We start from the raw sequence: 288,358 nt of genomic DNA on the forward strand, positions 1-288,358 counted from the left end.
ACCTCAAGTACTGGCCGGACATTTTGGCGCTTGAACCTAGCACGTGAGTCGGTGACAAAAGACCGCCCTCTTCCCTTTTGTGCCTAGCCATAGCTATACATACCCAAAACAAGCTAGAGAAAGGTGTCGAGGTCGCATTTATAAATGCAGTGCGTTAATAGTGCGATGTTAATCCCCAGTATTAAGTTTGTGGGTCGCGTGCGCCTGGGTAGCGTACCGCTGCCACCAGTTATTAGGTTTGGGTCGCGTGCGCCTGAGTATCGCACCGGTGCCAGCAGTTATTACGTGCGGCTCATGTGCTCCTCGGTAGCGTTGGCCTGGCGGCTCCGTGGACGGCGGACGGCATCAACGGTCCCAGCAAAGACGAAACAACCTCTTCTAACGAAACAACCTTTACTGCAACATCATGAAGAAACGGGCAGAGAAGCTGACCCGGAGAGAATACAGACACTCTCACACAGCTGGTGTCTAGCGTCGTGTCAACGGCGCGTCAAAGTAGTCTCTGTCTCAGCGGAGTCGGCCGCTGCTTTTTATAGGCTTGCCAGTCCACAGGGAAAGGGAAAGCCCTCACAGGAAATAGAGAGCCCGACAAGTCTGGGCACGACGGGATGACTCAATCGCAGGTGGTCCGACCGCATCTCCTCCACCTCCTGCAGACGGGCGAGGGCGACGCACTCTCTCACGAGCTCCAGGCTTGGCCGGCGTTTGCACACACACGCACGCATACACATTTGGTGCGTGGCAAGATCACGTCGAGACTTGCCGATGAACGGCGTCGAAATGGCCGATCCGCTGGCGGTTTTGCCTGTTGCTATGCGGTGGACGCGTCAGCTGTCCCACTCGTCGGTGGAGAAACGTAACAGACTGCCCCGCCGGGGAAGGGAGATCCCGAAGGGCAGGGGACTGCATCCGCTGTCCGGAGGGATCGGGATGTTGCTGCTAGCCGGGGTCGTCCGACTCTGTTTCTCTTGAGCCAGTCAGCCTGAAGAAGTCCTTGGCAAGTCCCGGTTTCCAAGGCACTCTGCAACTTGTCTTCAGGAGAGATTTCTGACAACCCACAACGTCACAACCACGCTAAAGACTCAACCGTTCCGCCAGCAAGCACGGCACAATCTTCACTAAGTCATGCCAGACTATTTCCCTATTTTGCCCCCATCTATATTAAAGGGCAGCTCAGCAGCACTTGGAACGCGTCCACAAATTTGAAAAACGCATTTTCAAAACATCACTTTCAAACAAAGATAATACCATGCAATGTGTTCAAAATCTTATGTCAGAAAAACACCAAGAAGGGAAAACTGGGGCTTCTCAGATTATGGGCTCCGACTTAAGCCATCGGCGTTACCGTTGAGATCACCCTTTCATTGAAGCTTCGGCTGTCCGTTTCACGGAACAACCGTACCTTCCTGCTTCTGTGCAAAGAAACGCATGAGCATGAGTCGCTCACTTTTCTAAACAAACTATCCCTCTCCTTACGGGTTGCGCACCAATCACGCATTTTCTGGGCACGGGCGCATTTGTGCCTTTGGGATAGTCGCTTTCTTTTTCGCGATAGCTTCAACTTGCTCCATTCGTTCTCGCGCCTGCCTTTCCGCGTATTTCTACGGCAGCACTGGAACACAGGCTTTCTGCTTTCTTTTCGCAATCGTATGAATTTGCTCTCCTTACGATGGCAGCATTCTCGCGCCTGCCCTTCCGCATTTTTCGTGGGCAGCACTGGAATACTAGCCTTCTGCTTTCTTTCTAAGCCATCTCTGGCAAGCCAGCGGTCAACGTTCTAGCGGTAACCGGAGCTGGTAGGGCATAGTTGTCGTCGAAGTGGTCAAAGTGCGGTGCCACGTCTCCATCGCGGCCAGCAGCGCATGACTCACTTTCCGTCAAGTCCGAACACCAACGGCTGACGTCAGTCGCATCAGTCCCCCTTCTAGGTATTTGCTCTGGCGGCTCGCCACTCAGTGCGTCGCCTCGCTCAGAGCTAACCGGGGCACGATCAAGCTCCTTCGACAGCTGGGGCGCTTCGGATTGTGTGAGGGCCATGTGTTCCACGTCCGCGTTCGCACTGGGGTTGCTTTCGCGAATACAACCTAGCGTGGTATTGGGGCACGAACGATTCTGACTCTGCTCTGGTCGCTCGCTGTCGCCTTCGCAAGTCTCGCTCTTTACAGCGTACGCGCACTCCTCGTCGGTCTGCCCTGGCTGATCACAACTCGCGGGCTGCGTTGTTTCCCTGATCGGCACTTCGTTTTTCAGCGTGCGCTGCTCTACGACACAGCTGATTTCGGAAACTGAAAGTTTCTCCTCTCCTAGCTCATTTCCATCTCCGTCGCGCTCTACACAAGCTTCTGCTTTCGACTCGAGAGGCGGTTCAGTTACTACCAGTTCCCCACACTCATTTGATGGAACTGTATCACATACAGCTACTTGGGTCGGCGTGCAGTTCACCTCGCTTAACGGCGTCACTTTGGATTTCTCGCCGATTAAGCCTGCGCTAAACGTCTCAGCTAGTGGCTCGATCAAGGTAACACGATAATCTTCTGTTAGAGGCTCGGTCGGCTCGCTACTGCGGTGACGTTGCTCGGCCGCTTCCCCAAGCTGTTTCTCACACTCCGGTGCAAGTTCGATTTGCTCCGAAACTTCCGCACTGTCTAGCCATTCGCTTACAGCGGCTTTCAACTGATACGCCAAATCAAAGTACGTCGTGTTACAATGTTTCTCGCTCTCATATCTTTTCCGAAGATCCTGAGGCGTTATCCGATATCGTATCAGCAATGACTCTTTTAGTGCATCATAATTTTTCAAGCGGTCGCCAACCAATCGCTTGATTTCTTCCGACGCTTCAGCGGAGAGAAGAGTTACCAACTTCTGCGCCCAACTATCTCGCTCGAAACGTTTACTTCTACAGACATTCTCAAAGTCTGCCAAATACTCCGCCACATCCTCGGCAATGAGGAACGGTGGCGGACCATCCCGCGGTATTAATTAAACTGTTACACTGAATGGCATTGCAAGCTTTAATCCTTTCCACGTTCATTCTATGTGATGATATCTCCAGCTGCATCAGTTTCCTTACGCAGGCGTCCTCTTTCTCGTAACGTTCCCTACGTTCACGCATCTCTTTCTCGTGACGTTCTCTACGTTCACGTTCCTCTTTCTCGTGACGTTCGTCAATGATCTCAAGGCATTCCAAAAGCTCGTCATCTTCAGCTTCCAACGCAAGAATAGCCTTTAACACTTCTGGTTTTCTGAGTTTGTCTGACAAATTCAGACCCAACTCCTCCGCAAGCTCCAGCAATTTCGGTTTACGCAACAACTTCAAATCCAAATTCATGGCTGTTCCGAGTGCTGCCTTCTCTACTGCCCACTATTGCCTTGCTGCAATTAACCCAGCAACATCATCATCATCATCTGCCTGATTATATCCACTGCAGGGCGAAGGCCTCTCCCATATTTCTCCACTTAACCCGGTTCTGTGCTAGCTGCATCCACTTGACCCCTGCGAACTTCTTAATCTCATCCGCCCACCTAACTTTCTGCCGCCCCCTGCTACGCTTTCCTTCCTACGCTTTCCTTCCTTCCAAGGGAAGGAACTCAGCAACAACGACAACACCATTACCGGCTCTGTTCTCTACTTAACAAAAGCCTGGCAAAACTCAGTAGAAGAACGTCCCGCACTCACCAAACCTCGCAGCCAAGAATCCAACGCAGTCGTTCCGCTGCAGGCAACCAGTCATCACACAGGGCTCGTTGCACTGCTCCCGTCTTTCCGAAGCTACTTGTTTCACGGGTCACGCCTGGGACGTCTCCGCTCTTCCCACCAGATGTTGCACCTCGGTCAGACCTGGCTCGTTTCACCGACCACGGTCACTGCTTGGTCGTCCTCGTCCCTCCGCTGTTCACGTTGGATGACGGTATCGCCTGGCTCGTCCCTCCGACCAAGGTCATGGCTTGGTCGTCGTCGTTCCACCGCTGCCTACCAGTTGTTAGACGACGGTATCGCCCGGCTCGTCCCTCCGACCACGGGTATGGCTTGGTCGTTGTCGTTCTACCGCTGCCTACCAGTAGTTAGACGACGGTATCGCCTGGCTCGTCCCTCCGACAACGGTTACGGCTTGGTCATCCCCGTCTCTCCGCTGTTCACCAGTTGTTAGACGACGGTATCGCCTGGCTCGTCCCTCCGACCACGGTTATGGCTTGGTCGTCGTCGTTCCACCGCTGCCTACCAGTTGTTAGACGACGGTATCGCCTGGCTCGTCCCTCCGACCACGGTTACGGCTTGGTCATCCCCGTCTCTCCGCTGTTCACCAGTTGTTAGACGACGGTATCGCCTGGCTCGTCCCTCCGACCACGGTTACGGCTTGGTCGTCGTCGTCCCACCGCTGCCTACCAGTTATTAGGTTTGGGGCTTGCGCGGCGGCTCCGTGGACGGCGGACGAGCATTAACGGTCCCAGCAAAGACGAAACAACCTCTTCTAACGAAACAACCTTTACTGCAACATCATGAAGGAACGGGCAGAGAAGCTGACCCGGAGAGAATACAGACACTCTCACACAGCTGGTGTCTAGCGTCGTGTCAACGGCGCGTCAAAGTAGTCTCTGTCTCAGCGGAGTCGGCCGCTGCTTTTTATAGGCTTGCCAGTCCACAGGGAAAGGGAAAGCCCTCACAGGAAATGGAGAGTCCGACAAGTCTGGGCACGACGGGATGACTCAATCGCAGGTGGTCCGACCGCATCTCCTCCACCTCCTGCAGACGGGCGAGGGCGACGCACTCTCTCAGAGCTCCAGGCTTGGCCGGCGTTTGCACACACACGCACGCATACACATTTGGCGCGTGGCAAGATCACGTCGGGACTTGCCGATGAACGGCGCCGAAATGGCCGATCCGCTGGCGGTTCTGCCTGTTGCTATGCGGTGGCCGCGTCAGCTGTCCCACTTGTCTGTGGAGAAACGTAACACCAGGTGGAAATATTCCACAGCCCTCAACTACGGCACCTCTTTCTCTCTTCTTTCCCTCCGGCCTTCCTCCCTTTACTTACAGCGCGTTCAGGTGTCCACCGCTCACAAAGGCGTCTGTGTGCTGTGCGATGTCAGTGAGCAGTAAACATCTCTAGGTGGTCGAAATTATTCCGGAGCCCTCCCCTACGGCACTTCTGTAAATCCCACCTTACCCCTTCCCTTACGGCGCGTCAGGTGTCCACGGAGAAGTGTGCAGTTACAGCGCCTTTCCTTTCCTATCAACCAATTTTCACTTACGTACTATCATGAGCAATATGAGCAAGAACACACGAGCGCGTGGCAGATAGCCTCGAAACCCACTTGGGGCGATACGGTGCGGCCGCTGTGGGAAACAAAGTGGAAAGGGAGCCGTGGTTCCGTTAACTGTTGTCACTCCCGCCTTACATTACTGCGAAATGGCAGCTGATTGCAAGACACCGGCCGCCTGTCGGAAGTGATGAGGCATTTTTACATATTGTTCTTCGCAGATTTGAACGTTTGCGTGAGAGGTGTGACTGGCCATATCATAGGCCATTAAAAAACGTCGACCAGAAAAAGCTCATTGCAGCATGCTTGCCACGCACACACACCCAGAAAGAAAAAGTAAGAAACGAAAAGGTAAACAGCGGTATCTGGCGCAGAACTACAGATACCACGGTTCACGATCTGCGCTTCAAAACCGCCTTATCATCGCTAGCGGCCGGTGCCTCGCAATCAGCTGCCGTTTCGCAGGCGGGAGTGACAACAGTTAACGAAACCGCAGTGCCCTTTCCCTTTTGTTTCCCACAGCGGCCGCACCGTATCGCCCCAAGTTGGTTTCGAGGCTATCTGCCTCGCGCTCGTGTGTTCTTGCTCATATTGCTCATGATAGTACATTGTTAGTCTTCTTGTCGGGTGTGCTTGGTTTGACCTTGGTTTGGTTCCAAGGTCACTGAGCCAATGACAGCAGAAACGTCGGGTTGTACATGAAGTTGTAGAGATTTCGCTGTAAAGCGGGTTTCTCCACTGAGCATAAAAAATTATTGTTGAGTAGGCTCCTCAAATGGGCAATGAGGAGAAATTCCAGTTGGCCTGTATCCATTATCACATTCGAATGGCAATGAAAATTGATCATGTGCACTGTAAAAAATAATACAGGCTTCGCTACCAGCGGCTATTTTCTCAGAAAAAGTACGATAATGTCAGGACCAATTTTTTTTTTTAATATCGGAGGCTTGGGTGGCCCCATAATAAATTTCCATAAGGTGATCACGAAGCCCTTTTTATTCTTGGCGCTGCGAGATTGAATCGATTGCCGAGAGAAGAAATGTTTAAATTCAAATGCCCCAGAAATAAATTAATTTCCTGCTAAACTCCAAAAGTGTCACTGCGTGCGACTGTCGGTAGATTTTAAGCATATTTCCGAAACTACTGGCGAGCTACGCTTGATTATGAAACTTGCTTTTACACAAAGGTGCTGGCTTACACTCGTTTTACACGAGGCGCCTCACATCGTCGTTGCTACCCTGAAGCTGCAGCTGCGAAATTACAGTAGCTGCAACTACAGTCAAACCGATGTACGTCTCTGAGCGTCCAAACAGATCGAGCACCAATAGGTGCTGCATAGTTTCGTAGTGATGGCCTTCGCTATAACGCCGACGGCTCGAGGCTCTCTAAATCAACTTGCAACATCAGCCTTCGAAACACAGCCGCTGCGACCTGGCTCGCTTTGACTTCAGAAGGGGGGGGGGGGGGGGGGGGAGGGGAAAGAAGAAAGGAAGACAACTTAACTGTGTCGTAATACTGTACAATACTTTTTTTCTTTGTTATTTATTCTAAAGGAATGTACGTGTAGCTATGCCTGAGTAAGACTGCACGAGATAGAGCGACGATTAAGGTTATGCAGTCGATCCGGAGAACAGCAAGAAAATGCGCCGACTTCGGTCATATTTTGCGAGTTCCTCTGCGTACACTGTTTCTGAACTACTTGCAGCACGAAGTAAAAAGGAAAACAACACTTGGAAGACTATGCATTGTTGCGTTACAACCCCCTCGTTCATTATTTTTTCGACTGCTAAATTATTCATGTTTCGTTACACTCTTTCGCACTGTCGAAATACCGTAGCTTGAGCACTAAACAAACTTTCTATGTAAGAGGACGGTATAATCATGCCGTAAAGGTCTGCTGCGAGCAAGGCTGTATGTCGGACTGTTTTGGTGAAAAAGCTCCAAGCAACACGTACTTCTCTGAGCTCGAACATTAATGCGCACGTTCGCAGCGTTCACCACTTAAGCGATGTTTGATTGAATAAAACAAAAAGAAGCTATCTCGAGACTGGAATGACCAAAAGTGAAATATGCAGGAAATATTTCCTACCTACAGAAAGAGGATATATTTTTTAAATGGCGTAGACTTTTATTGCGCCTTATTGCAGTGCTTGCGATTACAAACCGTATGTGTTAAATTGAGTGCTTAAAAAGAAAGAAAGAAAGAAAGAAAGAAAGAAAGAAAGAAAGAAAGAAAGAAAGAAAGAAAGAAAGAAAGAAAGAAAGAAAGAAAGAAAGAAAGAAAGAAAGAAAGAAAGAAAGAAAGAAAGAAAGAAAGAAAGAAAGAAAGAAAGAAAGAAAGAAAGAAAGAAAGAAAGAAAGAAAGTGAGAAATGTAATTATATTAGCAGAAATGAACCGACTGGCAACTTAAACGCTAAGAGTATTGCAAACCATAAGGCAATGACGGCAGCAATAAAATGATAAGCGTAGGGGTTGTCGCATTTCTATAACATTTTTCCAGCTCGCTGTCTTTCAGGGCTTATGCAGAAATGAATTCTATGATAGAACTCCTGAGGGCAATAAACTAGATGTGAGGCTAATTGGGTATATATCTGCTTCCGTTTGGGTGTGCCGAGATAATGATTAGATAAAGAAATAAATGAAGATTAGGTAAATTATAATTTATTAACGACATTAAATGAAATGAAAAGATAAACATAACAATTAAAAAGAATTCAGCTCAGATATGCATTGAGATTTCCGTATGAAGATAATTTTTTTCTAAAGCCAGCTTCATATCAGCAAGCTAGGTCGTTCACATATCATGATCGTCGAGTAATCCTGCACTTAATTATCATTTAATCTTACATCATAGATACCCCCCCCCCCCTCCTCCTTATCATAATACCCCTGCTAGAGTTTGAGTCAGGGCTTCTGATGCCCTCCAATAATATTCAAGAGGGGTCCGAGAACCACCAAGCGCGAGGGACGACGGGAAAAATGACGCATTTCCGCTTCCTGTTCGCCATAGCCATGGTCATCGTAGTCGTCTGCTGAGGTTTCGTTTGAGTTGTTTGCAAGATCCAAGGTACTGTGAACACTGTAATTTGCTACAATAATGGTCAGTTGCGTTGTCTACGGAGGCGGCAATAGGTTCTGCAGGTGTGAAAACTCCGCGAACAGCACAGCTGTCAACTTTTTGGGGTAGACACCTGCTGTGGCGGGTCTATATTGTTGCTTCTGCTGCGTCATTTTGATAAAGCATTGCCGTGCTGACTGTCCCACTCGATGTGATATAAACGCGGTTGTGTATGTGCAAGTGATCTTGCTTACTCAATGACAACTTCATAAACATGCTACTTTCAACCCTTGAAGGAGAACCTTCGGGACTGTTGCCCTTCTGCTCCCGGCACGTGTATGCAGCGTAACTGCAAGCGCGCTAAAGCGCTAGCGGAAAGCGAGGAATACTTTCAAGCAGTTGCACGTTACTAATTAGCTCTTGCGAGCTTTTCCCTGTGACTGTGGGTACCAGACCAGGCGCTGAACAGACATACCGCTGCGCGCACTAGAAGCGTCAGGCTAAGATGATCGGGATACAGAACAGTGCGACGCCCGTTCATGCCTGCTTTGCGGCTGTACTATTGTCGCATAGCGAGCTATGCCTATGTCGCGCGCCGTTTTCCGGACCCGTGCACAGCCGGGGAGCGGTCCTTTTTTTCTTTTGCACGGCGTCGCTGTGCTTTCCCCTTCTTCTTGGGGGGGTATTCACGATGTACGCCGTTCGGAAAATGGTTAACGGCTGTGAAGGAGGCGAGCTGTTGAAAGCTCGCGTCCCAACCGGTTAACGCCTGAGGGCTTGGGGGCGACGGCTGAGAGCACGGACGGAGCTTTGTGTTTTGTGCCGTCTGCGTCCTTGCGGCCCATGTGTTTTTGGTTCACCTTTTGTGTGTTTGGGTGCCAGGCGGAGATGCGCCGCGTCTTCTAGAAATTCACGCGGTGCTCGCCAGGAAACAACCTCGCGGGCACCGGCGTCCTATTGGTTTCTCAGCTGTAAAGAAAGTCGTCTCATTGGCTCCGATAAGCGCATTTCCGCCTGGTAACAAACACTGCCTGGAGAATCCTGAAGAACGTGGACAGAGGGGTTTTGGCGGCAAGTAAGGGAGGACGGCGACCATCCGAGCTGCTGCTCGGGACCCCTGCTCGGAAGATGTCGCGTTGGCGGACTGATGTGTTGTTAATTTGAATTAGTTGTTTATTTGGTACTACTGGATTCGCTTTAATTATTGTTTGAGTTCATCTTTATTAAATTCAGTTAACTTGTGTTATCAAACGAAATCGCCTGGTCCCTTTCTTCAAGGCTCTGGCTAAAGGTACGTCGGACGGACCCGATCAATGGTCTTAAAGGTACGTCCGACGGACCCGGTGCGTTTTTCTTCGGGATCCGTCCGACGGATCCGGGAAATATTTTTCAGAGGTACGGCGGACGGACTCGATCGATAGGGTTCTTCCGACGGACCCAACGCATTTTTCTCCGATATGGGCCTTGGGATCCGTCGGGAAAGCCGGACGGATCCGCGACATGTCCGAGATCCCCAGTGGTTGTAGCAACAACATGGTAGCCATATGTAGCCAAATCGAAGTTGGTATGAGGTGTACGTGCGAGGTGCAAGAAGTGTGTACTACATACTGCATGCGTGAAATGTGAAATTACAAAGAATAGTACAGTGGCAAGAATAGTGCCTAGAATGGGTGATATACTACGTGATGGCATGATGATAGGTTTACGTGAGTTGGACCGCGGCATGTTGACGGCCAGCCCGCGGCCCGCACGCCCGCTCATTTGGTCCTCGTTATTATGTGGATTAACGTCTACGACGGTCGTTATGTAATTATGTAGTTTTGATTCTTCAAAGTTTCCTCACTTCCATCTGTGATGAGATGCGTCACGTAACGCATCGCTTTCTGCTCGCATTGAGGTTTGGTGCTGCAAGTTCTACGTAGTACAAGCGGCGCTGAAAAAGCTGGGCACCGCCGGCGTGTCTCTAGCCCAAGCATCGCGTCATTCGTGTTTGTTGTACAACTGGAGGTGTGGTTTGTGCTTACCGTGAGATGCTGTGATTACGGATTACGTCCTACTAGAGTGCTGTGATGAGTGCGCCGATGTCCGGACGGACATCAGTGTGTCCGTTTATGATCGGCGATGTTGCACGTGCATGTCAGTGTTTATTAGGTGCAGTGGTAATTTATTTACACGCGCTGTGCAACAATCAGACGAGAATAAGTCATCGACAATTTGTTAGCCTGTACTACAGAGCTCAAAACTCGGAAAATGGGAATGCACATGATGCAGTTTTTGCATGTTGGAGTGGACCGAAAAATAAGTGCCCAGCCCACACCGCCGGGATGCGCATTACTACAGGTGAAATGGTTCAGGTTTCTGTAAAAAAGCTGCCTGGCACAGCACCTTTCTAAATGTTCAGACTTTGTACTATTGTTGAAGGCCACTTTATCATTAATAAAGGAACGAATATGCTTTATGTGTTAATGACTAGTGCTTTTTCAACATATTATGTTCATTTTTTTTTCGTTTTTCCTTAGTTTCCTTTGTTTTTCATGCTAGACAAAACACAAATAGTACACTTTTAAACTTGTCAGTCCAAAGCTGAACATGAATATCTGCCATGCATGTGACAGCTTTAATGCTAGAAAGGTTGACATGTATAGCATGTACGTACACGCTGCGACATCTTAGTGGCACGTTAGGCTACTTGCCGCAAGGTCGTGATGTTTAATACCAGTGATGGCGGTCGCACTTTGGTCCAGGTGAAATGCAAATGCTTCTGTTTTCTGCAAGATGTCAATGCAAAGTACAAAGCCCGGGCAGTCAAATTAGTCTGGAGCTCTCCACTACGGTATTCTTCATAGCTACATATGTCAATTTAGGATGTGAAACCCTACATGCCACAGGTAGGCTGCATTGTTTTTTAGATTTTGTAACCTCTCATCTATGTTTTGCAACATTTGGCTAATTTTAGTTCCCAAACAGTTGCTAAAGATGAAACCGAAGCAGTTCTTGGCATGGTTTGCTGCTTAGATTAATTTGCTAATTGCAGTTCTTTGAAACTTGCATCAATGCTGGACAGTTCAAATAGCAAGCAGTTGAATTACAGAAATGATGTGGATCATGCATTCAGTTCTGACAAGTGGAAAGTAACGGTCCCCTCCTTGCATGCATAGGTGCCTTTAGACAAATACATACTCGGGTGTGTGATTGTGACTCATATCAAGGGTCAACAGAAGGCCATGTGGAGCCAGTGTGATATTCTTCATGAAGGCTAAAGTAAAATTGTACAACAGCTGCTGTACCATGCAGAAAAAAATTGATCATTTAGTGTATGATTAACTGACCATGAATAGCATCTTACTCAGAGTGTGATGTGATATATATTTGGTTTAGCATCCCAAAATAACTACGGCTATGAGGAACACAATAGTTGAGGGCTCCGGTATAATTTCGACCATCTGGGGTTCTTTTACATGCACTGACACCGCACGGTGCATGACTGCCTATTGTTTCGCCTCTATTGAAATGCCCCTGCTGTGGCTGGAACCAAATCTGCATCTTTGGGTTCAGCAGCCAAGCACTCTAACTACTGAGCCAGCACAACGGGGCCAAGTATCAAAATGCATGCCGTTACATTTCTTTCTAGCCTGTGGTTTTCTTCACAGAACTAATGTATACAAGGAAAAGTAAACAGCAAGAAAATACTAGTTTTATTGCACATTATATTCACATTTCAGCGAACATTCTCTAGGAAAAAATTTCTCATAATGTTTTCATGGAAACCATGAACAAAACAAAACAATGCACTTACTCCACTCGAATTATTAATGGGCAAGGATGCATCTATGCTACTACACTGCACTTATCACAAAACCACAAGCCCCATCTGCTTTGGCCAATCACTTGATGAAACTAACGGAGACAGATGTCGCACACCACAGACTGGTCGTCTCGCAACATATCTCTGCATATGTTGCATTTCAATTTCATGCCTTTCCACTTAGTTTCAACTGTTGCCAGCATTACTAGTCACCCATCTTTTCTGAAATTCCTTTTTACGCTGTTGGGATCAGCATCCTTGTTAACGATGGTCTCTGGCATTTTGGATGCTATCATTTTCACATCTTCCTCATCTGGAAGAACGAAGGAAATGACAAGCTTTGAGCAGACAAAAAATTAGGGAGACTCCTAATCTCCACCTGTAAGGGTATGGTGTGCCAGCGTTAATGGTTCTTGTCTGCAGATCCCACTGTGGATTCTCGTTAATTTACATGCCCTTTGCTATAAACATTATTACTAATTCCTTAATTCATGTCTCTGTTATCTCAGATATACTCATTAGCATACGGTCGTAGGCTACCCTGTTAGGTGATAGACAACCTGGCATAGACCTCTGTAAGCCTCAACCTTTCTTAATTGGAGCTGAAACGTTGAAGCTGAAATATTTCAAATATAACTTTGTAAGCTTGGCTTAACAGCTCCTGCCATGTAGTGTGGCCTCGTGACAATTGGCTCGTGGCACTTTCGGCTTGTGCACAGGGGTCATCTGTTAAATACTGGTTAACATGCATGAAAAATACATTTTCACACAAACTGGTGGCAAATGGTCAAGTGGTCCACTTCAGATTCTGAAATGTATACCTATATTCATGCAAGGATCGCATCATCACATAACATGATCAAGAGTTCTATCAGTACCTGTAGTTACATAGCATTTCAATGCCCATTAAAGGACCACCTCAGACAATGGTTGTTATCTCAAGACCTGTTCTAACAGCGTACTGACGCCATTCCACTGAGCGATGGACATGTATATGCATACCCTAGATAGCTCATGATTGTGGATCTCATTTATTTCTATGACTTCGAAGGAGTTCCTGTCGTCAGAAACTTCATGACATCGGGACAGTAGTCTTGAAAGGTGATGAAAAGAAATAACCAGATTACCTTGACGCAATGCTAAATTACAGAGGGTGAATATGCTGCATGAAGATACCAAGAAGCTTGCACAAAGAAAAGTGAGCGTGAAATGGCAGGATTTTTGAAACATTGAAATAAACTACAAACTATACTTGTCAAACCTGTCATTAAGGAATGGAAATCATGCAGTAATCAAAAACACAACATGGAGGACATTTTAGGTCATTTTCACAAAACACATACCCAAACCTCACACACAGCTTCATACTTATGAAAGAGGACAAACCAATATGCAAGGAGTGTGGAGATGAACTAACAATAAGCCATATCTTACACGTGCGCCAGAGTCGAGAAAAGAGGAAACATTTTGTACAATTTGCAACAGATCCCTTTCCATCCCAGCATGATCCTAGGAGAGACGTGCAAATTTCCTGCATTTTTGGTTTCCTAAAATGTTCCTAAACAAGCTACATCCTAAAGAACATTTTAGTCATTACACACAAAATAAATACATTAAACCTTGTTCTTGGTGCATGGCAGCATTAGTCGCTTAGGCACCATAAAAATCAACACAATGCTGTACGGTATACCTCGGTTAGCTATGTTATATGAGACAAGCTTTCGGCCTGGTGTGGTCCTTATTCACGTGACAGCGCTGTCATGAGGGTCTATATGCCAGCGATCGGAAAGTGACCTATTCCAATAATTTTACAAACTGAGGGTGATTGTACAGATTTCTAAAGACTGGAGTGCTCAACTGTTTTATCAACGTCCGCCTGCTTTGACAGCCTGGAGTGAAACTGTTGAAGAGAATACATTTTTGAACATTTAACGCGTTTCTGAAGGCGTTGCTTTCAATTACGGGGCCAACAAAAAGCAGGTGAATGTCAAACGCCGCCTAGATAGGCTTTCTAGCAAGACAGCGGTGTAGCGTGGAAAATCGCTCCGCCGATCCATCCAATCCATCGCTGGCGCCGCTGACTTGAAAGGCGAACTGTTCAAACTTATATAGCTGCTGACCACACCTGAAACACTGAATTGCGCATGATCAAGGCAGAATTTCTCTAACACTGAGCACTGGTAGCTATCGATTTCGCGCCCAATATTGTGAAAATCTGTCCTCTCTTCGATCATTGATACGTCCACGGTTGAACATTTATGCGCCTCGGGGTAGGCCAGCCGTGGGAACATGGATGCGTGGTTGTAGCAAAGATCACTTGCATGGCACACTCTGCAAAATTCTAAGAGTCAGCTTCTTCAACGAAATGTGCAGCGCACATTTTCTACCGCGTACCTAAGTCCGGCGATGCATGCATATCGATCCCGATCGTTTCAAAGCTGCGCGGCCGTTCAGTCGGGTCACGCTAACCTCGAGCATGCGGGGGTTTAAACTACATGTACGCAAACTTCAACGACAAGAAAAAGATGCAGCCTAAGCACTTTAGTCTAGTCTTCCCCTATATACCAAAGAACATTGCTGTTCACAGGGAATTCGGATCATTCACGCTTCCGGCTTTCCGGTTGTGCACTCTTGCGGTTCGGTGCAGTAGGTCTTCGCCTCGACGAGTCGATGTGCAGGCCTCTAGTAGATTCAGCATGTCTTCTGCCACGGCTCTGAGGTAGAATTTAAACGAAGAATTTAGCTAAAAACATCCTGTTTCCTCGGTCTGCATGTGAGGAACGAGCATAATGCCATTTCACATACATACTTTGGACTGCCGAATGTTCAGCTGCACGGCGAGGTGTGTGTGTGTTGTGCCGGCGCTAGATCTTCGGAGGTCGATGCAGGACCTTAGACAGCGTAAATGCTAGGAATAGCTCGCTCGCATTACGGGCAGATCGAGGTGATAGTTTAGTGCGAAGCGAAAGCTGCTCGTGAATGTGCGTATCTCGATGCCAGCTGGTGGAGCTGGTGCAGTACGTAGCATATCGCCTGCAGCTATGTGCTTGACAGCGATGTTTGCCGTACACAACCCTAGGTGAAGACCGTGATCTATGTTAGAACGGATGCACTCTTCGTAGCACCTCATCGAGAGTCGCGGCTAGCTGATATCATAGAGGATGAGATCCATTCACGCGTAGCAAGCGGAATGTGGCCGCGTTCGACGTGCATATAGCCATGAGCCTGTATATCGACGTCCGCCGTATCTTTACGAGAATCGAATGGATACGTCGGACGTACCTTTAGACACTTCGTTTCTTCAATGCGGCGGAGCCGTCGTGCCGTCAAGAAAGTTCAACGTGCGAACACTTCGTTACAAGTGGTGGAAGGTGCGTGGTAACGACGACCCCGCTCTACCGGAGATGCGCCCCCATCTCAGGAGTGATCCGGACATGCAGGCGACAGCTGACTTCGCTACGATGACGAGCTCTCAACCGAGGATGTCCATCCCCCCTCCTGTTTTTAAGGGAACCCCTGAGGAGTCCGTGGCGGAATGGCTGACCTGCTACGAGCACGTATCATCGTTGAACGCTTGGGACGACGACACAAAGGTGAAATTTTTATACCTTGCCCTTGATGGCGATGCGAAGAAGTGGCACACCACACAGCTGCTTACCGGTGCGCCGATTTCGTGGAGTGACTGGGCGGCGAAGCTCAAGACCTGCTTCAGCAGCCGCCACGCGACGGAAATCGCGCACCTTCGGCTGCAGAATCGAGTACACCTGCCGTCGGAGTCTCCGGAGCAATACTTTTATGATGTGCTGCAGCTGTGCGCCAGGGTCGACCGCAAAATGCCGGAAGAAGACAAATTGCGTCATCTGCTGCGGGGCCTGCAACCGGCGACAATGGAGAAGATGATAATATCCAATCCGTCCAGCTGCGCCGACTTCCTGCAGACACTGCAACGCCTCAGTCAGGCCGCGCTGATGGGTTTCACTTCCCGGGTGCTGCCGGCCACCGCAGCAAACACCACCTACCTGGCAACGGGACCCTGTGTTTGCAATTCTAACATATTGCCAACAGCTGGCAGTGCTGACAACGAGCCTCGTCCGCTGACTGTGCCGGGATCTGGGCAGCCCCACCTACTTCCCACCTACACTGCTGCCTCCCATGGTCAACAACAAAGGCTCGCAGGTGAGCAAGATTTCAAGGCGATCGCCGCCTCTCTAGAATCGTTATCCGGACGTCTAAAGGCAATGGAAGAAGAAATTTTTCGTGGGCGCGCGCCATGGCCCCAGAGAACCTCGCGTAACGACGATGGACGGCCGCGATGCCACTACTGTAACCGAAGCGGTCACATAGCTCGAAATTGTCGCCAGCGATGGAGAGACGAGGACCGCGAACAGAGAAATGCGCGCGACGAGCAGGCTCCCCATCCGGGAAACGGGAACGGCCGGGCTTAGGTGGTCAGCCTGGCCGATCTGTGAGCGTGATGACCGAAGACCAACTCCTCACGGTCCAAGTCGAGGCAAATAATTTGAAGACCACCCTTCTCATCGACACTGGCGCCTCCGTAAACATAATTTCGTCCGGCTTCGCGGCTAAAATTGCTTCAAAAGTCGAACTAACTGAGGGCACTGCTTTTATCAAAGGAATCAGCGGAGACTTATTAGCACCTGTAGGAGAAACAGAAGTAGTGCTTCAATTCGGATCAACCAGATTCAGCGTAAGATTCATTGTCCTCAAGGACTGCCCTTATGAGTTGATAGGAGGGCTCCCATTTTGCCGGCAGGCAAACCTGCTGATTGACTTCCTCCGTAAACAACTAAAAATAGGGAGTGAAGTGTACCAGCTGCACCTCAATACTAGCGTGCAATCGCAGTCAAATGTGGTCACTGCACGAAGTAAAGAACAAGTTTCCATCGAGCCTCGTACGGAAGCCATTTTAAGGGTACACATACCGAGAGACGGAATTCAGCTTGTCGAGCCAAAGTCAACCCTTAGAAGTGGACTGCAGGTGGCGCGGACTGTCGTGAACGTGGTTGGTGGGATCGGCATCGTCCGTGTTGCAAACCCTACCTTGCTGCCGATAGTGGTACATCGCGACGCGAAGATCGGCTGGGCCACATCACTTCATGAGGCGCAACTCGGACTCGCCGTGCCACACGACCCCACTGCGACAGAGGACTTTGACGTCCAAACTGGGCCACACCTGACGCCATCTGAGAGGGATGAGCTCTTGTCCGTTATTCATAAGTTTCGTCACCTGTTTACCGGCGAGCACAATCCGATTCAGCGCACTCACGTAACGGAGCATACTATAAACACGGGCAGCTCAGCACCCATTTGTCAACATCCGTACCGCCACTCACCCTTCGAGAGGGAGGTCATTAAAGCGCAAGTGGAAGAGATGCTTCGTGACGGAGTGATCAGAGAGTCGCACAGTCCCTGGTCATCGCCCGTCGTTCTCGTGAAAAAGCCGCAGGGAGGTTGGCGTTTCTGCGTTGATTTCCGAAGGGTGAACGCGGTTACCGAGAAAGACGTGCACCCATTACCGCGAATCGATGACATTTTGGATCTGCTGCAGGGTTCTCGATATTTCACGACGCTTGACCTCACTTCAGGCTATTGGCAGGTAGGAATCCGCGAAGAGGACAAGTCGAAGACAGCATTCGCATGCGGCTCCGGTCTGTACGAGTTCAATGTCGTTCCTTTCGGTCTGTGCAATGCTCCCGCGACATTCCAGAGGATGATCAACAAAGTTTTGAGTGGTCTTCTCTGGAGGGTGTGTTTGGCCTATTTGGATGACATTGTCATTTTCTCGAAGACCATGAAAACTCACCTAGAGGACTTGGAAAAGGTGTTAAGCGCTCTTGATGAAGCCAACTTGCGTCTGAAGCCGGAAAAATGCAGCTTCGCGCAACAAGAAATCAGGTATCTCGGGCACGTGCTGACTGGAGAGAACATCAGACCAGATCCGGACAAAATAGCCGCGATCGAAAAGCTCCCAGCGCCAAAAAACAAGAAAGGAGTTCAGAGTTTCCTGGGAATCTGCAATTATTATCGGCGTTTCATCAAGGATTTCTCCCTAATCTCCCGACCTTTGACTAATTTGACAAGAAAGAATGTTTCGTTTGAGTGGGACACGGCATGCGAGGCGGCCATGCAAGCGCTCAAAGAGAAGCTGACTACGGCGCCAGTTCTGCGTCAATTCGAGCCAGGCAAGCCCATCGAAATCCATACGGATGCCTGTGACTACGGTCTTGGTGCTGTGCTGGTTCAAAAAGACGAGGGTCGGGAACATGTCATCGCCTACGCCAGCCGTCATCTCAACAAAGCGGAAGCTAATTACAGCACCACAGAAAAGGAATGTCTGGCTGTCGTTTACGCCTGTAGGCAGTTTCGACCTTATATATTCGGCAGTAACTTCACCGTGATCACAGATCAAGCCAGCCTCGCATGGCTGATGAATGTCAAGAATCCGAATGGACGCCTCATGAGATGGTCCCTGCTGTTGCAAGAGTTTGACCTGACTCTCAAACACCGCCCAGGTTTGAAGAACGCAGATGCAGACACCCTTTCTCGCCTGCCACGCGAGCCGGCACCGGTTAGTGAAGATAACTTTGCACCGCTGCTTGTGCTAGGTCGCGTGGATGTAGGCATGAAGCAGAGGGAAGACCCTTGGATGAGGGAAGTGATAGGACACCTGGAGAACCCGGATTCACCCGTTGCCAGAACACTGAAAAAAACGGCACGGTGTTTTCGAATGATCAACGGTGTGTTGCACAGGCGAGCGAAAGGTTTCGAGTCAGACTACGACGCACTGGTTGTACCAAAATGTTTGCGGTCAGAGGTGCTAAGGGGCTGCCACGATGATCTCACGGCGGGACACCTCGGGGTCAAGCGCACATGGGAGAAGATACGTAGGCGTTACTTCTGGCCTAAGATGTTCGCGCAGGTGTCAAACTACGTGCTGTCTTGCCCTGACTGCCAGACGCGCAAAGCCCCACCGGGCAAACCAATCGGGTTTCTCCAGCCTCTTCCCCCGGTGGGAATGCCTTTTAAACAGGTTGGAATGGACTTTTTGGGACCATTTACGAAGAGTCAATCCGGAAACCGCTACATCCTCGTGATGACTGATTACCACACGAAGTGGGTCGAAGCAGTAGCATGCCCGGCGGCTACAGCTGCTGAGGCCGCGCAGGGCTTTGTGCGAGAGATCGTCCTACGCCACGGGGCACCAGGCCGCATCATTACGGACCGCGGACAACATTTTGTTGCTTCCTTGATTGAGGAAATATTTAAAGCCATGGGTACAGACCACGTGAAAACAACAGCGTACCACCCGCAAACCAATGGCTTGTGCGAACGTTTCAACCGCACGCTTGCCGACATGCTCAGCATGTATGTCTCCTCGCATCATCGGGACTGGGACGAATTCCTGCCTTATGTTCTTTTCGCCTATAATTCGTCGCAACACGAAACGACAGGTTTTTCACCGTTTTTTCTTCTTCACGGACACGAGCCAACACTTCCTGTTGAGGTGGCCCTCGGTGTCGCGCAGGACGACTGTGACGAAGTGGATGCTCACAAGGTGGTGCACCGGCTTCGCCAGGCGCGCCAAGTCGTAGCTCAGCGTGAGAAAGACCGGCAAGAAAAGAACAAAAGGGCATACGACTCCAAACGACGGGATGCTGTTTTCTATCCGGGAGACCTTGTGTACCTGTGGACGCCTTCTCGATCGAAAGGAAAGACCACCAAACTGCTCCACAGATACCACGGGCCGTTCCGTCTGCTCCGGAAGGTATCAGAAAATAACTGGGAGGTCATCGATCGCACCGGCCGAAAGCGGGATGTCGTCAACGCTGAACGTCTGAAACACTACCACCCACGGCTTGCTTCTGATGAGGACGCCGACGACGAGTCAGCAAACGGTGATCGTGGTGATGGTGTGCATGCGTTTGAGCGCTGTGTTCGTGTCTCCGCAAGGCCAAAACGTGTAGCGGCCTCGACCGTGAAAAACAGTGATCGCGGTACCTCTGCTGGAAGTGCGACTGAGACATATTCATACTCCGAATCAACATTTCAGTGTAGACCCACGGGAACTCGCACCAACCCCAAAGGAGTAAGGACCGATTATGACAGTGATACCGAGATGTATTACAGCGCGGACGGAAGTGTTAATTAATCCGCCGTGACTTTGTATATACTCCCGAATGTTTTGTGTTTTGTGTGAATACGTGCAAGTGGACATTTTGAGTGTGCCCTGTAACATTTTGACTGATATGCCAATGTTTTATTGCGTGTAAGTGTTCTTCTCTACCTTCCTGGTTGTAATCTGTTTCACCTGACATTTATATTTTCTCGTTTTTTCGGCATTGCGTATATTTTATTCAATTTTGGTATTGTTGTGTGGTCCTATCCAGTAGACGTAATTTCATTTTTGAACCTTGTACATAGTTATTCATAGCATTTCCTTGCGGTTTATTTGTACGGGCATGATTGTGACCGAGTGGGACACTCTTTTTCATAGGGGGGAGGTGTCGCATAGCGAGCTATGCCTATGTCGCGCGCCGTTTTCCGGACCCGTGCACAGCCGGGGAGCGGTCCTTTTTTTCTTTTGCACGGCGTCGCTGTGCTTTCCCCTTCTTCTTGGGGGGGTATTCACGATGTACGCCGTTCGGAAAATGGTTAACGGCTGTGAAGGAGGCGAGCTGTTGAAAGCTCGCGTCCCAACCGGTTAACGCCTGAGGGCTTGGGGGCGACGGCTGAGAGCACGGACGGAGCTTTGTGTTTTGTGCCGTCTGCGTCCTTGCGGCCCATGTGTTTTTGGTTTACCTTTTGTGTGTTTGGGTGCCAGGCGGAGATGCGCCGCGTCTTCTAGAAATTCACGCGGTGCTCGCCAGGAAACAACCTCGCGGGCACCGGCGTCCTATTGGTTTCTCAGCTGTAAAGAAAGTCGTCTCATTGGCTCCGATAAGCGCATTTCCGCCTGGTAACAAACACTGCCTGGAGAATCCTGAAGAACGTGGACAGAGGGGTTTTGGCGGCAAGTAAGGGAGGACGGCGACCATCCGAGCTGCTGCTCGGGACCCCTGCTCGGAAGATGTCGCGTTGGCGGACTGATGTGTTGTTAATTTGAATTAGTTGTTTATTTGGTACTACTGGATTCGCTTTAATTATTGTTTGAGTTCATCTTTATTAAATTCAGTTAACTTGTGTTATCAAACGAAATCGCCTGGTCCCTTTCTTCAATGCGGCGGAGCCGTCGTGCCGTCAAGAAAGTTCAACGTGCGAACACTTCGTTACACTATAGTCAGTCTATCAAAGCCCGCTTTCCTCCGGCGTTTTAGTAGAATACATGTTACGCTGCACATGCTTAGGCGCCAGGGTGCGGCTGGAATGCTCTCCGCTACAAAACATAAAAGCAAAAGAAAAGTGTCGTTCGTGCATGAATCCGAACTGCGAAAACGCTGCTCGCGAACGGAAGCAAAGCGGTGGAAATCGCTGACTTGAGGGCCATGTCTACAGTATGCTAGAATATCCTAGCTCACTATATAGTCACGCAATGCCAGATCGCGATAGTGCTTCACGATTTTGTCCGTCGTGTGACTTCACCACACGTCAACTTTGGTATGCGACGACCGGGCAGCGTCGCTCACGTGACCAAAAAAAAATGGCGGATGGCGCTCGTGCGATGACGTCATGTGAAATGAACCTATAAGGACTGTTGAATACAAAGCAGGCAACCGTTTTTGTTCTTGTCAGTGGTGCAATCGGAAGATTTCTCCCCTATCGTTTCGAGTTTCGCAGTGAGCATTAATAAGAACCAGTAACAAGTTTTCTAAAACCGGAGATGGAGAAAAATAATGATTTCTTCCCTTTGTAAAAACGATTTGCAAAACAGGCAACCAGCCATTTTCTCTCTTTCCCTCTTTATTTCTCTTTCCACCAGTGCTCGAATCACTACATGGAGCCAGATTTTAAGCACTGGTTTGAGGTGTATAGTAAATGAATGATGTGATGTAAATGAAGTTAGTATCACGTACAGATTGCTCGTAATTTCCGGCGTGGCACTCAAGAGAAGCTGGGGCTTGGGACACTTTTTTCCCTTCCTATGGGCAGCTTCATAAAAATGGCAGTTGTGACCTCACCGGAAAAATAATCTTAAACATTTTACTTTTCTTACAGTTATTTGTGCACCGTTCAGGGTGGTGTCATTACTGTTCGTTCCCCGTTTAGCATCCATCGGCTAGACAAGTTGGAGGCTATGAATTCTAACCGATGACATATGCACTTCCGATTGTATGCTGTTAATTGTACGTGTAGGTGTCCACTGAGAAGTGAGACAGATACTGCAGATACTGCACCTTTCTTTCCCCAAAACCCAAACCAACGAAAAGAAGCTAAAAAGGCTATCGCGTTTACTACGCTTCCCTTCCTTTTTTTCTACGGCGCAGCCGCAGGTTCATTATTGGACTTCCAAATTAAGCTATGCCAGCGAGTCGAAGACCACATGGTAATGACCATTTGAAAAAGCAAAATTGACCTGAGGGCTTTAGCATATGCTGTGGAGAAGAACAACATAACATGCCCAGTTATACACATTGTCAATTGTTCGTTCCCGGAGGCCGGACCTAGAGTTACGAGCCGGACCCTAGACGGACCAGCCGGACCGCCAGACTGGACATGGACCGGGGCGTGGAAACAAGGCCCGTGGAAGCGGCCACGAATAGCCACGAAGCCGACGAAGCCACGAAGCGACGAAGCGTTGGCGCAGTTCTCCTAAACGCGGAAAGGAGGCGCTACCAGCGCTAGCGTCGCCCGTGGCATGGCAACGGCGCCGGCGCCGCGAAGGACGCCCGATCCGGATGGCCTACGCGCGGTTGCGCAGCGATGCTGAGGCGGCTTCGAGAAAGTGAAAACTGGATTGCAACCGGCTTTCTCTTCACTTTTGCTTTTCTTCTGGCGTATACCAAGTTTAGCTCCGTCGCACACAACGCGGCGGCAGTTGGTCTCACTGGACGGCAAGCGCCAACCACAGTCAGCTGAAGGTAAGCCCCAACTTTGTTTTGTGGCCGTTGTCTTTGGCTCCGTTGGCTTTCGCGAACTCGTTCCCGCTGATTGTGCTTTCATTTGCGTAGACTTCTGTAGTCACACGCATGTGATCGACGACTTGCTTATGTATCGCCGAGATGGCTGGAGCGCTAGTAGTGTCCGTACATGAGATATGCGCTACCACTTTGAGACCGGCGGGCGTGAACCCCTTGTCTTCAAGGTTGCAGTGCAGTTGTTTGGGCAGTGCGTCGCGGCGCGGCCGTTGACAAGCGCGCTGCTTGAAAACACGCTGCCAAGGTGTTTTTTTCTCGCTGCCTCCTCGCTGGAGTGGTGGCTTCGTTTGTTTGTTACCTCGACGGCGTCACCTGGATTTCATGGCGCATTGTGCTGGTGGATTTCCCCTCAAGCGACGTCCTCGGGCCGTTTGTTGTGTTTGCTCTCATTCCGGTCGTTTGAATGGGCGAAGTGACATTTATGCAAATGTGGCGGACTCTACGAAATGAGAAGCGGTTGGCAGCCTGGAATTCGTACACGTGCTCTGTACACGTTATGTTTTGTCCGGATATAACGATTGCCGAAAGTTTTCAAATCCTTACGGCAGTTGTGTGACGGATACTGGCAGCAAGTGACGGTATCGTGCCTCTCAGACGGCTCTGTTCGAATCCGAGCCAGCAGCTTTTATATCCGGTCTCAGCAGAACGCTTTTGATGGTCGCTAACTGCGATAGCATATGATGAGATACGCGTGTATTACCCACCTATTCCTTCGATCAAGTGGTCGACCTTGATGTTGCAGGGTACAGCGCTGCTGCATTTTCGAAAACACCGGCGAGGTTCGACGTTGACGTAGCTTTACACCTACTTTTGGAGGCAGTACTGTGTTGACCTTTGACTCGTTGACCATGGTGAAAGCTGTCGACATAAATATATTGTAGTATCGGCCAGTGCTAAGACAAAGGGTAGCGGCACGGTCCCTTGAAACGGGGAAAAAGCTCACTGGCGGTCAGGCGTCGTAGACTTTCCTGGACCCGGAAGCCGGCAGTGCAGGTAGCGGGAGAAAGTGGACCCATCGCGGAAGTGTTTTCGTGGTCCGGGTTCGTCGACCGGCTTCCCTGGTCCTTGACCGGATTTCATGCAGGTCGGAGGCGCTGAAAAGCTCTCAGCCAACAGCTCTCTTGTTTTCGTTCAGCTTTGTACTTGATTATGTAAATTTAAGCATTTATGAAAGGCTGAACTGTTTTTTAAATGGTGTTTTAATATTATTATGCAAAAACATTTAACTATAGATCAATCACAGTGTTGTCATTTCAGTAATTTGGAACGATAATTTGCTCAGCACAGGAGCGTGGAAATTGGATGTGGTTCCAGTATTCTCTTTCCCGTGTGCTTTGTGTCATGTTCAGTTTAGTCTCCTTGTACAGCCAGTTTTATTTTAGTAAATTGCAATCTTGGCTGAATTGTACAGTAGTAATATTAGATGGCCATTGAAGCTACTACTTGTACATTGCAGCTTTGTTTTCGGACTTACAAGAGCGATTTTGCAGCTCAGTATCTGTAATGAGAAATAATGACCTGCAGTATGTTTAAATAAATCAATAAATGTAATTAGCAGATGTTCCTGAGCACAAACTGGGCACGGGTGGGGTAGCATTTGCATAACATGTGTTGGAAAAAGAAGCTAGAGAGGTGAAAGCTCTTATGCTCACATTATCTGTGTGAAGCCTCCTCAAGTATCAGCCACTTTCCTACTGCACCCTCCTAGCTCCACTCAGCCCCTCCTACTCTTCAGAAGCACCCCCCTCCGTTCACCTTCCCTGTCCAAAAAAATTGTCACATGTGCAAAGCCTCGGCCTAGAGCAAAAACACAAAATAAATTATTGACAGAGAAGTCAACCGGTGCCACAACTCTTTTGCATGAGGTTTCACTATTGTCTGTAGATGTTTTGCATGGTAGGTCTGAAGGATGATGTATCAGTACATTGCAAACATTGTGAAGCCTACTGGGAAAACATTTACCCTCAAGAATTACCTTACATGTATGGTTTGGTTTCTAGGTTTTAATGTCCCCATGCAACTCGGGCTGTAAGAGGCACTGTAGTCCAGAAATTTCAACCACCTGGTGGGGTTCTTTAATGTGCATTGACATTGCACAATAAATAGGTGCCTTGCTTTTCGCCTTCATCGAAAAGCGGCCGGAATTCTATCCCGCACACTTGGGTTCAGTAGTCGAGCACCTTAGCCACTGAACCACCACAGTGGAGCACTTTGCATATATGTACGTGATAGCGCCTAAGCTGTCATGTGAAAATTTGGCAGACAGATTGACTGAAAAGGCAGTTAGGCCCTTCCTTTAAATGTTGCATGTAATGTACGTTCCAGTATACTATTAAGAGAAAAGTTGAACGGTTTTGAATGGTGCTGTTTGAATGGCAGGCCTGTTATTAAAGTTTTGTTTGAAGACATGCAATCTTTACTAAGTAACTGAAATGTTTTTTTGTTAATGAAACTGGGTGGTGAAAATTACAGGAATGTTTGTCTTGGTTGGGGCTGAACGAGACAAAATTGCAACATAATTTTGTAGATAGAAAATTGCAGTTAACTTCGGTTAGTAGAGTTTGTGCCATTTATATTAGGTACAGCATTAGTATTTTTTTTATAATGTATGGTCCTGGTCAGAATTTCCTAAGGTTTGCTTTTGAAGTGATAAGTATGGCACAACTAATGTTTCAAAGTTCTGTAGCGATAGAGACAAGAGCTCTCTTCATCCTTGAGATATGTGGAACTTCCGAAGTTCTCCACTAGCCACTCTGCAGGCAACCCTTTTTGACCAAGAGTGCATATTATGATTTAATTATTATTACTTTTTTTTTTTTTTTTCAAATATAGGCTGATGTGACCAGTTCATAAGTTTTTTATCTTACATGCATATTTTGGTTGTAGTCCTTTTGTGCAATCTGTATTTATGTTTCCGTTGAGATGGGGACTATTTCATGTTAACTTTCAGAAGTACAAAAATACTTGTGGGCAAGTTTGTTAGTTGCTTTTGCTGCTGCATTATGCAGATGGCTTGTTGTTGCTTGTTCAAGATGTTGCATGATGATAAAAGAAGCTTTGTTAATATTGATGATTTGTAGCATAGTAACTCTATTCGGTTCCTTGTGTCCCGTTGTTCCACGCTTAAAACCAGCTTTAAAAAACATACCCCTTGAACTAACTTTGTGTCACTGACTGTTGCTTTGTTACCAGTATTGTCTTAGTGGTGTAGAGAATGTCTGTTTGGGGTCATGATTACATGTGCTGTTGTGCGCAGCTGTTGTGCATAGCATGTGTCACAGAGCTAGTAAAGTGTGCTCTTCTGCTATCTGCATATCTGCATACTTGCTGTCTGCTTAGCATAAAAGCATTTAACATGCTAAATATTTAGAACTAAAAGGAACATAGATGTTGGAGTTATGGAGAAGGAAAGAAAAAGCTCCCAAGGCAGCTAAGTGAGGCTGGAAAAATTCCTGAATTGGATTGTTGGGCTTGCATGTGCAGAGTTACTTCATTTACGAAGGCTGGCAAGCAGACGAAGATGTTAATATTTTAAGAAACTATTCAGCATCGCTATGCTGAGAACCTATTAGCTTGTGAGATTCAGAATCCAGTGCTTTTATTTTTGTCCATAGCCGTAGCTTAATAATGGACCATTGCTTGGGTAAGTGGTGTTGCCTTTAATTATATGTGTCAAAAGCAAAATCTCCAACATTTATGTGCTTGCAGATAAGGATGTTATGGAGATGGGCATGGGTTAGATGCTCTGCTGGGAGCTGCTGCTACCTCTTTTTGTGTTGGCTGTAGGGGATAAGTGTGGGAGTTTAGTTATGTGCTCTGTGTTTTTATGAGATGAGTGGCTTCTGCTATTTTTATGTTATTAATGGTGCACCTATGTTTATTTTGTTTTGTACAGATGGAGGTGATGGGCCATCAGTCATACTTTGAATTTAGCACTCATGTGGAAAACCTGCTGTTTCGAGGCCTCTCTGCATCCTCACTTGGAGGTGATTCTTGATTGCTTTCTTTCTTTGCACAGACGAAGACAAGCCCCTTTGCTCCCCTCTACCCTTGTTCAGTTCGTTATCATATTGTTTGCTTTCTAGTAATGTAAACACTGTGTTATGATGTCGCGGAGGCCTTTGTTGCTTCAGATTGTCAGCAGGGCTACATATTTCTATTTCCCTCGTTCAACCTCATTGTTCCTATGTTCATAAGCTGTGGTTATGAAACCCTTCTGAAGTAGTGCAATATGCACTACTGTGTAGAACATAAGTGGCACTTCGTGCTATGATACTTGTAAAAAGTTTTCTCCCAGCCAGCGCTTGAGGCATACTCGTGCTTTGGCTTTGTTTATTGGAGCACAAACAGCTTCTTTGCCATGCAGGTATGCTTGGCATGTGCCTAGGAGTAGCTGCCTTCTCGGTGCTCTACGAGTCCATCACAGCCTCACATCATTATGTAACGGAAGTGCACAAGCAGAGTCTGTGGGCACCCAGCCAGCGCAGTCGCCTCGAGGCCAGTCCGGATGCCTCCCAGGTCTGGATGGTCTTCTGCACCTTGTAGCCTTCTTTAGGGCATTTCTTTGCAGGTCAAGGCACAGTCGCCTTATTAATTGCTGCAGAGTTTGAATAGTTTTGTGTGCTATCTGAGCTACCGTGAGTTAATAAACCTTTCTTGCGGGAAATATTAACTCTTCATAGCACAGACATGTTGTACGCATGGCTCCTTTCATGGTTGGCATTTGATGCTGCTTACTTGTGCTGTTTGCCACAGGAAGGCTCAAAAGTGAGGTGCACAGACAACCTAGATGGGAGGTCTGTTGTGCATCACCTTCAGTTACTTAGTAAAGTTACTTTGTTCTTTCTTTAAGGTACAGCCTATGCCATTTTTCTGTGTGCATTTGTGCCACATATGATTGGAAAGTAGTGGAAATGTTTTAAGTTGTGTTGCTTGTGGGCTGTATGTACGAAAGAAATAGTGTGAGGTGACAAACTCTCAAAGAAAAAATTTGATTGTGCATATTACCAGAGTTTTGTTTCGAGGTTTTGCTTTCTGTCATATTTTTATCTGGCCTGTGTTTGACATTGCAACAGATAAAAAAAAACATCATTACATCTGTCTTTAGGATTGTAGGACATAATTCTGCAGGTAAATTGTGACCCAAAGGTGTGGATCTTACCGAAATTAATGTAACGAAGAATATAGCTCCTAAACGTGTACAGAAACCTTTGAAAGGCATGAGAGAGGAACAGGCATTAAGGGTTGTATTGAAGGAACTACAGTTGGATACAATTCTACAGTGGAGCATAAGTACTCCTCAGAGGAGGCCCTTCAGTCACTGTATTGGCTGATTTTTGAAGACTTAGCAGTTAATGCGATTAAATAATGACAAATCCTCTTTCATCTGCCATACTATGCGATGTTATGCTACCAAGTCTTAGCGATTATCCCTGGCATGATGAAAATTGTGACGCCATTGACTGGAAGGCCTCCATTCAGAAGTATCCGCCACTTCATTTTTTTGTTGTTTCTGGCGGTAACGGTTAATGCAATAGTCTGTGTATTATGCTACATTTAGGTAAGCCTTGCAATTCTTTGAATTAAGGGAATTATTTGTAAATTTTTCGTTTGGCTTGCAGCTGTTGCTGTAAGGAAATCTAGTGATTGTGTTCTCATTGCAACGGTTGGAGGATGGTATGTGAATTGTCAAATTATAGCCTTATATACTTGACAGCTACCCCTAAATTTGACGGGTGCTTACCACTTTTACTGATGATTTTGGTAGCCTCGTTGCAAGTATAATTTCCTTTGGTGGGTTGACACGGATAAGGTAGGTGCTCAGGTTGCAGGCAAACAGCGCAGTGCGAAACCTTTAGGCGCCAACCTAGGTGAGTGCTTGCTCCGCACCATGCGAACTTCCGGATCCAGCGTCGCGAGCGGAAATGAACGCTTGCCAGCGCTCGCTCCACTGCTCGACTTCTTCCTGGTCTTGACGGGTGGCCACACGACCCGGCTCTTCCTTTTCGTTATCGCGAGGCTGCTCTGTGAGAGACTCATGGAGGAAAACGAACACGCGTCCGCTTGCAAATGCGCGATGGGTGTGACGCGTGCCGCCGAATTTTGCCGGCATGTCGTGCTAGAGTGCGCATTGAGTAAGTGTTTAGCTCATCCCGTGCCCGGGATGAGTTCCACTACGTGGAGCATTGCACGGAAGGCACTGCTTACCACCTTTGTCCCATTTACTTTTTTGCTTTCCCGCCCGCGAGATGGTGGCGCCGAAGCGGAACGTAACATGACGTGCCGCGCAGCGGTACGCGTGTACGCAATGTGCGCGAGTTTGCTTGGCAGCGCTGTCTGTCATGTCCGCTGCTCCCCCGGTCCCCCCTCTTCTGGACTCCCCCCTCCCTCTCCTTTGGAGGAACGGTCGCCTGCAACGGGAGGCGAGTAATGTGGCGCCAGAAGTGAGCGCGGCCCGTGCAGTCTCCCTATCGCGGCATTTTATCTCGAAGCGGCGCCACCGCTTGGGGGCTTAGCGGGCGTTGCCTTCTCGCGGCAATGCCACTCACGCAGCCTTTGCTGTTTTTTTTTTATTTCATTTTCCTGAGAAGCCGTAACAAATAAGGGAGCGGTAAAAATGAAACGGATCACCGTACCTCACTGCCGCTTCCGCTTTCGCCGCCCGCTTGCGCGCCTAATCGCCGCGTTCGGGCGATGCGATTGTCGCACCTGGCTACTACAGTCATAAAGCTGGCATTTTCCGACTCACGGCGTCTTCACGGCTCGAGGATTCGGCCGGCATTGAGAGGCCAATGCCTTCTGTGATCGGTGCGTTGCATCGTGAAACGCGCGCATAACCGCGGTAATCGAACATTCAGCAATTTCAATTGACATTCTCTAGAAACTGGGGTTTAAGCCGAATAAGGAAGTTCGTTATACTTCGTCTCACAAGATGTTTGCAGCACTGCGAAAGGCAGAGGTCCAATCAGGATCACACACACTGCAATAGGCAATTGTGCTCGAACGCGCTTCTCGCCCCCCAAATTGGGGGGGGGGGGTGGGGTGACAGTAGGAACACAATTCTCTATTATAGTGCGCAGGGGCGAGAGCCACTTAGGAGCACAATTGCAAGGGTTCTGCAGATATCTTGTGAGACGAAGTATAGACAAGAATGAGGAACTACAACATGGGTGACTTGCACAGATACCTAATTTCACATTGGTGTCTTCACATTGGTGTCAATGGGAAATGTGGTGGACATTAAATTTTTGTTTGCTATTTTTTCCTCTTTGATTTGAGGCCTTAGAAATTGGTATGGTCACCCTGTGGTATTCTCCCATGGCAGCTGAATAGCTTACAATAGAATTTATTCTTGATACTGTTTTGGCTTCATCAATCAAACAATGGATGTGACCTCGATCATAAGGGACGTCATGCGCTGATGAAAACTGCAATATGATTGCTTGTATATGATTTGAATTCGCTACAGCGTTTAAGCCAGCCTTCTTCAATAGCCAACAGTAAATATATTGTTTTTTTTTTTTTTAATTTTCTAGGCTTCATATTACCTAAAGCCAACTTTGTTGCAGCCATTCTTTGATTGCCGAAACTGAAAACAGCGTGACAGAGGAAGTTCAGTTGCGGATTGTTTAGCGGCCTTGCGGAAATACCACATGGTGATTTGTGCATTATAAGTCTTATGCATCACTGCAGAGAAGGTAATATGCAACTAAAATGAAATGTCTGCAGTCTTTTAAGAGGACTCTGAAAACAGCTCTATCTAGCAATTGTTCTCAGCCAAAAATTGATTCTCGAGCTCTTTCTAGTTATGGCAACGTGTGTTCAGAAAATATAAACGTATTCCCTCCACTTGGCTCTTACTTGCAGTGTCTACACGAGGCGAAAATGCCTGCCACTTCTTTGAGGTAGTCTAGCCTCTGGGAACAGTATGTAGAAATTAGTGGGGGTTGGTTTGGGTTTTGGGGTTTAACGTCCCAAAGCGACTCCGGCTATGAGAGACTCCGTAGTGGAGGACTCCGGAAATTTCGACCACCTGGGGTTCTTTAACGTGACTGACATCGCACAGCACACGGGCGCCTTGCTTTTCGCCTCCATCGAAAAGCGGCCGCCGAGGCCTGGATAAACTGTGTCCATAGACACAGTTTATTCGTAGAGATTAAGTGCTAGTAGTGACACTTGTATTCTTTATTAGCTTTTTCTAGCTTATCAAGGCTGTTTTCAGTTAGAGTAATCTCCTTGTGATGAGAAGGCAACTACCAATTCTGCTTGGTGTTCCTCTAACTGGTGCCTTGACGCAGTCTCCGAAACACAAAATGGGGAAAAAAAAAAAAAAAAAGAGAATAAATGGAAACAGTTGAGGCCATTTTTATCACAGCTACAAAGAATGCTTTCGTTGTTCACTAGGAAAGCTGTTGTGCAGTGAACTAAAGTACAGTTGAGCACATGTCCAGCCCGTTGAACTTAACGTCTCATTTCAGTGAAAAAAGAAAAAAACACTGGGCTCCTGATGAAGGGTTGAGGCAGGAAATATATTGTTCTTTCTTTAGGAATGGCTTGGTAGTACACATTGCTATACGCATGGAGTTCACCTGGTAAATAAGCTCTAAGGAATTTTTTCCCCATGTAATTGCAGTTTTTAGCAACTTACTGGTGGTTGTCACACCACAAATAGAGTAGGAGGTACGTGTGGCACACAAAAACTGCGATGTGATACCAGTTTGTTCTGCTCGCTTTCATCTCCTGGAATCGGCCAGCGTAAGAGCTGAAGTGAATATAAAACTAGGAGGCAGCGACCGTTTTGCAATTTTTTTATTCATCGTTACAACCACGATAGGTGGAGCCAAAACTGCATGGCCCTAATAAATTCAGTTCTTTCAGATAAGGCCGCGTTTTGATGGCGGCAAAATGCAAGGCGCCCGTTTACTGTGCAATGACAGCGCACGTTAAAACAACCTCAGATGGTTGGAATTGCCAGAGGCCCTTCACCACGCGTCTCCCATAGCGGGAGTCGCTTTGGTACGTTAAACCCCATAAATAAGCCAAACCAATTGAGAAGCCCAACAGCGAAGCGACGCAGGGCTACGATGACGACTCCGACCAGAAAAGTCCCGACGACATGCCCGAGCCTCGGTTCCTATATCCGTGGAAGCCGCGACCCATTTCCGAAGGCAGCGTCATGAACCGTCGACCTTCGCATGAGCTTCGATGGCCACACATTTCGCCGCGCCGGTTGACACGGGAGCGGTTTAGTAATACGCAATCAGCGGAGTCTTCGCCGCCCAGATAGGGAAAGTCTCAACGCCTTCGAGCGGCCCGCAAATCCGCGCTCCTGAGGCCACCTTATGACATCGGGATGATGCGCCGCATGAGGGACGGTGAGCAGATGTGCCTAACTCGCGACCCTCGTACTCTTTGCAGCAGTGTTCCTGCAACATAATTTTGGGTATGATGACTGAGAATCAAGCAGTCATAATCCTTCGATCCCAAGTCATTACGCTTTCGCCGGACGTAGGTGGATTTTCGAAGACAACCCTGGAGAACCTCGTTGCCCTGGATGAAAAGAGCAGCATCCCACTTCGGACAAGCGTCTTCGCTCTGTGCGGGGTGGTAATGCAGATGACATTGAAGGCATCAGCGGATAAAACTCTCAGTTCCTCCCAGACCGAAGACTGGACATTGTGGGAGAGGCATCGCCTGTTTCCTAAGGTAGAGGGGCTGCGGACAAATTTCAGAATGCTAACACAACAGAGGCACGACGATTCCTTTCTATCTGGCAAGTTTTGAGACGCCTTCGCTCTCTCCGACCGATCTCCAGATGACTCGCCTGAAGACGGCCACACGCTCACTTTTGACATAAGCCAAGCCCTGTCCGAGAAGAGACAAGGCCGAATCCGCAGCCTTCTTTGGAGTCATAGCGAGTGCGTCTCGTTGTCATTAAAAGTTCGACAAACGCCGATTGCAAACGTCACATTGTAACCTAGCTACGAGGACGCCCGAACTCTCTCTGCCAAATCCCCCACCGTGCGTCGCCGCTAGGGCGCCAAGCGGTCCAGGACCAAGTCATCCAGCGTCGAAGAGCTCCTGGGCGGCACCGGTTGTTCTAGTGAGAAAGAAAGACAATTCTTCAATTTTGTGTATACTTTCGGCGAACAGCATAACGAAGAAAGACGTCTACACCTTATCTCGAATCGACGACACGCTAGACCGACTGCTACACCAAGAACTTCTCGTAGTTCGTATGAAAAGCGGGTATGGCAGACTGAAGTAGACGAAAGAGACCAAGAAAAAAAAAAAAAATCAGGCCATGGGCTGCAATAGCGAAGTTGGAATGCACTAACAAGCTGTTGACCTCAGATTTGTTGGCTGTTTTTCAAACCACTGCAAAGCCCCTTTTTGATGGTCATATGCTTACGCCCTCTTTTTTTTTTCACATTTAACTATACTATTTCTTTTGTCGCCTTGATTCGCATTCATCTTGACGAGCACCGTCTTGTGCTCCATGTAGTAGAGTCGAAAATGGCCTGTACGTCGCCCTCGATAATATTTCCAGCCTATGCAACTGCGCCACTGCGTCGTAACCATGTCGTCACGGTTGACAGGCACCGTTCCCAGCTCCTCCTCGACATACGTATAGGCTACGGTTTCGAGCAATGCTGTTGTTAGTCTCCTCCCAAGAGCAAATGTCGTCTCTTGCTGCTTCACCGCTATCCTCACCGCTAGCTTCACCGGAGTGGCTACCTGTACTGGACCAACTGGCTTCAGTAAAGCCTTTTTAAATCTAGCGTTTTAGGCAGAACGTGCCTAGGGCTTTTAGCATTCCTTTTGTTTTGCTTTGTTGTTGTGTATTCAGAGTGTATGCTGTGTGCTTAAAAAAATTGGTAATAAAGAAAAAAAAAGCCACGATGGCTGTGAGGCTCCGTTGTCGCTTCCCTGTGTTCAAATCCTCCCGGGAAATAGCTGGGTTCGAGTCCGCTTCGGCGAAGTTGTTTTTCTTTCATTTTTTGTTTCTTCTTCAACGCCACTGATAGGTGGCTGAAATCGCTCACTGCGCCGTCCCTCGTAGCCTGAGTCGCTTTCAAACGTGAGACCCTTAAAGGCAAGCCAAGCCTGTTGTGCACTGTGTGGACAGAACAGAGGCTCAAATGTATGCAAGCGCGTTAACAGGGCGTCGGTTGGATCACAGCCGCGAGTTGAGGTTCGCGCCGCGTAGAAAGGAGCGTAGAATAAAAACAGTGTTACTGAAGGAGTGAAGTGGCTGGTTAAAGCCGGCACGATGAGAACTCGCTGCCTGAGGTGGGGCGACTTGCAAGTGTTGTCGTGTGTGCGCAGCAGGCGCACAGAGGGACTATGCGTCATACGGCCGTGGTCTAAATTCTAATCTCTGTCCCGAATAAAATGCATTTTTCTGCGCTAGACCGACATTTAACCTGACCCACAAAAGCAAGCATCGTTGCAACGCGTATAACCAAAGCTAAAGTGGTACCTTTTTCTGCTTAAACCGGATCCATTTCTGCGAGGAACTGCACCGGTGCGTTTCGCGTCGCGTTTTCTTTTTAGCGTTCGCATAGTTTGAATAAGCATTTTTGCGTACATGACGGAACGGTTGCATTCGCACATGTGATCAGTCCAGCGAATCACTTGCAGGTACACCGATTTATGCAAATGGCCCGCATAACTGGTCGCGCGTTCCCACGGCTGCGGCGGTGGGGGAGCCAGGTTGCAGGTCGTCCCGACCTTTCCTCGTGCCCAGGTCCCGTGCTGCACGCGCTGAAGTGAACGCCGTGGGCAAAAAGTTGTGCTTAGCTCTAGCCAGCTGGTTGATCTTTTCCGCAGCCGGTCAAATTGCGAACTGGTGATAACGAAAACAAGAAACTGAATGAGTGCTCGCTCGCAACAGATTTTTTTTTTTTTTATGACAAAATACGTCTATTTTGAAATGCCTGCAGAGCAAATAAACCGCGTGTACGAATGTTTCAAGCCGTGGCTCGTGTCGACAGTCACTGACAGCATTGCTGAGGCGTACGTTCTGTACTCTGTGCTTTTGAGATATGAAACTCTCCACCAGTTTTCGCGCACTTGTTGCTGCGCGCAAAGACAAGAGTTCTTTGAAACAGTGCGAACATCCTCAGACATGTTTGAATGCGCTAACTGGTGTGCTTTAACTCCTTGCGACAAGAAACAAAGAAAAATGAGATGCTCATTATGAAACACGAATGCTTCACATTTCCTTTGTTTACTGCTAATAACTTACGGGGGTCTCGGTTCTGGCAGTCTTGAAGCGACAAGTAGCGTAAGAGGGTTCTCGCACAGCTTGCGCCCTCTACGCCGATCACGTTCCACGTGATAGCTCGCTGTAATACAGAACGTTCCACGTCCGCCGCTAAGGATGAGGATGGCGCTGGTGAACACTCTCCAAGTTCGGTTACAGGCGACATTAATACCCAAGAAAGTGGAAGGTTGGACAGCCGCCGGTGTAGCTCAGTTGGTAAGAGCACCGGACCCGATATTCGGAGGTCGTGGGTGCGGTTCCCACCATCGGCGCATTCCTATCTACTTTGTCCTTAATTGTATTTCTTCCTAAAATGGTTAAATCGCTAAGTCTGGTCTACAACAAAAAGACAAGCATTAAAAAAAAAATACCCCCTACGCCTCACTGTTGGCTTCTTTCGTACCTCCTTCCGTGTTATTCCTGTGCTCCTGTATGCGCGCGTGTATGCAGCGACTTGTCCCGCTGATGTAATACTTCCGGCCGCACGTCCCGCCGCGGTGGCTGATTAGAGCGGTCGACTGCTGAGCCCCAGGACGCTGGTTTCGATCCCAGTCGAGGCCGTGTTTTTCATTGGAAGCGAAACGCAAGGCGCCCGTGTACTGTGCAATGTCAGTACACGTTAGAGAGTCTCATGTGGTGGGCATTTCCGAAGCCCTTCACTGTTACTTCACTGCGGCACGCCCCTCTTAGCCGATGTCGTTTTGGGACGTTAAACCCTATAAACGAAACCAAATTTTCAGCCGCATATTTTAGTGAAATGCGGTAAACGACATTAGACACCCCTACCTCCAAATCCCACCCCCGATGATTGTACCCGGCTACTCCGAAACAGTTACGAGACACGTCCACGCGTGCGTGAATGCTGTTGCCAGTAGTGATGACGCTTCGAAAAACGTTTGCTGAGCGTGTTTAAGGCGGTTGCAGCGACCAGTCATGGGAATGTGTGGACTTCGGGGTGTAGGGGCGTTGTCATGAGTACGCATGCGCCCCATTGACAGCGCCGTTGCAGTAGGCAGTATTGATGGGGGTGCATGGTGGGGGGGGGGGGGGGGGGGGGTGCGTAGCACGATCCGGACGACACCTACAAATCTACCAGAAAACATTGTATGTCGTACAATCCGTGCATTTCTTGAGCCCTGCGAAGGTTACTGTGCTATATGGGATAGGATACCGTTTCGCGGAAGACCTGGCGAAAAATTCCGCCGCGAATAATTTGGGCAAAAGGAGTTCAAAGAGCAAATGACCTGCTACATTTGTGTCGCAAAATTTAGTGTTCACAAGAAATAAGTCGTTTACGCTACTTTATTATTATTATTATTATTATTTTTTTTTTTTCTGAAGACATCATTCCTCTTTGCAGATAATGTCTGAATGCGCCACTGTTACTTCTGTTTTTTAACTTGTGCCTTTGCGTATTGTTCTTCCAAAAGATAAAAAAATCTGTTAATGAGCGAATGTGCCATTTCTTTCCCTTCTGTCCGCATTCGTCCTCCCTCTGCCATTTCCAAGAATAGTTAAGAAACCTCTCTGTTGGTCGGCTGGGTGGCGGTATCGCTAAACGCCTTTGCGGTCATGGGCGTTACGCTCGGATGAGCTGGGCCGAGAGGAGGACCTGCGTGTTCCTGTAGGTGGAGCCCAGGACGCCCGTTTCCACAAGCCGTACAGGCGTCACGCTGGTGGAGTAGCCCTGACCCCATCCGCGGTGAGCTGCTCGGACGTTGGCACGCAGCGCCTCCGCACGCGGCCCCTATGCCGAAGCGTGTTCGGTCTGCGTTGCCGCAGGCCCCTGACGGCCGCTTTGCAGTTTCCGCAGCGGTGCATTTTTTTTTTCGTTTTTTTTTTTTTCTAGAGGAAGTGGGAAGGGAGATTCATGGTTTGTCTTCGTGTATTGTGACAGCAGCTCTTTCTGGAATTCGTTTTTCGTGTTTGTAGAGCCCGTAACATCTCAGAGGTAGATTTTGGTCGCGAACTGCGGCTGGTTTCGCAGCCCCTTCCTGCTCTAAAGGGAAACGGTATGTGTCCAAGCAACAGCAGCAAAAGTGTTGCAAGGGATCTTCCGATAGTGTCTGTGTAGGTGTAGTTGTCTTTGAAAAAGAAGCAGAAAGCGGTTGGCGGCCACAGAGATTGCCGCATTCAAGTCGCGCACCTCTGCGACGTCCGCAGGAAATGAAGGCGACAGATTGGAATATGATATGCGAAAAAAACAAAACAAAACGTGCAGTAGGAGAGCAGCGAGTACTAAGTTGAGATTATTCGCGTACTGCGTGCAGGAAAACACATGCGCTCGTGCATACAAGCAAAAGCAATCAAATACGTACAACTTTCATGATTGTCCGCGCGTTTTCAAGTGAAAGGTTCCGGCTTTGTTTAGATAGCCGCCGGGTAAGCACACGCTTGCATTTTCACTTAAGTTTAATCGTTTCGCAAGAATACAAACAGCTGAAAGGACGCATACGTTGCAAGGAACGCAGGACAACGTTGCCTCGTCCTGTGTTCCTTACTGTGTCTGCGTCCTTTCGCCTGGTTTTACTCCTGCAAATTTATTTATTTATTTATTTATTTATTTATTTATTTATTTATTTATTTATTTATTTATTTATTTATTTATTTATTTATTTATTTATTGTACCAACCCGCCTAACTCTCGAGTGTACTGAATCTTTTCAACGCCGGTATGTTTCGCTTGTAATAGGTCCGCGATCATTACCGTCCGTGACACAAACTATAGCCTACAACTGGCATACTGATGGAGACATACTCTGTGCATTGAGGTATTTTGACTGATGAGGCAGATAGGCAGGTATTTTTTTTTTTCAGCAACTTAAATTAGAGTTGTGGAGTTTTGAATTCAGTTCCATGAGGCTGTATTTCGGGGCGGCACAATAATAATTAGTGGAGTCGTTCGAAAGAAACAAGGCGCCAAGAACAGGGCCGTAATTATGGCCAACCTTTGAAGGTGGGGAAGGGAAGGGGTATTGCGGGTCGGTGCGGTTTTTCGATAGAAAATTTCGTGCCCGGGAAGACCTGACATTATTGGCCTCGAGATCGAGCAGAGTCGCCACCTAGCGGCATGGCGGCGAACCCTACTCAGTGTGGATGCGTTTTCGCGTCGTGTGCCAGCCCACAGCGATTTAAGTGCACGCGTGCGGCGTGGACAAGAGTACTTTTTGTTTGTTTCGCGGGTCTTGTGCGTTTTTGCTTACTTATCTGCATCTTGCAAAAGAAATATTAACAGGCTATTACTCCACGCTCCATTAAAAAAAAACTTGTCCATATCGAGTATGTCACGCTGGAAAGGACATATCAGTCGCGTTCTTCGGCGCTTGAGATTCTTTGACAAGCGGTGTCTCGAACGAAGTGCTGCTGTCGTTAGGCGCCGTGTCAAAGCAAAACAGGTTGCTGCCGTCAATGCAACTTAATGCAAACGCTCAAAAATCGTATATTCCCATTAATGTTTGGAATACCGCAACTACTGAAACATGCGACTGCAGTCTGCTGCATAGCAAAATCCAGTTTGAACGAGCCACTCTGTGCCTTCTGTATCCACGATAGGGTTGTCTGAGTACTACTTCTTTTTTTTTCTAAACCTCTTCGCGATGTCTCAGTGGAAGGGCGCTCGACTGCTGATTTCGAGGACGGGGGGTTCGATCCCGTCCGTTTCGAAAGGCGCTCCTCGGCTGTGGGATTTCACTGCACGTTAAACAACCCCACGTGGTCAACGGCACCGATGTCCGCCCCTACATCATCCGTCATATAGCCGATGTCGCATGGCGCGTTAAACCCATGTATGCATTTAAATTTTTTTTTTTTTCTATTGAAAGATTGTGCGCATCCGTAACAGTGGTAATGATCACATTTCGCTTTAGAGAAATGCTCGAACGTTTAAGAAACAAATCTTCGCAGCACCTGTTACACTACATATTGCATAATACTCATAGATCAATGCACACTGGTAGTCCGCCCAGTAGAATCATTAGGGGAGTAAAATAGCTTCCTACGGGCTTAACCATCGGTGTTTAGTTCGGGAATAGATACAAATTTATAGTCACATGATAAGATAAACTCCATTTCTTTCGGGATAGTTTTATATCTGGCACCTGTTTTGGAAGTAAACGACAGAATCCCCCCCCCCCCCTTCCCCTAGTCACTGCTCAACAATAATTACAATGATAAAGAAATGTTCACCTTTCAGAATTCCTTGCCAGAACATGACAGCGACCATGCGCAGTTTTTTACGATGTCCTCGCAGCGACTAATTCGTAGCTTGCACTTTAACGTCATAGAAAAATAATCGCTGATAGTACTAAATTTTTCAAATGATTAAACTCCCCGACACAGTGACATTTACAGGAGAAACTACTCGTTACAAGTACTATAGCATATATTAACGAAACGATATCGACCGGATTGTGAAGCCCGTGCACGAGGTGCCAAGGCAGCGCCGTCAAATAGGTCAATGCAATAAAAAGCTGCGCTAATAAGACACGGACGAACGAAGGCAGGACGCACACAAACGCAGACTGACAAAGTTATTTCGTGAAGAAAACCGAGGCATATATACGCGATCTCCGCTACTATCTAATCACAAAAAAAAAAAAAAAAAAAAAAAAAAAACAGCAGGCGAAGAAGTGACGTGCACTAAATCAACACGAAATAGCAAATTCTGCTGCAGAGATGATAAACTTAACTAGGGCCGGCCCACTAAGTAAACCAAAACCAAACAGTTTTCCAGTGTAACGGATTATCAGAACAACCATCAAATGGTAATACACGAATACACAGTGATGCAAGACAATACCCATAGTACATCAGAACACCATCTTCAGGCTGCGACAACGAAAAATGGTATAAAAAACCAGGTCACACAAGCAGCTTATACAAGCCTCGTCAGAAACAATAAATACAGTGAAAAAAGGCACCAAGTCAGGCTAAAACCAATTGTCTAACATTAATACCGACCACAGCAAAAAACAACAAAAAAAAAAAGAAAGAAAAGTCGCGAAACTGTGACATTCGACCAACACGCAACCCACAACGCAGACACATGAAAGAAGGCCAAAGCAGAGCCTATACATGACCTTCCAAAAACTTTTTCCGACAACGAAATAGAGGGCTTGCTGACGCTAAAGCTTGTGGTGCGGATGTAGAAGGTTTCAATTACTAGGCGCTTCCATCGCTCCCAACATCTCCGCACCTTGCAAACTCTCGAAGGTGTGTGCGATGATGAAAGAGAATAGGAAGCCTCCCTGCACCATCAAACATGAAAGGAAATTCTCAGAATGTGTTTCTGGAGTAGTTTACCGCATTCCCCTAAGTTGTGGAAAAGTTTACATAGGCCAAACCGGCAGATGCTTTAATGAAAGAGCAAGAGAGCACAGGTTGAATGTAGAGAAAAATGAAAGGGGGTTTTTAGCCGAGCACTGTGCTGACTGCAAGAAAGAAAACAAACGGGAATCCGTGCTTTACTTTGAGAGGACGAAGTTCCTGGCCAGGTCTAAAGACAAATGGGAGCACCTAGTAATTGAAACCTTCTACATCGGCACCACAATCTTTTTCGTCAGCAAGCCCTCTATTTCGTTGTTGGAAAAAAGAATTTAAGTTTTTGGAAGGTCATGTATAGGATCTGCTTTGGCCTTCTTTCATGTGTCTGCGTTGTGGGTTGCGTGTTGGTCGAATGTCATAGCTGCGCGACTTTTTTTTTTTTTTTTTTTTTTTTTGCTGTGGTTGGTATTAATGTTATACCATTGGTTTTAGCCTGACTTGGTGCCTTTTTTCACTGTATTTATTGTTTCTGACGAGGCTTGTATAAGCTGCTTGTGTGACCTAGCTTTTTATACCATTTTTCGTTGTCGAAGCCTGAAGATGGTGTTCTGATGTACTATGGGTATTCTCTTGCATCACTGTGTTGTATTCGTGCGTTTCCATTTGATGGTTGTTCTGATAATACGTTAGACTGGAAGACTGTTTGATTTTGGTTTACTTAGTGGGCCGGCCCTAGTTAAGTTTATCATCTCTGCAGCAGAATTTGCTATTTCGTGTTGATTTAGTGCACGTCACCTCTTCGCCTGCTGTTTTTTTTTTTTTTTTTTTTTGTGATTAGATAGTAGCGGAGATCTCGTATACATGCCTTGGTTTTCTTCACGAAATAAAGTTGTCAGTCTGCGTTTTTGTGTCTTATTAGCGCAGCTTTTTATTGCATTGAACTATGAACCAACTAGCCCGACAAAGTTTACTGAAGCCATATAGGATGGTGGCCAAGGTTGTTGAGGCATCATGAATGAGGGGTTCTTCGCCACATTGGGTTGGTGAAGTTCGCCTGAGCTGGCTTGTTAAGGTGTTTTTGCACAGTACTGCGCTGGTGGTCGCAGTTGGACTGTCGCGAATCGAAACGTGGGGCAGGCTTTGAGAAGTGGACGCGTATACTGTGATCATTTTGGGCAGACTGACGTGGCCGGAGCAGTTGAATGACAGAGCGGAGGTAGAGGAAAACAACACACGAGGTCCTCTGCGTTCGACTGTGTGGCAACATTTTACGCAGGACTATACGCTTGCTCTTCGCAACACGCCGCGCTTTGCTTTTTTTTTTTTTTTTTTAAATAAAATCTGTGTCCATTTCGCCCCTTCGGTAATATCCCCTTCGAGGTACGGTCCAGGTGTCCAACCACTGTGAGACTGCTATTTCATCTGACCTTGTAATTGCGCATAAACTCCATTCAGATAAGCACATGGCGTTGCAGGGACGTTTTGACCACGGGACGCGGGTTCAGACCCCGGCCGCGTTTCTATGGAGGCGAAACGCATTGGTCGCCCCTATGCGATGTCAGTGCACGTTGAAGAACCCCGGGCGGTTGGGGTTACCCCGGAGTCCTCCACTATAGCGCTTCCTTCCCTTTCATATCAGAGGTATGAGCGCCTGGAAAAAAAAGAAAAAAAGACTCGAGTCTGGGAAATATTTTTTTTTTAGTTTTTTCTTTTATGACCAAAAAAAAAAAAGAGAGAGAAGAAAACAGCTGCCAGATATTCCAAACTGAGTTTGCTGTACAGTGTCATCTCTCTCTCTATAAATTGGGCTGGGCGGGGCGAAACGAGACAAAAATCTGCAAATTCGTGCGATTCTCTTTTCTTGAAAATCGAGCAGTCAGAAGCCTGCCTCAGCAAATTGACTAAGCTGTTAGTAAACAATTGGCGCGTTTAGTATCGCCAACTATGAATAGTCACCAGTTGTAAAAAAGCCGCATCTGTCTCACTTTGCCCCACGAGACCTCCTGTGAAAAAGAAAAAAAAAAACTTGCACTTCTGGCAGTTGGAGCGCTGGAAGTGCATTACATGGGCCCTTGTGCACTTTTCGTGAGCCCACTCGTGACACATCCTGCGTTAGATCCGTACAGAAAGAGACGCTGTCTCGCTCCATTGTTATTTGCTTATAAGGCACTCCTTGTCACACCTTTTACTTGCCAAGAATTTAGCGGAGTATTTTCCTTGCATAGGAATATCTTGCGACTGAACACATCGAGGTTTACCGCCTACTATTACAATTTCCCGTTTCGTTTCCTTTCAACATATAACGTAACTCCTTGGTATCCTTTGCATTGTGTGGTTCAAAAAAGGATCTCTTCATAAAGTATGCTCTGTAGGCTCTCCTTTATCCTCTGTAAGAACTCGTCCTTCTGAACCATGCCGTTTTTTGTAAAGTGCGTCGAAAAGCTTGCCGTTATTTTTTTTTTTTCTCACCTTAGCAGGGCATCCCTATGGATGGTCTTAGAAAGATTTCGTCTAAGCGCGAACACACTGTTACGACCGTGCATCCGCATTTGCGCGCTCTATTGTTCGCCTGTGGGCATGGATAAGTGCTGTGGATATGTGCTGATGGTCCAATGGCTCTAAGTGAGCCTGTTTCCAGGAATCCTGTTTTGTAAGCCTGTTTTGCTTTGTGGACACCCTGCAAATGCCAAATTGACCCTGTCAAGAGAACATCTGGAAAAACACAAAGAAACGTCCCCCTGCGGGAAATAGCAGGAAGTGCTTTCTTTCTTTTGTTCACCCTTCCAGTCGAGAAGTGCTATCCTCCAGTGATGAATGCCTCCTATCCAAAGGAGACGACAGAGTGACATGTCCGCTGACGTGCAGGACAAGAAAGGAGCATGACGCATACGGCCATTAAGTGATTTCCCAGGAATGCAGGAAAGATTTGCAATTGTTGGAAAGGGACAATGCTGGGAGCCGTATGCGGCGCGCACGTGCACTTGGGTTTCTGAGAAGTAAATCCACTTGCCGGAACCAGCCTATCGATTCTTGGCTGAAGAATAGAAATGTACCTCCTCGCCGTTCCCAAGCTTTCCCGCCAACAAGTGACCAGGCTCAACGAAACAATGCCGGGCCAGTCAGTGCTTCAGACCATCAGTGCAGTGATGTGTTCGATTGGATGCCGATATCTGAGGGGCGTGCCCTGGATTTGGTTGGTCAGCATCTTCAGAGAGGGGCTGGACATAGGGGGTTTTAAGGACTGCAGAGCACGAAAGGGCGCTCTGAGCCCTGGGTAAACGGCTCATCCAGTCGCTTCTCGCTATGAACTCTTAACGCTTGCCATTTTGCTGATGTACCCTTCTTTTTCGTGTAAATGTTGTAAATAAGTTTTCTCAAAGTGCCATTAAACCTGCTTGTACATATTTCACCAACTTCGAAGATTCAATCCTACTTCAACCCCGAGTCTCTGCACGCTACCAAGTGAAGGCCGGGTCGACGGAGCCCCAGCGTCACGACAACTGGTGACCAGCGTTGGGATCTGAATCTACAAGCCACAACAACTGGTGGCAGGTGGATCTGAAGCTACAAGCCACCACATCTTGTGATCGGAGGTGGCATCTCAAGCAACAAGCAGGAGCAACAATCGGCCAACAAGAGAGCAGCTCGGAACATCGATCGCATGTGTGGGTGAGTGCTTGGCTTTTCTTCTGATGTGGACCAGGTTTAGAACAGGGTTAGATTTTAGAACTGGTAAAAAGTGTTGAAACGCCTTTAGGTTTGGTAGTTTGCACTGTTGTTTTGGAAGTAGCCGACACTCGGAGCGATCATGGACCTACAAAAGCTGCAGAAACCGGACCTGTTGCTGTTGTGTGAGGAATTGGGAATTGATACAAGTGGTTTGGCACGAAAACCTTTGATTATAAAGGCAATCACAGATTTGGGAGCCGATGATGAGGAGCTCAGTGAAGCATGGAACCTCATCGCCCAAAAAAAGGAGGAACAGCTCAGACAGCAGAAAGAGCGGGAAAAAGAGGAAAAGAGGCGTGAGCGTGAACTTGAGAGGGAAAAAGAGGAAAGGGAGCACGAACGTGAGAAGCTTGAAAGAGAAGCAAAAAAGCTGGACCAAGAAATTGAGCTCCGGAAATTAGAACTAGAGTTGAGGAAGAGGTCGGGCGATTGTCCCCAGCTAGCGGTACCTCGTCTCAACAAGGAGGCAGATTTCAAGATGTCAAAGTACATGCAGCCATACGTGATATCAGGGGATATCGGTCTGTATCTGGCTAACTTTGAGCGAACCTGCGAAAAACTGTCCTTCCAGCGAGACACTTGGTCTCAGAGATTATTGACGGTTCTGCCCTGCGAGGCAGCGGAGGTTGTCGCGCGGCTGAGCAAGGAGGACGCGGACAACTACGAGAAGGTCAAAACTTGCCTTCTGAGAAAGTATAGGCTTAGCGCCGAGGCGTTCAGACAACGTTTTCGGAACGCTACTAAGTCCAGGGACGAGAGTTACCCTGAATTCCTATACAATTTAAGAGTCAATTTGGGCGAGTGGCTAAAGAGCACTGATTCCTACAGTGATAGGGACGCTGTAGTCGAGCGAATTCTTTTGGAGCAGTTTTATAACTGCCTCCCAGAAAAAGACAGAAATTGGTTACAGGACCGAGGCGAAATTAAGTCGGCAACTGAAGCTGCCGAACTTATTGAGGAGTATGCTTCGCGCCGACAATTCAGCAACACAGCAGTGGATAGACCCCGCAATCCCAAGTTGAGGGTGAATAACCGTCAGAAAAGGCACTTTGCTAGATTTGCAAACGAAGAAAGGAAGGCTTCTTCAGGCAAACGCCCTAGAAAGGACGGCAGTGAGAAAAGTGGGGAAGTGACCAACGCGCAGAACACAAAGAAAAAGTTTGAGGCTAGGAAGCCGCTCACATGCTTTAGGTGTAATGAGCAGGGTCACATTGCCGTCAACTGCCGGAAAGAAAAGATTGTTTTCTCGTATGTCAGTGACTGCGATGAAAATATGCAGCTTTTGGAACCCTACCTGCATGACCTAGTAGTCAACGGGAAGCCTTGCAAGGTACTGCGCGATTCGGCCGCAACGATGGATGTTGTCCATCCGGCGTATGTGTCGCCTTCCGACTATACAGGACAGTGTGCATGGATCCGCCAGGTAGTGGAGGAACAGAGTGTGTGCTTGCCAATCGCGAACGTGGTCATCGAGGGCCCTTTCGGCGAGTTAACAACCGAGGCTGCTGTTTCAGGAAAGCTTCCTAAAAGCTATCCGTATTTGTTTTCCAACAAATCGGACATGCTACTGCGAAAGAGGGGCATCCTTTTCGGAGACAGAGTTGTGCCAGCCTTAACACGTTCAAAGGCGCGAGAACTAGCTACACTGCTCATTCCAGAAAAATCCACAGCGGAAGAAACGGCAGTTAAAACAGTGGTCGATGCGGAAGATAGCGGGTCAGAAAACTTTGAGAGCGAGGCATCTCAGATAAGTCAACTAGAAAGTGAGCTTGATAAAACACGGAATGAGGACGTTCTAGAGAGTAACCTCTTGCCGCCGGTGTCTAGTAATCTCACGAGACTTCTAAGTGGAACCCGAGAGGACTTAGCTATGGAGCAAGCCGTGGTAAATCTAACGTTAAACCTTTCCGAGGAGATGGGGGACAACTTGATTTGCCTCAGCGGAAAAGGAAGCAACGCTCAGGAGCTTCTCAAAAAGACGGAGCAGAGAGGAGAACTAAAGAAATCCCAGCTGTCCGATCTGGGCGAAATAATAACAGAGTTTGAGGCCTGTTTCGTGGACAGGCCAGGCAGGACTGATTTGACTGAGCACGATATTGAGCTGACTTCAGACGTGCCAGTGCGATCAAGGTGCTACCGATTCTCTCCAAGGCAAAGAGAAATTCTGGATAGGGAAGTAACTCGCATGCTGGAATTGGGAGTAATAAAACCCTCGGAAAGCGATTATGCTTCGCCTATGATCTTAGTAGAAGCTCCAGGTAAAGACCCTAGGCCTGTGGTAGACTACCGAAAGCTAAATTCTCTCACCAGGGATCAACTGTATCCTATTCCGAATATTGAGGAGAGAGTAGAACAGGTCAGTAGAGTGGCATATGTGACTACGCTGGACCTTACTCGAGGATACTGGCAAGTACCGCTCACTGAACGCGCCAGCAGATACGCGGCTTTCGTCACTCCGACGGGCAGCTACCAGCCAACAATGATGAGTTTCGGGCTCAAAAATGCTCCATTTTGTTTTTCCCGACTCATGGATAGGGTTTTAAAGGGGTGTGAAACATTCGCGGTGCCTTATTTAGATGACATTGCGGTTTTTTCCGACTCATGGGCGGACCATATGGTACATCTAAGAGCTGTACTGAGCCTTTTGCGTCAAGCTGGACTAACCGTAAAGGCCGAGAAATGTTGCCTGGCAAGGGCGACCGTGGACTACTTGGGTCACAATGTAGGTCAAGGTTTCAGGAAACCCAGCGAGATTAAGATTTCTGCGGTAGCAGACTACCCGCGGCCGAGCACGAAGACGGAAATTCGAGCATTCCTGGGTCTGACGGGATACTACAATCACTACATCCCTAACTATTCAGCTTTGGCTAGCCCTCTGACCGACGCTCTCCGCAAGACAGAACCGACAAATGTAGTCTGGGACGAACAAAAGGAAGCCTCCTTCGTAAACCTGAAGGCTGTGCTGATTAGCCGTCCGGTATTGCGAGCTCCAGACTATGACCGAGAATTCACGGTCCAGTGTGATGCCAGTGATCGAGGGTTAGGTGCTGTTCTCTGCCAGAGAGATGACGACGGTAATGAGCACCCGGTGCTCTACCTGAGCAGAAAACTGAGTTCTAGAGAGAGGGCTTATTGCGCGTCAGAGAAAGAGTGCGCTTGCATTGTATGGGCCATTCAAAAATTGCAGTGCTATCTTGGAGGGGCCAAATTCACCGTAGAGACGGACCATTGTCCCCTGGCTTGGCTGCAAACTGCGACATCGAAGAACAGTCGCCTTCTTAGGTGGAGCCTGATTTTACAGCAGTACAATTTTGAAATAAGATACAAAAAGGGGAAATTAAATGGGAATGCGGACGCGCTTAGCCGCTCTTTCTAAGCGGTCCTAGGTGTTCCTCACCATGTACCCAAATTGATAATCAGCTTTTTTTTTTTTTCTCGTGCACTTGTACATGTGTGACTATGTAAAGCAGCACGTTTCGTTTTCTAGGAATACGTGGGTCCTGAAAGTCTTGAGAGTGGGCTTTTCTCGAACAACAATGGCAGTTTTCTTTTAACCTGGTCTCTTCAGACGGGAGCCGAGTGCTTGCTTGGACATGTGGTTGAGTTTCAGATAGCTCAAGCAATTTGGCCTACAACAATCAAGACAACGCGACAAGCAACAGCGAGCTTCAAGCGTTCATGTGCAGGCCATTAAGGCGGGGGTCCCACGGTGGCCATCTTGGAATTAGTTCAAATTCTGCCACCAGGCTACGCCACTGATTCAGGACTGAGAAAGTGCCTATCGGCCTTGCCCCCAGTTGGCCGAGGGGCCCAACCATTGCTTTGTAGAGAAGCTTTCTTTTGTTGGAGAGTGGGTTTTCAAAGCCCCATTCTTCTCCCAGCCGTGCGCAGGGGGAAGCGTTCACCTGTTCTTAGCTTGACTACTGCGGATAGCAGGACTGCGGGGTGCTAGCTTGCCTTACCACGGCTGAACTTGAGCGGCGACGCGGACCGCCGCCGCTCGATTCGGCCATGACCGAATGTGCGTAACGTAAATGAAAAGTACCACCTCGTTTTGTTGTTCACTGTTCTGGATAGAGTGGAAGCTTGAGCGAGTTGATGATACATAGTCGATATATGTTCAGGATAGCTCAAGTGTATACCAAAAATGGAAAGGTGCGATATGATGGAAGATATTTATGTGGCCTTTGTATACTATACTTTGACTCACAAAAGATTTGCACCACTGCTAAAGGCAGGGGCTCCCTGGCCCATTCAAATGCGCACTGTAATAGGTAATTGTGCTCCGACGCACCCCTCGAATCGGCAAGGGCGACAGTGGGAGCACAATTGCCTATTATAGGTGGTGTGGATAGTGGTTATTCAAACAAAAGGAAGGAAAAGAGTGCTGCCGCCCCCTTCAACTGCTATCTAAAATCTGAAGCGCCCAAGCTGCAGCCGGCGGGAAAGCAAAATGATGGGGAGAGGAAAGCGAGGGGAAGTGCAGAGGGGAGCTATAACAAGAAATTACAGGGGGAGCTTTGTACATTAGTTACAAAGTACAAAAACAAAAAGGGAAACGCGTTTGCCTCGCTCGAGCGCAAGTGTCCAAGTGCTCTTGGTCCATGGCGCCCCGGCCTTTCACAGTACTAAAAACATTTTGTGAGACGAAGTATACATCTTTGGTGGTTTCGTCATGAACTCTGGCTGAAATCGACACCTGTATTATCTTTCCTTTGATACCCATCTTTTGAGCTGTTATCGCTTTTGAAGTTATGGCATTTATAGTAGGATATTCTTGCTAGCTCTCTGGTGCAGAGCTACTTTTATCAAACGTTATTGCACATAATAAAATTGCAATAAAGTCGGTTTCAATCAACAGTAATCATTTTCTTTTTTCTTTTTTTTTTTTAGTTCGGGCTTTTCTAACCATAGAAACTGACGTTGGTAACCTAATCAGCTGAGAAAAGGGCGATGGCCAATTTCATTTTACCTTAGAGAGGACAGTCGGCATTGCGAAATAGGTGTGAAATACCTACCAAAAGGGTAAGCACCACGCAGCTGCCGCAATGCATTCAGGCTAAATTTTGGGGGAAATGAATTGGAGAGGGGAGGGTAGCAGACAGTTATGAGGCAACGTCGCCAGTAGAAGCGGGTTAGTTTCGCAAGCGCGTTAGACCGCTCCTTCTCGACCCTTCCCCTTTGAATCTCCTCTGTACTCTTCATTGGTTAGATGTACGTCTTTGCTGCATTGCGAATCCAGTGTACTTTCTATATATTTATTTACTTATTTATTTATTCACTACCAGCATCACCTGCTTTCATAACAAGAATAGAACGGCAATCACTCGTGCTAACCACGGTAAAATGCATAACTGGCTGTCACTGAGGCATTCTTTGGAGTGAAAGGATTCGTTTCTGTGGTTGTATGTGCAACAAAAGAATAATGCAAGACGCCCTTCGGTTACTTACTGCCCCTATAATTTGTCCGGACATGTACTTCCTCGCGCTGCCCTGATGTGGCCATTTGGCGTGCTGAACAGCTTTCTTTTCTTTCTTTTTTTTTTTTTTTTTTTAGAGCCCAGCTCTTTGGCGCCCGTTCCTGCGTTTCGCGTCGCCGTCTGCGTTGTCCCTCGTAACCAGCTCCGCAGCCAGGGCAGCGCACGCTCCTGCCACCATTCGCCGCTGCGTGTCCCCCCCCCCCCCCCCCTCCCTACCTTTTTCCTTTGTGGCGGCGACGGTGTTTTCCGGTGTAAGTGGATCGCGGTGCATACATCCTAAGCCGAAACGCAGAGCCACGTTGACTTGACTCGCTAGCGGCGTCAGCGGCATCAGTCAGTCGCTGCTATCTCTTCGCTGCGCAACGCTCCTACAGGTCCATACGCTGCATTACGCGAACTCCTGATCCACAAAGCTTCCTTCATGACAGTCAAGAACTGTTAGTGGAGTGTTTCTTGAAGAAATACGTGTGAAAAATAAAATAAAAAAGTTGTCTTTGCCTCAATCTATCGAAAAGCTGGAACAGCCAATGAGATATGCTCAAATTTCGCATTAGGAAGTAACGTAATCGTCGGTAATTTTTCTGTTGTAATAAAAGTAGAAAAAAAAAACGCGCGCGCTGATATATGTGGGTGTGCGTACTTTCCTTTTCATAACGCGCTGACCGCTTTCTTTTTTCCCTGGTGGGGGGGGGGGGGGTGGAGGCATTTTCATTGAAACACACGAGGCTATATAGTGTTGACGGTAAGCTAACCGCCCCTCCCCCTCCCCCATTTTTGTTTTTATTTAGAATAGCAGCTTGGGCGTGTTGCTTATGCATCTTGAGGTGACAGCGCGGAACGTGGACGGGAGCACAAGGTCAGAAGACGACACAACGAATAGATTGATGTTTTAGATTGAGCTCCTTGTGCTATATACAGCAACATGAGCAGGTGGGCTGAAGGCGAATGCACCAGCGCTGATAGTAAGCGTACATTGGTAATGGTACTCCAGCTACAATAACTACCGCGAGCTCTAGTTTCAAGTCAGTCTGCGCTCTTGTTGCGACATTTTTAGCTATAAGGTGCGTTGAGAAAGCGGACTGCCATACCAGCAGCACTCGAGAGCGTGAGTGCAACATATTTCATAAATATATTCAAAATATATGTAATGCCTCCCTGAGGGGTAATGTAAATAAAATAAATAAATAAACATATTCTGAGCAATAAGACGACCAGAAAAGTGCGACATCACGAGCAGTTATCTAAATATGCGCCGCTTTGCAACTAGCACATGTGTTTCTTGACAATGATTTCATAATTTGAAATTTGCCAGCCCCGGAATTCTTTTGACATGTCTGGGGATCGTACAATAAGATACCCTTTTTGGTTCATCTGCGGTTCCAATGAAGAAGGGGGGGGGCGGGGGGGGGGGGGGATCGCCCCATTTAGACAAGTACTGGCGAACCTACACCGTTTGCAAACATTGTCCCCACGAATGTGTGAAGGGTTTGTTTCATCATTGATGGAAAAAAGAAAAACAGCCCGAGGAAACAGTACGGAAAATCGAAGAACTGACAAACATGGCTGTCAATCCTCACATTCCTTCTGTAGGTAAACCCTCGTAACTGCCATAAATAAAGCGGGTACTCCAAAGCACTTTCCATGCGCCGCGACGTCAACGCCGCCGTCACGGCAGGCGTCGCAAAAGGGGAATGCACCTGCATGTTCGTGGTGCTGGCTCGCTCACCCTCTCGCGCGGACTGAGAAAATTTGAAAACCATGAAGAAAACTATTCTGTGAAGAAAAGAAGCAGGGGGAGCTAAGTGGACTTCAGGACGAGAAGAACGGAGTAGGGGACAGCCGCGCGCTCCCAACCCCTCGCTAGTTTTCGACGCGTGTAGCACGCGCAAGATATCTGGCAGGGACAGATCACAGCATCAGAGCTCGCGATGCACGCATGCGCAGACCGGCTTTGGCTGACGCGTGCGACGACGTTAGCGCGGCAGTGCATGACGCATGTGTGTTTGGAGTCGGGGCTTATGTATTCCAGTAGTTCCCTTCACCCCACGCCACTTCTACCCCCAACATGACGCAATTTTGGATGTACTTTGGGGAAGTGGTATGCCTTTATACTTTCTTCAATAGCCACACTGAGAGAAAAAACTTGACGAATGCTAAGCAGCACAGGCATCGGAATGTATTCATTTTCATGTTATACAAAACATTTTCCCAGTGCATGCCCAGATTATTTTGGTCAATTTTGGTCAATCTAGTCTGAATTTACTAGCTTTTGTAGGCTTACAAAAAGCGGCTATGAGCTTTAGGCATACTGTCTCTCTGCAATCCTGTTTCTTGGGCTAGTTGGTGGAGTTTGCTCATTTTGACAAAGCGCAAAAAAAGAGGCAGGGATGGTCGAGAGACATGGGACAAAGCGCTTTGCCTGTCCCTCGTGCCTGTATATTTTTAGCCCTTGCCCAAAATGACCAGTCCCTGTCCTTCTCTCTTCCTCTATCATGAGATAAATCATGGTGGCAATTCGTTGACCTCACCCCAATGTTTTGTTGTTTCACTATGCCATGCAGCGTTTCAGCAGGATTAGAGTTGAACAATGGCAGAGCTGGTTCAGGGCCCCTTGTTGCACCTAACCCTTATCCTCCTTTTTTTGTCCACACAAGAACTCCTTAGAATGACTTTCCAATCAGTCGGCTGAAGTATGCTCGCGAACGCTCAAGATGCAAGTTGATAGACCCTTGAAGCAATTTCTCTAAACCAAGAAAATGGCAGATGCTGCGAATATTTATGCAGTTTCTTCTGCGGCGATGCTGTTTCAAGTCATTTTGTTTTTTGGACATTATGTTTCCATTCCCTCCCATTTATTTCCGATTTTATCATTGCAAAGGAGTGGAAATTTGTTTTCCTATCACTAAAAAAAAAGTTGTCTGCAAGGCGTGGTCGCCATTTGTTATCTGTGCACAGCAAAAATGGGTGATGTTCGCTACACGTGGGAACGAAGCTATAGCGATAACTCGGCGCGGTCAACTGTGGGTTTCACCGCAAGGTCTCGACATACAGCTGTCTACATCGAATTGACGTGGTATTGTTATCAAAAATCATTTCGAAACGGATTGAACAGGTTCAGCTCAGTTCGTGAATGCACCTTCGTGCAAGACTCAGGCTCCTATCTCCTGAGGGAAGCAACAACTGCTGCCTTGGTAGATATTGCCGCGTGTCTTCTGCGTGTTTGCTTGGAATTGCTTTCGCACTGCTAGCTGTGCTGCTATGCTTATATTTCTGAATCTTTTTGAGTAAGACCACGTGGCTCCTTGATGCTAAGCAGTAAGGATTACAACTAGCGTTAGTCTTTCGTTTTATTTTCTTTTACTGCTTTGCATGTTTGTTATCGGAAATGCTTTCAGTAAAAAAAGAAAAATGCCGCTGGTGACCTCGACGTCAAAACTGCGCGCCGAATCAGACTGTCATGTGATTTCCGCTCCACACATCGTCGCATATTTCATTTCGGTGGTGTCAATCGATATTCAGCCATTCGGAGGCAAAAATTCTGAGCCTCCTCTACTTACTTTACTAAAACTAACTGACGTGTTCGAAGGTGTGAAGAAAACGATGTCCTATGTCAAAACCAAACGCGACGTTTATTTACTTTTTTTTTTCCGGTACAAAACCGGAATGAGGTGCAAGAAACACCCAAAAAGCTTGGAATTTCACTGCGATGACTAATCGGGGATGACCATGTGCGCTTGTAAAGGGAGGCTGTCATTGTGCTAATAAATACGTTCGATTTTTTTCATTGCGGCAGTCTAAAAACAGTGGCGATGTGCGTGTGCCGCGATGGATATCAGTACTCTGTTCTGCACGACCGCCGATACAGACACGCGCTTCATTCCGTCAACCCACCACATGCACTAAATGTCCGCGAAAGCGTTTACGGTGCATTGCATAATAATAATAATAATAATAATAATAATAATAATAATAATAATAATAATAATAATAATAATAATAATAATAATAATAATAATAATAATAATAATAAAACAGACCCCTGGCCTTGAAACATGAATCCACGGCTTCGAGGCTTACTATTTTGAGCATAGCGTAGACGCACAGAGAAGTAGAGAGTGCCGGCTGTGCACGCGCATTAGCCCTACTTGGCCCCACTAATGCCACTGCGTGTGCGCCGAAGGAATACGGTAATTCGGTTTACATGTAGGCAAGCACTTTTCTCTTGTCACAGTGAAATGCGCCCAGCTGCCCTCTCGGCGTCACTTTGTTTATGTTACGCTGTCTGCAGTCGAAACTTCTCTCTTTCCACGCAGCGTAGTGTGGTGAACTGTCCCACCTTTGCGAAGATGTCCATACACGCTTCGTAAGTGACCAAATACAATTAGACAGAGGTACAACGGCTGTTACGTTTCATTACGGTGATTATCGGTGATGACGTCTGGTTTTTGATTATCTATGAGCACATATTTGTAATGTTTATAAGCATGAAAAGCACTGAACCAAAACAGTGTACATTCTCATTTCAGCTAACGCTCGACATTCGGTTCAGCAGCGTTGAATTCCTTCGTTTCTTTTTTTTTTTTTTTTTCATCTGTACTCCGTATGCGACGTCGTCCTTTTGCAGTTGTATTTCTTGTAGCGGCTGCGAAGCTACATTCAAAACGGTGCTTTCCGAGAGGACAGCTGCACCTAAGCACACGTGTGCCACTGAAAGCTCTAGGGAACAGAGCACGCACCAACGGAGATGTGAAGGAGACAACCAGTCGATACCGCCGGCCGAAACTATTTATTTTGGTCTACTGTCCTATTCCTTTTTCGACCAATATTTGAGAGTCGCATGACGCACATAGCATCTAAACGGTGGATCATACGCGTGGTATGCCAGCTGGCGTATCGTGATGTCATGTGCGAGCATTTTGCCAGCACACCATGCAGCATAACGTGGCGATATCCGTAGCACTCGCTGTCAAACACATAATGTCTACATTTTGCGAGAAATACCACTGGACCAACTGCGCGCACGGATGAAGAACCTCGTCCAAGCAACCTGCAATCTGTCAAGGCATGTCTTAATTTTGATAAATTTGCACTTTTGTCGCCAGCCGAAAAGCAAGCCCGATACATGTAAATTTACCGGAAGATTCTGCGCATTCTGTTTGGATTTTGCTAGCCGTGTCACTTGCTATCCGAGCCTGAAGCGCCTGGCGAAATACGAATGCGTGAGGGAAAAGTACAGGGCCAGAAGCAAATTCAGAAAAGCACAAAATAGCGCAAAGCCCCTCAGCGATTGGGCGTGAAGGTTAGCGGCTTAGCACTGCAGGCGAGCGTCCACTGTTCGCACACAATGCAGGGGTGCAAAGGGTGATGCGGTGACCATGTGCAGGCTCTTCGTGCGAGCGAATAGCCCCCGCATAAACCACAGTGTATGCGCGCAAAACATGTGCACGCACGTAGTGTGCGTGTCATGTCTTGTCACCTAAAAAAAACTTTCACTCCGTGGTCCTTCCCTAATGAACTGTTTGTATTTCCACTTTGAATAGATGCGTCTCCTTGTGCTAAGAACCAGCGGTGTCTCGCACCACGTTCTCAATCGAGTGGTGCCTCCAGGTATCCATTCATTCCTTTCACTCCACTGACACTCCCTGCTTTCCTCTATATCATGAATTGTAGCCTCTGCATCAGGTGAGAGAGTTGTCGAAATTCTTCCTCTATGGGATGTTTGAAACCGGATCTGCTGCAGAAAGAAGTTGTTTCGACAGGCAATGAATTTTTGAAAAGTGTGACACTCCCCTCACAAACAGCAATGCAAATAGCAACAAGCAAGACACTTCACAGCACAAAAGTAGTATAGGTGGGTTGCTGAAACCTAGAAGTCAGCAGAGCAAAACCCCTTCACCATGGCAGCCAAACCTGTTTTGAGGGCAGAAGTTGGGTGCAGCGCAGAATACTTCTATGTCCAGCCTGATGTCATGCGCGAACGTGTTGAGCAGAATTCCTTCACTATTGAGAGCCTGGAGGAGGTAGGGGCAGGGGAGGTGTTATGAATGGCACTCACAAACGCAGGGGTTCATAATCCCATAATTGCGACAAGAAGAAGAGGGGTGCAGGAAATGTACGTGGCCATTATTACCACAATAGACGTCTCCTGCACTGCACCTGTTTTGTGCCCCCAAAACAGGTTTGGCCGCCATGGTGAAGGGGTTTTTGCACCGCAGAGAAGCTGACTTCTAGGTTTCTTGACTAGCTTCAGTACTTTGAAGGAGTGTAGTCACGCGCGCCTCTCCTGGCAATTGAATGAACTCACACTTTTGCTGCTTTTACCTAGATGGCGCTAGCAGTGAAAAACCTTTAATGACCGAATACAGGTGCAAATACTAATTATCACCATGGTTTGTGCTTCTTATTTTAACTTTATTTTACAGTAATACAATATTAAAAAAAACCCAACTCAAACAAGGCTCACGTTGTTGAGTATGACGGCCTTCTCAATTGAATGTCGTGTACGAAAAATTCATTATATTTGAAGGCTCAGTATAATCGTGCTAATTGTATAAAGCGCAATTTGCGATCAGGGTTCACAAATAACGACTATTTTAGTTTCGCCATGCATGATTCCTAGGCTGTAGAATGAGCGGTTTTTCTGGTCAAGCTATGCGATGTGAGGCAGTATTACGGAGATCTTCAAATTGGAAAGGTAATTAAAAACGAACTAGCGAATAAATTTCGATGAAACTTCGTACACTCAACTATTATAATGCGCGCCCGAAGTGGTAAAAATTTTACTGCTGTGCACGTTGATAAAGCGCAGATATTCGTGCCCAAAATAGCCAAACTTTACCATGTTTAAAAGGCTGCCGATCAAAGACTGATTAAATTAAAACTAATTACGCTTCACGTTTCATAATATAAGTACCCATTCTATGTGTAGGCCAAAGGAAACTGTTCTAAGTGCAGCAGTTGCTTCAGCGAACTAATCCGAAGTAGGGTATATCAACGACGCTAGCGAATTTGTCATCTGCAAAACCACCTCTCACGCAGTTGATAACGTTGACACACTAAAGCAGCGCACATCATTTGACAGAGAGTATATTAAGCTTTCGAATGATGCCTACATTGTGATGTTCGAAAAAGAACAACGCGCAGAATGCTCACGCAAACATTGCCTAAAATGGCACATTCGCGCTGCCGGAGTGGGACCCCCGCCTTAAGTCGTCTCTTCATGCAGCAGCTGCGACTGCTGCCCTCCGAGACTCTTCTGGCGGGGGAGGAGGCTGTTACGACCGTGCATCCGCATTTGCGCGCTCTATTGTTCGCCTGTGGGCATGGATAAGTGCTGTGGATATGTGCTGATGGTCCAATGGCTCTAAGTGAGCCTGTTTCCAGGAATCCTGTTTTGTAAGCCTGTTTTGCTTTGTGGACACCCTGCAAATGCCAAATTGACCCTGTCAAGAGAACGTCTGGAAAAACACAAAGAAACGTCCCCCTGCGGGAAATAGCAGGAAGTGCTTTCTTTCTTTTGTTCACCCTTCCAGTCGAGAAGTGCTATCCTCCAGTGATGAATGCCTCCTATCCAAAGGAGACGACAGAGTGACATGTCCGCTGACGTGCAGGACAAGAAAGGAGCATGACGCATACGGCCATTAAGTGATTTCCCAGGAATGCAGGAAAGATTTGCAATTGTTGGAAAGGGACAATGCTGGGAGCCGTATGCGGCGCGCACGTGCACTTGGGTTTCTGAGAAGTAAATCCACTTGCCGGAACCAGCCTATCGATTCTTGGCTGAAGAATAGAAATGTACCTCCTCGCCGTTCCCAAGCTTTCCCGCCAACAAGTGACCAGGCTCAACGAAACAATGCCGGGCCAGTCAGTGCTTCAGACCATCAGTGCAGTGATGTGTTCGATTGAATGCCGATATCTGAGGGGCGTGCCCTGGATTTGGTTGGTCAGCATCTTCAGAGAGGGGCTGGACATAGGGGGTTTTAAGGACTGCAGGGCACGAAAGGGCGCTCTGAGCCCTGGGTAAACGGCTCATCCAGTCGCTTCTCGCTATGAACTCTTAACGCTTGCCATTTTGCTGATGTACCCTTCTTTTTCGTGTAAATATTGTAAATAAGTTTTCTCAAAGTGCCATTAAACCTGCTTGTACATATTTCACCAACTTCGAAGATTCAATCCTACTTCAACCCCGAGTCTCTGCACGCTACCAAGTGAAGGCCGGGTCGACGGAGCCCCAGCGTCACGACAACACGCTGGCGCTCGCATCCCGGAACTTTCTTCATGTTACCCTCACTCCAAGCAGCCGCGCGTGCGTGCGTGCGTGCGTGCGTGTGTGTGTGTGTGTGTGTGTGTGTGTGTGTGTGTGTGTGTGTGTGTGTGTGTGTGTGTGTGTGTGTGTGTGTGTGTGTGTGTGTGTGTGTGTGTGTGTGTGTGTGTGTGTGTGTGTGTGTGTGTGTGTTAAATATATCGCTAGTTGACAGTGACTCTTCTGGTGCGGCCATACTTCAAAGCTGTGGTGTACGCAGAACTCGACCGATGTAATTGGGGACAAGCGACTGATGAGTCGGTTAGAGATTCACTGTTGTTTGTGCCTGCGCGAAGGAGTTACAGACTTGTATCGCATCTTGTTCCGATGCTATAATATACACCTGCCCTTCTCGAGTTTACGTGGTTTACTCAATAGGCACCTGTCGGCCATCGGGCGCAAGACGACGAGTCGATCTGCGAAGGCAGACTATATATAGTCCATGAGTAAACGTCACGGTTCTTCTTGTTTCTTCTTTAAATCTTCCGCACCTCTCCAAGGTGCTCCTCGATTCGTCAGGCGACGTGTAGTTCACACGCAAACACACTGAGACGAAGGCCGACGAACTTGCAGTAACAAAACGAAAATTAACTTTATATAACAAGAACACGAAGCACAGGGTACAGAAAACTTATTCACACGAGGCAGTGAGACATCAAACTTTACAAAAGAGACTGGGCGAAAGACTAACTGCAAAACGAGCGCATCGCTCTTTTTACTACTTCTCAGTCGGGGCCTGCCTGCTGCGCTGTCTTCTCCGAGCGAGAATCAAACCAAACTCAGAACCAGAACCGTCGATGGCTGCGCGAGAAGCTTCTAGGCGCGGAGGAGGAACGTAAAACAGCTTAGCGCTGCCAAAGCTATGCCTCCCTCCCTTGGCCCTCTGGAGAGGACTCGAATTTACTCGAACATGGTCAGCATGCGCGGCCCTCCCGCGCAAAGTGAGGAGGAGGGCCGGGACCGTGCGGTGGAATGTGGTTCCGCCCATGACGACGAGGGCGAGGAGGCGCAGCGCGGTGGCCGAGATTACGTAATCGGTAGCGTCGCGTTCTCGGAGCTTGGAGAACATTCCATCGTCGTTTTCTGCGGCGCGCGTTCCGAAACATTAAAGAAAGGGCCACCGCGGCCTTACACCATGTAAATCTGCCCAAGCGCATGACTCCTGCGTGCGTTCCCCCCCGATGACAGCTGTTTACCTTATTTTTCAGAGATGGACATCTGCGTAAGGTGCGTGATTTTGATATAAACTGGATTCTCCGTCTGTGCCAAAAGCATCGAATTGGTCGAAGACTAAGGGAGCCCTATTTTTTTCTCAGTATGTCACGGCTTTTTTTTTTTTTTATCGTAGGCGTTTTTTAAAATCGTGTTGGGAACAGCGCTAACACAGGACGGAGCGAGAACACAACACAGGCGCTGATTAGCGCCCTGGTGCTACTGGTACTGCCTCAAAGGCGAGGACGAAGACTGAAGCTTACCGATGCATTCTGGAAGGTGTGGAATCTCTGCTTTTCCGTTCCACGTGCGGATCACGCATTGACGTTCCGGGGACATTGGCTTCATTAAAAGCTGCAAGCATAAAGCTTTTGCAGTCTGATAAGGAAGGTGGATTTGCGGTTTTGAGTTCAGATGACTACAGCTATGAGGCGAAAGAAGCGATGCTTAGCAACTCTCATCAGGTCAAGATGCGTCCGGGGAAGGTGAAGGCCGAAGCAAAAAAAAAAAAAAAGTTCCTAGTCAGCGCCTGTGTTGTTTTCTCGCTCCGTCCGGTGTTGGCTCTGTTCCCAACATGATCGTAAACCAACAAGCCCAACTGTCCACTCCTCAGAGTTTTTGAAAATGTCCCAAATTTTGAATAATTCGCGAATAGCGCTTCCCACTTCGATTCGCATCTCACATTAATTGTACAAGCATTCGTCACACAGTCTCAATCTTCGGAACTCCCGAAATGCCCTGTTCATCTGGACTCGCGGACAACCGTCGCATCGTTTCTGTACGGCGCTCACTCGTCGCAGCATCTCGCACTTGTGACTCGTTGTGATACCAGTTTCTCATTATCTACAGAGTGACTTCCAGTGCACTATATGGCGCACGTGCGGTAATGCGTAAGAAACAGTGCGTTAACCGCCGTCGAGAATCGTGCAGCCGCACGCTTGCGCACCTGCGGGTCTGCTGATCATGAGCTGCGGCGCTACGCGCGCTCGAAGTCGGGCAAACGCCAGTGCTGCGGTCACATCATACCGCTACAGCGTGGGTCTTGGGGGGGATAGCGAAACGCGGGCACTTGGGCGCTCCTGTAGTCGCTTGGAGACTGATTCGAGCCTAAGCAGTTACAAGAGAAGAAACTGACGTCAGGCGCAAAAGCCTCGGAGTCGGTCCGCTCAACTGCGTCTCGAACGTGCAGCGCGACCCAGTGTGGTGCACCTCTCGGGGCTGTTTGGGACTGCATATGGGCCATGCGTCCATTGACTTGCAGTGTGATGAAACTGGTACGCAAAAGCTGAATTCTCAACATTGCTGACTAAACGCAATACGACGCCTCTGAAAACACGGTGTTCACTGGACTACAAGGCGAGCAGGACCTGCAAGCTTCTCATCATCATCATCATCAGCCTGATTATACCCACTGCAGGGCGAAGGCCTCTCCCATATCTCTCCACTTAACCCGGTTCTGTGCTAGCTGCATCCTTGACCCCTGCGAACTTCTTAATCTCATCCGCCCACCTAACTTTCTGCCGCCCCCTGCTACGCTTTCCTTCCCTTGGAATCCAGTTTGTTACCCTCAGCGACCAAGCTTCTCACTACCGTGATAATTTTTGTCTCTAACGCACTGATCTCGAAGGGACGCCTTCGTGTTTTTCGAGGCGTCGTATTGCGCTTAGCCAGCAGTGCACTGGCACGTTGTTGCTCCAGTGCAGTGGCGGTGAGAGCGCAGCAATTGGCTTTGTCAGGACGTCTCCATGCACTGGACGCCCCTAGAAGAGCTCAAAGGGTAGTTTCAGCTTTGCAACAACCACAGCCAGTTCACCCCCTCTTACTGTGTCATCATTTATGCTGATTATGCAGAGAAATGCAGCGTTTCACACCGCGATGAAGCGGTTGAGAAAAGTCTGAGCATTTGTGTGGAGGCAGTTTGCTAAAAACCGGAGAGCGACTTGCCTGCAAAGCAGTACAAATGTACTGCTGTTGGCATCTTTTCAAAAGCTGGCACGTGCATTGGCCTTCCGTCACTCTTGACGCGATTAGTTTCTAGATAATGGCACGGTTCACTCTGCAATTCGACTGGGCGACGTGTTCAGGGTTTGGCCCTTCACTCCGGGTAGGATGAGTTGGTTGACCGCAGGGTGTCTAGCAACCGGGAAAACCGGGAATTGTCAAGGAAATTTCATGCACCGGGAAAAATCGTGGAAGTGTCAGGGAAACCATCAACAATTTCGCCAAGTCAGGGAAAACGGCACGATATATTCTGCAATGCACTTTTATTTTAAGCTGGCGCACAGCAGTTATGTTATTCATGCAGATTTTTTGCCGGCCTCCACCGCGGCCGCGCCGCAAGGCGAGGCGCGATATATTGCTTTGACGCCACGGCATAGCTGAGCTTTCAAAATAGAACCAATACGCACGTGAGTTGGGTACTCAGTAAAATATGCGGATGCTACGCGACAAAAAGCAGGAATAATCGCGCCGGGCGATCGGCGAGCCGAGCTACATGCTGAGGTCTGTTGCACTCCAGTGGTTGACCGCTCATGTCTTCGCGATCTCGCCGCAGGTTCCGCACTTCGTGTGCGCGATAAGATAGCTTAACACTTTCATGTCCACAATCACGAACTCGGTACCGGTATCGCATTCCGCGCTAACGCCGAGGTGAAACTCGCGTTGGGTCGCGGACTTTCCTTACAGAACGGCAGTGCGCCGGCTCCGCCGTAGTAGTACGCGGCGGTGGCATCAGCAAAGTGTACCGTGATCCGGAATGCAATTCGCGTTGTCATTTGAACCCGCGGTTCGTCATCGGGCAGCGTAGTTGATGTTCCCTGCACATCTAACTAGTCTGACACCGGCTGTAACTCGGGTCCCGACGGCATGCTTGTGGCCGCCGTCTTCTGGTTTTTGTTCCACGCCCGTTTCTTACGGCTTCCAAAGGCTCGTTGCGTGCACTGTTACAATCTACTGTTTTCCGGCACCTCGATCGCAAGGAAAAACTCTGCACAAAGCAGTGCATCGAGAAACGAGCTCAAACGCAGACGCGCATGAAGCGGCGGTCACGGCGGCGAACGCAAAACAGCGAGAGAAAAAAAAAAAAAAAAGTGACGCGCCGATCACGCCAGCCAATGGGAGACGCGGAACAGAGCGCTTGAAAAGCGCGCCGCGTGAGAGCTAATCCAGAGACCATAAACGGCCTTCGGAAAACCGGCGCGCGCAGTTTAGTACACTCTAGCGCAACCAGTCCGCTTGAGCGGAGCCATTTTGAGATAGCGCGAATTGCGCACGAAGAAAAGAACTTTAAACGAAGACTAAGATGGCGGCGATCGGCCGACTGCAATGCCCTCGGCGCGCGCGTTAATTTTGAACAAAATTCCTCTTTTTGAGAGTCATTTCGTGGCTGCCGTGACGTTTTAAAAGCCGATTTTGTGGCATTCCCTGACCGAATTCAACGTTAATAATTTGAGTGCAGGTGATCGAAAGGATAAAAGTTCCGAAAACGAGTTTGTGACCGGACTCGGGAGATGGCTTGGGTCCAGTGCGGCTTCCTGAACTGAGGAGGCTGCCCACCTAGGGCGAATATTTCACGCCTGCTCTGAATAAATGTCTCTCTCTCTCTCTCTCTCTCTCTCTCTCTCTCTCTCTCTCTCTCTCTCTCTCTCTCTCTCTCTCTCTCTCTCTCTCTCTCTCTCTCTCTCTCTCTCTCTCTCTCTCTCTCTATCTCTCTCAAAATCGATTTTTGAACGTTTTCGACCGTTCTAAGACTCGCGTCTCCCCTTGTTAACTCTACGGCTGTTATCTTTAAAAATTTTCGCTGCTGCAAGGCAACTAATTTTATTCTCCAGCTGATTGCGCATTTATCAACAATCTGAAAGTTTGCAACTTAGACGCAGTTTCTTTTAATGGCCGCGGACGCCGCCACTATTATGCACCTAGGCACGGCCGGTCTCAAGGCAGAGCGCGCTCTCCCTCGAGACTGGCTGTGGCCTAGGGTACCTCGATGCGAGGCACCCTATGCACACTTGAATTTTGACCAATCAAAACAGCCGTTTATTGATACATGGGGACTTTAGAAAAATTCACACCTGGTAGTATCAAAGAGCTGCGCTGAGGCTGGCATCAGTGCGGTTTTAATTTTCGGTAAACTTGCGACGTTTTTGCCCGCCATTAACACTAATAACAGCCTTTCACTATTGTAAATTGCAAATTATGATCAATAAATAGCTTTTTGTTGGGAATGATTTGTCTGTGCTCATTATCACCAGCAGCTACATTTTTTAGCCTCTTCACTCGTCTGGGAACTCGACCTAAAATAATCAGGAAAAACCTGGAAAAGTCAGGGATTTTGAAATAGTGGTTTGCTAGACACCCTGGACCGCTAATCCGCTCGCCTTCCACAGAGCACCTTAATTCCACAACACAATCGATAAATCGATGCACGGCACTAAGCGAAAGTATTGCCGCGGGCGCGAGTATACGACTGCTGTCATAATTTGTTTTGCTGTTTTCCAGACACGCGACTTTTTCCGTAGTTGCGAATATATCTGCACATCGCTCTTTTAACCAACTCTCCCAACGTATAATTCTCGCAGCGCTCTACCCTCACGACACGGTTGAGGTGTCCACCGACAGTTGAAAAGTTTACTGCTCCTTTCGTTTCCCCCGAACAATTTTCGCGTAACGTTTGGCGGCGTCTCGCGACCATGCATCCTAAATGACGTCACCGAAGGTTCTACACGCTGCTTGGCACGCGATTATCATCTGCTAAGAGCTGCTCGTGGCCATTGAGAGCCATCGAATATGCAGCGTGGGTGCGAGAGACTTTATTGTTATTATTTATTATTATTATTTTTTTATTTTTTTTACCTGAACTGAGACTTCCGTGCCTAGCAGCGGTGCGTCTTGGCGCTGTTGGGACTGGGTTACCGACGACATCACCATTTCCGGCTTGGTGTTCTGCCCGAGGAAAAGAGATGCGAAGTTGCGTGAAGAGGAAGAGCTTCGTGTACAAAAGGTTACATCCTGTTTGTTTAGGACAAGGGGGAGCTGATGCACGTTGGCGGTACCATGTATAAATAGAGCAACTGTTTCCGGGTCCCCTCACATTGTCGCTATGTTGCAACATCACATGACGTAGCTGCGGGGATGGGTCAGGAGGACCACTCATGGTCAAAGAGCAGCTTCACGCGGGTTCGCTTACGAGAGCCGGGAAAGCGGCGGTATCTTCGGAGGTGGCATCCGGACCCCCGGGAAGAGGTCGAGGCGTCGGTCACTCTCCGCTGCCAAGATGGCCCCAGACTCGCGGCTTGGCCCCGGCGCGAACTAGTGCAAGCTGTAGAGTCCTTTGCAATGTACCCACTCCTGCCTCCTGAATGTCTGACACTCAGGCAGCAATATGTAATAGATGTAAATAACTATAAACGCACGAAACATATAGGCTGAAATTAATTCTGCGGCACAGGAAGATGTTTATTGTGGTCACTTGAGAAACACGTCCCGTTGAAATCGCCGCACGGAATGTCGCTGCACCGTTAAACGGCGTCTGGGCAGCGAAATTGCGTATTTGGCAACGCTCTAGCTGGCGTGATGTGCATCCTCTATAGCAGCGGCGAATCGTCGGACGAGCTGTGGATCTCTGCGACCGCGGCAAATGCGTAGTGAGGGCCAAGAATGTATTTCTCCATTAAAGAAATTACAACGGCCTAGCTACTGCTTCTGCCTCGTGAACATATCGCGCGTTCAGCTCAGTTTGCCCCACTACGCTAGACCTCGCGTTCTGCCAAGCGCACGGCTGGATTCTCACGCCGGCGAGCACGCCGAATCTCGGCTGGTGACTGTGGCTGATCCGAGTGTCGCGCGTCTACCACAGCGAAGGAGCTGAACATCCCGCGCGACTTCCGCTCCAAGTCTCGGTGACGACGAAGACGAAGCGGCCACGGGCGCGAGGAGAGCTCGTGAGGTTGTCGAGGGACCGCTCCAAGGGCACAAAAACAACGGAAACTGCATGCACGCGTCTCTTTGGCTGCGGCGGTCGCTCACCCGTGGCTTTAGGACCTTGACAGTTTTTTTTTTTTTTTTTTTTTTTTCGGCAAGAGAAAATCACCCGAAATGTGCTGCGAATGACGAATTTTTCTGACATATGGTTTGGGGTGATGGTGGTGAAAATGTTTGATAGCTGTTTCGGGTCCCTAGGCTGGGGCTCAATTGGCTGCTCCCCGTGCTCACTAGAATAGTTCCCGATTCCCGACGCACTGTCGGTTCTCGGACGCCGTGCGGACCTTGCGGATGCTTGCAGGGACTCGCTTCCCTCGCGCAGCGGCAAATGCGGTTATATGGCGCCTTTCGCTATCCCATCCTATTAGCTCCTCGTGAGTTCAAGCGCTGAAATGCGGACCATTGATGCTTCTGGTGCAGCTGATTTGATGAGAACGACAAGAACACTCCCTGCGTGCGTTATCATTGCGACCTTGACAGCATCTGCGCACTGTGTGGACAGCCCGACAAAGACTGTAAACGATATCATTGATCTGAGGCTTTCTTTTTTTAATGGGCAGTGCGGATGTCCACTGAAACCTGATCAGGGAGCTGTTCAGCAGTGCTATCTCATTCTGGCCAAATGCGCACATAGATTGGTTTCGCTCACCCGGCGGCCTTGGAGCTGACTGGCGACCGAGTCCTGGGAGGACTACTTGCGATAAGACTGGTTGACTGTGCGCCTGCAGTGATAGACTGTTTCGCGCTTCGTATTCCATGGAACCAGACTCCGCCACTTGCCCGTTCCTACAGCTGAAGTCTAGCTGCTGTTGAAGTCAATTGTAACCGCTGTATTCTACATTTGCGTCTGTAACGATACAGTGAATTTGGTAAGCGTGGACCGCGTTGTAAAGTGCAGAAACATCCGGGCACGGATACAATGAGCGCCGTCGTGGTGTAACGGCGTGCTAAGAGGAGTTTACTGACTTTAATTGTAACATTCGTTTACTTCTGTTTGTGCTCCCATAACCATAGCAAGCTCTGCTACTCGTTGTACAGAAATTGTACGAAAGTTTACAGGAAACGGACATGCCCAAGGCCTGTGCGTACGCCTGCTTCAACCATCACAGTTTTACTGAATCTTTTATCTGGGCGAAAACTGGCCCTTAACCTGCACGAACGTTAAAAAAAAAAAAAAAAAAGCCATTTGGACAATAATGAAAGTTCTGTACTGTGAGCGACCCACTTGAGGCTTCGTCGCGGGACTGTCGACATACCGTCGGCAGTAAGTATTTCGGCCTCGTCTCACGGCTCAAGTTGAACTCTAGCGAGCCAGCATCGCACCAGGTGATCTGAGCGACCTCACCTTGATTGTAGCAGGCTCGGTTTGTTTGCGGGCCAAGCACATTTCTATCGCAACAGCCGCCAAGCCAGGGGGCTGCTCGTTCAGCCACTTGGGGAGAACAACCTGCCTTGAACCGCAGTGACCAAACTGGTTATTTTTATTTATTGATTGATTTATTTATTTTATTTTTTTTTTGCTGGAGCTGGAAGTCATGCGTGAGGGCAAGGCGAGGTATGCGGTTGCCGGCAATTAGCGCCGCTTTTTGGCGTACCATTTTTCCTGCTCGCAGCCGAACTGGGTAGCGCGGCGGAATTTTGTTTTGATTCCGCGTAAAGAGTCGATCCATCGGGGGGGGGGGGGGGCGTGCTTATTCTGTTTTTCTTTGCCGAAGGCCCCTGATTAGCGCTCGCGTGATCAGATCAGTGCACTTTCGTTTTGCCTGCGTTCGCGCCCCCGTCTCCCGCTTCACCACCACCACCGCGATACTGTCTGTGCGTCACTGGGGAAGGCTGGCGACCGCGGAAGACGGTGCCCACCCGTGTCGCATAGACCGCGCGGCGATGGTTTATTGTCTAGCATATCTGCAGGCTCTCGGTGTTTTTTTACTCGACCTTCGTTGTACAGGTGGTTACGCGGGCATGGATCGATTATTTGACGTGCGCATCGAGAAAACTGTTCGCGGCGCGCGTGCTTCGTACGGCGGTTTCCAATTTCCGCACTGACCGCGGTTGAACGGCCGAATATGGGAAGGAATGCAGAAGCGGATTGCCGTGCCCGGGCGGGTGTGAAAATCTACATTACTGTCATGATCAATAGAAAGTGCTGTTTCGAGCGCTATCACCCGTAGAAAGGTCTGCAGCTTTGGTCTGGCAAAGATGAACAGGAAAAAAACTAACGAGTTGAAAATTCATATTGCATATTGACGCATTATCCCCGACGTAAGGCGCCGCATATGACCTGCCGGACTTTGTGGCTGTTAGAACGTTTTTAAGAGCCCATCGGACAGCCCGTACGAGGGACGCAAATAAAGGCGGCACTCGCGCGAAAAGCGACATTTGCGGCTTCATGCTTTTGAATGTCTAAATATGCGGTTCCGATCAAAACTCGTGTGTTGAAGTACATGACTGTTCGCCTAAAAGGTGTGCTGTCGTGCAGGTCTGTCCAACTCAGCAGTGCATTGTAGAACATTAGTTTGTATATGTTGGCTAATTGCAAGTGTGCCCATGAAGGCCATCCTTGGATGTAAAAACATGGGTCTGAGGTATATAGTCATTAGTTAATGTGTTATAAAAAATAACTGCATGTGTTGAAAGCAGAGGGAAATGAGCTATTGCACATGGCATGTTGTGATCTGACAGCTGAGCTTTTGGAGGCAGTGGCTGTTGGGACAAGTGAGTTAATTCAAGCATGGATCAGTTTTTAAAATGTGGGAGATGACCTAGGTTTTTTTATTCATATGCAGAGCTTTGTGAGCAGGCCTCTGCGAATTCAACTTTGTTCAGTGCATTTGTTACTTGTGCTTGCAGGTGAACCTCCTTTACGGCCATATGGATGCTGAACGCTGGGGACGGCTGAAATTCCGGCTGCTACAGACTTTGCTTCACGCACTACAGTTGACCCTCGGCTTCTTGGTGATGCTTATCATTATGCGCTACAATGGGTGGATTGCCATTTCTGTGCTGCTTGCCTCAGGCCTGGCCCATCACTGCCTCAGCCGCCTTGTCATGCCTGCACGGTTGCTACCTGTGTCCGACTGACACTGATTTGGAACAAGAGTATGCCACTAGATGGGTTGGACGAAAACTGTCGCTGGAGGAGCTGCTTGAAGTGGAACAGTTTCATGCACTACACCAAACTGAAAGCACTTTATTGCTTTCAAGTGCTATGAGTGGCACTACCTCTGGCCTTCAGTTCTTTTTTTCCCCCTTTTTGCACCCTCAGGATGCCACCACTGCATGGACAGACTTTTGAAGACATCTCAGTCTAAGATCTGAACTGTGAGTGTGCATGTGATGCCTGATAGGCTGCCAGTGTGTGTTCAAGAGTAGATTCGTGCTTTAGCAAAAGTGAGTGTTGGGACAGCTAATCACCTCTGGCGTACTCATGCAGCCATGGCGTATGGAAAAAGTGCCTTCCACCTAGTGATATACACACGGACTGTCACTGAGACAGATTTATTTACAAAGGCTTCCCGACAGTCATTTTGGCCGGTAGAGCCCAGGTGGCACTTTCGGCTGCACCATCTTGCTGCTGGCGTCGAACAGGTACTTCCTAAATTGCAGGGCCACTTCGATGGGCTTCTGGTCTGCAGGGAGAGACGGCCGCTTTCCACGCTCCTTAGGCAGTAGAGCGTGAAGGTCAGCAGACGGGTTGCCTGCAAATCATGCAAACTGCTGAAAAGCGTCTGCCTATGGTAGCTAGCTTAAGCATGTGAATCTCCACTGGCATGAAGCTTGTGGGCTACTTTACAAGGCTGCCAGCAGGCAGGACTTAAATGTCAATTTTGTGTACATAAATATAATACGTGCTTGGCAAATAAAAACAATGCCAGTTAAGTATATATTTCAATGCAAACCACTGATGGCTGGTACTTATTTTACCCACTGCTCTTGCTCTTCACTCATAAACAAAGCTGTGCATGCAAAGTAACTTGACATTGTTTGAGCTAGGCAAAAGAAGCGAGAAACTGACCCTGGAGGCGTACACGCACTTTGCCACCTTGACCAAACGGGCCGGCCAGGGTGCCCCAGTCTCCAGTGGCCAGTTTCACCCAGAGACCATGAAAGGCGGCCAGGTCAGACCCCTTGGAGAACAATGAACGTACCACCAGTTCATCCTCGCTCAGAACACGGTCCACAACGCCTTTGCGACTCTTCTCCTGCATGTAAGGACACCAAACTTGCAGTGAGGAGCCAGGAAATACTATATTTGGTGACAACGTTCTGTGGCTATGCAACAAAAGCTGTGGAGCCAAAATTCACCAGTTCACTGCACAGCAGAAAATAGTCCCTCTAGAAATTTTGCAAATCCTGCTCTGCAATATTTGTTATTGCAGAATTATTAACTTTATTATTACATCAAGATTGTACTACAATACTGACCAGTATAATGTTGGTATAGAGCACTACAATGTTGGTATAATCTATTATGCTCATGCCAATGGATGTGCCGCCTGTTGGGAATCCCATGAAGTGCACATGGGCAGAGTCTCGCTGCCGGTTTCTGTGTGCTTTCGTAACATGCTTGTTTTAACAATGCATTTCGTGTGGGCTATTGATTAGTGATGAATTTGTGTTTACACCATTTAGGGCCGATGAGGAACACGTTTATGCGTAGCTGGCAGCTCAGAAACGTAAAGGCAGAACTGAAACTAAAACCGTAATTGAGGCCAGATATGCCAGAACTACTTTATAGCATAGAAACAAGAAAGCCCGCCCCGTAGCCTTGGCTGCATAACCACAGAAAGCCTGAAGACTACATGCTATACATAGTTGGTGTGCAGTTTAATCATTATTCACAGGTGCTATGTATAACTGTGCTGTGAATACTGATGAAAGCATGCTCCGAAAAAGCACTGTCTATACCGTTACTGTACAGCAGTTCACAATATGGAACTCTCAAAGTTTATGCATAACAGGTAGTTTTCTACGCACAGCTATACCCTCAATTCTGAAGACGTAATTTCATTTCTTCCTTACTAAAAGTCTGCATTTATTCTGCAATACAAATATGGACACTTTCTAGCTACCAATTCATAAAACAGATTTTTTGCCCCATGGCTATGAACACAAGCCTCCAGACTATGCAATACTAGTAGTACAGCACATGAAAACTGATGATGAATTAACCTTGACTTAAGCTGCCTGCAATGGATGCTTAGACTATGTTTGAAGCCCATTTCATTTCCATAGGAAGTGAAGACTGGCAGCTGAGGTTTGGCAGCAGCTGGTGTATACTGCCTGGTAAATGTTTGTAGTCAACTTTTGTGGCAGACACTAAAATGCATGTCTGTTGCTGGGTCGTCTGGTGTACACAATGGTCTTCAGTTCATCAAGCGGAGTTCTCTGTGCGGCTTGGTCTGTGTTGCCTTAAGGGGTGTTGAATTCTTGAGCACACTGCAGCACTTCTAAACGCAAACACAGAATAACTTCGAAGAGGTATGCTGAGCATCGCTGTTTTTGGAACATGATTTGGAAAGCAGCAAGTACCTTGACCAAGGTACTTGCTAAGGTAACAAGGTAAGGTACCAAGCAAGTACCCACCCAGCTGTTGCATGGCATTTACCAGCACTTGAATTGCACGAGACATTGGAGGCTTTTAGCACAGCAGCGACATATTAAGGTAGACTTATGTCAGGTGACTGGGCCCTTCCTAGACTCACCATTTTATACCCAATGTTGGTTGCCATCAGTGTATAGTTCACCGACATGCAGAAAGGCGTGAATAAGTCCAACCCACCATTTACAACTTGCACAAAATGCTTTTTTTAGAGAACTTATTTCTGAAACAAAAACCTATAACCTATTTCACAAGAAAACATTTGCCACCTGAAGTTTCCGGAAATGTTTGCAGACTCAACAGCAGAATTGTAGCCATCGAAATCAAGCGTTCGCCACGCTTCTTTCTTCGGTGCCTTCACGAGTCTGTTTCTCTGGCACGACGGACGACGTGCCCTCGCAGGTTAAGTGAATTTCCCCTTCGCCAGTTCCTCGGAGAGGCTAGAAGTATGCCAAATCATAGCCCTGCCTTGCCAGGCACGTTGCTTCTCGCTTTCTGCGTATTTACGGCGGGGTTTCCGTTTGCTGGTCGGCGTTGACCTGTAGGTCGCGGTACCCGTGAAGGGGGCACGGAAACGTCAGTGCAGCTTTCCGCCTAGTGTGTGCCAGTAGGTATAAATGAACGAAAAACGAAGGGCACATGATACCCATATCATACAGGTACATATATGGACCAGGCGAAGAGAACTACGGCGTGTGTGTGTTTTAGTACCAAAACGAAGGGCGCACTGTAAATGAGCGAGTGCACCTAGCAGACGACGAGACTTTGGTAGTAAATCATGAACCGAATTACGCGCCGGAAAAAAAAAAAAAAAAAAAAAAACTGTCACGGATTCTGACCGGCGGACCTGTGAGCAGGGGTTAATTGACAGGTTTGGGACAGTTTTTCTGGTGTGATCGAGCGTCATACGGCTCCAGAATGATGGAACAGTAAAATGCAGTGCGTATCAGCGTAGAGGATGAGGTGGTTCGCAAGGAGCGCGAACGGGCGTTGACTTGAATTTTCAGCGCCTTGCAGGCTGCGAAGTTTGCAGGGACGATCGTAACCCACTGCCTTTAACTACCTGGTCCCCCCAGCATGCAATGCGGTGGGTTAGGTGCAGGCCGCCGCACGACAAAACAGGGGCCGATGAAGAGAATGGCGAACGCCTACCCTTCCTCTCCTATCATTCGCCTCTTAATTATTGGCGTTTGTTGCAGTGCTACATATAATTATAATTGATTTACAGGCAAGGAAAGGCGCAGTATCTGTCACTTTCTCCGGCAAGTGTGAGTTTGGACGGAACACCATCGCTCCTGTCGCGTGGCGTTCCTTGGTGCGTGTTCAAGTGTGGGATTGCAGATGGCAGGGACGCTAGACAAAAACACATCTCGCAGAACCTCGCGGAATATGACCGATCTCGCGCACGGGATTTCGTTTCATAAGCATAGAAGGCTTTCGCCTTGATATCTTCGGGGCATGTGTTGACAGCGAGGCTGCCGCTCTACTCGACGATTTTCAGTTGTCGCGAGAGCCTGCGGTGCAACGACCGGTCTCGCAACAGGCGTGGGGTCCACAAGTGTTTGGCTGGCGTCGCGGAGAAATCCTGCTCGCGAGTCCCTGCGCAAAGATTAGAAACGCGATGCAGAGGAGGGCGTGGAAGAAGGGCGCCGACTCGAACGAGCCAAACTGCTTTATTGTTTTTCTTCTCTTGAACCGCGGCCTTGAATGCGCCAGCAAAGCGACCGTTCGCGCTTATCGTCACCACCAATCTATACTGCCGCGCCGCTGCGCGCTGCTTCGCCGGACTGGAGTGGCAGAGCTCGCGCGCCGTATCTGTGCGCAAAGTTGACAGCCTTGCCCTCTTCCGCAGACTATCGGTTAGTGGGTGCTCGTTGCGCACACAAGACGGGTGAAAGCGGAGATCAAATGCTACGATCTACCGTAAATCGAAAGGCAAGAAGCTGCTCTGGAGAAATCGTAGTACTAATTCCGGTATAACAGCAATAAAAAAAAAAAAAAATTAGAAAGCTGCACTTACTCTTATCTATGCGGCATCCTGAAACGCTAATTGGACAAAAGTCGCGTTTTTGCGTTTGCAACTGTACCCGCGGTCGGTTTCCCATTCTGACAATTTCTTTATTTGTTCCTTTAGTACAGTGTACAGAGGCAAGCACACTTGTGCAGAGCCTACGAACGGTGGGCTGCGGACCAAGCGATGAAATTTTAATGCAGCTGTTTTGCTAGGGACCAGGTGCTTGTGACAGTATGATTTCTGTCTATCCGGCTGAGCTCTAGCACAAGTATCGGCTCCGAAACTCGGCGCTTGCAAAAAAAAAAAAAAAATGTAGCTTTCTTCCCTCCGCAGCTGTAGAAAAGAGCTCACCTCTGTATTTGTAGACTGCAATGTCTTTCTTTTCTTTTATGCCTGTTTGCTGTTAATTTTGCGTGCCCTGCAAAGTGATTTATTGGTTATGATGCTCGAATGCTGACCTCGTGGATGCAGGTTTGATCCCGGCCACAGCAGCCGCATTTCGATGGACAAGAAACGCAGGGCACCCACACGCTGTGCAATGTCACTGCATGTTAAAGGACCCCAGCGGTCGAAATTACTGTAGCCCTCCACTATGGCACCCTCATGACCGATGTTGCTTTGGACGTAAATCCCCATATATCATCGTGCGATACATACCATAATGTTAAAATTTGCCTGTGCACAGAAGTGATTCCACAAGACTGCTCCTCCAATGTAGTTTCAGCTTTGACAGCCAAATAGTGGTTAAAGTGTGACAGGTAGGGTTGAGACAAAACGAAGCATGCAAAAGCTGTAATATAATAACCATTTCTTTCATTCCACCTCCTGCAGCAGGCTGGTGTAAGGTTTGGAATGAACAGAAATGATTCAGCAGTGATTTTGATGCAGTTTTTGTGTGCTTCATGTAGTCTCACATCTAAATGTTGCAGCATAGCCACGTTTAGCTGGTGAAGCCAGAACTGGAAAGGAGAAAAGTCAACTGTGAAGATAAGAAGAATTGGGTCACTGATGCTGTTTTGCTAGTGACAAAAGTGACAACAATCTCCATCCAGCCAAAAAGCTTGCAAAAAATAAAACATTCATGGAGAGACTGCTCTGCATTGGACAGCAAATAGATTCGAGTTTGTGTTGTGGTCAGAAACATGCCCTACATTGTCCATCGTTTTCTATAAACCTTGCTATTGTGCTCCTTGCACAAAATGCATTCCTTGAAACTAAGAGGGAAAAAAAAAAACATGCATGCGGGTGGTGGCTCCTCCCAAAATATGTGGCACTCGAAAGGTTAATCTGCCTCTGCATTGTTTATGTAGACAACAATCTACATGAAGAGGAACTGCATAAATGTTCCTGCGGTAGAAATTTGTCAATTCAGGGTCTGAAGTACCAATTATTGACATTAGGACACAATGAGGAGGAATTTGTGAGCAGCAATGGCTCTGGCTTACCAAGTCAGCGCTGAAGGTTACTGTGCACCACCCATTTCAGAGAACAGGGTGATCAGTGTGAAGAAAGCAGGCCTTGTTTTTAAAGCACCTTGTAACTTAAATGTGAAGAAGAAGATGAGAACCACAATGATAGATGCAGGCCAGATAAAATGCTGGCTGATGGTGCACGTGGTGTCATGTAGCTTAAGGCATGGGCTCTGCCTGGTGTCTTATGTAGAGAGCGAGCACTGCAGTGCTTCAATGTTCCTCGAAATGGCTTAGAATAAAAGCCATTTTCAGATGGGTAATCGTCTGTAGAAGTTTTGCTGTGGCTTGAGAGAAGCGCATCCCAAATGAAACAGTCGGGTATTTAAGATGATCAGTGTGCCACTGTAACATTGCGTTTACAAACCATAACAATGTAGCCTCTGTATTTGACTTTGCAGCTTAACTGTCTCAGCTGCATGAGGAACATAAGAGCATGAAATTGATAGTAGACTGCAGGCTATAGTGCAGACAAACCATTCTTTTTTTTTTTTTTCTTTTTCACAAAACTTTGCTTTATCACTGTCCTTCCTGGCGACATGAATTTTTGTGCTTTTTGAATATAGACATCAAGGTGCCGGTGAAGATTTTCTCCAAAAAGGAAGGCTCAAGTGGCACAGAATGAATGAGTGCAACAACTTGGCCTGGTGAAAAAAAAGAAAAAAAAAAATTTGAGAACAGCTTTACTCATGTTAGGATGTGCATATTCAAGACTGGAACTAAGGGAATGGCAAGAAAGGATAGTGTTAAAAACTTATAAAACAGTTGTGCCAGCATGAAGTTTACAGTTCTTTAGAGCTGTATGCTTTCGATGATAGTAAGGTGTACAGGAAAAATGTGAATGCTGCACATTGAGGCTCGCCAAGCATTTCGCACACACTAAAAGGAAAGAGAGGTACAATTAAATTTTTGTAGCAGCAAGATATGCCTGCCTCTTGGGCCGCGAATGCACTAGTAGCTATTTCCCATCAAATGGTACCAAGGGCTATTGCAAAATGTGCCACAAGCACGCACAAAGCCAGTGGGTGGCATTTCCACTTGAAAAAGTGCCACTTCACAAGTAGTGTCAGTGAAATTAGGGCAAGCAGTGCAGTGGGAAAGCTACGGGCAATAGAGAGCATGCATGGTGCTGTATATGCACCTTAATTCAAAAGTCGTAAAACATCTGGTGCATGTTTTAGCACCTGTATATTACATGCACTCTGGTTTATAGTGAACTCCATGCCAGCTGCACTTTACAAACAAGATCAACCTACAATTGGAGATGAGTGTAAAAAAAATTATGGCTATATTCCAACAGACCCAGCATTTGGCGGCAAAAAGATGCTAACTGGCAGTTTTATCAGGAATTTATAAATTTTTAAATGAGCATAAGAACTAAGTCCAGAATCGATGCTTCAAAAACATGCAGTGTTAAAACTTTGTCGCTTTGCTGGCAGGCAGGTCGTATTGTTGGAAGTTGCTACGTCGTGAATATGACCGGTAGTACATAAAAATTACTGTAACGTAAGTACTATATAAATAAACTATAGGCAGCTTGCTCCCTTGCTCTTGCAATTAGTTATGATGTTGTGCACAGCTGAATGCTGATTTTTAATCTTTTAGTGTACTGCAAAAAACAACATAACACACGCTACTACTACACTGCTAGCAGTGAAGCTGCCATTGATACCGCCCCCACTGCCTGTAGGTGAAACACACTGCTAGCTGCTTGTGTTGCTATACTACCTCCATGTCATACTCAAATACAGTCTCTTAATTCCTACGGTCTTCTGGCTCTGGCTTTACAAGCCGAACCTCAAGATAATGACAACAATATCACGAATTATTGTACTGGCTATGTGGAACTCTTCCTAGCGTTTTCTAACAAAGGCATGCAGTTTTACTCTACACATCATATGTAGATAGCCATTAAACAGACATGCCTAACTCCCTAGCGCCAAGTGCAGTGCCTGCTCAGATGAGTGATTAGTGGTGGCGTGGCAAGGATTCGTGCCATCGATTCTGTTAAGGTTTGTGTCAAAGTTTGCATTAATATACAGAGCAGTGTGGAGGCTTGTTAGCCAGCATGCATTCGAACCTCTTGCACCTGTTTTGATGGTACCCCAGAAGTAGCAGTAGGGACAGTTGTAGCTTTATATAGCAACCATCCTGTGCTCATGTCAGCTGTTGCAGGGGTGTTGAAAACAAGGATAGCTCTCACACTGATATACCAGTTTCCACAAGACACTATTGTGATGTAGGGAAGCCACCCTAGCTGGCAGTGCTGTGTGAGGAAGTCAATCTCACCAGTACTTGATTTATTGCAGCCTTCAGGGTAGTGTGAGTAGCTTCGAAATGGCGCTAAAACTTCAAATACAGGTTTCCTCGTTTGTCTAGTAAGTGTTGCTTGAGTTTCCGAAAGGATTTTACATTACAAATTTCAGCTATATCACACATGTTTACGACTTTTTACCCATTCTCTATGATGACTGTTGCATGCTGCATAACTGCCGTGTTTCCCCATGCCTTGGAAGTGGGCATTACTTGAGTGTTAGAGTTTGGAGATGCTGCCTATCAAATGGTAAGGATTGCTCTCACCTAAAAAGGCAAGTTTCAATGTGTTATGCTGTGTTCTTTGGTGCCAGAGATGGCGAAGAGTTTATTTCAGCGACAAGCTTTTGAGCAAACAAAGAATGTGTCATGGATAAAATTAAGTAAACTGATCCTTGACATTACATAACTCTTCAGATAAACAGTGCTTAATTTTGAAGCATGCCTGCATTGAAGAGGGGTATCTAGTGATTTCAGCACAGGTAGAGAGGGAAATAAAGCAAAAGAGAGAGAAAACGACGGGCAGCCTTTTCAAGCTACAAAGAGAAGAAATTATTTTATAAGTCCTTTTTTCTTTCTGCATGGTTTATGACGCAGACTTGACAAAAATAAGCGACCCCCATGCTCTGCTGGTATGTTCGACGCTATCTGATGTAAAACACCTCACAGTGAAATAAAAGCGCCGACATTTCTAAGGCATGCAATATTGTAGTCGAAAAAGAAGCACGAGAAGCGCGGAAAACTGAGTACAGCGATGCCTGGAGATGGCATTGCCGAATTCGGCCAAAAGAAAGAGCCTCCGCGTAAGTTAGCATCTGACACCAAGAATGACACACTCGGAAACGAAAACAGTTTTGTGGCCTCTAGAAATGTCAGCGTTATAACGGTCTAATTCCTGTTGGAAAATGCACCGCCCGTGTCGAAATTCACGAGGTGAGGAGCCCGCCAAATTTGTGATCTTAGAGCATTGCTCCAAGGACGTTATTCTCGGAATGGACTTTCTTCGTGAATATGGCGCAGTCATTGATATAGGGCAGAATAAGTTGACCCTCCAGGCACGTTCTTCATTGCCAAGGCTTCGCACAGCCACCCCCAGTTGGGCTTAAAGTCGATGCCGAGCATGTGAACCAAAACGATCGCCGATCTAGCGTGAATTGATAGCAAAGCGACCACAGCGCTCCTCTCCCCTTCTGCGGTAGATGGGTGAGGCCATTGAGCTAATACACAGGCGGAAAAATTAAAATACTACTAACCCTCTTCTTTCAGCAATGCAACAAAAAATAAAATTGCGTTTGCGTTTTTTAAATACATATTTGTATGAATGAAACACCACCGCGTTTGCAGACGTACCTCAAGCAGGCAGGTAGCAGACGACACGCTTGAGCCGTGTCTGCAACCTCCTAGCATCAGACGCCTCAGTAGATGTGGTGGCTTTCATATGCGTACAAAAGTGTGTTAAAAATGCAAACTCAATTTTATTTGCTGTTGCATGGCTGAAAGAAGAGGATTAGTAGTATTTTAAAATTTCCGCCTGTGTATTAGCTCAATGGACTCGCCCATCTACCGCGGTGGGGGAGAGGGGCGCTGCGGTCGCTTTGCGATCAACTCACACCGGACCAGCAATTGTTTGGGCCCACTTCGCAGCGTGGTGCACCAACAGTTTTCCAACTGTCTATGTCTAAGAATGTTGGCTCAAGGTGATGCTATTTTGCTTATGTACAGTGCCCGCAAGATTTCAACACGCCATGGGCACTGTGCTCGCCGAACTCAAGTGGCAGACGTGTCTCGTTTATCTGGATGATGATGTTATTTTTTCAAACGAATTCGCTGACCATCTTGCGCACCTTGAAGCAGTTCTTCATGCTATACGAAACGCTGGACTCATACTCAAACCTTCAAAATGTCGGTTCACATATGGTGATTTGAAGTTTCTTGGTTATATCGTCAGCCACATAGGCGTGAAACCAGAACCTGAGAAAGCAGCGGCCGTAGCATCCTTTCCAGCACCGTCTGACAAGAAAACTGTCAGAAGCTTTCTTGGTCTCTGCGCCTACTTCAGACATTTTGTTCACAACTTCGCCTAGATCACAGCGCCACTTATCCATCTTATGAAAGAAATCGTCGACTTAGTGTGGAATGAGAAGCAAGAGTCAGCATTCAGCCGACTAAAGCAAGCCCCTTTTATCACTAACTATATTAGGCCATTTCGATCAAGATGCCGACACTGAACTCCACGCGGACGCCAGCAACAAAGAACTAGGGGCAGTGCTCGTACAATTCCAGGATGGCGCTGAGCGGGTAACTGCGTATGCTAGCCGAACTCTTTCCAAGGCAGAAGGCAATTACTTAACAGAAAAAGAGTGCCTCGCCGTCATCTGGGCCATAACCAAGTTCTAGCCCTATCTGTACGGTAGCCAGTTTTGTGAGGTCACCGACCACCATTCGCTGTGCTGGCTGGCCAATCTTAAGGATCCTGTGGGCCAGCTTGCAAGATGGAGCCTTCGGCTAACGGAGTACGAAGTCATGATCATGCATAAATCTGGCCGCAAACACCATGATGCTGACTGTTGTCTCGAGCTCTCGCGGAACCGTCGCCAGGAGGCACAGATGATGAGGCAGACAGCTTCCTTAAGGCCTTGAATACTGACGATATGGCAGATCGGCAATGACATGATGCACAGCTTCGTCAACTGAAGGCACATCTTGCAGCAAATGAAGATGCAGTACCTTGGGTTTTCCTGCGTATTCTACCTGCATTCAAGTTTCAGAATGGTATCTTGTATGAGAAGAATTTCGACAGCAGCCACAGGTCGTGGCTTCTTGTAGTGCCAGAAGACCTGCGCAGCGAGGTCACTGAAACTTGCCATGACGATCCTACAGCTGGTCATATGGATACAGCCAAATGCTTTCGCGTATTCGTGAAAAATATTACTGGCCAAACCTTGCCAAGTATGAGAGTCAAAACAAGAACCTGTCGCGAGTGCCAAAAGTAAAAAGCACCTACGCGACCAGCGAGTCTTCTCCAGCCAATTGAACCACCGAGTGTTCTGTTTCATACCATTGGAATGGATTTTCTGGGTCCATTTCCGAGATCACAATCAGGCAACACGTACATCATTATCATGGCAATGGATTATCTAATGCGCTACGTGCACTTCCATCAGGGATGGCTGCTGAGGCAGCCAAATTTTTTATAGAGTATTTTCTCTAGCATGGTGCCCCAGCAGTGCTGATTACTGACCGTAGTGCCACACTTGTGGCGCAACTCACTCAGGAGATCTTGCGTCTAAGCTGCGTCAGCCACCGCTGTGCAAACCAATGGACTAACAGAGAGGCTCAACAGAACTATAGCTGATATGATCGCCATTTACGTTGGACGTCGACCATCGGAACTGGGACGAGGTACTGCCCTATGTCATGTTCGCTTACAATACCTCAATCTAAGAGACAACCCGTATACACCCATTTTAACTAGTGCATGAAAGGCAATTCACCACCATGCTTGATACTATGCTGCCTCACGCACCACCAGACGATGTAGCTGATGATGTAGCCTGGCTAGTATGTGAACGCGCAGAGGAGGCTCGGCAATCAGCCAGACTCCGCATATGGGAGCAACAGCGTACCGATGCTCGTCACTACAGCCTCCAGAGAAGCGATGTCTATTTCCATCGTGGAGACAAAGTCTGGGTGTGGACACCGATTCACTGTCGAGGTCTTCCAGAAAAACTCATGAAGCAGTATTTCGAGCTGTACACAGTTGTTTGCCGTGTTGGTGAACTTAATTATGAGGTGCTGCCCTGTATAACGCAACCGTTGTTGTGCCGTTCCTTGCATCCTGACACTGTGCACGTAGTGCAGCATATAACCAGTGGTCACTGAGAACCCTTCCTTGTTTCTCTGCACTACATTGTTCATTTGCTAGCAAGACGTTATGCGACTGTGTGTACTTCTGCACGCTGGTTAATTCAGTTTAGGCTTAGCATCGGGATGATACTTCTTTTGAAGGGAGGCAGAGTAGCCAAAGAAGAGGAAGCGCAAGCATTTTTGAACAAAGAAGATGCTGGTGCGGGCGGTCATCTCGGCATTTCTAGGGCTTCCTGCCATCGTGCTGGTTCCCGCTGCTGCCCTTCTGACCTGTGATCACTGTTGTCGTCCTGTCCTTAAGCTAGGACGTGACAATATTATTTGCAAAGCTACTATTTTATATTACTTTTGAAACCGAGAAAAATGGTAGAATTTCTGAAAAGTAGTCTCATCAGGCAGGTTGCATAGCCTTGGAGCTGAGTGGCTAGACCGAGTGTGACTTGTGGTGTGAGGTCAGGAGTTTTCCTCTTTAACATAGTACTGTTTAATTAAAGGCTCCAGAAAACCTGGTGTCGGTGTTATGAGCAAAAGATCACAGGCATGCTCCTGCCAGGTGGCAGTTGGGAGTTGATATGACCAGGCACTGAACGGATGATGGGGTGGAACCTCACAAGACCACATGACTTGGCCAAGTTGGCAGAAGATGCCAACTTGAGTAGCTCCTTTGAGATGAAAGATGGGTGAGATGAGGATCGAACCCACCGGGACCCTTGCTTGGATCTTGATCCAGACACCCCTAACCACACACGCCACCCCTAGGCCATGCCAGCACATTAATAGGACTTAATTAAAGTGGGATATTAATATCAATGTTGGGTGGCGTTTTGCACAACGTAGTTGTTTACCGCTGTATGCTGATGGGTACATATGATATAACAGATGAAAAGCAGACTGAGAGATGGGTGATTAAATGAATAAACAAAGTGTACGTACGTAAACAAGGATTTGCAAAATAAACTGCAGACGGGAGCCATTAACGCCTTCACATCATACTTTTAAAGGTGAAGCTTAAGTGTCTCCAAATTTTTCTTTCAGCCTTTGTGTATTGCTGCTGACTTTTTACTTTTCTCAGTCTTGGATGATGCGAAGTCATATCAATATGGGACGCTCTATGTTCGCCGCTATGGACGAGGCTGACACTCGTGAACACTTCCAAGGTTACCTTACATGCAACTCAAATACCCTCTAGAGTAGAAGATTGGACAGCCACTACTATAGCTCAGATGGCAGAGCACCTATGCAACATATGGGGGCCTCTTCTAATTTCTAATTAATTATTATTCCAGCTATAACATAATTACGCTAGTTATTTTCTATTGATCAGCTCCGTAATGTGCCATGTGTGCGCGTGTGTGCATATATATATATATATTACAAAAACATTCCCAACGCTTTCCGTGGTTGATTTCGTTTACTGTTGGCTTCCTTAATATACATGTTATAATGAGCCCCTTATTTTACCTAGGCATGGCTGCTTAGCTGTGCACCTATGGTTATAATGAGAAGCAAAAGCAAACAAGACCTCCTGGTAATATGAAGCAATATGTATTTCTTTTGCTCTTCTTTAATAAACTGCCCACAGGGCCATGCTTCACCGACGAGAATAAAATAACAGAAATAAAGACAACACTAACATATACTGTTTGATAACTATACCAACAAGTAATGTTTATTCATGGTTCGCAACACTGCACCTCAGTCAAGCTTGATGAAATGCAGAAATGACCTTGACCTCCTTCTTTGGCAACTTACATCACACTAAGTGCACCTTTTGATTAGGTCTAGACGATCTGTGGTTTCAGGTATGCATTTTCATGCCCAAGCAATTACGCTAAAAAATTTCTACTTTCACTGTGCAAGGACATCTGCCAACATTTTAATGTCTTCTTGCTTTAAGCTACAGACCGGCTATATCAGTGTGAGTGTGAAGGATACCACTTCAAAACGACTTCACTCTACTGACTATGTAAGAATTTTCAGCTGAAGAAGCAATCCTCACTGCCTTCTGTGATCATCCAATTAAGCACAGCACAGTGACTGGTGCAGTGACGCAGTATTCCTTACTCTGCCTAGTTTAGCACAAGATAAAACATTGCAGAAAAGTGCTATGGACCACATGTGAAGCCTGGCTTGGTTTTTTTTCTATATACAAAATGTGAATCTCCAATCATGGCTCGCTGACTTTAATGCCTTTGTTACTACAATTTTTGGAAGTCTTCCATAAAAATGTGTGAAAAAAAAATAGCACAGACATTGACTTCACGTGCAGAGAAGCACAAAACAAGTCCCAGACACAGCTATCCCCCCAAAAAAGCCGAGACAAGTCAAGAAATTCAGGACACAGAGTGAAGAATTCCACTCGGCATCACTTTCAGTGGTGAAATAAATGGGAGCAAAAAAAAAACCTGCCGTATATGAGTTTCACTAGAATACGGCAGCCTTGTAAAACATCCGGAGCTGGGGTCTTTGAGGTAGTTTTTGCTAGGTCTTGGGGGCAGGAGGCACTAAAATCCCTAGTAACGTAAGAGAAGTGTGCAGTGCTAGCGATGAAAAATAGCATTTAAGAATCATACTTTTTCATGAAATCAATTTTTCATCTGCCTTATAGAGTACTGTATTCTTCACAATATGAAGCCCTGAAAATTGCAAAGCTCAATGCAGCCCGAGAGCTTCACAATATTGGATTTCAGCAATGCCGTAAAAGCTATGTTGCGCACTAAGGCACGTCTTGCATTTAGATGGTAGCTAGATGTGAGTGTCACGATTCTGCCTTCACACTCCTTTGCTTGCTTCTCTCTTCTGCCACAGAAGCACAGCTACTTTGGCTCTAAATAACCAAACTACAGAGCTGCTTCAAAGACGTGCCACGACACCACTTCTACATGTAACAGACATGTGGAATGGCGCACCGAATACAGCAGAACGTAACGATTGTGCTGTTGCTTGCACTTACCTTAAAGATGGGCAAGCCTACAAGTGCTGGCCGGTCTGTGTAGCAGCGCTGGATACGGCCGTGAAAGGCCAGCCGGCAAGCTTTTCCTTGAGGGTCCATGTCAAGGCGGGAGCCAATGAGCAGCATTTCTGGAGCCAGGAGAGCTGGCTGGTCTAGTTCCAGTAGTGCCCACTGCTCTTGGTTCTCCGCAGCAGGGCCACTCAGAAGCTCAGAGTCCCAGCGCAGCCCCACCTCTTCCAAGGCTGAACCCTGAGGACAGCTCAAGAAGGACACCCTGCATTGGCCCCATGGCCCTTCTATTAGGCTCGAACCCAGGGCCACCAAACTTCAACCTACATGATTCTGAAGCAGTGGCTTCTCCCTGTAAGCTGGCAAGGATTTTCGCAAAGCGCGAACATGATTGCTTTGCCATTAATCTTTATTCTGAGCAATGACTCAAGGAGCGCTGCGACCACTTACATTCAAGGTTGAAAAGGAGCACATAATGGCATGTTGCGAGCTTCTTCTTGTCCTATCTTGGTCCTGCGCAGTTTGGCAGTTACGAACAACCAACTGCTTGCCCAACAAGCATCAATTCTGGACAAAGGTCATGGCTTTTCGCTGCTTCTTTTTAAGTTCAGTATGACGGTACTTAAAAACGAAACTTTTTAAAAGCTTTCAGTTCTCTTTGCTATTGTTACTGATGTTCACGAGCAATGAGAAAAGAATAAAATGCGGACAAATTATGTAATATAATACCATATGTACTTCCGCAATTATACCAGCAGGAAAGGAAATAAACAATAATGAGGCTCAAAAAGTGGTTACAGAATGTGCAGGATGTAAGGATAGCCTTGGCATCACAGTTTATATATAGGATGCATGTTTCCCCCCAAAAAAGCACAATTTTCCAGAGTACCTGGATATATACAGCCTGCGATACTATATACCCAGTCTCATATCTTGCTCACGGAGTGGAAACTATGAGTGCAAGGCAATGTCTTCCACAAACGTGATTTCTACGCACTGTCACAAATCAACCAAACACTTATCAAAGCCACTGCATTGCATTTGTAGCTGCCATTTCACTAAAAAAAAAAAAAAGCTGCGATATCAAGTGTAAGGTTTTGGTCTGTGCTCCATTCACAGGCTGAGTGACAGTCCAGTTGCATGGAAGGTAAAACTTTTTTTTAACACATCCCACATTTCACAGACGTCTGGCATGCCACAAGGTCCTATTGTACAGCTTGTACAAACCTCCAAGCTGCACAATGGACACTAGAAGTGGCAGCAGCTTAAGTGATGCATCGGAAGGAAGCCACTCAGTGTAATAGATTTTAATGTGACAGCATTCGAGACATTCTGCAAAAAAGCCAGCGTGTGCTACAGAAATTGCTGATTGGTCAATAGATGTCACATGGAGTATTAATTCAATGCAATAGCTTAGAGGCCTAATGACTACTGCCTCGTAACATAAACAGCAGCCACACATTACATGACACCAACAGTTAAATTAAGACTACTAAGCAGCACTACTTACTAAGCTACATTATGAACTTAGCAATTTGAAGTAGTTCTGCTACTTCGTACTAGTACTAACTTGTAATAGTAATGATATATATATATACTAATTGGTTCAACCTATCACTTAGCAACACTGCATATGAAAATGCTATCGCATCAACACTTTAGGATACTTAAGCATCCTCTAAGTTTTTTCAAAAAAATGTTTCTTTTTTTTTTACTAAGGCAGCATTGCTACTTATCGCCACTGCTCAAGTCGAACTGTGGGAAGTGTAGCATACCTCCAGTAGACTGCAACTCTCATGTATTTCTGAATTCCTTCTAGCCTCTCCTCACAATAAGAAGAGTGCACTTTTCCATACTTCTAGTCTGGTAGCAACCAAAAAAAAATTATATGAATGTATATCACATATAGTAACGGACATGCTTAGCACTATGATCAAAACAGCACAGGTGGCGCATGCAGGCTTACCATATTCACTTGCATAATGAATGCACTGGCACAATAAATGCAGTCTTTACGTCAGTCATTAAAATTTGAGAAAACTTTGACTGCAGTGCAAGTTTTCCCGGTATAATAAATGCACTTTCTAAATTGGCATCAAGTTTTCTGACACAAAAAGTGCCCCTTCGTTGTGCCGACTGCACAGCAGCAAGTAGTAATGTGGGTAGTTTACAAAGGTGGTCCAGACCTGGCCATGAGGGTGGCGTGCAGGGCTGAAAGGTGGAAGCGGCTGCCGGAGGAGCAGGGACCACGGAAGTGCGGCACAGGCTGCACTCGTGCCAGCAGGAACAGCTGTGCCCCCAGATGGCCAGGGGTGCACACCAAGCCTCGCTCAAGCAACGATGCCTCCAGTTGGCCCACACAAACCCCTACACGGTCACCCTACACACAAAACACATGCCGAACTGTTACAGACAGAGAATAGCGAGCGTTCAGTGGTGCGCACTTTTGCATTTTTCTGTGTCATCGTTTTGCTCGAGCCTCACCCTGTTTGGTGCACTGAACGCTCACATTTCAGTCCGTACGGTCGTCCGATGCTGTCCTCTCAGATATTTGCTGCCCTAGAGGCGAGGCATGCAGGCAGCACAGTGAGCGTTTCCCTTTTATCCAATGGCATAGCAACAAGCTGGTACTGTTTACATGCGGTGAACCACACTCACTAGGTCAGACAAAGCAGGTCAGAAAAATAACAAATAAATACACATACGGGATTACAGCAACTACGGCACATGCTGCCGTTACATTCTAGAACAAAAATTAGGAATGCCACAAGAAAGCCACATCAGTCAGTTTGCTCACATTAAAGTGTTTCAAGTTAAGTTTCAACATATTGTTTCTTCAAGCCTGCCATTTGATAATTTTGTTTCAATGATTCCTACATGTGATTTCGATGTGAACAAGTACAAATATGAATTAAAAATAATGCCGGTTATTAAGGGAAGAAACAAATGAAAAAGATAGTGCGCTGAACAAGACTAAATGAAGCCTTCCTACAGTCTCTGGTGTCAGCAGAGCAACCATTTTTGTTATGAGCTCAATATGTACAAATGTGAATTATTCTGGCTGCATGTTTTTTTTTTTTTTCTTGCTAACGATGCGTAACGCATTACCGTATATGGATGATCGCGTGTTTTTTCCCCCACGACTGTTAATAATTTAAAGTTGAGTTTTTTTTCTCACTTGTCTCGATTTCGATTTCAGGAGCCAAGCAATGAAAATAACATTGAACTTTCACACAGGTCACGTGAGGGATGGAAAAAAAAAAGTGATATAATCATTCCTCCACCATTTGGTTTCACTAAAATGCTAAAGCTAGCCTGTCTCGAGACCCCAATTACAGACAGTGAAGGAGCAGCAACTGTATCACATATTTTTCACTCAAGTGACCTCTATGAAACTTTGACATGATAGTTGTCGCTTGACTGTTCAAACTGGAACTGAAACAGGTGAGAGAAATTTGGTTACAAGTCATTTAGCGATCACAGGCTAATACCACATCATGGTCTATGCATAGTAACATGTCCATGCCTCGTTGCAAAGAATAAAATATGCATCCAAAAATGTGCCTATACCCCTTTAAAACTGAACACATTTGCTTCTGCCACCAAAGCGACATCAGTGTATTACAAAACAAAAGTAACAACTTTTTAACTTTACGCTGCTTTCCTGTTTTCTTAAGCCCTGTCTGAGATCTCACTTTGCACAGTGAGAATTACTCACATTTTTCTGTATGCTGCCAACACACATGCATACACAGCCAAAAGTGGGAAAGGGCAATATTCGTTTACGTACGCATTTATAAAATACACAGTACGTACACGCATTTATAAAATAACAATAATAGTTGGCGCTGAGCGTTCGTTATGACTTCCCTGACCCTTACCTGTATTGCTCTGTTGACTGGCTTGCGAAACATTTGGATGCTTTTGACCTTCTTTGTCACTTTCAAAGATGGAATCTCTACCACCTGCACAACAAAGCAATGAGCGTGCATAAGTGCTGTTCAATACATTTTCAACTGGAACACTGCAGTCTTGAACACACTTGCATGTACCTGAGCCTCCAGTATTCAAGATGAGTCGGTTGTCATTAGGTACCTATATTCAACATTCTATAATTTACCAAGCAATTTTTTACGTAATTACCCACCTAATGGGATTACTTCACCCTAAACGAATGTTTTATGATATCTGAGCCAAAATGGTCAAATGCCTGTGCCATTACCTGGTAGCTGGACAAAAATTTGCATTGGAAAAGCCATAATCACTACAAACTGTAGAGATTACCACAAAACACACAACATCTTGCACTCGTCAGGGGCCAGCAATGACAGAGTCGGCTTATGACAAACCTGGAAATACACTAGGGAATTATAACCAAAAGGCCCTGGATGTTAATTATTACCACCTTCTTTACTTGCTGGTTAAGTGTTTTTTCCCATGGTGCCAAGGCACAAATTATAGTATCAAGTAAGAGGCGGTGCTCGATTAAGAAATGGTGCCATAAATGCAAAGCAACAAGCCTTTTCCTCCTGTTTTCTCCATTAAAAGAAGCCAGTGCCATTACCTCAGGGCTTTTCCTACTTTAAGACAGAATGAAAAATAACAAAAAGTTTAGCTGGAAAAAAAATTCTTGTAATTTCGAATTAATATTTTAGTGTTGAAGCCATGCTCGGAGGTACAATACAGTGAAAAAAACTATGGATCTCCTGCAGTTCTTTAATGCACACCAAAAGCTCAACATAACTGCAATTTTTTTCTTTTTTAATTTCTCTTCCATCAAAAAATGCAGCTGCCACGCCTTAGATACTGCCTCTGGCCTTGTGCTCATGATCAGTTCACCATAGCCATTAAGCCACAACAGTAAGCGTTTCCTTTTCATCAGTTGTTTCATGAGCAGCCTACTGCGGTAAGGAAACATGACAGATACGCTTTTGATGTTTGCAATGTCTTTCTTCAACAAAGACAGTGGACCTCGCCAGCGGTGCTGAAACACAGTCAGTCGTAACGTCGAAGCTTTTCAGAATTTTAACAAGACAGTGTTAAATGCCACATCCTGCAGAAAATCCGGTGTTGGTGGCATTGCGAGTAAAAAAATACGGGCATGGCTCTGGCAGGTCGTAGCTGGCAGGTAGCATAGCCGAGCACTGATTTTTCGATGGGTTGTGTGACGCAACGAGACCACATAATATCACAAAGTTGAGAGGAGCTGCGAACTTGGATTGCTCTTATAAGGTGGGATGGTAGGATAGGTATCAATCAACCTTCCAGGGCTCTTGGATGCAAAGTCAGGTATGCTATCTCTAGGCCATGCAGGCACGTTCATACGGTTTGGCTAAAGCAGGACTTTACATCTTTGTTAGGTGCTCGCTTACGACCAGTAGCTGGATAACGTAGTGCTTAGGACTGTATGCTAACAAGCATGTGCAAGGTGTTAAGAGCACAAATTAAGGGATTGATAATTAGGCGAGCAGAGACTACACGTATGCGAACGAGGAACCACAAAGGGAGCCATTAACGCGATTGTGTCATACATCATTAAATTTGGAGCTTAAGTACACCTATGATTTCATTCTACAAATGTGAACAGAATTGTGCACAGAAAGGTGCAGACGTTTGACAGCAAATGCTGAGAGAAAAAGAAAATTAAGAGTGAGCACTCACATCATTGACAGCGACTGAGCCCTGCAGAATGGTACCGGTGAGCACTGTACCCTGGCCCTTCACTAAGAAGCAATGATCCACTGAGAGCACAAGAGGTCCCTTGTCCTGTCGCTCAGGCAATCGAGCCGCTTGACAGAGAGCCTCCACGAGTCCATCAAGTCCCAGTGCTGCTGCTTGGCCGGCATCCTGCACAAATGTTTTTTTAGGACTAGGCGTGCAAGCTGTGCAGGTTTATGACACCACAACTTGCTATGTAGTGTAACTATGAAGCTTTTGGGTAGGGGTGTGCGAATAGTACTTTTTCCAAACCGAATCGAATACGAATAGTGCACTCTTGCTATTGAATCGAATACGAATAATGTAGCTAAAAAGCGAATCGAATACGAATCGAATAGTGAAAGCAGCGAATCGAATACGAATCGAATAGCAGAGCGCTATAGAGCGCTCTACTATTCGTTATAGCGCTGTTATAGCGCTGCGGTAGAGCACTATAACTCGTGGAGTAATAGATCTGACGGGAAAACGCTAATCTCCTCTAGGGGGCGCAACTATTAATCTCTACGCACATTGTCAGTTGCTGGTTGTTTTTATCTACAACAATTACGTTTCAACGAGTTTATTTAGTGAACTAGATTGCATGATACAATATATCAGAGATTACGAATGGCTGAGCGACGCTTTCGTCCGACTTGCGTCTGCGTAACCCGAGGCCATAGAGTTGCGCTTCCCCTGCTGTTGGCTCTTCGAACTAGTTATCGCCGAGCGCGCGATCTCCTCATCGTCCTCTTCTTTTCAGTGACTTTCGTTGCTTTCGTTCTTTCTCAATTAGCTCGCATGCTCCCCTCTAGCTGGCGCTAGGCGATTACAACTGGCGCTAGGCGACCTGAGATATATAGTGGAGAGATGTATGAGCATGAGCTGACAACATTCATGCAACTCTCATGTCATGCGCCACTCGCATAATAAACTTAACCTCAACTATTGATGATGAAAGTGAATGAAATTTTCAGGGAATAAACATGTAGCGTTACTTCTCGGCAGATTAGAGACGTGTGAACTATGACACGACTACGAGAAGTTGCCACCGCGATTCGTGATATGTCCAATCTTTAAGAATGTTTCCATGCGAATGGACCGTGTCGCGGCCACGCTGAAGCATGTAGGCTCCCTAAAACGGTGATCTCTGCTTCTCGCGTAGGTTTATTGCGGCAGCAAGCTGTGCCTGCTCGGAGCTGACGCTGCCTTCGCGAGAATGGTCGGAGGTAACCGAGAAGTTAATTCTTGCCAGTTATTCGAAAAGTATTCGAAAATTATTTGAAAATTTGCGAAGATATTTTCAATTTCCACTATTTGATTCGTTTAACGAATCGAATATTATGATATTCGATTCGATATTCGAAAATTTCGAATATTCGCACACCCCTACTTTTGGGGATTTGCCACAGAGCGTGTAACACCAAAATATCAATGAGTTAGAGAATGTGTAATACAGAAAGATAACGAGAAAGGCTAGAAGAAAACTGTTTCACTTCTTTCCTTTCATACCCATTGCCTCTTATTTTATGAGACCTGCGGTAGAAAGAGCTTGTTGTCTCTTAGACACTTCAAGCAACAACCTTTTTTTTTTTTTGCCTATTGTATTCATAATGGTAAGGGGGGGGGGGGGTCAGCAATGGCATGTGTTCCTGCATCTGAAGAAACAACTTTTCCAGTCTATTTGTCATTTTGTTGGTACAGGCTTTACCTATGAAAGGGGCTCACTTCACTGAGGCTGCTCTGAGAAGTTTAAAATAAATATCTGAAGACAAAGAATTTATCAAGTGGGATGGGTGTAGGCACCAAAAATGAGGATCAGTGCCTATAGACTTGATACACTTGAAGCCAACAGTGAAGAATTTTATACTATAATGATCAGACCAGTATGATAACTGTCAGTGCTAGAGAAGTGAAAACAATACTCTTGTGCGGCATTCACATGTGGGTAAGGTACCAGTATGTGTTATTAGAATAAAAAATTTCTCACTGAAATCAACAAAAATTAGTGCATGCTTTTTTAATGTCACTTTTTCAGACCTCACACTGTAAATATGGCTGACCTATAGGATGTACAATCAGCACCATATCACAACTGCTCTCACAACATTCCTTCCCCTCAAAGAAAGAAATCTGCATAAGTGGCTGCATGCTGCAAATGTTTGACATAATTTGAAGGAAAGATGGATTTTTTTTTTTTTTTTCGAAATCCCACGGAACCTAAGACTTCCTCCCCACAGTGTTGAAGTGCTAAGGAGCTCAGTGATGTCACACATAGCGAGGTTTAAAATTTCTGCTGCCTTCACCCAATCTCTATAACACGTAATTAGGTACCTCCAAACAACCCTTTGCAAGCTTTGCACTTGAGCATATTGGCTTTATTTATTCAAAGCAAGTGCTTTTGCTCAGAAATTGTTCGGCCGCCCAGATGAGGTCATCAACATGCACCCAATCTGACACTATACAAAGCCTGAAAGCCGTTGCAGCTTTAGTTTATAATTATGTCATCATTTAAATTACTAATGCAAAAAGGCTTCAGATGCTTTATACGCAGTTTAACGCATTTATTCCCTTTAACCTTGTTGAATTCTAAAATATACCGTGTGTTGTGCAATTATTCGTATCCCGTAGTAAAATGCTTATCTCAGTTAAACCATTGAATCCTAGAGCTCAAAGTTTGCACAAAAATGACACTTGGCTAGCAATATTGTTTCATGCCAAGCCTGTTTGGGTTTCTTGCCTGATTCGATCAGAAGGAGTTGCCTATTCTCGTCCGCTGAGACGGTGTGAAGCAAATCTAACTGCTGTCGCAGAAATGGCACATGTGGCGCCATCTCGTTTTGTCTGTAGTAGCACTCCCATAGAGATTCAGTGAAAAAAAGGCAGTTGGACAGAGTTTTTTTGTGGAAGGTTTGAAGAGCTTTATCAATAATGATCACAAAAACATAGTTTCGCCTTAACTGTACTAAATTTGAAGAGCTTTCACTGCGAATTGCAATGAATCTTTCTGAGTTTGGCACCAAATGAGATGATGCCACTAACGCCATAGCTGGGACAGCAGCTTGCTTTGTTTCGCTATCACCGCAAACAATGTGAACATTTTAATTATTCCAATTGAATTAAGCAAGTACCCCAAACAAATGTGACAGAAGACAATACTGCTGACAAAATGCCCTTTCTGCGCGAAATTTGAGCTCTAATGATTCAATGGTTTAACCGGAAGAAGCATTCTTGGGGATCTGCATAACTGCACAATACACGCGGATAATTCTGGGCATTTGTGCATGTGGAACATGTTAGTTGAGAGCAAAGTACAAAGGAGCTGTGGCCTTTTTAATTTGTTTGCTTGATTTTTTCTTCTCGATTTCTACCATATTATGATTATTTTATCACACATTACATTACTATTATTTCCATGGCAATCTTAAATGCGATTTTGAGTAACGTTACTCAACAATAACACATCAAGTGTGAATATGTATACAGCAGTCTTAGCGGGCTTATTTACAAGTAGGACTGGAGTCTCAGTGCATAAAAGACATACACACTCACGCATGTACACGTGCCAAAAAAACATGAATGCTGGTGAGACACAAGAAAATCAAATATGCACATGAAAAAAATTACACCTTGTGAAAAAAAATGAATGAATGCTTTTGTAGTACCAGCTTGGTATTATGTACATTAAATATTTTGTTGCTTCTTGATGAAGTGCTAGTTTCCTAACTTGCTTTATTTGACAAAACCTTTTTCATATTTTGTCTGGCGAGTACTGTGGCCTGCATATTTTTCTTGATTACATACAATTTTCATAACATTACAATAAACTCCAGAGCATTCAGCAACTTCTGCATACTGTTTACTATGTATGCAGTAGATTTGGCTCCCCCTTCCCTTTCAGCTGAAATCTTCAGAAAACACCTCATTACGAGCCAATCCAAACAACTGATTGTTTTTCCCCCACTGCAATCTGTGGCATCTTCATTGAAACCCTGTTTGCTGCCTCTGACTTGTCAAAGTATAAAGCAGTGCATATGCCAAGGTTATATTTTATCAAATGCACAATTATGGGCAACAAAGTAGCAAATTTAGAAAAATCCTCCTGTGGTTTGCAACAAAGAAAAAAAAAACTGTCATAATACTACATGTTGAACTAGAACCAATCAACCCAAAGCCAAAATACAACAGGTTGCTTACCTCAGCTCCACCAGGGTTTGCTGCGACAGATATAATAGGAGCGTCAGCAAATTTGGTCTTCTCTAACGTCTTTTTTAGCCTTTTTGTAGTCTATGCAAACAAAAAAGAAAGGAAACATGATACTTTACAACACTCCATGTGATCCACGTAATGTGGCCAAGGATTTGAAGAACATTCTCACATATTGCAGGAATAAAACTGAAGCTGTAGGATTTACAATCGCTAACAGCAAATTGATAACTTTTTCTTACTAGTAGCCTAACTTATGCAATAATTAACACTAAATCACACAAGCTTCAAGAATAAAGATTTAAAGCATCAAAAGGAAACACAAATAGTCGAAAAGCTATCATTATCAAGCACTGCCAGGTGTAAAATATTTACGACACACTCTTTGCAAAACACACTTTTAAATTAAATCTAGCACACAGAAAATTACACCAATCTCATTTTCTTTCCACCTTTCACCTCATATTTATTAATACTTTCTACAATTTCCCAGCAATTGAGGACTGCTAAATAAATGTATTTAAAAACCATTTGAATGGTACAAATTTACTTTGCATCATTAAAATAAGCTGCCGTGCAATCATTTCCAATCAGCGAGCTTTTATTCGAGGGAAATTTCCTTAAACAATTTATACAGTTTAAAGTTTATAAAGTTTTACGTCCCAAAGTGACTTGGGAAGGCTCCGGAAATTTCGAACACCTGGGGTTCTTTACTATGCACTGACATTGCACAGTACACGAGTGCCTAGCTTTTAAACTCCATCAAGAAGTAGCCACCGCGGCCTTTTTTCCTGTGTCCTTGGGTTCAGCAGACGGGCGTTACAACCACTGAGCCATCAGAGTGCGTTGGAAATTTCTTTAGGATCCCTTGATGTTTACTGAAGAAGTATTTTACTGTGCAGCTTTATATTATCGTCACAGTTGCAGAAAAACTCATATGGGCTTAGTGCTCTAGTGTGCAACCGTCGATTTTCTGGTAAATAATTTTCTCCTTGTTATGGAATCCAAACTAGCTGGGGGTTTCCTCCACAAAGTAGCGCTGGTAAAAATCAACATGTACACAAATAACATACATGAATAAAATTTCCCATCCTTCAATAAAGCAGACCAACAAATCAACCTAAAGATGAATGTAAACATAAAAACACATATATTAACTGCAATGATGATAATGTCACAGTACAGTATGAAAGTATCAGCACACACTTTCTTGCATTTCAAGGTTAACGTTTAAAAAAAATGAGAAAGAAGGAAAGTGTCACCTTGTCAATAAGCTTCGCTCTATCAGCATCTGGTAGTAAGTCAATCTTGTTGAGGACTAGAAGCATATGGTCGCAGGTTATTTCACCTAAGACAAGGCACTCGGCAGTTTGCGTCTGGATGCCCTTCGTCACGTCAATAACCAGCATCATCAAATCAATGATTTGGGCACCTGGAAAAAATAATGATAAATGTGTGCCCTTTAGATCACGACTTAGAAATATGTGTGCTGAGTGACGCTTCTGCTGGATCAAACACGCAATTAAAGCATTACTGAATTTGTAGCGGAAACGTCTGCAATGAGCTGCAAGGAACAGCAAGGCTAATTTAAAGCAAAATTAGGGTGCAAATATGCCGGCTAAATTCTGTTTTTCATTGAAGAGTTTCCATCTCTCTCGCTTTAGAACGCCAACAAAAAAAGGTTCACATAAATTCCAAGAATTCAATTGCCTGTGAAGGCCGCTGATTTGTACACTATAAATACGAAAACGTACTTTCGCATTTATAGTATACAAATATAGTTCAGCATCTATGCTAGTGCAAACGCACATGAAAATGGAAGCACTACTTCCAGTTGGAAAGCACTTCGTTTCCCATTTATATTTTCAGCTCCAGTGGCCAGAAATGGCAATTCGATTTCCACTTCAAGCTGAAAATTTCCAACAGGAGCAGATGGAAATGAAGATTTTCCAGCTGGAGGATAAAATTTTCAGCCGGAATGAATAAAAAAAAAAAAGGAAAAAAAAAAGGACAAATTTCCAGTTTTTCGTGATGCTGCGTCCTTCATTAAGTAGCTATGAAGCTGTAGCGGCACGGGGAACAATTTTTCCGCTAACTGCACAGAGCCCATTACTGAAAGCTGCGCATGGCATAAACTGATCGGCGACAAGTTGCGCTGAGGACAGAATAGCACAGTTAAAGCAACTACACGCCAGCAGTTTCGTGTAACTGAACAGGTTTATGGTTGACGGATGTCGTAATGCAAGGCTCCGGATAATATAAACACCTGGGGTTCTTTAACATGCATCGACATCGCACAGCACAGGCGCCCTGAGTTTCGCTTCCATCGAAACGAAACCGCGGCCGGGATCGAACAGGTTCACTTACCACCAATAATTGTGCGTATTAACGAAGCATGTCCAGGACAATCAACTAGGGTGAAATGAAGATTCCGGCACTGACTCTTCAGACGCTCAGGAGCCTCCACTTGAAAAGACGAGAAACCGAGATCCAGTGTGATGCCGCGCGCCTGACTTTGAGGGTTCTTGTCAAAGCAAGCTGTGCTTGCTGTCGTGCTAAGAGATTTTGCTAGAGATGTCTTCCCGCTATCTACGTGACCTAAAACACCAACATTCAGGTTGAATGCGTCGACCACCATGGTGCTAAATGAAAACGAGTGAAAGAGACGAAACAATCACAAAACTTGAGTTGCCGCTGTTAACACATGTCTCGGAATCGAAACTTCTAATGGCTTGGATCGTCTTAAAACCGTGCTAATTCTAATTGTGCCAAACACCATAACTCTGCTAACTCTGCCACGAAAGCCACGCCAAGCGATGGGCCTTGCGTCAGTCAGTGCAATCTATGCATTGTAGTTTCACGATAAAATTCTAATTTTTGTTTTGCTATGTGAAGCATAGAAAACTTTGCTGCAAAAAGTCGGAGTAAAACTTGTGCTACGTGTGAATTGATTTACTATGGATTTACTTCGACGCTTGCGGCACCTGGCGACGCTCTGCCGTGCCCCCACAGCCAAGGAGCGCTTCTTTCTCGTATGCCGGCTGTCGGTCTTACGCTGTCTTGAACAGCTGAGCGCGGCAGTTCGGACGTTCCCAGCTCTGCTTAACGCTGCCGGCGTGTTAACTCACGCCACGGCGTCTGGGAATGTGCGGCAATACAAAGTTATCATTCTTTTTGGGTGCGGGGATCTTGTTGTTCAGTAGAGTTAGTTTCGCGCTTGGCTTGGCGAGCCTTTACGATCCTTCTATGCCCCTTGAGGTTCTCAATGCTACTAGTTTCCAAAAAGTAATCCTCAACAAGGAGAATGCTTGGCTTGTGCAATTCTACAATCACTGGTGCGGCCATTGCATCAAATTTTCTCCGATCTTCAGGGCATTCGCCAACGACGTCGCGGGTGAGTACTTTTTGTTGTTTGTGGCTAAGTTCTGTCCAGATAGAATAACTGTTGCTGGAGTTCTATCTAGGCGTAACGAAAATTGCTGTTATGTCCACATAAAGCTGTCAGTCACTTTAGACCCGTTATAACAAACAACGCAACCTGGCAAAAAACCGCGCTCCAGCAAGTATTGGCACCATGTCTTGTAAGAGCTAGAGCGATTTTCTGCAACAGCAATTAACACGAGTCCTCGACAACTAGCCTAGCCGAACAAAACCCGTTCGCTATATGTGACGGGTACGAAAACAAAAACGCGTAGCAGTACATCTTCGTATACATTTGATATAGTATGTATTGGAGTCGATCAAAACCTGATGGGATATTTTATTTGGCACCAACGGTTGATTTCAAAAGGTATGAAGATCTGATATGCACTGAACTAAAGTGCCAGTAAATGCTGCATTTAGACAGAATTCATGCAGGAGCTCACTGCTGTCATCCCACGATATTTGCAAACTATGTACCATTTCGTTATGCCCAGCTGCGAGTTTGTTTCATATGCCACCTGGATACCAGACCTTGTTCAGCAGTACCGAAATTTTGCCGCGTGTGCAAAAATAACAATGCCTTATTGTCGGCCCAGTCTGCAAACGGACCCGGAAAAATTCATTATGCTGAGCCAGTCTAGGCAACAGGTGCTGCAGTTGTCCAGAGAAAAAAGAAAGTGAAAAAAGGGCTTGCGAAACACTGGCGAAAGGGGAACTAGTGCTTGTGCCTCATCATGTTCACATGTTCTAGGCTGTTGTTTATTGCACAGTTTTTTCATGTTTTCTATTCTTGCAAACCATTTGCGAACCAAGGAGGTTGGTCCGAACTATACACACGCAGTGTGTCACCATCAGATGCAGTCTTCTTTGCAGGTTTTGGTACATGCATTTTTGTGAACTTTGGTATAGCTTTAACACATGTGCACTGTAAACCTAGCTTTATCAACATTTGCGACAAGGTAATTACTACCACCCAGCCTTATCAATTGGCAGCTGGTCCATTAATCGCGCAAGAAAAAACAGTGTAGTCTGCTTTTGTTGCATCATTAATGGCCCATATTGGTGGGCTATTGGCTCGCTGCTTAGTGGTGCAAAGGATGGTCACAGATCAGCAGCGAGCATTTCTTAATGGCCCATAACTTCCGTGTTTTTACAGTTCTTTTGCATGTTTCCTTAATGCATGTCTGTTAACATGGATGATTCATCTTGCAAGCTGTTCTTCTCCACTTTCAGTTAGTTTTCTGTCTCCTGATAATGAAGTACTTTCAGAACCAAAAGGGTATGAAAACAAACAAAAACCTTAAAGCTCTGGTAGATTTGTACCGACCTATTGTCAATGTTCTGCATTTTAACTTAAAAGAAATGCAGTTTATGGGCTCCTCTGAATAGGCAAGAAATGCATTTGAGCCATGCTTTCCTTTTTAGTAGCAAGAGTGCAAGCTGTAAAAATGCTTTTGAAGCTCCTGGGGCAAACAGAAATTGGCTCTTTGCATTTCAGTTTAAGGAGCTTGTGGTTACTAGCTGTGTTCCAGTGGTTGGAGCGGTGTTTGTCTGGAAGTGTTCCAACAAGATATCGCTTTAAGAGTAATCATCCTTATCTCTCCCATGCGCTGTTTTTTCTATGCATTTGAGAGTTCATGTAGGCCATGGAAATGGAAGAAACAGGCTGCTTAGAATATTTTTGACCTTGACCGTATAGTTCTTATCAGACGGCTTGGTTTAAGCTGGCAATGGGCTGGGACTGTGGTTTTTGAAATTCAATTCTTTTAAGGCTGGACATCACTGATAAGTCGCCAAATCTATTACTTTACTGGTTAACTGCGTAATGCATGGTTGGTTAACTCGGGCTTGTTTGTTGTTAGAGGTTGTGGGAAAAGCATTGTTTCGTGCTCTGTGCAGTGCATGTTTACATTGTGCTGAGCAGAGAAATGTGGTAGATATTCTTAGAAGGGGCTTGAGAGAAATATTGAATGCAATCCTCCACCGTTTAATTGGTGCTGATCACCAATATTGTGTACAACTAGGAAAAGGAATGAGAATGACTGCATTAATGAACTTGCTGCATCCTCATACACTCTCTTTTTCTCGTGCGCATTTTTTCACGCATTTTTATTTTAAAAACTGCAGTGAATGAGGATTATTCAACCAGCTAAACTAATTGCTGAAAGTTGTCTGAATATAACGGGTTAAAATTAAGGAAGTACTCCTTATCGTCCCGCAAGTGGTGGCGTTTTGTTAATCTTTTTATTTGCATGCTACTCGGGTAAAATTTACGTAACTTTGAGAAGCACAGACTTTCCTGGGTGCTCAGACCCTGCATGTAGGAAGATATTACTAGTGCATCCAGGGAAACATTGTCAATGGGAATGAACACTGCTGGGGAAGCTAAAATATAAAGATCCGAATTTATGAAAGTGCCAGTAGCATTCTTAACAAAGAGTAAATGATGCAGGTTAGCTTTTATTTCCTGTATTCATTTGGTTTGTGACAGCTTGTAAAGGATTGCAATATGAGTGTAACTGAAGTGTAAAACAGTTGGTGAGCTTCAGCAGAATACACTCATCACCAGATTTATCTTCTGAATGTTTGATCCATGAAAATGCAGCATTTCAAGAACAATGTCTGCTCTTAGAATGGTGTATGCTTACCAGTTTCACTATAACTTCCTGTTTTATTCATCTTAGAACTATTTGCGGATGGCATACTGAAGTGATATATTGGCAGTGAAGGAAAATTTGCAGAACCTACTGGTCGTTTCTGTAGGATCGGAAACCATCAGCGACTAACTGGAAAGCTAGCATGTTTTTCACTGGGGCTATATGAGAGCCAAACTAGGTGTGAACTTGCATGATCTCTGCTGTTACTAAGTGCTATTGAGCTTCATATGTATATCATCAAATCATAAAAGAGATAGCTAGATCCTTATCAGTGGTTTTTATTTTTCATGCTCACCTTCATGTGATGACTGTTTGGATGTTGCTTCAGTGGTTAGAGTTTATGTCAATGTTTTGGGCGCATAAAAGTGTTGCTTTGAGTTAAAAAAATTTGCAGAATCTGTACCTGCTCCACAGGTGAACAAAACTTTCACTGCTGATGCTGTCATGCATTCCCTTTTCTGATCCACATTGCGCTTTATTCTCTTCAATGAAGTCATGAAGTAGCCCGTGCCTTTGTGCCATTTTGAGAATCTCTTTCTGTAGGTTTCACCGAAATCTGACACCTTTATAATATAGTTATATCATGCACAAAAATCATTTATAGCACAAATAAATTACTGCAGCACTGTGCATGTAACATTTAATAGGGCCTGTATTTGAATGAGTATGGAATTATACCTGCCGGCTTCAACAATGTAAAATAAAGTTGAAGTGGAATTTTAAGAATGGGAAGGGCACAATAACTGTTTCACTTCTGGGTACACACTGTTGCAGTTGTGCCCCAGCTGTCCCACGCGCACTGCACGCTTGACGTTTGAGAGAATACGAAAAGGAGGACACGACAAATAGAGCCATAAATTATAGCCGACAGAGCCTCGGCAAAGTCCACTTGTTAGGGCCCTAGGTCATTGTTTTCGAGATGGCTCCCTCCTCTCTGCCTTTTTTTCTGGAACTACGACTTTGGTGGACAAAGGGGGCAGCTTGACAATTGAGAAAAGAGAATTGTGTGCATCTGAGTAACTGTGAAAGAGAGAGAGCGAAAGAAATGTCGTAGTAGAGGGAACGGAAATTATTTCGGCCTCCTGCGGCTCTAACGTGCACGTCACAGCACATTGGCACTAAATGCACTTATTGCGTTACACCTGAATTGAAATGCAGTGTTATTGCAGCCGGTATTGATCCAGCATCTTCTAAAAATCAAGCGCCCTAACCACTGAGCCACTGTGTTTCTATCTCCATGGCCACTGTACATTGTGCGACCCCAGGCAGAAAAAAAAAGGTCCAATTGTGCATTCCAATTTGAATTGATGGACTCAATAGGTCACACCTGTGAATTAAGTTGAGTAGCCCAATTGGTTTCCTTACTTATAATTGGCCTGGCCAGTTGGTCTATAGTTTCTACTGGATCATCTAATTGAATCTGGAACATCACATTGGATGTAGCTTTCTACTTGGTTCGATAGTTGGACACGTCACTTGGATCCTCCAACTGGAGTCCATATGGAAGCCAATGATTTCCTTAAGTAAAATCAGCATATTACTTCCTACAAGCACACAGAAGCAAACTAATTGTGTTCTTGTAAAAAAAGGTATTAGTGAGTTAACTTGCGTAGTTGCTTCATCATTCCCATCATCACTAGTTGTAATTCAAAGCAGGAACTTCATACATTGGGCTGTCACCACTGGCTCCAGTAGCAGAGGGCTTGATGTTAGAATATATAAGCCCAAATTAAAAAAAAAATAAATGTATTGAAATGCACTACACTTTGGTTTTGTGTCACTTCTTCAGTCTTGTAGTGTCAGTACGGTTTATGTGCCTTGCATGCTTACCTGTGATCCACTTGGAGTTGCCACTTGTCTTTGGAGTCAACAGTTAATACCAAGGGGGATATAACGGTTAAGGGGATGAGGAAATAGCGAGGCGTCAGTGCACATGCATAGAATGTTAAGCTGAAAGGATGAAGTTTGTGGCTTGGTTTGGCTAGCATGCCTCTTTGTGCTATGACTCTATTCTAAAACTAAACTCCCATTGGGGCTGTATTTCGAACCAGTTATTCAAGTTGTTTCCAGTTGGAACTTCCACTTGATTATAAAACACATTTGAGAATTTTGTAATTGAAAAACTTAATTTTTTTTTTCTTACCTGGGATAGTCAAAGCTTCAGTGACTACACTGTGCAAAGCACTATGCACAATAACGCTTGCTTCCTACAAAGCTTTAGCATTTTAGAGACATTTTGCTGGTTTGACTTGGCAGTAGTTTAGTGGTTATAACACTGCTGTAGTATTATCATACTTCAGTTTAAGGTGGCTCACAAGCAATCCAGAAAAGAAGTATGCAGCGTGTTCCTTGGTTTCTTAAGCCAGTCCTAATGGACTTTTATGTGATCAAGTTCTGTATAGTCATGTTGGTTACAACACAAAGACAGGATGAAAAGGAAGAACACGACATAGATGCTCCATAGATAGAACTGACATAGATTCCAGTTGACAGCCTGTGCCTGTGTTGTGTTCTTTTTTTTCATTCTGTCTTCATGCTGCTACCAATATGGTCGTGAATCAACAATCCCACCTCATCGTATTTGTTTATCATGTTTTTGTTGGCCTAAAATATGTGTGCTTGTATGCTTGACAGATTGTTACTTGTCTCTTAGGTTGGAAGCCTGTTATAGGCTTGGCAGTCATCGACTGCGTTGACTACATGCAGACTTGCCGCACATATGGAATCAATTCTTATCCAACGATCAAAGTGAGTGATTGTAGTAACGATTACATCTTTTCTTATTTTATGAGCGGAACTGACCTTGTCTCTGGTTTAATGTTGTTGAGGAAGAACTTTGTAATAACAACAAGCATTATCTGCTGGGTAACAAAGTGCATTTCAAGGGTAAGGGAGTTGCAGACATTTAGGTGGGGGGATCAGATTGGGAAGTTTACTGAGATAGGGTGGTTACAGCTGGCTTGGGACAGGGCTAGATGGAGATCAGTGGGAGAGGCCTTTGTTCTGCTGTGGATGTAACCTGGCTTGTAATGATTATTTTGTTAAAAAGGAAAAAAAGTATATTCCTTAAAAGCCATAATCTTCTTGAACATTTCTTGTGGTAATAAGCATTCTATGGGCATGACTTTGCTCCTGTGGGCTTCTCAATGATTGATAGATCCATTGGGGACAAGCAATAGCAAAATAAAAAAGAGCATCACTTACTCATGGGGAGGTGAACAATGGCAGTTGTAGAATGGTGTTCTTTTCTTTTTTCATTTCAGTTTGTTACATTTCCTTACTATGGACAACTTTATTTTTCTTTTGGTGTAGCACAATTGTATTGTGGCATGAAAGCCTTGTCTAGATACTCACTATTTTTTTCTGCCTTTTTTCCATAGTCGAGCAGGAATCTCCCTTCTTTGTAGAACTGTCAAAACGAGGTTGAAAAGAATATTGATTACCTTGTGATGCTTTTGCACTTGAAGTCAGTTTGTAAATGTGTCTTAATTCAGTGTACGTCAGTGCAAAAACAGTCATGTATATCGTTTGTTCCCATGAAGGCATTGTATGCCTTGCTTTTAGAGGTTTGTGCCCTTATTTTCAAATGTATTCATTATATATATATATATATATATAATGCACTTTAATTTGCATTTCCTTTCCTTGGTCTTGGCTCACAGAATTGGTTACAGAGTGTGGAATATTTGTCGCAGACAGTGGATCAACTTAATATTAGCCCCATTAGTTCCATCATTGCAGCTTCTGCTGGTGCAGTTTTTCTGCACTCCTCCAGATTATTTAAATAACTCGTATCTGCATACAGTTCTTACTTACTTAATTAAAGCAGCTGCATGAAGATAGAGTGGAACCCCGATAATTTTCACAGCTACAAAAGAAAACTTGTGCTATTCATGTGTTACTGCGAGAAACAGCTTCTCAGTGTTGAATAGAAGAATGCAAATGTTAAACATGACAGAAGAGCAGTAAAATGCCTAGTGGGCATTATCTTGGGAAGAAAAGGGCCGGGAAACAAGCTGGCGTTATTCCAGTCGAGATGCAGTTATGGAACATTTTGCTCTCTGTCCCGCTCTAGAGAAACACCCAACTAGCCTGAAATGCGTTATTCAAGACATTCTTGGAAATCAGTAAGGCATCGGATGACGTGCCTCTGCAGTTGCAGCCTTTTTTTTATGGGCCATCAGATTTAACTCAAGGTTGTTTACACAGGATAAGCTTCCCGATACACTTTGTCACGTGGACTCGCAATATTATTGCGGCTGTTGAGAACAAGAGCCTGATAACATTGCTTCATCTTGCCACTTGTGTGACATCTCCTCATGGGTGCCATTGAATGCAGGAGGCTTCCTTACACAGTGTCTGTTACGTCAATGGTGGCTCAAAAATGTGTAAACTGACAGCAGGCAGGAAAAAAATGCTTCTCCATGCATAGCAGTTTGGGGCTGATTTATTGAGCTTGTCATTATAAAAATTTAAACCAGACTGTGTGGTACCATCCTGAAGCTCTGTGCTGCTACTAGCATTAACTTTTTTTTTTTTTTTTTTTTTTTTTTTTTTTTTTCAAATGCCTCCCGAAAAATTACAACACAAAAGGCAAATATTTGCTGGAGGGTCTGGCCATCAGAGAGTTTGTCATACTCGCTAATAAAAGTTGCACACTGTGCTCTTCCATCTTGCGCTAAAATTCACCGCTTTATAGCAGAGTTACAAATTACTTAAAAACTGAAAGTTGACCTCTTAGACTATGTGATTGATAATGTAACTAGTTGAAAAGTGCATTGGTAGCACTGGAATAGTGCTCAATATCTATATGCCACTGGTGACCCACGTAAGGAAAGAGTTTAAGGGGTCTATGTGGTGGTAACTAAACATTGAAAGAACCGGAATTTCAGGATGAGACACTATTATCTGCTTAGGGTCATGAAATGAGCGAGTCATAAAAGCTTCACTGAATGTGGAGTTAATATTACTGAAAAAATTAAGCTTGTGATTCTGTGGCGTATGGTTTCATGCTCGCATATAACTCTGTGGCACCTTGTTTCTAGGTATTTTTGTTTTTGGGTTCTGTCTCAACTTCTTTGTTCCACGACATGCTAATTCATTGCAGTTTCACCTTGCTGTTGGCTGTGTAGTTTTATCGTACCGCAGCTGGCTTTTAGCATATTGCGTCATTTTTCAGCATTATTACTGTCTCGGCCGAAGCTTTGTACGAGAGCAATAAAACTTGCTGTAATGTTTTCTTGGACCATTGGTAGCTGAAAGAAAAATTAAGAGGAAACTTGGGTAAGCTTCAGCTTAAAAGTAGATGCGAAAGTGCCTTTAGCACCGCTTTTTTATTCTGCGAATTAAAAAAAAATTTTTGCTTATTTAAATTGTTGAAATTATTATTACTGAAACTTAGTGCACATCTCAGACACATGTTAGTAAGTCGTATCTACCAAATCGCGTTCACTAGGGGCCCCTCTAACATGCTTTGTACCAGTGAGCCTTTGGGGTCTTCGCATTGCGTGCCTGCGTGGCATTTAGCTAGAGGCCTAGTACACACTTCATGGAGTCGTGAAGTGTTGCTATGTTGTGGTTCATGTTCTCAGTAACTTATGCAGTTGGGGTACCAGCACTCTTCTCAGTCAGACTATTTTTGTAAAAAAAAATATATATATATCTCCAACTACAAAACAACAAACGATTTCACTTCATTACAGAGCCGTGTTCCAGTGACTTTTACCTACCTTTCTGAATTTCCAAACTATTCATTCTGACTAATTATCTCGGTTCTTTATACTAGTCTGGGGGTCTTTGTGAGCCAGCTTCTTGCTGGAAATGGCATTCTAGAAATGCTCTGGTGATTTTTCTTGTTATCGTACACACGTTTGGTGTCAGCTGACCTTGCAGGATTCCAGTTTTGAAAAATTGTAACTCCACTGATGCAGGTGCTCTAAGCATCAGAACTGCTTTTGGTAGGAAAGTTCCTGCATGTATTTTGTCCTAATTCTTAATAATTTCTTCATTGACTTGACACATTGCATGCCACTTTCAATTGCAGTTTTTTAGGGCGCATTCGACACTTCATGATCGAGGTGTTGAGGTGGAGACCCGTCACAACCTAGACCAGCTGCGTCACCAGGCTGTTGACCTTGTGGACAGTAAAGACTCATACCGAGGGAAACGTCCAGCCAGCTGGCCTACTTTCGAACCTCTTCAGGGGTTAGTGAATCCTGACCACTGAAAAACCACGCATTCGTTTACTTTTAGGCTCAATTTACTAAATTTTGGAGTCTAAGTCAACTCCTTCCTATTTTTCTTCTTCTTCTTCTTATCAATTTTTATTTCTTTCAATAATGCAGATTTCCAAATTGTTGGTTGGAGGTGAGGGGGCCATATATACCAGAGATATAGGGCTGACCTATTTGCGGGGTATAAGGTAGAATCGCTTGAACAGCAGTATGTGACCCTTGCTGATGCTTGGTCTTGCAGGGATATATGGAGCTACACATGAAAAAAAAAAAAAAAGAGCAAAAAACAAAATAAACTTAATTACATGCAAATTGGTTCTGCTGAGAAAATTTTGAACTACATGCTGTCGTAGCTGTTTATCCGACTCACTGGCTCTGTTGTTTTCCCTCCCGTATGAAGGGTATGTAGTGCGAGAGCAGAATTCTTGTACCTGCATAGTGTATATTGCACTGAAATTCAAAAATGACAAACATTGGTGGTCCTTTTAGCCCTGCTTTGCCATTTACCAGGCTTATCAGTCAGAACTTGCTCAATTTGTGAAAGTCATGGAAGGTATACTGTTTTATCGTCTGTGCTTTCCATTTGCCTTCTTTTGATGGCCTTGCAATTTCATCATTACGTTTGTTAGGTATCCAGTTCTGTGCAGATGCCACTATGCCATCTTGTGGAAACTAAATTTGACAAAGTGCTCTTGGAAAAGTCGGTGACTGTGGGAAGTCAACAAAGAAAAGTGAGCAAAGATGAGCTATGCAGCTTCAAGAAGCATATGTGTTTGAAAGCATAATGTCATAGACTTAATTTTTTTTACTGGCTAGAGCTATGTGGATGTGAGTAATGAGCAGTCTATCATATCTGAAGTGAGCTGTTGTTTTTCTTTTTCAAGCAACGGAGCCAAAGGTGAAAGTTGAAGGGAGGTAATTTAAAGCCTACTGTTGCGCTGCAGTATGTGGCAATTTTATTGATATCATTAGAATGGGGCCAAGCTTGGACAGAAAGGAAAAGTGCATTGCAAAGAGCCTGTCTTCCTGCATAGGGCACACAATGGAGACACAAGTACACTGCAGAAGAATAGGACCTTCTCCAATTTAAACATCTGTGTTATTAATATTGTATTAGCAGTGTACATGGTGTATTCACTCGGCACTGAAATTGGAAATTAATGGTTAAAACGAAAAGTGGACTGTTTCTTGTCCTCAAAGGTAGGTGAAATAAGGAAGCCGGTTGTCATGTGGTGGGCTGCTGTTTTCTGGTGCAGTATCTAGAGACCTCTTAAAAGGCTTATTACCCTCAATTTTACCGTCAACCCTGTATTTACATTGACCGTTCATGGTTGGTAGCTAATTTGGGGTTATATCTATGCCAGTGCTATGTTAAGACATCTAAACAGCCTTGTATATAGTATGTGATAAGGTGATTATCTCCCTCAAAAATCATCATCATCATCATCAGCCTGGCTATACCCACTGCAGGGCGAAGGCCTCTCCCATATTTCTCCAATTAACCCGGTTCTGTGCTAGCTGCATCCACTTGACCCCTGTGAACTTCTTAACCTCATCCGTCCGCCTAACTTTCTGCCGCCCCCTGCTATGCTTTCCTTCCCTTGGAGTGCAGTTCGTTACCCTTAGCGACCATTGGTTATCCTCTCTTCGCACTACATGTCCTGCCCATGCCCATTTCTTCTTCTTAATTTCCACTAGAATGTCGGTAACTTGAGTTATTTCTCTGACCCACTCTGCACGCTTCCTATCTCTTAAAGTTACCCCTACCATTTTTCGTTCCATAACCCTCTGGGTTGTCCTCAACTTAAGTAGAACTCTCTTGGTTAGCCTCCACATTTCAGCCCCATAGGTGAGTACAGGTAAGATGCAACTGTTGTATACTTTCCTCTTGAGCGATACCGGTAAGCTGCTAGTCATAATCTGCGAGTGCTTGCCAAATGCGCTCCATCCCAATCTTGTTCTTCTTGTTATTTCCCTTTCATGGTCCGGATCTGCGGTTACTACCTGTCCTAAGTAGACATAATCGCCTACTACTTCCAGTACTTCGCTACCTAATGTAAACTGCTGTTCCTTCCCGAGGCTGTTTCTGCATATTGATTTTCAAGCCTACCTTTCTACTTTTCCTGTCTAGGTCATCAATCATTATTTGCAGTTCATCCCCGGAGTTGCTTAGCAAGGCAATGTCATCAGCAAATCTCAGATTACTGAGGTATTCTCCACCTACCCTTATCCCTAACTGCTCCCATTCCAAGTCTCTGAATACCTCCTCTAAGCAAGCTGTGAATAGTACTGGGGAGATTGTGTCTCCTTGCCTAACACCTTTCTTTATGGGAATTTTGTTACTTTCCTTATGCAGTACTATGGTTGCTGTGCAGCCACTATATATATCTTCCAGCACTTTCACGTATGGCTCGTCTACCCCCTGATTTTGCAATGCCTGCATTACCGCCTATGTTTCAACTGAGTCAAATGCTTTTTCGTAATCAATGAATGCTATGTATAAAGGCTGATTATATTCCGAGCATTTTTCTATCACCTAATTGATGGTATGGATATGATCGACAGTAGAGTACCGTTTCCGAAAACCTGCTTGATCCTTTGCTTGATTGCAGTCTAAGGTTGCCCTGATTCTATTAGCGATAACCTTAGTAAATACCTTATACGTAACAGACAGTAACCTGATTGGTCTGTAATTTTTAAGGTCCTTAGAGTCCCCTTTCTTATGAATGAGGATAATGTTTGCATTCTTCCATGGTTCCGGTACCGTCGATGACACCAGGCACTGCGTATACAGGGTGGCCAGTTTCTCTAGCATGATATTCCCCCCATCCTTTAGCAAATCTGTAGTTATCTGATCCTCTCCAGCTGATTTCCCCCTTTTCATAGTTTCTAATGCTTTCTTGACCTCGTCCTTCGTCACTGGTGGAACGTATGACCGTTTTTCCCTGCCGCCAATCTCGTTACGATCCTGACTACTTTGGCTGCTGTAGAGATCTGTATAGAACTCCTCGGCTACTTTGACTATCTTGTCCATATTCGTGATGACATTGCCCGCCTTGTCCCTTAGCGCATACATCTGGCTTTTGCCTATGCCGAATTTCTTCTTTACCGCTTTAAGGCTTCCCCCATACTTTACAGCATGTTCAATTTTCTCCATGTTATACTTCCTTATATCAGCCACCTTGCGCTTATTGATTAGCTTTGATATCTCGGCCAATTTGATCTGGTCTGTTCCATTGGAAGCTTTCATACTGTGGCATTTCTTAATCAAATCTTTCGTCTCTTTAGACAGCTTACCGGTATCCTCTCTAACTATCCTACCACCTACTTGTACCGCACACTCAGTAATGATATGTCTGAAATTATTGTTCATTGCTTCTAGGGTAAGGTCGCTATCCTCGGTTAGAGCTGAATATCTATTCTGTAGCGAGATTCTGAATTCTTCTGCCACTCACCGCTAATTCGTTGATGGATTGTTGCGTTCCTTCTTCAGATTTAGGCTAATTCGGGACCTCACCATCCTGTGGTCACTGCATAGCACTTTCCCGATTACTTCTACATCTTACATAATGGCGGCGGTTGAACACATATTATGAAGTCAGCTTCATTTTTAGTCTCCTCGTTAGGACTTTTCCATGTCCATTTCCGGTTGTTGCGTTTGCTGAAGAAGGTATTCATGATTCTTAAGTCATTACGCTCTGCAAACTCAACTAGTAACTCCCCCCTGTTATTCCTAGAACCGATGCCATAGTCACCTACTGCCTAGTCTCCTGCCTGCTTTTTCCCTACCTTGGCATTGAAGTCGCCCATTAGTACAGTATACTGCGTCTTTATTTTTCGCATTGCCGATTCTACATCTTCGTAGAAGCTTTCAACTGCCTGGTCATCATAACTATCTGTGGGTGCATAGTCCTGTACAACCTTCAGTTTATACCGCTTATTAGGCCTAATTACAATGACTGCCACCCTCTCATTAATACTATAGAATTCATCTATATTACCCGCTATATACTTATTGACAAGGAAACCTACTCCTAGTTGTCGCCTCTCTGGTAAGCCTCGATAACACAGTACATGCCCATCCTTCAGTACAGTATATGCCTCCTTCAGCCTCCTAACCTCACTGAGCCCTATGACATCCCATTTCATACCTTCTAGTTCCTCTAACAGCACTGCTAAGCTAGCTTCACTAGCTAGGGTTCTAACGTTGAACATTGCCAGGGTCAGTTTCCAATGGCGGCCTGTCCAGCGGAGCCAGCAGTTCTTAGCACCCCCTGCTGCGTCACAGGTCTGACCGCTGCCATGGTCAGTTGTTCCGCAGCCGCTGGCGACTGAGGGCCGGGGTTTTATGGAGCTTATCATGAGAGGTTGTGGCCAATTACTGCACCAGGGTGGCCAAATCCTGTTCTGGTGAGGGAGTGCGTTGCTGGAGGTGTTCACCGGCATCAGGTCGCACCCCAAACCTGTTTATGCAATTCCATCGACACGCGGATTTTTATTTTTTTTTTAACCCGGTGGAGAATTGCGCGGCACCGGGATTTGAACCCCGGTCCTCGTGCATGCGAGGCGGATGTTCTACCACTATGCCACCGTTGCCCTGCTTGCCACCGTTGTCAGCGTTGCCCCTCAAAAATGTTGTGTGTCAAAACACTTTCACTCTTATAAAGCTCTTAATCATGACTTGATAATAATGTGTTGTCAGATACCATTTAAGTGTGTTGATAATCACAGGTTGAAAGTAAAGTACTCAAAATTGTGATCCCTAATCCATTAGTTTTGATGATGAAACCTGGTGATATCTTGTGTCATGGTTTCTTGAGGAACACTGGCTGTTGCACTTAGTTGTTTGTCTTGTTAAAGCTCTAAACCTTGCGTAAGCATGGGGCGTAAACAAGAGGATAGGTGTTAGCGCTGACGAACAAGCAGCATTGATGCATGTGGCAAAGCAGCGACTTGTTTGAAAGAGCATGTTCTAACAGTATAGAGATGAAGTGATGTAAAGCATATTGTTTTTAATTCATATTGGGTTATGAAGACAATTCTTTGTGTGAGCAGGGATACAGATGAGTAACTGGTGTATATGTCGCCCTGCTTGTATGGTGTGACAGAAACATTTATCGGTTTCCTGAAAATTTACCAGTGCTACAGCTGCGTGCACAGGTTACTTGGCAGCTTGGTTGACTATGGAGGGCAATTGATGAACGCCTGTCAGCACGTGCTCTGCTGCAATAGTTCAACTCTTTCGTCTCTTTTCAGCGATTGCGCGCCTATTCCCCCCTCTCCCCCGCTTCACTTTTTGTTATGCAACCAAAAGCAACAGACATGCAATGATGCCATTGCGAAGTGAGCAGTCAGAAGCAAATGCGAATCAAAATCGATAAAAACGATGCCCTTGATAGGCCTGTTGAGCCTGACTGGGTTCGGCTAGTTTTGGATTCCAGCATACGCGATGCAATTTATAAAAATTTCACTCTCAAAACTGTTCGTTTGCGAAAACCATTGAGTTTCTTAAAGGGGAGAGCAACCGCTAATGTGAACAAGCTGGTTAAACGGTGTGCAGCTTGAATGTTTTTTACTAGAACCAATTTATAATCAAAATAACGAATAGCATGGTTGGCGTGACAGCACGCCCTAGTAGCTCACACTGTGAAACGGGTGCATTGAACTTTCCAGGTTTGTTTAGCTTGCACCCACATGCATAGTAGCACTCTAGCGCAGCCGAGAGTGTAACAAGTGAAGGTTTTGTTTTATAAACTCGGGCAATAAATTAAGGGTTCGAAATTTGATGAGGGTGTAAGTTATGCCCGTAAATAGGATAGTGGCTTTATGAATGCAGAAGGCTTGCTGGCTCCATAATATTTGATTTTTATTTGTGACCAAGACTTCTTCCTTATTATATCAATGCACATGCATTTGCAGTTATTAAAATTGTAATTAAAATCAGCATTTTTTTATTCCAATTTTTAACCATACAATTGCAAATACAATTTAAGCATTGTAGCCTAAAAGTTTAGCAGTCGAGAGATGTGAAATGTGTGATTTGTGGGTTGTCATTCTAGATAACTTTTTATATGATCCCCCTTCTTAGGTGTAGGTGTAGAATGTGTGCTTTAAATTAAGGCGGCTTTTTTGATTCCTTACTGGGCTGAGCTTGTTTTCTCAAATTTATTGTCAAGGCTGTTTTGCCTTTTGAAGTTAAGATTGTCTGCATTTTTATAGTCTGGGCAACTGGTTGTACTCAGTGTCACAAGAGCATACAATTGCGATGTGCACATCATATGTGTATTTCAGGGTAAGAAGCATAGAAGAGCTCTGGCAGAATGTACCTGCAATGACAGATACCCAGATCCTTGTGGTGGAACGTAATGCTTCATACATTGGCAAAGAGGTGAGCCGCAGCTTTAGTGAGCTTCATTTTTGGCATGTTTGTGAAAGTATATTTTGTGAATTTTGTTTTGTGTGGCTTACTTTAGAGAATGAGTCAAACATGAAAATGCAGTTTATCATGTGGCAGCGGTAGCCAGTACTATCTCTAAAAAGGAAGTGAAGAAAAGAAAGAATGCATGCATGCTTATTTTTGAACAGAAGCCCTCTTGTCATTTCATTTGGATTTGTATCCTGCTTGGGATGATTGTAGTACAGATTAACCCTTTGACACACCATATGCACAATAGTTTGCCTGCAGCTTTTTCTGAGAGTGGCCGGCACATAGCAGTGATTTCTTTGTTTTATGCTAATTTCATGCACTATGTCGCAAATAAGGCGTTTTATGCCATATGGCTAACACAGTAAATATTTTATGAAATAGCAGTTTAGCACGTCGCCTGGCATTTTTGTGCTGGCACATTTTGCTAAGTAGTCAGAACATCATTTTTTTTTTTTTTTTGTGCAATTTCAAGCACAGTGTGCACTTATATAAACAGAAATTACTTCCATGATCCTCTGGGCGTTTACTTGATGAGTTGCAGCATTTCAATGTTGCTATTTCCATCACCTATTATGCTTTTACCACTAGTATTTTGCACCAGGAAACTAGCAAATCATTTTTCTCAAGGCACGTGCATGCTATTTAAGGGGAAAAATGTTTCTTTTTGATGGTAACGCAAAATTGTATGTCAAAGGGTTAAAGTGTATCATGAATGAATGATGTGGTGGCAGCGATGGGTTAGCTCGTATGAAGACTCGCATTAACCACATGGTATGTTACTGCACAGGTGACCTTAGAGCTGTCGTCGAGGCAGTCCACTTATGTGTGGCGTCTCGTGGTCTCCTCAGACAGCAGCTGGCTGGAGTCCTTGCTACCTCACGAGACAGATGCTGCAGATGTTCGCTGGGCGGATCTTTATGCTCTCCATCGCAATGGCAGCACCACCAGGATACTCAGGTGTCCAAGACTATTCCTCTCATTTTGTACAAGTCATTTAGTCATTGGAAATCCTTAGGAATTTTATTCTTCTTTCTTTCTCTACGTGCTCCTGTCTCAGTGGGCAAAATAGGGCAGTTGGCTCTTGACTGTGGGTTATTGTTTTGATGAGAGCACTGCCGTATCTGTTGTTTGTGTCACTTTATTTCGATTCACCTTATGCTTTGTGTTGTCATGCGCAGGCTGAATGAAGAAAATGGCTCTCGTGAGCTAGTGTTGCGAGCATTAGAACCTTACGTTCGAGTGGCAAGCTCAACTCCCCCTCCAACGTCTGCTACTACAGAGCCACCAGAGGAGATCAACCAAGTTGACACAAGCAGGTGAATGCATAGTGCAGTGGTGGGCAGTCTTTTAGGAGTCCGATAATGTGAGGCATAGGTTTTCTTTTCCCATTGTGCAGAACGTTTTGTGAAACAAACTAGGGCTAGAATATTTTTTGTGGGGTTGTTAGTTTTGTTAACACTATATTAGTCATGTATGACACAATAAAGATAGTGCCGCAGGCTTTCCTGAACCACAATTTGGACAGTGTAGGTATTGTAATAGTACGCCACCTTTGTCCACTGTCAGAGTCTGTGGTGTTCAGAAGTTGTCTGTGCTCAGGAATATATTTTGGGCGATATCTTTATAGAAATAGCCTGTGCTTCGTTTTAATTAGCATATGGACAAATGGCTTGTGCTGAAGGAGCAAAGCTTTGGTGCTGGCAGTTGATTCAAGGGCTTTAATTATTTCTTGGGGGGTGGCTTGCAGGGTGTACCTAGCTGACCTGAACAATGCACTGGCGTACTCTTTGCGCCAGGAAGTGGCTGGCCACCAGCTGCTCAACCGAACCGAACTTGCTGTTCTGGTACACTTTGTGGACATTCTGCTCAAGGTGTGTGTAATGCTGCTGGACCTTGCATGAGCGCAAGATTTTTTATCTCTCTTTTACTGCAAAGTTGGTGATGCGTGAACTGAAGAACTTGTACTGCTTTCTATTTTTTTTGTGTGTGTAGGCCAGTATAAAAAAGATAAGGATACTTGTATGAAAGACTCAATTGAACACTTGAGATAGATTTTAATTTCCTTATTTTGGCCTCTTTGGGCTTTCCTTTCCTTAGTGTGCAGCTGTCCGTCTTAATACGTTAGTGCCTGAACCTAGCTTTAGTGTGGCTAGAATTATTGTGCGTTGTGTGTCTGCGTTTAGTCAGAGCACTGGGAGGCGAGTGTGTTCACATTGTTTTACAGCTTTTCAGTGCTTTCTTGATCATTTTGCGCAGTTAAACCGTTAGTTCGGCCTTCAAAGAACTGGGAAAAGTCTTAGAATTATCTGAAAGTTTGAATCATTGAATGGCCATAAAAAAAATATGAAAGCTGTTTGCATCGCAGTAATGCTATCTAATCACTGGCCGCTGAGGTGTGGTTGTCTGTACATTTACGACTTTTCGCAATTTCATCAAATAGTACAGTCGAACCCGGTTATATCGAACCCGGATATATCGAATTTTGGTTATATCGAACTCGCGGAATATCCCCTTGAAAATCCCATGTAAAAGTATAGGAAAGCCGCGTCATATATCAAACTCAGTTTCATCGGTCGTTCGATATATCGAACTCCGCACCACACACTGGAAAGTGGGCCTTCCCCAAAGACGATCGCATAACCCTTGGCCGTTTGGCGCGTGACGTTTTCAAGCCACGCGCGGAAGGAATGAGGGGACAGTTCAGCGACGGCTGCTTGCACTGCGCCCATTCCCCAAAGGTGCGCGCATCTGCAGTTATTGTTTCCCGCGCGCCAGCACATGACGTTTTCAAGCCGTGTGCGTGGGTGTGCCCATTCTTTTGCTGAGCTATCTCTCTCCTTCAGCACGCGCTACGCATGGGCCAAGCCAGCTCAGCCTGTTTTCAGACAGAAGTTGGACGCTTTAGCGTGTGTTGCGAACCCTCTGCGCGCGGCGGCTGACGTGGCTCTCTCTCTCTTTTTTGCGAGAGTCATCCATTTTTATCGGTGTGCTGTACCCGCGGCGTAGCGTAAGATATGGCGGCTGTGGACGTTAAGAAGCGACAGGGCTTTTTTTTTTTTTTTTTGGCTGGAGTCATTTATCCTTGCATGTATGAATCAATGAAAGCACACGGTCAGTTGCTGCGATCATGATGCCCGCGCGGCGTGATAAATCGAACCAGGCTTGTGCAATCAAGCCATCACGGGCGCTCTGCCAAGTTCGCTCCCCGTCACCGCAGGAGCTATCAAAAGATAAACGCGCCCCGACGTTATCGCTGCGCAGCATCTTGGCACGCTGCCAAGAAATGAGCTGTGGATGAGAGGACCGAAACGAAGTGATGCGTGTCATCGACATGCAAGCGAAAACGCTCGCGATTTCTAATTTCTGCCGCCGCAGCGACACAGAAACCTTGTTTTGAGCTGCCGCGGTGGCTCGAGCGGCGAGAGGGACGCAGTTCCAAGTTTGAAAATTTTCGCTCTGTCGCTGCCGCATCGTCGCTGAGATCGCTCAATCGCTTGCATGTGAGCAAGCTGGCCTTAACGATTTTTTTTTTTTCAAATTCTCGGGTGCAAAAGTGGAGGGTGGGTATATTATGCGAGTGGATTGATTACGCGACAAATATGGTATCGTGTTTTCGCATCGTAAGCGCCGTCACAAGCCGATTTCTGTATATCGAATTATCGATATACCGAACTATTTCGCGATCCCCTTCGAGTTCGATATATCCGGGTTCGACTGTATTTAAGGGAACGCGCAACACCTTAGACAGGACACAGGTAAAAACACATACAACAGTTCACGAACTGTTGTATGTGTTTCTTCCTGTGTCCTGTCTAAGTTGTTGCGCATTCCCTTATATACTATGCAGAACCAACTCGCCCGACAACACGCTCTTCATCAAATGCTTAGCTTTGCGCACACTGCCAGGACTGGCTAAGAATCGCTCTAAATGTCCTTGTGCCTGTCGTAGCACACAGAGCTGAGGTGCATGGAATGCTAACATTTCATGCAACTCAGATTCGAGGAGGTCTGTTTGGATGGCCGCTGTGCCGCGCTCCTAGTTTGAATTAGATATCTGAGTTTCCAAATGAATAAGATTTTACGGTATGATGGGATCGCGATTCCCTTCTTTTGTTAATTGTATACCTGCTTGCATTGAATGCATTTAGGTCTCCATTTGTTTGTTAGAATTTGAGCGGCTGCCTAATGCACCTCAAAATTGTATTGGTTCGTGTGTCATTTAGCTTTATATAATGGAGAGGTTTTTACTTTAAGGTTGTCATGCTTATCTAAAGTAGGCATTTTTAATGTGGTTTTATTTTTAATGAGTTTTAGTAGACTACTGAGGCACTTAGTTCAGGCTGCAGGCAGTGGTCCATGAAGAGCTTTGTTTGCACTTGCAAGGTATTAATTTTCTTCTGCCATTTCTATCGCCTTGTGGCTATGCCTTGAAAGGGTGAACTCTGTCCATTGATGAGGCTTCTATTTGCTTTTATAACCCCAAGGAATAAAGCCATTCGTTATTATGGCTTTGAACGGAAGCTAAAATGTGCCACTGGGAAACAGTATTTTCCAGGAAGCCAGTCAATGAAGCATACACTGAAAAGCTTACACGCCTTCGTGACATCATCTGGAGCAGACTCGTTACGAGGAGAAGACCTTTCAGCCTTTCTTAACAAGCAGGTGAGCTTCGGTTTGTAATTTACAGGGTTGTCCACTCCTGAAGGGAACACCTGGGTGCATGGCTGTGCTTTTCGGAGGGCCTCTGCATCTGACACAGCTGCACATCGAAGCAAAGTGGAAAAGATGGACCTGGAGGAGCTGCTCCTTGCCATCTGCTACTTTCCTTCAATGCATGACTGTTTTCTTATGCAGAAGGCCTTATTATTGTTTTCAAAACAGTGGGATGGTTGAACCAACCACCGAACGAAAAAAAAAAAGCAGAGGGAGAGGTGGAAGAGTTCGGTGGGACCTTCTGGTCTGATGCAATAACTTAACCCTCATTTACTTGGACAGAGATGCATCCTTGCTTGATCTAATGCAAATTAAATTCAGCAAAGGTACGTGTAGGCTTATCGGTTGTCGATAAACATGAAGTGTAGATGGAGCACAAGTGGAAGTCAATATACAAGTACAATGCTGTGGATGGATGTGAGATAAAGGAATGAGCCATGGTATGAATTTTTGCCACACTGCCACCAGAGTGGACACCCCTTGGCACTGGGGAGTTGGGCATAACAGCTTTATGATCAACCGCATTTGGTAAACAGTGTAAAAATTTAATGCGTTTGCTCGAAAGGTTTAGAAAGATTTTGATGCAGCTAATAATCGGTTATACTATATACATGTTCTGTATGAAATGGGACTGTAATTTGGATTCTTCTCATCCTTTTAAAAAAGGTTCTATGGCTAGAAGTAGGCATTCTTGTACTATAGCTGGGGCTTCAGAAAATTTCCCAACCTTTGACTTAATTCTCATGACACACACTTGAAGTTTTAGCTACTATATGAAGAGATGCTGATAAATCTTGAGCTTCATTCTGATCCAAATGAGCAGTGACAGCTTTAGGTATTTTCCCAGAAAACTTGTCATAGAACTTCCTGGGCCAAATTTCATCTGACTAATCCAGAATTCAAATTTTCTCACTTTTCTTGGGGGAAGGGGGGAGGTGGAATGAAGTTTTTAATGATCTTACAGACTTCACGCTGAAGGAGTGCCTTGGTGTAATACCATAAATTTTTCTCGAGGACATTTTTGGCGCTCCGTTAGCAGCTATAGTGGAGAGTGTCACTTCATGTTGGGTGGCTTGATTCCGTACAGGCCATTTCAGCACCGAAGACGAAAAATGTTCCGGAAAAATGCGGAGGCGTGTGGATGTTGCCTGTGGAGGAAGTGTGGACATATTCATGAAATGTTTTTTGAAAACACAACTTATGCTACCTGCATAGCAGAGACCCTAAATGTTTCACAAGATTGCGTGTGGGGGTTACTTAGTAATTAGGGTGGTAGACACGGCGAAGGTTCTTGCAAAGCAGTCTCCAAATGTCCCCATGCTGACGTTGAGCATGAAAGCATGGGAACTTCTCGGGCAGTCATTTGGATTTTTTAGGCGAGTAAAGCATGCTTCTTTTTTGTAGGCTGCTTAAAAAAAGGGGAAAGAGGGCTCTGCTCCTCTCATCCTGAGACCAAATAGCAGTTGATGGAGAAGAGAGCTCTGGGTTCACCCCTGCCAAAGAAATTCTGAACACATATGTGACACCAAAGTGGTGGCACACATGTTTTGGGACAGGAATGGAGATGTTTGCCACTAATCTAGAAGTGGGTGCCACGGTCACGGGAGCCTGTTATGCTGCCCTTTTTCGCAAAATCAAAGCAGGAGCTGTTTGGGAATCCATAACCAATTACAAGTTGGCCAATATCAAGGTTTAACAATGCAGCGATCACCTCGCTCACCCAATTTAGCACTCGGGGACTGTCCTCTGTTTCAAGATCTGAAGGAAAAAAAAGAAAAAGAAAAGAAAGACAGTTGAAAGGCACCCATTTTTGAATTTGCAAAGATGTCACTGCTAGTGCAAAGGGGTGGTTTCATTTACAACCACACTTTATTTTCCCCAAGGGCCTAGGGAAATTGTACAGCAGATGTCCAAAGTGCATTCATCATCGCAGAAAAATGTTGAATAATGGGCAAGTTTCTTTCCTGCACCAAATATTTTTCTCAATAAAGCTGGAGACTTATCAGCAACACCCATTATATACTGGGCATTTCAGCAGACACTTTCAAAAATTCCCCCCCACCAAGGGGAATTCTAGAAAAAAACAACAACAATATTTTTAGACTCAAATGCTCAGCCATGGTGGATGTAATTTACTGTAAAACACTTCTAAATACTTAGCCAACTAATATAAATTATCAATTAATTTTGATCAATGTAGTTGGCTAATACTAATAGGGAGTTCAAAGCTGTGGAAAAGGTGATGCCACATCAGTGCTTGAAAGGGAGAAAAACTTGCTTTCTGAAGCCTCGGAGCACAACGAAATTTGGCACTTTTTTATGCATGAAGGTGAAACAGAGCACGTGCAATCTGCAGGGAGCATAAGGGAAATGGCATGTCGGCTGATCACGGGCTGCAGTCACTATAGTGCCCAATTCAAACTGCATGCTCAATTGTGCCAAGTCAAGAAAGCTGTATTTTTTTTTCCTTTGTTGTTTGGTGCAAAGGAAAGGAGAGTCAACTGCACTATTTTTATTTTTTGAGGAGACTGAGCTAAAGAAAATGCATGACGTGGCACACCGTAGAATATGGGGATGTAGTCACTGTTACCCGTGAGCAGCTTACGTGCCACTTCCTCTGGGCTTCCTGCACACCTCATGAGCTTAGTTTCGGTTTTGTGCGGAAGAAAGTGCCGAATTTTGCTCGTGCTCCCAGGCTTCAGGAGATGAGTTTATTCAACTTTTTTGATGTTTCAAAACTGATGTGGCATTATTCTTTTCAGAGCTTTGAATTTCAAATTGGTGCTAACCACCCAACTGGGTTAATTAAAGGTTCCCTAATGAGTTTTACTTAATTATCTGTGCAATAATAGGAGGGTTTACACTGAATTACACCCACCACCGATGAAAGTTTGTTCCTGGAAATATTTTCATTCTGTCTCAAACTTCCTCTTTTGAAGAATGTTTTAAGGTGTTCACTGAAATCTGAGGTGTATGTTGAACTGCAAATCTGGCACACCCTTGATCATCTGCACCTTCCCAGCAGTTCTGCGATTAGCTGTCACACCTGGGGAATGCAGCATGAGCAAACATGCAGCAAATGTAAGCCATTGCGATGGCTTCTCCACATGTCACTGGTGTAAGGGGCCAAAGCATCTGGAGTCATTATCGTCTACGAACCGGATTTATTATTAACCCTTTGACTGTTTTTGCCATACAAGTACTGTGGCCGCATTCTGTCCTGCGGCGTTTTTGCCATATGGGTACTGCACTAAACGCATAGTGTTTAAAACAATTTGAAACTGGGGGTGAATTTTTTTCGGAATATTCCACAGTCAAAGGGTTAAATCTCTTTCATGATTAGGGCAACGCACGATTAGGGCAAGGCGAATGCGGTTTGAATTCTGCGAGTACTGAGAAAGGAGCTGTTTATACTTGATGTCTATAAATGCAAAGCGACACTTTTATGCTGAGAAAATCTCAACTCTGAATGATTTTTTACCTCGTTCTGTAATTAGATTTTTCAAAATCTGGCAGTTCGGATCATACACTTTCCCAGATAATATGTTTTCCCTCCGCATTTTTTTTAAAACATATCGATGGGGTTTTACTATATATGAATCATCAGTTTGTTTTGTATAGCATCCTTTTGGCTTCATTTCAAGTTATTGTTGATATTCTTGTAGTTTGAATTAGTGGGAGTGCATTGTGTCATGTGAGAGGAAATTTTTTGCAGGACGACCTTCCAGCGGTGGGGCCTTATGAGGGTTGTCGAGGCAGTCGGCCGGATCTACGTGGTTACCCCTGTGCTCTCTGGATGCTTTTTCACAGCCTGACTGTTAGTGCCTACCACACGTCTGGAGGTATGTCACCTGTGCTATTCTGTATTTATTAGCTAACAAAAACTTAGCAAGCATTCAGCAGACGTTGATAGCCTTTATTATTATCATTGGGAAATAAGTCTAGCTTGCGATAAATATTCTAGTGAACAAGTCATTAGGGAATGGTATAGTACATAGTACATACCATGTTTGTTGGTAAACATTCAATGACTAGCTTCATTGACTGGAATCGCAAGCACAGGTTTGCATTGTGCTGTGTCGGGAAGTTTTAGGATCTCCTGTGCAGAGACGTTAGAAATAATCTGAAGCATAAAGTGAGGCCTTTAACATAGTCGCTCCAGACTTGCTAATGCTTAAAAGTGTTCACAGTAGGCAAAACTTCCTTTTACTCTATATCTATGAGTAACCAGCATTAGGGCATGTGCCTGCATTTATTTGTGTACAGTCGAACCTCGTTATAACGAAGTTTTATTTTGCACAGAAATTTGTGCTGATATCTAATATTCGTCGTGAAAGTACGCACACAAATTCCTACAGAACAAGTCTGTGTAAAAACCAAAGGCTACCTTAATATGGAAAGCAGAGTTGGAAAAAAATGCACGTTTTTTTTTCTTTAAAGCGTGGTATAAGCACGCAAAACCTCACCTTTCATTTTGCACTGCAAAGCAAAAATGGTCACAAAAATCAGGATTTTGGCCACACACAACTGATTTATCTGAAAAGCGACGTAATGTTAATTTGGTGGCACTTCGCACTATTTGTTAGAATAAATTTCTCAACGAAATCGACACTGTGCAGCGCTTTCCCAATGTCAGCTGATTTGGCCACAAGTAGCTTCTCAAGGTACCTCAATTTCCTCGCCATATCGGCGGCCTCGGTGCTGCTGAGAGCTCGCTCTTCGACTTCTTTTTTACTCTCATCACTGCTCGTAGCATCATCTGATGCAAGCAGCTGATCGACAATATCTTGTTAGGTCAGTTCGGGCACCACAGCCAATTGTCATCAGTAGCGATGAAGTCCTTGGATGTAACGTTCAGAACCGCCAGTTGATGCCATGTCGGCTCGTCGAAATTATCCGCTTCACGTTCAGAATCATGGGCGTCGTTGAGCTCAGTCTCGCTGGCGGATGGGCTAGGCCAGCATCGACAAATCAATTTCTTATTGTCGACTGTGCCACTTCGTTCCATGCACCGCACAGCATGTCCACCATTGTTTTGAGGTTTACAGCTGTTGATATGCCCCTATGTCAAATACGAACTGCGTAACCAGTCGCTTTCGGTAGCAGCATTTCAGTGAGCGAATGATGCCCCTGTTTAATGGCTGCAGCACGGAGGTCGAGTTTGGCGGCAAAAAACTAGGCAGACTGCTTCAAGTGGTAGAGACACCTTATGGGCACAGCAGTTGCCCAATCCAAGGAGAACTTTCCTGCGCTGTTCTGCCATGTGTTTGTCGAAGGCCTTCAGTCATGCTTCAAAGAGTGACGACGTCATCGACGCCTTTTTATTCGAGCAATAGTCCACTTGGACATTCCGGTTCTTGTGCAGGCACCTGGGGTGGGCAGATTTGTCAATAACAGTCGCCTTTTATATGACCAATACATATTGACCCAAACAATGACAGTGATGCGGTTTTTGCTTTTCGAGTGATTTTTCCGGGAGCAGCTTAAAGAAAAGCGCAGTCTCGTCCACGTTGTAGACATCGCGCTCCTCGTAGCCTTCCAGTTGCATGCGGAAGCTTTCTGCCCACTTCTCGCAGTTCTCTATGTCAACGGCTGCTTCTTCGCCAGACAAGGCGTGGCAAACAATCTAGTGGCGGTCTTTAAATCGCTGCAGCCAGCCACTGCTTGTATAGAAGTCATCGTGGCCCAAGACACAAGAGAGACTTATTGCTTCATTTGAAGCACGGCACCAGACACAGGCAGGTTGCACGCTAACGTCCTTGAATCACGCTAACAAGGCATCTTCAACATCCTGGTGGTGACAATACCTGACGCGCTTCTTGTCATTCCTCATGGTGCCTGCAGAGTGAACGTTTTCAATCTTTTGCCTTGCGCTCAGTATGGTTGATAGAGTGCTATTCACAACGCCGAAGTTAAGCAATCTCTTCCTTGCACCCGCTGTCGACCACCCTGAATATTTTTGTGTTTCAGGAGAAACTGCTTTGCGTTTCGGCGCCGCCATGTTGCAAGACGACGGCATGACCTCGAGAAAAACGAGCACAGGCGTGGGCCTGCAAAAAGTAGTGGCAGGGGCGCGCGGGCGGTGGTTCAATCTCATGCCGGTCACATGCCAGGCAGCTGTTGATGCTAGATTCATTCGTGGTCTTTAGATGGCATGGCGTACGAAAGCGCAGGTGATTCAAACACATTTTAGGCGGGGGCGGTTAATAAAATCGAAATTTAGTGTTTTGCAAAATTTTTTTTTTGCTTCTTTGCGGATTTTGAGTCGTTTGAATACAAAATGTCCTTCGTTATAACCAATTTAATGTCAGATTTTCAATTTTTCATTTCGTTATAGAGATAGAACTCCCATAGAAATAAAGCGCAGCCAACCAAACTTTGCTTTTACTTCGTTATATCCGACAATTCGCTGTATCCATGTTCATTTTAACGAGGTTCGATTGTATCTGGAATTGCAAAAGGGAATGATAAATGCAATTGGATTGAAAACTAGTGTCTCAAGATTGTAATACATCATTTTTATCTAACTCAAAGCTTTTTTAAGTCGAAAATGGCGTGAAAATGAAAGACATAACTGCCCGCTCTAGTAAATTCTTTGGTGGCCAAGTTTAGTTAATTAATCTCACATGCACTTCTATTTCAATTGGCAAGCACCATTGAGTCGTACTAAGGTACAAGAATGTTAAAGGGACAGGCTAATGACTTTTTTATAAATTTTTTCTTGCTTCATTGAAAAACACTCCATCCCCAAATTAACGAATATGTGGCTGTGAAGCTGAGAAATGCAGCAGAATTATTTGAAACTTAATTTTTCTATATGGTAATCTCGCTTTCTCACTGGTAGTCCGCGTTTGCGAACACAGACGTTGTGGACACGAGATATAGTCAGTGTAGTAACTCTATGCAGCTCTGTGAACGCAACGACTGCCGCGCCGCTTAAGTTGCATGCAGTGCATGTGATTAACTAAGGTGCAAAGTGACACTATAATTGAGAATACCAAAATAGCTTGAAGTAGAATGAAACAAATATATGAACAAAATAAACCTGGTTACATCTACTGCAGATACCAACAGCCATCAAAATCTTGTCCGATGTTGTCTAATCAGCGTGATCTGTGCAGTAAGTTAATGAAAGGGACAAGCACGAGCGGCTGCAGTTTTTAAATGTCCTGATGTTTTGCCGTAAATTTAGCGAAACGAGAAAGTGGCAATTTCTGAACGTTTCCGCGATTGCATAGTAAAAATGCAGTGTGTATCGAATCAAGTAATAAATACCATTTGCAAACCATTTGAAATTTCGAGTGTTCACACACCTCTATTATAGCATCTTTTTAAGCTACAAATGCTGGTTTTTAGGTATTGGGAAATTTTCTAGCAAAGTTAGTAGTTATGAACGGTTTCACTAAACTGCTGCATGTTTAACATTTTAACGTGTAAATGGGGCACAGTGAAAATCCAAAGCAAATGAAATCATGAAATGCTCTTTAAGCACATAGACTTTTACAGAATATCATTCTAATTTCTTTTTATTCTCTGCTTATGCTACGGTAACTGGAGTGTAGTACACAGGGGGTTGAATGCCGGAGTAGTATGAAAAATAGTTGAAAAAATAAACAAAAGAGAATCTCGGCCTGTGCACCTTAATGTTGAACGAAAATTTCATTTTGCTCTGCTTTTTGTTTATTAGTGTGTTTTGCTTTGTGCCTACACGTTTTAATTAAAAGCAGGGGAAAAGATATAAAATATCAACTTAGATGTGGAAAGTGAGCTTAGCCAGCCGGATTCATTACTGCTGTTGGGTTTGTGGTAGAAAAACTTCAATATGATCTCTTGCCATTGATCTTTGTGGTACTTATGTCATCCTTGTCTGGACACAGACATAATCCATTACATTTCATCTTATTTCATTTCATTTGGTCAATGTCGCTTTGGGATATTGAAACAAATAAACTAAATGAAATTTCATTTAAATTTAATCAGTTCATCTCTTACATTAGTACAGTTTGCTGGCTGTGTTCATGCCACTTCTCATCATCTTAATTTTGGATAGGCTAGGCTACTACTGATGTGTTGTGAGCTATTTCCTTGAAGGCAGTTTTAGGGTAGCATGTATAAATATTTTTTTTCACCCATGAATTTGAAAGTTTTTATTCATTGCAGCACGTCACGGTGTAGCTAACAGAATTATTTTTTAATGGAGGATACAACAGAGCAGAGTATGTAATGCTTAGGACGGGAAAAAATATAAGTGGCAATATTTTGGAGACTTGGACAAAAAGTCACAAAAAATGTTAAACGTATCCATTTGGACAATAAAAGGATACAAAATCTAGGATATATATTTTGTATTTTGCTGTACATATATATTTGATTGGTCATGTGCAGCACTTTGAACTGCTCCACAGTGCAGTGCGAGGTTGATCTTGGCCATCTTGCAAAAAATCTGTGGCCGCTGTACAGCTGGTGGCATGTGATCATTCAGAACATGCCCAGTGCTTTCAGAGAGTTCCGGAAAACAGCGATTCTTCTCGCAACAACGGAAATGAAACTTAAACTGTGACATTTCGACAGTCCAGACTGGGCAAAACTGTCACCCTTATTTGAACTAAATTGAGATTAGGGAAGTGATTTTTCCTCTCAAAAGTGCTGCTTGAACCAAACAGTAAAGTGTCGATGCTGCAAAATAACAAAAATACCAGTGTTGCTAAGAAGGGTCAGTGTGAGAAGAGGACGCCACCTTCGGCGCCATGGCTACCGTGATTACTTCATGTTGACGCGTTCAATGCGAAGTTTAAAAATATTTGATGTGACTGACAAAAAAAAATTGAACGAAACTGATATACAGTCCTTTTGCAACATTTCGAAAAGCGTCACTTGTTGGGAAGTGGCCTGAACTGCTCAGAATGAAACTTTTCACGCCATCTTTCATATTGAACGATATGAATAGGCATGTTAAGGAAAGAATTGAACAAAATAGACAGTAAATTGTAGTTTGTTTAGGATTTGTGGGGAAATAAGCCCCGATACACATCCAGAGAAATTAATCCGCCTTTTGCGCGAGTTTTCTGCACATGCGCGAAGTCTTAGCGGCGACCGATGGAAACACATTGGACGGCGTCGACGGCGTTTCTTGGCGCCGACTGTGCACGGGGCTGGCGGCACCGGGCGGCACGGTGACCGTCACAGGCTTGGCAAAGCGATGCCAACCACATCTGCCGCGTACGGTTGCCACTCTCTAGGCGTGCCGGGATGCAAGACACGGTTTTTCAGGTTTCCCTCAGCGAGCTGCGACCAACAACGACTTGAAGCTTGAATTAGGGCCACCAAGCGTCAAGATGTGAATGGCCGACCTTGCAACCGACTGCGTACTCTCGACTGTGCAAAAGACACTTCGTTACAGGTATGTATGTATCTAAAGGAAATGTGCATGATGAAAAGTATCTACTGGAGTTTGCACCAAGCCTGTAACCCCCCAGTGATAGCCGCAATGAGCATTTGTTCGGCACGTGTTTGCTTTATGTGCGACGGAGCCTGATAGCGATGTATTTTGTCGTTTGTTTTCTTTATGTGCAAAGGGGCCGGGTAGCGCAGATATCACAGGTGGCTGTGTGCGCTAGACCGTAATATTTAGCATGTTTTATTGCCACTGCCGCCTGACTAAAAAGAAAAAAAGCTTTGCCGTTTGTGGTGATGCACCATGATGCATTACAACAAACGCCGTATTTTTTTCTTGTTAGTCAGGTGGCAGTGACGATAAAACATGCTAATTATTACGCCCTAGTGCGCACAGCCGCCTGTGATATCTAAGCTACCTAGCCCTTTCGCACATAAAGAAAAGAAATTACAAAATACATCGCCATCAGACCCCGGCGCAACTAAAACAAACATGCAGCGAAGAAATCCTCATCGCAGCTATCACTGGTGCGTTACAGGCTGGGTGCCAACTCTAGTAGGTACTTTTCATCGTGCATATTTCCTTTAGATGCATACATACCTGTAGTATCTGTGTTCTTGCTGCTAGGAGCATATATGGGCTTGATAATCGTCGTCTTCGTCCAGCCGTTTGCAACGGCAAGGAAACCGCCCGGCACAAATGAGTCTCCTGGAGGGCTCATGCTCATTCACTTGCAGAGTAGATCGCTCTGGACGTAGAACAGCGTTGGTTGCTGACCGAGATGCGCATCCGATATGTGGCAGATGCACATATGTCACCAAGTCGGTCGTTGATTTTGCTGAAATCTCGGTGGAGGCAGAAAGGTTGTGGATCCTATCACAACAGAATGACCATTCTCTGTGCACCGAGAACCTTTTCACCACTGCGACCACATCCGTTCTGAGGGCAGACACTGGCTGCAGTGCTGAATCATACGTTGCCAGAAAAATGCCGTGCGTTTCCTGCAGGTGTGCATTCCGGCCGGGACAATGCCCTTTTCAGGGGGTGTGTATAAGTGCCTCTCTGCCAAGCTTCGTACATGAAATCCTATAGCTGCACGCATTTAGATGACGCGATGAGGAAGCGACGCCCATTGCACCATGCCGGCGCGGCGGTGACCGCATTGTGCTCGGTAACTCAAGACACCCCGCGCATATGCGCCGCTCGTAAGTCACACGGGACGATTCCACCTAGCTCTGCAGCATCAACAAACCCCTGGCTGCTTTGCCCTTTGAGATCCCCCCCCCCCTCTCTCTCTCTGCCTCCGTGCTCTCCTGTCTGTCACGAACCTGCACGCTGAGAGCGTCTCATTCTGTCACGTCGAACACGGCCCGCGCTACACGCTCGTACAATATGAAGACAGTATATGCGTGCATTATGAGTGGATTGTGAAAACGCTGTAACATTCCCCCATACTGCGTGAACATGATATACTGCTATCACTGTCACTACTTTCTGCCCCGAGGCCAAAAAAGGAGGAGCTTTCGTTTTCTACCTGCGTTGCCATGGCCATTTCGTATGGTGCGCTTTCGCATCGTCTGCTACACTGCCGTCCAATGTGTTTCTTGCCCGCTCTCGCAGGATGGCGCCACATCCTACCGCATAAAGCGGATTGAAGCTTTTGGACTAAGTATGCATGTTAACATACCGGTGTCACTCCTTGGAGGTCTTGGATTTAAAGTTTTGAGTGAGAGCACTTTATTCGTTTATGAAGTTGCCCTCACAAATGCCTTTAGGCTAGCAGTGTACTTTGCCATTTCCTCTTTTATCGTTGTTAATGCCCGCGGCTACCGTTGTGCAGGCTACCCTCTCGGGAGGGATGCATCTGGTTTAGACGTCCTCCAGGCCGTCAGGGACTATGTGACCCACTTCTTCTCCTGCCGCTACTGCGCTGCCCACTTTGGTGCCATGGCCAAGGATCTGGACACCGAGGTGCGCACAACGCGGGATGCCGTCCTCTGGCTTTGGCGAGCGCACAACAAAGTCAACGCACGGCTGGCCGGAGACATCTCCGAGGACCCGCTGCACCCAAAGCAGCCCTTCCCTCCGCCCTCACTGTGCAGCGACTGCCGTGAGGGCACCCAGTGGAACGAGCAGCACTCCCTAGGCTTTCTGCTGCGCTTCTATTCACCTGATGGCCTAGTGCCTGTCGGTAGGTCCCCCTTGGCTCTGCTGCTTCTAGGGCTGCTCGTGCTTGCCCTGGTGGCCACTGTCTGTGCTAGGCGTCGGCTATGCTTGACGCTGTGGAAGGCGCTGCACAGGTGGTACAGGTTGCCCACACGATACTCGTCGTACGCTGCACGACTAGCCTGAAAAACTAGTTTCACCCTCTTAATCAACTTTTTTTTTTTTTTTTTCGGGACAGCATAGTTGTCGGTAAATTGTGGGGTGCCCTGTTATAAAGTGCACAGTGGTGGCGCATTGACTTTGGGCAGATTTTCATGCTTAATGCACATACTTAAGAGCATTATTTATGGTTGATAGACATAATGATGGGAATACAGTCTAATACAAGCCTGTGAGAGCCTACTGCCTATACTTCCACTCTGTGATATACTGCTCAAATACTTCTTCCCTAGTCTACTGAGATAGAACAGACCAGGCAAGAAAATCATCTAAATTGCACCATTGACAAATAGAGTGCCATTATAGGATGGCTTGTTTACATGTGAGGAAGTTTGTTTACAAGTGCATGTCTTCTAGCATTCTAGCTGTGCAAGGAGGGGAAACGAAACCCCAGGCAATGATTTAATAGTTCTGACAAGATGTACAAAACGGGAGTTGTGTGGCTCTTTTAAGTTGGCCTACTGTAAACACCCATGGCCTGGACCCATATTCTCCCATTTGAAACGAAAAACGCAGTCACCGTCTGTACTTGATTTTCTTGGCTGTAGGAAAGAAGCCTTGGGTCTCACTACAGTTGTGTGAACTGCTTATTATTCGAGTTGAAAACTTGTGCTCGAAAACACAATGATATGTTCTAATGAAATTATTTCCTTGGTCTGGGCTCAGGTAATCACCTTTCTCATTATTGCCCAGCCAAAGTACTATATCTTTATTGTGTGCACTATTACCGCAGCCTTCAGTTGTGTCTGAAAGCTGTTATCTTTTTATGTGATGCAGTGATTGGAGAGTGTGGGAGCATCGTGCTACCGATCATTTTTATCTTGCCTGCTCCTGCATTGATTATATGTACTACCAAATGAAATACTGGCCATAGATGAATTTGCAGAACGGTTGACATGCTTTTATTCTCGTTAGTGTTTATTTACTGTGAAGCATCCTGAGGTGGGGTTGAAAATGCTAGTCTTTGTTCTGCTGAGATTCATTGACGCAATTTATTTGATGAGCATTTCTTTTATGTGTGGCCTTTGCAAAACTTTGGTCTGGTTAACAAGGTTTTTAAGTTGATGCGTAGTTTTCGCCGTCGGATTGTAAGAGGTCGAACAGGACGTTTCTTTAGTGCTGCGTTTTCGCGTAACTCAAAGTGCTTGGAGCTTTTCTGGCTGAAAAGAGAAAAACTGTCTGCAAGCATCAAATGAGCAATGAGGTGCAGATGCAGTGAGAGTTGGTAGTTATAATTTACCCCATATGGGTACAAAAATATAATATCTCTCATGTAATAACATAGGGTATTAGCAGATGAGATCTTTGCGTTTCTAATTTGTTATCTTTTTGTTCTTGCCAGAATTTTATAATTGGATTTTGGGCTATGCATACAGTATAATTAAAATCTCGTAGTAAATGCCTTGCAGGGAATCTGTGAAGCAGCGTGCAGGAATGGATATGCACTGAGAGTGCCAGTTTCTATGACTGGTGTGCTTTTTTTTCTTGCTCTTAGTGGCTGTCACTGACTTACTGCTGACGAAACGTTGAGCAGTAAAGGAAGTTTTTTGGGTGTTTCGTAATTCATTCCAATCTTTGATGAATTTTGATGAAACCAATGACATACACGTTAGGCTGCACAAGAGTGCTGCCGTTGCTTTAGGTATAACTTCCGTTTTCTTCTTCTTCGAAAAAAAAAAAATGAGTGGTTGGTAGGAAGATTATGGGAATGACAAGTTTTTGACTGCTAAAGCTTTGCTGGGCATCAGTTGGCCCGTTCCGTTATGTTTACATTCATATTCACAAGTTCAAGATTTTTATTCAGATGTTATGCTAGGTCTGCTATTGGCTGCTGTTTTGATGGTGCCACTTCGGCGGCTTTATTTTTATAAAGTTTAACCCTGTTGTGAATATAGTAAAACTTTGCAAAGTGTAAGTTTTGCTTTCAGTTGAACTGTTGCATGTTCAGGTAATCAATCGTTTTATAGCCTTGACGGAATTTTCGCAAGCTAAAATAAGACTTTGCAGTAACTCCACATTTAGTAAAACTCTTAATGCACTCCGACTTTTGCTCGGTCTCCACTAGTTGGTAACAGGTTCTGATATAATTTGCTTCCTTTTCTTTTTTTTTTTGACCATCTGCATTCTGTACTCATTCTCAATAAAATATTGAGGATGGAGTTAGTGGCAAGGCATTAAAGTATGTTTTGTAGTAACCTAGCTACTTAGCCACATAAGTTCTAAAATGTGTTTACGTGTAAATAACGTGACCACGAATGTAACATAAGAGGAAGGTCGACACCTCACGACAAAGAAAAAAAAAATAGTTATGATTATATAACGCAATCACGAATTGTTCAAGCCAGCTACTGCTGGAATGTTGAGAGCTGGGAAGACGGAACAGTGACAGCTTGCAAATATATTGCAGCAGTGGATACGTGGATAATAATTGAGAGAATTTGCGCGACCTCATCGACTGCTGCAAAGCCTCCGATGTGTTAATGCATGCAGTCTCCCATGCAGCAGCAGCCACTATTATACAGTCGAACCCAGATATATCGAACTCGAAGGGGATCGCGAAATAGTTCGATATATCGATAATTCGATATACAGAAATCGGCTTGGGACAGCACTTACGATGCGGAAAAATGATACCGCATTTGTCGCGTAATCAACTCACTCGCCTAATGAACCCACCCTTCACTTTTGCACTCGAGTATTTGGAAAAAAAAAGAAAGCGTTAAGGCCAGCTCGCTTACATGCAAGCGATTAAGCGATCTCAGCGACAGAGCAAAAAATTTCCAACTTGTTGGAACTGCGTCCCTCCTGTTCGAGCCACAGGGGCAGCTCGAAACAAGGTTTTTGTGTAGCTGCAGCAGAATGCTGCAGCAGAAATCGCCAGCGTTTTCGCTTCCATGTAGCACTCCGTTTGGGTCCTTTCATCCACAGCTCATTTCTTGGCAGCGTGCCAAGATGCTGCACAGCGATAAGGATAAGGTCGCCCTGGCGTGTTTATCTTTTTATAGCTCCTGCAGCAGCGGGGAGCGAACTTGGCAGACTGCCCTTGATGGCTTGATTGCACAAGCCTGGTTCGATTTATCACACCCTGCTTGGGGTGGGCGTAGTCCACTGCCACAAAATATTGGAAAGCGTGATACAGTAGCTGCAAATGCTGTTTGAAGCGAAAAATGCTAAAAGCTGGTGTTATGATCGCAGCTGACCGCGTGCTTTCGTTAATTCATACATGCAAGAATAAACGACTCCCGCGAAAAAAGAAAAAGAAAAAAAAGCCGCTTCGTAACGCCATATCTTACGCTACGCCGCGCGTACAGCACAACGATAAAAATAGACGACTCCCGGAAAAAAAAAAAAAAGATCTGCCGCTTGTTAACTTCCGCAGGCGCCATAGCCACGTCAGCCGCTGCGCACAGAGGGTTCGCAAAACACGCTGGGGAAAGTGTCCGACGTTCTGTCTGAAAACGGGCTGAGCTGGCTTGGCACATGCGTTGAGCGTGCTACTGCGAACGAAGGCCGGAAAAGAGGAAGGAGAGAGATAGCTCGGCAAAAGAATGGGCACACCCTTGCGCTTCGCTCCATCGCGTTTTTCCCCACTCGTTCCCACCGGTTCTCTCTGGTTCATTCACGCACATGGCTTGCAAACGTCACGTGCTGGCGCGCGGGAAACGATAACCGCAAGTGCGCACGCCTTTAGGGAATGGGCGCGGCGCTGCCCTAGCCAAACTGTCCCCTCTCATTACTTCCGCGCGCGGCTTGAAAACGTCACGCGGCAAACGGCCGAGGTGATGGGATCGTCTTTGGGAAAGGCACACTTTCCAGTGCGTGGTGCGGAGTTCGTTATATCGAACGACCGGTGAAATTGAGTTCGATATATGACGCGGCTTTCCTATACTTTTACATGGGATTTTCAAGGGGATATTCTGTGAGTTCGATATAACCGAAATTCGATATATCCGGGTTCGGCTGTATTGCAATGCTACCGGTGCTACAGGTTTCGTGCTGCCCAGTCCTGTTCCCATTCGCCCTTTTCATTTCCTAGTCTACTTAGCTGTTTCTACGCCTACCCTTTCTCATCAGCATGGACAGACTTCTTTCCACATTCATAGCCACACTCTACATTACTCATGTGCGGCGCGCAGCCTCAGGGTCATCTAAAAGCTGCCTTCTCCTAATAGCTTGCAGGTCCAGTAGTAAAGGCCTCTGTAGCCATCTTGAGGAGCATGGAGAAGGAAGGTCGTACTATATTCGTACCTTAATTTCGAATGTAATGCAAGATATGTTCTGAAACTAACAAATGAGGACAAAAAAAACTTGCGTTATGCTCATGTAAATGCAGTAATGATAAGGAATTTGTAATGTCAAATTTTTTACATTGTTGCTGTTACTTTCACCAATTATATATTTTTGTTATTTAAAGAGCAGTGGCGATATTCCGGGCAGCTGTCTTTCCGCTATGTATATTTCTTATACAGTCGAACCCGGATATATAGAACTCGAAGTGGATTGCAAAATAGTTCTATATATCGATAATTTGATATGCAGAAATCTGCTCGAGACGCCACTTGCGATCGTGAAAAATGATGCTGTATTTGTCGCTTAATCAACCCACTCGCATAATGAACCCACTCCCCACTTTTGCCCCCGAGAATTTGAAAACAAAAAAAAAAAAGTGTTCGGTGACACGCGCCCCATTTCGAGCGTCTCATATCCACAGCTCATTTATTGGCAGCGCGCCAAGATGCTGCGTAGCGATATCGTTACAGCGGGTTTATCTTTTTACTATACTTTAGATAGATCCCGCTGTGGCAGGGAGCGAACTTGACAGAGTGCCCGTGATGGTTTGATTGCACAAACCTGGTTCGGTATATCACGCCGCGCTTGGGGCAAGCATAGTCTACTGCCACAAAATCATTGGAAAACGTGATAGTTGCAAATGCCGTTTGAAGCGAACAATGCTAAAAGCCGTTGTCATGATTGCAGCTGACCACATACTTTAGTTGATTCATAGATGCAAGAATAAATGACTCTCGCAAAAAAGAAAAATAAATCTGCCGCTTCTTAATGTCCGCAGCCGCCATCGCTTACGCTGGGCCACATGTTCGGCACAACTAAGGATGACTCTCACAAAAGAAAAAAAAATGCTGCTTCTTAACGTCCACAGCCACCATAGCATATGCCATGCCGCACGTTCAGCACGTTGCCAAAGACCGAAAAAAAAAAAGAAAAGAAAAAAAAAACGAAAAAAAAAACTGACGTTTCTTAGCATCTGCAGCCGCCATAGCTACGCACATTTGGCACAACGACACAAGACTCGCATCGCATATTAGCCGCTGCGCGCAGAGCGTTCACAACACGCACTGGAGAAAGCGTCTGCCACGGACCGAGCTGACTTGTCCGCGCATGCGTAGTGCTTGCTGCTACCAACGAAGACCGGGAAAGAGAGAGGAAGGGGAGAGATAAAGTTCAGTAGAAGAGTGGGCACACCCTTGCGCTTTGCTCTATCGCATTTTTCCCCTCTCCCGAACACCACGGCTGCATTGGTTCGCTCTCGCTCCTTCACGCACAAAGCTTGGGAACGCCACTTGTTGGCGCGTGGGAAACGATCACCGCAGATGCGCGCGCCTTTGGGGAAAGGGCGCGGAGCTGCCCTAGACGAGCCGTCGCTGAACTGTGCCCACTCATTCCGTACGCGTGTGGCTTGAAAACATCATGCGGCAAACAGCCGAAGATGATATGATCGTCTTTGGGGAAGGCGGACCGTCCGATGCGTGGTGCGGAGTTTCATATATATCGAACGACCAGTGAAATTGAGTTCGATATACGACGCAGCTTTCCTATATTTTTACATAGAATTTTCAAGGGGATATTCCGTGATTTCGATATACTCAAAATTTGAATTATGCGGGTTCGACTGTAGTAACGCAAGCAAAATGTGGGTCTTCTGCCTTCTTCAGCAGCCGTTTTCTTGTTTGTGCTGTTTGTTATGCTTCCCTGCTGGTTTGCGGATATGCCTTGTCAAATTTTACGAAGTTCTGGTATGAAAATTTAGGGCTATTATCCAAGATCACAGTAAGTAGGGTGCTGTGATGAGCAAGAAAGCTCTTGAGGGGGTTTATGACTGTGTGTGTCATTGTGGAAGCGAGGAGCGTGTTTTCTGGGTATCGATAGTGGTAATTCGTGCAGATGCTCAAGTCTCCATCGTGCCTGCAAATATGACACAGTTTTGAGAGACCTCCATACGGTAAAGGAGGCTTTGGTGGGACCACTGAGGAACGCACTTCAGGTCTTCAGAAAATTTTGCACTGTGATCTGATGAAAAGCATAATGGTCTAACGAAGCTATCTATGTCGCGCGAAACGTTAAGCATCCGCTTCTTGGATTACTGGCTATAGAAGCTTTGGGCATGGTGAAGCTCCTGTACGCTGCCGAACACATGGATGAATATTACCACCAACCTCTTATTGGACTGGGTCAGTTGGTGGATAAGTACACTATTTAACTGGACCCTACAGCTGGGCTGTATTTCATGACTGTTACGAGGCGGGCTCTTGTATTAATAACGAAAGACAGTGGAGCAGAAAATATGTATAATGTTAGGGCAAGGAGTAATCCGTCCTGTTAAGACCCTATGGACTAGTGTGCCAAGATTGTTCCTGCCTTGAAGCCTTCAGGAAAAGTCCATATCTTCATGGATTTCGCTCCCCTTTATTCATCAGTCCTCCAAGAAAGGTTTCCTCGCTTGTCAGTGGAGCAGACACATACATATACGTCTAGGGGAGGTTAGAGGCTTTCCTCAACCTAATTCCAACACAGGCTTTCATGAAATTCCTCTTTCTTTGACATGCCAGAAACTGACTACCTTCATCACGCTAGCACTACCTTCATCACACTGGCAGGATGTTTTTGTTTTGATTACAAAACTGCTTGTTGTAATCGCGTCAGCTCGAGAATACTTCCAAAAGTGCATGTCTGAAACTCTCAGTGAATTATCTGAAGTGGTCAATCTCATGAATGACAGTCTCATTTTTGGCCATGACTAAAGTTGTAATGCGACGCTGAAGGGACTTGATTATTCGGGATTTGCCATGAACTGCTCAAAATGCATTTTCATTTTTCAACGTAAATGAGATCACTTAGGATGCATCATCAGCCCCCTAGGGTATCCGTTCTGACCCAGAAAAATGTTGAGGTAGTGAAGTGTCTTCCTCTGCCTTAAGATGTCGCTGGTGTCTGCAGAATTTCAGGAACGGCGAATCATCTGGCGAAGTTCCTGTCACATTTGGTCTAAAAACAGCTTCCCTTTCTGAGACCGTTAAAAAAATCTTCAAAGTGGACCGGCCGGTGGTGCCTGCTCAAAAAATGGCCTTCCAGAGCATCAGAGACCCCCTCATGAGCATCACTTGATGCTCATAACCTTGCCCGGGGTCTGACCTTCAGAGTAGGCTCTTGCCTTCAGTACACTCTGAGCAGGGACAGGCTAGTCAGCTATACATAATGAGATTACTGAGCACTATCGGCTAAACAGGGTAGAATACCCACCGACAGATAGGAAACTAAGTAAGAACGAAGAAAGCATCTGGAGATGCTTACAAACGAGGACTTATCCAGATCCAGCTACCCTTACATAGCCAGCGGTACCCAGAACAGTTCACAGATACATGCAAACTATGTCGGGATGGGACGGATCTGCTAAATATGATATGTACGTGTCCAGAAATCCAAAATATAAATCAAGAGACAAAAACAGAAGAATTTTGGGCGACTCTGCTTTTGAGCTCACACTCTGACACTCAGCTAGGTCTAATCCTACTGGCCGAACATGCTGCCCGGCTCCAAGAACTCCAGGCCACCGTCTAGACGGATAGATTGACGGCTCTCCTGTATCTGTTGGATATTAAAGTTTTACCGCCACTAATTGCAGAGAAATGTTCATCCAAATATTGGTTTGGTTTATAGGGTTTAACGTCGCAAAGCGATATCGGCTATGAGGGATGCTATAGTGGAGAGCTCTGGAAATTTCAACCACTCGGGAGTTTTTAAGGGATTTTTAATTTATTGAAACTTATGAAAACAACATGAAATAATGCAGCATTGCCAATGCAAGACAAAGTGAACTGGCTGTGTTACTTACAGAGAAAACAGAGCTCGTAGAAGAAGAATAAAAGCAGACGCACCTAATTCACAATCAGTCGTGGCCTGGATGTGTGCCCGTGTCCTCGGTGTGATTATTGTGCACAAAAAAAAAAAAAAAAAAGCCTCAGACTCCTTTTTTATGCTCCTTTTGGTCCTTTTGTCATGTAATCTGGCACAACACTGCCTGCTAGTGCTAACAGATATTGTTCAAATCACTAGTGCATGTCAACATTACACATGCCCAAACTTCTCCCCATTGAAGACTGGTAACTTGCCTGTAGTGTCCAAAATTAGGAACATGTAGTTGAACACAAAAAAAAAAGGGCATGCATAAATAGTATTCACCTGTCATTGGTGTCATTGCATTCCTGAAAAAAAAAAAAAAAGAAATTCCTTAAGAATCTTTAAAATAATCCAGCTAGTTGAACACAGGCAGTAAATATGATAAATCCACTAGTGCTCATGTCCATCAAGATCCTGACACACACCAGAAGCTTCATGGGCGTGCATTAAAAGCCAAGCTGTAATTATTCTATGACTTTTTGCTGTGTACATCTTGCTAGTAAAATAATCCTGATATGTCACCAATTGTGCACAATTAAAATGCTTCCCTTGCAACTTAATGTGGGCACAAATAAAAGGAAAAAAAGGGAACAAGCCAAAGCTTGTTTGTAAAAGCAGTGTTTTGCAAACCATGCAAAACCATGTTTAACCGAGCTTTCATTCATATAACTAGCTTCAAGCCATGCTTAAACTCCCACCATTTTATTTTATAGCTGGAATGTGCTAGGATCTGAGAAAACATGCCTAGATTCTAGGCAGTGCAAACTGTCTAGTGTGGTCTGTGCCAGTAAAAGTGCATTATTGAAAATTTACTACCTATCGATTTATAGTTATGTAAATAAACAAACGTGGCTCAAGATAGTATACCACAATGCAAGGCAATGTATCGCAGCCTAAGAAAAGCCAAGGTGGTCTAAGTGGGGTAATAACACTTTACCCAATTCACAATCCATCTCTGCCCAGCTAGCTGTACGCTCGCATGTCTTGATGTGGTGAGTGCATTTCTAAAAAGGCGCTTCAGACCACCATTCTGTTTTTATCACGTGATCAGACACATCATGACCTCCTTCTTTCACAGCCTAGCATCACATGATTGACGCTTGCATCGTTCACCTGTCATTGCAGTCTGCATGCCCTCAGCTTCTCCATCATTTGATACTGGTTTGAAAGAAATGAAAGTTACGTTGTCAACGTTTTTCCTATTCTCGATTTGTGGCGTTACTTCAAACATTCATAGCTGTCTCTTTAGAGGTCTGTGATGTTGTGGTCTACAAATTATGGCACCCATTTTCGCATTTTTATCACAGCAAACATTTTTAGTGATATGATGGGCGCTATGGTATAATCTTTAGAAGACGGCAACCAGTCTTTGTGAAATGTCAGAGCTGTTATTCTGAGATCATATAAACGAATAAAAGGAACATCTTCACTAATGCTGTCAAGAAAAAGCGAAATTGTATCCATTCTTCAAATCTTTAATAATTGAGATCTTCAAAGAGCGTAAGGTATACTTGTGTTCCTTTCAGAGTATATTCTGCAATTTATGATGCCATAGAGTGCACAAAGAGTTTTCTCTTTTTTTTTTTTCTTTTTTTTCTCCACAAGGCAGCTTGCACCCTGCCGCGCTCGTGCAGTGGTTAGGGCGCTCGACTACCATGCCCAAGGACGCAGAATCGAATCCCGGCCGCGGTGGCGGCTTTTCTATGCAAGCGAAAAGCAAGGCGCCTGTGTGCTGTGCTATGTCAGTGCATGTTAAAGAATGTCAGGTGTTGAAATTTCCGGAGCGCTCCACTATGCAGTCTCCCATAGCCTAAGTTGTTTTGGGATGTTAAACTCCATAAACAAAAAAAACAACAAACAAACAAGGCAGCTGGCATGATGAATGGTTTTCAAGGTACCAGACTTTCTGAGCCATTCGCAGTGCATGTGACTATTCAGCAACACAACTGAAGTGCTTGGAATGCCGGCAACTTTTACATCCAGTGTTAGGTAAATACTTGTTCTGTTTTTTAAAAATCATTTATGTTTTGTTTGGTACTTTCAGCTAAATTGAGACACTCCACTTTTTATCCAGCTAACTTCCCTGAACATGCCATTGGAGCCACTGCAGATAAGCAACAAGCTTTCGTAGGTGTACTGCCAAATTGATGGCGTATGGAGAGGGGCGGGAATCTGATGTTGATTTATGCCGGTATAAAAATATGTCTGCTCAGTTTCTGGGGTTGTAAGATGCTGAGGATTTGCCTTAATTTACAAGGTTTTGTTGTGAGAATTAGGACCCCTCCACAGATTTTTGCCCATTTTTACATTCCTATAATAATTGGCTATACTGGCCGGATGCTAAATTCTGCTGTTTTATTTTCTGAGCAATACAGGGTTAACCCTGTAACCCTGAAACTCGTGGTTCTTCCTGTCTGTTTTCTTGTGGGCATGTAGCTCTATTTTTTTTTAGAGCAGTTCCATTTTTTTCATCCTTAATTGCTTAGTATTTTGTCTGGCATATATTCGTTATATATGTCTTGGAAAGTAAGGTGCATCTTAGCGGAGGTTCATAATGCGAAACTTTGATTAAGGACACGGGACAGGCTTATCTGGGTAAAAATGTTAGCTTTGAATTCGCACCTATCTTAAATGCTGAAACATTCCTGAACATTTTTCAATGGCTTGTGGTTATTTTCAGTCTTTTAGTTGAGTCAGAACAGGGCAGTTTCCAAAGCTAAGTGGCTAATGGACAAGCACTACGCTTTCACACACTCGCATTTCTGTTGTAAAAAATGATGTTAAAAAGCTAGGTATTTTCTTAAGCTTGTCTAGAAAAGCACGTGACGTGTTTCTTTGAACACTAGCACATTTTACTCCGGTTCCTTCTCGCCTTGTCTGAGATGCGCAGTTTCATCACTTATTTGTGATTAATTTTGAAAGTTGTTTGGTTCCAATGGGGAGATAAGTTACGTCTTTCTGCTTATGCATGGCTTACAGTTCAGACATGCCACAATTGCTAGCACTATGAGTGCACGCTGACCGCAGTCGGCTGTGCTCCTGTTCCAACCATAGCGCTGGTTAGCAACAAAATGCGCTAAGAAACAGAAGTCGTCCAACTCGCTAGTAGGGCTGTGAGCAAGTTTCACCCACGCTGGGGCATAAGAGATCCTCTGAGGATGGACAGAAAAAGCTCTTAGGATATGTTCCTACGAGGTCTCTTTCTGGAGAGCATAGCAGGGGCGAAATCCTCGAAAGAGTTCGCTTTGGAACGCGTTCGCTTTCTCTCTCGCCGCCTCACTTCATTGGACGCTTGTCACCACCGCTGGCGTTGACGTCGTTTCACAAAGGCGGGACCACGGATTTCGCTGACGTCACGAGACATATCAATCAAATGAAAGCAAGCGCGTTCGGTCGCTGTATGTGGAACTCGGTAAGTCGCGTTCGCTTCAGCGCGAGAATCATGCCGTACATGCCCCCCGTTGCCCCGCTCTTGTTCGCAGTGCTCAGCGAATGTGGTTGGCGGCTTCGGAGGTCGCGCGCACATGACGATCCTTTCGACATGCCTGGCGATGCCTTCCGAAGGCATCGCCTGTCGAAGGCATCGAAGGCATGACTGTCGAAGGGGCTTGTACGCCAGCTATGCGAAGAGCTAAAACCCCACCTTGGCCCAACAAGGAAAAGCGCGCTCAAAACAAAGCGGAAAGTACTCTGTGCGCTGCGGTTCTTCGCTACCTGAGGCTTCCAGGCGGCAGTCGGCAGCGAGGCAACTATACGGCTCCCGCAGTCGTCTGTGAGCCAGATTATTTTGGCCGTCGCTCAGGCAATCGTGCATGTCGGCACAGAGAAAAACTGGGTGTCGTTTCCTTCGACTCCCGAGGAGAAGGCTCGCGCCAAGGCAGAGCAACTGAGATGGGACCGCCCAGCAAAGCCGATTGGCTGTTTTCTGCCCCCAGCGTTCATCCCACCCTTCTCCCCCCGATGCCTACATCAAATTGACGTCACGGCAAAACGAACGCGTTCCAAAGCGAACTCTTTTGTGGATTCGGCCCCAGCTCTGAAATGTTCGACCGCGTCGTGTTCTCTTAAGTGAATTGGAATAAACTTGCTTCCCTAGCACCTGCAGCAATTATCATGGTTGTGGCGCTAGGGCTGCTGCAGTGCAGGCACATTTCCTTGATTGTTTAGAGCAACTGCAGAAGAAATTGCTGTTGTAGAGATGTTTAACCTCAAGGGGACGAGGCAGGGTGAGTTCATTTAATTTTACGCTGCGCTTAGTTCATCATCATCGTCAGCCTGACTATACCCACTGCAGGGCGAAGGCCTCTCCTATATTTCTCCAATTAACCTGGTTCTGTGCTAGCTGCATCCACTTGTCCCTGTGAACTTCTTAACCTCATCCGTCCACCTAACTTTCTACCGCCCCCTGCTATGCTTTCCTTCCCTTGGCATCCAGTTAGTTACCCTTAGCGACCATTGGTTATCCTCTCTTCACACTACATGTCCTGCCCAAGCCCATTTCTTCTTCTTGATTTCCACTAGAATGTCAGTAACTTGAGTTATTTCTTTGACCCAATCTGCACGCTTCCTATCTCTTAATGTTACCCCTACCATTTTTCGTTCCATAGCCTTCTGCGTTGTCCTCAACTTAGGTAGAACCCTCTTGGTTAGCCTCCACGTTTCAGCCCCATAGGTGAGTACAGGTAAGATGCAACTGTTGTATACTTTCCTCCTGAGCGATACTGGTAAGCTGCTAGTCATAATCTGCGAGTGCTTGCCAAATGCGCTCCATCCCAATCTTATTGTTCTTGTTATTTCCTTTTCATGGTCCTGATCTGCAGTTACTACCTGTCCTAAGTAGACGTATTAGCCTGCTACTTTCTGTGCTTCGCTACCTAACGTAAACTGCTGTTCCTTCCCGAGGCTGTTGAACATTACCTTAGTCTTCTGCGTATTGATTTTCAAGCCCACCTTTCTACTTTTTCTGTCTAGGTCATCAATCATTATTTGCAGTTCATCCCCCGAGTTACTTAGCAAGGCAATGTCATCAGCAAATCGCAGATTACTGAGGTATTCTCCATCTACAATTATCCCTAAGTGCTCCCATTCTAAGTCTCTGAATACTTCCTCTAAGCAAGCTGTGAATAGTGCTGGGGAGATCGTTCTCCTTGCCTAACACCTTTCTTTATGGGAATTTTGTTACTTTCTTTATGCAGAACTATGGTTGCTGTGCAGCCACTATATATATCTTCCAGCACTTTCACGTACGGCTTGTCTACCCCCTGATTTCGCAATGCCTGCATCACCGCCGAGGTTTCTACTGAATCAAATGCTTTTTCTTAATCAATGAATGCTATGTATAAGGGCTAGTTATATTCCAAGCATTTTTCTATCACCTGGTTGATGGTATGGATATGATCGATAGTAGAGTACCGTTTCCGAAAACCTGCTTGATCCTTTGCTTGATTGCAGTCTAAGGTTGTCCTGATTTTATTAGCGATTACCTTAGTAAATACCTTATACGTAGCAGATAGTAAGCTGATTGGTCTGTAAATTTTAAGGTCCCTAGTGTCCATAATTAATTTAAACAGCGCGAACAAGAAGACACAGGACAAGATAAAAGGAAGCCACAATACAAGCGCTGTACTGTGGCTTTCTTTTATCTTGTCCTGTGTCTTCTTGTTCGTGCTGTTTAAATTATTAATGGATATTTACCAACTCGCCCAAGAAAGTATCTTGGTAAGCCATAGTCCTTAGCGTCCCCTTTCTTATGAATGAGGATAATGTTTGCATTCTTCCATGGTTCCGGTACCGTCAACGACACCAGGCACTGCGTATACAGGGCTGCCAGTGTTTCTAGCACGATATCCCCCCCCCCCCGTCCTTCAACAAATCTATAGTTATCTGATCCTCTCCTGCTGATTTCCCTCTTTTCATAGTTTTTAATGCTTTCTTGACCTCATCCTTCGTCACTGGTAGAACGTCTGACTGTTTTTCCCTACCGCCAATCTCATTACAGTCCTGACTACTTTGGCTACTGTAGAGATCTGTATAGAACTCCTTGGCTACTTTGACTATGTTGTCCATATTCGTGATGACATTTGCCCGCCTTGTCCCCTAGCACATACATCTGGTTTTTGCCTATGCCCAATTTCTTCTTTACCGCTTTAAGGCTTCCCCTGTTCTTTACAGCATATTCAATTTTCTCCATGTTATACTTCCTTATATTGGCCACCTTGCGTTTATTATTAGCTTTGATATCTCGGCCAGTTCTCTCTGGTCTGTTAGGTTGGAAGCTTTCATACTCTGGCGTTTCTTAATCAAATCTTTCGTCTCCTTATCTTACCGGTATCCTCTCTAGCTATTCTGCCGCCTACTTCTACAGCGCACTCAGTAATGATATCTCTGAAATTATTATTCATTCCTTCTAGGGTGATGTCGCCATCCTCGGTTAGAGCTGAATATCTATTCTGTAGGTCATTGATATACAGTAAAATCTCGTTACAAGAGACAAGCAGTTATAAGAGACACTTGAAAATGGTTTGGTTGGTTTTCCTATGTTTGCCATGTTAACAACATTGCATACAAGAGACATGGTTACAAGAGACAGTCTGTTACTAAGGACAACTTTTCCAGGTCCCTAAAGTAATTTTTTCACTAGTATTTGTAAGAGACACAATTAACTCAGGTACACTCACGCAATGCAGCTGACTCATACCAACTCGTATGTACGACAGTTTAGATCCCCCTAATTAAATTCTGTTCCGTATCAGTGTCCTTTTTTGTTGCAATAGGTCAGGAACCAAGAAGGAGTGCTTCCTCTTTACTGAGGAGTCAAGATGTCCCTGTTGTTTCAGTCCCACGAGAATGTGATGATAGTGGCTGAAACAATAAGGACACTTTGACTTCACAGTCAAAAGGAGGCACTCCTTCTTGGTTCCTGACATATTGCAACAAAACAAGACTCTGATACGGAACAGAATTTAGATAAGGGAATCTAAACTGTCACATGTATGAGTTGATAGGAAGTTTTGGTTACAAGAGACACCTTTTTGGGTCCCCTTGAGTGTCTCTTGTAACGAGGGTTAACTGTAATGTGGTAGCCTACAACCATATGCCAATGAGCATGTGTGAGATGATAGATCCTCAAATTCAGGGATTAGGGATTAAGCGAGTAGCAAAGTGCACGTATGCGAACAAGGAAGGACTCACAATGGGGGCTTGTAAATGCGAGCCATTAACGCTGTTGTGTCACACATTTAAAGCTGGAGCTTCGATCTTGCTACACCTGCCCCCACACACACAAGCTACGTTCAAAAGACTGTGAGACTTGGTAAAGGATGAGCCGTTTGTGTAGAAACGCTTACCCACATAACTGTTCCGTGCCTGAAAATCAGTTTCCCAGCAGTGAGAAAAGCCATATCATCTTAAGAAGTGGTTCTACAGGCAAATCTGAAATTCTGAGGAATCATTTGTTCACGCCATCTGCGAACATGCGCCAGTGAATACCCTCCTTCAAATGAACATTTCAGAATTACTGATGCAGCATTCACATTTAGTGATGGCAGCATAGCCAGAGTTAACACCCAATGTCATTCCTGGGGATATTTCAAGGCATTTGGGATATTATTGGAGGGCATTACATTGTGATGTAAGAGTGAGAGGGGGTCGATCGTCCAGAGTACTTCATTTCACTTCATTGTGTTTTCCTTAAAGACCCCCAAGCATTCCAGTCCACAATTGCTCGGGGGAAAAAGAAATTGAGAAAACGTTGCTGTATGAGCATCAGACCGATTTATCTGAAACGAATACACAGTGGTGATGAGATATGTCAATGGGGTGCAGAGTACAAGGGGCCTGATTGAGTGAACTGTGTAGAATTCTGTGCGGCAAGCAAAGGCTGGCAATGCGGCAAAATAAGAGGCTCTCAAGGCTGGAATTTTCCTTCAGAGGTGAAATGCTGATGTCATACGAGTATGCATGATGCACGAAATGGATGGCACGGCTTTGAATTGATTCAAGCTCATTTGTTTTGCATATCTGAAGTGGGTTCCAGATGGGACTGGCATGTCAAGTTTTAATCGGACAAATGTTTTGTGTGTCAGAAGTTTGACTTGTTGGGGTACATGACGGAGGTGACGTTTCATGAAACCTAGACCTGCTGGCAGATGGTATGGGCGTCGTGCAGAAACCCAAAGGAGTAGCACTCGCCGCGAACAGGCAGCGCCACGAGTGAGCGCCGGAGGATTTTTGTAGTGGCCCGCGCGGCCGCCTGAGCAGGGCACGCACTTGAAAAAGGCGGCCTGCGCAGCGAAATGGTGGCAGTTTCGGCCAGCTTGTGCGACGTAGTGAAGCACAAACAATGTGGGCGCCACATGACACAAGACGAAGAGACAGGGACGAGCCCTGGCCGCCCGCTGGGTGTTTATTTCTAGGCTGGAAACACAAGAAATGGAAGACGGCAAGAGAAGTGCGCGCAGTTGGAAAAGGCCGAGCAAAAAAAAACAGAAGGGTGTGGGGGGCGTAAAAAACAAGGTAAAAATGTAGAAAAATGCAAAAAAAAAAAACAATTGTGGCGCATATCACTCCTCCCAAGTGTGGTACACCTTCACAAAGGCCAACCTCGAACGCCCCAAGCTGGGCTGGCTGCGAAAAAAAAAAAAAAAAAAAAAAAGAAAAGAAAAGAAAGCTGCGGGGAATTGAGCGGTTGAGAAGAATGGAACGAGTATGGCAGAAGAATAGGAATGAATGAAGCTGGAGTCGAAGAGGAGAAAAAAAAGCCTAAAAAAAATAATAATGCGACAAGCCTGAAAACTCGAGAACGCGCGATTACCGGGGCTTGAAAATGCCGCAAGCACTTATATTACGCAGGCGGTTTTTGAAGAGCTTTAGCTGTTTTTCTGGTGAGGCGGTTGCCATTTTTCTCGGCGATAAAGGAAAGGATGGCAGATGGCACGCGGTCGCTGATACAGCAACACAGCTATGAGACTAGAAAACTCCCTCACAGGCACAAGTGATCTACGGTTTTTAATGCACTTGCATGTCTTCCTCTCTATCACATGTCAGAATTGTAGCATGCCTAATTTTTCCTTTCGTTGAAAGAACGTCTTGCCTCAAATCCCGACTTGAATGCTATTTTTCTTTCATTTTTTTTTTTAACGATCCTTATTGCCTCTTTAAGGTACTTTCAAGTCCTCTGCCACAAAATTAAGTTTTGACAGGGGAAGGTAACAGGTGGCAGTGAGCCGCTCGACCACTTGTTTGGAGCAGGATGGCCTCTAATGAATGCAAGATCTGTTCAGAGCATCCACGAATAATTAAAAAGAAAAAAAATACCATTTATTTTTTTTTACTCATTTTTTACGATAGTCTTGATTGAGCAGTATGGCATGAGAAACAGCTCATCATTCGAGGTTTAACAGCTCAGTAAAATCAAAATATCATTACCACAACTAAATGAATAAAGGGCATGGAATGGCAGACAGGGGCTTCATGAATCACACCTACAGAGGAGGGTGAAGCGGACAGCTGGTACTTCGACGTCAGTTAGGGAAGTTTTGTTTTACATATTTTTGTTTGATTTGCATTACATTCCAGGAAGACAAGGTGCTCATCTACGTAGCTGAAAGTTTTAGCGAATACTTGGGGAAATTAAAGCAGGTCAGACATCAGCCAATCGTCCGATGTAGGTTGCAGGATGCAAGGCAGATAAAGAGAAAAGTTTAGTGAAAAGTGCGGACTTTAGTAGAGGGGTGAGGGGGGGGGGGGGGGGGGGGGCGGAAAAGCGAAGGATGACAAGGAAGAAAAAAAACTTCAGGCTTGGAGACTGGCAAAGGAAACCACCCAAGAGGAGAAGGAAAGTAGCGGTATAAGTGTGGAAAGAAAGAGTGTGGAAGGACAAAAAGGAACGAACTGAGAGGGAGGAAAAGTAATGAAAGCAAGCAAACAAGCAAAAAAAAAATTGCCAAGCCAAATTCAAGAAACTAAGCGCAAGACATAGTAAATGCGCAATTAAAACGCTCCATTCCCATTGATTACTTTCTGCATTGTTTTGGTGCTCATGCAAGCTATCGTAGACGGGGAAATATAGATCACAGGACAGCTTAAATAAAAAATTATGCAATAAACAACTGCATCCACGAGCGCGGCCCACTGGGCACGCACGGCAGTCCCAGTAGACGTGCATTCCATTTGTTGGGCATGCCAATTGGCACCATGCAGATAGTGCTGATGCCTATGAATTGCCCTATTTCCTTAATACTTTTTTTTTGTTGTGGGTTGAGCACGGATGCTAATGCAGGTGAAGGTAGTGTGTCCTCTTTCAGGAAAAATGCTTCGCAAAAATTCTGGACACGACAAACCCGGGCATGATTGCCAGCTCACTGCTCGTTGGACGGCAGTGATCCAAACTTCGCTTCGTAAAGCTTAATCGGGGACGTGAAAACTATTTTATCAGGCCAGTGAAAATGTGTGCAACAGCAGCAGCCCAGGGACTGCAACCTAGTATAATTCATTTGTGACCAGAAAATGCCACGTTTCAAAAAAATGAACGATGAATGCGCCCCAAGCACAGCAGATCCGCCTAGTCTCCGCTGCACAGCCAAGCACACGGGCCACTACAAAAATCTTCCTGCCGCGAGGGGTGTGCGCGTTGCGCCACGAGTTACTTCTGCACGGTGCCCATAATGTCGGTTATTGTGTGTGCACCAAGAAAGATCACTACAGAGGGCGATTCCAAAATACTTATAAGACTGGACGCATTCTGTGGAAGAGTTAGTAACCTCATAAGAAAAAAAAAGAAGGGGGTTACGCTTGAGAGTAAAAGAGACAGTTTTGCACTTTTTTGCCTTTAAACTCATTGTCCAGCGATCACACCATTCTTGGACTTAGTTGAGATCATGTTGTAGAACTCTTTGATTAGTGGTAGATTAGTAATTTTTCATTAGATTACATAGTCGTTTGTGAAGAATCTTGTCCAAGAGTGTACATGAAGAGGTAGGCCATTTATGTATATTAGAAATAGGAGAAGGGGAGTATAGATCCCTGGGGGACACCAGCATAGAACTAAATTGTGTATCTTGGTGCAGCATAAAAAAACATGATAAAGAAAGTAAGCATGCCTTAATGAGAATGCACGAGGTTAAGTCATGGTAAGTTGAAAGGTCAAGCTGCATGGGATAAGGAAGTATGCAGAAACTCCATCTTGGGATATCCCTTTCAGGAGAATGGTAGTTGTATGGATACCAGGAACCTTTTGCCGAAGGAATTTTATACTTTCTTTATTTTTTATGCTAGACACGCGCACAGCTTAATACTCTCGAAACGGGACAAATGCCTTTGCTAAGCATGTGGAGACAAGCTTAAATTAAATCATACTCTTTCTCTTCTTTTTTTCTTTTTTTGCATGTGTGTGTGCTCGAAACTGAGGAACAAAGACATAGTATATGTAATTTATGCCATTTTATGTCCAATATGTTGCTTTTCAACCTAACTTACTCTCGGGAAAAAATGCAGTTGTTCATCCTTCGTATGTTGCCAGGTTCCCAGGGCAAACAGAAGGCTGACTACCTTTCTAGTTTTGAAAACAAGTTTCAAAAAAAAAACCAAGACCTGATTTTAGCGCTGGAATGGCCCGCCTTTGTTGCATTAGTGTTTTTGTGGTGACACAGCTGGCTCACAATTTAGCATTGTTTGCTTCTTGTCATGTGGTTTCTTAACTTATTTTTCAAGGCTAAAAACTTAGAGTGAGTTGGCGGGCTAGTTGGTTCTGCATGGTGATGGAACATAGCAAGGGACGAGACACAAGGATCAGTGCCCGTCTGTGTCGGTTTCAGTTCTTGTGTCTCGTCCCCTGCGCTGTTTCATCACCACTAAAAGCTTGGTTTTGGTTCTTTGCCTCTTTTGTGGCATTAAGGGCTTCTCAAATATTCATAGCAATTAGAGGGAATTGCCAAACGAAATTCTGAGTTTTTTAGGGGCATTTATCTGACGCTTTATTTTTTCCCCTATTAATGCTTCATGTTCAGAGTGTTCTAATAAGAAATGAGAATTGTAAAAAATTAATTTTATTGATATAGTCATCTGGTAAATGAGGTAGTTTTACATTTTGTAAAAATTCTGTGCCCACAAGTCCGTCAAATTTTTTTTCCTAGTAAAAATAAATTCTTTACTTGTGAAGGTTTGTTCAACAGCATAAGACTCACTAGCTGCTGGTAAGATTGCATTAAATGTTTTCTCACCGCTGGATTCAGACTCATGATATCTGTACTGAAAAGGACTGTAATTGCTGTTTAGAAGTAAATAAGAGGGCAACCCAGCCTCAGGTATCCATGGGAAAAAAATACGTTGACACACCGTGGCTTGCTTGTGAAAACAGCTGATGACAGCAGCACTTGTACTCTATTTTTTTTTTGCCTTTTGTCACTTACAGAAGCTTTTTTTTTTTGGAGGAAGTAGCGGTTTTGTCATTAGAATATGTGATCACTCAAATACGGGGGCCCACTTCACTTTCTCCTCAGTGTCCCCCTCATATGTTTTCATGATTTAAATCTTTTTATTGCATATGCCATTCTCATTTGTTGGTGAGGAAATTTTAAAAAAAGTTGCAGTAGTATTCATTTATAGGTAGTTGCTTCATTTCAGAGGGGTGGTCATTTTGATCCTGAGCTCAGGTAGACAGCATTGTACTAAAAGAAAAAAGAAAAAACAACAGCAACTAAGCTTACGATGATTTATGGCAACCGAAGTGTACTGTGAATTATTTAATGATTTAAGAATAATCAGTAAGTGGTTGCATTGTTCATTCTATCACTGTTAGTGTCAAAGTATGTAACAGTATAGGGGCTTTGCGCCTTAAAACAAACCTTTAAATTCTTTCTCTCTCTCTCTCTCTCTTTTTCTTTTCCAGTAGGTAGCAAATAGAAAATTATACCTGCACAATGCAGCAGTAAAAAAAAAAAAAATGGAATAATGGTAATGAAGGTGACCTAAAGACAGTTATTTGGCTTCTAGAAAAAAAAAGCAATAAAGTGTTTCAGGTATTAGCTGTTGATAAAAAAACTCCATGAAGTGCATACCTACTGCCAGGGAAGTCATTCCACCAATCAGGATGGTTGGCAGACACTGCGGCAAGGCTAGACTATTCAATAGAGTGGAGTAAGTAGGTCAGGTCATTTAGAATGAGGAAGTTATAAATCATTGCTCATTTTAACACGACAGCGTTAAAGGTCCTATTTACTGAAAATCAAACATAGCTGCCAGTGACGGCGGCCAACTGCCGGCGTTGCTATTGTGAATGAAAAATCACGAGCATGGCGGTAATTGGCAGCTGACATACGCCCGAGCACTAACTGGATGTAGGGCTGCCTGACATTTCCTTTGGCAGGAGCTGCCAACTCAGGTCCTTTCTTTCATGTGGGAGGGTGATATCAAAATCAACCTGCCAGAGGCCTTGCATTCACGTTACCCGTAGGCTACGCAGGCACATTTATATGGCTCGATTAAAGTGGGGCTTTATATGTGCTCTGGTAGCCTACGCTGTCACGTCATACCCTTAAAGGCGGAGCAGCCTAAGTGTCCACCATAATTTTTACAGTGAAAGCTGTGTATAGTACTTTTTCTGCAATAAGCACTTGTCAGTGTCATATGCCCTAACAGAAAGCTCTCGCGTTCTGTTGCTGGACAGTCTTGGGCCATGGGGGGTGGTGGACCAGGTGTGGAGCATTCTCGTGAGGATGTAGTACAGCCGTGGCTGTGACTTCTCTCGACTGGCTTGAGCTCACAACAAAACCTTTGCTTCTCTCGTAAATTTGGAAGCTGGGTTGTATAGCATGGCTTTGTGATAATAATATTAGAAAACCGTTTGCAAGTTTAGATAGATGTCGTTACTGTGGGCCAAATACTTGCTGCCACAGTACTGAAAAAGCTGCTGCATTTATTTTTGTGCGTACCTACAAAGTCAAGACTGAGTCAGTTGACAGCATTCAAAGTACAGGGTAGCTTTCAATTTCATGCTGCTGGCCTATTCTATGGAGGTCGTGCTTTATTTTTGTGGTTGCAGTGGCATGTAGACTTTATTCCGATAGTAGCATAGAGCTCAGTTCATTGTGCAGTGCGAAAGCAGTAGCCTGACCACATTTCTCCGGGTGTCGCAATATATATTGTCAGCTGTGATGGGCACCAAAACACGTGTGGAAACCTTAAGGAAACGGACTCGTCAGTTGTCAGCTTAGCAGCGTGCACACACTCTACAGTGTCGCGTGACAACTCTTTGCGTTGCAGATTGCATCAGGTGCAGCTAGATGTGTACAAATCAGAAGTCCTTAGAATGTGGCGATTACACTATGCATGTTGAATTCCACAAGGCTACAAAATAGAAGACTTTGATATGAAAAGCTTGTTTGTTTATTGGGCTTGCACGATTATAAGTGACTGGTTTTTTATATAGGAAAATCTAAAGTTGGGAGAAAGTCAATTGCAGTCGAAATCGTATCATGGTCGCCAGTAAAGGCAAGACAATTGACATGTCACGGACACTACGGCATGGCTAGTTTTATTTTGGCTCCGTGGTTCTCCCTACAGTGTGCAATCATAGACTTAAAATCTGTATAAAGATAGTACTATTGATGCCACCTCTACTATAGTAGTATACAACTTAAGTCTGCAGTGACTGCCACACACATTTTCTCCATGGGAAAAAATAGTCCACTGTTAAGGCTTTTCTGGTTAACTGGTTAAAAAGCAGACCACCAGACCAAATTATGATGCCTCTGGTTCAAATATTAAAGACTAATTCTTTTTGTCCTTCAGCGGAGTAATACACATGCCGTGTACCATTGCTCATAGTTAACAACTGCTGTTTTTAAGTTGTATCCTACTATACCAGGGCTTGTGTGGTGCTTTTGTCATTCGCTGTGTTTATTCATGGGCGTCTTTACCCTGCGTATTCGCTCAGCTTTCCTGTCTTCTTTGTTCACGCTCCATGTCCACGTCGAAATGTATCCTTGGGTTCATTTTTTGTTATCCTTTGTGTTGTAAAGATGCAAAAGTTTCATTGCCTTGTTAAAAGCACTGTCTAGTGTTTAATGGGACTGAACACAGTCCGAATTTCTGCTGACTTGCAGTCTTATTCGCACTTGCTGATCATGGTTTTCAGCATCAGGATGCTTGAAAACAGGTGCATATTGAAAAACTATGGGAAATTTTCAGGGGCGTTTATACCAAAACCATAGCAAAAGCAAGCAATTCAGACAGCTTTTCATTTCGCTGGAGAAAGTCAGACGCTTAAAATTCCGTGTTTGTTCTCTTGCTATGTTTTTACAGCACATATCTGAGAGCTCAGTGGACATAAACCTTGCGGTAGCAACTATAGCCAGCCTAAACACTGCAGTATCAAGGTAGCTAGTTCTTGCACCAAAAAATGTTTCGGAATAATTTTTTTATGATGGTAATGTTGCGGTCTGAGGCTTTATGTTTTTGCTGAGTGGTGCTTTTTTTATAGCCATAATGTTTTCATTAAGGATATTATTGGTAGGTTAACTAATAGTGGTAAAACACTTTACCACAAACTGTACTAATGTGTAGTAAGCAAAGAATGCCATTGGGAATGATCACTGTCACTATTGCTTATGTTTTGTTTTGGTGATATGTCTGCCTACACTGATATTGCTTATTATGCATCGTAAAAAGATTTGATCAGGTAAATAAATATAGAAATAATTGGCATGTACAAAACTGTACTAATTTTGGCTTTCTGCATATTTTTGTCTACTTTTCTTTTTGCTTTGATTTTGGTGTCTGCATTTCACATATATATTGTTTTCATAATAGGAAATGTACAGTTACTTGTGTCTGCTGTAATGTTTGTTTGACCATTATTTATTTTATTTTTTTTTGCAAACAACTACGTATCAAAACTCTATCTGACTGACATAGCAGTTAGATGCACCGCAGACCGTACTAGCCCTCACGCTTGTCGGCTCGTTATTTACAGCCATGGCATCAGGTTGCATGCATAGTATTACTTACAGTCGTATTGAGTTTGAAATGGTCAGTTTAGTTTCAGTCATTTATGATGCCATTTCTTGGGTTAGGCTGCAGATTGGGCTTTATTGTGGTTGGTTCATTATGTGTGCGGGAGAAGCAACATAGGTAGACAAAAGAAGCCTCCGTTATTATGTAGTCTGAGAATGTAATCTAGTAGACAATGCTCTTAACATGGTGACTCTAAAGCAGCGACATTGACAGTTAAGCTGTGTAAATTGCTGATGTCAGGGAAGCCTCGCTGTGAAATTCTGGCTGTACACAAATTGTCATTGAAAGCTTTGCTCACTGTTGTGTTTTGTATGTTACAGAGAGTAGCTTTCATTACTTGCTGGCTTACTGTGGTGTTTTGCTGTCTTTGCATCGCTGTTCTGTACAGAATGTCCCAGGTAATGTTCTTCAAGGCTTTAAAGAGAGAAAGACTGGCACTGAGGGGGGGGGGGGGGGGGGGGCAGTTAAATTTTTTCCCAAGCATGTATATCGTGTCCACTGATGACTGTGATTTTCACAGCAATCTACCAGGCATCAATGGTGGCATACAGAGCATGAAGCACATCTATTAACTAATTTGTGCTAATAAAATGATTAGTTAAATTAATCACATTCAGAGGTTTGCAGTAAAAGAGAAGTGGTAGAAAAGAGCGAGAAACGTGCAAGAGGTTCTCATCAATGTTTTCTCTTACATTGTGCCTGCCGATATGTGCTTCACCATCTTGGGCATTCTGTAATAAAAAATGAGCCTTAGAATACTGAAGGAAAATTTTTGAAGTGTTAATTAGAGTCACACTTGGCTGCAAACAAAATTCAAATGGTGTAATGCTTAAAGTGGCGTAGCTCCATTGCAAAACTGCTTTCCATACCCCACAGGAAGTCGCACCGAATTAAAAATATTCTTAAGAGGTGGACACTCCTCCCGTCTTGGTCCTGCTATATTTGCCAGTCTTTTTTTATTCTTGGCTCATAATACCTGGGACGTCCTGTATAAGCCAATTCACCCAGCTCAGTATGCTTTCAAGTGTTTTATTAGGTGCCCTTAATGTGACTGAGTGTATCTATATGTATATGTATATGTATTTATATTTTAACTTGCCATTGGCTGATGAGTTTTTCTTTAATCACTACAATTAATTTAAATTTTTTCAATAGTTATCGAAAAAAGTCAGTGATTTTAGAGGGACTTAAACATAATGAATATCTTTGTTTGGTGAAAGAAAAAAAAAGAAACCGTGTGAGATGGCCTGCACCTCGGAAAGTGTTAAGGAGTAGTACTAGATGATCAATAAAACATGCTGTTCATGTCAAGTGATAGTGGCACACATTAATTGACAGTGCACAGTGCTATTGAGAATGATTGCTGATGGCATTAAACTAATTTCTATTTTTCTCCCACTGGTTTAGAAATAGGAAATATAATATTTAACGTGATTGCTAAATACAATAATACTGCTAAAACAGAGGTAAGGCAATGTAATTTTAATCAAGAGAAGGCAGAGGCAAGTGCTTAACCTTGATGAAGTTCTTGTGTAGGCCATGCACTCTTATCGGTTTTTTGAAATCTGTCACTTTTCTGTCATTCACTGTGCAAGAGAAATAAAATTGCAGTGGACACATCATGGCAGGAAGCTTTGATAGAGCAGTAACTTGGGCATTATAATTCTAATGGAAGCTGCTTAGATACTGCGGACAGATCTAAGAATGTTGCTACATGACCAAGCGGGTTTTACCTGCATCACTGAAGCTGGGCCACATAACAAATTCCAGAAACTCATCTCCATTGTGTTGTGTGCCTCTGGTTGTGAAAGCTCCTGTTCACTTTGTTGTTTCTAACGGTCAGAGCATTTCATAGTCGTCGTGAGCATAGTGGGCTTTGTGAGGAGAGCGGGTTCAATATATGCACAGCCAAGAAGTCGAAGTATATTTTTGTAAGCATTATTACAAACTACATGTTTTGATAAGCTTAATAATGTATATTGCATATGGAGAAGAATCCAGAAAAGCAGTAGCTGCACTGGCAGCATATGCTGCAGGTGTGTGATCTCTCATCGTATGTTTGCAAACGCCATGTAAAGTTACATCGCTCGTGAGGGATTCACTCTAGATTGCTGTGAGCATAGAAACATGGTACCTAGTGTAGCTGTTTTGCATCTTCCGCGTGGCTCTTTCAGAGAGCTCCTTCTCTCGCCTGATTGTCTCTCTTTTTTTTTTAAACCTGATGCTGAACACTAAGTAAGATGACCTTCAACCAAATTATATGAAACTATGTTTGTACTGTAGCAGTTGTATGTGTAATGTGCAGTTTCTTCTCACAGAATGCCTGTTACACATATGGTGTGTGCGTGTACAGAATGTTACGAGGGTGCAGTTGTCCCCTTGTCATCAAAGCAGGGATATAATCTCACAGCTGCATGCATGTGCTGTGACCAGTACTGTCATTGTTTGTATAGCATATGCACTTTTGGGACCTAAAGTGACAATTTTAAACCCATTTTATTTGATGTTTACATTACAAAGCTTACATTTGAGCTTCCTTACATGGTAGAGATCCCTTGACAATAGTGGTCTGTTCGTACCTTGGGAAAACAGGAGATTGAGGTTCTTTCGTGGAGGGGAATTAGGGAGTGTGAAAAATTGGGGGGTGGCACAGCTCTATAACTGTCTCCTAGTAGCAGGAGCAATGCTTGCACCATCTAGGCTGAGCAGACTTATGCACTAGTGCCCCCAAAATAAAACGGAGCATGGGCCTGTGGAAAAAGTGCTCTCCTTCGTCCGGGCTGCTGATGAGGCGAACAAGAGTGTCAAGCAAAGCATCCGGGTATCCCACATGCACCCAAGCTATATACATGCCATCCGCTTGTAAGGCGTGGCACAAAGCGAAATTTTGTTCGTTCGTGTGCTCAGTTTTATTTTGGGGGCACTAGTACCTTGCTAGCGAGCACATCCATTACTCACTACACTGCCTGCCAACAGTGTACTCAACCCACTTAATTCATGACTCAGGGTTGCTGGACAACCTGATCACATTATTTAGGGCAAGGCGGATGTAAGTGCGAGTGCTACCACATGTGCAGCGGCACAGGCATGAAGCCACCACTGCACCGAATGAATCTTCTTCCAGTAGCACTCTGTGCATTTGCCAAGCCTCCTTGGCCATCAGAATGACGGATGAGTTAGCTCCATGTGTTTTAACATGACAGCATTAAAGATCCCATTTTCCAGAAGATTTGGCATGGGCTTGTTGGCATTGGCGTTGTGAGTGAAAAATTAGGCATGGCTCTGGCAAGCGGTAGTTGGTAGCTGGCATAGCTGGGGACTGGCTGGTCGTCAGGTTGCCTGGTGTCACGCGACCACATAACATGGTTGACTTGGTAGGAGCTGCCAACTCGGGGCTCTGCTTGTAGATTAGAGGGTGAGATCAGAATCAGCCTGCCAGGACCCTTGCAGACTATGTCAGCCATGCTACCCCTCGTAGGCACATTCATAGGGTTTGCTTAAGCGGGGCCTTACATAGGTAGCCTTTCTCATAAGACTGTATGCTAAAGAGTATGTTCAGATATATTAGAGGAGAGGAGCGACGTTCATGTATGCTAATACAGATTCACATGGCACTTCTCCAAAGTCTTAACTGCAAAGGAGGTTTATTGCTCTAAAGAAGCAGCGGCACAGCTACACGGCAAATGCAGAGGAGATGGGTAGGATGATGATGATGATTTATGCAACCCCCATTAGCGCCATCTGTCGACTGGCAAAATCACTTTAAATATATAGAATAGTTGAACTAAAGCGTGGAAATATGAAATAGTACATTAGCCAGCAAATACTGCCCAGCGAAAAATGAGTGCACAACAAAAGGGCAATGAAGTAAAACCATTGCATAAAGCATGGAGGAAGGAAAAACTAGGAGGGAGCGTGACGTCACGCGGCCAATCTTTGCAAGCCAAGTGCCGATGAAGCCGTTCCCTCCCCCGTTTTTTCGCTCTCCCAGTCTGTCCCTCTGTTTTAATGTCAGTATGTTCTAATGTGCGCGTCTGCCTCGACGCGGGCACGCAGCTGTCTGCTGAGGCGAGCATGGGTTATCGCGCCAATTCCCTTGGTGCTGCGCGTGCAACAAACCCCGTGCGGCGCCTATTCGCGCATGCGCAATGCGCAGCGGTAGTTGATATCACCGCACGCTATCACGTGGTCTAATCACGTGGAGACCGACTCTCTCGCTTTTATTTTTTATGACTAGGCTGCAAAGTATTACCGCGCTCCCTCCTAGTTTTTCCTTCCTTCATGGCATAAAGATGAAAGCATAGCATGTGTGTGCCAATGAGGCTGCTGAAAACAGTTGAAGTGGTATCTCAACAGTCCAGATTTTTAAAGTTCATTGTGATGTGAAATTAACCCTTGCATAGAATTGGGCTTAAATATAGTATTCAAAATTATATTTGCGCTAACGTTTTTGTCTTTTGCGCTCGCTCGCTGGCACTCATGTTCGGGCCGTTCCTTTTTGCAGTTGAAAAGCCAGTAATGACCGCCTTTCCCGCTACGGGCCTTTTTCGCAAAGGTCTCGAGACTTTGCCGTGTAGCCGCACGCCAACCACCTTAGGAGCAAAGAACCTTAATTTCAAAGGCCTTAAGAGTGCCAGTATGACAGGGGTATAAACCTTTAATGTTGTCGCATCATACTTTTAAAGGCAGAGCTTATGTGCCATAACCTCCGGTCCAAATTTTTTCTGCAATCATAGTCTGTGTGACCAACGATGTGGCAAACTGTGGAACAATAATTCGATGACCAGGTGTGTGTATGGTCCCTGAATGCACTGGCCTCTTGCAAGAAGATGCACTCTTATTTGCCAGTATTTTTAAATTGAGGGTTAAACAGATTTAAATGGATTAAGTATATTACTGGAAATGTACAGGGAAGAAAGAATCAAGTTTGTTTACAGATGACTGATATCTGTCTATAAGTTCACCTTTCTGTTGTTCACAGAAAATGTTGGAGGGAGCATGGGTGGCCTGGCCTGGCATGCTTAGCTCACATGGTGCCCACTAGAGGGGTGCACTCCTGGGGGGAGGTTCATTATTGCCACATAGTCAAGCCCTGCTGCTTTTGCATAGGAATAGCTGCTATGCATAGAAGCTGACATGTAGATTTTGCAGCTTTATTGTAATAAAGTTTAGGTCGCTTATAGGACAGCCCTATGCTTAACACGATGCTCAGCATCCAGGTGAAAAAAAAATAAAAATAAAATAAAAGAATTGGAAGAAAGCAGAATTTGGTCAGACATGTTTACTGGTGGGGTTTTAACTGCTTCTCTGAGTTGGCATTCAGTGGTAGGCAGAAGAATGGCTGCCTTGAGGCTGACACAGTTCTGTAATAATTCTGGCTGAGTTGAAGAGTTCATGCCTGTGGTACTCGTGGCGAGTTCTAAATTTATTCCTCATGACGAGTAGTCAGAAGTGCAATCGTATACAACTCATGTTAATGGTCCCCAAACCACAGATGAGTTTTGAGCAACAGCGCTAAGTTTAGGGCTGTTATTGAGTGTCGTGTTGTTTGAAACCAATATTCAATTTCATAAGGGATGTGCTGACGTGACATAAGAGAAAATTGTTGCTTTGCTTAAGCATCTCTGCCACCTTTGGTGTGAATTTGTGTAGCTTCTGCAGTATGCTCCATAAATGGTTTGCAATGTATATACATGTATTTTATTGTTGTTTTTTTTTTTAATATATGTTGTTCAGTTTTGCAGTGCAGAAGAATTTATATTGTGGGCAGAGTCTCTCTTAGTCTTTAAGAAGAATTGTGTTAATTGCAGTGCAGTTTATGGACATCTTTTTATGATTCTTGCTATCACAATATGCAGTTAAGAGCTCTTTGCTATGACTGAAGTGTTGATCAACCAAAGAGAGAGCAGACTGCCTTATGGCTGTAATTCCACTACACCAACGAGTCCTTGGCATTGGTACTGTTAGCTGTAAATGAAAGGCTGAATTTGGCATTTCACCTCCTTTTCATCATTCCTCCCTTTTACTGGTGAAAATAAAAGCCCAAGTGTTGAGTTCATCTCTTGCAATGTCCTTTATTCTTGGCTAGTGACAGGTATGCCATATCATATCCTGCAGGAGAGTAGAAGGCCATCTTGCTGGTTTTACATACATTATGTACCTGTAGTCAGCACCTCTTGCATATAGAGAGTGGGACTGAATAGGAAGGTGTGACCACTTGAATGCATTTGAGGGATTTTTTGCCCATAAGAGTTCATCTCAAGTTTCTAAACATGTGTTCCAATAAGACAGTCTACAATACTCATGCAGTTTCACCTGCATAGGTCTTAGCACAATGGTGGACTTAATCACCTGACCAAGGCTTCAACTTGAAATATGCTCAAAAGGTATTCCAAACCACCTTTGCAGAAATTGCAAGAATGCATACTATTGAATTAAGATTGCATATTTTTCTCTTTTTTTTTTTATTTTATGTTGTGCATCGAGCGCACTACTGATACCATTTGTACCTTTGCATGCACATTTCAATGAAGAAGTCTCCTTACTACTTGATCACATTTTATATCCTCCCCAAAACTTTTGGCTTCACTTTACTACATTCGACCATCTATGAGAGAGAGAGTTTTTTATATACAGACTCTAGAGTAATATACTGACAGCCACACTCTCATGCGTACCCTGTTCACATTTTTGAAAGCCATTGCAGTAGCAATTGTATACCTCTACTTTTGTGTGTAGTACAGCTTTCAAAATATTTGCCGATCTGGAAATGTTGATCTTGTCAAATCACATGCCATGAAACAAACTCGAGTGGCGCCATCCATGTATGCTGCCATTTTTAAAGCTAAGGTGCCCAGAAGGAAGAAAATATTCCGTTTGAACAGATCTCAGCACATTGCTGAATAAATTAATGTTTAATATTCAGGGCTTCTTTTTTTTTTTTTTGCAAACATTTTCTTAAATATTGCTTATGGTACAGCACTGTGGTGGTGGCGGTCCAGAGGTCTGACCTCTTTAATTCTTTAATGCTTCAGTAAAATGGGATCTGGCTTCATATCCATAAATTATCACTTCGTTTTTGTGTACTTGATCTCTAATGAGGTGTCATTGCATAAAGTGGTGTGGATCGAGTGAAGGCACTGAATTCAGTATGGCAAAGTGGCTTGTTCAGTTTTCGTTTTTTACTTCTGGCCTGAGTATTAATCCTTGAGAACCATTCAAATAAGCTTTGAAGCATAATGAAATGAGAAATTTGGGCTAGTTAATGCTTATGAAATGGTTGGGACATTATTGTTGAATCGTGCAATCCCCACTACTGTGCCAGTGAAAAAGACCCGCTTGCAGAAAAGCACTCGTGCTGGAGTTTTGGACGTCATTTCTTTTGTTCCTATTTACAGCCCAACACCTCTAACCTGGTCAGATTTGCATGATCCATTTTTTTTTGGTTTTATGCATTGTGATGTTTGTCAAATCAGATAGTAGGAAAATAGTTTTTTTTCTTTCTCATTTCTTCTCTGTGTCGCCGATCCCCCTTGTGGTGTGTGCTTCCTAGTGCTGCCTATGTTGCATTCCTTAGAGCCCCTTTTTACAACCAAATCTAGAATTCACTGTATGATCGAGTGCAAATCATTTGGAGCTGGAATCTTGGATCTGGAATCTTGGATCTGCAGCCTGAACCTCCATGCTCTGAATGCGATCGTATAAGCTGAATAGACTGGTATGTAGACAAATGTCTTCGACCGGCATACAACATTACGCATCAGCGAGGCAAGTGCTCTTCTAATTTCCGGTTATGTGATACATGACCAACTGTAATGCGACCAACTGTACGAGGGGCTCAATATGAATAACAAAAAGCTTAAGGAGATTAACCAAAAGGTAAAAAAAATATATGATGATGGACCTTTTTAAACAGAGTATACGGCGGCCATTGAGTTTGAAGACAATGCAAGCACACTCTGGCTGACCTCCTCAGTTAAAGGACTCTTCTGTCAACAGTAACTTTGCTCCCAGAAACTGCTACTCAAGTCATTGCCATTCCTCCTGAAAGACTCTGAGCCAAGTTACTCCAGCTGTAGCTAACCATTGCTCCATTCTCTGGGTACTTATGCCATTGGAATGAGGTTTTGGAGCAGTTTGACCAAATGATTTATCATAGCAATAGTCTTACTGTCACAAATAAGTTTCACTCCTTTTCGCTTTTTGTGGAAGAAGATCGCAAGCCTCCCTGCCATTGAAGACTGCTACATGGACGCGATTATTGAAGCAGGGCTTTGACTACAGTTAACACATTATGGGAGAGGCCTTAGCCCTGCAGTGGGTGCAGTCTGGCTGATGGTGATGATGATGATGACCATGCGATTGGAGCAAGAGTACTTCACCGACCTTGCGAGATGTAGAGTCGAGATCGAAGAGCTGAGGTTCTTTCTGTACAACTGGTGCAGCAGATGAAAAGTTTGGCACCACTGCAGCCATGCCAGAATTGGAAATTTGCCGTCCTTTCTGGAGATTGAGAACCTCTAGAAGAGCGATTTGAAGCGCCGAAAAGGTCTGGATGTGACTACAGGAGAGAGACGCAACCCAGAATGCGGCTCTGGTACAACCTTCATCATCGGTTCTTCAAGACAACTCTCCAATGATTATCGAGAGCTGCGTTCTCAGCAAGTCAAGCTAGCTGAGTCTTGACTCTCTGGCGATTATTTCCGTCCAAGCATGTGCTCGGCTTCCTCTGCACAACTAAAGATCACCGTGCATGAGACGGTCAATCAGCGAAGGATTACTTTTTGCTCCACCTGTGGGAGTCACCATGCCTCAAGTAAGTGAGATGAGGGTGCAAACTGACAGACGCATCAATGCTAGACCAATGTAGGCACCGAAACAACCATATGCACATCCTTCTGAATGAGCCAGCCTGATGTCCAGCACGAATAGACTTCATGTGTACCCCTGCAAACGTTCCTTCTTGGGTGGGAAATGGCAACTTTCGATGGTGGCTGGAGCTCGTTCATAACAGAAGAGCTTACGAGGCATCAGAAGTTCAATTCTGTGCGCGGGTTTTACATAACATCATTGCCCTAAATATATTTGCCAACGTGCCAAATTGGGAAACTCATTGCATAACTGCACTTGACCGACAATTAAAAATAACGCTCCTCCTCTTCCCCCTCAACTCATACAACCCACTACACTAGAAAAAAGATTAAATAGCCTGTGTACTGCACCCACTCATGAACACATCTGTTGATTATGTTTTTTTAGCCGACTCCCAGTTGTTGCACCTGTTTTTCCTGGGCTTGGGCTTTCTCCCTTCCGTAAGTTCGTCGGTCACTGCTTTCCTTTTTCTTCACGTTTTCTGTAGTAATGGGCAGTGGAGCTCGAAGTGCAACAGCCACTGACAGAATAATTCGGTAGCGGTAAATCAATCATAATGTTACGTGGCGGCAAGTGATGACAACAGGAGAACAGAGGACAGAGAAGATGCTCGATGGTCGTGAGATGACGTTTAATGAATCTGTGTGAGGGCCTAGCGCGCGCGCTCCTGCCCGCGGCACTGCCCTCTTCTTCCTCCTTCGTCCGTAACATGACCTGGGGCCACCGAGCGATCGTCCCGATCGTAGACGAAAATAGAAATAAACAATTGCAGGCACAAACTGTCTGCCGCGGCGGACACAACATTCTCCAAAGCTCATCTAAATGTCCAGCCGTACTTCTTTCTACATGCCTTTTGTTTTGGAGGCTACAGCAAAGTTGGAACCGCACCAACTAACCCACATTGCCGTTCTAGCTCACCCAGAGTTTCTTAATGTGCTCGAAATGCTGGTCTACGTATGCTCTTTAGCATTTCGCCTCCTCCGAAATACAGAATCCGCGCCAAAAAAAGAAAGAAAAAAAAAACCAGCGTAAAGTTGTAAAAAAACAACTGCCAATGCACTGCTTGCGAGTGGTCCGTCCGTGTTGATCTGTTAACCGGATATTATATGGTCTTGTACGTTTTGATTGGGGTTGTTTTGATCTATAATCTGTGCCTTTTATGGACACCGAATGTTCACGCTCGTTGTGGTCAGTTTGGGCCAAGAAAACTCGCTATACGCAGGCCTAAGAAGAGCAAGTTGCTAGTAGCAGAGATAGTATACTCCATGTAGTTACGTCTTCTTTTTCCTTCCATGCATGCGTCAGAAAGCTCACCTCTAAGCATTATCCCTTTATCGTCCACGTCGGCTGTTAGCTGTGCGCGTGTATTGAGTCCTTGCGCAGCTACGCTTCGTTGCCTTTCGTTAAATAACAGTAACGGCGGGCTATAACGTTCTGTTATTGATTTACGAGCGTTCTCCTAACGACCACAGTCGGCTGTAGCATTGCAATTTTATTTGTCGCCTTTGCACCAGACCACAACGAATCTTCCAACAAGCGCCTGCAGTTCCTCCACAGCTATCAACTCATGGTCCTAATCCAGTGCTGTTCCCCTGGGCCGCTCACAGAGGCAAAATAAGAAAAAAAAAAAAAAATATGTTGCCGTTATGTGGAAATAACGTTCAATCATCGCGACTTCCTTTAGTACGAAATAAGAGCCGCTGGTAGTTAAGTAAGAACCATGGTGCGATCGGAAGCAGTTGTGCTACAAGCGTTACATGGAGGCACCATTCGCTATATACCTGGAACAGCCTGCTACAAGTTGCAACAATCGCACTAGTCTCGGCCATATATTAATTTAATCCTAACAAATAGGCCTGACCTTGTTTCAAGCATTTCTGATTTCCCAGGTATAAATGATCACTCGTTTACCTCCTTTTTTAATATCAGTGTGAAAATTTCCAAAATACAAAAATACACAAAACATCCGTGACTTTGCGAGAGCTAACTTCGGAGCAGTCAACGCTTAATTGGTAGATTTCACTGATGAATTTGACAAATTTTGATAACCGTTCTGTTCAACGTAACTGGGACATGTTTTCTACTAAAGCAAACCAACTAATTGAAAATTACGTTCTTGCCCGTATCATCGCGTCAAATCTTCGAACACTATGATGTAAAATCTATATCAAACGGCTTTCTAACTGAAAAAAAAAAAAAAAGTAAAAACATCTGTATCGTTCGGTCGTATTTTCATTCTCAAACTCACGATGGTCAGCCTACAAATCTGCATCTGATACATCGCCGCATTGAAGGAAGGTTAAAACGATTTCATGTCGAATTCCTTACCTTCGACTCTGGGATCCAGTTTTCGAAAGTGTTGGTGTACGATTAACCCTAGCCTTGATAATTCCGTTCTTTAGAAGGTTGAGATGGCAACTCTGTCCTAGTTAATGTGCTGCTATCCTAGATGACATTCTAAAATCCTAAATGCTATCCTAAGGGTAACCATTTGTATTCCAAGGGAAGGAAAGCGTAGCAATGAGCGTCAGAAAGGGGACCGGGTGAGGTTAAGAACTTTGCAGGAGTCGTGGATGCAGCTAGCATAGGATCGGGTTAATTGAGTATTATGGAAGAAGCCTTCGCCCTGCCAGTGGATATAGTCCGGCTGATGATGATGATGGTGATCCTAAATGACACCTTTTTCAAGAAGTTTCTCTGAGGCTACAAGTACTAATCTTCCAGACACCTTTCATTACGTACGACTTCCCATTCATGCGTCGGCATTGTTGTTGGCATGGGTAGAATTGTGGAACTCGACAACCTGGAGAATCATTCCTCACCTGGCTACTATTCCGTAGATTGTAAACTTCTGAAAAACAGTTCGGTTTGCAGTTCAGTCATGCTAACGAAAATATCTCAATAGTCACTTGATGCATCAACTCTTCCAGGTGAATTGAAAATTTGGAAGAGGATTGCAGTCTACAAATCGGGCAATAAACATTCTTCAGCTAAATATCGGCCAATTTCTGTTACTAGTATATGCTGTAAACATTTGGAACGCACCACATTCTCAAGCCTTGTGGCCTTTTTGGAATCGAAATCTTTCCTGTCAGCTCAGTAAGCCTTTTAAAAATCACTGTGTGAAACACAGCTTTATCGTTTACTTATAAATTACACAGTATTATGGGCCATTCTTCGCTGGCTGACTGTATTTCTAGGAAAAAAAGCAGCGCACCAGCACAAACACGAGGGAGAATGAGACACAGCGCTGACTAACGAGTGATTGTTTTATTCAGAGCGCCTCTGCTTAAGTACAAGTAGCCACATCTGATAAACCAGAAAGGAGAAAAAAAAAATTCTTGGTAGTTTAGCTCTGGTTAACCATAGTTGAATTGCGAAAGCAACGACGGAAGCTTCTTTTGCCTGCTACATTATTGTTCCATTTAGATTAATAACATTACTTATTTTGTTTAATCTCATATACATCTTCTAGCTGACAACTGCGTAATTTATCGCGAACTAGTTAATGATGACGGTGCTAACCTTCAGGCAGACCTAAATTATACCTATATTATATATATGCAACTCGTGCAATGCTTGTCTTATGAGATAAAAGATTAACAAGTGTAAAGCGATGCTTGCTTCCCGAGTATCCGATAGTATATTTCCTTATTACCTGAATATACCGATAGTATATTAGGAAGCCAGGACCTCTCAAGCTGTCTATACAGCTTTTTCCCTGGCTGTCCTCGCAACACCAGTTGCGGAAATAAACCTTCAACCTTCAACAACTCCCATTTAGCAGCAGTTTCCTCCTACAAGTATTTAGGTATTCATATTACGTCTAATTTAAATTGGTATTTGCATATGATAAGATAATCAGCAGCGTTAATCGCGTGTTATATAAGACACTTGGTTAGATCTAAATTAGAATATGCCACTGCAGTGTGCGACCCGAAGACTAACAATTTGATATCTCCACTAGAATTGGCACAGAAGCACTTTACTCGCTTCATTTATTCCTGCTGCCATACAACGTGTATTAAATGAAATATTCCTCTGCCGTCAATACAATCCCGCCGAAAAATGTTTTGCCTGAACCTTTTCAAGGCGATAGCCTTTAATGGCTCATACTCGCGGATCGTGTCCGTCCGTACGCTTTCGTTACGTGGGAGGCGGTAGCTGGCAGCTGACATGACCGAGCACTAACTGGACGCGGGGCTTCCTGACATTACGTTTGGCAAGAGCTGCCAACTCGGGCCTCTCCTTTCATATGGGAGGGTTATATAACACTCGGCATGCCAAAACCTTTGCATTCACGTTAACCTTCGGCCACGCAGACACGTTCATTCGGCTCGGAGTGAAAACAGAGAGAAAGAAGTGCCGTAGTGGAGGGCTTCGGACCACCGCGCGATAGGGGCTTTGACCTCGTCGCAATTTAGGGATCCAAGGTGCCTTCTAGAATTTTTCCTAAACTTTACTATAACCTTCGTGTTGAATTTTATTTTTGAGCCATGCCACATTATATTTCTGGCCGTGTTGAAATCACCGCCTTAATGGTTGGTGTTGAGTAAAATCACAATAAATCCTTTGTTTATTCTTTTTGCCACGTATTTCACACGATTGGAATCGCCTTCGCTCCGATATTGTTTCCATTTATGATCACACAACATTTTATAAGTGGTTTGGGTAACATTGGGCAATCAGGAGTGGCGATGTCTGTAAGCTGTCCAACCACTCCTCTGTGTAATGCGCTGGCCTTGAAGGTAAATTAGTGAACGAACAAAATAAATACTTAGCGGAACACGACAACATGTAGCCGCGCAAAGTGATTCTATGTATAACGTGCTTCGATTCTCCGCTGTGTTGCTGCTGCTACTACTTACTGGTGGTTGCGATGACGGCGGTGCTGTGGAAGAAAGCAAGCGAACCTGAACTAAACGTGGTAAATCGAAGCTGAACGAAACAAAACTTAGCTAAGCAAGTGCTAAATATTGCTTATCCATGTATGCCCATGCTTAGCCAAGCTAAACCGCCGCCTGTTTTATTATTATTATTTTTTTGGTTGCTCGTGACTTTTTTTTTATTATTTTTTTTTTACGACGCAGTGAAATAGCACAGAAATCGCAGCGGCGTGAATTCAACTAAATAGCGAAATGTTGCCTAGCGGCACTGTTAATTGAACACAAAAACGCTTTGTAGCAGCAACCTTTTTTCGCTCATTTGTTCGCGCTTTCACGGGCTCTCGTAGAATGTGCTTTTGTGGTACAGTGTTCGTTCGCTTCTGGAGACAGCTAATGCTACAGTTAACTTTGTTCAAAGCTGAGCTGGAAGTAAATAGGCGTTGTCTAGGCTAAAGAGTACCTTCCTGCGCAGCTGTTCCTCCACAGCAGTGTGCACAGAGCGCAGGGTCGAGCTACTTCGTTACGCGGTCCCATAAAATAAGCTTTTTATTATTATTATTATTATTATTATTATTATTATTATTATTATTATTATTATTATTATATTATTATTATTATTATTATTATTATTATTATTATTATTATTATTATTATTATTATTATTATTATTATTATTATATTATTATTATTATTATTATTATTATTATTATTATTATTATTATTATTATTATTATTATTATTATTATTATTATTATTATTATTATTATTATTATTATTATTATTGTCTTTTTCTCCTACCCCTTCCCCCTTTTACACCACATGGCGCATGCAAGCCGCGCTGCAGTGCATCAGCTTTGAGCGGTGAACTGATACTCAGTTCACTTTGTGACTAAACCGTCTTCGCATTGCTGCATCTTTAACCAAAAGTTTTCTTGTGCGTTTTATTTGTCATAAAGATATTTCTTCATATATTTAATTCATGTAAAATTGGGTACAGAGAAAACGTTCTCCTCGTTTTTTTTTTTTTTTTTTTTTTTTTTTTTTTTTTTTTTTTTTTTAGCTTATGGGCCATTTTAAAGGGAATTATAAAGCCGCCTTCCATTTTATTTCTAACACGAAAATGCCGGCGCCTTTTCAGTTTCAAGGTCTACCGCACGTATACAACAGTGTCTTAAATAACTGCGTACGTGTTGAAAATTTTCGCCTTCTCCTTACGTTTTGAGCATTTGAGGCGAGTCTTCGTAGATCTCGATGCTTGTCTCGTCAGTGAGCTCCCTTTGGTGACCGTTGCCTTTTGCCCGTTGGTTTCCTTTCTTTTTTTTTTTTTTCTTTTTTGCATCTGAAGTGTCCCGCAACATGGTTTTCTTTTCTTTTCTTTTATTCTCTTTTTGAGCAGGCGTATGCAAAATACACTTGTAAGAAATATGGCTTGCGATCATTCGCGCCCTATGCCCGATGTTTCAGCCAAGATGAACCCGAATGTTTATAGATAGGTGTTTTCACTTTATTTTTATTTTTTAGGTATCGAGATGGCTTCTTCAGCGTTGCAATGCCAGTGCTGACTAAGATCAGAAAACAGGTGAATCATGCTGACCATAAGCAGGTTAACTGAACTCTAATAGTTTACTTTTTAACTAATTGCACTCAGGTGCTTGAATGTAACTGGAGATTTGTAGCCGGCTATTAGTAATCGCCGTACTACTCCAAAATTTCGAAAACGCAACTTCCCTCGGCGCTGTGGTTCAACGAATTTTGCCCGCCGTATTCCCTCTTCGGCGGGCCGCGAAGATACGTTTATCACTGCACGTCAAACCGCGTTGCGCACCTGTAACGTGGCATTTGCTTTGTCAGCTGGAGCAACGAGCAAGGGCGAGCACTGCTTCGAAAGGGCTTCGAAGTGACGTGTAGGGACTGACGTCGCTTCGCAGCACGCGCTTTTCAAAAAGTGCGCGCAGTGTACGAAATTCATTGAGCCGTATAGCGCCGATGGAACTCGCGTTCTCGAATTTAAAAAAAAAAAAAAAAAAAAAGAAAGAAAGAAAGAGTGCTATGGCTTTTACTAACGGCCGGCTACAAATATCTAATTACATTCAAGTTTTCAAGAGTAATAGTGCAAAAGTAAGCCGTCAGAATTTATTTAAGAAGCCTACTATAGTTAGCACGAGTCACCTGCTTTCTGATATCAGCCTACACTGACATTGCAGTGCCGGTGAAGCCACTTCGGTATCTCAAGAAGCCAATAGTTTTGAAAAATTTTTGTTTATCTTCTCTGAAACACCCGGTGTATAGGCAACGAAGAAGCAGGGCTGTTCACATACTTAAGGAGGCTGCGGTGCAATTCTGGCCCACGCAGGCGGCAGCGCTGTCGTCGACAAGGGCCGTCTGCGGCTGGCGCCCGGGAGCGGTGCTACTCGGGCCTGGTGGTCGTGGCTAGTCTTTTTGCTGGCGACGGTGCTTCCTGTGCCTTAGCATGGCGCATGATCCTCCCGCTGAAGGGAAGCTTGCATTTACTCGCATCTTGGCTCAACCAACTGCACATTGCCCAAGCTTTATAACCAATTTTTTTTTACTCTCGAAGGCTCCGGACAGAGCTGTGAATCTCCATATGTACGACACTGTTCAGAGCGGCATTTAATCAGCAAGATATTGAGGTAGCACATCATATGTGTGCCCGAGGCAGAGAGTCAAGCGCGCACTTTGGTCGCGCTCCGTGCTTGTCCGGCACGTACTTTTCGAACAAACTTTTTGTATACACTGTTGAGGGGCATTATTTAGCAATAAATATACAACATTCACTGCGGTGAACTGGGCGTATTCCTTTTCATTTTATCTTGTTGTACACTCGCTGGAAAGCAAGCGAGCTGATCTCCTTTTGTCTCAAGATGGCGACTCGCTCCCAAGGCAAGTCCATTTTTCGTTTTCTTGCATGCTTATTCGGTCGCGCCTACGCCCGAATCTTCTTTTAAAGGGAGGCAGTAATGCGCCAAAGCTGCTCAAAGCATTCGGGATCGAGTGGCTTGGGCAACCGATAGTATATATATAGTAAACATCACGTGGTACCTTTTCAAACACTCTTTGCAGGTGAATTGCCAGCGAAGCCTGTGCCTAGAGGTTCCTCCTCTATTCACTGTGTGAGAGTTTGCTTGTCTCGGGTTAGCGTAAGCTAGTGAAAGCGGCATTTCTGATCGAAGTGCAATAGAGTGGTGTTTACCGGCATAGGATGGGCAGCGCTAACTAAGTACACATAAAAGAGCCTGGGCGGACGGGCCTTACATCCCACATGTTTTCGTCGTGGTCCTTGTTTAGTACCCACCCTTGCATTAACAGCCACTTAGTTCACATTTCCTCTCGAATGAGCCGACAAGTTAAAGTATCGTTCGGGGCGGTGCTGTTCGTGATATCGCAAGTATACCTGTTCTAGCTAAACTATGGGGGCGATAAAAAGCGATGCGGTTTACTGCGGTCACCTTACGACGCGAGTGATTAGGCTATAGTGCACGGACGATTTCGCCTGGCCGTCTAGGTTTCAAAGAAAGGCCTTCGCAAGAATTTAGTGTGTGCACCAAGTGCCTCAATAACTGTCTTGCCAGAGTGCCGATTTTTCAGCGACCGAGCCGACGACGGTAACGGCGGTCCATATGGCAACACTTCGAGTTGTGTGACGTGCGTCCTTCGCCAGCTAACGCCACACGTTTATGCAGTTAAAAGAACGCCTATTTCATCACTGCACGCAAACGCAGCCATACGAAGTCGTGCGTTCGTTTCATCATCGACGTCATCGTTATTAGCCGAGTTTCATTCACTGCTATGCAAAGGAAGCGCATCAACAGTGGCCTCTCCCATGATCCATCCAGATATGTCTAGAGCAGCCTTCCTATCTTAAGTGAAGTTAATGTCTCATTCAATACGTTCCTCTCTAGAGCAACTGTTCACCGTTTGGGTGGCACAAGCAACCTTCAGCGCCGATCACTGTACCCAGACAAAATCTTTGGGGGACATTTGAGCCGGCCGCCTTAAAGGATATCAGGTGACAGCGTGAACAGGGTCATTTAGCCTAGCGGACAAGTACGTACATACACCGGTTTACCGGACGTTTCCTGCGCACGTGCACTGGCATAGGTGAGGCAAGGAGTGTCCAATGCGCATGCGTAACAGGTGCCCGATAAACAAGTACACGTCTACGCTAGTACGTCTACGGCATGCTAAATCTCTCTAACGACTCTCGTGTGCGGCCACCCTTGCAAATTCACGTTCGCGCACAGGTGCTTTGCTATCTGCTTAATCACCAATCCCTTAATTTGTGCTTCACACACGCTCATTAGCACACAGTCAGTCGCATGCTACCATATTACGTGGAAGACCACACGACATAGCTACAAAGCCCCACTATAACAAAGTCGTACGAACGTGCCTGCATGGCTTTGGGGCAGTGTGTCGTGATCCAAGACAGCAGTGTTGGATTGCCGCCTCATCCTCCCATATAGCCAAGTTGGCAGAACGCGGCCATGTCACGCGGTCTCGTGACGTCAAACAACGTGCCGACCAGTCAGCGCCCGGCCATTTCGCTTTCCATCAACTGCAAGAAGCATGCTTGCGATTTTTTTCGCTCATGACGCCGACAACGCGAACTCAACGCCGAATTTTCTGAAGAGCGGGGCTTCAATGCCTTCTGCTCTGATAAATATTCTGAACCAGTGAAACGAGCCACTATTTCTGAGAGCTCCGCGGGCTGTTTTAACGCGACGGCGTTTCACCGACCATACGGCGGCGGCATTGTGAGTGAAAAATCTCGGGCATGACATAGCCACGCACTAACTGGGCTGCATGACGTTACGTTTTGGCAGGAGCTGCCAACTCAGGCTTCTCCTTTCATGTGGTGACGGTGGTATCAGATTGCCAGAACCCTTCCATTCACGTTACCCCTAGGTCACGCGGCACGTTCATACGACTTGGTTATAGCGGGGCTTTATATTGTCACGTAGGGGTGACAAGGTCGACGGCACAAATGAAGGGTCGATGATTGCACTGAAGAAACTCTTTATTGGGCTGACTTGCGCCCGCAAAAGAACTAAGCAACTCGGCGGCGGCGATAGAAACAAACGTGCTCGTCGTTCGTCGGGCAAGGAATGCCCGTCACACTCGGCAACGCTCAATTTAAAGGCTGCACAGAACAATCTAGATAACGTCGCAAACAGCTACCAGCACGGGCTGGAACATTGTGGAAAGACACCCGAGTGGCCGGAACCTTCCAGACAGATCTCGGTGCATCTTGCGCTACAACAAAACTGATAAAGGTGTGACTCGCGACATCGAGCATTAACAAAGATTACGGAACTGATACGCGGTCCAGAATCAGAGTGATAAGCCTGTATGCCGGCGGCTGCTAAGAAACAACAAATACTGTTTTGAAGCTTGTTTCTCGGCAATATGTGGGCTAGTAGCCTACGCTATAGCTTCATACCCATAAAGGCGGAGCTTAAGTGTCCCCCATAATTTTTAAAGCTGCCTTTATAGCAACAAATATAACATGAAAATTGGAGGACCGCTTCAATAGAAACAAGTTGTCTGATAACATATTTCAAAGCACACCGATTTGTAGGGTCCCTGTGTACAGACAGCATAGAGAGCTGCGCTGTACAAAAAGAGATCCGTTGTTGTCTATAATGGTCTCGGTGCTGGACGGGTGCCTAGCAAGTGGTGGATGCCGCCTTCGTCATCTCGGGGAAGGCACCAGGGGTAGAGACACAACTCTCAAAAGTGCTGGCCACATTGAGGGCAATCCTAAATTTGGACCTCTGAAGCGCGGGTAACAGTGCGTGGGAGGGGGTTATGCACACGGAGCATGCGTGCGCCGCCAGAAGACGCTCCTTTCTCATCAGGAGGAGGGTTGCATCGTCATGGCTGAGGTCTGTGCAATACACCTGCTGGTGCCTGTAAGTAGTTGAACTGTACATTGTTGTCTCAGGGCTAGGATGGGCCATGCCGGCTACTTCATCTTCGCTCGACGTCTTGTGAACCTGTCTCGCCCATTAAAGGGAACGCCGCTTTCTCTGCACTCTGCACTGTTTGTTATGACTCGCTGATTTCTTCTTCACAATGCATGAGCGAGTACATTGCAGCGCATATCATGATTTCCGATTCGCGTCCAGAACATCAGAACTATAGATACCTACTCAGCTCCCGGACTCGACTTTGTAACCAATAAATCTTTACGCAACTGAGACATTCCCTAAATAACCGCCTTAACCAGCTGCTCTCCCCACCAATCTGACATATTTCCCTCACTTATTGTGTAGGAAAAGTAATGGAGCAAGTAATTCATACACGACTCTACAACTTCCTCGAGTAACGGGAGTTTCTGCCCACCTGCATGTTATGTTTTCATCCGGGCTTGGCCGGCCATGATGTATTCCTCCAGCTAGAACGTACACCATACCCTTAAATAAAAAAAAAAAAAAAAAAAAAAACTAGCGATGCATGAGCCATTCCTGGGGTAGATCTCACCAAAGCAATTTAAAATGTAACACACTGCAATTCTTGATAATCTACAAGCGCTACATGGAGGCACCCATATAAAGGGCCTTTCATAGCAACGGAACATCGACCGTCACACTATGGGTCTCCATACGCTCCCAAACATCCATCTCGTGCTCGCGGTCCTTTCCGCGATACTCTATCATTGCTCTTATTCATCTCCTCCGACAACTTTCTAAAATTACAGCCATGCATTTGCTCCCAAATGCGAATGACATCACTGTTTGCCATGCCGAGGCATTGACGCCACCATAGAAACCCTTCTCTAAACAGCCCTCAACACTACTGACACACGCGCCAGAGGTGTTGCTAGATTACTCTGAGCGCCTACTTACCAATACCTCCTATCGGGACCGGCGCAAGATCATTACTAGCGCTCTCTCTAGGATAGCCCTCCAAGGGCTATCCTTTTGAGTGCCCTGGCTAAATCTTGGCAATGAATGTTTCCACTACCACCAGACATATAACTGGCAATGTAATTAGCCAGAACAGCAGCTTGGGCTTGTTGGCCATTCATCTTCAGGTAACAGCGCAAAAAACCTTGGATGGCACACAAAAGCAAAGAACACTCAACGGTGCTCGTTGTGTGTTCTTGCTCTTGTGTCCCGTCCATGGTTTTTCGAGCTGTTACCTGAGTATAACTGGCGCAGCTGGTAGAGTTAGAGTGAGTTCCAGTCTTTTTGCAGGCCCTGTACAGAGTGTTTCAATTATTCATTGTTCATTTTTTTCAAAGCCCTCAAACACACCGGTGCGTTCGGTGCAGTAAACTATACAAGGCGGAAATTATTTGCGCCGCAGAGTGCTGTAAAATGAATAACTAAACAAAATACCTGATAAACTTTTTTTATTTACTTATTTACCTTGGGACATAACAAGAGACTGCGTAATCGAACTCCTTCATCATTGGAGGTCAGTGAAGTTTATAAAATTCCCTATTTGAAATTGTGGTTGAAATAGCGAACGGGAAAAAATAGGCTTTTGATATCATCCTAAGTTGGATTTGCTGCAGTGCGTGTCGTTATAATGACATCCTTGCGCGGCGGGGTAATTTCATGCGAATCGCGCAAACGTCCTGTAAGTAATAAAAAATGTAGTATTTCATTCAAGTTGTGCCATTTTATCAATGCGTAGCGTGAAAAGAAAACTTAACGAGCGTTCAAAAGAGTTTTTTTTTTTTGTTTTGTTTTACATTCGATACCCCAAATGCCGATTCTGAATAAATAAAAAAAAAAACTGGGATACCCTTTGTGGCAGCCTTAAATTTCGCAATATAATGTTCTGCCGTAACATCAAAATTTAAATTGATGGGTAGTTATTTTTACTTTGTTACTCATCATTTCACGTACTGCACTCTGCACTAGCACTCTGCAGCTATGTCCGCCTTGGTGTGTACAATCTACTGTCGACCGTCCCACCTGTGTCGGTGAACACAAATCGCACCGCCGAGCGACGCCAGTATACAGAGGACGATAGGGGGAAGAGGTGCACTGGCCAGGCTCGCCGGTTTGGTCAGGAAGGATGCGGACCGCAGACATTGATTCCCATGGTTAGTGTCGACAAGCACCTCCACCAAACTTTAAGGGGGCTTCAGTCGACGTAAGCTGGTTCTGATCGTCCGCACACCCTTTCGGCAGCGGTGCATGACGCACCAAAAGCGGCCGTCTTAGAGGCTTGACATCGCTATAGTATTGCGGTAAACCGGGTGTATTTTCTTTTTAGAAGGTCCAAATTTTTCAAAGAAATGTAACTGGCTTTAGGTTTATTTTAACCCGAGACTATATTGGGAGCTCCGGCGGATTCCAGGTAAGAGACAGACGGCTTTAGTTAGTTTGTTTCTCAACGAAACATGTTTTTCGACTTCTTAATTTTCATTTCAGCGGGAATCTTATATTTGCAGAATTGGAGCTCTTCCCCCAGATAGTATAGCTGAGGAAAAGGATCTTTAAAAAAATTGTAGCGTGCGCTATAAGGCCCCCAGATACCTCCCTGGCAGATGACTTCACGCCGTAGCACAGCACCAGCCCTCGTATGTGACGTAGATCTCAGAGACTACGTCACTCAGTTGGCATTACCTGAGAGGTAGACAGGCGTGCTGCGGTTCCTTGTCAATTTTGCTGCGACTGTGGCCTCGCTGATAGGCGCTGTGCCGGCACCCAATATGTGCAGTCATTTCGCTCGCAATCCATCCTCAAAGCGCCGAAGCGGAATGATCTACACCGGAAGAGGCCGCTGGCGCTGTATTAAGGTAAATATGCCTATCAGGCTGACACGAGTGAGCGCTACAAGTTTTTAGGCTATTTATTTTAAGGGACTTCAGTGGGGATCGCTGCGGCGCATTGCGCGTACGCCACAGTTTGACGGTTTGACGTCCAGCCGCGTGAGTGCATGCTCGCCACCTGCTTCTTCGCACGAGTGGTGCACGGAGCGGCCGGCGCTCAATTTTCCTGCTGCTGCTTCGCGTCTTCTTCTACATCGCGTACCTGCTTCTCCTTCACACACCTGACAAACTTCATTCGTACCAGAACATATCGCCGGTCTCCGCGAATTGGTTGCACAGCTTTTATTTCCATCGGAAATGGGCGTCCTCTTCCGCGCCCCCGGCACGCGTGCCGGAGAAGACGAGGAGTCGTGCGCCCGCGGATTACAGGCTAGCAGGTAGCCCTTGGCTTGTTGCGGCCTCTTCCGCCAGATGGACGGTGCGGTGCTGGATCGCAGGGTCCGCGCTTTGCAACAGGGTATCCCAGGCTACTCTACTTGTAATATTTTGTCTCATCCCTGGAGATTGTGGGCACTCCCAAATTATGTGGTCGAGGGTCCCTCTCGCCCCACAGTGTTTGCACAGATCATTGTCCCTAAGGTCTGGTAGCGCGTGAAACGCCCAGACTGGCTTCATGAACGTATTAGTTAGTAGCCTGAGTATGCGCAGTGCTCTTCAGCTGTTGCGCCGCAGCGGGAGATATAAGCTGGGAAGCAGCCGCTCGCTTGCGAAGGCGTATATATACGCTGAAAATTGCTGCGAGTCTGTATTGCTATGCTATGGATGAGGCAACAACGCTTAGTGCGAGCGCTCGCTATGCTAGCTCGCCTACAGGTCGAATCTACCCGCTCCTGGTGAGCCATAGGCTCCCAGGGCAAAGATCAGAATTCTGTGTAAACTCGAAAGGGACCCTCGAACACATCATCTGGGACTGCCCCTTTTCTCACGGGAGGGGCCTAAATCTGTCGCCGCAACTCTGGGAGATCATGCCGCGCTGCTCGGACCCTGGACTCCAGCTAGCCGCCATCCAGCTGGCCTGGGACGCCGCCGGCCTGCGTCTGAGGCGGGGCCCCCGCCATCCATCCCAAGCGACGGAGGGCCGGAGCTTTTTTATCCGCTGGTGTAAATAAGAAGTTCTACTCTCTCTCTTTACTCATCATGTACACATCCGTCGCCGTGAACAAGCGACACGTAGGAAAAATAAAGCTGAGAGAGCTAAACGAGCTATGTAAACGAAGAGCGAGAAGAGTTACTTGCAAAGAAACGACGCAAGGCAGCGGAAAAGGTGCGACATGAACAACAGAGAAACGATTCCGTCCCATCCACGGCTACTGCTGCTTTCACTTTAAGTTAACCCACTGCCATTTTTCATGGCTATACTACTTGGAGGACGAGCTAGATTTCTTAAAATGCAACAGAACCTGTAATATAAACATTAAAAAAAATTAATGTATCTATGTAATTAGTGAATTTTACCTGGTGTCCGTCGTAGCCCCCAATATAACCCAGTTACTTTTTTTTTTTTAAATTTGGACCTTCTAAAAAAATACCTGGTGCACAGATCGAATGCCCTAGGTAAAGTGAAAGAACACTAAGAACATTCCTGCCAAATGAGCTAATTTAACCAAATGCGAAGTATATGAGAAAACACGTCACGTTTCATCTAGCTTTATCATACATACGCATCCCCTGTTGGAGCTGTTACAGGAGTGAGATAAAAAATACATACTAGAACAGTAAGTTACAAGAAAAGCAACAAATCTAACATGTTGACATATTATCGCTTGCAATATAACGGATTCTATGAGTAATTGAAGCAATACGAAATGAACTATAAGAGCAGGTAACTAGAAAAAAAAAAACTAATCCAACATGTTCACATATTATCGCGTGTAATATGACAGATGATTATAATTGAAGCAATACACAATGAATACAGCACTATTACATATAAACATCGTGTGGCATCGAGAGTTGAAAATGGTGTCGGTGAAAAAAGCTACGGTGTGCCCACTTTGCTAATAAATATCGCTACCCCGCCGGGGTGGCGCAGTGGTTACGGCGCTCGACTACTGTGCCTAAGGATGAGGGATCGAATCCCGGCCTCTGCGGCAGCTTTTCGATGGAGGCGAAAAGCAAGCCGCCCGTGTGCTGTGCGATGTCAGTGCACGTTAAGGAACCCCAGGTGGTCGAAATTTCCGGAGTCCTCCACTACGGCCTCTCTCATAGCCTGAGCTACTTTCGGACGTTAAACCCCGAAACCAAACCAAACTAATATCGCTGCGTTAATAGCACCGAAAACCACATTTAATATGTTAGTTATTTCGACTAATTAAAGCAGGCGGGATGAAAAAAGTATCCGCAACTTCTACGGAAATTGCGAAATCGTTTACCTGATTTCAGTCCAGAAGTAAGTTTTTTACCTTTAAATTTGGTCCGTCTGAGCTTGAACAACCTGTATATTTGCACAGCTTATATTTTTCTGGTCTGGGGTCAGCCGTTCTTTAATGGGACTACGGTAAAGGCGCGTTTCTCCACGTGTGCAACCCAGGTCTGCAACCAAGGTCTCACGTCTGCCTGTTAGCAACCGCATCGCAAGCTGCAGCCCGCGTGTGATTACACGTTTACTCTCGACAGCCCTGGTTTTGACGTGGTAGCCCTAAACACGTTTATTCGGCAAGGGAATATATGTCGCTCTGACGCAGACCATTTATCTACCACTATAGACACCGTATAATCAACTTATTTCGCTGGGAAGGAGATGCATCGAAACCAGCGGTTGAGTGCAAGTCTTAGATGCCAGCAGCTACAAAAGAAAAGGAAGCTTTCATGCCTTTATTGAGTTTGGCAACAAGTACACACAAGCATGCGCGGATAATACAAACACACCCACATACACGCAAAGGAAACATGTTCAAGAGTTTGACAGGGACATCGCCACAGCCAGTGTCCTGGACGTTCGTTGCCGATGTCCACTCTTCGCGAAGTCCACCGAAAAAAAAAAAAAAAAAAAAAAAACTGTGTGCATGGTGGACATTTTTCTGCCTTTTTTTTTTTTTTGCCACTCAGAGTCCACTCTTCGTAAAGTCCACCGAAAAAAAAAAAAATGTGTGCATGGTGGACATTTTTCTTTTTTTTTTTTTCTTCTTTACTTTTTTTTTTTTTTTTTTTTTTTTTTGTGCCACTGAGAGCTGCGAAGTAAAGTCGACAGGAGTTCGGCTGAATAGGCAGCAGGGTCCTTCAGAACCGGGGCCGTCCGCGGCCGAGCGGCGATTGGTAGTAGATGCCTCCTTGGGCGTTTGGCGTCACGTTCCAACCGTACATGGAGGAGGTACTTGGTGCCCTCGAGCCCCTGCCAGCGGCCTGGTACGATGTCTGCGACCGTAACACGTTCACCAGCGGGTCAAAATGCGTTCGGGCAATGCAGCTATGTGTGATATTTAGTATCCCCCTGTTATTGGACTTTACGTTCTCCAGAACTGCGAGGAGGGAGAGCGAATACGAGACGGTACTTCATGAGTTCAAATTCAGGTAGAAAATCGAGTTATTCAGTTAGAGGTTCTGTTGTTCTGTTGTTGCAGTTTTTTTTTTTTTTTCTTCAGCAAAATACAATTTGCTACAAGCCCTCGTTTTCCTTTCTGCGGAACATATAATGTGCTTGATTTTTTTGCTCACTGATTCCATGAACAGTGGTATCTTCAACGAATGAACTTCCGTAGGTCCGACATTTTTTCCCCCAACTATTTCTTCGCGTACGTCACCGGATTTTGAGCAGTGCAGCTGCCATTTTAAACAAGCGATATGGCCCTGGTGCAGGATATAATCGTGATGGTGGGGAAGGTGTAGCTTGGTGCGATTGCGCAAAAAATAATTTTCTGCCCACAGTGCCCCTTCCGAACTTTCGGATCGGGGGTTGTTAGGTGGTAACGTGACTACGCGCCCATTGTTTTTGCTGAGAAATAGCGTTACGGTGAATCGACCATCGGTAGCCTTCACGTTCATCATTGACACTGCCAGTGCAGTCTTTTAGCACGCTATCAATGCCGAGAGTAGAGTTAAACATTACAGACGGAAAGCGAGCACGGTCGAAGCTTTATGGCCTCTAATCCATTCTAGTGTACCGGAAACGATAGCGACGACCTGCTTTTAAAAACGCCTACAAAGAACATTGGGCTGTTAAGCGTTTTTGAGCACGCTGTAGTTAAAACGCGTCATCGTTTAATGAAGCGTTTGTAAATACCAGGTGTTATATTTAACTCAAGAAGGACATTTTGTTGGGCTAGTTGGTGCAGCATTTTTCAAAAAAGAACGAAGCACTAACGACACATTCACATGAAAGAAGACACGGACAAGCGCGCGTCCTTGTCTTCTTTCATGTGAATGTGTCGGTAGCGCTTCGTCCTTTTTTGAAAAATTATATTTAACTGTTCGCAGGTCGTTTTTTGCACCCTGTGAAAGCCAGTCAGTGCGGTATGTGATAGAGTTCAGTAATTAAAGAGTTATTAAACAAAATGTATGTAAGGAACTTTTTTATTATTTCGTTTTAGTTACCAACATTATAATAACAAAATGAAGGCTGTCAACAGAAAAGCTGAGCCCAATTTCTAAATTTCCATTGCCTTCAATGCAGTTTAAAAATATTTAACGTCAAAATTACGCATTTTTAGCTCGTAAAGCTGGCTTCCTGCAATGCTCATTTTTAATGCGGCATCACTGGATTGTCGAAGAAATAGCGCTCACTACTTCTACAGCATAAAATACACAGATCGGCGCCATTTTAAAGACGTGCATTGCGGGAAGCCAGCTTTACGAGCAAAAAAGTTCGCACTTTTCGCGGTAAATATTTCGAACATTTAAGATAATGAACATTTTAGAGACTGGGCTCAGCTCTACTGTTGACGGCCTTCGTTTTTTTTTTTTTTAATTATGCTGGTCCAAAAAGTCAAAATATAAATATACATTAGTAAATTTTAGTCAATTGGTTGGTTTGTTTGGTACAAGGCGTACAAGATGTATGCCTCGCTGTACATGCCATCTGCGCAAACAGCACTGACGTGTCCCTCACAAGATTTAAAATAATCATTTGTGAAGAGTTAAAAAAACAAACTGCGGGAATATGGCTGCTATATGCGCACTGGAAGCACTGCCGTCTTGCCTCTAATGTTGTTAATCATGCCCTGTGATTTTTACGCTGATTTCGGCGATAACTAGAAGTGCGGCCTCAGCCAATAACTGATGACGAAAGGGGTATACAGATGCTGAATTATCTGGGCTTAGGTGGCGCTCTTCTTTCTCTGAAATGAACGATACGTAATTAAACTTACAACGAAGTGGGCCTCGCACTATGCGCCAAACCTGGGCTCTCACTTGCAGCAGACAAGGCGGAAACAAATAACGAGGACGCATCGGTCGCACACAAGGTGTGAAACATTAGCAAGCAAAACGCCGGGTGCTCTGTATAGAGATAGGCATAATCTACGAGCAGCAGAAGCTGCGGGAGAGGCATAGGATGCGCCAGTCGCCGCTTTCCATTAAAAGGTCCGCGCCCCGGGATGGGCCCCGAGCTTTTCCGGATTCTTCGCAGAGCTATGCCGCTGGTGAATCGTTTAACGTGTTGCAGATCGTTAGCGGTAGCACCCGAGCGAGCGCACGTGAAAGGGCATGTTATGGGCTTCTAATGCGCGCCTGCGGAACCTGCAAGAAAGAATCGATAGACTAATTTGGGGAGCACTTTGTACGTTTTGACGAAGCTCGAAAGGTTAAGTGCGCCAAGGCTCACGCGTCTCAAGGAGCACGGGGTATTTTGTGTGTGCAGTGTGCGTGTGTGCGCGCGGCTTTGTGTGTGCGTGCGTGCATTTGTGTGTGTTACTGGATTTCTGTTCGGCTCGTACGCGGTGCAGGTTTTAGGCGAGTTTCATATTTAACCTTTGGGAAATGAAACCTCAGTGTCTCCATTTTATGTCATGGCTCCTCCGTTGTAAACATCTCCTTACGTTTGTGCAAGCTATAAAGGAATATGTCAGTTATCGCGATAACGAAATCCTTGTAGAGACTGCGACATTCTACGCGACAGCATGAGGTTCCCTTGTCAGCCGACTTCACCGGCGTCGACAGTGAAAGGACAGCGTTGATGGCTACCGCCTGGGGCGCCCCTTGCGGATTTTCGTTCGGGTACATGCATTTGCTGCACTCGCTCAATCACTAACTCCTTAATTTGCACCTCTATTAACGCGCTAGTGTTAAAGGTTCAGTTTACCAGAAAGACGTCGGCGTCGTGGGCAAAAATCACGTGCAAAGCAGGTGATGCATGGACGGGCACTGAATTATCGGCGTGTTTTGGGGGACGTCACGAGACCATTGATTCAATAGGTCACCCCAGAAAGAAGGTAATCTTTCTTTTTTTTTCTTGTCCTAGCAACTACCGCCCCGTATCGCTCACTGGGTCGGTTCTCAATTAATTGTACATACTACGCTTTCCCATCACAAAATTTCTTCTACTTATAACTTTTTTCACTCTAACCAGCATTGTTTCCGCAGAGGATTTTGTCCTACCCTCTTCATTATCAACACAAGTCCCAGCAAGGCATTGGCCGTTCTTGAATTTCGAAAAAAAAAAAATGCATTCGATAAAGTGCACTACAAATGTCTACTTGTACTACCCAGTTTTCATCCCTGTCCCTCAACGATTTAGTACTTAATTGACTTTATAGCCAACTGTCATCAATTCGTGCACGCCAAAAAGGTCTTCTCCCTCCTGCCCCTCGTTACTTCAGGCGTGTCACAAGAGACCGTTCTCGGTTGTCTTCTGTTTTAACATCACTCAAATGCCTGCTAACATTTCCTGAAATATCCGCTTATCGCAGATGACTACGTGATCTATCGCTATCTCAACAACATAGCCGGTGTTAATGCATTGAAGCCCGATCTTGACAACGTAGAAACCTGGTGCCATAAATAGCTCATGTTTTAAAATACTAAATAAAGGAATAAGCTCTTCTTGCTTTTCATTGAAGACATTCCAAACAGGTCCTAAAATACACCCTTTCCGGTTTTGACATCAGCTCCGTAAAAGGTAACGATATCTCGGAGATTTGTCAATCTTTCATGGACCGATTACATAAAAAAAGAGACCAAGGAAATTAACCGCGAGTCCAGCTATCTGCGTCGTAACCTTCGATTCACCCGTCCTTCTGTAAAATTGCTCGCATATACTGCATTGTTCGACCTAAACGTGAATACGCATGCACTACCTGGGACTCCTGCCGACCTATGTTCTCATTAACCGTCCGTATGAGTGCTACCATAGTCCTTCAATGCTACCCGTCCTGGTGCTACTAACAGTACAAGCGAATCTCCATTCCCTACCTTCTACTTCGTTGCAAGCCGCTCTACCAATTCTACCATGAAGCCCCTCAAAAAGTGCCCCTATTCCACCAGCACATGACACTCCTGCCGCCTCATGCCATGACAGAACGTGTCTCATCCTTCAGCACTTTCGTCAGCTCATCTTTCTTCATATTTTGTACAAACATATTTGGGCTCCCGGAATGACCTTTCTGGTGTTGCTGCTGTCCTCCTTCGAAATCCCGACCATTTCATGCGAAAACCCCTTCGCAGTTGATTTAAGGCACTCGAAACAGAGACCTCGAGCTGCTCGTGTGAGATGGGAATCGAATACACTAGCCTGGTCTTGCACATAATGTGGTAGCTGATGACTGCATGCTATTCACCATGCTGGAGATAGCAGAGACAAAATTAAACAATTAGCGATTAAGCGTGTTGGAAAGTGCTTGTATGTACTACGTGAACGATTATCCGCAAGGGAAGCCGTACACTGGAGCCATTAACGAGGTCGCGTCACGCACTTAAAGGCGGAGTTTGTGTGTCCCTAAATTTATCTCGCACAAACTCATTACCATACAATATTTAGTTGCCACATGTAAAAGACTACGCTGCATAAAGCCATCCTTTAACCACGTCGTACGAACATTACTGCGTTGTCGGGCGGCGTGTCTGAAGATTCCGCAGTACTCTCAGAATTATTTTCTCGTCGACACACAACCTGACGACCAATCAGTGGTCGGCCCTGCCGCCCTCCAAGGGCACTGATTGGCTGGCGATAGTTTTTTTTTTCTTTCGCTCACAACGCCCAATACACGCGATTATCGCAATCGCAGACAATGTCGGGGCGCCGCCTATTAACCCGTCCTCACATACAACAGACGGCTCTAAGCGAGGAGAGAATAAGCGTACACAGGAGTGGCGATACGCCCTGCACGTAAAACCACCACGAACTAAAATTGCCAGGGACGACCACGAGAGTAGGCGCATAGCCAGGGCAGAGGCCTTATCTCACCACTATACGGAGGGAAACACGGAGTATACTACGTGGACGCGTCCGACCTGCACCAAGGCGGGTGGTACACGGTGGCGGTGATCCAAAACGGTAAACGGGCTCACCTTCAAAGCCTGAAACGTAACATAAGCAGAGGAGGTCGCCATCGCGTTAGCTGCAACGCATTTCGTTTCCAAAACAATTATAACGGACTCGATATCGAGGGGCGTGTAGCAACGTCCAACAGGGCTGGGTCCCATACCTGGCCTAACGGCTAATGCAAAAAAACTCGTACTCTCACTACCGGCTACATCAAAACAACTGGTAAGCGGAAAGTCCATCCCGCCGCTTCATAGTCTGGGCTCCGGCCAATTCGAGGCTAGGAGGAAACGAGGAAGTAGACGCAGACGCCCGCGCGCTCTCTCACCGGGCAACCTCGTCCCCCTAGAAGAGAAAGCGGAGGCCACGCCGGCCTACACTTACAGGCAAATAACTAAACTATGCCAAGACAGACAGCATTTACAAATTACCACCACCCGTGTAAATGATTAACGAGGGCGGAGGAACGCGTGTTTCGTCGCCTCCTCACGAACACAATGATATGCCCGGCATCGCTGAAACATTTTGGCATTGCCTTCTCCGGGGAGTGCCCGCAATATTGGGAAATGCCTTCAGATCTCTTCCACATGATATGGCCGTGCCCATCCAACCCTGCCTTTACACTTAACCTAAACCCCACCCGGGAAGACTGGGAGGAGGCGACCCTATTCGTCTGCTCCGACCTGAAACCCCAAAAGGCGATGGTCAAACGAGCAATGGCGGCAGCAGAAGCCGCTGGGGTCCCGTACTAGGGACTACTACTAGGGATGCTAGGGACTTCGTGTTTGTGAAGGGAAAGACATTAAGCCTGACCCCAGCGCAACTTCCATGTAACTCCCTCTTTTCAGAGGCAATAAACGTTTTTACCACCACCACCCACAACGCCGGCGCTGACTTTTCTGGAGGACGGGGCCTTTAACGCTGTCTCATTAAAATACAAGTTAAATTTTATGCCACGCAAGAAGACAATTTCTTTATAATTATTCACCGGACATAGCCAGAAGAAATATCCAGCTCACGTAAATGTAGGCATGAAGAATGGGTACCCCATGAACCTGCGATTTGTGGACGATGTCGTATAGCCACCTTAAGGGGCCATGAATTAGACGAATTGTTCACGACGAAGGCGCACATAATAGATTGGTAAGTAAGAAAAACAATAGGAGGGCGCTTATTCGCCTTAACATACATAGGCGCGATAGCGTGCTCTCGTTGGCCCATTTGTTGTATGCTCTAATGCTGCTGATCACACCCGCTTCCTTGCCGACGTTGACGCTTCAGCTCGGCATCTTTGGCTTTACCGACCTACTCAGTTTCAGCCCTGCTATTACGATCGTCGGCAGCTCGGTTCCAGCTTGGCTTCATCCGCACACTTATGACTCTTAGCTTACGTTTCTAACGTCCGTACATCGACTTCCTGCCTTCACTTGAACCGTCTAGCTGTCTCATACCGAGCGTTATTCTCTGCCTTCTCGACATCCGTCTTACGACCTCCCCCTGGTCGTCTAGCAGCACCATCAAAAGATACATCCTGAAACGAAACTCGCGCGTTATTACAAGAATCTGGAATAATTTCCCTGCCAGACAACGTTGTCGTACTAGTGCCAGATACAGGTCATGACAAATGTTCAAATTCAGCGACACATAAGCGAGAATATTTGTCTACATCGCGTTTGTTTCATTCAATAATCACTACTCACTAATCAATCAGTCAGCCAATCACACTATCAGCCACCCAAAATCGGTCAAACGACACTACGTATATATACTATATACATTCTTTACAAGACGTCCATTATTTTTTCAGCACCTCTTGCGACTCGATTTTGACGCGCAGTTTGATGGTGATGCGCTAAACCATGGAGGCTCCATCTATCTTGGCGAACACGTACCGCGTCTGTAGCCCCGGTGGCTGCCGAATCGCAGGCGCGCCACTCAAATATTTGCATCGAAAGACATCTGACTTCTTCTTGAGCGCTCACTCCCAAACCGGGGTACGGCGACAGCTTTGCGTCCCCACGAGCACAGTACACTACGCGTAATATTGTTCGTAGCTTAGCCTGGTTAAACCGGTAAATCCGTCCAAAAGCGTGCTGGTCAAGTGTCAGAGGTGAACTCAAAGATCATTTCAACCATGGTGAACAAGGCCCACCTGAGTGACCCTGAGTGGACAAAAGGTGTATTATATACAGTATATACGATGCTATGCATCACTTAACTATGGGTGTACTGTTGCTGCTTTAAGTTTCATAAACAACACCGCCAAGTTCAGCTCTCACACAAAATTCGCGATCGGGTTCGACCGTGTGACGTTCTGCAGTTATTCATAGTCGACATCGCCGTCTCGAACTGATAGAAGCATGCAATGAATTAGAGGAAAGGCGTACCGCACTCTAAGGCATCTCGCTTGTGCATCGGCACGTCGCTCTAACTACGTACGCGTTTCAGGTGTCTACCGAGATATCGTTTTGCGCCTTTTCAGTTTGCGAAAATTTCTCTAGGTTAGCGTTCGTAGTGACGACGTGTTTGAGGTACCCGCCGACACGCTGTTTGAGCGAAACTAGGCTGAAACACAAGGCCCAAAATTCTGCTTGGCTCTTCAGGTGTCCGTATCAGTGGTTTCACACTAATCAGTCACGTAATGCGGTATTGCGGTTCGCGATTTTTGAATGCATGCTCAAGGAACGTTTTCCCCATACGCGAGTGGTTCCACCTACCTCAGCCGTGTACGGGTCGAAATACGTGTCCACCTCCATCGACTCCAGCATCGTCCGTAACTCGCCGATTGCAATGACCTCTTCGAGCGATATGGGGCCCTCTTGCACCACCTCATCCTCGTCCTCGCGCTCTCTCGCTGATGGCTGGGGATGAACTTGAGCCGCCAGTGCCGGTTGGATGGGGAGTTGTTGCGACTCCTGTCGCTGGTCCTGTGGCTGATCCTGTAGCTGGTCCTGTAGCTGGTCCTGTAGCTGGTCCTGTAGCTGGTCATGTAGCTGGTCCTCTCGCTGGTCCTCTCGCTGCTCCTGATTCTGCTGCTGCTGCTGCTGCTGCTGCTGCTGCTGCTGCTGCTGCTGCTTCTCCTGTTGCTGCTGCTGCGGCGTGAGCAGTGCACTGTTGCTGGGGTCCACCTCCTCAGCTGCTGATGGTGCCAAACACGAAAGCGGGAGGTGAGAACGCGTTTCCATAGACCAAAGCTAGCAGTACAAAAGGCACTAGTTATGCTTGCAGTCACCCTCACCGAGTCGCACAAAGAGCGGGAATCCTGCCCAGGGGATCGTGGCTATGGCGAGATTAAAGGTAATACGAGGCGTCAATATGAGTGAATATATATAGTTTGGATTACGGAGTTTAAAGTTCCAACTCAGGCTCTGAGAGACGCCGTAGTGGAAGACTCCGGAAATTTTGACCATTTAGGATTAGGTAACGCGCAATGACATCGTACAGCACACGGGTGCCTAGCTTTTCGCCTCCATCGAAAGTCGACCAGCGCCCTGACCACGGCAAGTGATTATATATATATATATATATATATATATATATATATATATATATATATGTGTGTGAAGGAAAGAAGCCAACCGACGGCGAGGCCAAGGAAAGCATTGGGGATTGTACTTTGTCTTTTTTTAATTTTTACTTCGATAATCACATAAATTAGTAACGTAATCTGTTCAGGGGAACGACAATTAAACGCAAAGTAGAAGAAAAACAACGTGCCGATGGTGGGAACCGAACCCACGACCTCCGAATATCGCGTCCGGTGCTCTTCCAACTGAGCTACATCGGCCGCTGTCCCCCCTGCTACTTTCTTGGGTATTAATGTTGTCTGTATACGAACCTTGAGAGTGTTCACCAGCGCCACCCTCAACCAAAGCGGCGGACGTGGAACGTCTTGTGTTACCGCCAGCGTCACGTAGAACGTGATCAAGAGCGAGGGCGAAAGCTGTGCTACAACCCTCCTACGCTACCTATGACTTCAAGACTGCCAGACTATATATATATCACCTGCCGTGGTCAGGGCGCTGGTCGATTTTCAATGGAGGCGAAAAGCTAGGAACCCGTGTGCTGTACGATGTCATAGCGCGTTACCTAATCCCAAGTGGTCAAAATTGTCTGTTGTCTGTACCGTCTGTATTAATTGTCTGTATTTCCCCTTCATTTATCTGCTTGTAGCTTACGGGGGTCTCGGTTCTGGCAGTCTTGAAGCCATAGGTAGCGTAAGAGGGTTCTAGCACAGCTTTTGCCCTCGCTCTTGATCACCTTCTGCGCGACGCTGGCGGTAACACAGGACGTTCCACGTCCGCCGCTATGGTTGGGGTGGCGCTGGTAAACACTCTCAAGTAAAGCCCCTCTATCCTTCCAAAGTACCGCCATTATTAGATCTTGCCGCCTCCGCGCTCCCCCTCAAAATTTCCTCCTCGCCACCTCTGTCTCCCCAGCCTCCTCCGCTCACCCATTCGCCGATGCGTGTCACGTGGAATCGCGTGTTGCGCTTTTGTGTATTTTTTCTTCCCGGCGCGCGCCGGCTGCCATTTTCGGACCAGCACGGCGAAGCAGCTGCACGATAGAGGGGCTTTAGCTGCACGTGGGCGCTTTAGCTGCACGTGGGGCTTTATCCGCACGCGCAAGCTTCATCGTGATGCCGTGTTGCTGTGCCTTCGGTTGCCGGAACCGACAAGGCGAAGGCAAAAGGCTTTTTTGTTTGCCATCTGGCCCGCGCAACGCGAAAAGAAGAAGAGTTTGGATGAACAGGATCGGGCGGGCTGGCTTCAAAGAAGTTGCAAAAAACGCACGGCTTTGTGAAGTAAGTGCTACGGTTCATTGCCTTTTTTTAACCTTGCCGACTTCTGTCTTTTTAGGAAAGTGCATTTGTGTCAGTTGTGCGCGGTTTAAGCGTGTGTAAGCTGGCCTTTTTTTTAACACGAGCTGTGCATAAAAACGAATTTATCCAGGCCATGATTTCAACTCCGCTAGAAATTAGCACATCTCGACACTTTTGCAGGGCCTTGAATACAACCGGCTAGCTTCCTTCCGCGTACGCTCGCACGTATTCATTTAGTTTGCGGTATTAATTTTTTAACCTACCGAAGTAACTTGGCTATGAGGAAGGTCGTAATGTATAGCAGCGGGTAACTTAATTTAGGGCAAATGGGGTGCTTCACGGGCATTTCAATCCCACAGTACACTGGTATCTTGCATTCTGCTTCCATCTTGGCTACTGCCAGACGCGACCTTGAATTGAAGGGATGACAAGCAGCTACTTGCAAATTTTGTGTAGCTACTACAAACGTAAAATAACTTGCTACTACAAACGTAAAATAACTTGCACATGGAAGACCTCATTTTCATGTTGGCGTTCTGTTAATTCAACACGTAGTGAACAATGCGTGAACACCAGCTCAAAAGTCATTTTTGTACGGGATATAATTTCTGCTTTAGGGGTAGAGCGAGAGAATATATATATATATATATATATATATATATATATATATATATATATATATATATATATAGGGTGGCGCTGGTGAACACTCTCAAGGTTCGTATACAGACAACATAAATACCCAAGCAAGTAGCAGGGGGGACAGCGGCCGATGTAGCTCAGTTGGAAGAGCACCGGACGCGATATTCGGAGGTCATGGGTTCGGTTCCCGCCATCGGCACGTTGTTTTTTCTTCTAGTTTGTGTTTAATTATCTTTCCCCTAAACAGATTACATTACTAATTTCTGTGATTATCTAAGTAATGTGATTATCTAAGTAAAAATGAAAGAAAAAAAGACAAAGTATGATCCCCAATTCTTTCCTTGGCCTCGCCGACTGTTGGCTTCTTTCCTTCACACACACACACACACACACACACACACACACACACACACACACACACACACACACACACACACACACACACACACACACACACACACACACACACACACACACACATATATATATATATATATAACTGTGTGTAGTATTAATTTATGTCCACTGGGCCTTTTCTAGCAGAAATTCCGTCGCTTAATATTCACTGCAATATTTATTTACCGCAAATTGCTGAGTGCTGTGCTTACTGCGTGGCACATCTTAATCAGAATCTGAAGAATCTGCTTGCTTTTACTGTTTAAAAATTTCTTCTCTCGAAAGTCGATTCGGGTGACGGCTGTGACAGAGCACTTCCGGAACATTTGTCGGCGTTGCAATTTCAGTGCGTATCTCGTAGAATTATGATGAAAAATGTTTTAGCAGACAGTGAGAATTTATAAAAGATATCTGTCGTTGCACATCGTGAGCATTCGTTAAACAAGGTCTTTTAACATCGATATCTAGCGATGTTTTTTTTTTTTTTTTTTTTTTTTGGGGGGGGGGGGGCATCGAAGGCATCTTGTTCAAGCGAACGAATGACCTGCTATGAAACTCAGAAAGACATCATAACAATTTAAAACCGAAATTATTCATATAGGTACATTGTTTCTCGTGGAAGTCGGCATATGCAAACGACTAATAACGCCGTCTACACGGCCTGCTGAGGCCATACGCAGCATGACATTCATCAAGGTGCATACCAGCTATGTGATATATTTCAACACGCAAACAGATTTTTACGACATCAGCCATGCCGATGGGAGCTGCGCCTGCAGTATAGTGGCTGTCTGCTTTGCGAAATATTTTGAGTCGTGAATAGTTGCGAGATGATAGCAAAATAAGGTGTCCGCACTTTATTCCAGTAAAACGATGCACAGCGCTCTCCCTTCCTCATTACGATCGTGATATCAAATTCAGGGGCCCAATTCCATAGGCTTTCATTTCGGTTCATTAGACTCTCTGGCAATGAGTGACGAAACCGTGGCTTTCAAGCGCCAGTGAGAAGCAACTGGACCATAGGCCCATCAGCGACCACCTATCAGCATTGTCTCCATGATGCAGCCAGTGGTTAGCCAGTGCTTGGGATGAGTGGCGATGGCTATCGCCAACAGAGGGACCCGCTATCTTTTTTATTTCTGTTACTGGCCGCTCTCTGCTTGCGCCTGATACTGCCGTCATGCTGATGTCCGAACAGATGGAATGGAAGACGGAAGCTTGTGAATACGGCCGCGAGCTACGTAGCACAATTATTTGCAAACCGCGAAGTTTTAACACAGGACGGCGCAATCGTCTGCTCTGGTCTGACTTTCCTTGTCAATTTAAAATAGTTGCCCATGCTGCACTGTCATTATACGGAAATAATACCATACGCGAGAATATTCCGATATTCTCTACCGGCTTCAGGCAGTATAGAGCGTACATTTACCATAGAGTGTAAATGATATTACGACTTGAGAGGTGACATTTATGGGCCGGCATTAACTCACAGACGTACACGAGCGCATAACGAAAATGCATGAGCGTTATCTGCATGCGGTCCGACAGGGAAAAAAGTTCTTCTGATAGATTGTCTTTCAGCAAAGCAGCATTGTTCCACTTTCCCAGGACTGGAGTGATATAATTTCTCCTGGAGAGGTGGTAAACCTCATAAGGTTAGGTTGAAAATTCATGACGTTGCACACCTATGTAATTACTGTGCCAGGGTTCCCAATGCTGTACAGCTACAAATGTAGCTCCAAGAATACTTTCTTCGCCGTTGAAAGCTACACTGTAGAACAGCAGATTGACTAACGTTCGATGTTATGTTGCTGCAGGGCCGAAGGCGACGAAATGGCTGGTTTTATTAGCATGCAATAAGGTTTCAACTTAACTTCAAGAGCATGTCCACCTCTCTACGCTTGTGTGACGATGTGCGATTGAAAATTCCGAAGCTGCACCCGGTCTGTGAGGGTTGCCGCAGTGCAGACCATCCGGATGCTTTAATGGGCCCCAAAAAAGCCATGTACTAAACGTAGAAAACGCGCCTGAGCAATAGGTATCCAATCAATTTTCTCCGTGACGCAAATTTTTTTTTTTTTTTTTTTTAAGCTAACTTTATTAGCAGAGAACACATCGACGATCGAAAATGATGCTCCTGTTACGCATCCTGGCGGCACAACCGGTGGCCTGAACAACTAGCCCGCTGTGGGGAAGTTTCGAGCAAACAAAATATGCTCTGCGTGAATGCTTACCTTTGTCGTCGCGCCTAGCGTCCACGGCTGGGGCGGCGCTGGACGGCACAACCTGAAGGTGGAAAGAACGGGTGAAAATAGCTGTTACCTGTTGTGCGGTGTGACTTCACAGTGATTTGCTTGAAGGTAAACAAAACAGAAAAAAAGTTGGTTTGATTTGTAGAATATAACGTCCCAAAGCTACTCAGACTTGCGGTAAAAAAAAAAAAAAAAAAAAAATCTCCCGTTGGTTGGACAGGAGAATGAACAGTAGATCATATTGTGAAGTGCGGGAAACACTTCGGAGTACAATAGTGCCGCTTTCAGCTGTGCCGAGACGTGTTTTGAGGCTTCTGAAATAGAAATTGCGTAAGTTCTGGGAAGTACAGAAAATCGCGCGAAAACTGGGCCCAGGAAAGTAACTTTCCTATTCAAGTCTATCCGCTATGTAACTCAGTCGTTTGATGGCGCATAAGCCCGTAGGCGGTGAGAAAGAAAAGGAGAAAACACTGCTTGCCTGCGAGGCAAATCACACTTGCTACTAATGAAGGGACGCGAGTCTAACTAGAATGGATTATGTTTACGACCAGCGTTTTCTTTTTAACTTTTTTTGTCGACAGCCAGCTGTTGTGGCATCAAGCTTCCTCGCTATTGGCTGGCTGTTCCATATCGCGCTCGAGGGCAAGAGACACAAGAGTTACAACTCAAAAAGGCCGGGACGATGCATACGTCTCGGGAAACCGCTACCGTGTTCGCGGATGCCATGCAGAATGTCTCACGGCGCAACCGCAACTGCGGATCGAGTTTATCGCGCTCGACTGGGAAACCGTGCAGCTGCGCGTTCCTTGGTGCCAGTCCTGTCTGTGTGGCTGTCTTGGTAGGACCTAAACGGAAGAATATAGTAGGAAATAACTGTTTTATTTTCTCTTAATTTAAATGACGATAAGTTCCTGTCATGAGCCTCTAATGGTTGTTATTTCTTTCGATGTCGTCCATGTGCCGCTGTGTTCCCGTCCGTTCGCGAGAGCCTAACGCATTTCATTGTTGGTTATCGGTCCATTTCAGTGGTTATTCTTTGTTTAGTATCTGCTGCGACTGTATCTGCTGCAATGCGATAAAATGTTCCATTAAAATACCGATAATTCATATTTATTGTGTTGTATTTCAGTTGAAATATCCCTGTAATGTTAAAATAGTTAAGGCTCCAAAGGGTGCCGCTAGCATGGTCGGAGACGCGCATGAAAAAAGAAATGGCAGAGCGCTGCACAAAACAGAAAAGGCCTGTCGTTGTACCTTCTCGACTCCTATCATGTCAGTAAGCTCGGAACTTTTCTGTTTCATTTGAACGTCCCCTTATCATCATCATTATCATAATTCCGCCTGTAGCGCCCTGTGCATAAACGAGCTCAGTACTGAAGTACGGCCTAATACCTCCGAAGCAAAGTGGGTCTTTTGTATCCAGCCATCAAGCTTTCCGAATTACCAGGGCGGATCTTTCGAATCCAGATATCTAGTTTTCTGAATAACCGGGGACAAATTAACGCGCTATTACTGCGTTGTTTAATTGATAGACATTAGAAATGCCCCGTAGTTTACACTAACCAGGACAGAGACGACAGCTTCTTTAGGAGTGGGCGTACAATCTTCGGTTTCCTTCGGGGCAGTCTCTTCTTCAACGGCTTCCTTCGATCCGGTCTGGTCTTCAGGTGTTGTCTCTCTAAATTCAAAGCATGAACAGCTGTTAGAAAACAATATATTTAAATAAATAACGAGAAAGCTATATGCTTTGGTCACAAGTGTCCCTCCAGTCTCGGATGCGTTAAAAGCACGAGGCACAGAACGTAGTTGCGCACGAATATTTCATGTATGCGCGTCACACACACACACACACACAAAAAGAAAAAAAAAAGCCGTTTATCACGCTCGTGCGCGTGCACAACGAAAAAGACTGGATTAATTTCTTTTTTTTTTTTTTTTTGAATGAGAATCTTTGAATGAGGTCATTATTAAATACAACCTTAGGGCAGACGAGTACAGCTGTAATCGACACGAAACCATCACCCGCCAGCATCAGAGGGCACTTACAACACAGATTCGCACTTGGGAGGTGAATTCGTATACACTGTACTTCGAGGCTAGCAGAACAAGGTCGAGTGATTGTGGACACATACTGACCCGTGAGCATCCTTGTACTGCTTCAGCAGGTCGCTGTAGAGTTTCTTCTTTTCAGTCCGATTCAGACTGGTCACGTCGAGAAAGACAGGTTTCTCTGGGTCTATCACTGGCAGGTATCCCGGCTGCCCAGGGACTATGTCTGCGCAGGCGTTGTAGAAGACCAGCATAAGTGCGGCGCTGCATAACCACGGCTCTCTCGCAGGAATTGCCTCCCGCGTATGCACTGTAGGGTGTTAAACTTAGCCTGACATTCTTCCGAGGAGCGCTGGAATGCCAAACTTTACGAACTGACTTCTTTAAAGTCGTCTCCCGTGCTGAATGAAAAAAAAAGGGGACGCGTAGCCAGTGGAATTATGGGATGGCGCCTGCGGCCTGCGCTGGGTACAATACCCCGGCTGCCGAGCAGCAGGCTGCATACAAAATTGCGAATTTTCACAGAGACGCGACGCCTTTTCCCGCCTCCCCACCCCGACCTCGACCGACCTGCTCCGCAGATTACAGACACACTCAATTCTTAGTCACTCCAGGCTATCACTAATTACTAACGGGGAATACGACCCCGTGCCCAAATAGCAATAACGGAGAACCCACCGCCCAGGCGCACATCCTCTGGGGATGCGATAATAGCCCGCCTCCATGGGCGCTGCCATCTTGTATACAGCCTGCTGCTCGGCAGCAGGCTGCATACAAGATGGCAGCTGCCGCTTCATGCAGTGGGCGTGGTGCCAACATTCTGCATGTGGTAACCGTAAAGTGGTGCATCGGCTAAACGATGTAAGCTTGGAAACATGAAGCACCGGCGACTTACCTAGACGGTATGCGGTGTTTTAGAAACGCGTGCTTTACATTTTTTTTTTCCCATATTAATAACTTGTTCAGCTTTCTCATACTTTCTCATGTTTCCCTCGGAGACCATTTCCCGACGTCTGAGTCCCATAGACCCGACGTCGTGGCCGATCCACCACTATCTTCTGTTTTCTTTTGTTGTAGGCCCATCGCAACGTTGGACATCGCAGCTTGTCCGAAAAGTGAACGTAATGTATGCTTTGGAATTGTTTTATGAAAACCGACTACCTCTGAGTAGCCTCCCGATAATGATTTTTACGAGCCAGAAAAATTGACCGAATTCAATACAATGCGGCTAAAAAGAGGTGCTTCCGTGACAAACCATGGAACCAAAGCGCTAGCAGACGAGGACACAGAGCGAGCACACAAACACAATTCCCTGTCCTCGACCGCTAGCGCTGTGGTTCCAATATGACTGACCGAAACCAGCAAGCCCGGAAACAAAGTCTGCACTTCCGTGACGATGCGTAGAATCAGGATTGCGTTTGAAATGCGCTAGTGATGTTGAACCTAAGCACTTGATTAGGCGCTGTCAGCGAATCAACTGGAGGCAAAGGGGAAACGCTTGTCCACGATCACGAACGTTTGCAGTTCAGATGGCCAGTACGCTGCGGAGGCAGGGTGTTAACGGCCAAATCTGCAGTACAGCAGACGAATCAGCAATGTGCGCTACTGAGAGATGCGATCGCAAGGCTTTTTCTGCACTTCACTCTCAGATAACACCGAAACCTTACTACAAAGTAACATTTTCGTTTTGGCCTAATGTGACTGCAGGGTTCTGGTAATTTTTTTTCTAGCGTTTGTGCCCCCCCCCCCCCTTCTCACTAGCACACAACAAACATTAACATCGCAGCTCTACCTCTCTCTCTCTCTCTCTCTCTCTCTCACACACACACACACACACACACACACACACACACACACACACACACACACACACACACACACACACACACACACACACACACACACACACACACACACACACACACACACACACACACACACACACACACACACACACACACACACACACACACACACACAAACCGCACTTATGCACGCACCGTCTAACGGATGGCACAGCCTCAAGATTAGATAGTAAGCTATGGAAGGCGCCATAAGTTCTAGCGGTGGATGAGTAGCATGCAGTTTTCAATTTTGCGTTGTGCATGAACTCATGGCAGGCCTCATCTCGGGTGTTACACTACAAAGTCCTGCTAACTGAAAACATCAATATCGAACGAAAGTATGCAGAAAAAATTTAATGCTTGAAAATACTGGCAATCCTGTTTTATAGTTATTAGAATATTACATTAACATTAGAACTGATAATGTGCTATAATTACATTTCAGCTTCAAAACATTTGTAACACATCATAAGCGTAATGTTTATTTTGACTGTTTAGCTAATGTTTATCAGAGAACACAACATTATTTGTTAATTTTTAACATTAGCATAAAGTTTTCATGCTACATGCAATGTCGCCGCAACCTAAACGACAGTTTTGCAACATTGGTCTAAAATTATGTACTACCTGAGCTGCTGGGGACCAAGCCGGTCTCGCAGGCATTCGATTTTCTAACTGAAAAGGTTCTATAGCCTCTCTGGAGTAGGCATGTGCGAAACGCAACAGTGGCAAAGAATGTGAGCAGCCAGCGGAATTTTTCACGAGTGTCTGGGAATTTACGGAATGGACTTGCGCCTGACGAAGGCCCCTTTCGCAACTCTCTTGATAGAAGAATGACGAAATGATGTTCCGCCAGTGCATGGAATCCTCACCATTGTATCCATTGGTACAGACCATACAGGGTCGTTATTAGCGGCCGCTGACGCCAAAGGAAATAAATGGAATCTATATAGTCCGTATACGAAAACACTGCAGGTAAAATACAAAGAACTGGAGCCCGGAGCATGAAACCATCATGCTGCGTAACAATGTTTCGTTGTCAGAGTTTTGCGGCGTTCGCAAAACTCTGAATTGTACTGCTCTGGATTGGTACCGTGTGGAAATATTGTCTGCAGACCCGACAAACTTACCGGGTTCCCAATCCTCGTCAGCGGGCGGCAGCTTCGGCTCTTCTGGTCTTCGATTGCGTCTACCGTATCCTGTAATGGAACGTCAACCTGTCAACGAGACTTTTACGGCCGGTATTCGCGGGGCGAGTCGCATATAAAAGGTGTCACGTCTGAGTACGATCGGCTGTTATTTACGAGGCTCTAGCCTTCTGTTATGACGAATCCACAGCACGGGTACTGCATCATCATCATCATCAGCAGCAGCAGCAGCATCCTGAAACAGCCGCTGCAGGTAGAGCATCCGCCACGTGTTCGGGAGGTACCAGGTTCGATCCCTGGTGCCGCCGGGTACCCACCTGCTTTTCAATGGGTACAAGCTTTCCCACGGCCTGGTGCTCGGCTCTTTGGGATGAAATATTTGGGAAAGGGGTCATAGGTCTCAAATAGTTGCTCCGATGTGGCAGTGATCAGTTCCGCCAGCGGACAACAATAAGTCCGCCCTGTGCGGCAAAAGCGCACGGCTTTCTTTCATATCGCTCTGATCAACCCAATGCTGCTTCCTAATCCAACTTCCTAATCTCATCCGTTCACCTTACCCCTTACGTTTGCCCTCTCTCGCAATCCAGTCAGTTAACCTTAGCGGCCATCGGTTACATTTCCTTCGTAGTAAATGTCTTGCCCTTAAGTTCAATAGCTTGCGTTTGTTCCTGGCCCACACGATCGCTTGCTGTCTCTTAACGTTACACCTATCATTTTTCTTTCCATCGCATCCTGTGTTTTCTCAAATTCAAGCTGAACCCTTTCCATTAGCCTCCACGCTTCTGCCCAATAGGTGAGCACCCGTAACTTACATCTATCATAGTTTCTTCATAAAGGATACTAGTAAACTAATGACATTCATCATCTGAAGGTACCCTCCAGATGTGCTCCACGTTAATCGTATTCCTCCAGTTAATTTACTCTCCCTGTCTAGATCTGCGGTCCCTACGTGTCCTAAGTAGACATTCCCTGACAACCTCCAGCACCTCGCTACGCATCATTTTCAGTTTGTCCATTGGATTACTCAGCAAGGCCCTGTCATCAAAAAATCAGATTACTGGGGTATTCTCCATTAACTGATATCCTCTCTCAATTCAGGTCTCTGCTTCCTGTAAGCAAGTGATGAATTGCATTCGAGAGATTATGACTCCTTTCCTTTGCATACCCGTCCTTAGGGGATTTTATTTCTTTACGGAGGACTGGCTGCTGTGCAGCCGGTATAGGTATCTTCCAGTGCTTTCACATATAGCTAATCTACATCTCGATTCCACAGTGCCAGCATGACTCCTGAGGTTTTTACTAGCCTAATGTTTTGTTTTAATCTATGAAGACTATATACAAATGCTGTCTGTACTCAACTCATTTCTCTATCGACTGGTTGATATATGGACATGATTTAGCGCCGAGTAGCCTTTGCGAACGCTTGCCTGCTCTTATAGTTGATTGAAATCTAATGTGCCGATTGTATCAGCGATTACCCAGTAAATACCTAATAGGTGACGGACAATAAGGTGATCCCTCTCATTTTTCAGGTATTCGACGAGCCCTTACCCGTTAAGATAATGATATCGTTCTTTCAAGATTTCCGTACTCTCGTGGTGATGAGGCATTGCGTATAGGGATTGGCTAGTTTTTCTAGCACACTCTCTCCACGGCTTTCAACAGATTTGCAGTTACCTGATCCTCCTCAGCTGATTTCGTGCTTTTCATTGCTTCTAACGCCTTCTTCCTTCGTTGTTCGTCACCGGCGGTATCAGCGATTTCTCTGCATGCTGATATTCTCATCATGGTCCTGATTAGTTCGCCTATTGCATAGGTCGATGTAGAACTTCTCAACTACATTAACTACTTTATCTATATTCGTAATGGCATTCCCTCTTGTCCCCTAGCGCACACATCCGATTTTTGCGTATGCCTAGTTTCCTTCTGGCCGATTTCAGGTTACCGCCGTTCTTTAGAACACGTTCAATTTTCTCCATGTGATACCTCCTTATGTCGGCTACGTTACGCTTATTAACATTGATAACTCTGCCATTTATATCCTGTCTGTTGGATTGGAGGCTTACTTGACGTTTTATAATCAGGCCTATCGTGTCTTCAGATAGTTTTCCGGTATTCTACCTAACTCAGCAATATTACACCTGAAGTGAGTGTTTATTGCTTCTACACTGAGGTCGTCCTCTTTTGTGAAAGCCAAATATCTGTTATGCAGTGATATCCTGAATTCCTGTACTTTCCCTCTCGCCAGTAACTCTTTGATGGGCTTCTTTCGACTACTAGTGCCTTATTAGTGTCCATGATAGCATAGTACGTGCCCCTTCTTTAGTAGGTAAGGTTTTTGCAGTAAACGTTGACATGCTCATTTTTCATCGAAGCACGCCAGAGATTCTTAATACCCTCTACTGCGCCAAGAGACTAGCCGCCGCCTTGGTCAGCTGCTCCGGAGCCGCTAGGGACTGTGGTTCGAGCGGTTATCGGTGTATTCATATAGGAGGTGGTGGCCAATTACTGCATCAAGGTGGCCAAATCCTGTTCCAGTGAGGGAGTGTGCTCCCGGCGGTGGTCACTGGGGTCAGGTCTAACCCCACACATCGGTATGCATTTCCATCGACACTTTTTTTTCTTTTGTGCGGTGGAGAGTTGAACGGCATCAGGATTCGAACCACAGTTCTCTTGTGAGCGAGACGGATGCTCTACCTTTATTTGTTATTGCTACCCACTTCTCAACTAACCCAAGCATAACAATGCAAAGTACCAGACGCAAAGAAAAATAAGCAATTTCTTAATCATTTTAGGCGTTATGTCACGCAAGTGTGTAACAGCTTTTTTGGGGAGTGTGCTGCAGCCAGCAGTCATTACGTTGTTTTGTACGAATGTAGTGCTCTTTTGTAGCAAGCAGTGTGAGTTCTTTTACCTATTCAAAGTCGTTTACGCGAAATTTTGAGCCTATTATCAGTCTACCCAGCCTTCGCCGCAGAAGGCCCTCCGTGAACTACCAAGCAGTACGAATACTTATCTCTGGCACTACTAGTTAGCGCCACTAATTAAGACCATTACTTCGCAACAACTACTCATAATGTCCCTAGGGCAATACTTTCGCGTCAACTCTCAGGGACATTTAAGCGTTCACTAGTTGTTCTTTTTCCTTTGTGGTGAATGTGGGAGGTGCTTGGCAAATGCCCCTCTTCCGTCAGCTCCTTTAGGAGGATGAGGGGAGCTGGAAGTGGTGGGAGAGACACAGTATTCCGCATGCGTGCTGAAGCCGTGCACTTACTCCCGTAGGGCCTGCTGGCGCAGAAGCGGATGTGGTTATCTAGCTGCGTCCGAAGCACCTGGTGCGATGAATCAAAGGGGCACTCCACCATATCCTCTTTAGTCCACAGCCTCTGAAAGGGCCGTTGACGACAGCCGAATTAAGGGGACTCGACAACAATACAAAAAAAAAAAACAAGCAAGCAAGCAAACAAAAACAAACAACATACAAAGTGAATGAGTCACAATTCGCTATTGATATTACAGTGTTTGTGATATTGTTAAGTATATGCCACGGAAGAGTGAGAGACGACGAAGCTGAAGCCACGGTTGGTGCTTGCAAGAACATTTACGTCTGTCATCATCTGTGGTGGTTTTCCCTGAACTAGCCTTCTGCCACGTATCATCTTGGTGGAGGTGAATCAAGATCCCCGTGCGCACAGATTAACCCATTTACGCTGCCAAAAGCTGGATTTGCGCAGCGGCCGTCACCTACCTGGCATCACAACGTCAAAAACAGCCACGATGACCACCGAGACAGCCCCTACCAACGCGGGAACATCGCCTAAGCCAGTAGTACTCACGGACGGAAGTTCGCCACCCTCCCATCTTTAATGGTGACGACCACTCAGAGTGGACGACTGGCTAGATGAGTATGAGCGCTGGAGCAGGAACAAGCACTGGGACGCAACCATCATGCTCGCTAACATCATCTCCTATTTGGCGGGAACAGCTCGAACATGGTTCCAAAATCACGAACAAGAGCTCGTTACTTGAGACATCTGCAAACAAAAGTTTCGGGACTTATTCGAGAAGCCCATTGGGCGGGCTCTGGTTGCCAGAACGGAACTCTCTTCTCATGTCCAATCCCTCACGGAGTCCTACCTTGCCTACATTCAGGACGTGCTTGCGTTGTGTCGCAAGGTCAACAGCTCTATGCCGGAAAGTGACAAGGTAGGGCATATCCTCATGGGTATCGCGGATGATGCGTTCCACATCCTGTTCTGCACGGACTGCTCCACTGTCGACTCGGTGCTTAAAGTCTGCAGAAAATTCAAGCAGGCAAAACAAATACGTCTCGTGCATCGATTTGAGCGTCTTCTAAATACGCCGGCTACTTCATCGTGCGATGACCTGGCCCCTTTGCACCAGCCCTCCCATCCCACGACCGTCATTCGGATCGTCCGGAGAGAACTCGAGGCCCTAACTCTTGCACCACTCCCGTATCCGCTGCCCGACACCGTGGCCATGATACAAGCCGTTGTCCGTCACGAACTTGCAAACGCCGGCCTCTCCTCAAGCCCCGCGCCGCCCCCACCACCATCGCATCCTGTTCCTTTAGTGGCTGCAGCAACCACCAGCCCAACCTCCCCACGTCGCTACGTTGGTCCCAATCCTGCAGAGTGGCGCACTTCAGACGACAGGACAGGCCAATCTGTTTTATTTGCTGTCGCGCCGGGCACATTTCGCGTTATTGCCGTAGCCGTACCTTCCCCACCCCTCGCTCCTATTACAACGCTGACCGTCGGTATTATGGACCTCGACGTTTCGCTGCCCAACCATCCGAGCCCCGCCCCGCCTATGATGGCCCTGGACATTTTCCTTCTCAACCGGATGAGCCTCGTACTGAAACTGTCCCAACTGCTCGCCAATCCAGTCGATTTCCATCTCCCCGCGCTAGTCGACCCCGTTCACCGCTACCTCGTCGCAGCTCCTCCCCATCATACGCCGGCACATACTCGGAAACTAGTGAATGCAGCGCCCCTGAGTGACGCTGCATTACCGACCCGAACTGCCAATTCGGTACTAACCTACGCACCTAGACGTAACCTCATTGATATTCTTGTGGACAGAGTCCCAATTTCTGCACTATTTGACACTGGCGCCCAGTCCTCAACAGTTGCCCTCAAGATGTTATATTAGGCCTCGACTTTTTAACTGCCCACTCCGCTCTTATTGACTGTTCTTCTGGACTGCTTCATCTAGACCTGCCGCTCTGTCCTGACGAACAAGCTCATGAAACTTCAACGCTCCTTCTTCGCTCCGCTGGATTTACTCGTATGCCACCTGAAGCCGCTGTGTATGTGCTCATGTCGCCTTTTCCCTCCATTCCTGATGGCGACTACGTGGTTTCTCCCGTAACCGACGTGACTCTGCAGCGTAGCATAGCTCTCCCGCACAATATCGTCCACGTAGCGAATAACCACACTTACATTCCCTTCCTGAACTTCAGCTTTTCTGTACAAGTTCTTCCTGAGGGCATTTGTCTCACCGAACTGACCCCACTGTCTGACTTCAATGTGTCTGCACTTTTACCTGATACTCCTGTTGAAGTATCGACACGACCTGCACAGTGCCCGTCTACGGAGGCTCGCATATTAGGAATGGTAGCTCCTGACTTGTGTCCTGATCGTTCTCAAGCACAATTACGCGCCTTCTGACTTCGCACAGTGACATTTTTGACTTTGGTAACCGACCCTTGGGACAAACGTCCCTCGTTACTCATCGCATCGATACTGGAGATGCCAGACCAATTCACAGAAGACCTTACCGAGTCGCTATTTTTGAACGTCGCGTCATACAAGATGAAGTGGACAAGATGTTGGCAAGAAACATTATGGAGCCTTCGAGCAGCCCCTGGGCGTCCCCTGTCGTGCTTGTTAAAAAGGACAATACCTGGAGGTTCTGCGTTGATTACCTACACGTCAACAAACTTACTAAGAAGGACGTTTACCCCCTTCCCAGGATAGATGATGTCCTCGACTGCTTGCACGGTGCCAGTCATTTCTTTTCGATTGATCTTCGTTCCGGTTATTGGCAGATCGCGATCGACGAACGGGACCGAGAGAAAACCGCCTTCGTCACGCGCGATGGCCTGTACCAATTCATGGTGATGCATTTTGACCTGTGTAATGCGCCCGCTACATTCGAGCGTGTGATGGACACTTTTACGTAGTTTCAAATGGACGACGTGCTTATGTTATCTCGACGACGTCATTGTCTTTTCTTCGACCTTCGTGAAGTGCTCCGACACATGGTCGACGCCCGCGGCGTTCAACCCGACCCCGACAAAATTCGTGCTGTAAGTGCATTTCCTACACCCTGTTGTACCAGTGACGTTCGTAGTTTTCTTGGCCTTTGCTCGTATTTTCGGCGGTTTGTCCCCAACTTTGCGGACACGGCTCGTCCACTCACAGTGCTTCTGAAGAACCACGTTCCATTTTGCTGGGGCCAAGAACAATCTCAAGCCTTCTCTGCGCTCATCGCAGCCCTCACCAACCTGCCCGTCCTGGCCCACTTCAATCCTTCGGCACCAACGGAGGTACGCACCGACGCCAGTGGTCACGATATTGGTGCCATTCTCGCCCAACAGCAGACGGGCCACACTTGCGTCATTGCTTATGCCAGTCGCCTCCTTTCAGCGGCTGAGCGGAATTATTCGATCACAGAACGTGAGTGTTTAGCCCTCGTGTGGGCCATTACAAAATTTCGCCCTTACTTGTTTGGCCGCCCGTTCTCCGTCATAACCGACCACCACGCCTTATGTTGACTTTCTACGCTGAAGGACCCTACTAGTCGTTTTGGTCGTTGGGCGCTGCGTCTTCAGGAATACACTTTTTCTGTCGTTCACAAGTCCGGCCGGCTACACACTGATGCCGATTGCCTGTCCCGCAACCCGGTAGATCCGCCGCCTGAAAGCGAGTGTGACGATGAGACCTGTGTGCTGTCCATCTCCGACTTTTTAAACATTCGTCATGAGCAGCGCTTAGATCCCAAGCTTTGCGGCATTATCAACCGCCTCAGCACTGATCAACGGCACTTTATATCGGCGGAATATGCGACCAGATGGCGCTAAGCTTCTGCTCGTAGTCCCCGACCACCTGCGTGCCACCGTTCTTTAGCAGCTGCATGACGCGCCCACTACGGGCCATCTTGGCGTATCTCGTACGTACGACAGCGCCCGCCGGCGTTTCTTTTGGCCAGGCCTCTACCGCTCTGTTCGTCGTTACGTGGCTTCTTGTGACAGGTGTCAGCGACGGAAGAAGCCCTCGGTTATGCCTGCTGGATCCCTACAGCTGATCGACATCCCTATAAATCCATTTTACCGAGTTGGCCTTGATCTCCTCGGGCCTTTACCTCTGTCTGCTTCGGGGAATAAATGGATTGCAGTGGCTACGGACTACACTACGCGCTATGCCATTACACGAGCGATATCCACCAGCTGTGTTACTGACGTGGCTGCGTTTCTTCTCCACGACGTTGTCCTTCTCCACGGTGCTCCACGTCAGCTGCTCACTGACCGCGGCCGTTGCTTTCTTGCTCGAGTAGTCGAAGAAATTCTCCGACACTGCTCCATTAAGCACTACTTCACCGCTTACCATCCACCAACGAACGGCCTCACCGAACGCCTCAATCGCACACTGACGGACATGCTGTCAATGTATGTATCGGCTGATCACCGTGACTGGGATATTACTTTACCGTTTGTTACGTTAGCGTAATTCCTCCCGTCATGATACAATGGGCTACTCGCCCTTCTATCTTCTGTTAGGCCTTAACACCTCTCTTCCGTTTGACAGCGTACTGGCTCACACAGCTGATGCAGGTTGCTATGTTCGTGACGCCATATCCCGAGCTGACGCCGCCCGTGTTGTTGCTCGCTGCCGACTGGCTTCTTCCCAGAACTCCGAAAAACTTCGCCATGATTCTCGACATCGCGATGTCCACTACTCTCGGGACTCTCTCGTCTTGCTCTGGACTCCCGCCCGTAGAGTTGAGCTCTGTGAGAAGCTCTTGCCGCGGTACACAGGCCCCTACCGTGGTTTACGGCCAGTCACTTTTGTGACATACGAGGTCACCCCTGTGCACCCACGCCGACAGTTCGATATGCCACGTTCCGAAATCGTTCATGTCGCTCGCATGAAGCCCTGTCACTCCAGCTGTAGTTCCCCGATGTTAGTACGCACCAGGACTGTGCTTTTCGTGGCAGGGTAATGTTACGTATACGCCACGGAAGAGGACGACGATGGAAAAAAACAGTGAGAGACGACGAAGCTGAAGCCACGGTTGGTGCTTGCAAAAACATTTACGTCTGTATGTTGCTATTTCCCTTTCGTATATTTATTTGTTATTCTTTTTTGCAGTTATTTCAATTGTAAAGCAAGCGGAACATGCCGAACACGTAAATTATTGATTTGCATGCGGCAGAAATACAGCCTCCGCTTTCGTTGCTCGGCTTGTGGTAGAGCATCCGCCTCGCAATCGGAAGGTACTGGTTCGATTCCCGGTGCCACCGTGTACCCACCGGTTTTTCATGGGGTACAAGAGTTCCTCCGGCCAGGTGCTCGGCTCTTCTGGGAGGAAAATGCTTGGAAAAAGGGTCATGGGCCAAAAAGTTGCGCCGATGATTCAGTGATTCGTTCCGCCATCGGACAACCATAAGTCCATCTCGCGCGGCAGACGCCCACATGTGGCCCATTTTGCTGCTATGTGTACACGGCACTGCAGTTTTGAGCTTGAATTATCTTTGCTGGCTGAAGTGTTCGGAACTCGTTGTGCCGCCGAAATGACGCAGCGAGGTTCGCGGAGCCTTTTCCAAGCGGACACCCCTGTGAGCCGAGCGACACGCAGAGGACGCTTGTACCTTTTTTAACCGGTGGGTGTTCGGCGGCGGGTTTTGATCCAACCACCTGCCGCAACCGAAACGGGCGCCGAAGCCACTGCGCCACGACTGCGGGCCTCGACTGAAAAAAGAGCCTTACTCAATGGAGGTTCTCTTGCTTTTCACCCTTTCTGCCCATTCAGAGATGTATGTTTGTTCTAAATACAGAGAGAAATGGTTTTCTCTCTCCTCCTCTTTACAGTCCTCTGAATGTGCGAGCCGTTCCGAGCTCATTCTAAAGAAAGCCGCATTCGTATTTAACGAGAGTATGTCATTTCAAGATGACAAATTTGGAATACGTTCTTCGCCATGCATTTTGACGGAAGCTTGTTCTTGACTAACCCTACACGGCAACTTTTATGCCCGGCATAAAGGTTCACCAGTGTAGCCCAGGACACGGGGGCACTTTTTTTTCTTACCTGTTTACCTCTATGGATAAGCGTCAAAACAATCACCGATGATAACCTTGATACCCCCATTACAAACAACCCACTCGCGCTTGATAAGTCGGAGAGGGCGTGCAAACTTCACTGTGTATCAATGCGGCTCATCGTGGCGCTGGTTTAGAATAAACCCGACGCTGGCGCTTGAACGGTAAAGGCGACAAAGTGGCGCGCAGGGTTTTTGTAGCTGAAGCTATATTGGCCGTGAGCAACAGCAATGAGGGTAAGAAGTAGAGGAGAAGCAGGGTGTCGCGCCGTTTGGCGTGCAGCCGGGAGCTAGGAGTAGGTAGGAGGGGAGATAGCAGCAGGTGCCGTAGCGGCGCTGTATAAAATGAGGTTGGTTCCTCGGCGCCGGCGTGTTTGGAGCAGCGAGTCGGAGAGGATTAAACAAGGCAGGCGTTGGAATGAAAACAGGCGAAGGCGACGAGACGAAGAGGCTTAGCCAGGCAACCACACTAACACTGACATGCAATCAAGAATAACCAAGTTATGTCTATATCCTGGCATAGCCGAGCTAAGCCACAGCCAATGTTTAGTGAGAATAAACCATCTCGGTGGAACATGCGGCATTAAATGTGCGTCCAGCTATACGGGATCTTAATTAGACGTATACGTGCACATTAAATAGGTACGAGGTCACATTTACTTGCGTTGGAGGTGTAGAGTTGATTACCGGAGACGAACTGGCCTCTGTCACGCTGCGGAGAAGTGCTAGAAAGGCTTGACTGCTGTTCACATCGCGAAAAGCGCGTGAAATCGTGAGAAATACTTAGTACGCAATGTCAGTCGTATATGCGTTGCTATACCAAGCGACTTAAGGGCTCTTCGTGATTTTGAAATGCTGACCTCCTGCGAGCTTTGAGGTTGCTGCCAATGAACAGGTCTGCGAATGAGCCAATCTATTGGGAGCCTGTCTTTCTGGCTGTGCAGGTTGGTACAGTGGGTCGACAGCAGTTAAAGACGCCCGCAGTGATTGGATTAGTGTTCCGGCGGAAAGCTTTCGAGGCTGAAGGCAGCCGTAAGAACTGTCGAACAAAAGACTGTAGTAATCTGTTTCTCAGTGAGTGTTTCTTAGAGACGTCAAGGAGGCATTGCACTTTCTTCATTTATCGGCCGGGGAGGAAACAGGAGGTAGTTCCAATCTGTGGTACCCGGCGCAAGCTAATTGGATAGTGGTAGCTAGGACAAGGCTGTTCGAAGCCACTCTATGGCCTGTTGAGCTCTGATCTTATGGTGTAAGCTTAATTATGTGCTCTGATGTGTGCAGGAAAGTATAATTCATTCCTGTATATCTTACGGGCCTAATCCGAGAAGAGCGCATTTCTACGCAGGCCTTCGACTCATAGGCGGTGCGGGATAGGATAGAGCACTGACGACCGTCACCGTACCAGGTCTTATAACATGCCGGCGGCTTTAAGCTAAGTTCGGAAACCAACAACCGCCAAAAGCTAGCGGCGCAGTCACTTGCCAAACTGTCTGTAGCATCGTAACGCATGTCGCAGCAATGACGAGGCGCACTGCATGTATATACCCACACGAGTATATGCAGGGTGTTTCAGCTAAGAGTCAATTTTTAAAAATATATTTTTGTTTAGTTAGGGAGGGCACCTTTTTCGGTGTGCCAGTGTCAGCGGTGGCGTGCATCAGAATACAACTGTGTTAGCTGTATATCAGGCTCTTTTACTAATAATAAATAGCTGTCTCTATATCAGTCACTGTCAGGCTCTATTTAACGAGACTATTAAAGGCCATCGTACGTTATACCCATGTCAGCTTTTAAATGTTCGAAAATGTCATTCTCGTTTCCGCTGCAGCACGAGGTGCTTTGAGGCCCCACTCGGAGAGAAGAGTGAAGAGTGGCCAGATGAAGCGCTAGCCACAACTACGAGCGCACCCACCCGGACGCTGCGAAGAGAGGTCACTATTGGTCTTGTATGCGCTATGGATTACAGAAACATCAAAAACATGGGATATATACGCGCCGCTGTTTGATGGGCCCTCGTATAGATGTGGCTAGCGCTGACTCCGGTTGCTGGGTCTCACTTTCGCCCGAGTGCGGTTTCGAACTATCTCGGGGTGCAGCAAATGCGACGAGAATTGCATTTCATAAAATCTAAAAGCTGCTATGGATATGGGAAAATCTATGCATGTCTGAGTTTATAGCAGCGAGAACCGTTTCTACCCCCTTTTGTCGCCTTGGCGGCAGTGACGTCTGTGATGTTGTTGATCCACGGGTAAGAGATAACTGCATATCCGCACTTGAAATTCTAAGCCGCGAGGGCTTGGACAATTCAGTTCTGTTGGTCGCGGTAAAGTGCGCCCTGGGCGCTTTTTAGAGCATTAGCTCTAATGCTCACTTGCGCCAGGGTCGCGTTACTCAGTGATTCGTAATGGCAACAGCGCGAATCCGTCGCATAGCAAGAGCGCATAACACGCGAAGGAAGGGCGCAGTGTCTGTCAAACTTCGGGGGGGGGGGGGGGGGGACGGCCGAACCGCGTCGTAAAGAAAAGGAATGAAGGCAGGAGTGTAGGAGGAAGATGCGCCGTAGTGGAGTGCTGCGGAGCAATTTCGACCACCTGGGGATTTTTAACGTGCACTGACATCGCACAAGACATGGACGCCTTTGTGCTTCCCCAGCAAAACGTGGCCGCAGCGGTCGGGGATGAAACGCAGGCGCTGATGTTGTGATGTCAGTGCAGGTTAGATTGCCAGGTGATCGAAATTGTTCAGGAGTCCTACACTATAGCAGAATTCTCTCTTTTTTCCCTCCTTCCCTCCTGTCTCTCTTTCGTTACGGCGCGGCCAGGTGTATACCCAGAAGTCTGACAGATATAGCGCCTTTCCTTTCCTCTAGACCAATTTACAATTTGCTAAAGAACATAGAAACCGCTTCAGTTTCACATGTACAAAAGGCTGTGTTCGCAATCGTTGCAGCTTGAAAAAAAAAAATGAAGAAAACATGAAAAACAGCATTCTGCCTTATGTCAACAGAGAGATCGCTCGAAATTCGGTCTTTCGGACTTTTTTTCGTCTTTATTGTCAGATATGACGCCAATACAGTGTACAACTAGTTGGACTTTTCGGTTTTTTAATATTATAAGGTAACGCGAAGGTCGGGCTTGGCGGATCAGGTTTTACTGGAGACTTGAAGCCCTGGTCGCACACTGTAGCGAACCACACTCCACGATGATGGTGTCACCCGTTAATAATTATGAGGGTATTATTAACGATGCGCCCTTAACGGTGCGCACACTCCCAGACACCCTTAGAGTGAGTGGGGGTAGCTGTTCCGGTCGCAAAGGAGATGCCCTCGACCTGCGTGGCAAGCTCAGCCGGAATTCAACTACCTTGTAGTGACAGAAGGGGGTGGCCGTTTGGTGCCCAGCTGTCGCCGGTTCAAGCCAGAGTAAGGGTCGGAGCCAGAAGTAACAAACAAAACAAAATTTATGCACAGCAAGAGACGATACAAAGGAATACACAAGATCACTTGAAATGCACAGACGAGAGGTTCACAGAATACAAACGCTAAGCATGCAACTACAGAATGATTCAATAACCCAGATGCTTTACAACAGATCAAACACGAGAGAGTTAGATAAACAAACACCAAATTGTTCACCGGGCACTGTTGCAGTCCGACGCCTCAAGAGTCACGATGTGGCCGCCATACAAGACGAGCGCCGCTCCCTTGCAGGTCCGTGGGCTTGCCAGCAGCGGGTGATCCCCGGGAGTCCAGCCGAAGCACTGGCGAACATGCCGCAACCACTGACTGAGTGACAGACTGACTGACTGACTGACTGACTCAACAAGCGGCGCGGTCTCTTTAAATAGGGCGCGCCGCGTCTGTCTGTTAGCACGCGTCAAAGCTAGCGCGCACACACACTTAGCTTCGCTGGTTATAGCGCTCTCTCCTCCTCCCGTCGAGCCGCGCGTCGTCATTGGCTAGGTCCAATAGAAGATTCTCGATTTTTCTGGCGTATTCCAGGCTGATGAGTCCGCGTCATCGCCGGGTGATGAGAAAGAGGGCGACGGCGACGCGTACAAGGCTACGCGCTCTCTCGCGCGGGGAAGGAGGTTTTTCTCGAGCTTTCCACGCGACGCCGCGCGGGCCTCGCGCCGTGCCGGCTTGACGAAAATGTGCGCCGATTTCGTGACAGATGGGTACCTACAAGAGAGAGCAGGATGAAGAGGAAGCAGCATGTTCACCCGTGTGAAAGATGAAGCGCCACACAGCGCACACACTATTTCGCCCGCGCAGTTGAAGCGGCCAGCCTGGCCGCAATTAGTCTGCAGCATTGCGCCAAATAAAAGGCTTCATGCGTGAAACGTGGACAACTTCAGTGCCACGGTAACGACTGTCCGGAGAAGGGTAAACAGGGGAGACGCGATAGTTGACCGGGGAGGTTTTTGCAAGAACTGAGTAAGGACCAATGTAACGACGCTGGAAGTTGTCACAAAGGCCAGGAGTGCGTAATGGTGTCCAAAGTAACACCTCGTCTCCGGAACGGAACGAAACTTGGCGGTGAGTTGCATCATAGCTGCACTTGCGGTGTTCCTGGCTAGCTTTAGTGTTGATGCGAGCAAGCCGGCGAGATCTGGCCACTCGGGAAATGAACTGGTCAGGAAGAGAGGACGAGGAACTGGCATGTGTAGAAAGGAAAGAGGCATCAAGAAGGTTAGCGGGAGAACGGCCGTAAACGAGGAAAAACGGGGTGTAACTTTTGGAGTCCGTTGTACAGCCGTATTGTATGCGAACGTAACAAAAGGAAGTGTTGTAAACCAGACGGAAACACTGAACACAGACACATGTAACGGCTGCAGGTCTCCGTCTTCCCAGTCAACCGTGACCTTCTTAGAAGCGAAGCCGACAGGGAGCCTCGAATACGAAAAGGGCGTTCCCGGTCGCGGGGAGCAACGGGAGCGATTTCCGCGAAGGCTACTCACCAACGCCGCTCTGTAAATAGCCGCGCTCATAAACTGTGAGGCCGCGGCGCCATCGCAGGGGCTGTCAGAGCTGAAGAGGCCAGCAACTACAGTGCAGGGAAAGGAGGAAGACGGCGGTCAAGCGCTCAAGTCGGCGACGCAAGCCAGAAGCTCTTTGTACCCCGTCCTTTTCGGACGTACCATGTATTCGAGTGTAATATAGTACTCTGTTTTGTTTTCCTCAAAAAAAAAAAAAAAAAAAAAAAAACGTAGTTGTCTCTCACTTTTGTCTAATGTCGAACCCAAGCTCAAAAGTTATCTCACATATTGGTGCCAAAACCCGGGAATCGGAAGTTTCTTGTGAGCCTTTCATCAATGCGTGTGAGCGGGCGACATCGTACCGGCTGCCCCTAGGAAAAGCCTCAACGAAGACAACGGTGAAGTGACCGAGAGCTATGGAAAAACTTGAAGTGAAGAGAAGAGCGCGGCTTGGACAGAATACAGTCCTGATCAAGGAGGTCGCAACAGCAGTCCAGATCCGGGATGCCAGCGTCGAGACCCTGACAACTCTGTTGTACCGACTGAAATGCAATAATAACGAACTGCGAAGAATCGACGAGGAGTTAGAGACTTCTATCCCAGAAGAGACGTTCGAGTCGGAATGCATCGAGACCATCCAATACGACGACAGAGCGATTCACGCCATCGGACAGCTGAAAGGAAGAAAAGCTGCAGCGGAGACGACTACAGCTTCATTGCGCGATGTGGCCACGACACAAGCGATACCATCAGCGCCGCCACAAACCGGGATCAAGCTTCCAAAGCTGCAATTACAGACATTTAACGGGGAACTTTCCAATTGGCAACCATTTTGGGAATGCTACAGCAGCGCTGTGCATGACAATGAGGGCCTCTCTAAAGCTGAGAAAATGCATTATTTGAGAACGTTGCTCTCCGGACCCGCCTTGGCAGCCATCAAGGGGCTGCAGGCCACAGAAGCATGCTACAGCGATGCTGTAGGAATACTCGCAAAAAGGTTCGGAGACAAGAGCAGAGCAAGAGTAAGAGCATTGCCAGCTGTTTTGTCGTCAAGTGATGTACGGGGGCTCCGCCGTCTGCATGATCACGTGAAAGCTCACGCTAGCGGACTCAAAGGACTAGGAGTCAGCCCGTCAACATACGCGGCAATGTTGACTGAAATCATTTTGTCGGTTCTGCCGAGAGAACTAGTGGTCGAATTTCGTCGGCAGGCTAGCTGAGCGACAAGGAAAAATGTCGAGCTCGAATTGGCCACTGATTCCTCAGGTATACGACAAGCGAAAAAAGTGAGGAAAGACTTGAAGTGTTAAGAGTTTTTCCTATTGGAAACAGAAAGTAGAGAGAGATGCATGGGAAATGCCAATGTTATGCATGAAAGTCACAAACCCAAGCGCAGTGCCCCAGACGACCGCCAAACCCGCGTACGGAAATTCTCCCCGACTGCAAGTGCCGCGGTGCTGCATCCTAATTCTTCCAAGGCCGAAAGCTTTCTTTTGTGCCTCTCAAGAGCACAATACAGACGGTTGCCAATCAGCCCTCTCCATCGGTGAAAAAAGGAACAAACTAGCCAAAGCAAGACGATGCTTTCGCTGCGAAAGTCTGCCGACGACAGATTAGTTGCATGCACTGGAAAAAGCGGCACGCTTCGTCAGTTTGCAATCCCAATGGGATATCGGGGAGCAGCATAACGAAAGCAGGAGAGACAAATATGGCACCTGCTCATACCACAGCCAACGTGCACGCTGCTATTGGCAAAGAAGAAAATAAAGAAAAGGCTCTGTAGACGTTCCGCACATGGGCTGTTGGGGACAGTATGCAGGGATACATACGCGAAGTGTTGGATGGAGGAACTCAGCGCACCTTTATCCGAGAAGACGTCTCACGAACGCTGAAACAGTCTTGGGAGAGAAGGACTTCCAACAAAACACATTCGGCGGTGCTAACACAGATGTCCGAAAATACAGAGTTGTCGAACTTCGTCCACGGGGACAATACGACCAAAAAGAAATAAAGGTGGACGCCGTCAAAGTACCATTTATATGCATCGATGATATGCAGGTCCCAGTGGAGCACAACTTTGTACGAGAGATGTAGAAGAATGGGGCACTGATAGCCGACACATTTCTATGCACCAGCATGCAAGCAGTGCTAATCGAGTCAGACCACCTGTGGAGATTCGTAACAGGAGAGCTTCGCCGTTCCAAAGAGGATGAAGAATTAACTGCCGTGAACACCACCTTAGGGTGGACTTTCTAAGGTTCTTTCAACGTCACCAGCGCATTCACTTTGGTAACCAACGTGTGTGTGCTGAAAATTAGAATCAAATCCGCAGACCAAATTACACTACAGAAATTTTGGGGGTTGGATGCAATCGGCACTAATGACAAGCCCGAGAAGCAAACGTGTGAACCTTCAGTTCTATTGCACGGACAGGCGACCGCTGCGATGTTGCGCTGCCATAGAAGACTGTGCCGAGCTGGCGGATAACAAAGCTATGGCGGTGCATCGACTAAGCAGTTTGACGAAGCGCCTTAGCCGCAGCAAGGAAATGATGGAAAAGTACGACTCAGCAATTAGAGGTTACATCATACATGAAAGCAGGACACTCGGAAAGAGTTCCTCAGGGAACGAAGACCGGCCAGGTGTATTATATGCCACACTAACCAGTTTTCAGAAATGAGTCGACCACTACGAAACTGCGCGTAGTGTTCGATACCTCATCGCAAGTTCCCGGCAAGGAGTCACTGAACGACCATCTAGAAAAAGGGCCGAAACTGATCAGTGAGTTGGTGCGCATATTAGTGCGATTCCGCTTGCATGAGGTAGCACTTGTTGCCGATATAGAGAAGGCATTTCTGCAAATCAGTGTCCGACCTGAAGACCGAGATGCCTTGAGATTCCTTTGGTACAGTAGCCTACCTATTGCCAGAGAACCATTGTCCAACGTAGAAAAATGAATAATGTGTAGAGTGCCGTTTGGCACTACAGCAAGCCCCTACCTTCTCACAGCCACACTTCTGCATCACTTCGAGAAGGAAACGGGCGCTCTGAAGGAAACAGCAAACATACTGAAGGAATCATTCTACGCAGATGACTTGGTAACGGGAACGAAATCAGACGGCGAGGCACTAAAAATAGCAACGGAAGCAGCAGACATAATGAATAATGCCGGAATGCGCCTGCGAAAGTGGACCTCAAATTCGGCCGCAGTACGACGTACCCTGAGCAGTGAGGACTGCGCTGCCTCTGACGAGACACAAAGGTACTTGGCCTTCACTGGGTGCCCGCGAATGACAGCATGACAATATCGCTCACAAGCGTGCTAACTAACGTGAGCACAGGCAACAAAACTAAACGTGCGGTATTGCGGGCGTCATCAAGAGTGTTTGACCCATTGGGCCTTGTGTCTCCATTTGTCGTCCGGGCAAAGATATTATTTCAAAGAATGTGGGAAAAGGCGTTAAGTTGGGACGAAACTTTGACCCTTGATTTGGAAGCGGAGTAGACACATTGGTGTTCAGACCTCGTGAAGCTCAAGCAACTACATTTCCCATGCTGCATCGTGCCCAATAATGGACTTTCTTGGCAGTTGCACATTTTCTGCGATGCAAGCCCACAGGCTTACGGCTCCTGCGCTTACTTGAGTATTCAGGACGACAACTGGAAGGTGAGCGTCAGCCTTCTCTTTGCAAAGTCTAGAGTAGCACCTCTGAAGGCTCTGTATTTACCTCGACTCGAATTAATAGTAGCTCTGATTAGTACAAGAATGGCAACATATCTGCAAGATATAGTTCCTCAGGCAGTGGAAACGTATTTTTGGTCCGATTCAACAATTTGCCTACATTGGATCAAGAGCTCAGCCAAAAACTGAAAACCTTTCGTGCGGAATCGAGTTGAAGAAATACAAAGCGCGAGTCACCCAGAACAATGAATCCACTGCCCGGGTGCGGACAATCCAGCCGACTGCCTCACTCGAGGAATGAAATCAGACACTCTTGACACGCAGATATTGGTGGAACGGTCCTGATTGGCTCGCGACATCCGCAGGTAACTGGCCATCGAAATGTCTGCTCGAGTGCGACAACGTACTCGTAGAACACGAAAGAAAGAAGCAGTCGAGCCAGCTCCTGATTGAGGCATCCCATCTGCCACCTTTGTTACAGGCCGACACTTTCAGCAATTACACTCGCTTGCTGAGAGTCAGCGCATGGGTCATGAGATTTGTGAAAAACTGAAAACAAAACCACTAATGCATAGCTCACAACAGCAGAGATACGCGAGGCTGAAAAATTCTGGATAAGGCTGGCTCAGTTGGAGTGTTTCCAGTTAGAGAGGAATGCTCTGTCTCTTGGGGAGAGCCTACCGACATCATCGCGGATAGTCCAATTCAAGCCCTTCCTTGACGCAAACAGTTTAATACGTGTAACTGGCAGACTTCAGTTTTCACCATTTCCTGAAGATATCAAACACCCAGTGCTTCTTCCAAAAGACCATGCGATCACGAAACTTGTCATACAAGCAGCTCATCTGCGGACACTCCACGGTGGGCTACAGAAAACCATGACAGAACTTTGCGAGAAGATTTGGATCCAAAGCTGCCGACAAGTAGCGAAGAAGATAATAGCCATGTGTCCTGTTTGCCTCCGTGACCGAATAAAGCCGGCGACCGCTCCAACAGTGCCTCTCCCAAGTGATAGAGTGAATGGTGGCCATGCTTTCGATGTCACTGGCATTGACTTTGGAGGGCCGTTATACATAACGACCAAGAAGGTTAGCTCCAAGAGTTACATCACCCTTTTTACCTGCGCTACAACGAGGGCCATTCATTTGGAGCTTGTCTCCAATTTAACTACAGAGTGTTTTCTGCTAGCCTTGAGACGTTTTGTTGCTGGTAGAGGAATGCCATCGGTGATTTATAGCGACAATGCATTGATATTTCAAAGGGCATCAAGGGACGTCAAGACACTGTGGAACATTGTTCGCAGTAGAGAAACGCTGGACTACTGCAGTTCACGTCAAATCAGCTGGAAATTCATAATTGAAAAAGCAGCCTGGTGGGGAGGCTGGTGGGAACGGATGGTTAAATCCGTAAAAATCGCCCTACGGAAAATCCTCGGTCGACAGAGCCTCTCCTTTGAAGAGCTTGCCACCGTACTGACCGATGTAGAAGCCACCATTAACTCCCGACCTCTAACTTCCACCACAAATAATCCGGCTGAGCCATCTATTCTGACGCCATCACATTTGTTGACTGGCAGGAGGCTGACTTCCCTCCCTGAAACACGCTCAGCCCGTGTTCCGTCGGCCACTGCTTCGGACATCACTCGTCGCTTCAATTACCGACAATCTATCGTCAACTCCTTTTGGAAGCGATGGCGAAGAGAATACCTCTTGCAACTACGGTCGGCTCACACAGCGGCAGCAAGTCCGGCCAACACGTACCCTGCAAGTAGATGACATCGTCATTGTCCACGACGATAACGCCCCGCAGAACCGAGGTTAGTAGGCGGGCCATGGGTAAGCCCAGCCGGCCACCTAAAGGTGGCTTTGCCCGCGTAGTACGCAAGGAACCGCGGCTTGCTAACCGCGGAAGAAGCGGGGGGTTCGAGACCCTTGGTCCTGGGCGGTAGTGCTGGCCGAGGGAAAGCCCAGCCCGCGGCCAAGGGCCCGGTGGCGCTGCTCGCGAAGTACTAAGGGAACCGCGGCTCGCTGACTCAGGGCCAAAAAGGGGAGTGGCGAACCCTCAGTGCCGTACCTCTGTAGGTGCGTGCACGAGTATCTTTGCGGACACTATCAGACGGTGAACCTGGATTGGTAAACCAGAAATTAGCCGTCAACATACTATGTTGGAGAGAAAACGGTGAATTGAGGGTTGTCTACAACAGGTGACTCTGGGCACCTCTCTTAGTACCTTGGAGTAGGGCTGAAAGAATCCTAGTACGGCGAAATGCGCCCCTCCAGTAGCCCTAGTACAGTCGGGGCGAGGGAGCCTGACTTGGGGGACGGGGAGCCCCAATATGGCCCAGCAGCCTGTCTCATGTGGCGGAGACCCGGCAAACGTGATGTGGATGTGAATGCGCTTGAAGGCCGAGGGCCGTGCATTGGCTAAAGCGAGTGCTCGCCCTCAACTGAGGCCAAGGAATTGGAGCTCGAATCTAATCAGGATCATTTGAGAAATTCCCTAAGCTGCCCCGTTCCCTCCTATAGGCCCATAACCCTTTCCCTATATCCCATTTCTCTTTCCCTTGTCCCATCCCTTCCCTCTACATCCCAGGGGAGATCACGGGGGATCTCCCCGGGCCCGCTCCCGGCTGTGGGCCGCTGCGTAGAGATTCCCGCATTTTTTTTTAACCTTCGGGTTCTTTCGCCTACGGGTGCAAACACAGACCAAGCTTGTCCTTCGGGACCAATTCTTTTATATTCGATTGGATTGAGCCTGTTATACCTAGAGTGGTACGGGCAGAGGCATATTATTTTATTCTCTTTTTGGTTGCCTCAACATATTATATGTCCACGACGATAATGCACCAAAGCATATGTGGCAACCGCTCGCGTCCTGGAACTTTTCAAAGGTCGAGATGGCCACGTGCGTTCTTGCGCCATAAAGATGCCATCGGGAACGAAGCTACGGCGACCTGTGCAACTCCTCTATACCTCTAGAGACGAAAGTAAAATGAGTATACTCTTTGGGGGGGTAGTGTGTTGTGAACCAGACGGAAACACCGAACACACACATGTAACGGCTGCAGTTCTCCGTCTTCGCAGCCAAACGCGACCTTCTGAGAAGAAGCGAAGCCGACAGGGAGCCTCGAATACGAAAAGGGCGTTCCCGGTCCTGGGGAGCAACGGGAGCGCTTTCCGAGAAGGCTACTTACTCACCGGCGCCGCTCTGTAAACAGCCGCGCTCATAAACTGTGAGGCCGCGGCGCCAGCGCAGGGCTGTCAGAGCTGAAGAGGCCAGCAACTACAATGCAGGGAAAGGAGGAAGACGGCGGTCAAGCGCTCAAGTCGGCGACACAAGCCAGAAGCTCTTTGTACCCCGTCCTTTTCGGACGTACCATGTATTCGATTGTAATATAGTCCTCTGTTTTGTTTTCCTCAAAAAACGTAGTTGTCTATTCACTTTTGTCTAATGTCGAACCCAAGCTCAAAAGTTATCTCACAGGAAGTATTATGTCCCAGTTTCGGTGGTCCTGGTCGACGTACATAGACAGCGTGTCAGAAAGCGTGCGGTGGAACCGCTCAGTCAACCCATTGGTCCGCGGGTGATAGCTGGATTTCATGTTGTGATGTGTGGTTGAGGCCTCAAGAACTTCGGCTGCAATCGTCGACAGAAATGTCCGACCATGGTCACTGAGAAGCATTTGAGGGGCCCCATGGCGCAGTACGAGGGATTCCAAAAAGAAGGTCGCGACCTCAGGTACTGAGCCATTAGGCAGGGCAGCGGTCTCAGCGTAGCGTGCTAGGTGGTCGACGGCGGTGACGATACAGCGATTACCTCGTGCGGAAAATGAAAGTGGCCCGTATAAGTAAGTCTATGCCAACAACGGCGAAAGGAGTAGCAGGGCAAGGTAGCGGCTGTAGTAGGCCAGCAGGAGGAGAAGTCGGCCGTTTGCGGCGCTGGCATGGTGGACAAGAGGCGACGTATTTTGCCACGCTTGAGGCGAGGCCTGGCCACAAGAAACGGGGTTTCACGCTGTGGTAACTTTTGTGAAAGCCTAAATGACCGGCTGTAGCATCATCGTGGAGAGCCGCCAGGTTATGGGTGCGAAGCGCTCTCGGGATAATGGGGACCCAACGGGTCCCTTCAGAGCAATAAATATAACGGGAAAGCACGCCGTTGTCAAGTTTGAACTTTTGGAGTTGCCTGCGCATCCTAGCGGTAGGAGGGTGAGGAGCACCGGTAAGAAGGTCGATTAGGGAACGGCATTAGAGATCTGCTCGCTAGTGTGAAATAATGGCGTAGCGATCTGGAGCAGCGGCAGGAGGAGCACTGGTGATGTTTGGAGCTCTGGACGACATTAGGACGTCGAAGGTGCACGCAGGAAGGCGCGAAGAAGCACTAGGTGATGATTCTAGAAGCGAGCAACGGGAAAGAGCATCGGCATCTCGATGTTTGCGACCTGATTTGTGTGTGACATCGAAGGTGTATTCCTGCTCACAAATGCTGCGCTGCTTAGTTACAAAGGAACTGGACAAACGCTGAGGTTAAGCGTTTGTCCAGCGTTTTGTATTCGTGCAAACGCGGAATTCGACGGCCCAGACGTCCAGTCAAATTTCTGAGGGTTGATAACCAGCACAGAGCTTGGTGATCGGTAACGATCGTGAAATGGCGGCCGTAGAGGTAGGGGCGGAATTTCTGAACTGCCCAAACGACGGCGAGGCACTCTTGCTCAGTGATGGTGTAGTTGCGTTCCGCTGGTGAGTTCGACTGGCAAGCGCAATTACCTTTTCCCGAGAAGCGGTATCACGTTGCAGTTGTAAGGCGCCGATACCGAGGCTACTGGCATCGGTGTAGGTGTGGAGAATGGAGGCAGCAGTGTCGTCGAAGTGAGCGAGAACAGGGTATGAAGTGAAGGCATTTTTCAGGGTTTGAAAAGCTTTTTCGCATTCTTCGGACCAATTGAAAGTAGTACGGTCGGTAAGAAGGCGGTGTAGTGGAACAGCAATGGTAGCGAAATTGCGAATGAAACGGCGAAAGTATGAAGATAGGCCAAGGAAACTGCGTAGATCCTTAGTCCGCTGAGGGCGTGCAAAGTTCAAAACTGCAGCAAGCTTGTCAGGGTTGGGTTGAATGCCATCGCGGCTGACAAGGTGGCCCAGGATCTTGATTTCTTTTTTGGCGAAATTACACTTTTTTGTGTTCAGCTGGAGACCGGCGGATGTCAGGCACGGTAATACTTGATCAAGGCGAAATAAATGATCAGAAAAAGTCACAGAGAAGATAACTATGTTCTATGTTGTCCAGGTAGCACAAGAATGTTTTCCACTGAAGTCCTCTAAGAACAGTGTCAATCATGCGCTCAAACTAAGCGGTGGCATTACAAAGTTCAAAATGCATGACATTGAATTAGTAAAGCTCATCGAGAGTAGCGAATGCGTTTTTTTTTTTTTTTTTTTTTTTTTTTGTCGGCTTCGTGCATCAGAATCTGCCACATATAGCGCGGGTGATGCCGAAAAGAGCGCACATTTGAGAGAGGCAGCCTCATAATCTACGAGATATCACTTGGCATCGCCACTTGCGAAAAATGTAATTACAAGGGACCCTCGCTGACGGTACGCTAATATAATTTAATATAATATAATTACGGTGGCGATCGTTTTTATCATCGCGTCATTTTAAATGGCTTAAAGCGCATCGTGTCATGGCTCTCACGAAAGTGACGAACATCGCAAACTGCGCGACTTTCTTGAGCAACATCGATCGCCTCAGTTGCGTGAAACCATTACGATTTCATCCCTTTTCCTGATGCGTGGTGGGAACCGATAACTAAGCTGTATATCAACTGAACGGTATTGTTACATTCAATCAGCATGTGCGATAGAATGCTCATTACCTGCTGTCAAGGGTTCGTAAATATAGATTTTTATAAAGATTTCGACGTACGTTATGCATATATTTAATTTCGTGTACTCAGCATACAAGCAATAAGTAGCACAATTTGAACCAGGCGTAATGGCAGTGAACGCATTAACTAATTTACTTCATATTGCATTGCCTGAAAAGATGTTGACAGGTGCATGCGGTATCATTTGACAAACAATACATCCTCACTGTCTGAAAGTAACTCCGCTGTTCACTCGAAGGGTTTCAATAAATAGAACACATTTCCCTAAAAATACGTTATTTTTCCTACGATGCCCGTCACTGTGGTTAGCAGTGCTCACTATTAGCCTGACCAATGTTAACGTACCCAACCAGCAAGTAAAACGTACGAAAACCCAGGTCAAGCGCGGCCGTGTGCAGAGCAGGCCTGTAAGCGTGACAATTTCGGCGGGGGAGGGGGAGGGGATTTTCCTGCGACGCGAGCCGCTATAAGGCGCATACTCTTGGTCGTCGCGTCGAAGATGTCCGTTCAAAGTCAGACAAGATAAGAAAACTCGCCATCTAACGATAATCAATGAACCTAGATTGGGGTATGTGGGTTTAACATCCTGACGCTTATTGCGCTGCAAACGGCACGTTTTGCGCGAAAACATGCGACTGGCATGGCCGGGGTCGGATTCCATGGTCTTGGGCTCGCCACCCAATAGCCACAGCCCACCGCAAAAGAAGCCTTAATGACCCGTCCAACCTTGGCCTTCCAGCATCAAGAGCGAGGAAAATACCATGAGTATAAGATTCTGCTGAAAACCTCGGCAAATGAGAAACCGGTTGATCGCATATAACCGATAGGAAATTAAAGAGGTGGCTGCGCTCACCTTATCGCTCGTCACTCGTACGACCTCGCGTTCGGGTGTGTGAGGGCCACATAGTTCCTACAGCTGCGAATTTCGCCCACCCTTGAAAGCCGCAAAGCGCAGTCTGAGCACATCGCAGGATTCGAACTACCTTCGGCGGAGGCGATGAGGCTCGGAAATGTTTAAACGGCATGACTTTTGAAACATTTCTCTTCCCTGCTCTTTTTATTGTTTGACCGGAGAAGACCATTGCGACTTTACCAGCAGCTCGTTTCACGCGCAGCACATACAGGCTAAAACACCGCAGAAAAGACATTATTAGCATGCAGTCAGCGATTACTCCTATTTTCTTCCAAATAGCTTTTCTTCAGGCGAATGAGCCTTTTGATGCTGCCTTTCATATGGCGCTAGCCGTAATTAGCAGTGCGTGTATAAATCGCACCGAGCACTGAAGTACTTACCCATTCATCGGTGACTAAAGAGATGTTCCTCCTCTCGGTAGGAGGATCAAATGTGGGCGGCCGTGGTAGCGGTTGCCCTGGCAGCAACTGCCATGGACGTGACGACCTACGCTGCGGATACTTAGAATAAGAGGATGAACGGGCGCCTCGCCCTCTTCCGGCGTCTCTGGCTCTTCCTCTGACCTCAGCACCCTTCTCACCACCTCCGATAGGGTCGTCTTCAGCACCACTTCGCCTTCTGCCACCCCTTACTCCTACGGAACCCTCTGGTTCTTCGGCTCCCCTTGCACCTCTAACTCCTCGCGGTCGCCTAGGACCCCGCGGTCCTGCAGAGCTTCTTGCTCCTCTTGAAGGTCGTGGTTCTCGTAGTCCTACAGGGCGATTCGGCCCTTCACTGTGGCGCGGTTCTTCAGACCTGCCTGATTCGTCAGAGCTCCGTGCTTTTCCATATCTGTGTTGTTCTCCAGTTCCCTGTTGTTGTTCAGAACCTCCTGGTGCTGCAGCGTTCCGTTGTTCTCCAGAACCCCTTGGTTCTCTACAGCCCCGGGGTACTCTAGGGCCCCGGGGTGCCCTAGGGACTCGTTCTCTTGGGGCCTGTGGCTCTCTAGGAGCCCTTGCTTCTCTAACGGCCTGTGGGCCTCTAGGGCCTCTTGATTCCTTAGAGCCTCGTTGTTCACGAAAGCTTCGTGGCTCTTTAGAGCGCCATTGCTCTGTAGAGCATTGTGGCTCTCCAGAGTACGGAGTTTTACCGGAGCCCCATGGTCCTTCACCACGCCTTGACCTTACGGTCACCTTCGGCCCTCCAGCGCCCCTGCCACCACCGCTGCATGCTCCGCGGCCCAGAGGGCGTCCGCGCGGCGGTTCCTCAAACGTGACCTGAAAAGGGCAGAGGTAACGAGGCCTTATTTATTTCAAGCCTGGTTACCTTCTCTGGGATATGAGATGACAATGCGCTTCTACCGCAATGTCGTCCGCTTAGGTGTCAATAATCAACGCGAGCGATTGCATACATATAACAGCCTGTCCAAGAGTGTTGCAAGTGTAACGAAAGTAACGAAAGTTGAAGCGTTTCGTTGAGGCTTTTGAAGGAAACAATTATTCATCTGCGTCTAGCTGAATGCATTTAAACAGCTATAAATAAAATATGTCTAACTTTCCCGAAACCTTCGCTGCAAAATGTCTGGTGCTAGTTAGAGATGGCTCCTTAAACGAATTATACATCAATTTAAGAGAACACCTTGAATTCCTTGTAGCTGGTTTTAAACGTACTTCCTGGCTAGTAGTAAAGGTTCAAGACAACCTGCGAGCATGCGCGTGTTTTTATACATGCACCTTCCTAGTGTCGTGCTCTACTTTGTCCCGGCTGTCTGTTTACGCTCAGTGTTCACACGGACAAAACTTTCAGTGTGTAGTATCAGGCGTATAGAGATCGGAGATCTTGGCGACTCCAAGTACACAGCATTTCTCACTAGGAATGCTGAGACATTTTCAGTACCAGAAGCTTATTCTTGGATATGTTGTTTTCCGCCGCCTTATTACAAAGAGGGCGTGAGCATTCTGATTTACGTCTCATTAAGCAGTGCGGAATATCTGAGAAGGCAAAAAATGACATGCTATCAAACGAAAAACTAGGGGGCTAGTATTGTGCTCCCTAACTCGAAATGGTGGTCACATCACGGGGACTTACATTTACTGCGGTTATTGGTTGAGTGACGGTAAAGGCGCATTTCATATATAAGATCATGGGCGGAATTTCATTTTCATGCGAAGAAAGGTTATGTAGCTTATGGCACTTATACCGAGTGTCCTAGATAACTTGAGCCCATAATAGCTAAATATAAAATACTAATGAGAGGAAGTCAAGGGAAACCAGTTGCATATTTACTTGGAGTTATTTGCCTAAATTGCTAAATGTTTACTTCAGGCTATAAATTATATTTGCAAAGGAAAGCCCCTTCAGAAACCCCCACAAAATTACTTGCGATAAGGGGAGCCTTACATGCTCTTTTTTTCTCCAGCTCCAACGAAAGACTGCGAAATGTAAAATAAATCACGTGACGAGCGCGTTCGCACGCCACGATCGTTCTGTTCTCAAGCTTGGTTTTTGGCGGACGAAATCAGTTGCGGCTTTGACAGGATGGCTCGGTGTCAGCGGTATAGGAGACATTTTGGTGATTGCTCTTTCGCCTGCGTCAGCCAGTTGGCGTGCGTGATGTATGCAAATTGTAGCGAGCGCACCGCACTTTGCTGTGGCGATGAAGGTTACAAAGCTGGAAGGATGCAAATGAGGGATGTACGTAACTAATAATTGCGTTCTTATAGCAAGTAACAGAATGAGGCCTGTTCCTGAAAGTGCTCTCAAGCTTTGAAAATTTCGCTTACTGCTCTAGGTCAATTTAGAATCCATGGTAGAACAAGAGAAAGAAGGCGGTAACAGTATGAAAGCGAACTGGAACAAAGGTTGAAGCGGAGCCTCAGTTCGCAAGCCAAGCCAACGTTTTGACAAGGGGACCTATGCTCCTTCTGAGCAAGTCCCCTTCTCGAAACGTTGGCTTGGCTTGCGAACTGAGACTTCCCGTCAAGCCGTATTCAGTTCTCTAAACTGAATTAGCTCATTAATTACATAGCGGAAACCGCCCGTAGTGAAAAAGGCGGCTAGCAGCGATATGTCCACTACAGTTTCTTTCGTCTGCCTTTAATATTTTTAGCCCATCATCATCATCATCATCATCATCAGCCTGACTATACACACTGCAGGGCGAAGGCCTCTCCCATATTTCTCCAACTAACCCGGTTTTGTTCTAGCTACATCCCCTTCACCCCTGTGAACAATTCTTAACCTCATCCGCCCACCTAACTCTGCCGCCCACTGCTGCGCTTTCTTTCCCTTGGAATCCAGTTTGCTACCCTAAGAGACCGTCGGTTATCCTCTTTTCGCACTACATGTCCTGCCCATGCCCGTTTCTTCTTCTTAATTTCCACAAGAATGTCAGTAACTTGAGTTATTTCTCTCACCAACTCTACATGCTTCCTATCTCTTAATGTTACCCCTACCATTTTTCGTTCCATGGCCCTCTGCGTTGTCCTCAACTTAAGTAGAACCCCATTGGTTAGCCGCCACGTTTCAGCCCCATAGGTGAGTACAGGTAAGATGCAATTGTTGGATACTTTCCTCTTGAGTGATACCGGTAAGCTGCTGGTCATAATCTGCTAGTGCTTGCCAAATGCGCCCCATCCCAATGTTATTCTTCTTGTTATTTCCTTTCCATAGTCCGGATCTGCGGTTACTACCTGCCCTGAGTAAACATATTCGCCTACTACTTCCAGTGCTTCACTACTTAACGTAAACTACTGTTCCTTTCCAGGGCTGTTGAACATTACTTTAGTCTTCTGCATATTGATTTTCAAGCCTACCTATCTACTTTCCTGTCTAGGTTATCAATCATTATTTGCAGTTCATCCCCCGAGTTACTTTGCAAATAAATTCTATCAGCAAATCGCAGATTACTGAGGTATTCTCCATCTACCCTTATCTCTAACTGCTCCCATTCCAAGTCTCTGAATACTTCCTCTAAGCAAGCTGTGAATAGTGCTGGGGAGATCGTTCTCCTTGCCTAACACCTTTCTTTATGGGAATTTTGTTACTTTCTTTATGCAGAACTATGGTTGCTGTGCAGCCACTATATATATCTTCCAGCACTTTCACGTACGGCTCGTCTACACCCAGATTTCGCAATGCCTGCATCACCGCCGAGGTTTCAACTGAGTCAAATGCTTTTTTCGTAATCAATGAATGCTATGTATAAGGGCTGGTTATATTCCGAGCATTTTTCTATCACTGATTGATGGTATGGATATGATAGATAGTAGAGCACCGTTTCTGAAAACCTGCTTGATTGCAGTCTAAGGTTGTCCGATTCTATTAGTGATTACCTTAGTAAATTTACCTTATACATAACAGACAGTAAGCTGATTGGTCTGTAATTTTTAAGGTCCTTTGCGTCCCCTTTCTTATGAATGAGGATAATGCTTGCATTCTTCCATGGCTCCGGTACCGTCGATGACACCAGGCACTGCGTATACAGGGCGGCCAGTTTTTCTAGCCTGATAACCCCCCCCCCCCCCCCCCCGGCCTTCAATACATCTGTAGTTATCTGATCCTCTCCAGCTGATTTCCACCTTTTCATAGTTTCGATTGCTTTCTTGACCTCGTCCTTCATCACTGGTGGAACGTCTGTTACCGCCAATCTCATTACGGTCCTGACTGCTTTGGCTACTGTAGAGGTCAGTATAGAGCTCCTCGGCTACTTTGACTGTCTTGTATATATTCGTGATGACGTTGCCCGCCTTGTCCCTTAGCGCATACATCTGGTTTTTGCCTATGCCCAATTTCTTTTTCACCGCTTTAAGGCTTCCTCCGTTCTTTACAGCATGCTCAATTTTCTCCCTGTTATACTTCCTTATATCGGCCACTTTGCGCTTATTGATTAGCTTTGATATCTCGGCCAATTCTATCTGGTCTGTTGGATTGGAAGCTTTCATACTCTGGCGTTTCTTAATCAAATCTTCCGTCTCCTTAGACAGATTACCGGTATCCGCTCTAACCATCCTACTGCCTACTTCTACAGCGCACTCAGTAATGATATCTCTGAAATTATTGTTCATTGCTTCTAGGATAATGTGGCCATCTTCGGTTAGAACTGAATATCTATCCTGTAGCGAAATCTTGAACTCTTCTGCTCTCTCCCTCACCGCTAATTCGTTGATGGATTTCTTCTAATTTGTTGGGTTCCTTCTTCAGATTTAGGCTAATTCGGGACCTCACCATCCTGTGGTCACTGCATAGCACTTTCCCGATTACTTCTACATCTTACATAATGGCGGCGGTTGAACACATATTATGAAGTCAGCTTCATTTTTAGTCTCCCCGTTAGGACTTTTCCATGTCCATTTCCGGTTCTTCCGTTTGCTGAAGAAGGTATTCATGATTCTTAAGTTATTACGCTCTGCAAACTCAACTAGTAACTCCCCCCTGTTATTCCTAGAGCCAATGCCTGGTCTCCTGCCTGCTTTTTCCCTACCTTGGCACTGAAGTCGCCCATTCGTACAGCATACTGCGTCTTTTCGCATTGCCGATTCTACCTTTTCGTAGAAGCATTCAACTGCCTGGTCATCATAACTACATGTAGGTGCATAGGCCTGTACAACCTTCAGTTTATAGCGCTTATTAAGCCTAATTACGATGCCTGCCACTCTCTTATTAATACCATCGAATTCATCTATATTGCCCGCTATATTATACTTATTGACAAGGAAACCAACTCCTAGTTTTCGCCTCTCCAGTAAACCTCGATAACACGGTACATGCCCATCCTTCAGTACAGTATATGCCTCATTCGGCCTCCTAACATCACTAAGCCCTATAACATCCCATTTCATGCCCTCTAGTTCCTCTAACAGCACTGCTAAACTAGCTTCACTAGCTAGGGTTCTAGCATTAAACGTTGCCAGGGTCAGTTTCCAACGGCGGCCTGTCCAGCGGAGCCAGGCTTTCTTAGCACCTTCTGCTGCGTCACAGGTCTGACCGCCGCCGTGGTCAGTTGTTCCGCAGTCGCTGGTGACTGAGGACTGAGGGCCGGGGTTTTATGGGACTAATAATCATGGGAGGTTGCGGCCAATTACTGCACCAGGGTGGCCAACTCCTGTTCTGGTGAGGGAGTGCGTTGCTGGAGGTGTTCACCGGCATCAGGTCGCACCTCAAACCTATTTATGCAATTCCATCGACACGCGGATTTTTTTATCCTGTGGAGAATTGCGCGGCACCGGGATTCGAGCCCCGGTCATCTTGCATGCGAGGCGGATGGTCTACCGCTACGCCACCGCTGCACCCTCGGGCTGTCTCAGCACTTAGCCCACGTCTTAGCCTAGCTCTTAGCTTATGTTAATTGGCACGCCCGGCATGTATCTCGTGGTGATGGGATGTCCACTGGGCACAAATTGCAAGGCTGGAAAGGCTACAGACAGCACCTTATTCGACCTGAAGAGAATCTACAAACGAAGGACACCTAACTTAAACGCCATGCTGCGGTTTGACCGCGTGCCATTGCAGTTGTTCGTTGCGACAATACTTTCCGCAACATAGCGAAGGCGAATTAAGACAGCAACACTTACCCGTTTTCTTGCTCCCACCTCTGGGGCGGCAGCCGCTACCGCAGCGGCGGCCACAGTTGGAGCGGGAGCTGATCTTTGTTCTCTGCAGTGAATTAGCCAGGGCCGACAATTAATGAGAAGCTTCGCTCACCGCTTCACGCTCTAATTAGCACGTACCTGGGATTTGTTTCTTTCACCACGGATGTGCGTACTGTGTCTGGAGGGCGCTTTACCTGCACGAAGTTCACGGGGCGTGAATTGCCGGAGCTCATCGGGTCTGGCCCTGAATATGGAGAAGGACAGAATGGTATGCGGGAAAGCCGTGAGTTGATGAATTAGCCGGAGGTCTGCACAAAAACCACACAAATAAATGTATCTGCTGAGTATAATGTTCTCGAGCGATACTAAATGGCGGTATGCAATAGCCGGCTGACCAGGGGCCGTACCAATTGTTACGATACATGACCGCGGTGTCATTTCATTTGACGGACATTACGATAACACAGCCGCTCCCCACTAACATCCATGCCATAAACACCGATGGCATTTTGCGGTGTTAGTTGACGGTTCGAATCCCTATGACGGCTGGCGCAAGCTGCGACTAGTAGTTGTATGCTATGCTCGACCTTTCTGTGGCATAGCAGCAAAGCTAGGCAAGGGAAGGATAAGGATGTTTGTCTCCGTGCAGTAGAGGGTGGGTTGTTCGCTGTTAGGGCCATGGAAAAAGGTTTAAGGCAAGAAGTTGGAGAGACAATGCGGTGTCGCTAGGGAGCGCACTTCATCCGGAACGGATACAAAGACACGTCTGCCCCACCGTGGTGGCGCAGTGCACGGTTACGGCGTTCGACTGGTGTGCCCTAGGACGCGGGATCGAATACTGGCCTCGGCAGCCGCTTTTCGGTGGAGGCGAAAATCAAGACGTCCGTGTGGACGAAATTTTCGGAGTCGTCCTCTACGGCGTCTTGCATAACCTGAATCGCTACGGGACGATAACCCCCCCCCCCCCAAAAAAAATACAAAAACAAAGGCTCCTCTCCTTCCTAGACTTCACTGGGCAGCCTAGAACTACCAGTATTTGTCACAATTTTCTGGTCGGGATGCAGTACTAGGCTACCCGCGGTGACTGCTCTGAGCTTGGAAAATCGAAGGGACTACTAAAGAGCATCTAATTCACCGCGAGAATGTTGGGAAAACGAGGTTTCCTATTTAGTGTGACCAGCGTTTGGCCGCAAATGTGGATTCTACCTTAGAATTGGTTGCTGCGTCGCAGTATGCTGTCAACCGTGGGCAAATTAACTGATTCAGTTGGACGTTTTTTGAACCTCCGATTTCGGTTAGCATATGGAGACTTTAAGGCATTTCGTCGAAATTTGCCGCGATAAGAGTCACTTTGTTGCGGCTGAATTCCCGTTTTATGCCCAACAATAGCAGAGCCTAACGCGAAACCTCATTTCGCCAGCATTCCTGATTCTTTCTATGGTGGGTGAAGCGCAGCGCCAGCCAGCTTTCCTTCTCAGTCATAGACTCTACGCTTAGTGTATCGGCTATGGGAGCCTACGCTATATACGCGACTTCGCCTTTCGGATCCCAGACTCCTTAGGCTGAGCCGCTGCATCCTCCTACAGAGTTTCAACCCGTCGGATGTAACCAAAAACGGCAAAATTCGAAATAAAAGCCCTGTTACAGCTTTGGCTGAGCCGCAGTTTGCTTTCCGGCGTAGAACCACCCTCAGGCTGCGCATTCCTCAGCCTTTGTACCTCATCCTTTTACGTTAGCTATAGAGTTCTTCCGGTGGGAGCCACCTTCCAGCAGCGCATCCCTCCGCTGCCGCCATTACCTTCCGATCCACTAAGCCACCCGTTCTGTACCACCACATTTCTCTGCCTCTCGCACTGCCCTTTTTTATTAAAAAAGGTTGAGAGCTGGTTTCGTCTCCACTTTACCACTTGCTCACCGTGGCAGGTGACATCTGAATTTAACTTGAAACTGAATTCATGTGCTATCTGCCACGTCACTTCTACTGCCACCAGCCCAAAGTTACAGGTGGCAATATATATATATATATATATATATATATATATATATATATATATATATATATATATATATATATATAGGTATATGAAGGAAAGAAGCCAACAGTCGGCGAGGCCAAGGAAAGCGTTGGGGATGGTACTTTAAGTCTTTTTTTTTTTAATGTTTACTTGGATAATTACAGAGATTAGTAGTGTAATCTGTTTAGGGGAAAGATAATTAGGGGAATTATCTAATTAATTTAGGGGAAAGATAGCACCCTCATTTGCCCTTAATTGATCTGCATATATGTATATATATATATATATATATATATATATATATATATATATATATATATATATATATATATATATATATATATATATATATATCGGGACGCTTAAGCTCCGCCTTTATCGGTGTGACACGATAGCGTAGGCTACCAACTCGCATATAAAGCCCCGCTGTAACCAAGCTACCTTGACCAAGCCGCATACACGTGCCTGCGTAACCTAGGGCTAACGCTGTTTCAAACGATTCTGGCAGGCTGATTCTGATATCACCCTCCGATATGAAAGAGACCCGAGTCTGTAGCTGTTGCGCAGTCAGACAACCCAATGTCCAGTCGGCCCGCAGCCATGTCGGTTCCGGCTACCGCCGGCCAGTGTCATGGTTGTGATTTGTCGCTGACAATACCAATGCTGGCGCAGACACTGGATTTGCCGTGAACAGGACCAAGCTGTCGCGTTAAAACTAAATGGCAACCAGCCCATGGTGGCGGTCGGAAATTTGTAAAGAGCGTTCGCTGTAAACATTCTCTGCGTGCACTCAGGCCTCATCAGGCAACGTAAGTGAGCAGTGCTAGCACACGAGAGCATCACAGCTCTTCAACAGCGAGCGAAATCTGTGTTATGTTACCTCTCTAAGAAGACCATGACATGATTTCTCGGGGGCAGTCCCTGAGCTGCCTTCTTTGTACCTTGGTATTCAGCTGGTCCTTGAGCTCGTAAGCAGTAAGTAGCGTTGGCACTGTAAAATGCAGACCGAGGTGGAAGCGATTGTCGCAAGCCCTCCGATTTCTTACAGGCACTGAACAGCTGCTTCGACGCGGGCTATGCGAAGCTCGATGCAATGACAAGGATTACTTCGACTGTTCGGTATAGTTTGACGCGCATCGAAATCTCAGTACGCAAGCAGTTTTGCATTTCGCGCCAGTCGAAATGTAATCGCTTCCGTCGGGGATACCAACATCCGCTCGCCGCGCCGAGTTCCCATAACCATGCGGCACAATTTCTGTTGCGGGGGAGGCGTAAACGGTAAAAACGGTAAAAACTATTGTTGCGGGGAGGTAAGCCGACGAACTCAGGAAAAGAGAACAGAGAGATGTCCGATGACGATGAGACGATTTTTATGCATGCCGGCGTCGCTAGCGAGAGCGCTCCTGCCCGCGACTCCGGCCGCTTCTTCCTCGTCTTTGACACTGCCCAGGGGGCGTGATCCCAACAAACGGATGCGACGCGAGGGGGAAATCGAAGATGGAGAGGAAGAAGAGACCGTCGGCTGGCTGTTACTAGCTGCGGCCGGCACCCCCATTCCACGCTAGCGACTAGCGACGCAAGGCATGGGCCTCGGCGCCCGTGTTGTGCGATGCGCGTTGTTGCGTGTATGTGTGTGCGCGCTCTTGTGCTATATTTGTGCCGCGAGTCTTCTCCAAAGACCGCATGAGGCTAGTCTTGTCCTGCCCCGGATGAACTGAATGAGATTTGTGCATTTAAGAAGGCTGAAGGCTGAATCGCATGCACGCGAAAACTCACGCGAACGCGAACGCGACGGCGCGTGCTCGTTCGCCCAAATTTCGCTCGTTCGCCCAAAAGTAACCGTACGTCACTGCCGCTCATTTCGCATGCTTTCTTTATTTTGCTGTGTTGCATTGTGATTGTGCATTACCGCGTAAATATTTCGCTTTTTACGTACAATGGTTGATAACCAAGGATTCAAAGAACGTCTAATCGCAACCGAAACAATAAAAACAAGGGGTCACGTGACTATTCGTGCCGACTACAGTGCAAGTTCACACACATTCGATACAGTTTGCTGTAAATACATTTTACTTTGCCATGTTGTCGCAAAGTAACTTTAATTCTAGCAATCGTTATGACTGTTGTTCGATTTGGCAATAGTTTTGCGGTGTACTGGATGAAGGAAGGAGACAGACGCAGGATGAACGCTTCGTCCTGCATCCTTTGAAGCATTTGCCCTGCGTCTGTCTCCTTTCTTCGCCCTGTGTTTTTTGCACTGAGATGCATGTTTTTTTCTGGCAATGGCATGCCTGTAATTTTTCGCTCACAATGCTGACAGCAGATTTTCTGCAAAACACTGCAAAAATTTTGTTGTGTTAAAAGTTATACAGGCTTCCCGCACAAATTCAGTTGAGCGGTACGTTCTCGTGAGTGCAGAATAAAGCTCGCTCGATGGCCGATTGGCTGCTGTTGCCTTTTCGTCCTACCAAAATGTTTGCTCACCTATGCCAATGTCAAAATGACATTGCGGCAAAGCGAGGCAGTTCCAAATCAAACAGTTTTATGGTGTAGCGCCTTCCTCTGGCTGCGCAAAGACTGCGGCCAAAGCATGGTCGCCGGAAAAATAAAGGACGCCGGCTGGCAGTGGCACGTGAAACCATAGTTGGCTGGTCTGTTCTAGTCTAGATTCTTATCAGCTGTCTCGTCCTTCGCTCCTGAGGTCTTCAGCCTATAATGTATTTCAGCCCCTGTTCATTTTTGCATAATGCCAGCCTTGCCTTGAGCCCAATTAGCATTTAGCTTCTGCGGCATTGTTTTGATATGATAGCTTAAAGACTTCATTTTCCAGAAAATCCAGCAACAGCGGCAATATTGATGTGAGTGAAAAATCATGGGCATGCCTCCGGCAAGCAGCAGTTGGCAGGTGAGAAGGCCGTGCACTGACTGGTCAGCAGGTTGTCTGTCGCCACGAAGCCACAAGACATGGCCGACTTGGTAGGAACTCCTGACTCCAGCAGCTCCTTTGAGATGGAGGGAGAACTGAGAATTGGACCCACCGGAAGCCTTCTATACTGTAACAAGAAGCTCCCATTGATGGCGCAAGCTACAACAGCGATGCATTGTATCGTATCCTCATCGATCGGAGCAGTCAGCTGAGAGCCCCGACTGAGTGCCGTGCGCCGAGTGGAGTGGTTCGCAGCCATTGTTTCCCTCCTCACACAGAGCAGACAACTGACATTACATGGCATCTCTTCTCTAGCTGCAACACAGCAGGCCCACATCTATATTCCTCATAACCACACCTGTGTAGCCTAGACTAATTAAACCTGTTATGCCCATTTAGAAACTCCTCATGTAATTCATCCATACTAAACAGCCATGAAACAAATAAAGAGTCAAGCACATTACTTCTATGCCATGTAGACACGTTCTTGGTTGAAGCAGGTCTTTTTAGCTATGGCTGTTGGCGTTTCACGTAATGTGGTAGCTCACGAGTATAAGCTAATGAGTAGGTGTGGGATGATAGTGTCACAAATTCAGGAATTGGTGATTCAGCGAGTTGTAAAGTAAGTTGTAAAGTAATGAGGATCTGCAGGGGAAGCCATTAAAACTATCGCATTAGGGCTGATGTCTTTCAGGTTTTTTCTAATTTCTTGCGGTTTTATTTTTTAAGGTTTTATTTTTTTTATTTTTAAGGAAATATGCTAAAAGGAACTTGTAAAGATAATTATTGTCATATTGTAATGCAGTACATTTCTAGGATTTTCTTTGTTGGTATTCAAGTCAAATTTGGAATGTCTCTGCATACCCCCTTTAATTTACAAATTTCTCAACATTGCTTTTCGCAGTCTATTTGGACATCATCTCACGGCCTACTCTTAGCTGCCCCCAACTGACAAACTTGGCCATCTGGGACCAAATGATGCAGGCGAAATGGGCCACAGTGGGGAACGGTTGTGACATTTTCTTTACTTTTCTCATCGGCGTGTGTCGAGTTGAAGGGAAAGGAGGAGCATTATTTTTTACCTCCATCAGTGTTAGTAAAACCAGCTTAAAAATTTGTCGTGGAAATGCGTCATGAAATACTAATCTATAGTGCACCTTTTATAGCCACAGCAAACACCTTTTCATTGTTCCTTTAATCAAGCTGAACTAGTTCGTTCATTATCGCAAAAATGTATGCAGCTTTGTCCTCATCTATTTGTTCCTTTTTTGTTGTGGTTTCCATGCAGCAGTTTTATAACAACTTCATTCCTTTCGTGCACAGAAAAGGGAAGGAAAATGAATGGCTCATGACGACATGTTATGAAAAAAGCCAAAAGTGATTGAAATCAAGTAAAGCATATGAACGTTTTTATTATTGTTGTTGTTGCACAGGATATTCAATGGAAAATTATTACTTTAGTCATTTTTTACCTGAAAGATTACGGTGGAAGTAAGAGAGATGGCAACTATATGTTAATAGAGAGATCCAAAGCTACAGCAGTGGCTGTTAAACCTTCTTCTTCCGAGTATACTAATTCTGTTGTGCATAGCCGAATATTGAGATTGCTCACAAGGGTCACCCCCAACCAAAGCGGCAATAGGTTTAATACCGCAAGTGCCACTTGGAATGTGATTGAGTGGTGAGAGCAGCAGCTGTACCAGAACCCTTTAGTCCTTCTCTAGGAGCACCAAAGGGTTCTAGCCAGAGCCAGTGTTAAAGGTATACTGCAGGGAATTTTCAACTTTCTCTGAAATCGCTGAAATTGCATTCGGGAGATGCAGTTATCAAAAGCTGCTTTTGTGCACTGCTTTGAGGTTATTGTACTGGCAAGTTATATTTTGTAGAAGATGGCTGTAAAAGTGTGAACTTTCCTTCGAACTAGTGCTAGGTAGTTTATAATGATGAATTATATACAACTCTGAAAATTTTTGTTAAGCAAAAGTTGTAAAGAACTGTACTAACACGATAAGTACAAACCAGCTTCTCTTGGTCACGTGTCAGTATATGTTGTGCCTCCGAGGCTCCTGTATTGTGCTCTTTCTGTGATGGTTTTTTTGCGACACAGGCAAGTGGCTTTGCCTTGTGAGTGACCTTAAAGCAACCCGCATTTCCTTTAGTTTTGCACTTGTACAATCATGCACAAGAGACGAATTATAGGGCCATGCAGCACTACACATCTTGCATCTGCTGCACACCTAATATGGAAAGCCTGGGAGTGCTGGCAGCAATCTCTGTTATGCTTTCCTCACTCCAAATTTTTTTTTTTTTTATACCGTCCTCAACAGTTGAAAACGCAGCTGAGTTGATGCAGAGAATTTTCGGATAATGATTGGGTTTGTCCGCACATTCACAAAGCATGCTTGGGTAGAAATACAGGAAAATACTGAGTTTTCACTATAAACTAACTATCCTAAACGCAGTTGCAAACTAACTGTAAACTTCATTTATCGAAATTTGTTTTTGGCAGAATCACAAAGTGGCTGAAATATGTGTAAGTGGTTTCTTCACATTCACATTCAAGGGACTAACAGACAAAAATGTGTCATAAATTATGATGGAAATGGCAAGCTCTTGCCTTCTAATTGAGGACAGCAGTATAGGAAGCAAAAGGATTTATCACTGAAAATCTCATCAAATGAGCTAGAGTGTTACATTGCTGTGAAACCTTGCCGTTACCGGTGCATCCCACCATATGACCACATCTCGGTGAGATATTAGAGTGCACATGATTTTTTTCTTTTTCTTTCACGAGCGTTCATGTTCTATTTTAGTTTATGCACTCTCTGGCCAGCACTCTGCTGATTATAAATGCTCCCTTCACTTCGCCAGTGAAGCGCGTCTTGCCAGTGAAGCGCGTCTAGCTTCTGTCACTCAGTGGAACCACAATGTTTTGAATTTCTTGGCTGCAATGGCGACCGCAGTCGCCTAATGCTTGCATAGACTTAGGCGTTTGTCAAAGTGCCATAATGCCTGGGTGCGGGAACTCATATATATATTATTCTATTCTGTAAAAAAAAATGAATGTCTGGCAGCAGAGCTTTCTTTTTATATTAGCTTTCAATGCATCCTTTTTGCCAGCCTGTGATTGACATTGTGCTCATTTATCATGGTTTCCAGCTTCTTCATACAAAAAAAAAAGAACAACAGTAACATCTACTGATGAAAATATTCTTGGTAAAAACTTTTCTACAGCATTTCTAACAAAAATTTCATGGAATGATTACCTTAGAAGTATGTTTTTCGTTGTGCCAAAATGATTAGGTGTTTAAACTTTTGGAAGGTGTGAGAAATGTACTCATTTTGCAAAGCCATTGTTTTTGCACGTTGCAGCCATAAAAAGTTTGCAATCTGCAGTTCTCGTAGGACGTAAATTCACTAAGTTAGGTGTAAACAGAAAAAAAGGGAAAATTAGCTGAGGAGGAAAAACTCGAAAGCCCATCATATTCTCCACTGTAGCCATAGAAAAAAGTAGCTCTCCCGCACGATGACACAGCTAGGCAGCTCCCAATGGCTTTATTAACCACTGGCTGTTTGTGTCAAAGTAACACCTTTGTTCATAATACATTGTGCATTAAAAAACGTTTTGCTTCTTGTCCTGTAACTCATTACATGATGGAACTGAAAGAATTTACATTTAAAATAACGCTTAGAAATAAGCTCAGTCCTACTTCATACATTTTGATTCAGTCTTCACTGGTGGCAGCATGCTAACTGTGACTGGTGCATCTGTTGACTAAGCTATCAGTGAACTGCAGTTGATTTAATTTATTCTAGGAAGCAGCTAGAAGTTCAATGGCACAAAGTTGGTACTGTGGGGTGCACGGGGTGCACGAACTGCAGTTGATTTAATTTATTCTAGGAAGCAGCTAGAAGTTCAATGGCACAAAGTTGGTACTGTGGGGTGCACGGGGTGCACGGGGTACACCAGCAACTTTTGATATACAGACTGATGTACAGACTGATGTACAGACGTCAGCAAGTCTGCCTGGAGTGCTCGAACACCAACCTGTCGCTCAAAGAAAATGAAATTTTTGAGCAGGGGCCTAATTCTAGGAACAATGATGGCGCTATAATGAAGGTGCATAGGCATACTATTTGCACTGACAACTACACTTTACCACTAATAGAGCAGCCCAGACAAAATTTCACTTTGTTTGCTCCGCAGCACACCTCTCCAGCATTGTAGACGTGCCGACGACTGCACTAGCAGTGAAAGTGTGCTGCTATTGCTAGGGGGAAGGACTATACAACTAAGGCACAGCAGAAGCCAAATATTATAGTGATTGTGTTCAGTTGGTTTGCTGCTATTATGTTATTATTATGCTATCATGAATCAAATCATACACGAATACCCAGGTACAGATGCAGATCTGCTAAGCGAACTCTGAAGCAGATACCAGTAGCAACCCCAATGCCACCTACGAGTACAGAGGGGTTCCTAATGAAGACTTAGAGATCGCGGAAGCGGAAATTTAGGCCGCGATTGGCCATTTACATACTACCTCGGTGCCAGGGCCAGATGGCGTAACCAATTAAATGTTAAGAAACTTACACCTAAAGTCACTCTCAGCAATGAACGACTTAATGAATGAATATTGGAACAAAGGTGAACCTCCGCAGATGTGGAAACACGTGAAGGTTGTCTTTATTCTTAAACCCAAAAAGAAACTAAGCATAGAGAACTTAAGGCCCATCTCTCTTATGTTGTGCTTAGGTAAACTTATGGAACATGTTATTCTAAATAGGCTTTAGAACTACGCAGAAGAGAATGACCTTCTGCCCAGCTCAATGATTGGCTTCAAAAGTCTACTCTCTACTCAGGACATAATGCTTCAGTTGCATGCCGAAGTGATAGACCCCCTAACAAAACCGGAACCAAAGTGATTCTTGCCTTGGATCTGGAAAAAGCCTTCGACAATGTCTCTCATGAAGCCATTCTCCAAACCCTCGCCAACATAAATGCAGAGAACAAAACCTTTAATTACATTGGTTCCTTTCTCTTGGGAAGGGCTGCGGAGCTAAGTATCACAGGACTGAGATCAGAAAATAGCAAAAGGAGACAAAGGAACCCCGCAAGGATCAGTCCTCTCTCCCTTCTTATTCAACCTAGCAATGATAGGTCTCCCTCCCAAACTTGAAGAAATCCAAGATCTTCAACATTCCCTATATGCTGATGTCACCTTGTGGGTAACAAAAGGTTCGGACGCTCACATAGAGGAAACGCTTCAAGAAGCAGTGAATGTAGTCCAGTCATACACTAACCAGATTGGGCTGAAATGCTCATAACCTAAGTCTGAACTACTAGCAGTCAGAAGGAAAACAAGACAAAGTAGAGATAAAAGTCTGCCTGCATGGACTACCCATACCTACAGTCGATACTATTAGAGTACTCGGGCTCTACATCCAGAGCAATAGGAAGAGGAATGTTTCTATCAATAGGCTGGAAATGGCTGTGCAACAAATCACTAGACTGATACACAGACAAACGGCAAGAAAGAGGCTGACATTTGTGGCCTTATGTATACATTTGTCGTCTTATGCTGTAGTAAGTTGATTCACATACTCTGTCCCTTATCTCCGCCTCATTTAATCTGACAAGAAGAAATTAGACAGACTCATTAGAAGCACCTACAATGCTGGGCTAGGTCTACCCAGAAACACTTCAACCAAAAAACTTCTCTCACTTGGGATACACAACACTGTAGAGGAGCTGATTGCAGCTACAAAGACTAACAAACTCTAAAGCAGGCAGACAAATTCTCAACCGCATGGAAATCAATGCCGAACCACTAGCCAACCACCCAGGACCACTACCAAGAGGAGTGCGCGACAAAATTATCTCCAAACCTTTGCCCAAAAACATGCATCCCTCCTTCCATCAAGGCAGGAGGAAAGCTAGAGCTAGGGCCCTAAACAGAAAATACCGAAATTACGATGGGGTGGTGTATACAGACGCCTTGGACTACAATATGGCTGAAGGTGCCGTTGCCATCTGTGTAATTAAGCAGTACAGTAGCGTCATTAAATGCGTATCAGCCGCTTCAGTCAAAGTCCGCTACTCGGACCAGGAGGAAGAAGCCACAATCGCTTTAGCCATCATTACAACAGATGCGGACATAATTGTCACTGATTCAAAAACTGCCATACGTAACTTCTCGCGCAGCAGAATATCAAATACTGCCAGAAACAACCTCGCGGATATCAGACTCGACAGAGAGATAGAACTCGTATGGACACCTGCCCACTCGGGGAACCGAGGCAATGAGGCTGCTCATCAACACGCTCAAGGGTTTGTCGGCCGAGCGGAGAGACCTAATGCCGAGGAACTTGAAATGGAAGGATTGCTCACATACAGCGACCTACAGCGACATACAGGGGTTGTCCTCCCAAGGACAAACCCTGCCAGCATTCTAATTCATCGGGACAGTTTGCCCATATGGTAACAGTAGCAACTAGTGCAACTCCCTCATGACTGCAGGGCAGCAAGAGTGCAAGTATGCTGCAAGGCAATACACTATCAAGGTTAAAACATGCCAAAGTTATTACTTTTCTAGCTTCGTGCACACTGGCTACAAATGAATTACTTCTCCTCTACGTGAAAATAGTAATAGACTGTTCCATGCATTTTGCCTCGCTTAACTAATCAGTATTAGACACATACCTTCGCCAGACATTGCACTTCGGGCTGGTGGCAGAAATAAATGGATTAATATATTGTACCAATAAATTATTATTAAACGTTTACCACTTTGTTTGCAAGAAAAAAAAACAATTTTTGCAAATGTGTGTAACATGCAAGGCTAATTTTGTTGATGCCCACATCACATTGACACAGATAAAGTAACATAGTGTGTACCAGTGAAAAAAGTGATTTCGAGTCTGTGTTTGTGCTGGGCTTTGTTTCTGCTGCTCTCTGCAATCAACAAACTACATTTCTAAGGATTGCATTTGCAAAAGAAAATAGCACTCATATTAAGACATGCTAGGCCGAGAACTTGGGTTCAGTTCCAGCCATACTGGTCGTTGCATATCAATGAAGGTGAAATGCAAGACACACTTGCAATGTCAGTGCACACAAAGAACCTCAAATCAATGGCATTAATGCAGAGCTGCCCGCTGTGACGTCTCTTATAGGCAGTTTTTCTATACCACTTTTGGAAGTTAAACACCATATACCACACCGAAGGAGGAACAAAACTTTCTTTACTGACCAAATAAACGAAAAAGAAACGAAACTTGCGATTGCCCTAGCCTTTAACACTGATGTTGAAGGAAAGAAAGTGTATTCAGAGGCAGCAGCTGGTGATGGCAATTCCCACCTGGGCATGGATATTCAATGAATGCTGATTTTAATCTGAAAGTAAATCTCTAGAAGGAAAATTGTTGATGAAGGGTGACATCTGCAGGTTTTGTTGATGCTATATTTCCATTTGTGACATTGTGAGCACCCTTTCACTGCTATCTACTACCCTGCAAAACTAAGAAGCAAACAAGATAGCTTTGAAAAGTGCCGCATTGCTGCAATACCTAAACAACATCTGCAAGAGCTGTTTAAAGCCACTTGCAAAATATACAAACCATTTTCACTACATGCACGGCGGAAGGTGTCTGCACGCAGTAGAGGCACTCAGAAAAGTAATTTATCAGCTTTTGGGGTTGAAGCATAGCTGCGAACGGTTCGCACTTTTTTTTTTTTTTTTGATGCAGGCCTTTGCTTCACCGGACGGTTTAGGTGGGGATCTCACCGAAATACAAGGCGTGCGATAGCATTTCGGAGCCGATTTGCATGTTAACGATATGTAATACAAACCTGCGTCTGAGAGCCACGACGGGTTTCATGACGCGGCCGTGCGCCAGCGATTGAATACATTCACAAATAAACCACATTTAATTGATTTGTGGCAAGACTAGCCACTAGAGCACTAGCCTCATGCGGTCTTTGGGGTAGTCTCGCGGCACGACAGCACGCACTCACATCCAACGGGTAGCAGCAACATTACTAGAACAAACTAGCAGTCAGCGCAAGGGATCTTGCCGAAATACAAGGCTTGCGTTCCCTCATAAAATAGATCGCATTTCGGGGCTGATTTGCACGTAAACGGTATGTAACAAACCTACGTCTGAGCCACGAAGGGCTTCGTGGAGCGGCCGGGCGCCTGCGATTGAATAAACGAAGTGTCTAAAGGTACGTCCGACGTATCCATTCGATTCTCGTAAAGATACGGCTCATGGCTATATGCACGTCGAACGCGGCCACATTCTGCTTGCTACTCGTGAATGAATCTTATCCTCTATGATATCAGCTAGCCGCGACACTCGATGAGGTGCTACGAAGAGTGCATCCGTTCTAACATAGATAACGGTCTTCACTTAGGGTTGTGTACGGCAAGCATCGCTGTCACGCACATAGCTGCAGGCGATGCTACGTACTGCGCCAGCTCTACCAGCTGGCATTGAGATACGCACATTCACGAGCAGCTTTCGCTTCGCACTAAACTATCACCTCGATCTGCCCGTAATGCGAGCGAACTATTCCTAGCATTTACGCTGTCTTAGGTCCTGCATCGACCTCCGAAGATCTAGCGCCGGCACAACACACACACACCTCGCCGTGCAGAACATTCGGCAGTCCAAAGTATGTAAGTGAAATGGCATGCTCGTTCCTCACATGCAGACCGAGGAAACAGGATGTTTCTAGCTAAATTCTTTGTTTAAATTCTACCTCAGAGCCGTGGCAGAAGACGTGCCGAATCTACTAGAGGCCTGCGCTGCTACTGTGGCGAGCTGCACATCCACTCGTCGAGGCGAAGACCTACTGCACCGCACCGCAAGAGTGCACAACCGGAAAGCCGGAAGCGCGAATGATCCGAATTCCCTGTGAACAGCAATGTTCTTTGGTATTTAGGGGAAGATTAGACTAAAGTGCTTAGCCTGCATCTTTTTCTTGTCGTTGAATTTTGCGTACATGTAGTTTAAACCCCCGCATGCTCGAGGTTAGCGTGACCCGAATGAACGGCCGCGCAGCTTTGAAACGATCGGGATCGATATGCATGCATCGCCGGACTTAGGTACGCGGTAGAAAATGTGCGCTGCACATTTCGTTGCAGAAGCTGACCTTGGAATTTTGCAGAGTGTGCCATGCAAGTGATCGTTACTACAACCACGCATCCATGTTCCAACGGCTGGCCTACCCCGAGGCGCATAAATGTTCAACCGTGGACGTATCAATGATCGAAGAGAGGACAAATTTTTACAATATTGGACCCGAAATCGATAGCTACCAGTGCTCAGTGTTAGAGAAATTCTACCTTGATCATGCGCAATTCAGTGTTTCAGGTGTGGTCAGTAGCTATAAGTTTGAACAGTTCGCCTGTCAAGTCAGCGGCGCCAGCGATGGACCGGCGGAGCGATTTTCCACGCTACACCGCTGTCTTGCTAGAAAGCCTACCTAGGCGGCGTTTGACATTCAGCTGCTTTTTGTGGGCCCCGTAATTGGAAGCAACGCCTTCAGAAACGCGTTAAATGTTCAAAAATGTATTCTCTTCAACAGTTACACTCCAGGCTGTCAAAGCAGGCGGACGTTGATAAAACAGTTGAGCACTCCAGTCTTTAGAAATCTGTAGAATCGCCTTCAGTTTGTAAAATTATTGGAATAGGTCACTTTCCGATCGCTGGGACATAGACCCTCATGACAGCGCTGTCACGTGAATAAGGACCACACCAGACCGAAAGCTTGTCTCATATAACATAGCTAACCAAGGTATACCTTACAGCATTGTGTTGATTTTTATGGTGCATAAGCGACTAATGCTGCCATGCACCAAGAACAAGGTTTAATGTATTTATTTTGTGTGTAATGACTAAAATGTTCTTTAGGATGTAGCTTGTTTAGGAACATTTTAGGAAACCAAAAATGCAGGAAATTTGCAAGTCTCTCCTAGGATCATGCTGGGATGGAAAGGGATCTGTTGCAAAATTGTACAAAATGTTTCCTCTTATTTTCTCGACTCTGGCGCACGTGTAAGATATGGTTTATTGTTAGTTCATCTCCTCACTCCTTGCATATTGGTTTGTCCTCTTTCATAGGTATGAAGCTGTGTGTGAGGTGTGGGTATGTGTTTTGTGAAGATGACCTAAAATGGCAGCTCCATGTTGTGTTTTTGATTACTGCATGATTTCCATTCCTTAATGACAGGTTTGACAAGTATAGTTTGTAGTTTATTTCAATGTTTCAAAAATCCTGCCATTTCACTCTCACTTTTCTTTGTACAAGCTTCTTGGTACCTTCATGCAGCATATTCACCCTCTGTAATTTAGCATTGCGTCAAGGTAACCTGGTTATTTCTTTTCATTACCTTTCAAGACAACTGTCCCGATTTCATAAAGTGTAGGGTTTCTGACGACAGGAACTCCTTGGAAGTCATAGAAATAAATGAGATCCACAATCATGAGCTATCTAGGGTATGCATATACATGTCCATCGCTCAGTGGAATGGTGTCAGTACGCTGTTAGAACAGGTCTTGTGGTAACAACCATTGTCTGAGGTGGTCCTTTAATGGGCATTGAAATGCTATGTAACTACAGGTACTGATAGAACTCTTGATCATGTTATGTGATGATGCGATCCTTGCATGCATATAGGTATACATTTCAGAATCTGCAGTACACCACTTGACCATTTGCCACCAGTTTGTGTGAAAATGTATTTTTCATGCATGTTAACCAGTATTTAACAGACGACCCCTGTGCACAAGCCAAAAGTGCCACGAGCCAAATGCCACAAGGCCACACGACATGGCAGGAGCTGTTAAGTCAAGCTTACAAAGTTATATTTGAAATATGTTCTGAGACGTTTCAGTTCCAATTAAGAAAGGTTGAGGCTTACAGAGGTCTATGGCAGGTTGTCTATCACCTAACAGGGCAGCCTACGACCATATGCTAATGAGTATATCTGAGATAACAGAGACATGAATTAAGGAATTAGTAATTATGTTTGTAGCAAAGGGCATGTAAATTAATGGGAATCCACAGTGGGATCTGCAGACAAGAACCATTAACGCTGGCACACCATACCCTTACAGGTGGAGATTAGGAGTCTTCCTAATTTTTTTTCTGCTCAAAAGTTTGTCATTTCCTTCGTTCTTCCAGATGAGGAAGATGTGAAAATGATAGCATCGAAAATTCCAGAGACCATCGTTAACAAGGATGCTGATCCCAACAGCGTAGAAAGGAATTTCAGAAAAGATGGGCGACTAGTAATGCTGGCAACAGTTGAAGCTAAGTGGAAACGCATGAAATTGAAATGCAACATATGCAGAGATATGTTGCGAGACGACCAGTCTGTGGTGTGCGACATCTGTCTCCGTTAGTTTCATCAAGTGATTGGCCAAAGCAGATGGGGCTTGTGGTTTTGTGATAAGTGCAGTGTAGTAGCATAGATGCAACCTTGCCCATTAATAATTGGAGTGGAGTAAGTGCATTGTTTTGTTTTTGTAAGATGTTTATGGTTTCCATGCAAACATTATGAGAAATGTTTTCCTAGAGAATGTTTGCTGAAATGTGAATATAATGTGCAATAAAACTAGTGTTTTCTTGCTATTTACTTTTCCTTGTATACATTAGTTCTGTGAAGAAAACCACCGGCTAGAAGGAAATGTAATGGCATGCATTTTGATACTTGACCCCGTTGTGCTGGCTCAGTAGTTAGAGTGCTTGGCTGCTGAACCGAAAGATGCAGATTTGGTTCCAGCCACAGCAGGGGCATTTCAATAGAGGCGAAACAATAGGCCGTCATGCACCGTGCGGTGTCAGTGCATGTAAAAGAACCCCGGGTGGTTGAAATTATACCGGAGCCCTCAACTATTGTGTTCCTCATAGCCGTAGTTATTTTGGGATGCTAAACCAGATATGTATCACATCATACTCTGAGTAAGATGCTATTCATGGTCAGTTAATCATACACTAAATGATTGATCAATTTTTTTCTGCATGGAACAGCAGCTGTTGTACAATTTTACTTTAGCCTTCATGAAGAATATCACACTGGCTACACATGGCCTTCTGTTGACCCTTGATATGCGTCACAATCACACACCCGAGTATGTATTTGTCTAAGGGCACCTATGCATGCAAGGAGGGGACCGTTACTTTCCATTTGTCAGAACTGAAATGCATGATCCACATCATTTCTGTAATTCAACTGCCTGCTATTTGAACTGTCCAGCATTGATGCAAGTTTTAAAGAACTGCAATTAGCAAATTAATCCAAGCAGGAAACCATGCCAAGAACTGCTTCGGTTTCATCTTTAACAACTGTTTGAGAACTAAAATTAGCCAAATGTTGCAAAACATAGATGAGAGGTTACAAAATCTAAAAAGCAATGCAGCCTACCTGTGGAATGCAGGGTTTCACATCCTAAAGTGACATATGTAGCTATGAAAAATACCGTAGTGGAGAGCTCCAGACTAATTTAACTGCCCGGGCTTTGTACTTTGCGTTGACATCTTGCAGGAAACAGAAGCATTCGCATTTCACCTGCACCAAAGTGCGACTGCCATCACTGGCATTAAACATCACGACCTTGGGGCAAGTAGCCGAACGTGCCACTAAGATGTCGCAGCGTCTACGTACATGCTATACACGTCAACCTTTCTAGCATTAAAGCTGTCACATGCATGGCAGATATTCATGTTCAGCTTTGGACTGACAACTTTAAAAGTGTACTATTTGTGTTTGTCTAGCATGAAAAACAAAGGAAACTAAGGAAAAACGAAAAAAAAAATTAACATATGTTGAAAAAGCACTAGTCATTAACACATAAAGCATATTCGTTCCTTTATTAATGATAAAGTGGCCTTCAACAATAGTACAAAGCCTGAACATTTAGGAAGGTGCTGTGTCAGGCAGCTATTCTACAGAAACCTGAACCATTTCACCTGTAGTAATGCGCATCCCGGCGGTGTGGGCTGGGCACTTATTTTTCGGTCCACTCCAACATACGAAAACTGCATCATGTGCATTCCCATTTTCCGAGTTTTGAGCTCTGTAGTGCAGGCTAACAAATTGTCGATGTCTTATTTTCGTCTGATTGTTGCACAGCGCGTGTAAATAAATTACCACTGCACCTAATAAACACTGACATGCACGTGCAACATCGCCGATCATAAACGGACACACTGATGTCCGTCCGGACATCGGCGCACTCATCACAGCACTCTTCGTAGTCTCACACAGCACTCTAGTAGGACGTAATCCGTACATCACAGCATCTCACGGTAAGCACAAACCACACCTCCAACAAACACGAATGACGCGATGCTTGGGCTAGAGACACGCCGGCGGCACCCAGCTTTTTCAGCGCCGCTTGTATATGTACTACGTAGAACTTGCAGCACCAAACCTTAATACGAGCAGAAAGCGATGCGTTACGTGACGCATCTCATCACACATGGAAGTGACGAAACTTTGAAGAATCAAAACTACATAACGACCGTCGTAGACGTTAATCCACATGATAACGAGGACCAAATGAGCGGGCGTGCGGGCCGCGGGCTGGCCGTCAACACCGCGATTACATGCGCTTGCGCTCTGGTCGTGCTTGCCACCCTGCCGCGGTCCAACTCACGTAAACCTATCATCATGCCATCACGTAGTATATCACCCATTCTAGGCACTATTCTTGCCACTGTACTATTCTTTGTAATTTCACATTTCACGCATGCAGTATGTACTACATACTTATTGCACCTCGCACGTACACCTCATACCAACTTCGATTTGGCTACATATGGCTACCATGTTGTTGCTACAACCACTACAACCACATCTGGGGATCTCGGATCCGTCCGGCTTTCCCGACGGATCCTAAGGCCCATATCGGAGAAAAATGCGTTGGGTCCGTCGGAAGAACCCTACCGATCGGGTCCGTCCGCCGTACCTCTGAAAAATATTTCCCGGATCCGTCCGTCGTATCCCGAAGAAAAACGCACCGGGTCCGTCGGACGTACCTTTAAGAACATTGATCGGGTCCGTCCGACGTACCTTTAGCCACAGCCTTGAATAAATGCACACATCGCATTTAGTTCATCCGGGGCAAGACAAGATGACTAGCCTCATGCGGTGTTCGGAAAAGACTCGCGGCACAAGTATAGCACAAGGGCGCGCACACACATCCACGCAACAACGCGCATCGCACGCTGCCACAACACACGGGTACAACACGGGCGCCGAGGCACACGGGTCGCTAGCGTGGAATGGGGGTGCAGGCCACAGCTCGTAACAGCCAGCCGACGGCACGGCCTTTTCTCTCTCTCCATCTTCGATTTCCCCCCTCGCGTCGCATCCGTTTGTTGGGATCAGATATCCGCTACCCGCGGACACCGAGGGATTGTCAAGATTTTGGACAAGGAAGAACGAAGAAGACGAAGAGATGCATGGAATGCCGACGAAGAGATAGCGAAAGTGAAATTGCCGGCGAACAAGAGACTTGCTCGTCGCGTTCGGTCAGATTGTCAGCCTTGCTGCCTAGAGCGCAGGCCCGTGAAGAACACGGCGAACGTCATGACACTCAAGGGCTGTAATGGACTCGGCCACCAAACCTCACGGATCTCGGATGCGCGATAAATTTAAAGGCGGCGACGAGAACCACGAGCGGGCACTGTTTTCTCCATTCCTTGCGTGCGCTGCGAAGACTTATGGTTTGCGATAGACAGCCTGCGAAATTTGCACCGCCGTTCTGCGGAGCTGAGCGAAGCTGTGAACAGCGAGGGAGCTGCCGCTCACTCGTTTGGCAAGCACCTACAGGTGCGAAAGAGACCACGCACGTCTAGAATTTTGGAGGGAGTCGATGGGCTTACCTGGTAAAGCAGACAGAAACGTTGCGACCGAGGCAGCGCTGCGACACGAACTCGAGCGCGTGCTGTGGTACACGTGGCGCGAGCGGAACCCGGGGGTACGTTGTCCTCTTTCTCTTCTACATGCGCCACAGGCGCGCGAGACCGCTCACGAACTGCGAATAAGTCAGGGGCCAGCGGGTTGGCCGCTGTGTAAGTTTGTTTTAGTGTATAGTATTTAAAGTTCCAAAGAGACCCAGGCTTTGAGGGACGACGCGTACTGGAGGGCTGTGGAATAATTTTGACCATCTGGGTTTCTTTAACGTGCACTGACATCGTACAGCACTCCTAGTGTAGTGCACATTGCAGCACACAATTTTCTTGTTCAAATATTCATAATTTTATTATTAAAAGTTCGTGGCTCCAGTCACGAATGAAATAAGAAGAAGATGAAGACGATGAAGAAAAGACGACGAAGAAGGAGGTGAAGAAGAGGAAGCAGAACGCGATGTCATCCGCAGCTAATGCTCTCGCTCCACATTCGGTTCAGCAGCGTTGAACCATTCTCATGTTTTTCTCGTTCGTTTTCGTTTTTCAGTACCTGAGTACACTGCGTATCTGCGCACAAGTGATGGTTTCCTGCTCGCTTCGCCCGTCTGGGTACCTCATTAGGCCTAACTCCAAATAAGCTAAGCACTACAATAACTTTGTTTGGAAGCCGAACAGGTTTTTCGCTTAGTCAGAGTATAGCTTCTTCCGCGAAATATGCCCCCCCCCCCCCCCCCCCCCCCCCGAGAAATCGCGATCTATTCTACATTTAGGAAGATCATGCCAACCGCGCTTTGCATACTTTTTCTTTATTTCTCATCCGATGTCGTTAATACATCGTGTCATAAAATAAAATGGTATGCTGTAATTTCCTTTTTATACTTTGCAGCATGATCCAAGCAGCGCCAGCAAGGAAGCTACAAGTTGTCTGGTGCTATTCGCAGATAAGACGCATTTCTGTTTACGGTAGTGCAGTGCACATTCTTGGAAAATGCGCATATGGGTATAAACACCGCGAAATATTGTTACTTAGCTGTATTCGCTGTTCGTGATGAGGATCAAGAAGTGCAACAGACTCCGAGAGGACGACGACGCTGAGTGTTGTGAAATCGGTGCCCTCATCAACGTTAGTTGTGCGGACAGCTTTGGGACTGTAAATCTTCCACGTAACAATATAATCGATAAAAAACGCCCCCCCCCCCCCCCCCTTTCTCTCCCGCTCCTTTACCTTTTTTTTTCGTTCCATTAGTTTTCATCAGAGAATCACCGCAAAATACTTAACCGCGGTGCGTGGTCGTCGCTCTGTTTTTGATATAAACTTAACAGCATAACATTTATCCTTTGCGAACTTCTCAATGACAATCAGCCGTCGGTGGATCTGTCACGCGCATTTAAATTGCCGAGGTTTCGCAACCGTTTATCTCATTAATTCCAGCAAACCATAAAAGTCACTGTCGTGGAAGGTGAGCTATACAGGTCATCTTTGTCGGAACCCGTTTTATGTGAAGTGCCTGCAGACGTGAACGTTGTGTTACCGGCATCTGTCCTTATGTTTGAATCTCTAGTTGCGGTGGAAACCAACTCCATGTTCTGCTGTCCTGTTAGAAGAGATCTGTAAGCGAGCCAGTCGATTAGGCCATTGTGACAGTATCAAGAATATAACAGTTTGGTGCAGTAAACAGCCGGTAGAATGCTGGAAAAAGCTTTCGTAAAGTCCCTGGAAAAAAAAAAAAACAGTTGAAAATAGGCGGGTAAATCTCTGAACTTCCGCTAGCAGTTGAAATATATGTGCCTTACAGATCACATTGTTGTATGCGATATCACACTTAAAGCAATCTCACCAAGAAAAACTTTACATATCGGACATCCTAGATAAAATTAACCAAGATGTTAACAAAAACGTCAGTACTTTAGGCGAGGGAAACCATTTGAAGGCTGTTGAGAGACGCATGGCCTAGTTAGGACAATTTTTTAGAGCGCAGCTCTTTGGCGCCCTGTCCTGCGTTTCGCATTGTCGTCACCGTTAGCGTCGCTGTCGGCCTCGTAACCAGCTCCGCCCCCCTCTCAGCCCCCAGCCCCTCTCTTCCCCCGTGGCAAGAACTAGTAGTAGTGGCTAACTAGTCACTAACCAGCACTAATGATTAACTTGTTATTAACTACTTCTAATTAGTCATTAGTCATGACTAAATAATCATGGATAATGATAGATGACTGACTATAACGTCATATGATGAAGTCATCGGCCGTGACGTCATCATGATGTAACATCCGGCCATGTCTAATAACCGAAAGTGATAATGACGTCACATTCGGCCATGACGTCTTGAGTGGTGATGACGTCATCAGGAGATTCACGCATATTCGAAGCTGACCCTGCCGGGCGTTCGACCCAGTTGTTCGTGCGGCGTCTTTCATTTGGCGCTTCCTTGAACGCCACACCACAGAGCACATAGAAATAGGCGCAGTAAAGCAGGCATCAGCGGCGTTATAATTGGTTGACATCAAAGAAAAGACGCAGTTTGTCATAAATTTGCGCGGACACCTTAACCGAGCAGTAAAGAAAAGTACAAAGGTGGCAGTGAAAAAAGATAGAAAGAGGTGCCGGCAGTAGAAGGCTTCGGAGCACCACGAAGCTTCCTTCCTGACAGCCAAGAAGTGTTTGTGGAGTGTTTCTTGTAGGAATATGTCTGAAAAATTAAAAAAAAAATGTTGTCTGTAATTGTACACACGTGTCTTGCTCGAAATCTTTGCCTCAATCTATTGAAAAGATGATACAGCTGATGAGCTTCGCACAAATTTCGCTTTAGGAAGTAACGTAATCGTCGGCAGATTTTTTTGAAGCTTTATTCCTTAGTGAGGGAATAAATGTATATTTATTTAGAAGGCGGGACTCCTAGCCCTTAAAGAAAAAAAGAGGGTGGGAAAGAGTGCATCACAGAAGGTCCAAAAGGCCCGACTCATTGGCGAATGCAAATTCTACCACGACACAGCGGCGCAAATTAGCGCGTCAAAACGCGTGTCTGGGAAAAAAAAAAAAAAAAAAAAACCGCTTTTCTCCTTAACGCTGCCGCTGACGGGTCTTTGCGCATGCGCTGCGCGAGATATACGCGTCAAAAGCTGGCATGCGGTAGCCTTAGTATATAGCGGGCTGGCTTTTAATGACGCTAATGAGAGTTGAGTAGGTGGTACCTTCGTCTAAGTATTTGAGCCTGCGCTTCTTTTCAAGGCAGTATACAACTCCAAAATGTACACGCACTTAGTATTTTTGGAGCCAATGCATCGAAATTTTGCTAATTAGCCATAACAAAATTATTTAATTTTAGAGAAGACAATATACTACAGAATCTCAAACAAGCGTTCCAACACTATTCAGTTGGTCTCGCTCAGTTAGGGCACCGTTGTTTTACAACCTTGACTTCATTTAGTCTGGATCCCCGACACTGTGGTACAGTGGTTACGGTGCTCGACTCCTGTGCCCAAGGATGCGGGATCGAATCCTGGTCGCGGCGGCCGCTTTTCGAAGGAGGCGAAAAGCAAGGCGCCCGTGTGCTGTGCGATGTCAGTGCGAGGTAAAGAACCCCAGGTGGTCAAGATTTTCGGAGCTGTCCACAACGGAGTATCTCATAGCTGGAGTCGCTTTGCGATGTTGAACTCCGTAAACAAACAACAAACATTTTGCCTGGTCGCCCGATATTTACCGGTGCGGCCGCCGGTAAACAAAGCAGGTTATTCCGTGCTCACTGCGACTGCGCACTGCGACTACGCCTTTCCAAGCGCACATAAATAATATTTGTCCATGAGAAAGCGCACTGGCGTCCAAGCCAGCCCGCACACACCGCAGCTGCTAGTTTCAATAAGGAAACGTGTAACAATTTCAAAGCGTGCTCATATCTAAATTTTTTTTTTTTTTTGAGTTATACATAGACGGGAAGGATGCTTGTATTCTATTGTCTACCCGAAATTCCCATCTCCTTGATAGAGGAACTGTAGCTCATCTCGTCGTCAAGTAAAAGTCCTAGAATGAAATGCGTTGCTGGAAAGACGTAGATCATTCTAGCTCATGGATGCTGATAGCCAGCTGGTTTTAGTAACGTTGCTTCCTTTGACTGCTGAAAGCGCCTCTGCCTTCACCGGCGTCTGTTCTTCGTGCGAAGCAGCCCGCATGATCTCTCTAGCTGCTTTCGTGGTTTGAGCAACGTTTACCAACATCCACTTCCTACATCGCTTTCGGCGTTTTACGTGCCGCCGCTCTCTGCCACTTCTGCTTTTCGTGACGAACAGCACGCCTGGCATCTCTCGCTGTTTTCGACTATTTGACGTCCCACCGCGCCAGGCTGCTCTTCATCGGCCTCAGCCATGCATTTAGACACTAGGGTCACCTTGTCACCTTTGTATGAAGCTACATGAATTTCTCATTGGTATAACACTCTATGAACCTCTACGCAACTGGCTTAATGGCATGACAAAATTGGCAGAGGCTTAACTCAGGTAAGCTAGGGTATATATAATTGTAACCGATGACTTAGACATCGATGACCTCGCGTGCGTTTCTGTGAGGACGGAAGCAAGTGTCAGTGAAATTAGTCGTGAATAAGACCGTTGTTCTTGTTGCACGTTCTGCGCCCCCCTTCGTCGTCGCTTTTCAAGTTCCTCTTCTTACTCTTCCACAAATCGTTTACTCCCCTGATCAGCCTGGAACTGCGAGTATGCGTCACAATTCTTCTGGTCGGGATGCAGTGCTAGGTTACTCGGCGTCTGCTCTGAGCTTGGAAATTCGAAGGGACCACTAAAGAGCACTTAACTCACCGCTGAAATGCTGGGAAAAAGAGTTTTCCTATTTGGTTTGACTACCGTTGTGCTGAAAACGCAGATTCTCTTAGAATTGGTTGCTGCGTCGCAATTTGCGGTCATCCGTGGGCACATCGACTGAATCAGTTGAACGTTTTTACAACCTCTAACTAGGGTTAGCATATGGACACTTTCACGGCATTTCTTCGAGATTTGCCGCGATAAGAGTCACTTTGTTGCGGCTGAATCCCCGTTTTATGCCCAACAATAGCAGAGCCTAACGCGAAACCTCATTTCGCCAGGATTCCTTCGCCTTTCCATGGTGAGTGAAGCGCAGTGCTAGCCAGCTTTCTCTTTCACTCAAACTCTACGCTTAGAGTATCGGCTATGGGAGCATTTACACGACTTCACCTTTCGGATTCTAGACTCCTTTATCTGAGTAGCTGCATCCACCTCCAGAGTTTCAGCCGAAATACGAGACCTGTTACGGCTTTGGATGAGCCACATTTTGCTTTCGGCCGTGTATAACCACCCCCAGGATGGGCATTCCTAAGCCTTTATACATCATCCTTCCACGTTAGCTATAGAATTCTTCCGGTGGGAGCCACCTTACGGCAGCGCATCCCTCCATGGTCGCCATTACCTCCCGATCCACTAAGCCACCCGTTCTGTACCACCACATTTCTCTGCCTCTGGCACTGCCCTTTTTTATTAAAAAAGGTTGAGAGCTGGTTTCGTCTCCACTCTTCACTTGCTCACTGTGGCAGGTGGCATCTGAATTTAACTTAAAAATTATTTCATTTGCTACCTGCCGCGTGAATTCTCTGCAACCTGCCTACAGTAAAGGTGGCAAAAAAAAAAAAAAAGTATGGGGATGCTTAAAGGTGTGATCCGATAGCGTAGGCTATCAACCCACATATAAAGCCCCGATTTAGCCAAGCCGTATAAATGTGCCTGCGTGGCCTAGGAGTAACGTGAATGCATAGGGATTCTGGCAGGCTTATTCTGATATCACCCTCCCATATGAAAGAGACTCGAGTCGGCAGCTCTTGTTAAACGTAACGTCAGGCAACCCTATGTCCTGTCGGTCTGCAGCCATGTCAGTAATTCCGGATACCGCCTGCCTGCGTCGTGGTTGTGATATTTCGCTCACAATGCCTATGATGGCGCCGGCACTGGTTGTCTGGTGAACAGGGCCAAGCTGTCGCTTTAAAATTAAATGGCAACCAGCCAGTGGTGGCGTGGTGGCTGTCGGAAATTAATTCAATAAGTACGTGATTATGATCCTAAGGCTGCAGATGCCACGACCGAATGTATGGCCATTTGGCTAAACCAGTTTTGTAAAGAATGTTCGCTGTAAAAGTTCTCTGCGTGCACTCAGGCCTCATCAGGCAGTGCAAGTGAGCAGTGTTTGTATACGAAACCATCACAGCTCTTAGACAGCGAGCGAAATCTGTGCTGTCTTACCTTTCTAAGCAGACTATGACATGATTTCACGGGGCAGTCCTTGAGCTGCCTTCTTTGCACCTTGATATTCAGCTGGTCCTTGATCTCGTAAGCAGTGCAGTTGACACTTTAATATGCAAACCGAGGTGGAACTGATTGTCACACGCCCTCCGATTTCTTACAGGCACTGAACAGCTGCTTCGACGCAGGCTATGCGAAGTTCGACGCAATGCCAAGGATTACTTCCGCTGCTCGGTATAATTTGATGCGCACTGAAATCTCAGTATGCGAGCAGTTTTGCATTTCGCGCCAGTCGAAATGTAACCGCTTCCGTCGGGGATCCAACATGTGACCTCAGGGATACCAACATCCGCTCGCCGCGCCGAGTTTCCATAATCATGCGGCATAATGGCTGTCCCAGGGGAGGCGTAAAAGGTAAAAACGGTAAAAATATTGTTACGGGGAGGCTCGCCGGCGAACACAGGAAAAGAGAACATACAGATGTCCAATAACGGTGAGACGATATTTATGTACGCCGGCGCGCCTAGCGACAGCGCTCCTGCCCGCGCCTCCGCCCGCTTCTTCTTCCTCGTCCCTGACATTACTCGAGACCACCGAGGGATCGTCCAGATTTTGGACAAGGAAGAACGAAGATGATGAAGAGATGCATGCCATGCTGATGCAAAGATAACGATAGTGAAATTGCCGGCGAACGAGAGACTTGCTCGCATGTTCGGTCACACTGTCAGCCTTGCTGCCTAGAGCGCAGGCCCTTAAAGCTGCCTGAAGACCGCAACGTCATGACACTCAAGGGCTGTAGTGGACTCGGCCACCGAACTTCACGGATCTCGGGTGCGATAAATTTAAAGGCGGCGACGACTAATACGAGCGGCAGAGCTTTCACCTTTCCTCGCGCGCAGCGAAGACTTGCGTCTTGCGAATAACAGCCTTCTAAATGTGCTCCGCCGTTCAACCGAGCTGAGCGAATCTATGAACAGCGAAGGAGCTGCCGCTCACTCGTTCGGCAAGCGCCTATAATTGCGAAAGAGACCACGCACGTCTAGAATTTTGGAGAGAGGCGAGTGGCTTACCTGGTAAAGCTGATAGGAGAAGCGTTGCGGCCGAGGCGTTGTTGTTCTCCTCTAATGTGATGGCACATACTCACACAGGGGGATCGGACAAGAATTCGGGTGCAGAGATATTAGATTTTGAGATGCATTACTACATCGCAAAAATAAATAGAAAGAAATGCTAGGGAATAGAGAAGGAAATGTAAATAGGAAAAACCAAAATAAAAAAGAGTAAATACTAACGCACGCAGTAGGAGAATACTAAGATTTATATGTACAGATTAAAAATTCAAAGCATATTAGCAAGGTAGACGTTTTGTTTCTATTAAGAAGTTTTGAATGGCGTTAAAAACAGGCCTGTGGCTGTACCCAAGCATGGTGGCACCGAACGATAATAAAATTTGGCTGCTCAAATTAAGACCCAGCTGTTGTAACGGCTTCTCTAAATACCGTTTTCTCATCACGGTAAAACGGCGGCAAAATATCAAGAAATGACCTATTGTTTCCGGTTCCCCGCAGAATGCGCAGACAGGAGAAAGCGCCAAACCAGACCTGTCCATATAGAAATTTAGGGGCGGAATACGACAGCGTAGCCTTGTTAGAGAGACCTCAGTCTTCCTTGATTGACATGATTTCCTATTCCAGTAATACTTGAGATGCAGGTAGTCATCCGATGATAAAACAGATCCAGACTTCGTACTTAATAAGGCACGCCTCCGAAATCGTGCTGCTGTTATGTACGCTGTTGCCGGGAGGATGGGCAACACAGGGCCATTCAGAGATTCTTTAGCTAATCTATCAGCAATCTCACTGGCTGTCACATTACTGTGGCCTGGTACTCACACTATATGTATGAGGCTAAAATGTGAGGGGAGCAATGAAAGAAAGGTGTTTAAAATTGGCGAATCCATATTCGAAGAAAGCGACAAGCACAAGGAATAAGAGTCCGTAATTACAGTCACTGTTGAGTATGGTGGGTCTAGTTTGCGCAGAGCAAGCACCACCGCCAGCAACTCCCCCTGGAAAATATGAGTAAAATCCGGAATACGGACTGAAAAAGCCCAGTCTAAAAGCGGACAGTATATTCCAACGCCGGCTTTTTCATTAAATTGAGAAGCATCAGTTGCTATCATTATGCTAACGGGAAGACTTTGTAAATGATCTTCTAATAATCCATTTAAAATGTGAGGGGATAGGTGTTTTGCATTATTTGGGAAAATGTCATCATAGAGAGTTTGAACCGACGATGCACTTACTTTTGTTGGAAGGATGTTAGAAAGGACTATGTGCAAAGGCTGTAACAGATTTTGCGCTAGAATTACCTGCGGGGTATGAAACCGAGGCCATCCGACTCCAAAAAAGGAGTCTGGCTCGCAACAAAAAATTGATAGGGAGCGGTGGAATTGTGATTATGTTTTTTTTTTTATTTTTAGATACGTCTGGACAGTCAAGAATTGTAGTCTAGCTAACAACGGTGGTATTCGGGCTTCAATGTATAATACATTGTTAGCCACAAATTTTGGGAGCCCAAGGCATAATCTAAGCGCTTCCCGCTCTAAAAGAACAAGCGGGCAAATTTTGTAAGCAGGTGAACCAGACAATAACACAGATCCAAATTCTATAATTGGGTGGACATACATAACATAAATAATTAAAAATGCGTCTCGCCGCATCCCAGACCTTGGATTGCTTAACCTGCGCAACATACCCACAGCACGAGCCCCTTTCGCTGCAACATGTTCAATGTGATCCCTCCATGCCAGATGGTCATCGTAAATCACCCCTAGATCTTTCAAAGACTTAACTTGAGGAATAATTTCCTGCTTAAATGTTAGAGAAAGATTTAGCGGATCCTGAATATAGAAAACAAGGAAAGCGCACTTTTTAACGTTTCAATGTAAATCTTAAGTCACATAACCAATTTTGAAGGGAGCTTAGGTACGATTGCAGGCGCCTGTTGAGAAATTGAATGTCACGTGCAGCCGTGAAGAACGCGATGTCATCCGCATAGATATACGTGCGAACATCTTGATGAGTGGGAATTGAACTCATTAAAATGTTAAAGAGCACGGGCGAGAGAACTGCCCCTTGAGGGACATCTCTGGTTTGTTGATATCTGCCAGAATGCACTCCATTCAATGAATAGTAAAATTGTCTGTTTTGTAGGAATGCAGATATCCACTCAATTAAATGTTGTGGAAAACGTAGAGTTCCTAATCTGTGCAATAAAATTCGGAGCTCTACACTATCATAAGCCTTCTCTGTATCGAGAGTCACTAATGCAGCATGCATTTTTTGCGCCGCGCAAGAAGAATTCGACTCTCAAGGTCGGTATGTGCATTCCATATTGAGCATTTTGCGCGAAATTCGATTTGACAGGGACTAAGAATATGTTTTTGTTCCACAAACTCGGTAACCTGTTGGAGTACGACCCTTTCAATTAATTTTGCCAAGTTTGATGTTAAAGATATTGGTCTGATATTGTCCAAAGTATAGCCACCACCATTATGTTTCCGTAAAGGAATCACTTTGGCTAGTGTCCAGTCACCAGGTATCCAAGAATGAATAATTGAGTAATTTACCAATTCTAACAAGGAATTTGGAGACACCTCAAAGAGGATCTTTAAGATTTTTGACGTTACTCCATCAGGGCCAGGCGCAGCAGCTGGCAATGTCATTACAATCGAAGAAAGCTGAGAAAATGTAATTTTAGGGACATCCTTAACCGTATCTACTGGGCCTACAAACATAGGGGATTTGGGAAGCGTTGACAAAAAACGCTTTTCTAAACCTTTAGCGATGTTTTCTACTGTTTTAAGAGCTTCTTTAGGAGTCGATACACATGAGGGTAAATTTTCTGAGACAGGAATCTTTTTCCGTGATTTTAAAAACCTGAAAAGTGCCCGTCGGTTATTAGATTGTGAAAGGTAATTGAAATGCTCAGTATCATAATTATCTTTCGCTTGTGCGACTGTGCGTTTAAATGTAGCTGCAAAAAATTTATAATCATGCCAATTTTTGGGGCACTGGTTGTGAAGGAGCTTCATCCATACAGCCTTTCTTCTTCTATAATCACGCGAACAATCTGCATTCGACCATTTTGTTGATGTATTTCCTTTAGATGCACGTACTAAGAATTCACACTTCTTAAGACAGGATGCAATAGCCTGGCATAATGTTTGCGATTTTAACACTTCCGTAGCCTCAACCACTGACTCAAGAGACGAAATCAAAAATGAGTGAAACTGGTTATAATTAACGTATGATCTCAACTGAGATGTCGGCGGAGTTAAGTGGCAGTTAACCTCAAAAACAATAGGTATATGGTCGCTAGATGTGCCACCATGAACTGTCGACCAATTTAGTATAGAAACACTAGTGCTTGAAAAAGTTAAATCTATCACTGATTGACTGTGAGCACGTACAAAAGTTGGTAAGCCAGAATTCACGCAGTTAAGGTTATTGTCTGAAAGCCAATCCCACAGACGCTTGCCGCAGGGATCCGTCGTGTAACCCCACGAAACATGGTGCGAATTAAAATCTCCAGCCAAAATAACCGAATTTTGACAATTAACTAGTAGGTGGTCTAGAGATCTGGTGTCCTGAACACCATGAAGGAAATAAACATTCGCTATGTAAACGGACTGAACCCTGGAATTTCAAAATCTAAAGCCAATAATTCATAATCTAAAGTAAAATATTGAAAAGAAATCTTAGCCCTATGACAAAATTTTGAAGAAACCAGAATTAGTAACCCCCACCTCTTGACTGCCGATCTTGTCGGAATGATCGATAATTTTGTAAGTGAAAATGTTTTTCAGTTGTAAGCCAAGTTTCTTGCAAAACAATTATGACTGGATTCTGTTTTAAAGAAAGATAAACTAAAGCTGTAGTAGCTGAAAAAAGAGATCTACAGTTCCAATGAAGTACTTTTAACGTTCTTATGGTTATGTAATCCGGGCAGCAGCAACTGCCTGCCCCAAAATGTTTTCCTTTGGTCTAGAGCCTAGCTGTTGCTTTTTTGATTTTGCCTGTGGGCGTGGTGATGACTGGTTTGACAACGGGGATCCACTACGTTTTAGAATTCGCGTATCTGTCTCTCCCATATCTGCATCATGAGCCTCGTCTGACTTGTCAGAATTTTGCATAGCTGATGCGGAAAGAGGCTTATTTTGCGAGCAAGACATTGCAGCTAATGAGTGCTGCACTGATAGTGAATGCCCAGGTGGCGTAGGAGAAACCATAGCAGTTTGCACAGCCTGAGAAATGTGAGCTGCCAAGAACGTTGGATATGCATTCTGTGACTGGTGTCACAATCCTATCGACCATTTTGGTCATGGTTGCTTCGACAGCAGTTATTATGGCTTTATACATCGAGGAGTCTAATGATGCTCCAAAACGGGCTGACACACCTGCATACCCATGAGCTCTCTCTTTAATTTCTTGAATTGCGTCACGCCTCGAGCAACGTTTGCGATCACTAATCTCCACAATTTGCATTTCATGCGCTCTAGAAGGACATTCCAAAGAATTTGCTGAGTGAAGTCCGCCGCAAAGACAACATTTGACATTTTGATCGGAGCATAAGTGTGCCTTATGGGCATCGCCGCATTTGCAACACCGCAAAGGGGATTTGCAACCGCCAGCAGTATGGCCATAACGCCAGCTGTTGTTGCACTGTAGATGCTTTGATGGTAGGGGATCTACTCTGAATATTAAAGGCCACGCTTTAATCTCCGATGGACAGACTGTGCCTGCAAAGGTAGCAATAACCGATTCTGTCGACACCCGAACATTATTGACCCGAACGTTATCGGGCGCGTGGCTGTGGTAGACGTGGCGCGAGCGGAACCCGGGGGCACGCTGTCCTCTTTATCTTCTACAGGCGCCGCAGGTGCGCGAGACCGCTCATGAACTGCGAACAAGTCGGCGGCCAGCGGGTTTGCCGCTGTGGGAGGCTATACTGGCCAGCTCAGACCCGTTGAAGCAAGTTTGGGCTACTGAGTGGGCTCATAAGGTCGCCGAGAGCGACGGACATGAGTCCATTTAAGTGTAGCGCCCACAAATCGCTCATTGCTGAAATTAATGTTTTCCAATCCAATCCACTGCCGCTGTTTAAGTTTTATTTAGTGTGGTGTATTAAAAGCTCCAAAGCGACGCAGGCTATCAGGGACCATGCGTAGTGGAGGGAGACGGAATAATTTCGACCATCTGGGGTTCTTTAACGTTCACTGACATCGCACCAGGACACACAGTGAATATTGCGGCGCACTGCCATTTTCTTGTTCAATTATTCGTATTTTTATTGATGCTCTTATTTTTTTTCGTTCGTTTTCGTTTTTCAGGACCTGAACACACTGCGTATTTGTGCACAAGTGACGGTTTCCTGCTCGCTTCGCCCTTCTGTGTACCTCATTATGCCGAGCCCAAAATACGCAAGCACTACAGTAACTTAGTCGGAAGCCGAACAGTTTTTTTTCGCTGAGTGAGAGTGTAGTTTCTGCCGTTAAATATGGCCAACCGGGAAATCGCGATCTATTCTACATTTAGTAAGATCAAGCAGACTGCGCTTTGCATATTTTTTACTTTCTCATCCGATGTCGTTAATACATCGTGCCATAAAACAAAATGATCTGCTGTAATTTCTATTGCATCATGATCAAAGCAGCGCCAGCAAAAACTATTCGCAGATAAGACGCATTTCTATTTACGGTTGTGCGGCGCAAAATCTTGGGAAATGCGCATATGGGTATATCCATCGAGAAATATAGGCGAACAAACCCCCCCCCCTCTCTCCCGCTCTCTCTCTCTCTCTCTCTCTCTCTCTCTCTCTCTCTCTCTCTCTCTCTCTCTCTCTCTCTCTCTCTCTCTCTCTCTCTCTCTCTCTCTCTCTCTCTCGTTTTTTTTTTTTTTTTTTTTTTAGCTTTCCTCGGAGAATCATCGCAAAATGTTTGACCGGTGCTTCTTTGTCGCTCTGTATTTCGCCATAAAGTTAAAAGCACGGCCTTTATCCTTTGCGAACTTCTCAATGACAATCAGTCGTTGGTGATTCTGTCACGCGAATTTTAATATCCGAGTTTTCGCACTAGGTTATCTCATTAGCTCGAGCAATCTGTAAAAGCCATATGAACGTGGCTGCGTGGCTTAGGAGCCAAGCAGGCACGTTCATACGGCTTGGTTAAAGTGGGGCTTCAAATGTCCAGTGGTCACCCACGCTATCGCGTCATACCCTTAAAGACGGCGCTTAAGTGTTACCAACAATTTTTTAAGCGGCGTTTATAGCAACAAATCTAAGATGAAAATGGGATGACCGCTTCTATGGAAACAAGTTGTCTGATAATATATTTCAAAGCACATCGATTTGCAGGGTCCCTGGGTCCGAACAGCATAGGGAGCTGCCCCGTACAGCAAGATATCCGTTGTTGTCTGTAATGGTCTCGGTGCTGGGCAGGTGCCTAGCAAGTGGTGGATGTCGCCTTCGACATCTCGGGAAAGGCACCAGGGGCAGAGACACATTTCTCAAAAGTGCTGGTCACATTGAGGGCAATCCTAAATTTGAACCTCTGAAGCGCGGGTAACAGTGCGTGGGAGGGGGTTATGCACACGGAGCATGCGTGCGCCGCCGGAAGACGCTCCTTTGTCATCAGGAGGAGAGTTGCATCATCATGGCTGAGGACTGTGCAATGCACCTGCTGGTGCCTGTAAGTAGTTCAACTGTACATTGTTGTCTCAGGGCTAGGATGGGTCATGCCGGCTACTTCATCTTCACTCGACGTCTTGTGAACCTGTCTCGCCCATTAAAGAAAGCTCTTTTTAAATAATAAATCAGCTGGTTTCCAGTGAAAATGGGGTTGTGCGCGTGGCTTGACTGTGATGCGGCGTTGCTTCGGCAGAGCTCGGTGGATTGTACCTCGATATACGAGACGACAGGAGGTGTCGGAGTCCTGCCAATGCCGCTTTCTCTGCACACTGCACTGTTTTTTATGACTCACTGATTCTTCTTCACAATGCATGAGCGAGTACATTGCAGCGCATTTCATGATTTCCGATTCGCGTCCGGAACATAAAAACCTAGATACCTACTCAGCTTCCGGATTGGTCGGTGTAACCAATAAAGGTTTACGCAACTGAGACATCCCCTCCATAACCACCTTTACCAACAACTTTAATTAATGCTGGGAACAAGGCAGCTTGCCGGCCTATGGAAGGAGGCTAAAGTAGTGTTCATCCCAAAACCAGGCAAAGTGCTTCTCCCCATCAATCGCTGACATATTTCCCTCACTTCTTGTGTAGGAAAAGTAATGGAGAAAGTAATTCATATACGACTCTACAACAGTAACGGGAGCTTCCCCACCTGCATGTTAAGTGTCTGTCCGGGTCTGGCTACCCATGATGTATTCCTCCAGCTAAAACACCATATCCTTAAATAAACAAACTAGCGATGCACGAGCCGTTTCTGGTGTAGACCTCACTCTAAAGCATTTGATAATGTAACACACTGCCATTCTTGATAATTTACAAGCGCTACATGGAGGCACCCATATAAATGGCCTTTCTTAGCAACGGAACAGCAACCGTCACACTGTGGGCCTCCATACGCTCCCAGACATCCACCTCATGCTCGCGATTCTTTCCGCGATTCTGTTTCACATTTCTCTTACTCATCTCCGACCACTTTCTGAAATTACAGCCATGCATTTCGCTCACTATGCGGATGACATCACTGTTTGGGAATGCCAAGGCATTGACGCCACCATGATGACCCATTTCTAAACTGCCTTCAACACCACTGACACACAAGTGGAGGAGAGAGGCCTGTTCTGCTAGCCTTCTAAATCCCAACGCTTCTTCTACTGACTCAAACCCGCACACCTTGATGCACACCTATCACTCTGACACTCGGCATGCAACCCATTCATTTAGTAATTCAAATCAGAGGACTAGGAATGACCCTCTATTGCCATGGGGCTCATATAAGTGTAATCAAAGTCCTACAGGCTCCCGCTCAACGAGGGGAGATGGGATGTTGGGAGGGGAGGGGGGGGGGTCATCATCTTGGAGTCGCTCTCGTCGTCGTCCTCGTCATCGGCTCCGTCGCCAACGCTGCGGCCAGCAGGTCAGCAGGCCTGGTGGTAGGCTACAGTTGTGCAGTCAGGCCGTACTCCTCCAGGAAGGCCAGCAGGAGCCGGTGGGCTGCCAGGGGGCTCCTGGCCGGGAAGAGCAGATGGTCCTCGGTGGCAGCAGGAAGTCCAAGGACCCGGTAGCCTGCCTCCATCTTGCGACGGTGGTGGGCGTGTGCTGGGCACACACAGAGGAGGTGCCCCAGCGTTCCTGCATCACCGCAGGAGAGGCATGCTGGGGAGGGGGCCCGGCCACGGACATACAGCTCCGTGGGCGTCCAGGAACCTCCGGTGCGGAGGCGTAGGAGGAGAGCTCGCTCCCTGCGGACGAGCTTGTCAGACAGGCGGTGGAATGTCCTCCCCTCGGCGATGCGCCGATCAGGGTGCAGGGCCCTTACCGTCTTCTTGAGGGGGAGCCTAGAAAAGTCAAAGGCAGATACATGGTGAGTCATACTTACCTTGTCGGAGTGGGCCGCTTTGGCAAGTGCGTCGGCCTCGTCGTTGCCCTGGATGCCCGCATGGCCCGGGATCCAGTGCAGTGAGAGGACAAAGCCGGCATCCTCCAGGGCCTGGAGGCACGCTCGTAGGTGGCAAGCCGATAGCTGGAAGCAGGACGGCTTGCGTAGGAGCTGCAGTGCCGGCCTCGAGTCGCACAGGATGGTATAGAAGCCTGGGGGCTGACCAGTCTCCAGGTAGTCCGCTGCCAGGTGGAGGCCCGCCAGCTCGGCTGCGGTAGAGCTATCTGGAAAGGGGAGCCTGCAAGAGCTGGACACCCCCACCTGTGGGGCCGTCATAACCGATGCAGCCTGGCCCGTGGAAGGCAGGACCGAGCCGTCGGTGAAGAGGAGGGTGCTCCCTTTGCACTCTTCAATCAGGGCTGCGGCGGCCTGGCCCAGGGCAGCAACTGGGGAGCGGCGCTTGCTGACCCCCTCCAGGTCAAGGGTGACCTGTAAAGGAGGACGTGTTGGTGGAGGAGGGAGGATGGAATACCCTGGGGCGTTTCCGATAAAGTCCTTGTATACAGCCGTCAGTTGTCCCATCGTGAATGGGGGCGCTGCGCAGCTGTGTCAGGAGGGAAGCTCCGTCAGGGGTGTGGTGAAGGCGGTCCACGTGAGTGAGGCCTCTCTGGAGGAGCTGCAGGGTCAGGGGGTAGACACCGGCTTCCGCCAGTGTTGCCGCAATCCTAGAGCACTGCGTTGCTCCCAGCAGGCGTCGGATCCATTTCCTGCGTGCTCCGTCCAGGATGTTCACTCTGGTGGGCCTGAGGGAAACAAAAGGGAGGGCATAAAGTATGGAAAAGGTGGCGGCCGCCTCAAACAGCCGGATTGCCCATGATGTTGAGCAGCCGTTGACCCCTGCAAGAAGACGTTGGGCTGCTCGGCCAACCCTCAACCAAGCATACATTAGCAGAGCCGCATGCGCTCTTCCCTATAATTACCCCTCACCAGTAGGGAACACGATCGAGTAAACACTTTACTCCGCATTTGCACGGAAGCAGCCCTGCGCCTTCCTCCCAGCACCTCTACACTCCGCGTACTCAAGATTGTGGCACATAATACGTATGAAGATCTCTGCGGGTACACGCTGACAGTCCAGACGGCACGCCTTTCACGTACACCACCAGGTCGCGCAACTCTATTCTGTACACATATACCCAATAGGACTTCGATCCGGAGGCACGCACTATCACCTGCAATTCGCTCCAAAATTCTAGTGCCCCCACCCCTACCAAAAAACATGAATCCAGCACGGGACGGGATCCGCAGAACAGCCAGGGCGCAAGCCTTATACAGACAATATGGAGAAGACCCCAGTGTAGCCTATTTCGATGCGGCCACTTATGAAAGCGCCTATAGTAAGTACTAGCAGTCACAACAAGCACGCAAAACTTCTCCATTTCTTTAATTCTCGCTGATCCTGCAACCGAGGCAGAGGAGGCAGCCATTGAGCTAGCCATGACCTGCACGCCGGCCACTAAAATCATGCCGAACTCCAAGACCACTGCCATTGACGTTTTCAATGGCACAGCACCCCTCGCCACCCATAGCCTTTGCGTTTTTGGCAACCCCGACAATCCGTCACCCTTATTAAGGCGAGATTCATTAATGCCTCATCGTTGTCGACAGAACCTTGTCGCCGCCGGGAATCGAACCTCCACTCCTTGGATTCCCAGCTAGGCGCCTTACCAACTGCGCCAGGCCCCGGATCGTGAAACTCTCTTCATAATTCCGCTTGTCTCAGCGTGAGGATGATAACGGGATTCCGCGAGTGACAGATACTGCGCCTTTCCTTTCCTGTAAACGAATTATAGAACGCTGGGGAACTTTGAAGTGTTCAATGAAATGCTGGCTGTGTTCGACAAGGGGCGTATGCTGTACCGTCACGACAGGTCATGACGTCACCAGACGATTCATGCATATACGAAGCTGGCCCCGCCGGGCGTCCGATCCAAGCGTCGGTGCGGCTCCTTTCATTTGCCGCTTGCTCGAACGCCGTACCACACAGCAAACAAAAACAAACCCAGATGTCTAGGAGGCGTTAGTACAGCAGGCATCAGCGGCGTTTGAAATTGATTTATAGGATAGAAAAGGCGCAGTATCTGTCACAATTCGCCACGGACACATGTACCACTTCGTAAAGGAAGGGATGATTGTGAGAGTGAAAGAAGAGAGGGAGATAGAGGTGCCGTAGTGGAGGGCTACGATCCATCGCGCTATAATGGCTTTCGCACTTTAGTGGTCCAAAGTGGTTCCTAGATTTTTTTGGATGCCCGGCATGTTGGCCGTCCCGGTAACGAAGAGGCTCTCTCCCTGTCCAGGGTCTCACTTTCCGGGCTGGGACCTTCCTCGGATGCTGGGGTGTGCCTGCTGTCCTATCGTGACAATCCTTACCAACTACCGCGAAAATAGAACATACTTAACCCTTGCCCCGACCCTCAAAAGCAAAACGTTGTCCCGGCTCAGGCTACAAACGCTCCATACCCCATCCTTCTCCACGCCCGCTTTCTTGACCAATTTCCTTCTGCCTGCAAGCTCTGCGCCAAACGTGGCGGCTTTCGGCACACACTATTCTGCTTACCCTCATTCCCATATCCTCCTGCGCTAGAGGTTTCCCTAGATTAAAGGTCCTCGGAAACGGCCCCCAAGAAACCACTGATAAACGTGTTCAGTGTGTAGAGAGCCGAATATCAAGTATGAAGCCCTCGTGAGGATCACTGACCAGCAGCAAATTGCTGGTAAGAGCGATAGCCGTGATACAAGCTAGTTTTTGCTCAAGCCAGCTGCCGCTGGTGCATTTCGGCTGATCCGATCTGCTCGTACTAGCTCTGCGATTAATGCGTCGGCAGAGTTAATCCTATAATTATTTTACTATGGCAGGATAGGAATGACTATAAGGCAGTTTCATAAGTAGACGATTTACGACAGCGTTGATCATGTTCCAAAGCGTCGACAGCCGCGGCTTCGAAGTGAAACAATGTAGGCCTAGCGACGACTAGGGACGGTCACGCACGGCGCCGGCGTTCGCCGCGCTCGCACGTTCCACCCCCGCGGTAGTTGTGTAACGTACCTCAGCCTGCTCGCGGCATCCCGTGCTGCAAGCGTTGCAAACTCGTGTACTTTCATAGCTAAGGCCGCGTATTTTTTGACGTTCTGCTCAGCAACAAGCCATTCAAACGATACTGTAGGCAAGACAAGGCTTCAGTACGCAGTCGCTGCGCTGTCGGCCGTAATCGAAGACGTCGGGCGGCACCATAATCTATACATCGATCTTTAAACGTGATACAGTGGGCAAATGAATAACTTTGTGAAGCAGACCCGCTCGTACGTTTCGCGCACTCGGGCGCCGACGAGTAGCTTCCGTCAACAGACGCCGTCATAACCTCGGTTAACGCCGCAAACCGAGGTCGTCAAGCTCGGTTTGCGGTAACCGCGGTTAGCGGTGCAACCATGGTTTGGTCCGCTCGCAACATAGGATAACCACGGGTTCGCGGTTACACTAACCGTCGCTGCGCGAACTGGCAAACTCCTCAGGCGTGTGCGAGCGAGGACGGGTTGGCGTGAGTACGCCAGCGAGCGAGCGCGCGGCAACCGGAAGTTCGTCGAAGTGACGTATGTCTGGGCGGAGCTTTGAACTTGCTTGTATTCTTTGTTTTTTTTTTTTTTTATGGCTCCCTTCGGCGTACGAGTTGAGAGGGAAAATTGGAAGGTTCATTTTTAATCGCCGATATCTCTGGTGTTGCAGAAGCTAGATCGAAAATTTTTGCGGGAGAATGATGGGTGGTTCAATAACTATCAGTGTTATGGCGTTGTTTACCCTTCTTTGTGACCCCTTTCTGGGGACCTTTAAAAGCAGCGCCTACTTACCAGTACCTCCGATCGGGACCGGCGCAAGATCATTACTAGCGCTATCTCAAGGACAGCCCTTCAAGGGCTCTCCTTTTGAGTGCCCTGGCTAGATCTTGGCAATGAATGTTTCCACCACCACCAGACATATAACTGGCAATGTAATTAGCCAGAACAGCAGCTTGGGCTTGTTGGCCATTCATCTTCAGGTAAAAGCGCAAAAAACCATGGACGGGACACAAGAGCAAAGAACACTCAACAGTGCTCGTTGTGTGTTCTTGCTCTTGTGTCCCGTCCATGGTTTTTTGCGCTTTTACCTGTATATACTGGTGCAGCTGGTGTCGTTACAGCGAGTTCTAGTCTTTTAGCAGGCCCTGTACAGAGTGTTTCAATTATTCATTGCGCATTTTTGCAAAGCCCTGAAACACATCGGTGCGTTCGGTGCAGGTAAACTACAAGGCGGAAATTATTTGTGCCGCAGAGTGCAGTAAAATGAATAACTAAAAAATACTTAAGCAACTTTTTTTTTTTAGAGACTGCGTAATCGAACGCCTTCATCATTGGAGATCAGTGCAGTTTATAAAATTCCCTAATAGAAACCGTGGCTTGCTTACTAGGGCTTCAGGCAAGGGGTTCGAAACCCGTTGGCCTTGAATGGTGGTGCTGGCCAAGGGAACGCCCAGCCCGCTGCCAAGGGCCCCGCGGAGCTGCTCGCGTAGTACTAAAGGAACCGCGGCTCGCTGACTCAGGGCTAAAAAAGGGAGTGGTGACCCTTTAGTGCCGTACTTCTGTAGGTGCACGCAAGAGTATTGGGCACACATGTTCAGACCGGTCAACCCGGATAGGGCAGGTATTCCAGCCTGGCTAAGTAGCCGTCTAACATACTATATTGGAGAGAAAACAGTGAATAGAAACCACTGAGGGTCATACAAAATAGGTACGTGGGCACCGCTTCCAAGTACCTTGAAGTAGGGTTGAAAGAATAATAGTGTGGTGAAATGCGTCCCTCCACTAGCCCTAGTACAGTCGAGGCAGGGGAATCTGACTTGTGGGACGGGAAACCACTAAGTGACCCAGCAACCTGTCTCTGGTAGCGGAGACCCGGCGAACGTGATGTGGTTTGTGAATACGCTCGAAGGCCGTGGGCCGTTCATTTCGGCTAAGGCGAGTGCTAGCCCTCAACTGAGGCCCGGAACGGAGCTCGACTCGATCAGGATCATTTGAGAAAATTCCAAGCTGCTCCGATCTTTCCTCAACTCTCATAACCCCTACCCTACATCCCATTTCCCTTTCCCAAGTCCCATGCCCTCCTTCCACTTCTCAAGGGATATTACGAGGAATCTCTTCGGGCCCGCTCTCCGGCTGTGGGTCGCTATGTAGAATTCCCCTCGTTTTTGTTTTTGGAGCCTTCGGGTTCTTTCGCCTACGAGAAGCTTGTCATTCGGGGCCAAATCTTACATGTTTTATTAGATTGAGCCTGTTATACCTAGTGACACGGGCAGGGGCTTATTCTGCTTTCCTTTATGGTTGCCTCACCATACTTCATTTCGACCGTCCCACCTGTCTCGGTTAACGCAACTGTCGCACCGCCGAACGACGCCAGTACAGATGAAGATAAAGGCAAGAGGTGCACTGGCCAGGCTTGCCAGTTTGGTCAGAAAGGATGAGGACCGCAGACATTGATTCCCATGGTTAGTGCCGACAAGCACTTCCACCAAATTTTAAGGGGGATTCGGTCGACGTAAGCTGGAAAACCACAGATATTTTTTTCTGATCATCCGCGCACCAGTTCGGCAACGGTGCCTGCCGCGCCAAAAGCAGCCGTCATAGAGACTAGTATTGCGGTAAACCGGGTGTATTTTTTTAGAAGGTCTAAATTGTTTAAAGAAATGTAACTGGCTTTAGGTTTATTTTAACCCTAGAATATATTGGGAGTTCCGGTGGATTCCAGATAAGAGACAGACGGCTTTAGTTAGTTTGTTTCTCAACTAAACATGTTTTTTAACTTCTTAATTTTCATTTCAGCGGGAATCTTATATTTGCAGAATTGGAGCTCTTCCTCCAAATAGTATAGCTGAGGAAAAGGATCTTTAAAAAAATTGTAGCGTGCGCTATAAGGCCCGCAAATACCTCCCTGGCAGATGGCTTCACGCCGTAGCACAGCACCAGCCCTCGTATGTGACGTAGATCTTGGTCACTTAGCTGGCATTACCTGAGAGGTAGACAGGCGGGCTGCGGTTCCTTGTCAATTTTGCTGCGACTGTGGCCTCGCTGATAGGCGCCGTGCCGGTACCCAATACGCGCAGTCATCTCGCTCGCAATCCAGCCTCAAAGTGCCGAAGCGGAACGATCTACACCGAAAGAGGCCGCTGGCGCTGTGTTAAGGTGTAAATATGTCTATCAGGCTGACACGAGTGAGCGCTACAAGTTTTTAGGCTATTTATTTTAAGGGACTTCAGTGGGGATCGCTGCGGCGCTTTGCGCGTACGCCGCAGTTTGACGGTTTGACGTCCAGCCGCGTGAGTGCATGTTCGCCACCTGCTTCTTCTTCGCACGTGTGATGCATGGAGCGGGCGGCGCTCAATTTTCCTGCTGCTGCTTCGCTTCTTCTCCACGCACATGGCAAACTTCATTCGTACATATCGCCGGTCTCCGCGGAGGGATTGATGGATAACTTTTATTGTCCATCGTAAATGGAGGGCCATTACTCCCCACCCTCGGCACGCAGGCCTAGGGTACGGGGGCTGGAGCCTCCGCGACTGAAGGCTAACAAAGAGATTTTGTCTCTTCGCTGCCTCGGCCCCCAGGCGGACGGCTTGTTGCTGCCGAGCGGGGTCTTCGCTCCGCAACAGGGCTTCCCGGTTCTCGCTGGTATTGATATCTTCCTCGACTGAAGGGGAGTCGACGCATTCCCATATAAAATGGTCGAGGAAACCCCTCCCTTCACATGCTTTACAAATATCATTTTCATGTTCCCCTAGTAGGACGTGAAAGGCCCATACTGGATTAACAAATTTCCAGCTTGCAGTCGCCGCCATGCGGTCGCTTCTCTATTAGTATCTTATCTGGTGGTATAGTGTTCTAGAATATGGTTAGTGAGTTCAGGGAGCGGCCGCCGGTGAGGCGGCTCGTGTCGACGATACCAGATGGCGCCACCAGAGCATGGATGGTATCAACTGCGACGCGCCGCGTCGGGGCTGAGCGCTCCGCATAGAATCGTCGTAGAAATAAACAAGGCTCTGTGTTTTAAAACACATCCTACAAATTGATGCAGCTGCACACATTGAATGCCAGCGATTGGTAAAGCCAATAGCGCGGTGGTGCGAACGAGCAGCCACGTTAATGCTTCGCAACACTGATCGTGCTCTTTTGCAGGCGGCTCCTGTATTTCATTGATTAAATGAACGGCGGCTCAACAAGTACACTAACAAGAAAGTGACATCCCCACGCGCACACTACCAACTATTTATTAATCGGAAAAGTCGCATATACAATCATCTCATGCATGAGAATTATCGCAATTATCGCCCCGGACCCAACACGTGGAAAACAAGCGGAAACATCAGGATAACAGATAGGAAACCTTTAACCCCTGCAGATAAACTAACAGATCCTGATTAAAGAAATTGGAAATGAAATTAAGGGCCATCTCTTAGCGAAGCAGTGCCAAACAATCGTAGCAAAAGCCGAGTCATACATACGAAGCAAAGGCAGTTCGAAACCTAAAACCAAAAATTAAAAAAAAAAAAATTAAGAAATTAAAAAAAAAAACAAAAACAAAATATATTCGTAGCAAAAGCAGTCAACATAGAAAGCAAAAACAGTCAGAAACCTAAAAAAAAGGAGAAGGATACAACCAAGGACAAAATTATTAACCCGTCTAAACAAACAACAGACGGCCGCTAGAAATGCAGGGCTGAAAAGTCACACGTACGTAACGTCACAAAAAAGCTAGAAATATGCTGGGCTGGAAGGTCGCACAGTACATAACGTCATAAAAGAAAAGTTTTTTGTGACGTTGCGTACTGTGCGACTTTTCAGCCCTGCATTTCTAGCGGCCGTCTCTGTTGTTTGTTTAGACGGGTTGTTAATTTGTTTTATTGATTTTATCTTTACCCCTTTTTTTATAGGTTTCCGACTGATTTGGCTTCTTATGTTTGACTCTGCTTTTTCTACTATTGTCTTTTATTTTTATTTTTGGTTTTAGGTTTCGGTCTGGTTTTGATTCGTATGTATGATTCTGCTGTTGCTACGATTGTTTGACACTGCTTTGCTAAGAGATGGTCCTTTTTCGTTGCTAATTTCTTTTACCAGAATCTGTTAGTTAATCAGCAGGATTAAAGGTTTCCTGTCTGTTAACCTGATGTTGCCGCTTGTTTTCCACGTGTTAGGTTCGGAGCGATAATTGTGATGGCTCATTTGAGCTGAATGTATAAATATGTCACTTTTTCGGTTAATAAATAGTTGGTAGTGTGCGCATGGGGTGTCCCTTTCTTCTTCTTGGCCATGTTGCGCCTCCGTTGATTTCATCATGCACCAATTCTCGACCCTCCGGCCATTATTCTATAATTTCAGCGTTAGTGCGCAGTCACCGCCCATAGGAAAAGCAGGGTAAAGGGAAAGGAGTAAATATTTTATCGATCAACTCGAAGCTGTGGGCAAAGGTGGCCGAGCGGATTCCAGCTTGAGCCATCGGAAGGGTTTTAGTAGAGGGGTGTGGCAACAAGAAACTGCAATAAAAAAAAAAACGCCTCACTTAGAGACACTTGTGTTTACCGCGAACTATAAGTAAACGTGACAATTTTAAGTATGGTGTGCATGCCCCTGTTTTATTTGTTTTTCTGATGCATGCATTTTTTTCTTCAAACCGAAGGGTCAATTGCGGCCTATGTATTAACACTAATGATTACAATACAAGACAAAATAACTTGTATAAAATAAAGCACTCCTTTATTAGAGTGCTCCAACTATGCACACTGTGAAACATATTCTTGAATTCCTTAAAAAGAAACGAAAAAAAAAACGTCGTGCCTCGATTCTTTGTTAAGGCCGGAATCGTAACCTGGTGGTCCTTTCGCTTCATTGGGATAGGTACTTGTGCTTTCTCTCCTTTTAGGAGGTCTCTGTAGCGACGTGTTTTCTTTGAGAGATAGCTCGGCGCATCCGACAGCAAAGTTGGCATCACATCGGGTAAAATTTCCGGCTTTCCACGCGGGATGCGGCCTTCTTTGCCGTCAACGACGTGTATAAAGTCCCTCAAAATGCCTGACGGCTCGAAATGTAGCTCACACACAGGGCAGGTTTCGTCCAGAACCTTATCTTTTCGATGAAGGTTGCGTTGCCATTGCCATCGGTTCTCATTATTTGGCACAGCGAAGAGCGGCGGCTGCTCGAATTTCGTCCACTAATATCCCGTTTTGCAACCATGAGCGAAGCAATGCCGTTGACGCCGACGATTCTTAACGCCGCAAACTCAGGAAGAGCAGAAAAGCACCGCCAGAAAGCAACCAAAAAGCTGCAGGCAGCTTGGCGGGACCGCTAGTCGTGCGCGCGGGTAGCACGGGCGCGCGGGGCCTTACAGCCCGCCCACACTACAACAGCGCCACCGCTTACATCCGGGACCTGTCGACATTCGCCGCCTCACCGCATCTCATGGAGCGCGCCTGCTCCTGAACCCACTACCCATATTCTAGAGCACTGTACCCGTGGTGGCAGCAGTTTTCTTTTAGAGCGCAGGTCTTTGGCGCCCGTTCTTGGGTTTCACGTCGTCGTCGGCGTCGGCCGCGTCGGCCTCGTAACCGGCTGCGCCCCCTTTCACCCCTACAGTTCGAGCCGGCGCTTCGGCAATCGGAGCCTCGCAGGAAGAGGGGGGGGGGGGGGAGGTACACTCAGTGGCGAACGATGGGGGCAGGAGCGCGCGCAGCAACCGGAGAACACGAGGAAAGGAAGGGGGGGGGGGGTCGCCAAGTGCAGCGCTAGCAGCGACTGACTGATGCCGCCGACGCCGCTAGCGAGTCAAGGCACTAGAGAGTTTTAGCTTACCGTGATCCGCTATCCACTACAATGATCCGCCACCACGCATTCCACGGCGCATGCCCAGACCCCCCTTGACGCCGATAGATGGCGCCACATACTGGATGTCAGCACACAGACCTGCCATGCCGGGACCAATCAGCTTGAGCGCCCCCCCCCCCCTCCCCGCCCACGCGCGGTAGAGAGTCACGGTGGCGGATCACGGTAAGCTAAATCTCTCTAATACAGATTTGTATATCCTGTACATTCTTTGTATATCCTGGCTTAGCTGGAGTTAACCCACTGCCATTTTTCATGGCTATACTATTTGGAGGACGAGCTAGAATTCTGAAAATGCAACAGAACCTGCAATGTAAAAATTTGAAAAAATAATTAATGTATTTAGGTAATTAGTTAACTTCTACCTCTTACCTAGTGTCCGTCGTAGCTCCCAATATAACCCTACGGCTAAATTAAATTTGAAGCCAGTTACTTTTTCTTTTTTAAATTTGGACCTTCTAAGAAAAAACACCCGGTACCCAGAGTGCCCTAGCTAAAATGAAACACGACTAAAACAATTCCTGCCAAATGAGCTAATTTAACCAAATGCGAAGTATGTGCGAAAACACGTCACGTTTCATCTCGCTTTATCATACATACACAGCCCCTGTTGGAGCTATTACAGGAGTGGGATAAAAATACATACTAGAACAGCAGGTTACAAGAAAAGAAACAAATCTAACATGTTGACATATTGACATATTATCGCATGCAAAATGACAGATTCTACGAGTAATTGAAGCAATACGCAATGAACTATAAGTGCAGGTTACTAGAAACAAATTTGGAGAACGCTTAAGCTTCCCTTTAAGAATGGAATGCGATAGCGTTATCGCGCCCCGTTCGCAACGTCTACTCATATGCTTGTCGCGCTTTTGAGTGACACAAAGGCGTAGCTCACATGATACAACACTCGTTAACTTGTCCAAAGCATGACTGTTTGGTAATTACTTGTTCTAACATCGTTGCCGATCCGAGCCTGCGCGATGAAGTTCTCGGAGGCCATGCCCTGTCTATCTTATTCCGTGCGCCACACGCATGATGGCGCTACGTGCACGCCAAGCGAAGAGGAAGGAAAGCTGAAAAGTAATTTGCCCCTCGCTTAACTGCGTGTTCTGTAATTCTGTAATTTACATGCTCATAATTATTATTATACGCCACAATACACTTCTCTAAGGGACATTTCTGACACAACACCGCAATCAATAGACGCGCCTTTGTCCACTTCAAACCATCTTGATGGCGTTAGTGGTTTCTTCAGATTTTACTGACCGCCCGCAGTTACTAGGATTTATTCAGGAAGTTTATGCTTCGGTGAGGTTTTTGACAGTACGATTCTCGAATGAGTACTTATATTCTGTTTCGCGCAAGATACTATACAAGGATTTGGTAGCAATGCTTTCTCCGCCACCATTGTATCGTTCTTTATACTTTGGTTTTAAGGGTCATGATGTGTTTCTCCTTGCACGAAAACATTTTTCTTTAAATTACACACCGAAGCTCTACCTGTTAACACATGGCTCCATAGGAAAAATATTTTTGTATCTTCTGTAAACTGCCGTCTGTGTGATGTGCCTGAAAGAATTAAGCACTGTTTCATTAATTGAAAAGACGAAATTCTTTTTTGGGATGTGCTGCAAAGAACTCTAAACAAAGACTTTGTTCTGAATTCGTACAGTGTGCGGTATCTTGCTGTTATACAATCTGATTACGAACCATATGACATGTTTTTGCTTATTGGACTTCATAGCTTGTGGAAGACACGCATGTCGGATCGTAACGCTGAACCTGTTGTTCCACCTGGACTCCATTTTAGCAGAATGATGCTGCAACTGAAGGACACTTATGATGAAAATGACGTTCAACCTGATTGGTTTCCGCTGGTGACACGGTGCTTATTTTTACCTGCCTTTTAAAAAGGTGTGTCTTCTGTAGTGCATCTCAGCAATGGCTGAGTGAATTGTGAATAGTCTGTGTATATAACCCTTTCCGTATAATAAATACCATGTCAGAGAAAAAAAATTGATGGCGTGGCAGAGTGCTTAGCGTGCTCGTCTCGCACTCGGGAGGCCCACGTTCGATTCCTCAGGTCGGCTATTTTTCCTACTCGTTTTTATTTATTAATGCTTCTGTGATTTTTCGCTCACGGCCAACGCCGGACGACGCGGGACGGCGGCCGCCGACGACGACACCGACTTTTCTGCGACACGGGGCCCTTAACGCTGTCGCGTTAAAAACGACTAATTCAACCAACATGTTCACATATCGCGTGCAATATGACAAAGATTATAGGTGTTTGAAGCAATACACAATGAACGCAGCACTATTACATATAAAACAACGTGTGGCATCGAGAGTTGTTGAAAATGGTTTCGGTGAAAGGAGCTACGTTGTGCCAGGATTTAAGTTCGTCTATATAATATATGTACTACTATTTACTAATAAATAGCGCTGCGTTAAGGCTACCCCGTCAGAAGCACCTCGGTCAGAACATTCTCGTGGCTCTCGACAACTTTTCATACCTTAGCGCCGAAAGCCACATTCAATATGCCAGTTTTGTCGGCTAATTAAAGCAGGCGGAACGAAAAAAGCATTTGCAGGGACTCTGCGTAAATTATAAAATCATTTACTTGACTTTATTTCAGAAGAAAGCTTTTGCCTTTAAATTTTGGAACAACCTCTATATTTGCACTGCTTATATTTTTCTGGTTTGGATCAACGGTCCTTTAATGGGACGACGGTGAAGGTGCGTTTTTCCACGTGTGCAATTCAGATCTGCAACCAAGGTCTCATGTCTGACTGTTAGCGATCGCGTCAAATTACACGTTTACTCCCGACAGCCAGAGTTTTGACATGGCAGCCTTAAACACATTTATTCGGGAAGGGAATATATGTCGCTCTTACGAAAACCATTATCTACCACTATAGACACCGTATTATCAACTTATTTCGATGGGAAGAAGAGCATCGAAACCAGCGGCTGAGTGCAAGTCTTGGATGCTAGCAGCTACAAAAGAAAAGGAAGCTTTCATGTCTTTATTGAGAGTTTGACAACAAATACACACAACCATGCGCGGATAATACAAACACACTAACATACACGCACACACACGCACAAAAAACATGTTCAAGAGTCTGACAGGGACATCGCCACATAGCCAGTGTCCTGGACTTTCTTTGCCCATGTCCGCTCTTTGCAAAGTCCGCCGAAAAAAAAAAAGTGTGCATGCTGGACATTTTTCTGCTTTTTTTTTTTTTTTCTGTGCCACTCAGAGCTACGAAGTACAGTCCGCGGGAGTTCGGCTGAAGAGGCTGCAGGGTCCTTCAGAACAGGGGCCATCCGCGGCCGAGCGGCATCTGGTAGCAGATGCCTCCTTTGTCGTTTGGCGTCACGATCCTACCGTGCATGGAGGAGGTACTTGGCGCCCTGGAGCCCCTGCCGGCGGACTGGTACGATGTCTGCGACCGCGACACGTTCACCAGCGGGTCAAAATGCGTTCGAGCAATTCTGGTTGTGTATGATATTTATTATCCCCCTACAGAACTCCGAAAAGGGGGGGGGGGGGGCAAATACCAGACGATATTTCATGAGCTCAAACTCAGGTGCAAAATCGGGTTATTCAGCTGGAAGTTTTGTAATTCTGTTGTTTTTGTTCTTTTTTTCTTGAGCAATATACAATTTGCAACAAGCCCTCGTTTTCCTTTCTGCGGAACATAACATACTTGATTTTTTGCCATTTCCATGAACAGTATGGAAGTGGTAAGTAAGTTCCAGTGAATGAACTTCGTTAAGTCCGATATTTTTTCCCCCAATTATTTCTTCGCATGCGTCACCATATTTTGATCAGCGCAGCGGCCATTTAAAATGAGCGAAGGCCCTGGTGCAGGGTATAATCGTGATGGTGGGGAGGGTGTAGCTTGGTGCTATTGCGCAAGATATAATTTTCTGCCCACAGTGCCCCTTCCGAACTTTCGGATCGGGGGTTGTTAGGTGGTAAGGTGACTACGCGTCGATTATTTTTTGCGCAGGAACAGCGTTACGGATAATTGATCATCAGTAGCTTTCACGTTCATCACTGACACTGCCAGTGCAGTCTTTGAGCACGCTATCAATGATGAGAGGAGAGTTAAACATTGCAGACGGAAACCAAGCAGGGTCGATGAACTGCTTTATGGCCTATTTATGGCATTTGTTCCTTGCCGTCTGGGTGCCTTTCGAACTTTGGATTTCCTTCCTGTGCATTTTGTATGTCAACCGCATGCTCTGTTTTCCTGCCGTTAAAATGCAACTCGGCACGGTTTCAAGGACATTGTAACCACTCCTGCTGTGACTGCCAAGGGGCAGTTGGCAGTATTTAAATAAATAAATAAATAAATAAATAAATAAATAAATAAATAAATAAATAAATAAATAAATAAATAAATAAATAAATAAATAAATAAATAAATAAATAAATAAATAAATAAATAAATAAATAAATAAATAAAATGTTTATTCCATTCTCGTGCAGCTGAAACGATAGCAATCACCAACTTTTAAAAAAGACCTACAAAGAGTATTGGGCCTTGAAGTGTTTTTGAGCGCTCTGTAGTTAACACGCGTCATCGTTTAATGAAGGGTTTATAAATGTCTGTGCCGACAAACCTGATTTTATATTTAACTGTTCAGAGGTCGTTATTTTACACCCTGTGAGAGATAGTCAGTGCGGTCAGTGCAGTTGTATTATACAGCAAGACTGGTATTATGTACTACGTGATAGAGTTCAGTAATTTATGAGTTATTAAGAAAAATATAAGTAAGGACATTTTTATTATTTCATTTTACCATTATTATATTAGGAAAACAAAGGCCGTCAATAGAAAAACTGAGCCCAATTTCTAAATTTTCGTGATCTTCAATGCAGTTCAAAAATATTTAACGTCATAAATACGCATTTTTAGCTGGCAAAGCTGGCTTCCTGCAGTGCACATCTTTAAAGCGACGCCGCTTTATTGTCGAAGAAATAGCGGTCACTACTTTTAAAGACGGGCATTGCGGGAAGCCAGCTTTACGAGCAAAAAAAAAATGCGCATTTTCCACGCTAAATATTTCGAATAGCATTTAAGATAATGAAAATTTTAGACACTGGGCTCAGCTTTACTGTTGACAGCCTTAGCTTCTTGAAATAATGTTGGCCACAGAAATAAAAAAAGTAAATGGTAATTAGATTATTTTAGTTAGTTACTTGCTTAATTATTGAGCTCTATCACGTAAAGATGTACACCTTGCTGTACATACGATCTGCGCAAACCGCACTGATGTGTCTCTCACAAGGTTTAAAATAACCACTTGTAAATAGATTAAAAAACAGCGGGAATATGGCTCCGCACTGGAAGCATAGCAGTCTTGCTCCTGATGTCGTTAATTATGCATTGTGGTTTTTACGCTGATTTCGGTGATACCGAGAAGTGCGGTTGCGCCTCAGCCGATTACCGAGGAGGAAAGGGGTACAGATGCTGTATTATCTGGGCTTAGGTGGCGCGTTTCTTTCTCTGAAATGAAGGATACGTAATTAAACTTACAACGAAGTGGGCCTCGCACTATATATGCGCAAACCTGGGCTCTCGCTTGCAGCAGACAAAAAGGAAAGAGCAAATAACGAGGATGCATCGATCGCAAACAAGGCGTGAAACATTAGCAAGCAAAACGCCGGGTGCTCTGTATAGAGATAGGCATAATCCACGAGCAGCAGAAGCTGCGGGAGCGGCATAGGATGCGTCAGTCGCCGCTTTCCATTAAAAGGTCCGCGCCCCGGGATGGGCCCCTAGCTTTTCCAGATTCTTCGCAGAGCTATGCCGCTGGTGAATCGTTTAACGTGTTGCAGATCGTTAGCGGTAGCACCCGAGCGAGCGCACGTGAAAGCGCATGTTATAGGCTTCTAATGCGCGCCTGCGGAACCTGCAAGAAAGAATCGATAGACTAATTTGGGGAGCACTTTGTACGTTTTGATGAAGCTCGAAAGGTTAAGTGCGCCAAGGCTCACGCGTCTCAAGGAGCACGGGGTATTTTGTGTGTGCAGTGTGCGCGTGTGCGCGCGGCTTTGTGTGTGCGTGCGTGCATTTGTGTGTGTTATTGGATTTCTATTCGGCTCGTACGCGGCGCAGGTATTAGGCGAGTTTAATATTTAACCTTTGGGAAATGAAACCTCAGTGTCTCCATTTTATGCCGTGGTTCCTCCGTGGTAAATATCTCCTTACGTTTGTGCAAGCTATAAAGGAATACGTCAGTTATTGCGATAACGAAATCCTTGTAGAGAATGCGACATTCTACGCGACAGCATGAGGTACCCTTGTCAGCGGACTTCACCGGCGTCGACAGTGAATGGGCAGCGTTGATGGTTACCGCCTGGGGCGCCCCTTGCGGATTTTCGTTCGGGCACATGCACTTTGCTGTACTCGCTTAATCACTAAATCCTTAATTTGCACCTCTATTAACGCGCCAGTGTTAAAGGTTCAGTTTACCTGAAAGACGCCGGCGTCGCAGGAAAAAATCACGTGCAAAAAAAAGGAGATGATGCATGGACGGCCATTGATTTATTGGCGTGTTTTGGGGGCGTCACGAGACCATAGAGTCAATAGGTCACCCCAGAAAGAAGGTAATCTTTCTTTTTTCTTCTCCTAGCAACTACTGTCCCGTATCGCTTACTGGGCCGGATCTGAATTAATTGTACTTACGTGATAATATACTGTCCTATCGCAAAATTTATTTTACTTATACCTTTTTTCACTCTAACCAGCATTGCTACTGCAGAGGAGTTTGCCCTGCCCTCTTCATTAACAACACAAGTCCCAGCAAGGCATTGACCGTTCTTGAATTTCGAAAAAAAAAAAATGCATTCGATAAAGTGCACTACAAATGTCTACTTGTACTACCCAGTTTTCATCCCTGTCCCTCAACGATTTAGCGCTTAATTGGATACACGACTTTATAGCCAACTGTCATCAATTCGTGCACGCGAAAAAGGTCCTTTCCCTCCTGCCCCTTGTTACTTCAGGCGTGTCACAAGTGACCGTTCTCGGTTGTCTTCTGTTTTAAGATTAATGATATGCCTGCTAACATTTCCTCAAATATCCGCTTACCGCAGATGACTACGTGATCTATCGCTATATCAACAACATAGCCGGTGTTAATGCATTAAAGCCCGATCTTGACAAAATAGAAACCTGGTTCCATAAATGGCTCACGTTTTCAAATGGTAAAAAAAGGAAATGAGCTCTTCTTACTTTTCATTGAAGACATTCCAAACAGATTCTAAAATACGCCCTTTCCGGTTTTGACATCAGCTCCGTAAAAAGTAACGATACCTCGGAGATTTGTCAATCTTTTATGGACCGATCACAAGAAAAGAGACCAAGGAAATTAACCGCGAGTTCAGCTATCTCCGTCGTAACCTTCGATTCGCCCGTCCTTCTGCATAATTGCTAGCATATACTGTAGCATTGTTCGACCTAAACGTGAATACGCATGCGCTACCTGGGACCCCTGCCATCCTATGTTCTCATTAACCGTCCGTATGAGTGCTACCATAGTCCTTCAATGCTACCCGTTCTGGTGCTACTAACAGCGTACAAGCGAATCTCCATTCCCAACCTTCTACTTCGTTGCAAGCCGCTCCCCTCTCCCTCTTTTACCAATTCTACCATGAAGCCCCTCAAAAAGTGCTCCTATTCCCCCAGCACATGCCACTCCTGCCGCCTCATGCCATGACAGAACGTGTCTCATCCTTCAGCACTTTCGTCAGCTCATCTTTCTTCATATTTTGTACAAACATATTTGGGCTCCCGGAATGACCTTTCTGGTGTTGCTGCTGTCCTCCATCGAAATCCCGACCATTTCATGCGTTTCGATGAAGAACGCTTCTGTAATGAGTGCCCACTCCTCTTCTAAAACCCCTTCGCAGTTAATTTAAGGCACTTGAAACAGAGACCTCGAGCTGCTCGTGTGAGATGGGAATTGAAAACACCAGCCTGGACTTGCACATAAAGTGGTAGCTGATGACTATATGCTATTGAGTATGCGTGAGATAGCAGAGACAAAATTAAGCAATTAGCGATTAAGCGTGTTGGAAAGTGCTTGTATGTACTACGTGAACGATTATCCGGAAACGCAGCCGTAATCTGAAGCCATTAACGAGGTCGCGTCACGCACTTAAAGGAGAAGTTTAGGTGTCCCCCAAATATTATCTGGCTCAAACTCATAAGCATACAATATTTAGATGCCATATGTGAAAGACTACCCTGTATAAAGCCCCGCCACGTCGTACGAACATTACTGCGTTGCCGGGCGGCGTGCCTGTAGATTCTGCAGTCCTCTTCTCGTGACGACACACAACCCGACGACCAATCAGTGGTCGGCCCTGCCACCTTCCAGAGGGCACTAATTGGCTGGGGATATTTTTTTTTCTTTCGCTCACAATGCCCAATACACGCGATTATCGCCGACAACGTCGGGGCGCCGCCTATTAACCCGTCCTCACATACAACACAGCACTCTAACCGAAGCTCTAGAGAGTAAGCATGCACAGGAGTGACGATACGCCCTGCACGTAAAACCACTCCTAAATAAACTGGCTAGGGACGACCACGAGGGTAGGCGCATAGCCAGGGCAGAGGCCACGGCGGCGGTGATCCAAATCGGTGAACGAGCTCACCTTCAAAGCGTGAAAAGTAACATAAGCAGGAGATCGCCATCGCGTTAGCTGCAAGACATTTCGATATCAAAACAAACATAACGAACTCACGATCGAGGGGCGTGTAGCAAAGTCCAACAGGGCTAGGTCCTTTACCTGGCCTACCGGTTAATGCTAAACAGCTCGTACTTTGACTACCGGCTACTGCAAAACAACTGGTAAGCAGAAGTCCATCCTACGGCTTCATAGTGTGCGCTCCGGCCCACTCGAGGCTAGGAGGAAACAAGGCAGCAGACGTAGACGCTCGCGCGCTCTCTCACCGGTCAACCTCGTCCCCCTAGAATAGGAAGCGGAGGCCAAGCCGGCCTACACTTACAGGCAAATAACTAAACTATACCAAGACAGACACAACATTTACTGCAACCTATGTAAAGGATTAGCGAGAGCGGAGGAACGCGTGTTTCGCCGCCTCCTCAGGAACAATATGATGTGCCCAGCATCGCTGAAACATTTTGGCATTGCCTTCTCCGGGGAGTGCCCGCAATATTAGCAAATGTCCTTGGGTCGATTCCACACGATATGGGCGTGCCCATCCAACCCTACCCTTACACCCAACCTAAACCCCAACCGATAGGACTGGGAGGAGGCGACCCTACTTCGACTTGAAACCTGCTCCGACCTAAAACCCCAGAAGGTTATGGTCAAACGAGCAATGCGCAGCGTAAGTCACTGGGGTCCCGTACTAGGGACTACCGTAGTAGGGACTACTACTAGGGATACTAAGGACGTAGTGTTTGTGAGGGGAAGGGCATTAAGCTTGACCCCAGAGCAACCTCCATGTAACTCTCTCTTTTCACAGGTAATAAACGTTTTTACTACCACCACCAATAATGCAGACGCTGATTTCTCTGGAGGACGGGGCTTTTCACGTCGTCTGAATAAATTAAATTTGGTGCCACTCAAGAAGACAATCTCTTCATTATTATTCACCGCATATGGCTAGAAAAAATATCCAGCTCAGGTAAATGCAAAGAATTAGGCGTGAAGATAATGGGTACCCCATGAACCTGCGATTTGTGGACGGTCTCCTAGACCACCTTAAGATACCACGAATTACACGAGTCACGACCAAGGCGCACATAATGGATTGGTAAGCGGGACGAACAAAAATAGGAAGGCGCTTATTCGCTTTAACAGTATACATAGCCGCGATAGCGTGCGCCCAATTGCCCAATTTGCTGCTACTCTAATGCAGTTGATCATACCCACTTCTTTGCCTATTTAACGACGTTGACGCTCGCGCTCGGCATCCTTGGTTATACCGACGCACTCAGCTTCAGCCCTGCTATTACGATCGACGACAGTTTGCTTTCTTCCTTGGCTTCAACCACACACTTAGCTTACGTTTCTAACGTTCGTACATAGGCTTCCCGCCTTCACTTCAGCCGTCTAGTTGTCTCATACCGAGCGTTCTTCTCCGCCTTCTCGACGGCTATGGAAACGAAGAGCGAGAAGAGTTACTTGCAAAGCGACGACGCAAGACAGCAGAGAAGGCGCGACACGAACAGAGAAAACCATTGTCTATCTTCCTGCACGCCGCCGTTCGGTGGGCCACGTGACGTCCATGGCAGTCATGCCGACACAACTAATTGGCGCAGCCGGCAATCGGACGTAATCGGACCTATGCGTAAGTGACGACCTTCCACTCAGTTCTACCATTCTTCCACTACTTGTGCCGCCCTGCATTCCAGCAGTATATTTTCAGCCAACCTACTTTCGGCGATCCAGCGGCGTCTCCAACATAAGCGTGGCTATCCCCTCACCACCCTTCTTGGCATGCCCCGGCGTACTAGCTATACCATGGCGCAAATTGCGACTTGTTTTTTAAGCTTACGTCGACGCCGCAGTCAACAACGCTACGCCGGAGCACAAGCAAGCGCTCCTGCTGAACACGCTCGGGGTAGAGGGCATTAGCATCTACTGCACCTACACCCTCGTGGAGGAAGACGCACCGCACACATACGAAGCGGCACTTCAAGTGCTCGACAAACACTTCAATGCAGAAGACAGTGAGTACGCCTGCCGTGGCCAGTTCAAATGCAGAATACAAAGCCCGACGGAGTCGATATCCGAGTACATTCGTGACTTTCAACGGCTCGCCAAATCCTGCAAGTTTGGCAGCGCTACAGATATCATCGTACAAGACCAGATCTTTTGCGGCTTGCAGTCCCACGAAATTCGGCGCCGGTATATCCAACTGAGCGAGCAGTTCACCATCAAGAAGGCGCTCGAAATTGCAGCGGAGGAGAAACGCACCGATAAAGTTATGCAGCATCTAGGCTTTCTGCAAGTAGACGCCGTTTCTCAGCGTCGGCAGCTACAAGATGACGGCGCCCTCCCCAACTCAACTTCCCTTCAAGATGGCGATCGACTGATCAGCTTTCTTCGCCGAGCAGGCACCAATGGCGGACGCCGAGGCGGAGGCCGAGGTTCCCCAGTAGGAAAGGAGGCAACTGGGCGTCTCCACGTCGTCGCCTCCACCGGGTGGCAGTTTTCGCCGCGGCTCGCCGGATCACTGGGCGAATTTTCCTGCTTGTCCCGCTCGCCACAAATACTGCCAGACATGCGGAAAGAAGGAGCATTTCTACCAGCTGCGCCGATCATCGCAAGAGACTGCGGGAATAGTCAACGAGATGGGAACCCCACAAGGACTGCTAAAACAAATACATTACTGCGCTCAACATCGAAGCTAGTGGCAGTGGCCTGTCACTTATGCGCCTTGCCGTGCAGGTTAACAGAGTTACCCTCCCCTTGATGATCGACACCGGGGCAGTTGTCCCTCTCATGAATGTTCGGGACTACCAGACGTACTTTTCACATATCCGCCTACTTCAATCGCACCTAATCATTCAGAATTACTCGGAGCAAGTGGTGAAGACCTTGGGCTTTTCCTCCACCGCCGTCAAGTACCAAGAAAAATTGGCACGGTGAAATTCTATGTCACGGAGCGCGGGTCTACACTCGTCATCTTCGGCGAAATGTTCTCCTGTGCGCAGATTGCTCCTCCGTCTACAGTTCCGCCCAACGCACAGTTGGAATTCAGTCATCTCTTCTCACCAGACTTGGATCTGGTAAAGGGCTACGTGCATCAAGTGACTCGGCGTCCAAGCTGCGTCGACTCCCGTTACTGCCCCGCCAGAAAGTGGCGGACGAGCTTCGTCGCTTGAACACTTCAGGAGCCATCGAGAGAGTCAACAATTCCGACTGGGTGTCACCACTGGTGGTGGCAAAGAAAAGGACGACTCCATTAGACTATGCGTGGACCTCCGTGAACCGAACAAGGCCATTGTGGTGGACGGTTTTCCCCTTCCTAACATCGAAGAACTGCTTCATCATTTATCAGGTGCTACTTTTTTTTTTTTTTTAATTTGACCTTGCTTCCGCATATCACCAGGTTTAATTGGCTGAAGAAAGCAGAGATTTAACTACATTCATCATCACTCACGCAGGATTATTTCTTTTTCACAGAGTGTGTTCGCCCCTGCTGTTTTCCAGAAAATGATGTCTCAGGTGTTGGAAGGTTGCCGTGGAATAATTTGCTATTTGGATGACATCTTGGTTTGGGGAAAAGATCGTGCGGAGAATGGTGCATACTTGAAAGCTGCCTTAAGCCGGATTTATGCTGCCGGTATGAAATTGAAACAGAAATATGTGTCTTATCTGCGAGTGAAGTGCATTTTCTTGGTCATTGTATTAATACTTAAGGGTTGTCTCCAATTGAATCAAAAGTACATGCCATTCGCGATGCTCCTCCTCCCACGGATAAAAAGACATTGCAGTCATTTCTAGGGTTAACAGGGTTTGCATAATATATTATGCAAAGTTTGTACCGCATTATGCTGATGTTGTTGAACCACTGAGTCGTATGCTCCGGCAAGGCCAGACCTTTGAAAGGTTAGGAAGCTCATACTAGTTTCAGTCAGATAAAAAAAAATTCTTGCAGAAAACCGGTAATTCATATATCCGACGGAAGCCTTCCCATTGTGATTACTGTGATGCATCAGATGTCGGACTCGGAGCAATGTTTCAGCAGGTGAAAGGTAACCAGCTGGTTACTGTTCCTTTTGCTTCGAGAACATTGTCCCCTGCCGAGCGCAGGTATTCTTCTGGTGAACGCGAGGCGCTTGCGTGTTTGTTTGGGTGTGAGAAGTGGCATGTGTACCTCTGTGGCTGGAAATTGACCTTGCGAACTGACCATCTAGCGTTAACTACAATGCTGTCAGCTGGTTCAGCGAGACGATGCCCGATACGCATTTCAAGATTATGTGCTCGACTCTTATAATTTTACCGTACAGTACTGCAAAGGGTCAGACAATGTCATAGCGGATGCCTTGTCTAGGTTACCTCTTCAGCTTTCTGCAGCTGAACAGTTTGAGGAGGAAATTGTCTCCCTAGTTTCTCCATGCCTCATTAAGACTGACTTACAAGCAGCTACCTCGAAGGACACTTCCTTGCAGCAGGTTGTTAAGTTCAGTTCAGATGGGTGGCCTATGAAGAACGCTTTAACTCCTGAATTAGTGCCTTACTTTGCAGTTAAGGATGAACTCTCGTACGTGGACGGTCTGGTCTTTCGTGACGAACGTGTTACAATCCCAGCATCCTTAAGAAACAGGCTCGTACAGCTCGCGCATGAAAATCACCCAGAAATAGTCAGAACTAAACAACAACTCAGAAAAAGGTACTGGTGGCCTTGCTTAGACAAACAAGTCGAAAATGCAGTCAGAAGTTGCCACATTTGCCAGTTCGCCGACAAGTCGGCTAAACCGGTCTTTGCTCCGCTCCAACCGGTTCCCCTTCCCGGATCTGCTTGGGAAAAGTTGGCCGAGGATATAGCTGGTCCCTTGCCCTGTGCTCCATCATACTGCACATTTTACCATCGCATTGGTTGATTATTATTCTAAGTAGCCTCAAATTTGTTTCACTAGTGAGGTAACTTCTGACGCTATCATAACTTTTCTTTCTGCAGTTTTCAGCCGCGAGGGTTTCTCCCAATGCATTGTAACTGACAATGGTCCACAGTTCAAATCTCAGCAGTTCGAGACCTTAATGGTAGAAAGGAGAATGAAGCACTTGTGTTCATTTAACTATTATCCACAAGCTCATGGGCAGGTAGAACGATTCAACAGAACGCTAAATGAGCAAATTTAGCTTGCTCAGCTCGTGCAACGCCCATTGAAGAAAGCCATCACAGAGTACTTAGGTACCTACAGGGTGACAGCACAAACAACTACAGGGGTATCTCCAGCAAGGCTTTTACATAACCGTCAACCTCGCTCCTCCGTTGACATAACTGATCTTCAACTAGTTCCTTCAAACTCCTCTTGTAGTCCTAGTCTCAGAACTAGGGTATTGCGTAAACAGCAGTATATGAAGCAACACGTGGGTGCAAAAAGGGGAGCAAAGCCTCC

At 46.0% G+C, this 288,358-nt stretch overlaps 4 protein-coding genes across 5 annotated transcripts; 2 read left to right on the forward strand and 2 right to left on the reverse strand.

Moving 5' to 3' along the window:
• Window positions 1-22,941: 22,941 nt before the first annotated feature.
• LOC146201998 (high affinity copper uptake protein 1-like) lies at window positions 22,942-69,333 on the forward strand. 2 transcript variants are annotated; one of them, XM_084587891.1, is made up of 4 exons: window positions 22,942-23,160; window positions 27,113-27,203; window positions 27,584-27,735; window positions 68,300-69,333. In XM_084587891.1, the coding sequence occupies exons 2-4, from the start codon at window positions 27,113-27,115 to the stop codon at window positions 68,528-68,530; spliced, it is 474 nt and encodes a 157-aa protein (XP_084444017.1). In that variant the 5' UTR covers window positions 22,942-23,160; the 3' UTR covers window positions 68,531-69,333. The 2 variants fall into 2 exon arrangements, with proteins under 2 accessions (XP_084444017.1, XP_084444016.1); XM_084587890.1 differs by lacking the exon at window positions 22,942-23,160 and adding an exon at window positions 23,449-24,301.
• On the reverse strand, window positions 68,972-96,443 carry eEFSec (eukaryotic translation elongation factor, selenocysteine-specific). Its single transcript, XM_084587889.1, has 9 exons — window positions 95,944-96,443; window positions 94,839-95,008; window positions 93,568-93,657; window positions 89,338-89,523; window positions 87,558-87,641; window positions 85,863-86,056; window positions 83,668-83,941; window positions 69,465-69,651; window positions 68,972-69,147 (listed from the first exon to the last, which is right to left on the reverse strand). The coding sequence occupies exons 1-9, from the start codon at window positions 96,212-96,214 to the stop codon at window positions 68,972-68,974; spliced, it is 1,632 nt and encodes a 543-aa protein (XP_084444015.1). The 5' UTR covers window positions 96,215-96,443.
• A 135-nt stretch (window positions 96,444-96,578) lies between these two features.
• Window positions 96,579-169,574, forward strand: LOC146202000 (sulfhydryl oxidase 1-like). The gene is made up of 11 exons (XM_084587888.1): window positions 96,579-96,970; window positions 102,310-102,404; window positions 105,700-105,860; window positions 112,181-112,277; window positions 113,104-113,273; window positions 113,495-113,632; window positions 114,064-114,187; window positions 116,862-116,978; window positions 120,745-120,871; window positions 128,264-128,614; window positions 169,123-169,574. The coding sequence occupies exons 1-11, from the start codon at window positions 96,721-96,723 to the stop codon at window positions 169,236-169,238; spliced, it is 1,746 nt and encodes a 581-aa protein (XP_084444014.1). The 5' UTR covers window positions 96,579-96,720; the 3' UTR covers window positions 169,239-169,574.
• Window positions 169,575-178,723: 9,149 nt separating this feature from the next.
• LOC146202001 (uncharacterized) lies at window positions 178,724-264,600 on the reverse strand. Its single transcript, XM_084599969.1, has 11 exons — window positions 264,489-264,600; window positions 228,657-228,762; window positions 228,501-228,582; window positions 222,330-223,205; window positions 200,422-200,533; window positions 197,130-197,198; window positions 194,243-194,381; window positions 193,670-193,784; window positions 192,089-192,140; window positions 186,712-187,133; window positions 178,724-178,935 (listed from the first exon to the last, which is right to left on the reverse strand). Exons 1-11 carry the CDS (start codon window positions 264,598-264,600, stop codon window positions 178,801-178,803), a joined length of 2,220 nt encoding a protein of 739 aa, XP_084456095.1. The 3' UTR covers window positions 178,724-178,800.
• Between the last annotated feature and the right edge of the window lie 23,758 nt (window positions 264,601-288,358).

The sequence above is a fragment of the Amblyomma maculatum genome, chromosome 1, assembly GCF_055883805.1.
Source record: "Amblyomma maculatum isolate TAMU_Amacu chromosome 1, ASM5588380v1, whole genome shotgun sequence".
Lineage (NCBI taxonomy): Eukaryota > Metazoa > Arthropoda > Arachnida > Ixodida > Ixodidae > Amblyomma > Amblyomma maculatum.

What these genes read in the sequence shown, in the direction of transcription:
- eEFSec (XM_084587889.1), bottom strand. Translation starts at nt 96,214, where the DNA reads ATGGTGGTCGACGCATTCAACCTGAATGTTGGTGTTTTAGGTCACGTA. An exon ending in CAAACCCTGGTGGAGCTGAG is followed by an intron (nt 89,524 to 93,567) that starts GTAAGCAACCTG and finishes ACATTTGTGCAG; the next exon opens with GATGCCGGCCAAGCAGCAGC. An exon ending in TAGGCTTGCCCATCTTTAAG is followed by an intron (nt 69,652 to 83,667) that starts GTAAGTGCAAGC and finishes CCTTACATGCAG; the next exon opens with GAGAAGAGTCGCAAAGGCGT.
- LOC146202000 (XM_084587888.1), top strand. Translation starts at nt 96,721, where the DNA reads ATGTGCGGCAATACAAAGTTATCATTCTTTTTGGGTGCGGGGATCTTG. An exon ending in AGCACCACCAGGATACTCAG is followed by an intron (nt 113,274 to 113,494) that starts GTGTCCAAGACT and finishes TGTCATGCGCAG; the next exon opens with GCTGAATGAAGAAAATGGCT. An exon ending in TGCCTACCACACGTCTGGAG is followed by an intron (nt 120,872 to 128,263) that starts GTATGTCACCTG and finishes ACCGTTGTGCAG; the next exon opens with GCTACCCTCTCGGGAGGGAT.
- LOC146201998 (XM_084587890.1), top strand. An exon ending in CTCTGCATCCTCACTTGGAG is followed by an intron (nt 27,204 to 27,583) that starts GTGATTCTTGAT and finishes TTTGCCATGCAG; the next exon opens with GTATGCTTGGCATGTGCCTA. An exon ending in CCAGTCCGGATGCCTCCCAG is followed by an intron (nt 27,736 to 68,299) that starts GTCTGGATGGTC and finishes TTGTGCTTGCAG; the next exon opens with GTGAACCTCCTTTACGGCCA.
- LOC146202001 (XM_084599969.1), bottom strand. Translation starts at nt 264,600, where the DNA reads ATGACGGCCCCACAGGTGGGGGTGTCCAGCTCTTGCAGGCTCCCCTTT. An exon ending in GTGAAAGAAACAAATCCCAG is followed by an intron (nt 228,583 to 228,656) that starts GTACGTGCTAAT and finishes AATTCACTGCAG; the next exon opens with AGAACAAAGATCAGCTCCCG. An exon ending in CGCCAGCAGGCCCTACGGGA is followed by an intron (nt 197,199 to 200,421) that starts GTAAGTGCACGG and finishes GTTCCATTACAG; the next exon opens with GATACGGTAGACGCAATCGA.